This window comes from Onychomys torridus, chromosome 15, assembly GCF_903995425.1.
Source record: "Onychomys torridus chromosome 15, mOncTor1.1, whole genome shotgun sequence".
Classification (NCBI taxonomy): Eukaryota; Metazoa; Chordata; class Mammalia; order Rodentia; family Cricetidae; genus Onychomys; species Onychomys torridus.
The window spans coordinates 52,196,441-52,484,798 of NC_050457.1; the positions used below are offsets into that span (position 1 = coordinate 52,196,441).

The 288,358-nt window shown below is 41.0% G+C and overlaps 1 protein-coding gene across 3 annotated transcripts; it reads right to left on the reverse strand.

Moving 5' to 3' along the window:
• Nucleotides 1-1,205: 1,205 nt before the first annotated feature.
• Nucleotides 1,206-136,176, reverse strand: Cdh6 (cadherin 6). Of its 3 annotated transcripts, none has more exons than XM_036206953.1 (12): nucleotides 135,953-136,174; nucleotides 60,808-61,169; nucleotides 32,698-32,992; nucleotides 28,830-28,949; nucleotides 26,153-26,320; nucleotides 22,965-23,152; nucleotides 20,392-20,645; nucleotides 14,197-14,333; nucleotides 11,472-11,593; nucleotides 10,285-10,402; nucleotides 9,887-10,138; nucleotides 1,206-3,747 (listed from the first exon to the last, which is right to left on the reverse strand). In XM_036206953.1, exons 2-12 carry the CDS (start codon nucleotides 61,033-61,035, stop codon nucleotides 3,257-3,259), a joined length of 2,373 nt encoding a protein of 790 aa, XP_036062846.1. In that variant the 5' UTR covers nucleotides 61,036-61,169; nucleotides 135,953-136,174; the 3' UTR covers nucleotides 1,206-3,256. The 3 variants fall into 3 exon arrangements, with proteins under 3 accessions (XP_036062846.1, XP_036062847.1, XP_036062849.1); XM_036206954.1 differs by lacking the exon at nucleotides 135,953-136,174 and adding an exon at nucleotides 135,654-135,843; XM_036206956.1 differs by having other exon boundaries at nucleotides 3,687-3,747; nucleotides 9,777-10,138; nucleotides 135,953-136,176.
• Nucleotides 136,177-288,358: the final 152,182 nt, after the last annotated feature.

Below are 288,358 nucleotides of genomic sequence, written 5' to 3' on the forward strand. Positions count from 1 at the left end.
TAGAGTGATTCTCTAGCCGAACCTCCAGAATGTAAAACCAGGGAAGCTGTATTTACAGTGCTCAGATTTCCTCTCCTAGGGTTTTAGGAGACTGTCCTCACCTCTTCCCCATTTGATTTATTTACTTATTTGAGGACAAATGTTTTCAGATTTCCGGAAGAAAGTGGATGTAAAGTGAGGAAGTTTTAACCTCATGCACAATGGCTTAAGACTCTTTAAAATCTCAGCTTGTTCTAGGAAGCATTGTAAAAGAAAGTTTCTGTTGAAAAGAGGCTAAAAAAAGTTAGACAGGCGTCAGTGCTCTTGAAACGATGCTTTATGCTAACCAATCTACTTAAGTTCAACAAAGCAAATTTTAAAGTTGGACCCCTCCCTTCCCCCACCAGCCTCATTGCCTGTGTCTAAGACCAAGACACAAACGATACAAAAACTAAGCTGAAAACTACTTTCCCGCTCCAGAACAAAACTGCACATTAGCTTAGGACTTATCACTGAAAGAAATCTGTCCCTGGGGATGCTCTTGGCCTGGTATTTTAGTGGGAAGAAAAACTACACAGAGAGCTAGTGCTAGGCTTCTCATTCTTTGCATGGTGATTCTTAGAGAAAAGTGTTTATCTGGAGTCAACACCTACAGGGTTCGAATAATCCAGTTTCTTGTAGATTTGTATCACCAACAATCTTTGTGATAAGACATTAAACAGTTATTCCAATATTAAGTTATACTCATCTATTCTTGGCACAATGTGTGGTTTGCAGGGTGGGATAAAAATGCTTTGGCCAATTACATCTCAAATAGCTTCACTTACTTTCAATATATACTTGCACTTAGAGGGAGAGGTCAACTTTATCCCAAATGTTGGAAATCGCTGTTGTCAACTCTTAGAAATTTAATTTAATTAGAAATAACCAAATTTCACACCAGAAGCTCAAAAGGGCAACTTTTGATGATACCTTTCTTTTTAAGAACTGTGTTTCTTGGTTCAGTTTGTCACATGATGTAAGACACAGGATAGAGTAATTCTAATTTTACAATAGATTGTGCAAGGTGCTGTTTTCATGCTATATAGTAGCTCTTGCTCATTCTCCTTGGCTATCCTTTCCAGTACTTACCTGTGAATATAATACATACGACCCATTTCAGTGAAGCCATCTTGTAGTATTTGTTTGCATTCCTGTGTGTGTGTGTGTGTGTGTGTGTGTGTGTGTGTGTGTGTGTGTGTCAGTATGCATATGAAGAACTAGAAAAATAAAACCCTAAAAGGTAGAAATAGCCCAAGCATGAAATACTTGTATAAATACAGTAGTTCAGGGCATTTCATCACAAACAGGAGAACGTTCAGAAAATACAAAGGGCAATAAGATTGGATTGTAAATTTTTTAAAATGTAATCCAGATTCCACATTTCTCTTGTTTTACAGGAGCCACCTTTACTTCCTGGGCAAAAACTATTTAAAATACAACTAAACAACAGTGTGTTTCTAAATAGAAAATATGTTGATAAAACATTACCCTTAAATGGAAATGATGCTAAGATTATCTCTATAAAATTAACATTAACTGAAAATAAATCCCTATGACTAAGAAGAGAAGTCAGCACATTCTTAAGTATATATTATCTATGTATATACAGAGCCTTTTCAAAAAGTTTTCAATGAGGATGTTTTCATTACAGTACTTTGGAAATTTCTGATGACTGCACGGTGTGAGATCCTAATGAGGAGAGTCATTAGAACGTCCATATGAAATAAATGATTTGAACCTGCCAGAAGGATTAGCTTGGTTCAGTTGGATCCCCTGGATAATAACTGACTAAGAGAGCCTAATTGCATAATTAGAGCGAGAATAGATTGGATGGATTTTCTATTACTTTTCTGTTTTAGTTGAGACCATCACTTCATCATCAGTTCAAAGACGAAGATGGCATTTTTGCCACAGAAGCCACCTTCCAAACAGTGGGGGAATAAGACTGCTTTGGAACTCGACTGCCACTTTAACAAGAGCCTTAAGCATTTTTGCTGAAGGCAATCCCAGCTCTTCTTTTGTGAGCATTTCAGAAACATGGAATGCAGGTTTTCACCAACTTCTCAGTGCCATTACTGTATGGGATGTCTCCGAAGGCAAAGGGCAGGGATTAGGTTCAAATGTGGCTGGTCTAACCTTCCCCTTTAACTCTAGGGTGGGGTAGGATATTTAATCTAACCTTCCTAAGTCAAGTTAATTATCTAAGAAGTATTTGAAGAATATGAATCATTGTACTTTACACTGCTACTCTCAGGTAGAGCAGGATAATAGAGACAACTACTACAGTCAAAGAGTTACCGTTTGCCTCAGAAAATTCTCTCAAGAACTTTTACATGATTAGACTTATTTCTCACTAGCTTACTGATAGTTGGAAGAATTAAGGGATTGGTGATACAGTGGATGGCACAAAACGTTGGCATTTACTAAATCTTCCCCTTGTTAACGTTTCTTTAGCTATTTCTCTTTTCCCTTTGGTGCGATGGTGACCTTTCATGTTCCTCACATGCAACAGATCATGAGTGTCAAGGAATCCAGCCTTGCTTTTTGTTACTGTCTGAATGTTACCATTTGATTTGCTTCTAATTCATTCTAAAACACGGAAGGATTTGATGTTACCAGTGGTCGCTGGTGCCAGAAACACCCCTTCCAGCACAGACAGGATGCCCCAGTTGCCACCTTAAATTCTTTGACACGTACACTCTTACAAACCCTTCCGTAGCTAATTATCTCCTCGAGAGTTGATAGACCAAGAACAATTCCCCAATTGTTGCCTCCTTTTGCGTTTTTCTTTTATACTAAAGCTATATTATTTTATCAGTAAAGTATGATCCCTTCCCCCAGTAGCATGGGGAGCATACAGTTGGAGCATTCAGCTGACCTGAGGCCATGAACAAAAGTAGTGTCCAGGCCAGCAGTAAGGAGCGTGTGGCCAACCTGCCCTAAGAGAACAAGGGAAAAAACGCTGTCCCCTCCTCTCTTCCCCCGCGTGCCTGCTGGGCTAACTTGGTTAACTGCATGAACTAAAAAATAAAAATTTGCCTCTTGGAAGCTCATAAAAGTGTACTAGAAAAAAGTCTCTAACATTGGATCCGCACGGACTGCAGCCATTGACTTTTGGAACGGGTATAACAGAGAACCCTTCACGGCATAGTGATTAAATAGAAAGGAATAGCCACTTCACATATTCCAGTGTCATATTGGAAAATGAAAAAAAAAAAAAAAAAAAGGCAACGGATTAGGAGTCTTTGTCACTGTCCATCCCTCCGTACATATCCGCTAGCTTTTTGAACCGAGGGCCCCAGTCACTCAAATAGTCATAATCTTGGTCTCCGTCTGTGGTCACTGACTCCAGCGAGCTCAGCGAGTCGGCCACAGAGCCGGTGCCTTCGTAGGCATAGGTGGCCAAGGAGTCGTAGGGCGGGGCTGTGGGATCTGTGTCATTTTCCTTTAACCTTTGGTTAATGAAATCTCTGACATCCGTGTTGTCGCGAGCTGTTGGAGTCCGTCGCGGTAGAAAAAGAGCCTCAGGCACAATGTCCCTGCGCGACTTGCTGTCCTCCATGGCTTCAGGGTTCCTCAGGGTTCCGATATCAAAGGCCTGGGTGTCCTCCTCTCCGCCACCTTCGTCGTTGTAACTGACAATGTTATCTCTGATGTCCTCTTTGGAAATGATCAAAGGCTCTTTCTTTCGCTGTCGTCTCAGAGCTGCGAACAGCACCACTGTCACTGGAAGCAGAACGTAAAACAGAAGGAAAGGACAGTTAATTTGCCATCCAGTTAACATGGGGAAGAAGCACTGCTCCAACCCGCCGCTCTAAAACTTCACTTGAAAATGTAGGCTCAGTTGTTTGCCGGGCGTTACCGACGCATTTGTCTCTATCTATTTATCAGATATGGACCCCAGGATGGAGTATTTTAAAGAAGGTTAGACTTTAACCAGATGATAAAATGCCATTATATTTTGTCAGCACTTCCTTACTTTTTCCCCCTTTGAAAATGCAAACTACTTTCAAGGTAGGAAAAGTAATAATAATAATAATAATAATAATAATAATAATAATAATAATAATAAATGTTTTTTGAGCCATAGAGAAAGTATTGTAATAAAAGTGCAAATTATGCCAAGCACCTAAAATGCTCCCAAACTGGTTATAGAGAAAAGGCTGGCACCTTTGGAAAGTGTTGAAGGCTTTGCATAACTCCACATTTAAAATAACTATTGCGCTATTCCTTCCTCGTCCCCCTACCCGAGAAGAGTGTAAAATTAGTTTCAAATCCCAAGCAGAGATGTGACTGTTTGCATACCTTCCCACATACAAAGAAAGAGTAGTACAGATAAAACCCCTGAGAGACCCAGATTCCAAAAGCTACTCTGGGCCCCAAGCTCAACCAATTAAACAGACCGACAGCAATACACTTCCCATATGATTTGTGTTTGCATTAAATAAACATATTTATATGAGATTTCACTTTTAAAGACTTAGGTCCCACAAGTTTGTTGGCCAGAATGTCTGTTTTACAGATACATTATTATTTTTTTTTCTTCTAGCTTAAATTAGAGGCAAAGAAAGAATGGTGTTTAAATGGCTTCTGATCTTTCTTCACAGCTGGTTGGTAGAACAAAGCTGGCTGCCTGTAGAGAGACACACATCTACCTACAAATGGACCTATGGGTGGAAAAACAAAAACATAGCAACAGCTTACAGAGGAAACAGCCCTCCAGCACAGAAAACATATTACCAGCCCATGTTTGTCCAGTGGTATTTACTATGGGAAACACCAGCAATGTCTCTACCATTTCACCCATTAAACGGTCCAGTTTTTGTAAGCCATGAAAATTGAATTCTTGCAATAAGATTTAGGAGGCAAGTGCATCTTCCTCCTAATGAATAGATTTGCATGCTCGTGGATCTATATGTTATCCTTTCAGACATTAATAGTATTAATACTTGGCTTCCTAGAGAGAGATTTCTATGTACCAATTACTGTGCTAAGTGCTTTTCATACTCAGTCCCACTTAATCATCATAATAATCCTATGAAGTAGGAACCATAGTGAAAACTCCAGTTTACCAAAGAAGTTGAAGCCTAGAGATGCCACATGTGGCAGGCATTCAAATCCAGGTCCACCAGACTCAAAAGGTTGCACTCTTACCTGCCATGCTGGGAGCATACTGGGATGACTGTCTCTTTCCTAAGGAAATACAGTTTTGCCATTCTCAAATATGTGGCTGTATAACTGTCCACCCTCTCTGTTCTTGATGTCTCCAACTATCTTATCGACTGAGCGTATCCATTCATTCTTTCAATAAATAATAATGTGGTGCCTGCTTTGTGCCAGGTACAGTTCTAGGCACTACCAGTATAACATGGGGCTCAAAAGCCCTGCTTCAGAGAAAAAGCAGATGGGTGGGGACTCTTGGATGGAGACAGAACATAAACAACACATTTAACGAGTCAGAAAATCAGTAGAGGATGTTAAGTGCAATGCAAAACAAGAAAAAGTGGAGGCCAAGAAGAATGGGGAGGGTTTCTCTGTTGCTTCCATGGGCTGTGCACTTCTGCATCATTTCAGGGAAGATGGGGAGTTATCCAAGGTGCTCTCTGGCAAAGGAGAAGGAGCTACAGGAAAGGCCCCTAGGGAGGTCTGTGCCTGTAGTATTTGAGGAACAGGCAAGAGTCTCAGTAGCTGGGCCAGAAGGAACTGAGTCCAGGAATAGGGAAGAGCTGTGTTCCCTGGCACCTTGGTGGCTTTGGGATGTCCTTAAAGAATTCAACTCTAATGCAAACGAATTCTTTCAGTCATTAAAGATGAGACAGCAAGCAGTTGTCACCCCCTAATTCTCCAGATTCAAGTGCTCAGATTTTTTAACTCAGTCCTGCAGTCACCTGGAATTGGAGCCTCTTACAAGTGAGAAGTAAGAGGGCATAATCAAAAGTCCTAGGTACTCAGAGGTTTATTTCCCTGCCAATCACTACCTACGTCCTTTATCAGCCCCATGTATATCTGATGTCTTGATGGGAGATCTTGATGAAAACCGACTTTTATGAATGGGGACTGGGCTGAGGCAGAAGCATTTAGAAGGGTTCAGTTTATCTGTGAAGTGGTTTTGTGGGGACTAGTCTCTTCTTTCCCCCATTCTCCTGGGGCCAGAGGACAGCAGCAAGATTTTAGTGGGGGGATATGGAGGGGAGGATGTGGTCAAATTCATGGTCCAATCCCATTATAGAACTAGCAGATCTAACAATTTGAACCCTCAAAGCCCATTTTCCTCTCCATAAAAGGTCAGCAGTAACACAATGCCAGGTGCTGTTATGAGGAATGAGTTAAATGTGAAAAAATTTCAAAACTCTAAATTTTTATATGGGTTAGGTGTAGTTGTTGGGATGCTTTAAACATTTAATTTAATATTTGCACATGCATATAATATGTTAGATCAAGTCTACCCCAAACTCTTCCCCTCCAGTTCCTTCCCTATATACCTTCAAACTTTTCTTTGAATGCTTTTAGTGTTTTCTTTTAGTAAAATACTACATGCCTTGGGATTCATCCAGGGACTTCTGTTTGGCGGGCAAGTGCCCTACCCACAAACTGCACCCCTAGGCTGGCCTCACTTTTATACCAGATTTCCTCAGGTATCAGTTTGGCTTCCTTTCTCCGTTAGCCTCTCAGGATTGCCTCTAATCTCTCCAGGGATCCCAGTTTAAGTTTGATGTCTCTTTCAGCCTGGATATTGCACTGCCTTCCAGAAGCTCCCAGAGAAACCTGGGATCGGTATGGGAGCACTGCACCAGTCTGGAATGAAAGACCTGGGCATAGAACTGAGCTCTACTGCCGGTTATGTATGTGACTTGGCCACATGACTTACTTCCTCTCTTGCTGCCTCAGCTTTCATATTGAAGATGCAGATCAATGTACCCCAGGTAGTTCCGAGGAGCAAGAAAAGCATTTGTGAAGATGCACCGTGCCCAGCATCTAGTCTATGGTGTGAACCTAGTTAAGCCAATACTCATTTTTTTTCTTAAAAAAATTATGTACAGAATCCCCAAAACACTAGACAAGGTGTGGGAAGCTCTGAAGCCAATTAAGAGTAATGAAGAGACAGTGAATTTATTGCTGGAAAAAAATGAAAGGGGAAGATAAAGTGAGTTAGTTAGAAGGAAGAAAGCAGAGAAGAGAACATGGATTGATGCCCAAAAGTCTCTAAGTCACATGCTACAGAGGTTCTTGCATATCCATGATTACTGCTGCTTTGTACACAATTTCCAGGAAATGCAGCCAGCCTAGATGTCTAAATAGATGAGTAAAGAAAACGTGATACATATACACAATGGGGTTTTTATGCAGCCACAAACAAAAATGAAATCATGACATTTGCGGGAAAATTGATGGCACTGGAAATCATTGTTATGTGAAATAAGTCAAACTCAGAATGAATCCTCTATTTTCTTCTACAGAGGGAACCTAGATTAACGTTATATGTGTGCACATATACATGTGTATGTATTTATATATGTGTGTGTGTGTGTGTGTGTGTGTGTGTGTGTGTGTGTGTGTGTGTTTAAATGCATGTAGGAATGTCAGGTACAGAAGTAGAAAGGGTCTAATGAGAAGAGAGGAGGTGGGTAATTGAATATATGGAAGAAAGCAGATGGGGAAACAGCTGAGGGAAGGGTGTGGTAGCAGGGAAGGGAGAGAATTAGAACCAAGTAAGAGGATTCAAGTGTATGAAGAGATCATGACGAAACACATTGCTTTGTATGATAACCTTAAAAAACAATTAAAACTGTAAAAAAGCAGGACAGATGACTAGAGAGAGGAAGGAGAAGGGCTACCAGATGAGAGCTACCTCTCCTTCCGAGGGCATAGCCCCCCCCCCCCCCATGCCCAGTTCATCTGGACAACTCCATTTTGATCAAGAACAATGATCAAGTCCTCCAGGTGTCACAGCTGCACAGCATTAGGGACGCTGATATGTCTTCGTACACCATCATGGCAATATACCTTCCGATCTCAAAGTACTCTGTTCAAATCTTGCTTGAGAAGAGGATCATGGTTCTGAAGTTGAGTTCCCCATCTTCTGTTGTATTGACAACATTGCTCAGTAATGAGAAAGGTCTCTCTTGTAGAAATGCAGGTCCTTTTCTACGCTTCTCTGTTGTTATTCAGGCTTCATTATTTGCTTCTCTGTTGTTATTCAGGCTTCATTATTACAAGAGGTTTTCCTCCTGTGCAATCTAGGTTAATGCTTTCTTGCTTGATTTTTAGAGAGGGTATCTCAGGCTAGCTCAAATTTACCAGATAGCCTAAGGTGACCTTGAACTTCTGATCTTTATTTTTCTACCTTTCGAGGTCTGTGATTACACGCATTATGTCAAACTTTGATTCTTTTTAGTTGTATAGGCAGGATTGGAAATACAAATCTTCTTATTTTTAAAAGCTTTATTGTGTTTATTTGGTGTCCATGGGTGTTTTGTCTCCATGGATGTCTGTGTACCACATGTATGCCTGGTGTTCTTGGAAGCCAGAAGAGGGCATTGGATCCTTTGGAACTGGTTGTGAGATCTGGCATGTGGGTACTGGGAATATAACTTGGGTCCTCTGGAAGAGCAGCCCCTCTCCAGCCTCTTGTTTTCATTTGTGGAAGGGCTACATTAGCTGATATCTGAATTTTTTTACTTGAGTAATAGTTACAGGCTTGTTAAGCTTTGAAACTCAGGTTTTTGGCAATTAGTTGGTTGGCAGTGAAAAAAAAAAAACATAATTTGTATCACTGCTAGACCTTGTGCTGGTTTCTGTGTCTTTGAGAGAACTCCTGAGAGAAACAACTTAATTGGGGAAAGATATATCTTGGCTCATGGGTTCAGAGGATTCAGTCCATGGTCACTGGGAGCTACTGCTTTTGGGACTGGGATGAGGCAAAGTGTCATGATGGCAGGAACATGTGGTTCCTCAACTCATGGTGGACAAGAGACAGAATGAGAAGAAGGGTCCAGGGACAAGATACATCCTTCAAAGGTGACTTAATTCCCTCCATTGGGGCCCAGATCCTAGCAGCCCATTCAACAAGGAAGCCATCAGTGCTTCGGTCATTTGATGAAGTTAGCCATTCTTGATCCACTTCCCTTTCAGATGCAGCACCGACTGAGGATAACACCTCCAACACATGCGTAGTTCGGGGGAAGACACCGTATCCAAGCCATCCCAGGTCTTGTGTTTCACCTTTGTTACATTAGTTTCTTTGGGATCCAGATCCACTTCCTAATGTTAGGAGTTATTTATTAACAGTCCGAAAATTATAGACATTATGTATGTGGTAACCAGAAAGCAGCACTGAGCAGGTAGGTATTTCGTTGTGTAGCTCAAAGTAAGTTTGTTTCATTAAAGAGGTCACCACACTTTTATTTATTCCCCCTGGGTGAGAGAGAAAAAGTCACCGTCATCGTTTTCCAGTTTTCTGTTGACCTCAAATGTTGCCTTTATCAGACACTCCATGCTGCATGACTTGTACTCTTCAAAATTTACCAGTGTTTGCCAAGTTAATGATCAGACCACACACAGAAGAAACAGGGCATGTACATAGTGCTTTCTAATCCCCCTGAGGTGCATTTCAGTATGATAGACATATATTCTTTTGCTAAAGTGGTATCCTGGGCAAGCAAAGATATGGGCACATATTACATCTGTTCATTCTCCAAAGCAAAAATGAGTTCATGTTTGAACAACACAGATTCTCAGCATATAACTCTACTCACCTAGATCAGGCTGTATGCCTTAATGGGGGAGGCGGAAAAATCTAGAGTGTCACAGTAACAGTGTGTGCCCCTCACCAAGGGGAGATAGGATGCAGGGAGAAGCAGTTTACCTAGTAGGATCACGATGCACAGAAGGATGGCCACCAGAGCCCCTGTGCTCAGCCCCGTGGGGTGGATGAGGGCCTCGGCGTGGCAGGACTGCATGTTCCCATGGTGGTCACATGCACAGACTCGGACAGTCACTGTCCCAGTGCTGCTTTGGACTGGGTAGTCGTTGTCTGAAATGACCACAGGCAGGAGATAGGTGCTCATCTCGTGTCTGTTATAGCCATTTTTCCGAGTTAGGATTCCTGCGGTGTTGTCTGGAAGCAGAAAGCGAAATGGTGAATGTATTTGGGCACTACGTCATGCATTGGATAGGTTGCGATGGAAATCAGTAGATACGGATGGAGCCTGAGGCCTAATCCCATAGGGGTGTGGAGAAAGGGAAGGCAGGAAGCTTACTTACCTTTGTTGTCTTGTACAGTAAAGTTTGAGCCACTGGCTGCTTCCGGGGCCAAAGAGAATGAGAATTGGTGTCCACTATAAGGGTCATCCTTGTCAACAGCACGTAGGGTCTGAATCAGCTGAAATAGAAACCAGAAGGTTGCCAAAAAGGTTTCATGACCCAAAAGTGTTTCTTATGGTTTTTCAAGAAACTACTTAATTTTATAGTCTGTAACTTAATTAAAATGATAGCTCTTAAAAATCAATCAGTGCATTCTATTTAAAGAACTGATGTTTTAGAAACCCATGGAGCCAGGGCTACTTCTTTACTGTGGGTTCTACTCTGAAAACAATGTGGTATTCACCCTGACCTCACTCCACTGTATACTAGAAGCCCCCTCCTAAGTCGTGACAACCTGAATAGTCTTCAGACATTGCCAGATATCCCCAGGAATCAAGAACCACCCTGGTTAAGAAGCACTGCTGATGAATAATCCCAAACTATAAGTTGTCTCAATGATTGTCTCATTGACAGCATTGCCACTTAACAAAATGGAAGCACTCTGGACAGCCTGTGCGAAAACACTGTCTTCTCATGCTCATAGGTTAGCAACTTGGGGAAAAAAATGAAAACAGATAATTAATGTAAAACATGCAGTAACTCCAGCTTCCCCCTTTCCCTGTACTTTCATAGGGCACTTCTGTTTTGACAAAGTGCAGCATAATTTCTCTGTCACAGGCTGCAAAGACCTATTTCAGGTGGGTGACAAATGGGTGAAGCAGTGAGACAGTCATGAATGTGCATCACTTTACAGATGGGCAATGTAAATAAGTAAAACTGTGAATTATAGGCAATTGGATAATATGTTCTAGTTATTATTTTCAAGTACATATGCAAATTAAGCTATCTGTTCACCAATAAAGATTTTATTCCAGCAAGACTGTGACTAATCTGTTTTAATGAAAACTTAAAACTGATTTGGAATCCACATCAGTCTTGGAGACTGATGAACTTCCAGTTCTTAAAAATGATTTGTTCTCTTATGCAAGCTAAACATTCATCTTGGTTATTATTTATGGTATTAATCTCCTTGGCATCTACTTCATAGATAATTCAAGACAAGCCCTCCGCTGTGTGTATCATCTCAATTATTAGATTTAAATTAATCTGGCTTCCAATCTGAAGGTGCTTTTTAAAACACAACTCACCTGGTCTGCCTTTGCTTTTTCACAGACAAAGGTTTCATAGAACTCAGCAAATTCTGGGGCATTGTCATTGACGTCAAGAACTTTAATGTATAGGGGCACTCGGCTGCTTTGCTTTGGATTATCTGACACATATCAAAAAGAAAGAAATAGGAATTATATGTTGATCATCATTTCCCCTTAGACAAGAGCCACACACTCTTTTATTGTCATTCTTCCCCGCTAATCCCCTGGATAGTTGGAGGAGAGGCTTCTGATATGAGGGTCAGGAGTTGACAGCTCATGTTTTCTTTCTCTCCATCCACTTAACCCAAATGTTTATTCAAATGTTCACTTAATATAACCTTACTGGACATCTGACACCTAATATGGGCTGGGACAGATAAGGAACTTAATAAAGATAGTGAATTTTAGGTAGTTATTCTAATGTGGAGATAAGCACACTAAATATACGAACGCACAAAGCACCAGATGGCGAAATTAAGCAGAGAAAAGGGATCGAGAGATCTGGAGCTGTTCTGTTGAATGGGATAACCAGGCATGCCTTCTCAGAGGGACCATTTGCTCAGATGTGACTGAAAAGGAGTAAGCTATGTGAAAATTTCTGGGTTCCTAGGGATATGAAAGAGCAAATAAAATGACTTTGGAGTAAGAGCGAAATGATTTTATTCCTATGAGCTCTCAGAGTTGGAGCTGTTGAAGGTGGTTAACAAGTTCTGACAGTAATATCCTTACCATCTTTAGCATCTATTTTTTTTCTCAAACTATCCTTTCAAAGTGAATTTGGCTTCACATAAATTGTGATATGTCTCAGTCACCCATAGCTTCAAATATGTTAGAGAAACATTAAATCCCACAACCAGAAAACCATAGGCATACACCTAAAATAATACATAAAATGACCACTTTAGTAAAAAGCTAACATTTCATGATGTTTTGAAAAATGGTCTTTTTTTTTTTTTTTTTTTTTTGGTTTTTCAAGACAGGGTTTTTCTGTGTAGCTTTGCACCTTTCCTGGAACTAGCTTTGTAGACCAGGCTGGCCTCGAACTCACAGAGATCCTCCTGGCTCTGCCTCCCTAGTGCTGGGATTAAAGGCACGCACCACCACCGCCCATCGAAAAATGGTCTTTTTTCAGTGGACGATTGGTTTGTAATTTTAAAGCTTTAAGTGTTTGCTAAGATGTTGTTTTAGCACCCACGCCAGTCCCTTGGCATACATTTTGGAAACCAAATTCCTCTCTAGCGAGTGTCTAATGAGGTGTTCTGATCACTATCAACACCAGCACCTCTTCTTGCCCACACTGGCTGTTTGCTATTCCATCCACTCTCCTTCAGCGACATCACATCTCATGAGTTATGTTGACAAAAGGGAACTGTAATAAACCATTTGATATGGAATATTTCACAGCAGATATCCAACTGAGAAAAATGTGTTTAGAGCTTCAGAAATAAAAAACAAAAAGAAATATACTTCAGAAGCCTATGTTAAACAATAAAATGTTCCTTTAAAGAGTATCCTCTTTTATATTCTCCTATCTAATGCTCACTGCTCATATTCTCATTAATTTCCATTGAGTGAAACAATTTCATGGGGTTTTTTTTTTGACACAATTTTTCTTTGAATTTTATGAGGAGTGACATAAAATAATTAAACATTTTATTGATTATTTGGTGCTTTATATCACTCAATTTGATAGACTACAGGAAAGTGATAATTTGTAGCTCTTAATTTGGTAAAGATTTTGAAAAAGAAATTCTACAAAAGGTTAGAATGAATATCAAAGAGGTGTTGACCAATGCCTACATTTTTAAAGAAATTATTCTATTTATTCCTAGTGTATTTTAATCGCATTCTATGCCCCAACTACTCCTAGATTCTCTTCCTTTCCCACCCAACTTCATGCTCTCTTTCTTTCCCTTAAAAACAAGAGAACCGAGTGGAGAAAAGAAGAAACTAGGCTGTCAGTCATCCATTATAAGTGACCTGCCTTGTCAATTTTCAAAACTCACTGTTCTAGTAGGCAATTAACTCCACTCAGGTCCACAGACAGATTATTAATCTACTCAGCAGGCCCACAATGGGTACATTTAGTCATAGCAAAAAAAAAAAAAAAAAAAAAGTGGGGCAATGAAACTGATGGCATCATTGTTACGGGGTAACCAACCACTTTCTGATTGAAGATGCAACTCCATTTTCCTTTCTTAGGACACTCAATAGGTTGTTCTGGCTTATCCACTTTGTTTTTTGTATTTTGATATGACTAAATGTACCCAATGCCTATATTTTGAAGATATATGACTCTACCTATTCCCTTGCTTCCTATTTGAAAGTCCATTTTTTTTCAGCTGTTTTTGTGATTTTTCTAATTATAACATTTGGAAAGTTGCAGCTACTTTGTGCTTATTCTATTTCTCTTGAAAGATATATTCTTTTTTTTTTTTTTTTTGAAAAGTGCGTGTGCGTGTAGGCCCCAAATTTATGTTGGGTGTCTTCCGCCATCACGACCACTTTACTGATTGAACTTTCACAGTTTCTTCTCCAGTTAAGATGAACCAACACACATTTAGAAGAAACATCATTGCAGATCTCTCCCCAGGGCTCTTTCCCTCAACGTGTATAGAGCAGGGTCATCAATACAAGGTGAATAGCTTTGGCCATGCTTGATTAAGCCCTCACCAGGACCTCATTTCATCAGTGGGGACAGAATTGGTAAGGTTGGACTTACTAATCTCTGTTGCTATCACTGTGATGTTGTGCCACAGCAGTGTTTCCCGGTCGAGAAGTTTTGATGTAAAAATTGAACCATTTCCAGAATCAATGTTGAATATCCTGTCCATATCAGTGTGTCTATCCACAGAATACCTGAAAACAGAGAAGAATTTAGAGAGACTTTCCTTGATTTTTCTTTTTCATAAAGCCACTCCAAGAATAGCTCATCTATTAATTCTTTCTACTTGTAGGGCTTTTAAGCATCATCTATAACTGTAACATTAAGGAAAATATTTTGAGAAATTATATATTTACAATTAGGTTGAGTAGTACAATCGCTAAGCAAGTTGTGTGATTTTGGAAATCACTGCTAATTTCTTTTTTTTTATATGCAATTAGATCAAGTTTATTTAATATTTAATTTAGAGCAAGTTTATATAATAACTGTTCAATTTTTTTGACTTTGTGTGTGTGTGTGTGTGTATGTGTGTGTGTGTGTGTGTGTGTGTATGTGCTCACACCTGTATGTGTGTGCATGTGTATGCAGATGTCAGAGGCTGATGTTGAGAGCTTTCTCAATTGCTCTCCTTTTCATTCACTGAGACACGGCCTCTCACATGAACCCAGAGACTGCTGATATTGCTGTTCTGGCTAGCCAGCTTGCCACAGGGATTCCCAGGTTTGGCTTTCAGAGTACTGGAATTCTAGTCAGGCTGCCATGTCCACCTGTCCTTTATGTAGCCATGGAGGCCTACTCCAGTCCTATCATTCATGGATCATCTCATGCACCATTTCCCCAGCATATATTCTATTTTTTAAAAGATCTATCTATCTATCTATCTATCTATCTATCTATCTATCTATCTATCTGTCTGTCTATCTATTTTACACCCATCACAGTTTACCCTTCCTTTTCTCCTCCCAGTACCTTCCTCACCTCCTCTCTGCTTTCCCCCATCCACTTTCTTACCATTTCTATTTAGGAAAGGGCAGGCCCCCATGGATATCAACAAAACATGGCATATCAAGTTGCAGTAAGACTAAACACCTCCCCCTGTATATTAAGGCTGGGTAAGGCAACTCAGTTTGAGTAATAGGGTTCCAAAAGCCAGGAAGAGAGAAAGAGACAGCCCCTGCTTCCACTGTTAGGAGTGCTACAAGAAGACCATGCTACACAATTGTCACATATATGCAGAGAGCCTAGGTCAGTCCCATGTAGGCTCCCCAGTTGTTGGTCCAGTCTCTGGGAGCCCAGGTTAGTTGACTCTGTGGGTTTTCTTGTGATGTCCTTGACCCTTCTGGTTCCTACAATCCTCCTTCCCTCTCTCCTCAGCAGGATTCCTCAAGTTCAGCCTAACGTTTGATTGTGAGTCTCTGCATGTCTTTCCATATATCCTATTTTTAAATTAAACTTTTTTTCAGATCTCCAGAATGCTAAAATATGTGCTTATATAGGGAATTGGCTACTTTCCTATTATCCACTTTATTTTAAAAATCATTCTGTTTTCAGAAACAAAACATACCTAGTGTGGGTGAGGATGGTAAGGTAGGCAAGGAGCGTAAGAGATAGGATTAGGGTGGAATGCACTCTAAGCAGAGGATGGGTTGGCCACAGGAAAGAACTGGGGGTCTATTCTAAATGCCATGTAAATCTATCCATGTGGTCCATACAGGGCAGCATCATAATCTGAATCGTGTTGAACATGACTAGCTGAATTGAGAATGGCTGAACACTACTGTCACAAGACGTTGGAACATGAGTGAACACAAGGCTGGAGGAAGATTTGAGGCCCTGTTTTAGACATGCAGAGACTGAGGGCCTGAGGAACTCCCTGTGGAAAGGTCCACACTAAAGCTTGAGATAGAGAACCAGAGACAACCTGGAACAACTGTGGGAAAGGACATCCAGGGAGGAAGGGCTCAGTGTCACTTAATTGCCCCAGAGCGGCAAGGACAGGGATGGTGCTAGGACCGAGTGAGGACTAGAGACATTTATGGAGAGTTTGTGGAAATTCAAAGGGCATCTGGAATGCTACCTAAAAAACCAAAGATGAACAGCACCTTCAACCCTAACACTCATGGCAGACTAGGGAGTTGGAGAAATGGTATCTTTCAAAAATAAATTTGTTACTAGCTTTTAACCTACTTTTAAATTTATTTGATTTTGTAATTGACTTTTTAGGATGGCCATGTAAAGGGAACAAGTATGTATGTGTGTTTACGAACGAACAAAGGGCACCAAGAGAAAAATTTGAAGAGATTTGATATGTTAAGGTTTGGTCTGGAAAATAGTTCCCTATTTCCACAACATTTTCAAAACTTATGTCATTGAAGAAAGTTTAAAAATATTGGCTTAAAAATTGGCTTAGTAGAAATACAATTTAAGTAGATCATCCAACTATCTGATACATTTATAGTTATGAATGCTCTAAGAAAAGATATAGTTAGCAATAATGTACAATGCTCAAAATTCTATCTCAATGAATTGTTTTTATTTAAAATAGGTAAGCAACAAGATGCAATAAACAATATATGTTTATATTGATATTCGTCAGTTAGCAGTTGTCTAAATGAAATAGTCATTCATTTATTGCTTGCTATTCAAACTTATTTCAGAAGAAATTAATCAAGTTCACAATGGCCATTTTGCCACTGGGTCTTAATTTTAGTCTCAACATATTTAACATAGCCTTTTCATCCTCAGAAGGGCTCAAACAAATTTTAAAAACATGACATTTCTGCCATGAACCAACAGTTATGAAAAAATTTAGGCAAGAACACTGAACTTACTTTATCTCCTTTCTTCATTTCTGAAAACGAATGATAAATGTTTATAACACACCACTACTTCTCAAAAGGGAAGTCACTATACTCAAAGACTGTGAGAAGTTTAATAGTTATCCATGAGCACGCTTTTCCCTCATGACAAATGCCAAGCTGAGGACATCGTGCTCTGTGCTTTTGTAAGCTGCCACAGTTATCCATGGTGCTCATCTTTTGATCTTTGTTTCAGCCTTCCGGTGTAGTTTTAAGTTTGACAAATAATCACATTTTTTTTTTTCTATCAAGCCTTGAAATAAATGGGAAGCATTGAAGAAGTTTTAGTTGAAGTCAGCTTTAAATTTTAAAGAGAGGAGATTAACTACTAAGGAAATACGAAAATTTATATTGTCTTCCCTAATTGGGAGATTAAAAATTAATGGAAACCCTAAAATGCCTATATTGTTTAGGAGAGATGATTATAGACAAAGATGTATTTTCTTTTTGTTGTTATTTTCTTTCCTATAAAGTAATTTCAGTTTATATCAGGGATATTTATTGTCCAGCAATATTAACTGTGATCATTGCCAATAGGAAGCAAGGCAGTCAGCCTCAGCATGGCTGTAGTGGATCATTTGACCTCCTCTCCTGGGACTTCACTGTGTTTTGTGATTAAATGATTTGTCTTGTAATGTGTCCTCAAGTGAGAGAGATTTATTTGGTAGGAAAGAAGCTGTGTTTGCATGTATGCTTAAAAAAAAAAAAGACTTCACTCATTGTTATTTATGTGTCTGAGTGTGTGTCTGTGTGTGGGCACATGTGCCTGGCTACCTAATGAGGTCTGACCTCATTAGTTGAGGGGTCATCGGATCCCCAGGGGCTGGAGTTGCAGGCAGTTATAAACCACCTGATGTGAGTATTGGGAACCAAACTTGAGTCCTCTGTAAGAGCAGCAAATACCGAGCCATCTCTCTAGTCCCCATACAGACATTGTACATGGCAGATTTATATAGTGACATGTTTTCTCTTGTATGTATCCAAAAACATTGCGATAAAGTTATAGTAGGAAATTGTTTTGTGATTGAACAGTTAAACATGGTAGTTGCATAAAAAAAACCCTCAACATTCTGGGAATTCATTGTTCACCGAACAGTTTTACATAGTTGTTCAGTATTTATGTCTAGACCAACCCCAGACTATGTATAGGCATATTTTCTTGATACAAGACTGATTTTATCCTATAAGGAAAATCACTGGAACATGCACTGATACACCAATGTAATCTATGTACGTTTCTAGACTTAAATCTATATTTGTATGTCAAATCCATCTGTGCTAAGGGAAGGCTGGCAGCAAAAGTCTTTGGAATGAACAGTCAACCCAGCCTGACGAGCTAAGTACTTCCATTCATCACATGGAGAATAATACAGTGGGTAAAGCTGGTATTCGGTTTAAACACTAATATAAAAGTATTTAGTCTAAATTTACAGAAGACATTTTCTCTTCATATTGAAAGCATGCTGCTCTATCAGAGAGGTAACTGAATCTCAGAACTGTTAATTTCCAACATTAGCACTTTTAAATTGGACCTTGCACCGAATCTCTACGCTGGCCCTCCCTCTGTGTCATTAGAATGAGCCCCAAGTGAGGAGACAGTTGTGAAAGGACCCCAAGTGTGTGTGCTGTGGAAGTGAAAGTCCACTCATTTCCCTCATTAGGTATGTGACATTTACATGGGGGGAAGTACTGGGTCCATGGAGCTCATGGGGGCTACACTGACGGACTGAGCCCTCTTTAACGTGTTGTAGATCTTCCAGGAGATAGATAAAACACGGCTCTGTGTGCCCCGAGAGTAGAGCAGACAGCTGTGTGTTTCGGATATGAGGGTGTCGTGAGATTTGACCATGACCAAGGGGACGGATGCTCAAGCACGTTTACTTAGAGCGACATATTCTTTCATCTGCAATAATATTCTCCACACAGCAGACAGAATGACCCTTTAAAAGTGTAGTTTGGGATTAGGTAGCTCCTCTATTCAGAGCTTCCAGATGGCTTCTCACCTCAATTAGATAAAATTCAGGCTTTCCCGTGAATTATAAAGCCGAGTAGGACCCACAAGATCCACTATGGCAAACCGCTCTGCTGCCTCGTAATCGACCTCTTCTACCTCCTCCTTCCTCTCTCTCTTCTTCCCTCCCCCTCTCTTTTACCCCCCCCCCCTTCATTTTTTCACCTCCCCACCTCCCCTTTCCATCTCTTCCCTTCTCCCAGCCACACAGACCTCCTAGCCACTCCTACAACAGAGGAAGTTGGTTCTAGCATCAAACCTCTTTTCCCTTTTGCAGGTCTTCCCTCGGGATTCTACACTGCTCATCCCTTCTTTTTCTTTCTTTCTTTCAAATCTTTACTGCAAAGATTTCCTTACTAAGAAGGCCATACCTGGTCACACCATCTTAAACAGTCTCCCCATTAATTTGATTTTTAGAATTTCTTCACCTGACCTGCTGCATATTTACCCTCTGCTTATTTTTCTCCATAAGCTCTCTATGTTGAGGACCTGGTACAGTTATCTACTGCGTTCCTTTGTGCATACGATGTGCGTGGTGTGTGTGGCAGGTAACCTCACCAGAGTATGTCTGTGGACTCCCTGGCAAGAATCTCTACAGATTTTACTTTTTTCTGCTTAGTTTATCTATGAAGAATGATTTACACTGTAGCAGTCTGATTTAGCACCTTTCTCATTTATTCTACGGAGCTACTGGCTGATGGCTGGGAGTTGGTTGATTCCAGGATTTGCATATGATTCTAGAATCTCCAAGTTGTCAGTGGTCTCAAAGAGCAATGAGGTTTCTTGCCATCTGATTTATAACTAAGGAGCCAGCAAGCACTGGCAAGACGGAGCTTGTTTACAGAGCATTAATTTGGACTCTACCCTATTAATTTCTCTAGCATTTCACAGACATATCACGAAACAGTTCTTGTTTTTATTTACATATGCAAGAGGGAAATTATTCATCTAAACGGAGCATAATTCTGCCTCTAAGTGCTACGTGATAGGTTCTCCAGCACTTGAAAAGCATGTTGGCTGTCAAGCTCACTGGCTGCTTTATTTCTGTGTTCTACTATTTAGTAAATCATCTTAAGCCTCACAAAGGGCCCAGGTCAATCAGCTACACCATCTTATCTCACTTCACTTAACCAGCGAACTCCTTCTGCACCTCGAATCTTAATGTTTTTTCCCCCAACTTTTGTGTATTTGAGGCTGATGCTGATGCTACAACAGTATTTATGCAGTGAGCAAGGACAGTTAAAGGTGCTAGCTGGAACCGTCTTCCAGGAAAACACAGCTGTCTAATTGGAAAAAGGATTCCTATTTTTTAAGCAGCAGGTGGATATTTGGACGTTAAAATGGACTTAACTTAGGGAAGAGATGGGGCTGACATGCACTTACTTGACGGGGTTCCTGGCAGCATCAGGATCCTGAGCTGAGACGGAGCCTATGGTTGTGTTGATCTGCGCATCCTCCCGTATTTGCAGGATGTAGGCCAGTTTGCTGAAGACTGGAGGCTCATCCACGTCGTCTACCACAATTCTCACCGTGGCTGAGTCTTTGAAGGGACCCAGGTAGAGAAATCGGGGCTCGACGTGGGGATTGGAGGCTTCCACCTTGAGGGTATACACTTTCTTCTTTTCAAAATCCAAGAGCTTCAGAAGAAAGCGATGCAGCATACAGAGAGGCAAGGCAGAAACAGTTTTAGTGCAAATCTTGGATAAATGAATGCGTTCAGGCTGCTTCAGGAGATAACCACACATCAGTGCAATGTTGGGCAGAGGTAGCAAAGTGAAGTTGAGATCAGTATTTTTTCCCCGTACCATAGAGCATTAGTAGGGAAGCTATTACATAGGCTGTAAAGAGCCATGATGCAACCATGATAGAAATACAGCCTGAATGTCTGTTGCACAGAAAAGTGGGTACTCAGGTGCTAGGCATATGGATCAGGAAAGGAACTGGACACAGGGATCTGTTTCAGCCTCCCTCTCCTTAAAATACCTTGGATTTGAACCCAGGGAGTTGCCAAGGGCAGAGTGACAACATGTAGTAGACCATTTTACCAAGGGTCCTCACATCTGGCTTTACCTGCTGGGTATTTAAAACTTGCCAATGCCTGGGGCACCACTTTTGCCTACTAAACCAAACTCTCTGGTGGAGATGGCCATCTGGACTTGTAAACAGCTTCAGGTGAGTCGGAGTGGAGCCAGAATTCTGACTCACAGGTTAGCACCATGACTCTCTCTTGCACGTTCATACTAAATAAGTTGTTTTTGCAGGAGTTAGTACAAGCTTTCCCCAGTAGCCTCAGAAGGGCCCTGGGCTAATTATTTGCCAAAGAAGGCAATGATCTCCATTGTCAAAGACCTTTAGGAAAAGATTTTGCTTTTGAAGACATGGTGAACCCAAATGTGTACTGCTGACTTGTAGTTTTAGATGATATCATGGCAAAGCTCTCTAGAAACACTATTCATCAAGACGTTGGCGAATGCAATTTAGTCGGCTAGGCAAAATTTCAGTTTGAATCTGATAAGGCACTGAGAAAATTAAAAAGGTTAATGCACACTAATGGGCCTCCTAATCATATCAGGGTCTAAAACATTGGTCTGAGTGTCACTTAAGCATGTTTTATTGTGCTTCTAGATATTCAGACATATTCTTAAAAGGGACATTTTTCTTATTATTTACATCTACAATGCTTATGTTCACCAGCAACCCATAGTGGGTGAAGGGAGGGAGAAGGTATTATAATATACATGACAAAAGAGAAATCAATGAAAATTAACCTAAATCAATACTTTTAGCCCCAAAGCACACAATCTGTCGGGTTTTAACCATGGCCACACTTTGGTATAGTGTTTTGTGGTGCCAGCCAGTTTTGAGAGGTCAACTAGCACACAAGCATGTTGGTGAGGGGGTGATTTGATGCCCTCATGCTCTGGAAAGTAACTGAAGGGGTCATGTGAAATTTCCTCAGTTGCTTAGATGTGGGTCAACGCATATGCTTTCTCTCTAATTCAGGTCATTCTGCTCCCTGCTTGCGCTAAATCTTTCCTTCAAAGCACGTTTCACAGTTGGCATGTAGACATTCATTCAGTGGCTTCTGCCTTGTTGATTCACTGCTGGTCTCTAGGTTCTAGGACAGTGGAGAGCGAGTGTTGTAAGTGCCATGGCAGCACCGGCACCCACAACAACGTGTGGCATTGTTTATTTTATTGCCTATATCATTTATTTAATCATTTCTATGCATTCCACTTGTTTCTATTATTTGCTTATAGGATTTTTAGTAGAAATGTAATGAAAGTATGGAAGTAATGAATATGTAAAATTACTTTTGATTACTAAAAGTCAACCCAAGAAAGAGATCTCAGTGCAATTGGAATCAGTGCTCTTAAAGTAAAAGAAGAAATTGAAGAAATGTTCATAGGAGATTGTCATTGTCCTTGGGAGCCAGAGGGGAGCACTCTCATTGATAAGACACTGAGACTTTTATCTTCTTTGATAGCTGTGTAAGTTGTAGAGGCACCAATCAGTAGTCTACTTTCCTTCTGCTAAACAGTATTTGGAGTTGAAAAAAAAAAGTAATATGGAGTTGTGTTTACATCTCCTTATCTCTCCTTTTCTATGCGTGCATGCTTACTTGTGTGCACACACACGTGCACATGTGTGTGTGTGTGTGTGTGTGTGTGTGTGTGCACATGTGCACTCTGCATATTTGTAGGTGGAGGCCAGGGATCAGAGGTCAACATCATGCTTTCTGTCGCTCTGAACCTTATTTCTGCCAGACTGCCTGGCCAGGGAGCTTCCAAGATCTGCCTTTCTCCACTTCTCCTCCAGCACCTGCATTGCCACCATGGGCCACTATGCCCAGACTTCATGTGGGTACTGGGGATCTGGACTTGTACAAGTACTTTATTCAGAGCCATCTTGTCAACCCCAGGAGTGGTACCAAATGTCCATACCAACACCATTACCTTTTTGACAGTTATAATTCCTTCCTGGGTTTCCTGGTCGGTGATGACATCAAACATGTCTTGCCCCTCACCATCTGTGATGCTGTACTCGATCTCTGCGTTTTCTCCCATGTCAGCATCACTGGCTTTGATCCTGCCAATCGGTGTACCCGGTGGAGAGGACTCGGGTGTCTTAAACTGGTATGTACCTATTAATCACCAAACAGACAAATGAGGCAGAGACCCAAATAAGCAGTCCATTCTTACTTATTAGGGGTATATTCTGAGATTCCCAGTGGAGTCCTAACTGCAAATAGTACTAAGTCCTAAATACAGTTTAGTTCAGGTTAAGTGCTCTATTTTTTCTGTGTTTATTTATAATATATACTTATCTCTGATAAAGTTTAACACATAAACTGAGCATAATAATAGACTATCAGCAATATCTTATTTCTTATTAAGAAAATAGAGTAAGTATAATAATATATGACAATAAAGGTATTTTAAATAATATATTTGGGTTCTGGTTGGCAATAAGTAAAGGGGCAGAAAGCCCAACTATGGCTGAGGGGAGACAGTTTTAAGACCTCAGTGTGGTGGATACAGACTTATGCTTTCTTCAAAATAATTAATGATGCCCTAACCTACTTATGTCTTTACTATCATGCTAATCAAACGCCTCCTTCTGTTTCCTGGTCTGTCTCCTTGCAAATGGAGTGCTCTTGTTCGGTAAACAAGCTCCCAAGTTCATGGTGTTGTTTGAGTCTAAGTGGGAGAGGAGGGTTTCAGAAGCCCATGGAGGTAATATAGCAGAAAGAATAGAAAACCTAACCTGGACCGAATTGAAGCTAATTATTCCACGTTCTTAACAGGGCTTCTTCCTGACCTTGCTCCTAGTAGCCGAAGGTGGAAGCAAATTACAGCAATTTGGAAAAATAGCCAAGTAACCATGATTTGACTAATAATCTGAGCTGGTCTAGATGCAGAGTTAGGGATATGGGAAAATACACTGATCAATGAAGTCCTCTACCCTTTTCCTTTGACTAACTCATTTTTTCCTTCTCAATTTCATTACAGCATTTTTTCTTTATAAATATATTTAACATTTATATATTATATTTATATAATAATATATAAATATATATAATTTTGTTTTTGAGACAGTCTCACTGTGTAGACCAGGCTGACCTTGAACTTATAGAAACTTGCTTGCCTGATTAAAGGGGTGCACCACCACACCTGTCAGCATTCTTTTATTTTTACTTCTAATTTAAAACTATACTTTGTAGATGATACTTTTTAATATCCTCATGTTGCAAAATTAAAGACAATATGTGAGTTTCAGCTTAGATATGACAATCTTGAAGACCAGTATATACTTAGAGTGTGTGTGTGTGTGTGTTTGTGCATGTAAAAACAAAAACTATCTTAGCATTGATGGTAAAGTGGTGAGCATAGCTGCCTTCTGAAATTTATTATATTCTTATCTCTTATAATTTGCCATTTATTCATACATGATTTTGGAAAAAACACCTCAAAAAACCCCAAACAAACAAACAAACAAATAAACAAACAAACAAAAACCATCAGACTAGGGCACCACTGAAGTATAGGTCTTCAATGATGCAAATTCCCTGAATATTGGGTTCCTGGTTGGTAAAATAACAAAATATGTTAAGTATCTCTCGAGATTGTTCTGCATTCTCTTTTTACTTGCTTTGGCACATGGTCTCACAGCAGGTAACAGGCAGTATAAAGAAAGAGCAGGACATGTGACAAAGCCCTACAGGGCCAAGTGCAGAGACCCTGGGGTTGTCCTCCTCAGGGCAAAGCACTGGCGAGCATGCTATTTTCATTTTAGGCCTTTGTGCAGAAATTTCAGGGCTCATAAAACGTTTCTTCTGCCCATATCATAAATTATTAGCTATTCTGTTCTTGGTATCTAGCCAGCTGATTACATACTTGGAGGATAAAAAGATGATACTGTTTCCTGTTCATCATTTAGATTTCCATCTACAGGGAGCCCATATTAACTGGTTATCTTTTTTTAAAAGGCCATAGTAGAGTAAGTGGGTTTTCTCTCTCGCTTCTTTCTCTCCTCCCTTTTCCCTTCTCTCATTCCTTCCTTCTACTTCTTTTAAAAAGATTTGTTTTTATTAATTGTTTCATTTCTCTATATGTGTGTATGTCTGTGTGTTTGTATGTTATGTGTGCAGGTGGTCATGGAGGCCAGAAGAGGGCATTGTATCTCCTGGAGCTGGACTTACAGGCTGTTGTGATGATCCACCTGGACATGAATGCTTGGTAAGAGCATCTAGTACTCTAAACCAACTGCTGAGTCTTCTCTTTAGTTCCCTTCTTTTAAAACATGGGGTCTTCCTAGGCTGGCATGAACTCTTTATGGAGCCCCAGCTGGAAGCCAGCACAGCTGTCTAAGTGTAGGATTATATGTCTGACTGAGTCACCATATCCACCTGCATTTCCTACTTAAGGATTCAGATAACTTTTCAGGGGAGCATGGTCACAAAGACATCTATCCGTTTTTGAAGGGGAAATTGCATCACAACCAGTTCCCACTTGGGTGGCTGGATGTGGAAGTCTAGCATGATGTTTGAGAAAGGCAGTATTCATCGGTCTTGTATTTTCTTTTCACCTGATAATGACAGTTAATGTTATCTGAGATGATTTTCAGTATCTCAATTAACCATACTGTAGAAAACTCTTTATGACTCCAAATGGATTAAGCTCAGAGCAACTTCTCTAGATGTATTTGTAGAACAAGGGAAATGATAAATCCTTCCTTGCAAAGATTTGTGAGCATTTAACAGAGATTACATGCCTGATTAAGTTCATAAAAACATAAAGTCAACTTTTTCCTAACAAATAGCAGCATACTTGTATACATATGCTTTGCTCAAGCAAATTTACATCTATGGTAGTCATTTAATAAGGGAAGAGAAAGCAGTGATGTTGCTTTTACAACAGCCGCCATATCAGGAATCACTCAGCTAATTACCAATGGCAGAGCATAAACGTTCACACTTCCTGAGCATAAGTGGTGTTTTCATCTCATTTAAATAATTTTAATAAAAGTGCCAATTCTTCCTACGTCCAGTGATTTTGACAGCAGTGCCAACAATGGAAATATTCTTAAAGTCAAAATTTTACAAAAGCACATTAGAGAAATCTGTTCAATCAAATGTCCCTACTCTGGGGGAAACGGGGTGGATTGTCATTGACATCTGTTAGCGTGATGTTCACGGTGGTGGTCCCCGACAGTCCTCCCATCTGGCCGCCCATGTCCTTGGCTTGAATCACAACTTGGTACTGTTCTCTGTTTTCTCGATCCATGTTGAGCAATGCTGTCTTGATGATACCTATGGATATGAAATGGAAATTCAGGCGTGGAAGGGGAGGCCTTAACAGTAGTTTATGGAATCATTTATTTATGCAAACAAATGGAGACTGTCACCCACAATATGCAAAACGCTATGCAGATGTCACTGTGATATAAAGATGATTATATGCAGCCTTTCTGCTGAAGGAAATTACAGTCACACAGGGGGAGAGAGACTCATTAAGAAGCCTGTAATACAAGGAGAATAAAAACAAGTACAAGTGCAAGCCTGTGCAAAAGAGACCACAAGTGGTACAATGTAAGTGTCACAGGATGACATTGCCAGGTAGAATTGGCATGTGGCATGAGAGCATGTACCAACCACATTTGCTGCTATATAAAAAGTACTGGGGTACACTCTGAAAGGATGGTTCAGAAAGCCATATGCCTGAGCTGATAGCAGAGTTTCACATTATCAGCTTGGCTAATTGCTCCTCAAGAGTACCTACCGTGATGAATGTTCTGTGGGTTTTATAAACCACAAAACAATGTGCTAAGAAAAATGGCCTGAGGTCCCTCCCGATTCTGATCTTGTCTGATCCCGGAGAATTTGGGTTTGCTTACAGAGAATGAGAACTCAATCCCAGCAATCCCTGCAGCAGCCAACATTTTAAAGACAGGTTAAAGTTGTCTCTACTGTTAGGCGGTTAGATAATGACTTGAAAGAATTTCTCAAAGTTTGCCTAATCTCTGTAGAGTGTTTATGCTTAAATTAACTTTCTTTTAAAAATCACTGGAGTAGGCTTTGTAACCCTCTCCGGTCTCACATTCTCATGCTTAACCACTAATGAAGCTGAAAATATCTTTTCTTCCTTTTTAACAAGAATGCCTCAGACAACAGGTCAATTTTATTCCCATAGTCTTGGCTTCAAGGAGCAGCGGCTTTCTCTTCTCCAAATAATGGTTCTTCTCAATTTAAACACAGGAAATCACCTTAGCCTTTTGTCCTTTAAGTAGGGTAATTCTAATTTTTCATTTCTCATTGTTTTTCAACTCAACATTTTTTCTCTCCTTGGGATTCTTTCCAGGTTCATTCACCTTTTAACACATCGATTTCTAGCTGGATATAGTAACCCAGAAAAGCTCTGGCTTAAAATAAAGAATGTTTGAAAAATATATGAAAGGAACTTGATTCAAAATAGGTATAGAATATACTGCACAATACAAATGCTTTGTGCAGAAAAATAAACCACCAGGATAGCATGGTGCGTTTGATGGGGTGCTTTTGTATTCAGCATTATATGACATTATTGTGCTCCATATTGTGGAGAGGCCTCAGCACCTACATGCTATTTATAGCTTAGCCAGCACACACTGTCAACGGTTGGTTTGTTCTGAGTTAACCCCCTCTCAGCCCAGATGCCCCTGGAGAACAAGACTGACATCCACTAACTTGACTAAGCATTTCAAGAGGTGCCTGAGCCCCAAACACCCACAAAATGAGGGGAGACAGCAAGAGATGATAATGACAGAAACCTGGGCATCATAGCCCTCAGAAACATGTCTGGCCACCTGACGAGAGGGCAGGGCTGAGCTCTAGAATGCCTGGCTTTCTTTGTTATGCTCCTTCCCTGATCTGGGATCTGCTGGTAGGAGATGAGATGGAAGACAGGTTTTTTTTGTTGTTGTTTTTAAAGGATGTTAATCTACTGTTTTCTCAGATTGCCAGCTCTCTGAATAAAGCAGTTTTAAAGATTCAGTCCCTGTCTCTCCTCATCGGCATCCGTGACAGGCAGCAATGAGTCCAGCTTTCCACTTTTTGCAGGGCAAATTCAGAAAAATAAGATGCTTAAAAAAATATTCCGTAAGGCAAGCTGATCTGTTGGACCAGGGATGTGTTGGGCAGGAAAGGCTAGACTGTGACGTCAGAATGAGACAAAAATCTCAGTGGTGTGACAGGGCTCTGGTTCAATTCTTCCTCATGCTCTGGGCAGGCACTCAGGCATCTCTGCTCATAGTGACACTCTGGCATCTGGGCTGAGGCCCTATTTCATCAAGAGTTTCCATGATCACTGTGACCGGAGGAAGGGAATGTGACAGACTGTGTACAACTCTACTTGGAAGTGACTTATTTCACTGCCCTATTTTATTTGTGCAAATATGTCCCATGGCTGTACCTAGCTATGGAGCAGAGCAGAGAGACGTGGTACTATCAAGTAACTAGAAAAAGAGAAAAGAGGACTTAGGATTTCTGTGAATAGGGTTAGCCGTTCTCAGGAAGGGCAATTCTTTTGGCTTCATGCCAAAGTAGATGGAAAAAGAAAGGAATGACTCTATCTTATAAGTGTGGTGTCAAAGACTCATTGTCGTATTTCTTTATAAAAATGATCTGGATGCCACGCTTACAAATAAATCATTAGAGTTTGCCAGAGGAACACAAGGAAAATCCAATCATGCTGATTGTTTTTATTAGACAATATGCTAGGTCAGCTGAGCATGCCAGTTAAAATTACAGAACGTAGACTAGGAGATGAAGAAAGTATTCTAACCTGTTTCCGACTCCACTGAAAAGTAGGGCTGTCCCTGTAGGATGCTATAGACAACTTTAGCACTGTTCCCATAGGTTGGGTCGTCAGCATCAGTGGCAGTGACTTGGACTACAAATGTGCCTGTAATGAAAGAAACATAACTGAAAACAAAGAAGGGTTCATTATGTTACTTGATACATGTGCACATTGAAGAAAGTACAATCTTAATTAATTTAATAATAAATTACATTTTAGTGTATGTCTATAATTGTGTGCATGTGATGGCTCACACATAGAAATCCTTTCTTTCTTTCCACCTTGTGAATCCTGAAGATCAAATTTAGTTCATCAGTCTTGGAAGTAGATATCCTTGCACTGAGCCATCTTATTATCCTGGTTAGTCTTTTGTCAACCTGACAAACTAGAATTCCCTGGAAGCTGGAATCTCTATTTAATTGCCTCCATTGGAATGGCTTGTAGGCATGTTTCTGGGGCATATTCTTGACTGATGGTTGATATGTAAGGGCAGAGCCCACTGTGGGCTGTGCTACCCCTGGGCAAGAGGTTCTGGATTTGTATAAGGAAGCAAGGCAAGCTAGCCATGCAAGGCAAGGCAAGCTAGTGAGCATCACTCCTTTATGGTCTCTGCTTCAATTCCTGCTTCCAGGTTCCCAACTTGGTTTCCTTTGATGATAGAGTGGGACCTGAAAGTCACAGTCTTTTTATCACAGCAATATAAAATCGACTAGAATACCAGCTTCCATGACAAAGGAGTGGAGAATCACAGTACAATATGTGTTGTTAGGAAGCCCTTGATCCCTCACTTGAAAGGGATCAGATTCACATCAATGGGTGCTGTATGGAGTGGGTTAAGGAGAAGGGCAGCCTTGAGTAGAGGTGAGTCCTACCCATCTCCTGTGATGGGATGTGACTGGACTCTTGCTTCAGGTGTTCTTTCAAGTCACTTAGGACTAAAGTAGGTACCTAGAGCCAACAGCCTCTTGGATTACTTTCTCCACAGGAATTCTGTTAGGTGTTGTCCAGTGGTGGCCACTTGCAGTTTTGCTAGACATTCTGTGTCCTAGATGCCTTTTCTCTTGGACTGCAATGTGGCTCATGAAGCCACAATTGTAGCAGCTGTTGTGATGTTAGCTCTGTCAGCCTGGGGTCAAAGCTGAACAGGACAGAAAATCACCACGAAGCCAGGCTCCAGATCAAATTTTTCCAAAGCTTACTTTGCTTTAGATCTTATGACCAACCAATACTTCACTGTTTAAACTAGTTTGAGTCAGGTTTTCTATTATGGGATCTTCCAATATCTGATAATTCTAAGAGGTTGAAAGATTTTGAACCTTTAAAAAGGGTAGTTTAGACCAGATAAGGAATTAGTTAGGGCTGGTGGTAGAGTACATGTAGGAAGCTCCATGTTCAAGCCCCAACTCCAAAAAAAAAAAAAAAAAAAAACCAAGTATAGTGACACACACCTGTAATCTCATCTCTTAAGGAGGTAGATTAGAGGATCAGAAGTTCAAGGTCATCCTATGCCATAAGGTGAGTTAAAAATCAGCCTGGGCTACATGTTTCAAAAAAATAACCAAACCAAACCAAACATTAGTGGGTTGGGATAACCCACTGTAAACATCTGACAGTATAATTTCAATTAAGGTTAAATGTACAAAAGATGTGATAAGTGTTTTAGGCTGGCATCCATACTTTGGGGATGCTTACCCGAGAACTTTGGAAGTACCTTGCCTTAAGAACATGTTAATTTCATGTGTGTATTTGCATGTCCGTTATATGGGTGAGAAGTTCCAAAAAGACCCCGTGATTAAGGGTCCCTTTTGATATTCCTATCAGATAAGGAGTGGTTGTCCTGTCTTTGAGAAGGGCAGGGAAGTTCCATGTGGAGAATATGAGAATTTTAAAATTGCTTTTGTAATACCTAACCATTTCATTGATTAAACAAACAGAGTGCATTGTGCTAGCGTTGGATGCACTGACTCTCATTGTATCGTACTGAGACATGAGACAAAATCCCACCCTTGCAATTTGGCAGGTTAAATGGCCAGAGTAAGAGCTTCCTGTGACTTTAGGGGAGAGTTAATAGAAGTCAACAAACACCCACATTCTTATTTGCATTAATATAGGTTCTGCTTGTCTTTGGAATGTCATTATCTGGTGCTATAAGCACCCATTAGGGGCAGCTACTAAAGGAGAGGCTCTACGCCTGTTTCCTTATTTAATCCTCATGATTATCCTTCGGGAGTAGACATTCATTATTTATTTTTGTAGATGTGGAATTGGAGGATCAAAGAAATCAAGATCAGATAAATCAAGTAATTTGCCCAAGGCTACACTGCTGGCTATTAGTGCAGACAGTTTCTAATTTAGGCACTTTTGATACTGAAGCTCACTTTTCCCCTTTGCTCTTGTCCCGTCACCTTTATATGCGTTCTTCCAGACTCCTTTCTCTATGCCAATAATGATTCTTTAGACATGCATTTTGGGCTTTCCCCCAAATGTGTGCAATGTATATTTAATTCTTTCCTGGCTTCAAAAGTGAGTGACACTCTCTAAGAGGGGTGCAGAGCATCACAGTTGTTTGGGGTGTGCTGCTAACAAAGATAACTATCTTGCTTTAATCCCCCACACCACATCTTTTTTTTTTTTTTTTTTTTTTTTTAACCACCTACAAGAAAAATATCCTCCAACCCATCCAAGGAGAAAAAAAAAAAGACACTTTAAAAATATTCTCCACTTCTTTCTTTGCTTTGATGATGGCTTCAGATTTTTCTAACAGAACAAAGTGGCTTCAAATAATGTGACGATTTCTTCCTCAAGGGAAAACTGGATGCTTTACGATCACTTCCCCGGACTGAATATTTTCCAGATTTTGGACCTCTGAGCTCTACTATATCTCATATTTAATTGATGCAGCCAGAGAAAAGCTATTCTGTAATTTCAGCCTTTTTGAAGCTGGCAGAGTGAAAATAAAAACAACCTTTCCTTATAGTAGTTTGGAGTGCGTCCTATGAAGTATTCTAAAGCTTCTAGAACTTTCTCACTCCTTTACGTCCTGTTTACCTTCTTCTAGCTTAAACAGATTAAGTCCACACAAATTAAACTTAAATTGGTAGTGGACTTGTGCATACAATATTTTTATCCTCTGCACTAAATCTCATGGATGTCTTTACTGACTTTGTATTGTTTATAGATATGAAAAAAAAAAAAACCTTTTTAGAGTCTTTCTCCCAAATTCACAATTACTTAATGCAACTACCAGTATTTTTTTTTCTTACTAAACAAATTTCTCATTACTGTGTGTATGTGTGTACGTGAGCGCCAAGGCATGGCTGTGGGGGTCAGAGGGCATTTTCATGGAGTTGGTTCTCCCCTTCCGTTTTCACGTGGGTCTGGTATTGAACTCAGGTCATCAGGCTTCTGTGGTTAGTCCCCTTTACCTGCCGAGTCATCTTTCTGGCCCTGTCACCATTTTTGAGGCTAGACTGGAAATTCAGGCTTTAATTTTTGACTGGGAAGATTGCCCCCTGCCCCAGACTGTTGTGATGTTGGCTGAGAGCGATAGGCAAGCCGCCGTCTTTCAGTCCCAGAAACAGTGGGAGAGAAAGCGGATGAGTTGGCCTCCTTTGCTCTCTCGCCATCTCTCCCCACTGCTGTCCTATCCTTACCATGACAGGAAGTGCCATTTTCTTATAGTAGTCACAAGGTAAGACTGGGGTGACTTTAGGCAATGAGGTGCGCTTAGTAAAGGACCTATGGTAGCTTTGGGATATGGCTTCTAAATTCTTTCTGTTCGTTAAATTTGGCTCAGGGTTCTTCCCTTGGTGGGTGTGGAGAGCCTACTCTGTTGAACTTGCATCTCACTCACCGACATCAGCCATCTCAGGGACTGTGGCCGTATAAACGTCCTTGGTGAATATTGGCTCATTGTCATTGATGTCATGGATCTTGATGATGAATTCGGACTCAGGCTCTACGGGTCTCCCGGTCCTTCTGTTGACAGCTTGAGCTCGAAGGATGTAAACAGGTTTTTCTTCCCTGTCGAGCCTCTTGGTGGCCTGTATGTCGCCTGTGTTTTCATTGATAATGAAGAGATCTCCTGCTCCATCTCCTGAAAGGATATATTTAAGTGATCCATCTCCTCTATCCTGGTCTGAATGTAACTAGTGTAGGGAAAAAAAAAAATTAAAGAAAAGTAAAAGTCAAGCACGTGATCCTAAACTGTTTTGTTTTTCACCATGCAGTTTATCTTAACTGTTTGTTATTTGCTATCAATAGACAGGCACAGCTGTTTGGTTTTTTTTTTAACTGCTTACATAACCCTTCAATAGAAGAATACCACTCATTAATGAATGCATTTCTTAATCATAGAACTTTCTAGAAGTAGAAAATTTGGCAATCTATTTTAGTTTGAAGAAGGGAAAACTAAAGACGGAAGCAATTTTAAAAGCCCAGGAACATGTAAGTTAGACTGGACAAATCTTTTCACTATGGATGTCAGAACCTGTGAGCAGATTCTCCTGGTCACTGTGTAAACACAAACATTCTCCAAGTGCTCCCCTGCTTAAAAGGACTTTGGTGTTTGCATCAGAGACATGGGTATAGTCTGCCTTTTGGTGAATTAAGAAAGCTAGGCAATCACATTGGTCAACGGAGATTATAATCCTTTTTCTAGAGAGAAGTGATGTGTGTCTGTTTGCCTGTCTATTTCAGTTTAAAGCATCCTGAGACCTCCTCAGTGTTGCTTTCAGCAGAGTCTTGAGACCACATCACCAGCCAGTCCATCAGTTCCTTGGGACAATGGCATCTGGCATTGGGATTTTAGTAGAAAACAGGAGAAGGCCTTCTGATGTGCAGAGACAGCCTACAATAGAACCTGTCTGCCTTATGAGGTAGTGAAACCTGATCCCCCACCCTAGCTCTTGAAAGCAATCAAGCAGTGGTGCTGAAGATTCACTGACAGTGAAATGGTCCAGAGGAAAGTGAATGCCTGGGCCTATGAGTGGATGGTGATGATTCTGAGTTGGAAAAGTAGTTCCTGTTTCCTAACCCAAAGATTCCCTTTCTGAGTTGAGTTCCTAAATTCTTTCCCCCCTACCTAGCAAAAGGTTAGGTCTCCTAGCAATCTAACTCTATTCACAGATTTTCACAGTGAGTTTTGTCATTGTCGAGGATGACCATTTAACAGCTGGAGTCACAGGCATCATGTCACAGACATGTTAGTTTCAGAATCTCCTTACAGTCTCCATACAGAGGAGCTGCATGCCAGTGGTAACTGCAATAGGTAAACATCCATGGGCTTTGATAAACACTGCACGAGCTTCGAGAGCACCCGTTCTCAACTTTCCTAATGCTGTGACCCCTTACTACAGTTCCTCATATTGTAGTGACCCTGACCATACTACTATTATTATTATTACTATTTTTCCAGAGCTGAGGACTGAACCCAGGGCCTTTAACAAGCACTCTACTGCTGAGCTAAATCCCCAAATCCATCATTAAATTATTTTCATTGCTACTTCCTAACTGTAATTTTGCTTCTGCCACAAATGCTAATTTAAATCTGCGTTTTCCCATGGTCTTAGGTGACCTCCATGAAAGGGTCATTGGATCCTCAAAGGGGTTGTGACTCACACGTCGAGAACCCCTGTTCTAGAATACCTGCAGATGGACTTTCAAAGCCAAAGGGAACTGAGATGATGATCTAAGCAGTTTCCTAAACACATGTTCCATGGACTATCTACATAAAGCACAGAGGGAAAGAGTTCTCTGGTCCTGTGGACTTGGGAAATACTTAATTTGCCTCTGTCCTTGGAGTCACTTGATAACACAGGACAGACTACGAGAGTCTGAATTTCACACTTCACGCGGCATGATTTTGTTTAACATGGCTATCTGAAGCTTTAGTGTTCAATGCAAGGGTTTTTGGGTATGACCTGTGACAGCCTTCGCAGAAAGTTTCTTTTCTAATCCCGAGTTATCTGTCACTGGAGAAACAGGAAACGCAAAGTTCCAATTTATGTAGTGTTTCAAAATCACACCCAGCTCAAGTGGGTCTCAAAGATGAGAAACCAGTGGCAGGAAGGTGCCCTGTGGAATGTTTGGTGCGATGTCCTCATTTCTGGCGCGCGCGAGACCGTGTGTGGCCACTGCCACACTGCCACGCCGAGTTAATCACCGAATTTGAGAATGAGAATATTACTCATACAATTAGTAGCTTTGAAAGCAATTTGGCAGAAATAATGGAAGATAAAAGGCGAACAGGGAGGAAATTGCTTCAAAGTGAGACAAATGCAATATGCAATGTAAAACAAGAGCACTCTATGATTTGTGTAGTGTGATATGCCAAGGAAACGCTGAAACCACCGTGACAGAGAAAGAGCCACTGGGGAAAAGTTAACTCTCCATTGACAGATTCTAATGACTGCAGAGCGCTCTTAAAAAGCCATTTTATTAACTCAGGAGTAAAGCATGCACCACTGCTGCCCTTTGGATGCGTGCTCCTGGGTAGGCTGTGATCGGCGCGGTAGTGAGTGGCCGTGGTGGGCCAGCCATGGTCGGCAATCGTGGTTAGCAGCGGGATGCAGCATGTGGGATGTGCAGCGAAGTCCTAAGCACAGGTCACGTTCACTGTGTCCCTCACCAGGTGTACGACCACAGCAGAGTCAATTGCACCTCCCAAGCCAAGACCCTTCTCAGTAAAATGAGGGTAATAAGAGCTGCGGGACAAGCGGCTGTCACGAACTAATTAGAGGCCACATACAAATACATCATTAATTGCCACCTAAACATGCAATAAAAGCATGGCATGTGTTTTATGAATTATAAAGAGCCACCAAAGTGGAAGCTATTCTACAAGCATGAGCATGAGCTGGGCGTTTATCATCAGCATGATTTTGCTCTTCTTCTGACTTTGAAAACTTTGAAGACCGTGGAAACCCAATTTTGTAAACACTTCCTATCTCTGAGGTAAAATCTGTTATGAAAAGCCAGTATTCTTCTACCTGGTGGCAACTGCTGTCTTTACATGTGATTTATTATATTCTTTATTCCACCAGATTATAGACTCTCCTCGGCTGCTTCTTTCATCATCTTCAATGTGTAATTGTTGCACACTTAGTCGGCGAACACCACATCCGGTCACAAGATTTATTCAGGTGAAAGTAATCAGAAACTTATTTTTAGCTGTCAGACACTACCATTTCCATGAATTATACTACCAACACCTGAGACTATAGAGAGGCAGAGGGGGAGATGCCAGAAAGTGTGGATGGGGACTATGTTGCAGATCACAGTTCTGATTTATCAATATTTGAAAACCAGTGGGAAAATGCATCTCTTCTTCACTCAGGCAAGGCCTGATAAAAGAACAATTTAACCTCTCCCCTCCTCTCAGCCCCCAACATGAGCTTTCTGTGCAAAAACCTCCGTCAGCCCCTTGCGTCTCCCACCCTCCTCCCTTCTGCAGAACGCCCCTGGGGCCAGCGCTTTTCTCTCTTCTTGGGAAAGAAAGAGAACAGAAAACTCCAGTGCCCATGAAAGCAGTGGCAAGAAGCAGACATTAGGGGTTTATTGAGCACTTAGATTTTAATTGGATTTTTTCTTTTGTGATATCATTCATCATGGCCACTGGAAGAGACAGAAGTTAAACAACAACAAAGAAAAGGTTGTAGGTTGCCCAAGGCATATTTTTACTAATTTCAGTTTAATGTGCCCGTCCCATTAAGTTTAATCATCTGGTTCACTTTTAATGTTTCACCAAGAATTAGCCACTTCCCTCCAGAAGTCTTATCTCACCTGTGGCGGGCAGGGTTTCTCCCTACTGGATCTGTAACACTTTCAGACAGAAGGTACCCTGACTCCGTTTCTGTACTCATTTTTTTTTTTTTTTTTTTTTATTCTTTAAAAAACAAAACCAAAACCAAAAACCAAAACAACCAATGTACCGTCTTGGAAAATAAATACAGGGATCTCTTTTGTTGCATGGCCTCATGGAGGGTGTCACCAGGCAGTGGCAGCATCATTGCCCGAGGGGCTGTCCCCGGGAACATGACACCCTTTTATCAGCTACTTGTACCAACTTGCAGCTTAATTTTGAATGAAATTCAAGGGCATAACATCAATTGTATGTATTTTTAGTAGTCTGTGAAGCCAGCTAATGCTGCTGTCTCACTCCTTTTCCTGTGCGTCACTTCTTGAATCTCTGAGTCAGTGTTCAAATTGAATCTTCTGAGCACACTCACTGTCAAGGTGGAAAACAGGGTCAAAGCCGACAATTCCCTAGATGGCACACATAAGGGCCTATGACAGTCAGAAGGGAGCTTTTGAAGGGAACATGTGATAGTCGGCTGAAACAAGACATTGGGCTATGGTTAGTATGTTTACAGAAAGTAGGAAGAATGTAGTGTGGCCTTTTAAGAAAGGAATAGTTGCTCACTTGAGGTGTCCCAGGACAACCAGAGAACTGCCCACTGGGACTGGGGTAGAAAGCAGTAGCTAATGTAGAGAGGGAACATCACCTGGGTGGGCAGCAGATTAAAATCATTTGACATTTGATCTTAGCCAAAAGGCTGAGAAGTTGTGAATATTGTTTTGAACTAGGACATGAGTCTATCATCAACTTATGCCAAAATAAGGCTTGTTTGATATTACTGTACATATTTGTATATATTTATACATCTTCCTATATAATGCACTGTGGTTGTTTGGAGGAGAATGGCCCTCATAGGCTCAGATATTTGAATGCTTGGTTTCCCCTTTGGTGGAACTGTTTTGGGAAGGATTAGGAGGTGTGGCCTTGTTAGTGGAGGTGTGTCATGGGGGGTGGGCTTTGAGGTTTCAAAAGCCCACACCAGGCCTAGTCTCTCTCTCCTCTCTTTCTCTCTCTCTCTGCTTAGTGGTTGCAGATCAGATGAAAGCTCTCAGCTACTGCTCTAGCACCATGCCTGTGTGTTTGCTGCCTTAGCCTCTAGCATGATGGTCATGGACCCACCCTCTGAAACTATAATCATGTCCCCAGTTAGATGTTTTCTTTTGTAAGCTGCCTTGGTCATGGTGTCTCTTGACAGCAATAGAAAAGTGACAACACACAAGGTAAATAAATTCACTTAACATAGTGAAGATTGGGGAGATTTGATGGATAGATTTTTATGTTAGAAAGAAATTGAACCCTGAAGGATGGCAAGTCATAAAAACTGATTCCACTTTAGTGATTATAGGATTGGGCAAATAAAAATATGTGAAGAATTTTCCCATCATATATTTTGCTGCATGAGTGTTAATGACTTTGCATGAGCTAGCTCCTTTACATCTGATAATTATTTCACAGATGACATGTATAATTGTGGCGGGGTGCTAATTGTTCTTCAAACTCCCGCTAACTTTGCATTTCTGGGACAAAGTCCCTCAGATAAGCTTATCAAGAGGGAGGGTTGATTTTGGCCCACGGTTTCTTATGGTTCAGTCCATAATTGCTTGGCTCTCTTCCTCTGAATCTGTGGCAAGCAGGCAGAGGAAGCTGCTTGCTTCCCAGCTTTCAGGAAGCAAAAAGGATTCAGGGAAAGAGCTCTTCCAAATGGAGGCTAGCTGCCAACAATCTGAGTTATTTAAACTACACCTCGTTTCATAAAGATTCTACCCTCAGGCAGGCCACACAGCTTTTAACCAAGTGACCCACCCTTTGCGTGTGGTGGGATGCCATCTACAAACATTTTGGGTCCATTCCTGGCTATCCTGGGATGCACATGGACCACACTGCTGGTGAGATAGCACCACTTTAACACCTGGGATTTTGGGAGACAGTTGCAGTCCCAACCATAGCACCTCCCTCTGCTTCTTCCATAGTTAGTAGTTCTGGCTGGCACATGGCTGGTTAGCCTTTGATCACCTTTCCATAGTGTAATACATGAGCATGTAATTGTCAGTATCTACTGCTTAACAGGAACTGGCTTATTATAGAGTGTTCCTCCCAGGTTGAACCTGGTTTCCTGAGGGCTGATGACGACAGAGCCTGAGGGGACAGCAGGACACAGAGGGGTGAGAACCGAGGTTTTGGAGTCACCTCTTACCTGGTCAGCGCTTAATATGATAATATGATATAGAAAACTGCCATAACTTCAGCCATGGAACTTCTGCTTTTTCAAAAAAAAAAAAAAATCTTCTGCTGTTACAGTGATTCCCTCTTTAAATTTTTTCTCACTGGCTCTCCAAGTGGGCAGGAGTATGACCTGGGACCTAGCTAGGAGCATAAATTTCCTGGCTAGAACCAGGAACTCAGGACTGCCCCCAGCAACTTGTGTTTTAAGAAGCCCTCTAATGGATCCTCTCAAGAAAAGATTTATTTTTATTTTTAATGGCATTTATGTGTGTGCATCTGTGTATGAGTATGTGCATATGTGTCCTGGTGACTGAGGAGGCCAGAAGAGAGTGCCAGGTTCCTCAGAATTGAAATTACAGGCAGTTGTCTTGGAATTGAAATTATAGGCAGTTGTGAGCTGTCCAATGTGGGTGCTGGTACTGGAATTCAGGGGAGCTATCTCTCTAGTTTTGCTTATTCTTTTTAATCTTCCTTGGACACAGTGACCAAGAAACATTTCTGATTATGATCAGTGTATCATGCTAAAATGTAGGCTAGTTAGACTTTTGTAAAGTTGTCCAGAATTCTATTTGTTAGGTCATATATATATATATATATAAAATCCATATGAGAGTTTTCATGTGTTGCATACACAGGACTTTAAAACAGACAGAGATTTTAAAACAGAAAAATTTGTCATTATATTTGTTAACCTTCATACAGGATGTTTCACTATGCATCCAGGTCAGTGTTCATTCAGATAAAATTGGAGGGAAAAGGTACTTGAAGACTTAAAATCAAAAGTTAAACAAACATGTACAGAGGTGGTTACTTCCATAGGCAAACCCTGTATCTATTTCTATGCCTCACTTTGAAAATATTTCTAAAACTGGGCAAGGACAGCTCCATTTTTGTTTAACTATCTAGTGAAATCTGTGCCTGCTTGTTTGTATTTGAGTAGATGCTGTACATTTTACAAGGAGGGATGGGAGCCCTCTAGGTAATGCTGATGGCTGCTGAGGTCGGAACTGTTGTCTTAGCCAGTATAATCACAATGGTTGAAAGGGTGGACTGCATGAAAGAAAGCAGTGGGTGTCACATTATGGACTCAACTTGTAACCTTGGGGAATGGTTAATGTCTCGAAGACTGTTCCTTCATTCATGGTAGGAATAATAATGGTATTTCATTCACAAGTAGGTTGCTCTGAAAATTGCTAAAATAATATGTGCAAATGTTTCATGAAGGATCTACCTTTGGTAAGTTACTACTGTGTTTATAAATATAAAGGACTCAGAAGGTGGATTTTTGAAAATGGAAAGATGTGGGTTTGAACTTTGACTCTCCTATTAATTAGCAAATTAATTAATCCATGCTAGACTCTATCTGTCCCCTCCAACACAGTTTTCATAATAATTAACTTTGCCAGTTATTCTTCCCCTAATGGGCCCCTTAAATGCTGGGGGCTTTGGGCTTGTGTCTCAGGTCCTTTCCTTCCATATTTCATGGATTATCTCTAAGTGAGGTCACCTTTTGTTGTTGTTTTGTTTGGTTTTTCATGCGTGCAGCTATTACCTATGAGCCACTGCTATCAATGCCCAGGGTGTCTAACCAGTTTCTTGAGATGTATCTCAAGGATGAGATGATTTCAAGGATGTTATCTGCCTCCCCGGCAAGTCTCTTAGCCCACTTATACTCCAGTACATCCCAACTGACCTCATCAGCAATCCCAAAAATACATCCCCCCCCCCCCCCCCCTCCATCTCATATCTATAAGGACCACCAGGAGATCATCCTGGAATGCACTCAACACTAACTCTGCCATCTGCCTACCTCTTGCATATATCTTGACTCACTTAATTATTTTCTGTTTCCACCACCATTTCTCTTTGATATATTTTTGCCCTCCAAACACTCACACACACACACACACACACACACACACACACACACACACATGTGCGCGCGCGTGATTTCTTCTCTCTTTTCCTGTCCTTAGACCAGCTTTACAGTCACATCAACCTGGAAGATGTCACTGTTCTACTGCAATGCTTCACTGTTTCCTTCTGTTTCCTTGGGACAAAGGCCTTTACATGGCGGCTTTTGCTTTTCCTTTCATTGGCTTCATTTACCACCACCCGCTCGCAACAAGGCTTTTTCTTCCCACACTCTACTTCGTGTGGTTGTTGAGAACACATTTGTCTCTTTCATAGCTATGTCTTTCCAGTCTCCCCTGGCAGAAATCCATTTAAGACTCTTACCTAGTTAATCCACCTCGTGTGCCAGGACTGCCTAACCTTCTTTTTCCAGGGAAGCCTTCCTGATGTTGCTAGTCTAAGATTCTCCACCTATGTACTCTCAACATATTTCCTACTGAACTATCACCATATTCTTTTTTTTAATGACTCATTTCATAATTGTTTTCTTAACTAGATCATATTGTAGATGTATCCGGCTTGTTAAATAAGAAACACAGAACCGATTGCAGAGTTAAAAACCACGAGGTCAGAGCAAGAGCGGAAAACCTTACCCTTCACTGCTTCTGCGGTTCCTTCCTCCCCGCAAGAGACCTACTTCTCTGTGTCCTGTCTATTTAAAGACTTTCTGTTCTGTTTCCTCATTGGTTGCAAACCCAGCCACATGACCTCCTCGTCACTGCCTGTTTGTACAGACCTCCAGGTCTTCTATGGTTGCTATTGAGATTAAAGGCGTGTGTCTGCCATGCTGGCTGTGTCCTTGAACACACAGAGATCCGCCTAGCTCTGCCTCCCAAGTGCTGGGATTAAAGGCGTGCCCCACTACTGCTTGGCTTCTGCTCTGGCTTGCTCTGACCTCAAGGCAACTTTATTGACATACAAATAAATCACATTTCAATACAAATAAAATATCACTATATTTCCCCTTTTCTATTTTAATAAAAAAGAAAAAAAGGAAAAAGTTATAACTAATATAAGAAAAACTATATACAAAAGTACAATAACTATATATACCATATATACAAACAATAAATACCTAAACAATGTCTAGTCCATTTGTATTTGACAAATTCAGAGAAAATAATTCCATTATCTATCCTATTTTGGTAAGTCCAGAATGTACCTGATTCACTTTTTATCCTAACTTATATAGCTAACAGAACTGTCTTATAACGTCAAATTTATACACTTACAGCTCTTAGTGAGTTTTTCTGAAATCCTTAACAAAGATAATTATAACTATAACTAACTGATCTTCAACTCCCTCAGAGACCCAAGAAGGAAATAATACTACCTAATAAAAATAAAAACAAGAAGTGTATGCAAGCAGCTTCCAAAAAAAAAAATGTGAGTTGACAGAAACAGCCAGCTGCCTGGACAGTCACCTGAGGTTTCTCCGCAGTGTTGGGGCATCATCTTCAGCCTACAGGCTTAGCGTATCTGACAGACTCTTTTGTGAACTAGGATGTATACAAGGTCAACAGTTTGACCTCACATTTGGTGAGAGCAGTCCATGTACAGAGGTTAAGAGCACTGGCTGCTCTTCCAAAGGTCCTAAGTTCAATTCCCAGCAACCACATGGTGGCTCACAACCATCTGTAATGAGACCTGGTGCTTTCTTCTGCCTGCATCATATATCAGGGAAGAAAGCATAAAATCTGTCTGGTCCCTTCACTTCAGTAGTCTCAGGACCTCTGAGTCACATAGATCCTCAATAAGTAACGGATACAAATGACGAATGAGTGAATGTGGTAAAGGTCATCTTGGGTTAGACTTCGGTGATGAATGGAGGTTCTGGCACATAGCAGACAGTCAACAAATTTTAGTGTTCCCATCTGATTTCTTCTTGACTTTAGGAGAACTCTCAATATCAAGAATATTTGCACATTCCCAAAGTCGCCAGATAATTCAGAAGTCACTATCACACACCAGACACGTGGTCTGATCTGAGCAATCCAAAGTAATAATTCAAGATGCTGCCTTGGATCTGAATAGTTTCCTTCAATAATCAATTAAACCTCAATAAAATACCAAATAAAACAGAGCAATAAAAACTAACTTGCTTTATATTTGTTGACAGGTGCAGAGCAGTTATAGATGCATTGAGGTCACGGATCATGATAAATAGATTTGGTGTTGCTCAGAGGTCACCTGTCAGTGGCGAAGAAGCAGCCCTATTTAGTGAACTTTTTCAAGTGTCACCCTGTTGTAGAAGGGAATAGAAAGCTCTCCAATTCACAGAAACATTGCTCCATCATAAACTAATTTAATACTGTCAACCTAGACTATTTTAAAACATTTATTGGCTTAGAGGATTGCATCAGGAAATATACAAAACCATCTCATACATGTCTTTTATAAACTTGCAATTTAGGCTTGGGAACACTGACTCATAGGTAAAAGACAGGGAATAAAAGGAGAAATAAGACACTTGAGTCCCACTATTATTAGCGAGGAATGACGAGGTAGCAGAGAACCTATTAATAGGTAGTGTGGAACCAGAGAACGCGTAAACCCTTTGATGGCTTAGGAAGGCTTCTTGGAGAAGCTTAGCTTACTGATGGGAAGAAAATGACTTCACTATCATGTGAGTACATGGCATGGTTTTTGGGCTGAGTGTGGGAGAAAACCAGAGGCGGCTTGGCATCTGTGCCTAGGGTAATAAAACCCATAAAGTCAGCAAAAATAGCAACACTCCTTCTCTTGTGTTTCATGATCACATTCTTTCTCATAGCACTCAGATGTACAAGGGATGTGGCATCTTTATTATTATTTTTTATAGCTTATCCCTCAAGTGCTAGTGCCACTGAATACTAGGAACTCAATATAGGTTGAGCATCAAGTCAAAAATTTGGTGCAATACAATAACGTCTGCCTGATTCAATAGTATTGTCTCATTGGACAACTGTTTTAGGTAAATTCCTGGCTTTTGGCTTTCTTTCTTCTAGTTCTCTAAGACATTTCTTTTTCTTTGAAAAGTATTTATATTTGTTTTATGTGTATGAGTGTTTTGTCGGCATATGTATATGTGCATCACATGTGTACCTAGGGCTGCTGAGGGACAGAATCCCCTGGAGCTGGAGTTACAGGCCATTGTGAACTGCCCCACAAGGGTCTAAGCTTGGTTCCTCTGGAAGAGAAGCTAGCACTCTTAACCACTGAGCCACCTCTCCAGCTCCCAGGTTTACCTTTTGATATGTAAAACAATCTCTGAGAGAATCTAGAAAATTCTGTTGTTTTTTGTTTTGTTTTGTTTTTTTTGTTTTTTCTGATAAAACTTAGGATGGAGCTGCTTGAATATCCTATGTTTCTTTTCTGTTATATCATATTCCCTTCCTGACCTGAAAAAAAGGTGTTTCCTATATAATTTAAATAATAGAATTAGCTTTCATGACAGTGGAAATAGTTTACCTTTGAAGTATTACCTGATATGATTCATCTTTTGCAATTGTTCTGGCTGCATTTTTGGAAAATGTTATTAAGCTCATACTATAGTGGTTCTCTTGGGGGTATTGCTAACATTTTTTCTCTTGTGATTCCTTACATTCAGTTGTATGGACATTCACTGAGGACATCATTGTGTCCAACTATTTTAAGTGCTGAGTTGCAAAAATCTACTTTCTTGTTTCTCAAATCGACAACACTATTGCCTTTTTGCTCTTTATAACAAAATGTTTGGGGTGCCGAACTGTCTGTAAAGGATGCTTAACGTGCATCTTTGGTTCACACCCCAGTCCTCCAAGAGCACCTTCTCAAGACATGATAACCAAAAATGTCTGCAGATACCTAACCAAATGTTCCACAGAAGCATAAAACTGAGACTATCTATCTATCTATCTATCTATCTATCTATCTATCTATCTCCTGTCATCTATCCATCTATCTACTTAGCTATCCTATCTTATCTATCTTACCTATCTACTTACCTTAATCTACTGATTTTTCATCTATTGATGTATCCACTCATCCATCCTTCCATCAATCTATCATCTATTGTCATCTATAGATCTATCTATCTGTCTGTCCATATTTCTATCCTTCCAAATTTCATCTCAATGTATACCTTGTAAATTTCAGTACAGTTAAATAACGGAGTAAGGGGCCCTGCATTGACTGAGGTTCCACATGACCCCACCCAATTCAATCTTTTGTCTTCCGTTAGATTTAATAACCACGAGAATACGTCTTGTGTTATATGAAAGAGAATTTCTGACAAAGTGCTAAAAGCAAAAGAATTTTAAGTCAAGGCAGGAGAAATTTATTAATTCCCTTGACATTTATCTTTTACACCCAATACCTTGAATTTAATGTCAAAAGAACCAAGCAATTTTAAATGAACAAAACTTTAGTGTTATAATAGTTAGGGTAGACAGGATATTGGTCTTCCTTGTCCTAATTCCCAGGACCCACTACCTGTTGTTCTGTATAGCTAAAGCACTTTGTATATGTGATTAAGATAAGGGTCTTGAGATGGGGGGGAGGTAGGAATAGGGGGGTGTTATCTTGGATTATCAAGGTGAGCACAGTGTGAGGAAGAGCCCTTAGGAGGAAAGGGAGGCAGGTGAGAGGAAATTTGATGAAGGTAGAGGAGCGTAGCTGTGGGAGAACTTGAAGATGCTAACTATGCTGCTGACTTTGAAGATGGAAGTGAGCTGTACACAAAGAAATTCAAGGTCCTGAAGTGTCAGGAAAATAGATTCTCTCCTGGACCCTCCAGAAGGTCATTTTTTTTTTTCTGTTAGTTTAGAGACAGGGCCTAGACTGGCTGAGAACCCACTATGTAGCCCAGGCTGGCCTCTGACTCATGGCAATCCTCCTGCTTCAGTTCACGGAGTGCTGAGATTACAGACGTGAGCTGCCGTTCCTATCTCCAGAGAAGTATCTTTCAGCCATCATTAGTTCAGCCTGGGGAAACCCATTTCATAAGACTGCAAGGTGATACCGTGGTACAACTCAAAGTCACTAAGTTTATGGCAACTTGTAACAGCAGCAATAAAAACCAAGAAAAGAATTCCCTACTTTTGGAATTCGTAGTGTACATAGTCCTTTAAACATCCCAGTGAAAGGAGGTAGAGGCCCTCACTGAACACTTGCCATGTGTCAGGCATGGCAGGGATCCTTTAGGTGTTAGATCATTTAATTCTTGTATTGCTTCCAGGAGATAATCTTTATTTTTTTCCTCTCTTTCTCTTTTGGTCCAGAATTGGTAACTGAGGTCAGAGTGGTTAAGAGATTCACTTAGAGTTATAGGGGAAGCCAGGAATGTTACCACGACATGCGTGCCTGGCTCTGAAGTCTATACTTGTTTTCCTTAGACCATACTGCCAAAGCAGCGCCCACACTGACTGTGTGCATCCTGGATTCGTTCAATATCTTAGGCCCCAGGCTAAGTGATTTGTAAATTTTATTGGCATAAATGATACACACTGTAATAGATGTTATTGTTCATTTGGGATTTATCAATTAAACAAATGCCTGTTTGGTTTATTAACCACAGGAAGTTATTTCCCCAAAAAGGTATTGTTTATTGCTTTTTGCTCGGCTCCTAAAGTCAAGGTCTTTCTTGTCTTGGCAGACTGCGACATTATTCTCAGCTCCTGCTTAGTCTAACATTTTCATTTTCAAAAGCCAGTGGTAAATCATGCTGCGAGCCAGATACCCAGTCAAAAATTGATTTACTAAGGCACTGTACCTCACCAGCTATAATCCTATCTTTTGGCCTCAGAGTATAATCTCTTCAGCCATTTGCCAAATCTAAGGACACACACACACACACACACACACACACACACACACACACACACACACACCGTCCTCTATTTTTCCTTCTCTCTGACACACATGTCTTATAGGAAAACATAAATAGATAAAATCCAGATACTTGAAACGAATGGACTTCTCCCGAAATGTATTGTTCTCGAAAGGCACACAATAAGTTGGATATTACATTCTTTGCCGACCTTGACTTAGTACCTAAAACGCTAAAGCTCTATCTTTATAAACGCAGTAGTTTGCCGGAGGGAGGGATCATTTCCTCTTCAAATTCATAGCTCTCAAGCATCCTGAATGTGCTCAATAAATGCTGTTTAAATTGAATTTCACAACCTGCTAGTGAAGGCAAGGAGGTAATGGGGGGGGGGCGCAGTTCTAGGGAGAAAGATTCTGAGCTCTTCCTTGGGGTTTCTTGCTTTGGAACAAACCACGAGTCCATAAACGACGAGAAAGCCCTGCCCCCTTCAAGCTGTGAAAGCTCAGTGCAGATCAACTGGTTCTGTCTGGTGGCCATGCTGTCAGCTTTCCTGTCACACTGGGGTCCTCTCTCCAGCTTCTAGGTCTGTGCTGTCACTTTGCAGGCCCCACCCACAGCAGCAGCAGTCTCTCCTCTGCTACAGTCTTCCCCACCATGTAAAATTAGCGGAGAGCGTTGTACTTGACTCTGTGATGTCACGTGGATTCTGGCCCCAGGGTTTGTGTTCTGTTGGCAAAGACCTGGGGTTGCCTGGGATTCCCAGCTCCTCATACCTGAAAGGGCTGAATCATTCTCAGCTGAATGAGTGTTGACTCGGGGCATTTGGGGAATGCTTGCCCACAGGAGAGAGTTGTCCACAGTCTTTGGAGCCTTGTACCACGAGGGGAATTATTTTCCTGGCTCCTCATGTTGCTACGACTTTCCTGAAGTGAAGCTTTGCTCAAAAACAGTACCCATGCCTCCTAACCCGTCAGGGGATGATCTCTCTTGTGTTGCATTCTCTTTTCTGGTTCTTTCCATCTAGCAACCGCCCCTTCTTCAGGTGTTACTTGATGGCTTGCACTGTCATCAAAACCATGGCTGTCACATCACTGTTTTACAGCTCAAGCAAGCAATAGCTAGCTAGACCCTTGACAGGGCCAAAAGTGAATGCCACTCAAGTTCGCTGACATCATTTAATTTTCTTGATTTGATTTAAAAACTCTTTTACTGTAAAAGGCAGGTGGAGAGGCAATCACCAAGATCGTAGCTTTAATCCAACATGAATCGCTGGCTCCTCTCCCCACTTTATATAGTGCATGGTTGAGAGAATAGTTAGAACATGCAGGGTACAAGCATGTTAGGGGTGACATGCTTTATCTGGTTTCTAGAGGGGAGGTCAGCTCTCTACAGGATGATATATCATTTATTGTTTCTTCTCATCTCTGACACTGTCATGGCTGCCATCACCACTACTGCCTCTACCACTACTTTTATCATGGCAACCACCATCACCATCACCATCACCATCCACCACCATCACCACCACCACCATCACCACCACCACCATCACCACCACCACACCACCTCCTCCACCATCACTTTTATCATGGCAACCACCACCACCACCACCATCACCATCATCACCTCCACCATCATGACCACTACCACCACCATCACCTCCACCACCATCACCATCACCTCCACCACCACCACCAGCACCTCCTCCTCCACCAATCATTGTCATTGCTGCCAAAACCAAGCCAAACCAAACCAAACCAACCCACCCTGAGGCTATATTAAGAAAGGAAATGAGCCAGATCCTTACATTGTACAACATATATGACGTATGTTGATGCTTTAAATCACCGTATTTTAAGGCAAGAGTTTTCTTTGCGTGTCTTTCCTTCTACTCTCTTGTAAATTGTACTCACAAGTGGAGGAATGATTTAAGATCGTGGCTACCTAGAAACAATTATTTTTTCCTGTGAGAACTCTAAATATATTGGTGACAAGATGCAGTTGGTGTTAGTCATGGAGACGTTTTCTGTCCCTGTGCTGTCACACTGCTCTCCATAGCTGACATTTTTGGTGAAATATTGCCATCAACATTCTCAGGTCCTACATGGGTTCTCTGGCAATGTCTCTTGAATTGTCTGCACAAAGTAGCTTCTTAGGATTCTGTGTCTGTGCATGTGTACAGGCATGTGCATGCATGTAGGTGTGTTCGTGCACGTGGAAGTCATAGGATAATCTTGCGTGTCATTCTGTGTGTGTGTGTGTGTGTGTGTGTGTGAGAGAGAGAGAGAGAGAGAGAGAGAGAGAGAGAGAGAGAGAGAGAGAGAGAGAGATGTGTGCATGCACATGTGTAAGGTGATCAGTGTCCTTGTCTATCACTCTCTATCCGGCTTTATTCCCTTGAAATAGGGTCTCTCAGTGAACCTGGCTCTAGGTGGCTGGGCAGGAAGCCCCAGAGATCTGCCAGTCTCTGGCCCCTCCCAACACTGGGGTTACAGGCACATGGCTATGCCTGGCTTTTATGTGGGTGCTGGGATCTGAATGGAGGTCATCATGCTGATGCAGCAAGGGCTCTTACTCACAGAGGCATCTCCTCAGCCCCATCTTATGCTTTTGAGAGAGAGTCTCTCCTGAAACCAGCTGGCCAGAGAGCGTTAAGGATCTGCCTCCTGTCTGTGCCTTCCCAGAGTGGGAGGACCTCAAGTGCCACCGTGCCTGGTTTGTTTTTCCCTTTTCTTTTTTGTTATGGGCTCTAGGGGATCGAATCCGGGCCCTCAATCTGGTGAGGCAAGCACTTTAGTTACTAAACCATCTCCCCAGCCTGCTCCTTAGGAATTTGAAGAATAAGAAATTTGATTCCTATTCAGCCAGCTCTGACTTTTTCTGGCTTTGTTTCTAACTTTCTTCTACTCAGATCTTCAATATTGTCTGATTTTTTTATTTGTTAGTCTTAAAAGAACTGACTCTTATTATGCAATATTACTTATTGTACGCTCTTCTTATTTATCTGGTATATGCATGCCTAACTGCTGCTTCTGGTCTTGCTGGTTTACACAGAGGGAGCTCCAGTTTTCTCCGATGGCATCATCAACTACATATACTATTCTGATGTGGAATACACAGAGGTAGTCTCCATAGAAACATCTTCATAAAATTTGGTTTATGTATTTATTATCTAATACTTTCTCAGACTTCAAATAATTTAGTCAACTGAGTAACACAACATAGTATCACTCTAGGCTCACCTACATGAACTGGGAGGCGTGAGAGCCAAAGTCTAGTATCACGCCAATAGTTACTTATACTGTGTCATGCTCTTCTATCAGCAGGACACTGAGTGGATGCTAATGTTCTCCATTCATGGACACACAGACAGTAAGTAACTATGGGAAGTAATGACCATGTTAATTAGCTTGGTTACAGTAACCATTCAGTGGATATATAGAAAAAAACTTCCTATTGTATTTGTTAAGTATATATAAATTGTGGGTGTCGTGTGCTTGTGTGTGTGTGTGTGTGTGTGTGTGTGTGTGTGTGTGTGTGTGTTTGTATTTGCTTGTGTGTGCATGCTGTGGCACACATGTGGAGCTCAGAGGGCACCCTCGGTTGACTTTGCTTAAGACAGGGTCTCTTGTTTGTTACTGAGTAGGCCAGGCTAGCTGGCCTGTGGCCTTGCAGAGAGTCTCCTGTGCCTGCTTTCCATTTCTGTAGGAGCACCAGCATTACACACATACACTAGAGTCCTGGGGATCTGAACTCAGATCCTGCACTTTCGCAGCAAGTGTTTTACCCCTGAGCAATCACCTTAGTCCCTCTATATAATACGTATTTGTCAATTATACTACACTGAAGCTGAGGAAAATTAGGGAATAAGAATTTAGAATTCCAATCATAATGCCTCAAAAGAGTAAGTACATTTAAGAGAAGCACCTAACCTATGGGAGGCAGTATTGAGATAACAAGGTGGGTTTTTATCTTTGGGGGACATTGTAGTTTAATTCAACTAATATTTGGCTTTCCCCAGTACACAAGTCTGTGCTCTGCACTACTGGGAACAGAAAAAAATTAATAAGCCATTCAGTCAGAGGTTTTGCAGAGTTTATAAAGATATAAGTTTCAAAAGTATAAATTCAATATCTGAAATGAAATTGAAAGAGCAGTCTGTGACTGAGTAGGGAACCCTACTTTATAAATTTAAGGTCAAAGTTCATCTTACACCAGGCATCAATTATTTTGCTTTTAGGAAAGTAAAACATCCAGATAATTAAAAGATTAAATCAACACTAAGTTTTCACAGTAAACCTCTAGTTCAGTAATATGTAGATTATAATATCCAAAAACTTAACTTACATTATTATGCTTCAAGTGTGGAAATCATTTTTGAGGGGTCGGATGCCTTAAACATTTTATAGTAGTAGGAAAGAAGGTCTGGGCATGTTTTAACATTTCATGACAACTGAAATAATGGAAACTCAGAACGACAGCTTCAATGGATGGTTTTTGGACCAAATTATAAATATTCTTAAGGGGCAGGGTCTACAAGGAGAACCCCATACTGTGGACAGACTCCTCTCTGGTGCTTTGGGTCACTCACTCTCCTGGAAGTAGCCCTTCATCCATCCTCTGAAGATGAGTTCTATAAACTCATTGTTTCTCCAAGTCACTCTTTGGTGGAATCATACTGTGGTTTGTCATTGGTCTCCTGTAAGGTCAGGGTATTCGTTTATTTAATCTCCTCCAGCAAAGCATTCACCAAACAACTTCATGTTGCCATATGTACTTACACTCTGTCTCGCTGTTGGCAGGTGGCATCTCTATTGCCTTGCTGCTCTGGTAACAGCTTCAGGTCCATCACAGGACAGCCCCGGGCATCATCCCCCTTGTCCTATTTTCCTGTTCTTAGAAGGCAGGCATATTGATCTCCCCTTAAGTCCTTATCAGTAAGTAGGCCATGCCCAGACCTTTCTAAGCCTTTATGTGCTAAATTTATTTAATCTTCGCCTCACTAATTTTGTTACTCTTGTCATTTAACAGTTGAGAGAATGAGGGACCAGAAAGAGGTTAGATATCATGCCCTGTATTGCACACATAGTCAGTGATACAGCCGGGCTCAAATACAGTCAGAATACAGCAGTAACGCACATCCTCAAGGGAATGGCTGAAATAGAATGAAGTTGAATGAGCCAAATAGTTCTCTCATCTTTATTTTTAAAATGCTTCAGAGGGGTTATCTTTTCAACTGCTTCCTTATCTCTAATCAATATTCTCTTTTCGTTTCTTTTTCTTTTGAGGTGGGGCGGGTGTTTGGCATTAAATCCTGCATCTAAAGTGGTATTTTGGGGTTTTGGCCACATTCATGCTCCCAAGTCCTTTGAAAGACATTGACTCACTTACAGTAGTTATTGGTACACTTCACACATACACATTTTAATCCTCATAACTCTCTCTCTACACACACACACACACACACACACACACACACACACACACACACACACACACACACACACACAAGAAAATATGATGGAAATAACTTGTATATTCCCTGAAAAGAGTTTTGTTATATGACTTTTCCCATTTTATTCTGCAAAGTCTATAGTTTCTAATTTGATTCCCTACACTGGCCTTTGAGAAAACCTGTTACTTTTGCTTATTTATCAATAGTGGTAATTAAGGGGTTGGAGAGATGGCTCAGCAGGTAAGAGTACTGGCTGCTCTTAGGACCTCAGTTCAATTCCCAGCACTCACATAGTATCTGTAACTTCAGTTTTGGGTGATCTGATGCCCTCTTTTGGCTATCAGGGGTATTGCATGCACATGATAGCCATACATGCTGGCAAAATACCCATACCCATAAAAATTAAATAAAAAAATAAAAATAAATGAACAACAGTTGCAACTAAAAAACCCTCTTATTCTATTATGATAACATCTGCATTTCATTTTTAACTTCTTTTTTGGTACCTGACGAAGTTTTGAAGTAACTCTGAAACCTTTACTATATTTATGAGGATTATATTTCACTTAACTTTGGTTAGTCACAATATGAAATCTTACAGGAAGATGGAGTTTGCTACCAGCAATATGCACCTACACAAAAACCATCCTCTTTAAAGTTATGGTGGCACACTGAAATCTAAGCATAACCTCTCTTGGAGAAAGGCATCAAAAGGGACCCGTCACCCAAACCTGTTTAGTTTTTGGTAAAAGGCTGGAGTATATCTTTGACTAGAAAACTGGGGCTTCTCTCAATTTACAGTCCCAACTAGCCTACACCCTTGGCTCTTCGTGTTGATGGGAGTGAAGAAAACCAGTGTAACAAACCAGTTGTTTAAGAATATACTGACAATTGATTGCACTAGGAATTTGTTATTTGATTTTTGAAGTGAAACTCACTCGAAATCATAATTAGGAATTTTGACTTGAAAAGAAATGCAAGCCAAGCCATTGGCATTCCGTATCCTGATATGCTCGTCCAGTGCAGAGGGCCCCCAGTGTGGCATAGAGTGGACTCAGATGCAAACCAAGTGTTTCCATGTTGTAATCATAGTACCAAGTTAAGGCAACGAATAAAGAACACTTTGCAGTGTTTACAAACAGAGAGCAGAGGATTTGCATTATGAGCATGGGGTGGAGATGTCTGTGACAGCCAATGCCCACCAGCTGCTTAGCTTATGGGCCACAAAGGCAAAATAGCTGTGGCAGACAGGATCAGAATTCTTGACTCTCTTTTATTCTCCTTGATCCTTTCATTCTGGAGAACAAATTGAATCCTGCGGGAAGCTCTAGGATTCCCCATCGTAAAGGAATGGATGTCGGAGGATTGGGGGATTGCCTGGCCATTTCCTTTCTATATGTTGCTCGGCCTGCTCTGCAGCCAGCACAGCTGAACAGTTGCCTTTGGGTTCACGGTCAAGGTCAGATACTGAAATTTTTTCTGCTCTCCACATGAGCTGCCAAGCACAGAGGAGAGTTTAAAAGTCAGAGGACTGCTGCCACACAGGACAGTTCTTCAGAGTCAATAGCAGGTTGAAGCTTTTTACAAATTTTATGACTAATGTGAAATCAGTTGCTGGGGAGTGGAAACAGAAATGCAGATGACTGCCAATATTGGCAGCTGGGATGGGACCCCATGAAACTTTCTGAAGACCAATCAATGAATGAGTGTATGCAGCCACTCTCTCTTAAATATACTGAGTTGAAATATAAAAAATGTTAAATGGCCGAGCATTAAATTTAAATGATGGAGAAGAAAGATGCGCCCAAGGCACTTGCCCTGAGCCAGGGAGAGAAGATTGTCACAGGCTATTGAACCGGAATAGAAGTTTAGAGGTTATCAAGGGAAAGAAAAGACCTTGAAAAAAAAGTCACAGTGACCAGAAAGACCACTAATTGTGTCTAACTGTAAAATGCTCACACACTCTAACTATATTAAATATCACTCACGTGTTCTGGAAATGACAGTCAAGACAGGGGGACGTGCATTTGGATTTGCAGAGCCCCGTAAAAAACAGTTGTTATAACAGTCCTTTGTCTCTGCATTTGGATTTTACCCAGCAAGTTCTCCGGGTGGTACCAAATGGTAAGGCATGTTCTTTTATTAATTGTTATTTTTACTTTTTAAATTTATGCTTCAAAATAGGCCCATGAAGTGGTGGACATAAGAAAAGGTGGAATAAATGTAATCCATAAGTTGTCTGGCAGTGGGTTCTGCCTGCTAGGGTCCTAACAGTGTGAGATTGGGGCTGGGAAGCTTGCCTTCTCTGAACCTTGGCTGACCAGTGTATAAAACAATGATAAATAGTAACTACGCATTAGTGTGTTGTACACGCCAGTCTTAGTCTGCTTTCAGATGCTGTAATAGGATGTCTGAACCTGGGGGGTTTATAAAGAGAAGTTTATTTGGCTTATAATCCTGGAGGATGGGAAGAATTACGAAAAGACCAGGAGAGATTCTGCATGGCTCTAGTGCAGACCCTGTGATGTTTAGCTTGCAGCAGAGAGTAGAAGGGCAAGCAGCTGTGGGTGGATGAGGGAGGCAAATGGGGATGCATTTTATAAGAACCCACCTTTGTGATTGCTAACTCACTTTCCCATGAGCTACATCAATTCCCTTGTGAGGTTAGAGTTGCTACAACCCAAACTGTTCCTAGAGACCCCCTGGACTTCTCAACACCGTTCCATCCCATCGGCCAACTTTGGCCTCGGTTCTGGTGGGGACAGAGCACAGCAGGGTTCAGAAAAGCAACACATTTAAAGTGCCGGGCAGAGAGTCTGGACTAAAGCGATACTCAGAAAATACCAGCTCTGGCCTCATTTTGATCGGATACTGCTGCTATTTGAAGCAACAAGTGGCCGAAGGATGCTTTGAATTGCCCGTTGAATTAGTGGCAGGAGGCTTCCTCTCTCTCTGAAAGTGACACTGGCATGGGAATGAGAGATGCTGGTGCCTTAAAATATTGATAAGATATTGCTTGGTGTTCACTAAATTTGGACCACATAATTATAGGAACAAATAATTGCTCACCCCTAATTTTAAAGGTGTGTATGGCTGAGGGCGTTTATTTTTATGAGTTGTTAAAACATTACTGTCTAATTACCAGGAGAAGAATGGCTTCTAGAATTGGGTAGACATTAATTTTAAAGACCCAAGAGACAGCTCTATCAGGATCATTACGGCCTTAAATAGAGCCTAAAGTTCCACGATATTCAAATACGCAGCGGATCAGTTATTGGGAACTCTTTCCCCGCCCTCCAAGGAAATTCACTGATTTCCCAAAAGGTAACAGAAAATACTTCTAAACGTACACAGCACACTAAATTCCACAAATGTAGACCTCCTGGCATGCTATTCAAAGGAACCATACCTCAGACACTTCTGGCAGTCTATCTCTTGAGGATGCTGTGTGGAGGGGCTAGAGAAGATCATGTGGATGAGGATTGCCATGGGCTGTGTAGAATAACGTGTGAAGCTTTTGTGGAATGGTAGGCTGAATTTGGAGATAAAGAACCAAACCAAACCAAAACCTTCCACAACATTCGTCTTTGATTAGTGAATGCCTCCATCTTCAAAATACGGCCTCTGATCATGGCTGCCCATTCTCTTCTCACAGGAAACCATCTCAGATGGATACCAGCTATGGATAAGGAAATGCTAGATCCTGTGAAGCTGGCCCAGGGGAATGGAGATTTCTAGGAAGGAAGAATTGAAACGTTTTCTTCCCCATTTTCTATTAGGTTTACGTAAGCCAGAAATCATCCAAGTGGATGCTGAAGGAAGTCAAACATGCTCCCTTCCCCTCTAACAAAAAGCATGCATTTTGTGTTTTCTGGGTCATCCGGGCCACTTCCCGTTCTTGGTTGTCAAATCTCTAAAGTTTGGACTCTTCGGACTTCTGACTTTTGACCTTTTCGCGTCTACAGGCAATTACCTGGGAGGGCCAGGCAACTCTCCTCCCTCTTCACTGAGTGCTAACTCCCGCTCTACCTTGAATATGGGATTCGGACACTCTCACCTTCTCTTGGGGTCTTCACCTAACCTCAAAGCCTGGCTGCCCTCTTTCCTTTATGTTTCCACAACCCTTTGTGGATGTGACTTTACCACTGAACTTGACGCTTTTGCTGTCGTGACTGACAGTTGTGTCCCCTAGGGCTGAGGTTCTGGCAATTGATAACATGTCAGAATCATTAGTACTTCATTAAAAGCCAACTAATTCAGAATCTCCAGGGAGGAGAGACCCACACAAAGGCATCTTTAAAAGTAGCAGTTCTTAAACTTTTAATCTGCAAACTGCTCACCCGGGGACCTCCTCAAACTGCATATTCTAAGTCAGTGAAAACTAGGTAGAGCCTGAGAATGTGCCTTTCCAAGGTCTGATGCATGCTACTTTGCTGAAGCACCTCAAGATTGTCCCCCCATCCCCAAATCAATAGTCTTACTTACACCTGGATACATGTTTTTATCTTAAGCTCACAAATTGTTACTGCACCTAGGACCCTTCCTTCATATCCTGCTAGCTCTATCTGCCACCATAATTTTAGGTTTTCCCATCAGTGCATTCCAGCTCTGCCTTACTCTGTGTTTATGTTAATTTCACCCACAACAGAATACAGCAGAAGGCTAGAGAACAAGAGGGCAAGAGGGCAAAGGTCACAGCTGCTCCTTTGCTTTCTAATACAGATCTCACGGTTCCAGTTCCCTTCATTACTGCCCCAGCCTTGGTCTCTTTCCTTGCTGGCTCTTGTAATCTTATGTACCTATAGCACGAATTGTTAGAAGGTCTTATTAATAAAAACAAACCCGGAGCCAGGTATTGGGGTGAACGCTGAAAGATCAGAGAGACAGAACAGGCCACAGCTAACCTCACCTCGCCAACTTCTCCACTGATCTAATTTCCTTAAACTGGAAGCTGCTGTGTCCTCATCCGAATGAATCTCAGCTGAACTGCTGCTCAAAAGCCTAAAAGCTTAACAGGACTCTAGTTGCTGGTTTTCATGCCTTATATACCTTTCTGCTTCTTGCCATCACTTCCTGGGATTAAAGGCTGTTTCCAGTGGGGCTCTGAACTCACAGAGATCCAAATGGATCTCTGCCTTTGGAATGTTAAGATTAAAGGCGTGTGTGCCATCATTTTCTGGCCTCTATATCTAGTGGCTGTTCTGTCCTCTGACCCCAGGTAAGTTTATTAGGAAGCACAATATATTGGGGAACACAATGTCACCATATGTACCCCATAGCCCCTTAACTCTCCACTTTGATCCTCACATTTTCATTCCTTCTTCACTGTCCCTCTGACTCCCTTTGAACAGGCCACCACACATACAGGTACATGTCTATAAGGTGAAACCTTTTCTTTTGACTCTAAGTACTGTTTGTTCGAGTCCATGGCTTTTCCTCAGGAAGTGCTTATGTCTTTCCATGTGTAGATCGGATCTATCCCTTTATTTTTAGGCCAATCCATGCTAGGCTCTGAGGGATTACTGTTTGCAGCAGTGACGACACCTTTAAAGGTTGTCTTACGGCCTCTATGTAGGTTCACACACCAACTTAACTGGAACACGCACTGAGGTAGCCTGCATGCTGCAGGATGCTCTGCAGGAGACATGGGAAAATGTCAAGGCCACACAGCCACTCCTGACCTCGGCCACCAATTTGCCATTACTAGCTCAAGGTAGTTCACAGATTTTACAGAAGGTGGCACTCTATTCCTTTTGATGATGTCATACTGAGTGCCAGATTCCTCTTAATGGCTATGACCAGAAGTGTCTACAGTGCAGATGTCAGGGTAGAAAAGGGCAGCTAGGGAGTGCAATCCCATCTGTTTGAGGTGTTCAAAGCCATCTCAGTGACTGTGATCAAGAATGACGTAAAAATGTTAGTTTTTGTTAACTTACATGTATTATCTTTTCAAAGGGTTACTGAGCTGTTAGAAGATAAATTTTCACTGAGTTGTTTTAGTCTATTTACTACATGAGACCATTAGATATTTGTTTCTGCCCAAGACCAGCCTGAGAATCAGCCCTGTGATCCGAGAGAACTTTGGAACCTCTGCTGTAGTCCAGTGTTTTTTCCTCTAAGGTTTCCAGACACAATTAGTCTGGAATTGTCTCATCAGCTGTCTTTTCTTCCTAGTTAGTTGAAGTTAAAGGTTGTCATGCTGAAGGTCCATCATGCTTCTCTCCTCTTTTACCTTTCTTTTGGAGTTTTTTTTTGGGTTCGGGGTGAGGAAGCGGGAGTGGGATTGAACCTGGGACCTTGACATGTTAGGCAAGCATTCTACCACTGAGCTACCTCCCCAGCTTTTCCTCTTTCTTTTTGTAAAATTTCTTCTGATTTTCATTAGAATAAAAAACCATGTGTCTGTTGGTATCACATTACTGCAGATAGATTTGGGAAGCCGCCATCTCAACAGTTTGAGAACGACGAGTCTTAGGTCCCCTGCAGCAGCACTGGCTGGAAAGACTTCAGTTCTTGCCTTTGGTATTTTTCCACTCTAGCTAATATTCCCTCAAGTGCTATGACTTCAAAGAGGAAGAGGGGCCAACAGAAAAGGGCAGAAGACAGCGATGGGTGAGGGAGGGATCTTATATTTTGCTGCCAATAGACTGTCCAGATCCAATGAGTGTGGGGGAAAGCCATGGTTGTGAAGGGATTTCACCATTAATTGCCACAGTTTTTTGGCCACTGAGGTTTGCTAGTGACCTTATTTTGCTTTCTGCAGTGTTATAACACCCAACGTTCAACTTCACATCATTTATACATAGCCTTAGTAGGGCATGGACAATGAGGTCCCTGACAATTTTAGACACTTTAAGCACATACTGTGTATTGGCCAATAGTGACCATCTCACTGGTGCTCCCCTGCAACTCCAGCTGGGGGGGCGCAGCTGCCCACACTTCCCAGGCGCAGAAAGCAAAGCCTGGAAGGCTCATTTATCCATTCAGGGTCATGGCAACTGGCAGTTTAGTGATGATGCATCTTTGGTCGTGTACATCCATCGCTTGTGGCTCTCCTCCATGGCTGTTTTCCCTATCACAATTTAACTGTAAAATACATTTTTGTGTGTTTTTTCCTATTGCTGCTGCTACCATGCTGAACTTCAAGAACCTGCGGCATTATCGAAATGAGATGGTATCACAATTTAGGAAGAAAAAAAAAAGCAGGGGAGGGGATTTCAATCATTTTGACAAGGTGCTTTTTAAAGCTTAATCTTCTATGGTAATAATGCTATTTGCATTGTGTAAGTGCTTTAAAGATTAAAAAAAAAAAACCTATTACTCTATTAACACAGTGGCGTCAAGTTGCACAGAGGAAATGAAGTATAAGCAAGGGAACATTCTTTCCTCAGTGGTCCCAGCAGGTGTGAGTTGCAAAGCAAATTGGTGACAAGATCCTTGGGGCATCAGTGTGGCTGTTCACCAGGTTTCTGGGTATTTTCTCTCTTACTTTATTCCACATTAATAATTCACTGCACTGGAACATTGCCTGGCTACCTCAACCTAAGCCTCCTTCATTTATAGTGGTAAATACTTAAGGAGAATATTTGCTCAGAGTTATTCAGGGATATTTGATCACAGATTGAAATCTGAACATGCAGCCTTAGGAATCTACAAAATTTAGGCTATTTGCATGATATCCTGATGAAGGTGTTTTAAAATCAGTCATAGGCAAGGGCACGTTATCATCTATATTTTTATGTTCATTCTCAGTTTAAGAGATGTGGGACAATTATTTTCTTATCCATACCACCTAATGAAATGCAGACTCTACAAGCTGTGTACTGGCTACCCTGGCTTGTCTTTTACATCTTTGCCCCGGTTAAATTGTCTTCAGCGAGATAGCTGATGACATGAGTAGGTGACACTTACTTATCGTGGCAGTTGAAGGGATGCTGCCTCTCTGAGTGAGTTCCAGGACCTCACTCCTCAATCTACTTTCTCGTCAATAAAATTGTCAGACATAATTACCTAGATATAGCACCTTTGTGTAACATGAATCTTTCATCAGGCTTGCTACAGTTAAGTCCTAAGAATTTAAGATGCTTGGTTCTGGCCAGTTATCTGGGATAAAACCAACCTCTCCCACTTGTAGCAATAGTAACTATATAGCTAACCTCTGGGGCTGAATTTGGCCCAGAAAAGGTGACACTGATTCTGAGAGCCAAGGGTGTAGGGAGGGAGAAGCAGAGTTAGGAAACAGTTAAAGTGGTCTACAGCCATACCACCCTGAACGCGCCCGATCTCGTCTGATCTTGGAAGAAATAGTTAAAGTGACTCAGGTTCAGAATGTTTGCTTTCAAAGGGAGAAAAAGGACTTGCCCTCCTCACAGCAAAATCACTCTATTTCTATTTTTAATAGACCCTACTTTATAGACTAGCTGGACCCCATTTTTCCAGCTAAAGTTAAAAAAAATTAAAGGATTTATGATAATCCTCCGTGGATGGTTGTGGGCGGTTCATTTTCCACTGGAGCATTCTCTCTCTGTGGCACAGCTAATATTTCTCAGCTTCTTGCTTCACTTTCATCCCGTAACTACTCAAGCGAGGAGAAAAAAAGTCTTACCAGATAAGCAACAATTCATACTGTATTGGGAAATAGTTTACTCCCTCCCTGTCTATTTCTTAGCAGTAACTTCTTCGGGCTCTTAAGCTTAGACTGTCAAAGCACCCAAAGGACTCCTACCTTGCCCACATACTGATAATCGGATCCTGTGTATTCCTCCAGGAGGAAGAACTGATTCCACATCCAACTCCTTTTCGAACGGCTCAGCTCATTCCTGCTGTTCGCAGGGAGATCCGGGGCCCTCCTCTTTGCTGGGAAGCCACTAGTCCTTTTAGATAATGGGCTTGAGAAAGTTGAGTAGGGCTGGCCGACCCAAAAGAGCAGCAAGAAGCACAGGTAAGTTCTCATGCTGGTGGCAAGGCAGGCTCTCGAGTCTCGGGGTGGTGAGCTCCCCTTTCCTTCACGTCTCTTTTCACTGCACTGGATCCAAGCTCATTCCTCCTTTCGTCCTTAATGTTCTTTGCTTGGCTCTCAGAAGGTATCTGGAAAGAATAATAACATATCAAGTGGTTTTGGAGAAGCTTAAAATTCAGTGTTAGAGCAAATAGGCAGGAAAAAGAGCACAGAAATTTGAACAGCAAAATAACAACAAAAAAAGTTGGCTATCAATTTTGAACCGAGGAAAACAGTCTTTTAGTTATGCAGAATGTGATATGCAGAAGGGGAGGAACATCCCCAGCAGGAAATGCTCTTTCTGGCTTTGCTTTTATACTTCTTACAAATCCGACTTTAAGTAATAGCTTTGCTAGAGTTCAACACGCCACGATGGATCATTTCACTACTCGTTTGCTTTGGAATATGTGGGCTGAGATCTGGTTAGAAGCAACGAGTTTGTGTTTCTGATTCTATTTGCATATTTATCTCCACGAGCAAGTCCCAGGCAAAGAATACCATAGACTATTTAAATTCAATTGAAAGTGGATCATTTTGAAATTTCACTGGAATATACTGAGCACCTGTGATGTGCCAGGCATGAGTCAAGGCAGAACTCTTTCTGCAGACTCTTGGCTGAGGAGATGTGCTATGATGGATCAGCAGGGTCAAATAAGGTTGGAAAACACCATACGCCATCTCTTCAAAATGCAGATTTGCAGAGGGAAGTTTCTGAAGTGATACTTTTTTTTTTTTTTTGCAATGGTATTAGTAAGCTTGTATTTAATCCCAAAACTTTGCAAACTTGACCCCCCCCTTCCCCCTCCGCCCAGTTGTGCCATGAGACCTATTTACATTATAAAAAAAATATAGAATTTATATTTAAGAACCCTGTAATGTACTTTATGTTGGTAAATTGTCATATACTGTTTGAGCTCATTGAGAAATAGGCTTTAGAAATTTAATTGTCTCAGAATGTCACTGAAGATCTCTTGTCTGGGGATAGGCTGCTCCTTTAATGCTGTGGCAGGGAGGAAAGAAACCAGAAAAGCAGCCCATGAGTTAAAAAAAAAAAATGTGTCTTAGAGAAAGGCAAGCCATTTCCACCTGAGGTGACTATTGTCTGTCCCATGCCAGTAAAATGCCTATAGTGGAAACAGTAAGTTGGACGTTGAGCCATGGGAAGCTCATCCATGGAGAGAAAGCTCAATTGGAACTCCAGCTGATTGCCTCAACATCTCCAATCATTTTTTTTTCTTTCTGGATTTTATAAACCATGAATGATGGTCTTGCATTTGCTTTCTCCATCAGGCTACTCAAGTCATCTTTGCTGGATGCTGTGAGTTCCTGATTTGATGATGCTTTGATTTCTATTTGCTGTTTCTACCTATCAAGAACTTGCTGTTTATCATTTTACTTCTGTTTGTGATATACTTAGGGAACTCTCTCATTTGAAACCAACAGGATGGCTATGGTAGATCATCTTCCATACAGAATAAACTCATAAGAAATAAGTAAGTAATATTTCAACTTCCTTAGGAAATCCTTGAGTTGGATCTCTAAATTTCACTTCCGCTATCAGCAATCAAATTGTTCAAATAGTTTCTGATTTCCACAAACGCATTAAACATATCCCAATATCATAGTAAGGACCACTGACTGTGCAATTTTCAGAAAAGTCAACTATTAAACAATGTGGACAATTATTTTCCATGGCAATTATTAATTTTCAAGACTGCAACCTATTATTTTAAAAAACCGAGGAGCCAGACTCTTGGCAAAGATGTCTAGTTTGATTCAACGGCGTATGCAGTTAAAGTCAGACATGCCACATCTCCTCCCTACACTCTCCTTCTGCCTTGGCCTCCGAAGGGGGCTGGCATTACAGTCCTGACCCACCACAACTGGCCTCCATTCCTTGAAAAAAAGAATCCAGTGAACCCAACAGATGACACATTTGTCACACTATTCAGATATTTTCTGGAATAATGCACAAGAACTTGGTGATGAGAACACAATGGTTATTGGGTGGGAGGATCCCCTTTAAACTCTACAGATAAACACCATGGGTAATTGGTCCAGTACATTTGGTTCCACTTGACCCCTGTTATCCTGTTACACAAATGTATATAGCTGACAAGGATTTTCATTTTGAGTTGTTGTTTTTTTCATCTCAGCCATGAGATGTTAACTTTTAGACAGTTAACATGGTACTGAAAGCAATTCTCTTGGGAGGGAGGTAAAATATTTTGCCATATTCAGCATTTTCAAAACTTTGTTTGATTACTATGCATCTTCTTGACAGCAGGCTGGGGAAGTTGAAAGTTCCACAGGTGACAGAGTGTGCACTGTGACCGTTAGTCAAGTTGGAGAAATGCCAGGCCACAGCACACGCCTCAGGCCTTAGCCTCAGCACATGTGTGGATTGGCCGGTGATCCGTTAGGCAAGGATGATTCTTCCTTCTCTTCTTGGTTGGAGCAGGGAAAGGACCAAGAGAGCATGTGGAGAAAAGCTCTCCAGAGATGCTTGCTCATTTTTAGAAATGGAGATTACGCTGAGGTTGATTCAGTGAAAATTACATTTTTCTTAATTTCCCACATTCGCCATTATTTGCGAAGACAAATCGTGCAGTGAAGAATTACTGCTCTGCTCTGTGTGTGCCCCGTGGTGCTGGCAGGAGAGAGGGCTGGAGAGAATGGAGGTGTCAGCTGCTGAAAGCTGACTCCTAAAGGCCATTTCAAAGAAAAATTCATCCCTGTGGGCGTTGTATGCAAACTCTACAAGCTGTTGCCACTTGAATATTAAATATTAGTTCTTTTTTAATACCACAGATACCAAAATGTCAAGTATTTCATTTTTTTTCTTAGTTAGTAATGAGCTTTTAAAGCGATGCAAATTTAAGCAGTTTCCATGTGCACTGTAACGTTAGTATTGCTATAATCCAGTTCCTGTATCAATCTGACAGGCTGAGACCTAATGAAAAACTCAATATGCAAAACAGAATGACAACTATCTGCTTATATTTGATGTTAGTTTTTTAGAAGGCTATATTTCTATGTAATTTAATCCCTATGAATCTGGAAAAACTGCCTAATTGCATTTGACCACAGCTTTTTCTTTTGTTGGCGGGGTTATTTTAGTATCTGCTCCAGAGAGGGGCAGTTTCAAGAGTAAATGAGTCACTATGTGCAAAGAACCTGAAATGGTGCCTGCCACTTAACAATGTATTGCTAAATACTAGCTATTATTATTCTTGTTAATACCATTTGTATTGCAACCACAGATCTAAATATAACACAGTGGGAGAGTCTGAGGATGGTCCAGTCCCTCTTAGGACTTACTGTCTTTGCATTATCCAGAAAACACCTCCAAGCAAGTCAGAATTCTTTCAAAATTCAATGGAAGCACTTTAGGAATGGGGTAGACCCATTTACTAATAGTTTACTTTCATGTGGCATGCAGTTCAGTTCTGACAGTTAGGACATGGAAAAGGAAAGTGGACACCCCTACCTCTATGGCTGCTGCAAGCTGAAGGAGGGGACATGGACAAAAGTGCATGGAGCCACATGTTCATAGAGTGTATGTCTTTTTCTTCCTGTCCATCTTATAATGCTAAAATTACAAAGAAACTTTTACTTTTTTCAGGTATGAAAAATACCAGGGCCAGCTTCAACTTAGTTTTGCCTTTGTACAAATGGTCCTGGTAATCAGCATGCTGACACAATTCTCATTGTAGTGTAGATAAGAATTTGATTTAACTAGGACAAATGCTATTAACAGTTTAGACTTTGCCTAATCCAAAATTATGAAGTGCGAAATAACTGAACAGATTCCAAACACATGTCTTTACTGTACAACAGCAATAACGACAGCAACCACCTCCCCAGGGTTCAAGGTGTTGGTCAGGGAGTCAGGCAAAGAAGTGCTGAGAACCATGAGGACTTGGGAAGCTGGGCAGCCCTGAGCAGCGGAGAGAGGAGAGAAGCACGGGGCAAACACTAATGGATGTGAGGCTCACCCTGTAGTCTCCTGAAATCAGCTGGAAGGATGAAGAACAGAGGGCATGCACTCATGCTGGATTTTAAAATTGGGGGCATGGTGTTCAATCAAGAAGGAGCCAGAAGATAGACGGTGGAAGGGGGAAGCACAACAAAGTTGAGGCTATACCAGCGTGTCACCCTAGCCCCTCCTTGCGTGCCTGTTGGCATCAAGAGCAAATCAGCTAGGCGCATAAACAATGCCATAAACACTCAAATTGAACCGTCTAATTACAGTTGAATGGTAGCTTACAAAGACCCTGACTCTCCTTTGGATATTCTTTTGGGAGCAGACTTGCTTTTTCTTAAAGGCAATTGTAATCTCTGAAAGTTGGCTTTGTGAAAGTGCTTAATCCAGAGAAACAGTTTGAATCTCATAGAAGTTTTATGTTAGTGATATGCAGAAGGCAATTAAGATGTTTATGTATAGTAGGGCAAGACCCTCCCCCGCCCCATAACGTTAGTAATTGCATATACAAAGACTGTATTTGCCCAGAAGTCAGTATCAACTATAGTTATCACAAGAATGCTTAGTTAAAGGGGCTGGAGAGATGGCTCAGTCATTAAGAGCACTGGCTATCCTTCTAGAGGACCTGGGTTCAATTTACTCATATATGCCATTTAGAAAGTTGGGTTCATTAATTCAGATTCTACCCAATATGTAATGATTAATCCAGAAGCTGAGTTGATGCTCTCCATTGATTAGCAAAGCAGTTCCTTTAGATTTCAGACTTTAATAATATAAAAACCATTTCATTGGATATGTAGAGTGAGAAGGAGAATTGCAAGGTCTTCAAGTTCCCTGGGGCACTTTGGAATCACCTTTCATTCACAAATCATTAATATGCTAATTAGAAAATGTCTCCATTGATTGAATTGCTTCTCTGGTGACTTATGTTTGCTAACAATTTGAATGGCTTGACTGTATTATCTAGTTTTGATGCTGATTCCATTACACTATTTACAGACAAATAATATTAGATATATTGAAAGCGATATAATTACACTAATGCTTTAAAGTTCAGACTTGGCATACATTTATTTGCCCTAGTGTTCGTGATTAACTCTAATCAGGACAATGTTTCTACACTCTGTCTAGTTTACAAATGAAATCAAACACATCCATTGTTTTGTATGTCGGGGTCTTCAGTTGGGTATTGAAAGCACAGGAAACATTCAGTAAAGCAATGCTGTGAACTTTCTTCAACCACTGAATAGTAAAAGAACTGAAAAAATTGATGATGAAATTATTTCTTCAGATAAATGATGTTGAATACATGTATCTGTATAGCAGCATTATATTTTGATTGAGGCTACCCACAGAAAACCTTGCTATAAAAAAAATCTACCCTAAGTCATCTAAGTCATAAGCATAGCTTTTTAGCCTATGTGCTATCAATACCTTTGCTTTCCACTTTATAATTATTGAAGTAGAAAACAGCTGGTTGTTTATAACTACTTAGCTTTATTCCTGACCCCATTGCACTCCAAGAGTATGACATTCTTTTTACTTGTTGTTACACATTAATATAACAAATTTAGTTGTTTTTGCCCCATTCCCTCTCCCTGTCCTGTTAAAACCCTTCTTCTCCCAACATCTCTCTCCTACTTTAACGCCTTCTTTCTGCGTGATTCACTGACATGAATTAAGAGTCTCTTGCCCAAGTGTGAGTGGAAGGTTATTTAGTGGGGCAAGGGCAACTGTCAGTGGCTATAGCACTGTGTAAGTGTTATGGCGTCCTTAACTATCACTATCAATAGTTCTTTAGGGAGGGGAGTGATCTCATGGGCCCTCCCCTGTTCATCATGAAGTGGGAGACAGGCCTAGGCTTATGCAGGTCCTGTACAGGTAACCACAGCTGCAGCGAATGCATGATTACAGCTGGCTGTGTCACATCTGGATGATGTCATTTTGCTGTGCGCCTCCTCATATGCTAGCTCTTACAGTCCTTCTGCTCCCTCTGAACATGTTCTCTAGTCCCACTTTGGTGCACTGGGGCCAGGATATTGTTTAGTACATTAAAATCGAGGTAGTTAAGGAAGTAGAACATATACCAGGATGAATTAAACTGTGGTGCTAAACAAACACATAAAAAAAAAGAGTTTAATAGCCAATTAAGTTTGTTTAAGATTAATTCTTTTAATCACTCAACAAACTTGGTTGAATGGGTTGCCATCTGCTGTGACTAAAAATGCACCCATTGGACATGGAGGATCTTCTGCACGTGGTTGACATGAGGATAGCACCATCAGAAACTATTTGGTAGGGATTTCTCTTGAAGTCTTCATTTCTAAACCCCCGTTTCATTTTTCTGTAAATGTCAAAGTCACTGTGGAGTAAAATTGGTTCCGTTTCATGTGTGTAATGAACTCCACTGAAATGTGTCAAGCAGCTTTGGCACCTCTCACCATGTAGCGCTTCCCTTGTGCCAATGAATCATCATGGCAGCAGCCATCAAATGATGCCTGATTTTTTTTGTAAATGTTTATATTTGTGAATAACATGCCAAGCTGTTTGCAAACGAATGCATTTCCAGATGAAGCCATTTAAACAGTATTACTCTCATTCTAAAATCATACTCCACACATTAGATTAATGAAGATAAAATCAAATGTGGTACAGTACATAAAATGGGGTTTTATATGTAGTTGGGCCTCAAGGAGTATTTGGTTTGAGATATATAGGACAAAACAAACACATGTGAATCGAAGACTACTTCTTGTTCTACATGTAGAAAAATGCCTAAAATTGCCTAAATTATGTGTTGTCAGAGAAATGATCACAATGTGGGTAAAACTAGACTCTTCATGCCATATATCTGGGTCAAAAATCTCAGTTCTGCCCAATAAGAGCTGAACAAATAGAGGATCTCAGTTTTCTTTATCCATAGTAGCTATCTCTCAGCTGCCTGCAAAGATGAAGTAAACATTTGAATATGTGTGGCTTGGCTGTAACATTCAAATGTCTGTCATGACTTCAAAGTCAGAGAATGACTTAGCAAAGGGTACACGTAGGCCATCTTTGGGCCATATGTTGCCTCTCAAGTATTTCTATTTTGACTTTTTAATATCAGGTATCAATGCCATTACCTAGTTACAAACACAAACTACAAGGCCAACCCTCAGGACAAGAACTACCCACTGATGTAAAGGGGCATGATGATGATGATGGACATTACCAACTGCTTTCAGATTATATTGGAGGCCTGTTCTATAGGAGGGAAGACATACCTGGTACTTTAAATCCAGGTAAAAACCCATGGCTAAAGAGGCCATAGGCCCTTGGGAGAACTCATTACTGTTGTTTAGCAACACTGACATGGTACCAAACTGCAATAAAAATATTGTTTATACCCATAGGCAAATGCAACTCTCATCCTTAATCAGAGAAGCTTCTCTTTCCAGTGAAAGTTGGTGAATACAGATGCTCATAGCTGCTCAAAATGCTTAGAATAAATGGTAGACAGGTGCTCATCCCTAAGCAGGACATTTTATCACCCCTTCTATGGACCAGGTGAAACTGTAGAAGAGGGAGCAGAACATGTGGATGAGCCCCAAGGAAGTGGGACTGAGAAATACTATCTTCAGGGCATTACAAAGCTCTTGCAAAAAAGCATCTCACAGCAGCTGAAGTTGTTTGCTCTGGGCCTGCAGAGATTGGGTCTGTCACCAGCCAATCATGGATTGGGGTGGGGCTCATAACACCCTAATGAACTATTGGCAAATGATCAATTCTGGGATAGTTCATGTCTTCAGTTGCATACTTAAAGGGGAATCTACCAGACTCCAGTGGATGGTTCCAAACCTGTGACCACACATATGTGGTCCTGGTTGAAATCAGTGGGGGTGGGGAACAAAACAAAAAGGCCCGAGAAAGGGATCCGTGGAGCAGAGGGGAGATCTTAGGGGTAGGTGGCTGGAGGATTAGAGTGAACAGAACACACCAATATGTTTATGACATCATCAAAGAATGGTTTAATCAATGTAAAAAGTAAATAAAAAATTTGAATCATGTTAATCTTCAAAATGATATGAATCTGAATCTTAACGGTTCTCACTTTTGTTATGGAGTGTGGAGATCTGCTCTCTAAAGCAGTACTTCCTGCTTGCCATGGTCCACACTGCTCCTCACTGTCTTCCCTCAAAAGGGCTTATGTTTAGCTGTCACTTGTCACCTTGTTTTTCTGGATTCACTTGTAACATTCCCTCATGAACCTCGCTCGCCTGGCTCCTGGGGGCCTTCAGTCTTGTGAGCCCTGTCTTTCTCTAAAAAAGATTTACTGATGCGAAGAAAGGAAAAGAGAAAGTATTTTATACTTTTAATTAGCTGTTCATGGCATGAATTTTAAACATTTCTATAGCAGACCATATGTTTAGGCTACAGAACTGGATGAAAGACTTGCTTTCATATTATCCTCTGTTTATGTGTTAGGTTCCTCTGGCAGTGACATTGATTTTTCTCTTTTTGACATGTAGCCACTTAAGACAATGCAACTTAAATGAGACTGGGAGATGTCAAAACTCACTAATCAATCAGCATAAATGGCTTCCAGGTTACACTGAGTTTGCTCTTCCTTCAGTCCTTACTGAAAGGGCAGTCTGGGAGAGTATGCTGGTAGCTATGGGCAAGCAGGAGACAGAGTATTTTCATTGGTGTGAGAAGTTCAACAGGTCCAGCCTTATTAAATTACAAAAGGAGTCACATGATTGGGTGTAGCATTGAGTAGCTGTGAACTTGATACATCATAGGTATATACATTCAAGGCTTGTACTTATATAAAGCATAATGGGGAGTAGACATTATTTTTCCTGATGTAATTTATCATTTCTTATATCAAGTCTTTTAATGAATGTTTTACTTTTATCAATGATGTCTAACTCATTCCCACGATTCTGGTTAACATTTACTATATCCCGTTTCTGGACCTACTATGTGCCAGATCTCCACTAAGTACATCATGATGATCCTGTGAATAGATAATAGAGATTGAAGCGCAGAGTGGTAGAGCCACTTGTTCGAGATCATATAGTGAGCATTATGATGAAGTTAAGCCCTAACAGAGCCAATCAGAGGAAAGTGGCCTTACCCTGAGCCCCCCCCCCCCCCCCCTCGAGGAAGTCACAGGCCAGGCTCAATATAGCCATGACCTTAGAATTGATTTTTCATGACTTTCCTAAAAATTAGCACCAGCACAGGTCTCCAAGGGGCAAAAATAGTCATCACAAAGCATATGCACTAAAAAAGACCAGCAAACAAACATCTGGGCCAGGTAAGTAAGTCCTACGGCAGTCTGCTGAGATGGGGCCACCCTCTTATCTTGTAGAGTTGAGAAACCCATGATTAGAGGGTCTGGAGACTGGGCCCAAGGGGACACAGTGAGTGAGTGACAATCATCTACATGTTTCTTCTCCACCAAGACATCAACCATCCCATTTGTGTTTTGCTTTATGAAACGGCATCTAGGCTTTATTTACTCTCATTTCAGGCAAAAGTTCTAAAATTTATCATGAGCTTTCTACATCCCCACCAAATTGAAGACGAGTCAAGTGGTACTGGAGGCTGGGCTATTCACATCGGAGGGAAGAGTAACTGAAGCTCAGGGAGTAGCTGCAAAGGCAGGTGGAGGAGATGGATGGGAGGGAGAGAATCAGAACCTGGCCTTGGGAGAGCCATGAAGACTTATGATCCAGTGCTAAAAGCAGAGCCTGGAATACAGTAACACTAAATACAATAAGTGGATGTAGGGGTGACAGCGTGCATGAAGCATATAAGCATGAGATGCATGTAGAACGAGATTCATGAGCTAATAATGATCGGAGGAGCAAGCATGAACATATGGGGATTCTGATGAGCTTGAAGAGCATCACTATGATACAAACACATGGACACGAACAACGATGGCCCTAAACAGCTAAGGAAACATTCCAATTCTCCTGAATGTTTGGCATGAGAAAGCATAGATATATAGAATAAATTTAATAATTACTTTTAAAAGTTGCTATAGCAGTATTTATAAGATCTCTCTCTCTCTCTCTCTCTCTCTCTCTCTCTCTCTCTCTCTCTCTCTCTCTCTTACACACACACACACACACACACACACACACACACACCTTGTGCAAGCTTTTATATATCTTGAGGCTTTTGTTTCTTAAGTATGGAATTAGAGGGCTAGCTTAGCAGCGGGAGAGAAGCAGAGAAGCAGACCAGGCCCAGCTTACCCATGTGTATCACTCCACTAACACTTACAAGGCCTAAGACATTGCCAAGGCTTGGCATGTTGTACTTCTATTTCCTCAAGAATAGTAGAGTTGTGGGTTTCAGGGGAGGTGGTGAATAAAACATCCCTTGTTCTCTTTCAAATTACAAATACATGAAGAAATAAAGGAGTCATAGATGGAATAAAAGTTACGTTCTTTATCACTTAAAAAAAAAAAAAGCCAGGTGGAAAAGATGGCTTAGTGTAAAAGTCAAGTAGGATTTCTAAGTAAACTCTGGAATTAGGCAGGCTCCCACTGAGCCTGGGTTACCCTTTATTTTGCCTTTAAAAAATGAAAGAAGAAATGGTTTGTGCCTCTGGATTGCAGGCTCTGATTCGACAGTTCAGAGCCTGAGTGAATGAGCTTCCTCTCCTATGCCTTGCCAGCTCAAGGTAGGGAAGCAGAGGACAGAAGAAAATGATGGGTAGGTGCCATCTTAACCCCCACTAATTAAAAACATCATTAGAAACACAGTGTTCCCAAGAGCCAGTCCATCACTTATTATTTATTGAAAATTCTTGAATTTACAGGTTTGCCTCTTGGAATTGTTCACAACATCACTAAAAGGAAAAAAATATGAATAATTTAAAGATGGAGAGCTTAAAGGTTCCCTAAAAATATCTTTTGCTTCAGGTCAATCAATGCATTACACACAAAACCAATTCTTTTCACTTTGCCTCACCTTTCCCAACACACACATACACACACACACACACACACACACGCACACGCACACGCACACGCACACAGATGAATGCATGCATGCATGCATACAGAAAGGATAACGATCTAGATATTTTTATGTGCTTCAGACACTTGCCTGTTAGCACTGAAAAGCTACTGTGGCTATTCTCATCCAAAAGCAAAACCGTATTTTTAGAGGTGTAGGGAGCAAACAGTCAAAGCTTCACTGCTGTCTGGAAAGCTTTGTTCGTTCAGTGTGTTTTATGTAACACTATTTGCAGAGGATTCGTACTCTAAATTAGATGCTTCTTAGAATATCTTGGTGTAATAACTTAGAAGAAATGTATTTTAATAAATAATGCATGACAATTTAAAGAGGCAGTACAACATTCAAAGAGTTCTTTGAGATTAAAAAAAATGAAGGGGACTTGTAAAGGTAAAGATGTACATTGTAACTAATTGGAGATGTTAGCTGACCATCAAATTAAACTTGCACTAGTCAGTGAGACAGTGTGCTTGAATGGAATACCGGGTGCTGCATCAACTTTGATTGCCTTCATCTGGAAACTTTAATTAGAACCCCTGTTTACTTGAGTCAAATTGTGCATAAAATATCACACAAAAACATTTTAAAAGAGAATTTTAATTATACCACGAAAGAAATGCCCCTGTTCAATGTTTACTAAACACTTGCCAGAACAAGTTAATTAATACATGCTTAAAATATGTGAGGGAAGCAGAAAGAAAAGAGGGGGGGAAATCACATTTATCTTTTGTCAAGGTTTGCTACAGTTGTCACAGGAGTTCCGGTTCCAATTTAACAACTGTCTGTCACAGTGCACATGTATAATTATAAACAATGGGTGGCCAGACAGCACAGGCCAGGGGAGAGCGCTTCCCCACTGGAAGCCCTGTTCCAAGCTATTGCTCAGCGCTGCTGTCTCCTCCACCACTGTCCAATCAAGCGCTTTTCCCTTCAACTTCCTTTGTGCTGCGATACTGCATCAGGGTGCTCCGTTATTGCTTCCTCATATAGGTCAGGAGTATGGCTTTTTTAATTATTTAAAACGATTGAAAATATTTTTAATAAAAAGACCATACGTGGAGAGAAAGACCATATTTGGGTGGCATTGGTTTTTTGCTCCTTATTTCATTTCTTTATTAAAAAAAAAATTCAATTTACATTTATTGGTGTGTGGGAGTGTGAGCATGTGTGGGTGGAGGTCAGGGGACAACTTTGGAAGCTGATTCTCTGGGTTCCAGGGATTGAACTCAGATCCTCAGACTTGGCAGCAAGCACCTTTCCTGGCTGAGTCATCTGGTCAGCCCCTTTCTGTTTCAGTCACTTAGCTGTCTTTTACTTTATACTGATTTCTCACTTTCCCTGTCTGTGAATGTGAGTCATGACTACTTGTATTAGAAAGATGAATACTGGCAAGCTGCTGAGGGGCTACTATAATACCAAGGGGTACCAATCTTTCTGAGATATGCCATTACCTTAGAAAGTTCATGGAAAAATCAGAAGAAAAAGTACCTAAAACTACTTCTGAACCCTTCTTTTCAGAGAAAGCATGTAGTGCATTAATTCTCCCTGCCATTATTAGGAAGATTTACCTAAACTCTCCCAGCTTCTCTGTTTCTAAACAGTAGGCCATTTGTCAAGACCTAAGACCATGACTGTTCTTCTCCTGCAAAACTGTTCTCATATCCATTTTGTCCAGAAGCATTTCTGAAATGGTGCTCTGTATCGGGCTTGCAAAAATTTGTTCTCATGTTACTGAAACCAATTGCCGAATTTCTCTAACCCACTAGTCTGGCCTGATCCCACGTGTATTTACAAAATGCCGCTGACTTGAAATTCTGTTCCAGTTGAGACAGGAGAGGCAGTCTCTGCTCAGCCTGCAGTGCATTAAATAGAAAGTGTGCTAGTGTCTAAATGTCTGTGACTCTGCCAAATTCATACTTCATCCCAGTGTGATGGTGTTTGAGGTAAGGGTCTGGAGGTGGTTAAGTCATGGGGGTAGAGCCCTCATGAATGAGGTTAGTGCCTGATAAAAGAAATCCTGGACTGCTTCTGTTGGTTGAGGATAAAGCAAAGAGACAGCTAAGAAAAGCAGCCAGCTAGCCCACGAGTACATGATCCTGCTGGGGTTCAGTCTTGGACTTCTAGCCTCCAGACCCCTGAAGTATACATGTCAGCTGTCTATAAGCCACTGAGTTTATAGCATTATTGCTAAGGCAACTGTAGCAGTTGGGGTACAGAGTATATAAACTCTCAGCACATTGCCACCAACACAGGGAACAGCCATTACTCAGGACTGCTTTAGAGCTCACAGCCTACCAAAAGCTGTGTGAGAATAGAATTCGGGCAAGCTACTGTCTTGGAGCCTGACGTAAGCAACAAAAGGCCACAGTGTCACGTAAGGTAGCCCGCTTGACAAAACAAAGCAGAAAACTTTCTTGTAGAAGTATTTTCCCTTAAAATAAACAAACCCTATAGCTGCCTAAAGAACGTGGTGCAAGACATAAGCCCACCACTGGCTCCCTTGCTCTTGTTAATTCCAGCTGGCAGGGAAAACAGAATTTCCTAATGTATTTTCTTTTGGTATAAAATAAGAACCTTGAGTGCCAGCACATTTGCACACCTACCAATTATGAAATGAGTTTCCTGAATATGAAAACTCAGCCAAGATATAATTTAGCCCTGCAAGCTGCTGTCAAACTCGGCTTTGGTTTCGCTCGGAGCATCCAGTATTATTATTTGATTAGTAATTGTTTAATGGACTTCAGTGAAGCTTTCAGTTTTTTTTTTTCCACAACACAGTAAAAAGTTTGTGTAAATGAGCACTTTTTTTTATGACCCAGAGCACAACATGCACATGTACACGTATACACACAGATACCTTTAAAAATGTTTTTGAGAGTTGAGTGTTTCTGACACACTAAGCTTAAAAGATGCCACAGCTCTGTCACTAATGTAGAATTTGTGTTAGGTGACGGTAAATAAAAATCAGGTATCCATGGTTATAAATTCCCATTTCACATTTTCTTCAGCCACAGCAAAAAATTCCATTAATTGAATCACAGCCAACCACAAATAATGCCAGAAGTGCAGTACTTGGTGCTTTGGGTCATGGGCAAACATTCATTAAGATGCAAAGGCTCAGCAGTAAAGACCTGGAATGCAGGCTTTGTCCCAGAATTATTATTATTATTATTTTGTGTGTGATGGATATGACTAAAGTATCTAGAAAATGTACCTTCAGCTATTTTAGACTGAGAAAATTAGGTACAATCTTTATTTTGCTTGACTTGGAATTTTGATAAAGTTCTGAAGTGTCATTTTCAAAAATGAAAAGATTAGTTCAGGATTTTTACTTGTATTTTAAAAAATATTGGCACAGAATTTACTTATAAGCAAATAGGGACAAATTACAGGTTGTCAATGTCATCAATAAGCCAAGATGCTAACAGTGTGGATGGACTAAGGTTCATACACCTGCTCCAATGACAGTGTGGAATTGCTGCTTAAATTTCTTTATCGTTCTTCTCTGTTTCATGTTCCATGGGAGTGCCAGATAAGCAGGGATCTCAATATTTGCCAAGTTCAGAAGTTACATGTGAAGGCAAGTAGATGGGTAGAAGATGGGAGGTGCTGTGTCTTGTCCTGTGAGTTCTTATTGTGAATCACTCAAATACAACTCTAGCACCTACAGCTCAGGGAACATAGCAGAAAAGGTGTGCAGGGTGGGGTGGAAAGTCTGTAAGGATCAGGAAGTTTGCTGTGAGATGGGGCATCCTACAAATGTCAGATGCTACCCTCAACATCTCACCAACATGACTGCATAACCATGAAATGAACAAAGGCAACAATAGACCTGTTAAAGTGGACGGGGGGAAAAACCACGAGGCCTCAATCCTACACAAAGAATGATGTTGACAGACCTTTGTTTCTCCATTGGCTTAGGCATAGACACATTATTGAAGAGGTAGAGAGTTTCTCCCTACAGATGCACTTCACACACAATCATCAGCTTTATCATCAGATCACTTGAATCATGATAGTAGAGTGACAGAAGATCAAAATGTATGTTGGTGAATTGTTCTACAAGTCAAATCACAGATGACAGCAGGAGAACTGGGTCTTGAACAGAGGGTGAAAACCAAATGCAAGTATAAAGTCTGATAACTCTATGTGAGCTGATAAAACCAAATGGCAGAAAATGGGACATCTTCCTTTATGTTTTATAAAGGTTCATCTGGTCTTTAGCAAAATTACTTACTTAAATTGCTAAATAAAATTGCATTCGGGGCTGTGAGGTAGCTCAGTGGTCATTGCCTTGTACCCACCAGGTTCTAGGTTCAATCCCCAGCACCGCTCTCTCTGTGGGTCAGGGAAGAGTGTGCAAAAGAGGAAGACAAAAACGCAAGAGATCAAGGATAGGAATAAAGGCTGTAAAATAGTATCATCAGGGCACGGCACAGCTATTGCGAATACCACCTCAGTGGCCATGGCACAAAACTAAGAGGTCAATAGCCAATTGTGGATCAGGGAGGGGCTCATGGAACCCTGATCTTCCTAGATGAACTACTGGCAACTGACGGATTCCAGAGGAGGGACAGGTGTTGTCTGCTTTTGTATACACACAATGGGCTCTCTAATGGATGGTTCCAAATATTATTAAAATATTAAAATCCAAATATTACTAGTTAAGTCTAGACCGTCAACATACATATCACCTCACAGAATTCCATTTTCTTTGCACTGAAAATTATTTTTATTTTTCGGAGCACACCACTTTCTGTTCTTTCTTTAAGGGGGCTCTGATTCAGTGAATTCCTATTAGGAGGTAGTAGGGTGACTAAGACCAGTTTGAAATGGTTAAGCCCACCAAACATAAGAATTGTGAACTATGACACAGCTAATTTAGAAAATTTCTATGGCCAGCAGAAATTATTTTCTGGACAGGATCTATGATTTTTCATAATATCTGGATGACGGGGCAGCATTGTGTGTGCACTTTCTGACTGTGGGAGACTTCTGGAATGGAGACGTTTCTTCATGTTGCTTTATGGCAGTTGAGTTCAAACAAGAAGAATCCCGAGAAAAAAGATCAGTACAACTTGTTAGCCTCCAATTTATCATCCACCTCTACAAGATTTAATGGCAGTGTTAACCTGGAGTCTCAAGAATAATTATAGTCTAAAACAAGCCCTTAAAGGAAAGAGATGAAAAAGAGCCATGTGGAGGGGATGCTGTCCTCCAGCAGCAGCTGCATGAGCTAGGCGACTTTTATCGGGTAGAGTTAAGTACTCTGCTGCTGTGGGTTTCTTTTTTAAATTAAGGTGCCTAGTAAGGTTGAAAATAAAATATGTATGATTAGCAGGAGGTACGTTGGCTCAGAATAGTTGGAAATGAGTGGGAAAAGGACAGAGAGGTGTTCCTCTCCACCCCTCCAAGTCATTAATGGCTTTAGTTCACAGAAGTTATATCAAATACTTGCTTTGAAAGACTGCTTTGAGGTCTGCTTTTAATTTGAACAGTTAAATATCGTATTCATGCCAATGAATCCTTTTTCTTGTTTTAATATCATTAGGAAGAAAGCTTTCTTGGCCAGAGTGAATACTTTAATTGCTTAAAAGAAAAAAAATATAACACACATATTTAATACAAGCCTTTAAAACAATCTTCTTATATTGGCTAGGCACCTTAGTTTATATGATAGGCTTTTAATGTTTAAATCTGAATTACAGTGAACCATATGGAGAAAAAAAAGTCTCTAGAATAATATTTTAGCAAATAAATAACCTCTCACAGCTCTTTGTTGTTTAGCCTTTTCTGGTAGAATCTGCAGAGTAGTTTTACAGAGACCCTTTATTTTGATAATGCAATTAGAATAAGCCACACTCTGTAATAATCCCCACAAACTGCTTGGAGCAAGATTGGAGTTGTCACAAAACTTTGCTCATAAACTTGACAACATTGATGCTTTAAATTTGCTATCTCCAAATGCTCTTAATAACAAAAATATTCACTTTAATTCAAAGTGAAATGAAAAGCTTTTGTAAGTGTGTTTGTGGTGTTTTTTGTTTTTTGTTGTGTTTTTTAAATACAGTGAAATGCGGTCTCCACGAACAGCATTTCCCATAGCTTAGAATGATGAAGAAATGACGCTGGCACTTCACTTGGTTCGATAAGAGACTGCAGCGTCCATCGCTGTCTCCTCCCTCCATAGTGTGAAGACACAAACCAGTGGGCCACTGGACAGAAGCAGGTGAACATCCCAGGTAAGGGAATGGGCAATGGAATGAGCCAGACAAGGGTTGACTTTTTATGTGTGGCATTGGACCCATTAGTAACCCTTTGAAGTTTCAGAATCCTCACTAGACTGGTGGTGATCATGTTCCCATACTATGGTATTAATGTGGAGTCAAATGATAAAGTAGGCAAAAAGATTGACACATAGTAACTGTGCAGTAGATGCCAAAGTAGACAGAAGTGTTGAAACATGGGAGCTATTAGCAGGTCACTTTTTTTTTGTTGTTGTTGTTTGTTTTTTGTTTTTTCGAGACAGGGTTTCTCTGTGTAGTTTTGCGCCTTTCCTGGAACTTGCTTTGGAGACCAGGCTGGCCTCGAACTCAGAGATCTGCCTGCCTCTGCCTCCCCAGTGCTGGGATTAAAGGCGTGCGCCACCACCGCCCGGCTGCAGGTCACTTTTTTAAAATGAAGGTTTGGTGAACTGATAACTTTTGATCCTTGCTAGCTTATGAATTTTTTATATTAGCACGATAAAGCTGCAAGGTTATATTGAGTGAAGATACAACAGTATCTGAGAAGGAGACACAACAGCAGAATGCAAAAAATGAAACTATCCAAGTCTTTGAGTTGATTGTAAGCACCTATACATAATTTGCAGTATACTCAGTAAATCATTAAATTATTTTATTACTCACAACATTTTCACCTGTCAAGTTCTCTTTATAGTCTGATGTTCAGTGTTACCTTCACATTGTGGCTTTACCTGGCATCTGGCTCAGTGTTGGGATGAACAGCCCCTGATCAGACAACTCAGACCGCCGTAAACTGGTGTAGTTCTGTGGGCAGAGTGCTGACCTAGTACATCAAAGGACCTGGCTTCAAATCCTCAGCATCTCCTATTGGGATGGTGCCATATAGTCCTGTGATCCCAAATGTAAGATCAGGAGTCCTGAGGCTATAAGTTGGGATTAATAGCTCTGTGAGTAGAGTGTGGCTCTAGTCCACCAAAGAACCTGAGTTTGGTTCCCCAGCATGCCCTAAACTAGGGTGGTAGCACATAAGCCTGTGATCACAGCAGAAGGATTAGGAATTTAATATCATCCTTCTATATAATGTTACCTTCTGGTTTACCTGGACTACATGAGACTGTGTCTCAAATCCACCACAATAGCAGAAAACATTGATCTCTGCCCGTTCATCTAGCTTTTCAAAAGCCGTTTAGGTTCAGTGGAGAAACATTGCCTAATGATGGGGCTCCCCCCTCTCTGACTGTTCCACCTCATCCCACACTGAAATGCAGTCAGGGTAGGTTCCATTTATGGATGAATGTTATCATTTGTATTTCCATACTAACTTGTCTGGCTGAGGAATGGACTATGATCAGATGGAGGTAGGGGATGGGGAAAGCAAATTTCTTTTTTTTCATTGGAAAACGCCAACATTAAATGGTGAAGCATATGTACTCTGGTTTGCAACATCCTTATTTTGTAGTCAGGGGAGTTTTAGTGTAGAAATAATGATGTATGCTTTGGAGAGATTGGATCTCATCCTCAGGGTCCTGAGAAATGTGTGCATGGATAAGATTAAACAAGAAGGAAGATAAAAGAATGATTTGGGGAGCCTGGTTATGTAGAAAAAAAAGAGTTATTTGGTGAGGCAACATTTCCTATAAATAAAAATCCAGGAGCATGGCAAGATGGCGCAGCAGGTTAAAAAAAAAAAAATGCTTGCTAGCAAGCCTTGTGACCTGAGCTTGATCTCTGGAACTCACACAAAAGCAGAAAGAGAGAACTGACTTCCAAAGTTGTTCTCTGTTCTCCATATGTACAGTGGCATGTTTTCTTGCTCACACATGCACAAGTGCGGGCGGGCACGCACACACACACACACACACACACACACACACACACACACACAATTTATAATAAAAGACAATGGTGGTTTGCATCACTTGTCAACTTTTTGCCATCTTGATGGATTAGATAGCTACTCAACTTAAATTTCAAACCCTAATATCTTCCTCTGCCAGCCAGCGGCTTTCTGGACACCCATGTTCTGGGACATGAGGTTTAAGGAAATCACAGTGAGAGGATGGTGCCTTATTACTTTTCACACCTAAAAAAGATCTGGTAAAGTATATAGGAGGTAGGCAAAGAGAGAGGGTTGGGGAGCAACAGCAGGAAGGAGAAAGAGAGATAGCCCAGTCAAAACTGTTGGGATATTTCTAGTATGAAAAAGATTGAAATAAAATTACAAAGTTATTCCCATAGTCAGTTAAAATTTCCTGCGAGCAATATTTATTTATTCTTGGACCCTGAGAGTTAGTCATTCTTGATTTATTGTTGGGCTACTATCTCAGTTCAAAAATTAGGCTGTGTCAGGTACATGCATGGATCTAAATATTCCCCTCTTAGAAAGGAGGGTGAGGACTTGCCAACACAGAGCCTCCTGAAGGAATTTCCTTACTAATTTCATTTCAGAATCATCACCAGGTTTCCTTTTTATGCCCCGGACCTGGTAGGGTTGGGGACTGCATTCCATTCATGAATTCTGACCTGATAAGAACAGCATACAGACCACAGGCTGACATTTCTGGTAAGTAGTTTTCAGTGGAATCTGCAGCTAGTCATACACAAAAAACTTATTTAGTAGAGATGGGAGAAAAAATAAAATGAAAATCCTCCAGGAGTCAGAGACAAGTCGAACCGGTGCATTTAGCTTCTCTGTGTTGGTGATCCAGCACTTAAGGAGTTTGAGTTGACCATAAAACAAGTCTGCACAAAATCGGTCTGAAATTGTCATAAAGGAAATGAGCTTTAAATGTGTGTGAAATTCACATTGTGAGCTTTTCCTTTAAAAGTAGCATTTATAGGCTTGGTGGCTATCATTGAGAGTGGGAGCAAACGTTTCCTGTGATAATCCTTGACTGTGGAACAGAGGGTGGGAAGAAATACAGGTTTGCTTTAAAGACATGGGCAGCATGGCTCCCTGTTTGAGCATGAGCTGTGTTTACCTCTGGGATCCAGCAGGTCTAGATGTGTCTGGCAGACTCTTGGGGATGGCCTGCCCAGATTGTCTGAGCCTGTGACACTATGATGCCTCTCAGGAGAGAATCATCCTCAGGGGGGAAGCGGGCAAGCTTGAAGGAGGAATGAAGCCTCAGCCATCATAAGGGAAGGACAGTTGAGCACAGCATGGTGCTGCTATTTGGATCTGCCCTCCTGAGACTCAGGTGCCAGTCCAAGAGAGAGGAGGCTGCAAGTATGAACTGCAAGAGCTATTTTTCACTGAATTATTTGGAGATGCTGAAGTTTCAGATGACCCAAATACCCTAAACTCCAATTGCTCATTGTGCTGATGGCAAAAGCAGGCCCTGCTTCCTGTCTGTTGAGGTGCATACGACCTGGATTGAAGATGGTCTCATTACCTTAGTGGGTATAGTCAGTTTTCAAAGGTGGTGCTGTTCACTTCATGTGCCTATGTCACCAACCCTCACTGCCTCTAGGTCTGTATTTAGTAGCAGACCCCACAGCTCCGTGGGGCTGAATACAGTCAAGCCTAGGAGCAGAAGCCACTTACACAAAAGAATTTCAAGTTTGAGGAATATATAGTAAAGGATTCAAAGACTTCCGCCAGGCAGAGAGGAGCAAAATTTTAGACTGAGCACAGGTATACTTCATGCCTAACTTTCATTTCCTTGGCTTGGTTTGTTGATTTAAAACCATCTGTAGCAGTGGCCCATGTTGAATTGAGAGTCTAGATATTCACAGAAGAAGGAATCCAAAGACTTTGCAGTACAGAAAGTTGAAGTGCACTTATCTTTTGTTCCTGTTCACTTACTCTCACTAGTTAGTCTTTTTATACACCATCTAGATGCCCTAGGGAATATATCTATATCTGTATCTATATATCATACCAACACCCTTGAAACATGCTAAAGATTTGTTCTCAGCAGGCTGACGATGGTTATGGAAATCACATACTGAAATGAGCTTCTTGGTTGCCATAGAGACTGCATGCAACAGGATGGAAAAGGCAAGGTAAAACATGTGACCTCAAGAAGCCAAAGGCATTACAATAGGTACCCAAGTCACAGTCATGATCAAAGAGGGACTACCCTAAGAATTCTTGGTGGTGGGATTTATAGCATGGGAATTCTAGAACTTAAATAGTCTACCAAGTTTCTTCTTGACCCAAAGCAATGAAAAATTCCAAATTTGGCGAGCAGAGTCACCTGATGTAGAGACTAAGACCTGATTAGTTTTCAGACTAAAGATAGTTCCTATGAAGTGAGCTTGGATGCCCACCAACACATGAATCGATAAATGAAATACGTGCACAGAGTACTGTTATTCAGGATGAAAGAATGAAATTCCATCATCTGAAGGAAAATTGGTAAGACGGAGGCCGTCACACTGAGTGAAATAAGCCAGGCACAGAAAACAAGAATTACACCTCTTTCCTCACACATGGGAACTAAGTCAGGGTGGTGGAGAGTAGAGACTAGTGGTGGCCTGGAAGAGAGATCAGGAAGAGGAGGCGAGAAAGGAAGGGAGAGAGGGTAAAAGAAGGGTGGACAGACATGATCATTGTTTGGAAATATCATGATGAATCTCATTAATTACCACAATTAATATATTATCAATAATTGCAATAAAAATAATTACAATGAAGAAATATCCGCTAGATCATTCCAGAATGAAAAAGAGGTTTGGTCATTTTATTTTATTAATTAATTAATTATTGTTTGTTTGTTTGTTTGTTTATTTATTTATTTATTTATTTATTTATTTATTGGGTTTTTCGAGACAGGGGTTTCTCTGTGTAGCTTTGCGCCTTTCCTGGAACTCACTTGGTAGCCCAGGCTGGCCTCGAACTCTCAGAGATTCGCCTGGCTCTGCCTCCTGAGTGCTGGGATTAAAGGTGTGCGCCACCACTGCCCGGCTTGAGGTCATTTTATAGACCCTTGCTTTCTCCAAGGGACTTGTGGATGTTCATCATAGGTGTGTCAAAGGAAAGGAAGAGACCCTGAGGGATCCACATTTGGATGGAGGTATACATCTTCACTCTGTTGATGATGTGCTATTTACCAGGGTGGGACTTTTACAGACTTCTGTCTCAGTGCTCACATCCCAGCAATCATGAGCTCATGGGAAGTTTTGGTTCCTGGGCTTATTTATTCCAGCTCTACACTGAGAACTGACTTGGGTCCATGGACAGTGGGTCTGAGCTGAGGACTGTCTTGGGTCCAAACACCACCACTGTAGAGCACTAGCCATAATCAGGATTTCTGGGAATCAAGAGAAAAATGGAAACTGGGGAGAAACCCACCCCTTAGAGGGCCTAAAGGGTCTGTCAGTCTAAGACTTAGTGGGAAATGGTAAATTAAGTTAACCTGTATTCTCATTAGGATGTGGAAGCCTCCTGTTTAAGCAGAGGATGAACTGGAGCATCATATTCAAATATGGTGTAGACTGTCTCTTAAACCCAAAGATGTTATCATTCTTTGGGGAAGACCAGGCATGGACCTGGATACTGGTCACTTCTATCAACTCTCTTTCCTCCTGGAATAGATCATAGTCCTTGATACAGACACAGCACCTTCCTCACGTGCCATGATTCTGACAGTACCACGTGTATGAGCTTACATGGCAAGAGTCACTGCTAAATGTCCATATGTCTACCATCTATCCTATTTAAGCATAGGGTCCTGACAAATAATGGATTGGCCTGTTGAGACTTGAGATACAACAGCAGTTGAGAGACAGCATTGGAAAGTTGTGTTACCATCTTACATGATGTTTTGATCTAGAGAATGACATGGGGTGCAGTTTTCCCAAAAACAGCATCTATAGGTAGAGTAGCACCTGTCATTATTATGTCCAGGTCTTGTCTGTAAGTAATTTATTCCTTAGTCCCACAGATTTGGACTTTGCTGGCTTAAATATCTCCAAACATAAGGGAAAATTGCTTCTTTAGGGAGATATAACACAAGACCCATTTAATTAAGTATTGAAATTGTGGCTATTGTTCATCACAAGTCAATATGTCATGGGTTGTGAGATGACTGGTCATTCATTCATGTTTATCAAGGAGAAATCAGGTGGGTGCTTAGGAAAAGAGTTAAGGAGGATTCGAGGGAACTGTGAGATGACATTTCATGTTGCCACATGAGGTGTGAAATGGAGTTATTCTATTACAAACACTGCAATATCACTGACCTGCATTGCCTTTACCCTCTGGGCATTTGGGTAGACTAACTCTCAGTCTGTTTTGCAGCGAGGTGTGACCACATGACAAAAGTCTGTTAATGAGGTGCAAGGGACACATTTATGATATCTCCCATGATGGTTGGACTAAGAATGGCCCCATCGGCTCATATATTTCAATGCCTAGCCATCAGGGAGTAGAACCCTGATAGGATTAGGATTAGGAGGAGTGGCCTTGTTGGAGGAAGTGTGTCACTTGGGGTGGGCTTTGAGGTCTCCAAAAACCAAGTCAGGCCCAATGCTTATAGATCAGGATGTAGCTTTCAGCTACTGCTCCAATGCCTTGAGTGTTGGAATGCCCTAACCATGATGGTAATGAACGAAGCCTCTGAAACTATAAGCCATCCCCTGATTGAATGTTTTCCTTTATGAGTTACCTTGGTCATGTCTCTTCACAGCAATAGAACCTCCTTACACCCCTTACACCCCTCCCCTTTTATTCTCTGCTGTCTTTTCCTCAGAGGCTAGAGGTTAAAAAGCTCACGGCTGTGGAGAAGGGAAAGCCATAGGACAGAAGGAATAGGGTTTCTGAAATTCATTCGCATCTGGCCAAAGGCAGATTTTTGGCCTTTCTTAAAGATAAACTTCTATAGGATCAAACCACTCTAATTTAGATTTCTTTAACATCCAGTATTCCCTAACTGAAAACCATTTAAGTGTATGAGTTCTCCATGGGTTAATGGAACATTTCAGAAGAGCACCTGGCCATAGCCATTATGCATATATTCAGTGTAGATGAGATGATCCAAAGAAGTAGGGACCACAAAGATGCATAAAAGATGGAAGGAAAGTTGGGGTGGATTAATCCCCCTAAGAAGCTGTATGAGTGGGTGGCTTCTGGATGCCTGACACCTCACACTTTGTTCACATGTGAATTAACGCTTGGGTTCACTGCTTTGGCCAGTGACGGCGGGTTAGGAGTCACCACACTGTGGACAACAGGTGCTTGCACTGTCTGTCTTCCTGTCCTCTGCATCTGGTAAGGCGTTAGGACTAGAGACTACAGAAAAGAAGAGAGGGAAACCACTTTTGCCCATCCACGTCTCTTGAGCTGACAGAGGCCAAGGGTGTGAACAAGCTTTAGACCACATGCGAATTGGAATTTCCAGCTGCACAGAGCTAGCCTGGACTATCCAAGTGAAAAAGCAACCAGAAAGTTAAAGAATTTGCTCCAGGTGTGATTTATAGGTGCGAAGGACAGGCATGAGAAAGCATAACGGAACACGCTTCCCTGCTCCACTCCATCACACACAACTGAGGGCTGTTCCCGTGCACCCCCTTTTTTAATATAATTTATTTACTTTTATTTTATGTGCATTGTCATTTTGCCTTCATGTAGGTCTGAGTGAGGGTGTCAGATTTTGGAGTTATAGACTGTTGTTAGCTGCCATGTGGGTGCTGGGAATTGAACCCGAGTCCTCTGGAAGAGCAATTGGTGCTCTTAACCACTGAGCCATCTCTCCAGCCCCCACCATGCACTCCTTTATCTGTTTTTTTTTTTTTTTTTGTTCCATGTGGGCATGTTAGCATGGAGAATAACTGGGATGAGTCTTGGCATTATGTTCCTGACTGTGGGAAACATGAATTCATATCAATGGACAAGAATTACTGTCTTCCTTGCAGTTGGTGGGCTGAGAAAATGAGCATTTCTTAAGAGAGAAGGGCAGTTTTGACAAGGTGACCCACTGCTCTCTGCATATAAAGTGACAGTGTCATTTACTCATGACCATGTTTTCTCCAGGAATGATCTAAATGACCGCTGCTGCAATTACTCTCTCTAAGTAAAGTTCAAGGTGCTCAGAGCATGGTGGTGGGAATACTACTCCCTTGCCTCTCTATAGGAGCTCGTGCATCTGGTGAGGTGCAATTGCTTTCTGCTCTTTGTCTAAACAGAAGAAGTCAATATGCAAGGCTAGCACATCCTTGCATCCCATAGGAGTCTCAGTTCCATGCGGTGATAACGGAGGTTGTGGAAGGTGGGAGTTGGGAACCACTATGGTCCAATAATGGATAAATCTGTATTAAAAGAAGAATCATTTTTTAACCTTCAGTCTCCATGCCTTTAATATGCTAAAGCCTGTGCTTTAAAGATCTCACAACAGTGATGCAGAGAACAGACTTTCACACACTTCTAAGTCCAGGGACTTGCTTTTTACCTTCGATTGTCCTAGAGGATTGAGTGTTCATCAGCCCACGCTTTGAGACCTGCTGGCCCAATTCACCCCTCCGTTTGCAGAAAAAGTCACAGATAATGAATCAGTATGAATAAAAAGACAGAGACAGTGAGATCCTGCTCATTCATCTGAAAGATCATTTGAAGAATTGTCTCTGTTAAAAATGATGTGCCTCTTCCCCCTTGGACTAGAGATACAAGCCAGAGAACATCCCTTGATAAAATGAAGGCTGGAGAAAGTGGAAACACATTTCATCCAGAGCCGGGGACTTGTGGACTCCTCTGCGGTGCTCCTCATCTATAACCTCAGTGCAATGAGATTTGAAGTGGACACTGTGCGGCTGTCCTGACAGACTCCTCACTTGCATCACCAGACACCTGTGCACGAGGCTAAGAGAAGTTCCTGTGAGTCACGTATTCTGTCATAGTCACACCCACCCCTAAATTCACCTTGCTTTTAACGTTGGTTTTATCAACCATCCATTTGCAAATATGTGCTCCCATATATGCCCAGGAGTGATCTTTTATGTAATTCATTTTTTTATCTCAATGCCTCTTAACAAGCTAAATTTTATTTTTAAATGCTTCTAAACATAAGTGAAGATGTAACCTACTAAAATAGCATGGAGTAGGTATATGGATTTGGTAATAATCTAAAGTGTCCAAGCAATAACTAAACCATTTTTTATTATTTGTAAAATGAGTCTGAACTTGGAGGTAAGAGATCTACTTTCCATCTCTTCTGTGTCCTAATAAGTTCTGTGGCCCTTGGCCAATCCCTTAGCTACCCTAGGCCTCAGTTTCTTCAACTGTAAAATAAGAGGGCTGTGATGATCTCCTCCAGGGACCTTTCAAGCTATAAAAGTCTATGCTTCTCGTTCTGTTTCTTTTCAAATTTCCACATTTAGCAGATTTCAATATATATCTATCATTGGATGCCCTGCAGAGGAATGGTTATGATTCCCCAAACAGCACATCTGTGGTACACTGAAATAGATGACCTAAAAGGCCCCATTATTTTATAAAGGATGAGTGAACATCATTCTAGCTACTGGTCAAAATTGTATTCGGGCATTTGGCTACTTAAGTGTGTCATTTTCCCCCTTACACCTGTATAGAGAAGTAAATACAGGATCCAAACATCAGACTAGCTTTTAACTTACTGAATATAATATGGTGCAATTAAGCACAAGGTTAGGAAAAAGCTTGTATGCATATAACACAGACAGAGAAGAGGCCAAATTACCAGAGCTGTGCTATCCAGTCCAGTGGTCATCAGCTTTATATGATCATTGAGAACATGAGTGATTTCTAGTGTGGATCAAGATATTCATGAAGTGCACACCAGACCTGGAAATCTACAAAAGGACTAAAATACCTCATTAGTAATTTCTCATAGTAAAAATGCTGATTGCATATGGAAGGATTTTGTATATTTTAAGTAAAAAGTATTATTAAAACTAATATTGGTTGTTTGCCTTGCTTTCTAATGAGGCTGCTAGAAAATGTAAAATTACATCTATGATATTGTATTTCTTGAGGACAGTGCTGTTATAATAAAAGACTTTATAGAACTTGGGAAAGTAAATGTATTAAGTATTAGCACTATATCCTGGGAAATCCAATCAATATAAGTAATTAATGCCTAACTTTTAAATAAGTTCTGGTCCAAATTTTAACATTATTTTTCTCTCAATGACAGTGATTTGTGTGTGTGTGTGTGTGTGTGTGTGTGTGTGTGTGTGTGTACTTGCCAGGAAAGAATCATGTCTAACTCCAGACAAGATATCAGGCTGGAGAGATGACTCAGAGGTTAAGAGCACCGACTGGTCTTCCAGAGGTCCTGAGTTCAATTCCCAACAACCACATGGTGGCTCACAACCATCTGAAATGAGATCTGGCACCCTCTTCTGTATACACAATAAATAAATAAATCTTAAAAAACAAACAAACAAACAAAAACACTAAAAAAAAAAAGAGAGATATCTAAGCATCCATAGGCCTCAGATCCTAATTTTTTAAACATAGAATCAATACGAACAATCTACATTGAACAATTATAAAAGATGGTTTCCCAGTTAAGCTTTATGGTTCATTTAAGTTTCTTTTCTTTTTTGCCTGCCTGTCCGATTTCCTTCCTTCCTTTTTTCCTTTCTTCCTTCCTCTCTCCCTTCCTCCCTCCCTCTCCCTCCCTCCTTTCTTTCCTTCTTTCTCCTTCCTTTCCTTCCTTCCTTCCTTCCTTCCTTCCTTCCTTCCTTCCTTCCTTTTTTCTTTTCTTCCTTCCTCTCTTCCTCCCTCTCCCTCCCTCCCTGCCTCCTTTCCTTCCTTCCTTCCTTCCTTCCTTCCTTCCTCCCTTCCTCCCTTCCTCCCTCCCTCCCTCCCTTCCTTCCTTCCTTTCTTCCTTCCTTCCTTCCTTTCTTCCTTCCTTCCCTTTCTTCCTCTTTTGAAACAAAATCTTGCTACGTGCCTCTGGTGGGCCTGGCATGGCTATGTGGTCCCGCTTGTCTTGAACCTGTATCAGTTCTCTTGAGTGATGGGATCATGGGCTTGTGCCATCATGCCTGGCTTACTTCATTATATAATGAAAACAGTAGAAAACAACACTGTTGAAGGAATAGCAATTTAGCCAAGTATATCAAGAGGAGTGGTTCTGACGATTTGTTTCAACTGCTCATGCTTGAGTCAATTCTGTAAGTCCAAGGATGGAAACTTCAGGGGCATGTGTAAACATTTAAAAACCTTTTCTTTATATCCATTTTTACTTTTTAATTTAAGGTTTTCACAGTCTTTAAGTTGCAAGGTTGACTCCTAATTTCTTACTGCTATGTTTGCAGTAACTTTGCTATGGGATAATGCTTTTGTACACTGGTTTAATAAAACGCTGATTGGCCAGTAGCCAGGCAGGAAGTATAGGGGGAGCACGCAGACTAAAGGAATTCTGGGAAGAGGAAGAGCTGAGTCAAGAGTCACCAGCCAGACACAGAGAAAGCAAGATGACAAGGCAGAACTGAGAAAAGGTACCAAGCCAAGTGGCTAAACATAGATAAGAATTATGGGTTAAATTAAGTGTAACAGCTAGTCACTAATAAGCCTGAGCTAATGGCTGAGCAGTTATAATATAATATAATATAAGCCTCTGTGTGCTTACTTGGGGTCACAAGTGGGAGAGATTTGTCCCAACCCCAGCAGCTGGGACATAGGAAAACTTCCAACTATAGTAACTGTCTTGAATGACAACAGGATCAATAAGGACAAGAATGAACTTAAACAATAGTTCATTCTGTATACTTTTAAGGGAACAGATGAACCCCAAGAGCTTAACTTGGGGTTGGGATGAGAGGCTTTGTGAAGTGAGGGGGAGCAAAGACTCCCTCCCGTGCATGCCTTTCCTATCTTTGAAACAAGACTGCGGAGGGTACCTGTCAGTTCTCAGCCAGGCATCACTGGGCCTCTTTTACAAACTTCAAAACATACCTCACATTTGGGTGTTTTCCAACAGCCTTGTTTGACGGTTATATCCAAAACTGGAAAAAAAAACCTTTATGTGTAAAGTTTAGGAATATAAAAAAATTAATTTGTTACTTGTAAATAACCAAATATGAAAACATAAGAACTTAAGCCTGAATTTCATAGTGTACACCCTTTCTTATCTAAATTTCAGGTGAGTCTAAACATGGAAAAGTAATTAGCATTCACCAAGTGTGATCTGTGCACTAGCAGTCAATTACAGAAGAGGTCAGGAGACATCTGGATGTTTAACTGTCACACAGTCCTGCCTGGAGACCTCTGGGTGCTTAGCTATGACACAGTCCTGTCTAGGGTTGAACATTATGATTTCCATTGAATGATGCAGAAACCAAGATTCCACGGTTCTAAGAAGCTGGACAAAGAACTCGCAGGGCTGTAGCATGAGTGTACAAGGGTCAGAAATGGATTTAGTATCTTCAGCTGAGAAGCCTACTTTGCCCCGCTGTGTCTCCTGTTTGGTCTTCCAGAAGAAAACACAAGGGGAAGAACATGGCCTGGCAACAGAGAATTGAGGATGGGAAACCAATTTCACACACAAAGAAATCCTGCGGGAGATAAGGACAAATCCATTCTTTTCTCTCTGTGTCACAACTGAAAAGTCAATTTTTAATCATATGGGTAAGATTATCTGCGAGCCACCCTATCAAAAATGCTGACTTGAGGGTTGGAGGTTAAATATGGAGAGGCACTCAGATTTATTACTGTTTGTGAAAAATTATCCCCCTCTTGTTAAGACACAAAGGACTAGAATCTCCTTGCTTCAAATCTGCCCCAACCTGGATGTCAGCCATGTAAGGCATGATCGCTCTGGACAATAAATATATAGATAGCTATGGAGAATATGGTCAAAGTGCACGCCTTGTAATCTAGTGTGCTGATGGCTGGTGGGAAATCATGAGGCTCCCACCATCTTCTGACATCTCCATCCATTAGGGGACATAGATTTGTTCGGGCTGTTCAGCATCCTTAAGGACCACAGAGAGCTCCTTCAGCCTTTGTGATAGCATGGATCCTATCCTCAGTGCCTGATTTATTCCTCTCTAAACGACTTATCTCCAGTGGCTAACCATTTATTAGACAACATCCCATATGCTTACCTGTCTTGTTCAGCTGCTTTAAATCCTCCCCGGAACAACATAAGCTTTAAATAAACAAACCGGGTTCATTCATTCTTAAACATCCTCTCTTCCCGAAAAGCTATTTCTCCCCCCTGCACATAAAAAAATAAAAATAAAAAAAAAAGTAAGATGGCTCAATGGCAATGTATTCTTAAGTGTACAAATCTATGTGGATTTCCTTCTGAAATGAGATAAATTTTGTTCTTTGCCATCTTACCAGCATGATTCCACAGTATTCCCCAAACATCAGAAATCACATCAAATAAGGAAGTAACCATGATGAAAAGCGTTTGGAGGAGAAGAGCGTGTGCGTGCAGGAACCCGCTTCTCCGTTCAGATGTTGGGCACAAATATTGACACTAGATTTCTGCCCAAGAGAGCAGATTTTTAAAATTTTGCTGATCAAAGCAGGTTCATGGCTAGCACACTCAAATCCCGCTAGAGGACAAAAGACAGAGATGGGGTGGGGATGGGGGACCCCTCTAAGCCTGTGGTTCTCAACCTTCCTGATGCTATGGCCCTTTAATACAGTTCCTCATGCTGTGGCGATCCCCAACCATAAAATTATTTTGTTGCTACTTCATAACTGTAATGTTACTGTTATGAGCCGTAATGCAAATATCTGATGTGCAGGATATCCGATACGGATTCCAATGGGGTCAGGACACTCAGGTTGAGAATCACTGCTCTAAGTGGAGCCTTTCTTTGGATCCTCTCTAGGGTTCCAGTAGATTGACTCAGTAGTACCAGCCAGAGGGAAGCTTGAGAGAGGCCAATGATACGGCAGGATGGAGCATGTGGAAATGGACACAGCCAGGCTTTGCCTTTGCTTCTTCGCCAGGGAGGGCTGTGTACCTCGGAGAACCGCCTAGATAGGAGATGGCATAGAAATTTGCCTCCCGTTTCCTCCACATTCCCTGGCATTCATAGTGTGTTCCTGTCACTTCTTAATTAGGGGAGTGTTTTATGATACTTCAATGGGTCATTATAAGCTACAACTGAAATAAAGTTGAGTGATTGGTTTCAGTGAAAGACACCTTGATTGAGACAGTTATTAGTAAACAAGAAAGTACAATGGGGATAATTGGAAGGAGCGTTCTCATTTTTTAGTGGTGTCTTCAGATTTTCCCATTAATTTTCCCGTGATTAAACCAAATTACTTACATTTAGCCCACTGAATATAGAGAATATTAAAAAAATCACTTGGCAAAGTATAAAATTGCTATTTACACTTAATCCATTAATAAAAACTTATACTTCATAATAAATTGTTACATATTTGCAGACATCTGGCTCTTATTTTAAAAAGCTGACAAATGTTTTTTATCGCTCAAAAAAAAAAAGAATGGCAAAAAGGAGTAAATTTCTAGCAATTAAAAGCAAATAAAAATGCAAATATCAGTCATGTTAGTACAAACAATAGGCATAAATTAATACAAATAAGCTAACCAGTGTCTCAAAATGCCTACAATTCCCTGCTGATCAACAAAATACAAAAACCCTGCAAAAGTTATTTTGTGATAAATTTGAATTTCATAATTTTCTTGATTCATATTCTAAAATGTGACAAGAGTATTGCTTCTTGCATGCATTAAAATATAATCTGTTTTTGACCTTTCATTTTGGATGAAAAAAACAAACAAACCAGAAAACACATTTGGAAATGAGTTTGTCTTTCATTTGTTCCTTGAAAAGAAGAAATTACTCATTTAGTTTTCATTGCTATAAATAAGTTACTCATTTGGGGCTTGTTTCCCTAAAACAAAGGGTTTATGCAGCTAGCCATGCATAAGCTTTGCTGTCCCCGCGCCCCCCAGTTAGTCTGGTAGCTGCTTGCAAAGAAATTAGGTGAGTGGTTAGTTTCCACTGTCATTAAATTACTGGGGACAGAAGAGGGAGAGGAGAGGCAATCAGATGGAGGAAACTGAGTGTACCCTGATGGTGGCATTCAGAATTTCTTTACAAATATATGGGCATGGGGAAGCCTTCCAACCACAGGCCTAGACTCCTGTCACGGGCACTAATAAACCCATGGCTTCACGCTGCGTATGTGTGGGTAGTTGACACTCGAGTACAAGGTACTTTGGGATGGGCTAGTAGAGCATGTACACAACCTTTCAAAGTAGCCCCCGATACATAAGAATAAATAAGTGTATGTACATTTATATGTGGGTATTTGTATACACACTTCTGCGCCTATACAGAATTTGAACTGATCCCTATTATAGTGATAGAGAGCTTAGAAGAAAGAAGGCCTGTATCCTAGAAGACAGGGCTACATAAACTCCAGTTATATGCATGAGGAGGGCATTACACATGAGGTATAGCGTGTGTGTGTGTGTGTGTGTGTGTGTGTGTGTGTGTGTGTGTTAAGGAATATGAATGATCAGTGCTGTGAGAACTTTCTCCTTCCTTCCTGGTTTATAGGGTTCTGAATGGCAGGCCTTAGGAAAACAGTATCTAGTTATTTGTAACTCTCTTTCAGTGTTCCGTCTTGGGCATGCCTTTCCATTTCCAACCCATGACAGATTGGCTGAAGCTCAGGCCATGGCATCACCAGGGACACATACAGATGCAATATACATGATAAGGCTCTAAAGTCAAGACCCAGTCCATTACTACCAACAGAAAGACTACTTTTGAGTTCCACCCTCAACCATAGAAATTTCCAAATCATCTTTTTGAGACAGGATTTCTCTGTGAAACCCTAGCTGTCCTGGAACTCACTCTGTAGACCAGGCTGGCCTTGAACTCACAGAGATCTGCCTGCCTTTGCCTCCTAACCACTGCCTGGCCCATCTTTTAACCTATGATTTTTCTTGCATATATTTTAAAAAGTAGTGTATCTTAAGCTCTGGTTACTGGGACAAAAATAGACCCTTAAATAAATTTAGTAGTATGGCAGGGATATAAATATGATATATAATATTTAAGAATATACTTTAAGCAGAATAGCATTGGGAAAGAGGCAATTTTGGATTTTGAACCTCATCTCAATTCACCCAAAACCCATCAGAATGAAAAGTCTAATAATTTAATAATTCACTAAGAATTACACTAAATCAGTTACATTGATTTCTAATATTTCCCAGACACAATATCCTTCCTCTCTACTGTGGTTTATATTCTAACAGAAAAGTGTGATGGTTACAAACTGTCAACATGATGAGAACTGAAGTTGCCTGGGAGAAGGGGCTTCTGAACATGCCTGTTGGAATTATCCTGTTAACTGCGATTGGGAGGACCTTCCACCATGGGAGGCATCATTCCCTGTGCTGGGATCATAGACTATGTAAAGAGATGGCGAGTTGAGGATATCATTCATCTTTCTTTGCACTCCCCGAGTAGGGTAAGATGTAAACACCTCCTTCGAACTCATGCCACCTTGACTTGATTATGAGGGACTGAACTTTAAACCGTTAGCCAGTTCCTCAAGCTGTTTGTTCTTGTCAGCGTGTTTCATCACAGCAACAGAGAAGGTAACCAACACAAGGAGGCTGAAGACAATGAAGGACAGGAAGGGCGTGTGGGTTTGGATCACAGATAAGATCTATGAAGACCGAATGGACAGGGTAAAAGGATTCTGGATAGCAGAGACTGAAGTGGTATTTTACAGGTCAAAAAAAAAAAATTCTCTGTGAAGACACCAGGACCATGTCTATGAGTCAGCCGCAAGATAACTGGTGGAGGTCTATAGAGTACAGTGAGCAGCAAGTGAACAGCCACATGGGGAACTGAACTTGCCGTGGTCTGAATAAAGCAAGAGCAGAGTGGCCAGTGGGAAGTTTAAGGTGAGATGACTCCTAACTACAGTGGGTAATAGTAAATAATAATAAAGGCAGTGATGAATCAAGTTTGGTAGTTAAGGTGTTTGTAGCTTACATTTTTCCTCTTATACCTTTTATGACATAAAAGAGTTTTTGGTGTAAAACATGCTCCTTTCCTTTTTAAAAATTTTATTTATTTTTATTTTACGTGTATGAGTGTTTGCCTGCATGTATGTCTGTGCACTATGTGAGTTCAGTGATGCAGAGGCCATAAGAAGGAGTCCGATCTTTGGGACTGGGGTTACAACCTGTTGTGAACTGCCATGTGGGTGTTGGGAATTGAACCCAGGGCCTTTGGAAGAGTTCTTTTTACCACTTAGCTATCTATCTCTCCAGCCCCCAAATATGCTCCTTATAATATGTACTCCTACATGTTCTTTGTAATATACATGTGTCTGTATATATTATGAGTTGTACATATATGTAAAGGTACGCCTGTATAGACTTAGCCATGCTCATTCGACTTTCCAGCTCTGTGACCTTTAAAAAGCTGGTTGCCATCGATGTCTCCATTTCTCTCTGAGTATTACAATGCCCCTGGGATGAAGAGGAAATGAATCAATATAAATAAAGCTCTTGAGCACGGTGGCATACAGCTCAATCATTACATATCTCGCTTTCACAATGTATCAAAAAAACCACCATTTTATACAAGTGAATTGAAAATATATTGTAAATATTTATTGGAACTTATACTTGCATAAGAAAAAAAATAATCATGTCCCCTTCCCACAGTCCACAAATTCATTTGATTGGAGAAGTTTTATTGAATTTTGGGGCATTTCTAACTCAAAGAGGGAACTTCGCTGCTTGTACACTGGGTCAACTAAACGTTTCTGTGCTGCATTGATAGTGCAGACAATATCCCTTTCTAGAGGTTAAGGGTGAATTAAACATCTGTCCACTTGAGGGCACTCTAAGATTTCTTCAAAACCCTTAGAGTTAGGCATCCCCTAACCCTGGAATGGGCACCGGGTGCTTGTCTTGAATTACAACAATCAAGGGAAGAAAATTCAAAAGGTCAAAATAAAACTTTTGGAGGAAAAGTGTGGGGCAGCAATTTTGATCATTATTTTAGTGTTTTCCAGTTATGTATTTAATCGAGGGGAACATCAACACTTTTCTGAGAACTTCAAACAGCTCAGCTGGAAGTATGAGCATTAGCATGAAGTGAAATATTTATGGGAGCTTAATACTGTTTAAGACTCATTTTCTCCTTGCCTTAAGACAAGAAGTCAAATTAACCATTTCTAATTAAAGAGCTGCAAACCAAGTAGTGTATGAGCAGGGACAAAAGTTGACAAAGTCGCCAAGTGGGAAAAAGGCATTTGACTTGGAGGACAACTATGAGAGACACAGAGACCCTGGCGGGCCAGAAGGACCAGTCAGAATGACTGTGGAAGTATGACAAAGACAAGTAGACCGTGCTCCTTTAGAAATGAACATTTTCCCTCCACAGACTCCTAAAACTGGACATCGAAACCATTTGTCTCCATGGCTAAACCACAAAAGAAATATCTATACAATATTCAAAATGAGCTTGAATCATTTTCAAGCATACTTGATGGGAATTCCACATCCTCCAACCCCAACAACCATCTAGTGAAGGTACCAATGGGGAAGAAATTCCCAAGGACCAAGTGGACACAGCCCTGGGGCTCCAAGGCCACTCACTCTTCCTGTATTTCCAGATCAACATACAGATCCATGGCAACTTGATGAAAATGTCAACTTCATGAATGTGTTTTAATGTAATTGTATCGTGAGTGATCTGTTTAGTCAGTGCACACTTGGAGTCATCTGAAGATGAACTGAGGTAGCAGCTGCTTGGGGCCAGGACAGGGAACTGTCATAAGTGAAGACACCATCAACAAATAAGAACTATAATGAAGACAATCACGTGACTGAAGAGAATTGAAAATGAGTGGACTGGGTTTCCTGTGCTCTTCATGTGCTCAGAAATTAAATTTTAAGGTGTTCATCCTAACATGGCTTCTAGCTTTTTTGCCTAAGATTCCTGCTGATCCTTCCACTCACAGATCAGGAGCTCTCCCCCGGGCGTTTGTTTATTAATTAACAGACTTTGGATCCTGGATGAGAAATTGTGCTGTTACATGTCTTTTGTGCGAATCTCTAGTTTCTCTTTAGCATTATTTTGATTTTGACTTAAGCTGAATGGACACGTTGTTCTATTGAGAACAGACTCAGGATTATCTTGCAAATGGTATTTTAATCGTAAATTACTGCGTTGTGGTTTTTTGAGAAAAAAATCCTACTTCTTTCTTGTTTTAAAAGTGTGTGTGTGTTCTGTTAAGGAACAAGTTGGAAATGTATTTTAACGGTGTTTAACATGAAGAATTTAATACAAAGGCTGTTTGTCTGGCAAGTGAATGGAATGAACCAGATTTCTTTCTTTTTGAAAAAATTCTGTTTTTCTTTCTTTTCCTTTTTTTCTTCTTCTTCTGGCTTTGTGTATGTCCTCCTGGTGTGGGTGAGTTCACATGAGTGCATGGTACAGTGGGTGTATAGGGATCGGATTAGAGGATAACCATTGGTGTAGGTCCTGGCCTGTCTTGTTTGGGATCGGGACTTTTGTTTGTTGCTGTGAATACCAGGCTAGCTGGCCTTCAGACTTCCAGGGACTCTCTTGTTCCTTCCTCTCAGGAGCCCAGGAATTAGACTCGTGCTACCATGCCCAGCATTCCATGGGTTCCTCATGCTCGCAAAGCAAAAGCTGCATTTACTTAGCTATCTCTCCAGCCCTAAAACTCCATTTTTCTCATGTAGGATTTATTTCTTCTTTTCCCAATAAGTTTCCTTCTCCCATTTTTATAAGTTACATTACCTTGTGGCATTACACACTTGTAGAGACTCCTCTTTATCTCCCTTTTCCCATGCTAGGGATCAAACCTAAGACCTTTCACATGCTAGGCAAATACTTCACCACAGAACTACATCCCTGGGTGTCAGTGACTTAAAGATGAGACAAGAAGATAAGTCAGTAGGAGTAGAGAAAGCCCAATGCTTCCATAGTTTCTGCTAAGAAACACATTGGAAGCTTATTTTAATGGTGTTTAACAGGAGAGTTTAACATAATCAGAGAGGCTGTTTGGCAAGTGAATGAAATGAACCAGGCTTTCTTTTGTTTTGCTTTCTTTTCTTTTTGAAACTCATTGTGATGCTATACAGAGAAGCCTAGGAACAGCCTCTCCATATAGTATCCACCATTTCTTGGTGAGTTCTGCATGTCTTTGGAGGAATTAGCTACTGGACAGGGATGATATTTTTCCTGTATGTGTTGAGTTTATCTTTTAATTTTAGACTCGAAACAACACCCTGAGAACCTGGAGGAGCAGAAAGGCCCCAGGCTGTTTATGTCCTGCTTCTAAATTAGAACTTCAGGGCTCTTTCTGTGCCAAAGAGAAAGCAAGTTTTCTTTCCACTGGGGCATTCAATGATGAGTAGAATCATGATTATTGTGATGTCATTGTGGGGGCCAGCAGCTGAAGCAGAGGCAACAGATCAGCCAATTAAACACCAATGCAGTGTTCAAAGGATATGGAAGATAGAGTTTAATTATGAAACAGATGACACCACTCAATCTTAATTGTCATGCCAAGATCCAACTCATTGGCCTGTTAATCACCAGCCAGGAGAATGGAGAGCAGGGTCCCTTACGTCAGTCACCAAGGGCAAAAAGCCTCTGGCCATAATTACAGTGGTCCTTAATAATCTGAATTAGGAACCACGATGGAAACACTTAAAAGCATCTTCCTCTCCTTTGCAGATTTAAGGCCTGGAAAACATTTACGCAGTCACTGAGATCGTAGACAAAAAGGATCTCTCTGTCATAATAAATCCTTCACTAAGAAATCCTTAGGTGGGAGTCAAGTGTTTCTCAGCATATTCTTTCAGAGTGGTAATACTTTTTATATAAAAAATTAACCACAGTTATTGGTTTCACCAATAATATCTGGGGAACTAGAGACCTCTAAGGGCTTCCAAATTGGCAGCAGCCATAGAGTCGAAGCAGCCAAATTGCTTTCGAAACTTGTAACAAGCACCTCCCAGCTCCAGAGAGAAAATATTTCCTCCAGCCTCTACCTCCTGGTTCTGTTTCGCTCATCTGCAAACTTCACAAAGATAGAGGGCAATGCACCCCATTTCCTACACACCAGCCTATTTTGGCCAGACAGTTAAAGTCTACCCAGTGTGGTGACCAGAGCCAGTACAGGGACTCTGGGCCAGTGAGACACGCATGGGATTTGGAGTCCAAACACTTAGCTCTAGTGCCTACCTTGGCCCTATTCCATTGCTCACTCTAGCTTGATCACACTCTGTTTTGGAGGATAGTTGGAGCTCAGGATGTTGCATTGGTCAAGAGATGGGCAGCTGGGAAACTTAGAAGTTCCATATAGTTCTCGTTAGTTTGAGGGAGGAGCATAGGATGGGAAAGAGCTAACCAGGAATGAACACCTGTCATTGTACTAGGTGGTTTTCCTTTCTTTCTTTCTTTCTTTCTTTCTTTCTTTCTTTCTTTCTTTCTTTCTTTCTTTCTTTCTTTTTCTTTTTTTGGAGCTGAGGATCAAACTCAGGGCCTTGAGCTTGCTAGGCAAGTGCTCTACCACTGAGCTAAATCCCCAACCCTGGTTTTCCTTTCTTAATACACTATGGGCAGGGCATATTTTTTCTCCATGCTACAGAAGAGGGAATGAAGTCAGGAAGATAAAAACAACAACAACAACAACAACAACAACAACAACAACAAAACACCTAAGAAACTTATAATCCTGTTACTGGCTAAGCTGGACCAGAATCCCATGTCTGGCTCTGGGATTAGCTTTTGGTTTTATCCCCCAGAGTTTGATTTATCTTCAGAGCTTGTGGGGATCTGTGGTTGAAGGAATAAGAATCTCTTAATTAAATCATCCCCAGGCTCCAGAACCTGTGTTATCATCCACATCTCAAGGGATGCTGAGGATGAAACTGAAAACAGGGAGAGCTAGGAAGATCATCCTGAATCACATGGAAGACCTCTGTAATCACATAAGTCATCCTAAGAGGGCAGGGTGTCTGAGAAGGAGATGTGAGGATGAGGAACAAGTCCAGACAGAGAGAAGGTTCTAAAGATGCTATACTATTGGTTTTGATGGTGGAGGAAAAGGCCATAAGCCAAAAATTGCAGGTAGCCTATAGAAACAGGAAAAGACCAGGACATGGATTTACCTTGCAGGTGGCGGGTTGGTTTTAGCTACATAAACTTTTTGTTTGTTTTTATTTTTCCACTTTTTAGAGAATTCCAGCATGAGTACTATATTTCCATCCCTCCCTCCCTCTAATCCTACAGCTCCTCCTGAGTCCCCCATCTGAGATTTATAATCTATAAGTGTTTATAAGGATAAACCTGTATTATTTTAAGCCAAGCTTGTAGTAGATCAGGAATAAGCAAACAACTGGATCTCTGTCTTTTCTAGGGCTCTTCAGTCTTGCTTGCTCAAATGTAGGGTAGCTAAGGTAGAATCCCTTCTCCTAGGAGATGGGAAGGAATTTTATAATTTTGTGTATGAAATAGATTGATGTATGGTGTGTTATTTTCCACTTGTGTTATGTTGAAACCAAGAGGATTTCAGATTTTGGAGTATTGTGGATTTATATGTCTATAAAACTTCTGCTATTTTTTCCCCCAAACCACAATGTTAGCACTATGCGGGATGACAGAGTGCTGAAGAAAGTCAGGAAGGTTCTGGAAAATGTGATGCTTCTTTATCTTAATATCTCCTTTTTCCAATTAAATTCCAATTAAATGAAGGGAGATGTGGTGGTTACTTTTCATTATCAACTTGCCATAAGCTAGAATCACTTGCGAGTCTTAATGAGAAATTATCAAGATCATGTTGGCCTGTGGGGTGTTGCCTTGAGCACTCATTTATATAGGAAGACCCGACCCACTTTGGGTGGCACCACTCTCTAAGCAGATGGTCCTGACTAGGTAAGGAGAAAGGATCCATTCATTTTTCTCTACTCTTGGTTGTAGATTCGAATCGATGTATGATCTGCTTGAGTTCCTTTCTTCACTTGCCTCAGTGATGAGAGCCCAATAAACCCTTCCCTCTCCTATGGTGGTTCTGGTCAGGGCATTTATCACAGCAAGAAAGATGTGACTCGAGTGGGGTAAAGTGGGAAGGAGGGGGCACTGAACTCTGAAGTTTGAGGAACCACTCTCTGCCTCCCTCTGTCTATCCCTTTCCTCCTTTCTCTCTTCCCGGTGTTGGGGCCTAAAGCAAGGCCTCACACATGCTAGGTGCATGCTGCACCCCACTTCCCAGGGAGCTTGCCCATGTTCAAGTGGCCTCTGGCTGGGCGGGGGGGGGGGGGACTCCTATTCTGAGAAGCACCTCCAAGGCACTAGACTGCACAGTCTCAACAGCCTCTCCATGTTCTTATGAAAGTCATGAAATCCTGGCTTTTATTTTTTTCCCCATTTGATTCTGAGAGGCATAAAAAAACCCTCTACATCCTTAATTAGTTTCACAGAGTGATTTGATTGCATAATAATGAGGATTGTGGGATTTCATTGTCTCATCTTTCTTCTTCCTCAAAAGCCTAATTTTTCACCACGTATTTCTGTCCTAAACAATTTCTGAGAATAACAAAGATAATGAATTTTATGTACATAATTTGTAAAAGCATTTCATTCAAGAGGAGGATAAAGCAGCTGCTTTCTTCCACGCAGCCGGGAGGAGGTGGGCACTGTGGGAAGGAAGGAGAGACTGGGATCTGCTTACAGACATTCCCTAACTCTCTGTTCGAACATGGTTGAGTTGTGCAACCTCCCTGGGTCTGGGTTTCCTCATCTGAGAAAAGACAGCAGCAAATGAGAAGAAATTATCATTCATTTGCCCCTACCTCAGCATTCCTATTACACACCCATTGTGAGATCCTGGGATTTATTTTTCTGTGGACTGAGACCATCCTTTTTAAACGGGCTGTCTACTCAATTAAATCTGAGCTGATAAAAAAAATTTAAGCAGAAAAGTGCTTCATTTACGCCAGGAAAACCCCAATTTTAGTTCAGGAAAGGATTAAGGTAGAACCAGGACTCCACACTTCTCTCACACTAATTATATCTGGGGTGAGTTGAACAGAGTCTGCATAGGGATCAGAATATATTTATTAGCTATGCAATTTTAGGAAAGTTACTTAACCTCTGCACTTCTCAGGTTACTCACCCACAACCTGAGGAAAATTGCACCTCCACAGTGCTGCAAATATTTGCAAGTGCGGTATGGCAGGGTAGTAGAAGTCTGGAGTCTGCTTTCTTATTGTGTCTGCCACTCTTGTTGTCATGGCTCATGCCCAAAGGATGCATGACCTCCACTCCCAGAGGCTCTGAGGAATGATGTTAGCTTTCTGCTTTTGTGCAGTCTCTCTGACAGACACAAAGCCTGGAGTCATTTGTGCACCAAACAGAACAGTGAGAATTGAAATCAAGCCATATAAAGGCATGAGTGCCAGAAAACCCTTTCATCGGACAGCCACAGAAGCAGGGCTTCACATCAGCGCTGCTTCCTCCACAGGGTACTGCCCCTTGCACTGTGTGGTGTCTCCCATCATGCTCGGCTGATGCCCACTTAGATGCCAGGGGCAACCCCCATCTGTAACAGTCCTTGCTGCCTCCAAATATTGTCAAATGTTTCCCCAGGCAAGGCAGTGAGTTGCTCTTGTTGGGAAACATTGTCTTAAAATTATGACTCAAACAGTTTTTGAGGGACCATTGGCATAGTAGTACAGCATTTGCCTAGCGTGCATGATACCCTGGGTTCAGTTCCCTGCTGTGCACAAACAAAACAGCAACAATCATAGTGAAAAACGAGACCACACACACACACACACACACACACACACACACACACACACACACACACACAAGACTGGACCGTGAGACATAAATATTCTGAGACTGAAAATCAGAGTGCCAGTGGTTAAACGTTTGTTTCTGAAAGCGTAGAGTTTATCTCTCATCAGTGGACTTGAAACCATTTGTGTAACCACACAACGTTTATGTTCTCTCATTGTGAGGAGCAAGAGGACGAACACCACACATGCCTCATGTCCTGTAGAGTCCTTGTGAAGGCTGAAGGAGACCAAACCTCGGTCTTGGGTGCACACAGCAAATACTAACTCCTTCCTCATTGTTGACTATACTACTTGTCCCCATCACCATCATCCCCCAGAGCTCTCCCCTGTGCAGCAGCCCAGCATCCTCAATAAAAATGCATCTCCACAGTAAAAACAGTTTCTTTTATAGGATTTCTCATTTCAGCCTCCTCCAATGAGAGACTCATCAAAATATTGACTCTTTTTTTTTCTTTTGACTCCTTCCTTTATTAGTAGTGATTAGATTTGGTACAGTTAAATATGGATTCCATCCACTGATACCCACAGGAAACCCACAGCATAAAACATAAACCAACACAACCAAGTGAAGGTTCACAGAGACAGGAGAAAAATCAGCCCAACATCACTAATTAGTTTTTTTAAGAATTAAAACACAGAGAGCTGCATATTCTACAAATAGTTACCAAAAAAGAACAAAACAAGAATATTATTACTATCTACACAAAGTAGTTGTTTTGTAAAAATCCTACAGCACGTACTTAGAGAGCACAGATATGCCTCCCAGAAGGAGGGATGATGTTACCTAGCTTCAGTTCTTCTGGAATCCTAATTTTATTAGCAGCAAAGTAATTAATTTTTGAGACAACAAATTCTGCAAGGAGAAATGAATACTATGCCAGAGCCATGTGAGCAGAGCAGTTCAAGAAAGGGAGGTGAAAACGCACTGGGCGAGCCTTAAGAGGGAAGCTTATCCTTCACTACTAAAGGTTGTCTTTAGAATCTGGGTGTTTTCCAAAGAGTTTCTAAGCAAATCTCCCCTGCTCAAAAGATAAAGGTGGCATCAAGGAGCTTGCATATGATTCAATTGGGAAAGAAGCTGGGAGGCAATGTTGTTAGGTACTAAAAGATAGTTTATAATCGGAAGTGAGAAAGATCTGCCACAAAGCACTATGTGCTTATGTGTGCATGTGCTTGTGACAGGGAGGGTGGGAGGTTGGGAGGGAGGGGGAGGGAGTAGGAAGGAGGGGGAGGGAGGGGGAGGGAGGGGAAGGGAGGGGGAGAAGGAGAGGGAGAGGAGTGTTTTGTAAAAGCAGAGGAGTCCATCATCCATAAAATGAGTTTACACGAAAATATAAAACTAATGACCGTTTATGAATAATGCACAAAATAATAAAAACAACAAATTACTAATATTTATATTGGATTGGTTTTATTATTTTATTTTTGCTGTTTGCAATGTATGAATCATGGTTGTGTAGAATGAGATTTTATGATTTAGGTTATAATATCATTAGCAACTGATTTTTCTACCTTAAATATTTTCTTACTTTGCCCAAATTTTCTTAGTCTCACCTGCATAATGAATCTATGTATATATGTAAATGTTACATACACTGAGAGGTTTAAGCGAGCTAAAGTCTTAGCATTGATCTCAGCTTCCAGTATGTGACTTATTGTGTTGGTATCTGAATAATCAGAAGAAAACACTTCATCTTAAGCTCATCCTAATATATTCTTCTGGAAAGTTTTTTTAATTAAAAACTTTCCATAGCATTATCCCAGGCAAAATAGAAGTGCATAAACTTTGATGTGTGTGACAAATAGAAAAATAAGGGACTTAGCATAGTTCTATGTGACTCATTCTCTCTGATTTATATGCAGGACTAACTTTTATATCTGTATCAATCACTTTTACAAGATGGCAGGATTACATTCTTAGAGTAAAGAAAAATTGGTACTGAAGAATCTTCACAGGATTGTCAGAGTCTGGTTACTGTATATCATGTGTTAGGAGCTATATATCCCAAGTAGGAATACTTCCCTAGAGGTAGTGAAGATTTCCATTCCAAAAGAATAAAGTTCCTTGGGTCATTTTAAGATTTATTTCCATGATAAGAGTTTTATAGACAATCTGGCTTGGGGAGTCTTGTCTATACTTAAAACTAGAATAGAAGAAAGACATTTGTATAGTTTTATTGAAGTTGCTAGTAAGTAAAAGAATGCTAAATGGAGGTAAACCTAGAGGTCACAGTTGGAGAGAGCGTCCTTCATGATTTTTATACACTGTTTTCCACATAATCTGTGTAACACAGTGCTCTGTCTAGTTTTATGTTAAATTGACACAAGCTAGAGTTATTTAAGAGGAAGGAGCCCCAGTTGAGAAAATACCTCTATAAGATTGGGCTGTAGGCAATCTTATAAGGCATTTTCTTAATTAGTGATTGATGTGGGAGAGCCGAGTCCATTGTGAGTGGTGCCACCCTGGGCTGGTGGTCCTGGGTTCTATAAGAAAGCAGGCTGAGCAAGCCGTGAAAAACAAGTCAGTAAGCATCACCTCTCCATGGCCTTTGGTCCTGCCTTTGGGTTCCTGCCTGGTTTGAGTTCCTGCTTTGGCTCCCCTCAGTGAACTGTGACTAAGGGTATATAAGTCAAATAAACCCTTCTCAAGTTGCTTTTGGTTATAGAGTTTGTCACCCTAATTAAGAAACACAGCTAGTAGTTTCTATCTCTGTTTTAAGAGATGAGAAAACTGAACTTTGAAGAACTGGAAGTGCTGCCTACTTTAGGAGTCCATGCCAAGCAATTGCCAAATTGGAATTTTGAATTTCATTTATAATTTCTGCAACCCAAGCTTGCCTACCAAACACAGCATACTCTTTTTCTTCAACAACTTTCCCTTTGACACCTTATCCAACATTTCTATTTCAACCAGCATTTGTGGTGATTAACTGGGTAACATGTCTAACTCTGTTGACACATGCCTTTCATTAGAGAGACAGTATTCCATTATTTCACAGTGTCATGCAAATGATGAATGAGAGAAATCAATTGCAAATCACACAAGCATTCACACCATGCTCACAGTCACTACACTCTCCTGGGATTTCAAGTCAGATTTTCTGATTTCTTCCAGTTCCTTCCATGAGTCATCAACCCTTGAGAAGTATAACTCAACTTTTTGTAGTATATTTAATAAAATACTGACTAAACATCATTGAAAAACAGTGGATAAAATCTGGAGACTTATTCCCCACTTAATTCTAAGACTTTTTGGCATAGCGGTGCTAGCATTAATATCTTGAAGTCAGAATTAAAGCAGGCTTGAAGTGTCTTAGATTCATGGGATTGAGCGTAAGACAAACATAGACTTTGGACTTCGGCTTACAAAATCAGTACCTTAAGTGTGGAAGGCAAAAGGCAATCAATCCCATGTGTCCAATCAGAAGTGTTTTTCTCTCTTGAGCAGTATAGCCATGGGTTAGAGACTTGACTAGTGAGCAAGGAGTGATGTGGAATAATGGAGTGGCCACAATTGACAAAGGACTTCATCAATGTACCACTAGGTTGAACTTGCCCAGTGAACAAGTGGTACATCTGTTAAACTGAATTCTGTTCAGGAAATTCCATTTGTGGTTGTTTTGTTTTAATGTGTTCCCCCCCATTCTCTCAGTGTCCAGGATAGAGTGGGAATTCAGACAGGACAGTGAGATCAAAGCCAAAGGCTAGAGGAAAGGCAAAATCCAGATGTTGGGGAGGACAGCTTTTGGAAAATGACCTTTTCCATTATTGACTGGATGATGTGCTTTCCTCCCTTCTGTTCTTACAGGTGCTGCTATCCTCATATTTCCACCCCAGATTCTCTCTTCGCTTTTTTCTTTTCATCCTTCAGTGTGGGACACAATATTGCTTCATGGTGGCCTCTCATGACTTCCCCAGCAGGGCATACTCCTCTACTCATCCTCTCTCCTTGGACTAAGGTCCATCTCTTTATAATATGCTTTATAGCTCCAGGATGATATACTCGCTATTGACTTACCAGTTTATTCCCATTTTATCTCAAAGGCAGACAGATACAAGTCTGTTTTGCTCCCTAGTGTACACTGGCCCTTTATCTCAGTCCTTGGTTTCTACAGCATCTTAAAATGAAATAAATGAACAGATGTGTCAATTTGTAAATGTCCAGAAAAATTTGATTCCCTCCTTTAATAATTTGCACCAGTTCTTATGATAATATAGGGTAATCCCAGCATTGTGATATAATGTGAGTATGAAGTAAAAATATTCCAAACACTCTGTAGATGGATTTAGCATATCTGTTGGAGTGAGTCATGCTTCCTGAGTTCTCACATTAAAAAAAAGTATTTTGCTTTGCTTTTTGGCAATACAGACAATATCATCTCGTTAATTCAAAAACAAAATTGGTTAGTAGGTATAATCTTTGAACATAGGTCCACATGCTGATAAGGTCCTTTGGTGGTCGCCAGTGGGGGAAGATTCATTCCATGACGATACAAAGAACAGTTTTGTAAACCATGATACTTTATTAGGAAACACTAATACCCTTGCTCTGATCTCTGCAAGGGTCTTGTTGGAATAAACTATGCAAAAAGAGAGGTTTTTAAGACATTTTTTGTATACACCTGAGTATCAGTATCATGGCTGTGTGGGGGAGTTAAGAGGGCATTTGACATTCTCATAAATCACCTAGCTGCCTTTTCCTTGTGTGGATTTGAGATGGAGAATTCCACACTAGACTAAACAAATTCTGACTGTGAACAGTGCACAGAAAATCGCCCAAACTTTAGCCACATACTTTTAAATGGTTTGTTTATTCATTTAGTTGATAACGATCTTGTGAATATTCATTATATCTCATGCATTGTCTCAATCTTTACCTGCTTGGAACTTGGGATCCAGCAGGGGCAAAAGAATAACCAAATAAACAGGAGTCACTCAGGATGAAGAGGATGTGTGAAGTACCTACAGGGAGCTACTATAAGCCTCAACATGAATGAGGTGAAGGAAGGTGGCATGTCTCTGCTGATCCTGAGAAGGGAGTTCCAGAAACAGGTGATAGCAAGAGCCAAGGTGTTGTCACAGAGGAGGTATGGACTGTCTGCTATGGCTGAGTGTTTGTCAAAGGATTCTCCTTCTCTTTCCTCCTTCATCTATCTCTCTCTTTATATATAGATATATTTATTTTGATTTATGAGTAAGTAAATACATAGGTTTAAAGAAGTTTACAAATGTGTATACATGTGTACATACACATGTTAATATATTTATATTTTATATATATGGAGAGAGAGAGAGAAAGAGATTGAGATTTTAAGAAATTGCCTTATACATATATCTGAAGGGAGTCAAGAGTAATTCCAGCACTCACATAGCTGAGGCAGGAGGATTGCCACAAGTTTCAGGACAACCTGGGGTGCATAGTGAGTCAGTGTCAGAGAGAGAGAGACAGAGAGAGAGAGAGAGAGAGAGAGAGAGAGAGAGACAGAGAGAGAGAGAGAGAGACAGACAGAGACAGAGAGAATGAGAGACAGACAGAGAGCCTGAAGAGATAGGCATAGTCAGGATTGAGTCTTAAGAAACTGCTGTAAGTTTTATTGTGCAGGCCATGTGTGTATGCACATGTGTGCATGTGTATGCAAATACATGTACTCATGCCCTTGTGTGTGTGTACATGATGTGTGCACACATGTGCATATCCATCCATCTCTATGTGTGTGTGCATGCATGCCCATACATACATGTGTGTGTGTGTGTGTGTGTGTGTGTGTGTGTGTGTGTGTGTGTGTGTTGGTATGTGCTCTATTCATTAGTGATCTCTCCAGTCTTTTGGAAGAGGCCACCCAATCAGGGAAGGTAATGTTTTACTCAAAATCCATCAGTTTTGATATTAATTTCATCTACAGTTTTACCTTCATGGAGACATTCAAAATAATGTTTGTCCAGTGTACTGGGTTGACACACAAAATTAGGCTGGGGCAGTGGGACAGGCTACATGGAGAGGAAGGGCTGGTAGTCGGGAGTGGAAGGTATTGTGAGGAGATGAGGAGAGCTTCCCTGAAACTTGCTCTGGTTTAGATCGATCTCTCTGGCCACTTCCTGCAAGTAGAGCCTGGGGAAGAAGGAAGCACACCAGGCATCTGTGGGACTGTGGGCAAGACCCAATTGTGGTCTGGATTCTGGGTCTGAAAGGGGAGAGACAAGAAAGGAGATGGATGGCAGGGCTGTCTAGGAAGCAGATCGGACTGGGCTCCCATAGATTGAAGGAGAGCCTGATAGAAGAGGTCTCAAGCATGTGACCTGTCTTAAAAAAGACAGAGAGAGTGGGAGGAACACACCTAGGGATTGTCTATCAGAGTAAGTAGGCATGGGCATAATTTCTTTAAAAACAACTGCAAAATCCCTGTGCTTTCTCGAATCTGTAATTTAAACTGGTAACATAAGTTCTTTGTTAAATGGATGAAAATGCAGTGCAGTTGGAATTACCTACCCATGTTTTACTTTAATTAACTATAAATCTTGGAGACATGTGAGATAAACCTCGTTCAGGCACAGTTTTCTTTTGGCTATAATTTTAAATACAACAATTGAGCATTGTGGCCCTTTGTGTTGTCTTTGTGAATTTCTCTGCTTATAAAGTACCTAATTGCTTCATTGGGTAATATATTATAATTAAGTTTAAAATAGCAATGGCTGCAAGAAGATATTTCAGGTGTATTTTCAAGTTGGTATTTACATGATTATTTATGGTCTTCAATTTCTCATGTAGCATAATGATAATGTTATTATTTCATAATTTAGTTATCAAATGAACAAAAGCTTAAACTGATGAAAACAGCAAAATACCTTCTCTACTTAAGTAGATTTATAAACACTTGCTCCTAGCTTCAACTATATTTAGGCTCAAATCATCTTTGGATCTAAGCTGAGCATGGATTAAAGTGCTTTCAACTCTCAAAAACTCAAATTTGAGGGAGTAGTTAGGTCCAGAGAGCAGACCCAGAAGCCATGTGCTAATCACAAGGCTAATGAAACTTAGTTAAATGGAGGTGAACCAAGCCTGAAACGTGGTTCTGTTTCCTGTGTACACCTGGGGCTGAGCCTCTTCTCTTCACTGGCCGCCTCTTACTTCTCTGCCAAAGCCTTCAGCTCTCAGGCCTCATTGCTCAGGGAGGGCACACTGTAAATCCTGGCATCTCAGCCTCTGGCATGGGGACTGAGATAGGCTTTCTTAACTTGCTCAATTAATAATTCTGAAATAACTGATCCAATTAGCTCACTTGTGAGTATACAGCTGTTTATCTTGAAATACATAGATGCAGCTTTTCAAACCGTGGACTATGACCCATTTGTCTGTGACTAAATCAGCAATTCTGATGGGAGTTTAGACATCATTCCATGGGACAGAATATAACAGAAGAGAGACTTTTACATGTCAAAAGCTTTGCAGGGTCTTTCTTTGGTTAACTTTTTGTTTTAGTTATAATGTGTCAGCCTGTAAGGTAAAGTGTATTTTTTTTTTTTAAGAGTAATTTGTGGTCAAAATAGCTGAAAACTACTGGTATAGGTTTTAAGGTTAAAATGTTCTTTTTTTTTCTTGGCTTGGGAACTTTTAAAATTTATCTTTATTTTTTTAAATGTGTTTCTTCTTTCATAATTTCATACACACACCAACACACACCCTCGGTACTTTGATAACATCCTCCCATTGTCCCCGCCCACCAAGTCCCTCTCCTGTACCATCCCCAGCTTATTCCTCCATGCTGGATGTTTCTGGATGGCCCATTGTGTTTAACTAGGGTTGCTTGCCTGGACACGGGTGATGGGTTATTTTACTTGAGGAAGGGTAATTCACCAGCGGTTACACCACCGAAGAATTGGACTCTTTCTCCTTTCCCAACCATTAGCTGTTTATGGCTCCTCAGGGAGGGATGGAGCATAGAATGTAGATGGGTCCAGTCTTAATGCTGTGAGTTCATGGTGTGAGTTCATGGGTGCAGCAGCAATGCTATGTCCAAAAGACAGTGTTTACAGTGTCCCCCCCCAATTCTCTTCTGGCAATGTCCCCTGAGTTTTTTGGGACATTGTAGAGGAGCCAGACATTGCAGTGGGAGGTCGGGGGCGGGGGGAGCAGAGACAGATGTCCCATTGGGATCAGCACTCAGCACTATGACCACGTGTGAGTCAGTCCATTCATTAACTGTCACTCACTGCCAACAGAAGCTTGTCTGACCAAGACTGAGAGCAATGCTAATCTGATCACTGGCTCTCCTTGGACTCTGACATTCCTTCTCTGTGGCTGGGAGGTCCCTTGTCTGAAGTGATCTTATTTTTTTTCTTCAATTAAAAAGAGAACCTAAATATCTGAAAAAAAAAAAAGTTCCTATAATGAGACAGCAAGACTAGATGGGAAAACCGAGGGCACATTGAACACTGAGCACATTTAACACAGAACCAGGAGGATGTTGCTTTTCTTCGTGGGTTTAAATTGTGTGCTTACAAATGGCCTTGGCTAAGTGTTGAGAGGAAAATAAAAATGCCTTTTTTTTTTTTTTTCTCAAAGAATGTGAGAATATTCATGGTAAAGGGCCCTAAGGTCCCACACAGGTCTACAGTCTTTCCACCGGGACAGGGTTATGGAAATACCTTCCCCTCGCTTCTATGATTTAACAGCCACCAACTGCCAGGTCTCATGTGCTAGCCACCTCTCTATCACCGTGACAAAAACCTGAGTTAAATCAGTTTAACAAGATGACAGGTTCATCTTAGCTCAGCGTCTTGGAGGTCTCTACACGTGTTGGTTGGCCTGTGGGGGATAGAACACATGGTGGAGCCACACTGCTCACCTCAGGGAAGCTGGGAGGCAAAAGAAAGAGGAAGAGACCAGTGTCCCAAACTCCCTTCAAGAGCCTATCTCCAATGTTCGAACGTCCCTCCATTAGGCCCTGCTTCCTAGAATTCCCACTACCTCACAATAGCAGGCTGTGGGGGACACTCCAAACCCTAGCACTTCATATCTCAGACTCATTTCTAGAGTCCCAGCCAGTTATACAGGCTAGCCAAGGAATCGTGAACTAGCCCAGGATCAAGCTGCTAATCTCGTTTCTGTGAATATCTGACTTCCAAATGAATTTTTGGATAAAACTTGACCCTAAATTGGGTGTTGCTCATGCTCCCCCCCCCCCCCCCCCAAGCTTTCTGTGTGTTTGTGGTTTGCTATATTAGTGCAGGAGTCAGACAGAAAAGATCTGGGTTTCATGACTCATGTACAATTTGGGAAGCAACTACTTAATTGATTTTTTTGGCTTTTATTGAAAATAGATTCTTTTCTCACATAATAGATCCTGATTATGGCTCGCCTCCCTCTACTCCTCTCAGCTCCTCCCCACCTTCCCTCTCACCTGGATCCACTCCCTTTCTGTCTTTTACTAGAAAAGAACAGGCTTCTAAGAGATGATGATAAAATATAACAAAACAAAATATAGTGAGATGAAACAAATAAACAAAAACCTCTACCACTTCGAAGTTGGACAAGACAAACAGCAGGAAAAGAGCCCTCCCAAAGGCATAAGAATCAGAGACCCACTCATCCACACACTCAGGAATCCCATAGAATCACTAAACTGGTAGCCACAATATAAACGCAGAGGGCCTGGTACAGACCCATGTAGGTCTGTGCTTGCTCCCTCTGTCTCTGTGAGCTCATAAGAACTTTGTGTGTGTTGATTTAGTGAGCCTTGGTTTTTTGGTGTCTATTATCCTTTTTTTTTTTTTTTTTTCTGACACAGGGTTTCTCTGTGTAGCTTTGCGCCTTTCATAGAACTCACTCTGTAGCCCAGGCTGGTCTTGAACTCACAGAGATCCACCTGCCTCTGCCTCCTGAGTGCTGGGATTAAAGGCGTGTGCCACCACTGCCCGGCCCTCTCTTACTCTTACGCTCTTTCTGCCTTCTCTTCTTCAGGGTTTCCTGAGCCCTGAGGGAAGGAATTTGATGAAGACCTCTCACTTAGGGCAGAGTGTTCCAATGTCTATTTCTCTGTGTATAATGTCTGGCTGTGGGTCTTGTTTTTATTCCTATCTGCCTCAGGAGGAAGCTTCTCTGATGCTGACTAAAGAAGGCACTAATCTATGAGTATACCAGAATATCTTTGGAAGTCATTTTATAACATTTTTTGGACTTGTAGTAATTGCTTTTATCCTAGGTTCCTGGACTATATAGTTTCTGGCTCTTGGTTACTCAAGCAGTATTGGGTATGGGCTCCATCTTGTAATATCTAAATGTTTTGTTTCAATAAATCTTTATTTATAGGTACTAAAGTTTGCATTTTATGTAACATTTAAGATTATAATGTATGATATCTTAATTAAGTGATATTCATTAAGTGATATCATTAAGTAATATTCTTATTTTAATTTTTCTCAACCATTAAACAGCAGGGGTTGGAGAAATGGCTCAGATAGTAACATGCTTGGCATGCAAATATAAGGAGAGGAGTTGAAGTCTCTATTACCCATTTTTTAAAAAAGTGGAGCAAGGTGCTGGGGAGTTCCTGGGACCCACTAGTCAGCCAGCCCATTCTATGTAGTGGATTCTAGGCTTGTGGGAGACCATGCCTCAAAATAAAGATGAACAGCTCTCAAAGATCAACACCTGAAGTTGTCCTCTTACCTGCAATCATACATGTGCACAGAATCACACACATACACAGATGTAAAACACATTCTTAACTTGTGGGTTGTAGCATGAATCTTAAAAGATCTTTTAATAAAAACAAACCTGGAGCCAGGTATTGGGGTGAACACTGGAAGATCAGACAAGCAGAACAAGCCACAGCTACCTCACCTTGCCAATTCCTCAGCTGATCCTGTTTCCTCAGACTGGAAGCCTCTGAGTCCTCATCTAGAATGAATCTCAGCTGAACTGCTGCTAAAAGCTGAAAAGCTTAACCAGCCTAGTTCCTGGTTTTTATGCCTTATATACCTTTCTACTTTCTGCCATCACTCCCTGGGATTAAAGGCTCACTTTCTGGGATTAAAGGCTTGTGTCAACGTGCCTGGCTGTTTTCAGTGTGGCCTTGAACTCATAGAGATGCGGATGGATTTCTGCCTCTGAAATGCTAGGATTAAAGGCGTGAGTGCCACCATTTTCCAATCTCTGTATCTAGTGGCTGTTCTGTTCTCTGACCCCAGTTAAGTTTATTAGGGTGCACAATATTTTGGGGAACAAAATACCACTACAGTGGGTCAAAAAAAATTAGCAGTGGCCAGATGTGACCTGACAGACAGAGAGTTTGGACTTCTTTATTAGAATTTCCCTCAAAGAAGTATAATGTGATATTTTTATATGCCTTAACTGACAAAGCTAGCACGATATTGTGAATTTCTTAAGCTCAGAAATGATTACTTTTTAAAAATTCAAGTCCTTTTTAGAGTTAGGTGTATGAGAAGTTCTGAAAGCACATTGAATGTGAGCATGACCGAAACGTTAAACAGCATAAGAGACAGTCTGGTGGAACTTGAAGACATGGTTGGACCCTGTGTGCTTATGGTGTAGAAGTCAGAGGCCCTCCTGCTTTACAGTAGCAACTGTGTCTTCCTGAACACCAACACTGTCGGGAGATACAGTGTGCAGACCATCTCTGCTCAGTGTGAAACAGGGGAACGGGTTTCATCCTGTGAGAAAGCTGGCTAATTTTCCTGGAAGTGGCTGTCTCCTTCTCCTCTTTCTATTTCCCACTTTCTTCCCTCTCCCCCTCTCTTTCTGTCTTCATGAAAAGTAGGTGGTACTCGGAGAGGATCACATTTTTTTCCTTATACATATGTTTAGCTTGGGAATAACAATCAAAACAGCTAAGCTATCCTGAGACTCAACCATAAGCTATAAACAATATGAAGGCTTTACCTCAAACCTCATAATTTAAGGAGAGATGACTCTGAAGAAGAAGGATCCAGATGATGTCATTAAGCTAACCTACTAGTGAGTGTGCAGATTAGGCCAATGACTACTAAACTTAGTTGCCACTGAGCCAACACACACACACACACACACACACACACACACACACACACACACACACCTCTTGACACATGCAAACATTGAAACCATCATTGTGGGACAAGTGAGAATCTTCTGCACACCATACCTAGATTCTCAATTTACCTAACTTTATCAGAGTTGCAATATATTAGGCATCTCTGTCAAAGCATTGATATGACCTAAATCCATTTATCTCACTTAAGAACTGAATTGTACTCAAGCTGTTTAGTTTTACATTTTCTCTTCCCTGAGTAGATATGGTAGCCGATAACCTACTCTCTACCCTGCATCTTTAAACTCATGGTTAGTCAAAACAAGGAATCAAATGCTATGAGTTATTTCAAGGCTTCAACTTTCAGCTAGACTGGAGTACTGGTTGAACAGAATTTATGGCAGTGCAAATTTATTATGGTTCACTCAGGATATAATTCTATGCATTTAAAGGCTTTAAAAATTCATCAAGTATTTCCAAAAAGAAGGAAGCAATATACACAGCATCATTAAGTAGCCGACAGGTGTTTATGAAAGGACTTCACTTACAATTATAGTTGAGAATATATTAAAGTTGATTCTCATCCTCTGAGAGACTACTCCATGAGAATTACAGTGGGAAAGATTTGCTGAGTTATCTCAAATGGGCTAAGAGACCTCGTGAACAGCAGCACTACAGTATCAAATGGATAAAAGAAATTAAATCTAGCCATTCATATCTGTGACTTGATCCAGTTCAACAACTGGATTTCCTGGAGGGTCTAACACGAATTGCTATGTCCCCTGCCCACCTTTTTTTTTTTTTTTTAGTATTTTAAACATTTTGAAGCTAAACATTAGATAGTAAGCCAAAAGAATGATTCAAATTCATATGAGTTTCTAAAACTTTATCATGACATGCTCACAGTTTTTCATTAATTTCAGGTCAAGATTTATTTCCAAACAGTAAATAAAGGCTTAAGGAAGTGCAGTTGTATCACCAAATACCTTGGCTTCAAATGTGCTTTTCTCCTAATATGATTTCCTCTTAGATACAACAGAATGCCTTTCTGAGCCCAAGCATATGGGCTTATGCTAATATAAAATGGTGTCTTCGAAAGGTTATTTTTGTTTTCTGCAGGGAGCAGCCATCCTTTGACCTATATTCAATATGTGACACAGATCTGATTGTACGACAGCCATTAGCCTCATCCAAATTCCCTAGTTGGAGGTTGGGGCTTAGGTCAGAGACCATTACTCTTTAGTGTCAGGGCTAAACTTAATTAATGCCTTTAAAAAGTATGTAGATGATATTTTGTTCTCCTTAGGATGTATGAAAATGGCCTGCAGAATTTAATCCTGAAAAATGTTTAAAACAAGAATGGCTGCGTTGTTTGACATGCTCCCATGACCTCTTTCTGAATTGGCTGCACTGTGTGTTTGGCTTTTTCCCAGCCTGTGGGCCAGGTTCCCCTCCCCCATCTCCCTTTTGGCAAAGATTTTTTCCTATGCATCTTTCTAATCTCCAGGGCCACGGACTTTCAACGCTACCCACTCCTACTAGTCCTGTTACCCACCATGACCACAGGGGTGGAGGTAAGATGCAGAGGGGTTGGACCCATGATGCTGAGAAACAAGGGTGGTTTCTGTTTGTGCTATGGGCAGAGAAGGGAGCTCTTCCTAGGAGCTGGTGCTGAAATTTTTAGTGATCATTTTTCAATGAGAATTGGCAGTTCCCTGCCAGGAAGGGATGTTATGTCAGCACCGGTGTCAGAGAATTCGGGAGATTCCTGCAGGAAGTAATTGGCAAATGAGATAGGGCTGGGGAGGGGCGAGATGCAGAGGGCGAGGTGCCATTTGGCAGATAGTTTTAAAGGTGATTTTTAACCCACATTATTTAGGAGTGCTTTAAAAAGTAGGCCCCATCCCGGAGACATCTGCCAACTGACAGTCCAACAGGAAGAAAGGAAAGTATTTCCTCAACAGCTTTGCGCAGAGACTTTTAGAGGCTGTTAAAAAGACTTACACTTACATCCTGCGTAAAACCTGTTTAAGCAGCGTTTGTTGCACAGACTGAACTGCTTCTTTAACGGTCTACTGGTTTCCTTACCCACCAAGGTACCAGCCCCGCCCACTGCAGCGCTCCTCACCTGCAGAGCTGAGCTAGGGTATGTTTTCTAACAGCTAATTCCCTTGAGTGTGGACTGGGGATATAGTTTTAATTTTAGGTCCTTCATCTTTGCAGCAAATGTGCTCCTGCCTCACGTTTGAAAGTTTGCAGCTTGGGTTTCTTGCGAGATTTTTCTGATAGGTGCATTGCAACCTTCGTTTTATAGTTTTGCTGTTTGTGTTCTAAACGTCCTTTCCCATCAGCCATTATCTCCTGTGTTTTCTGATTTAAGGATGATGCATTCAGAATGTTTATTCCTTTGGAGAATTTCTCCTGGAGACATAAAGCTCTTGTGGAGGGAAAAGAAATTAGGTTCATTGCTGAAACCATCCTCTTCCCCCGCAACATAGTGAACAAGCAACAAGTACCTGAAAATGAGACTGGAGTGAATGAATGAATGAATCATAAAGGAATGAATGAAAAATATTGAAAAATAAACATTATAGAGAGTGAAGGTTATCCAGGGCCATAGAATTAGGTTAGAAAGACAGCCCCAGCCTGCCATAGTATTCATTTCTAGAATGATTGCACTTTTTTCACTTTGTTGGGGACATCTTTGATAATAAAGCTGGTGTGGTGGTGGTGGTGGTGGTGTGTGTGTGTGTGTGTGTGTGTGTTCAGCTCATGCCATGAGCTTTTTATGCCACCACTGTGATCAAGAGAAACAGGCCAGGGTACTATCACAGGTAACGAAGTCCATAACAGAATCTGCATCTCCCTTCGGTGCACGTTGGCTGTGGTTGGTTCACACCTCTGCAAGCCCAGATGAGAAGCTCAGCTTGGGTTGTAGATTTCCAGGGAACAGTGAAGAAGATGCTCTGAGGAAATTCTGCATTTAAGCCACATTTGGCACATGACTGTGTCAGCCAAAACACATTTCAGGGAGTAGAATTGTGGGCACCTTGCCCCCAGTGGCACATTTCACTTGGAACATTAAAAAAAAATGTGGTGGTACATTCTAGGGAGTGGTATATTTTTAAAAGCCTGAAAAAATGGTTTTAAAAATATCCCACATTGATTGAAAAATTTAAAAAAAATGGTAACAGTGGCAGCAAAATAAACAGGTAACGGTGGGGTATAGGTGTTTCTTAGATGCTAGTTACAATGCTGAAATTTCTCTCTCTCTGTCTCTCTGTCTCTCTCTGTCTCTCTGTCTCTCTCTGTCTCTCTCTGTCTCTGTCTCTCTCTCTCTTTCTCTCTCTGTGTGTGTATGTGTATGTGTGCATGTGGAGTCTAGAGTTCATTGGGTATTTTCCTCACTCATCCTCCACCTTATTCTTGAGATGGGGAAGGTCTCTCATCAAGCTGGGAGCTAGCCAATTTGGCTAGACTGGCTTGCAAGTTTGCCCTTGCTATCTCCCTGTCCCTTCTCCCCCAGTATGGTGATTGTGGGGGGTTTTCTGGGTGATCTGAACTCACATCTCCCTGTTTAAATGACATGCACCTTAATGATGGTGCCACCTTCCTAGCTGACCAAGCTAAAATTCTTTCCTACATTGTCTCAGTTATTCCTCACAATACAGGGCTCCTATCTACACGGTAGTCACTGTACCTACATAGTCTATCTAGGACTTGCTTTGTCACACAAAAAGAACATTAGAGCACTATGATAAAGATGCCCTTCCCATCTCCAGATTTCACAAACAGTTCATCTTTTGATTTAATAAGAACTGTTGATGGGCATAGTTTCTTAACTCTGCTGTCAAATTTGCTGAAAAACCGAAACCCGAACATTTTGTTTTAGCTACATTTGCACAGAAGCAAACTCACATTATTGCAGAGAGATGACTCTCAGGAATTCAAATGAGATCAAGAATTTCTCTTGTGATTTCACCCCTTTCAGGAGCACCCTTTTGTGTGGCATACATTACCTCCCTGTAAACACATTAGCAAAAAGTAACCCGGGAACCCCACTTCTGCCCAGAATTACTCAGTACAACAGGGACAGAACTCAGTGCCTTTCATTTTATATTTTATAATTATTTCTCGTAGTGTTTCAATTTGGAGTCAGATAAACATCTACATTTCAGCTTATTTGTCTTTCAAACAAAAGCCCAAAGGGTGGAAGGGCGAAAAAAGCCTTCTTAAGATGGATTTGGGATATTTATAGTAAGAGAGAGAGAAAAAGAATACTGTTTGCTGGTCGTTTTTTTTTGTTTTTTTTTTTTTTTTTTCTTTCTAAGACAGGGTTTCTTTCTCTGTGTAGCCCTGACTGTTCTGGAATCCACTCTGTATGCTAGGCTGGCCTTGAACTCAGAAATTGGTCTGCCTCTGCCTCCTGAGTCCTGGGTTTAAAAGACACTCCTGGCACAGGTACTATTTTTAAAGGGCACCTTTTTAAAGTTTTTCAAAGCTTCAGTGGTTAGTACAGAGCTCAAGGCAAAAACATTGCTTAAGAAAACCCTATAGAACATTCTGGAAAAAGCAAAAGCCCAAGCTGAAGCTCCCAAGAGAAGGAAGTGCTTACGTGGCAGGGTGTCCTTTGAATCTCTTTAGGCTGTTTTCTAGATGAGACAGTGAGAACAAACTGAAACTATATTTCCCTTCCAGCTAGTTAAGCCTCAAATCCCTAGATGAAAAAAAAATGTTTTCTTTTTGGACAGTGATGTATTTCTAGTCAGTCTATTCCCAAAACAAACACAGCAAAAACCCATTTCAGGCACTGACTAAAATAAAAGATAGGAGCAGAGATCACTCACATGGTGAAGTGTTGCTATAAATTGCCATTTTGCAGGTAACCTCCACTCAATGGGAAAGGGTAGGTGGACTGGTTCGTCAAACTTCCTGCCACTGAAACCCCCACTTTCATAATGCTGGTGTTTTCACACACAGAAACGCAGATTCTGGCTAAATTGTGGCAGATGAAGCTGTTGGTTACCCCAGCAGCCCTTTCTCACCTTTTCTTCCTTCCTAATGGAATCCTAGTTTTGTTCAAGAATGCTCTTTCTACACAGATACACACATACACAACTCACGGAGGACTTGAATACAAATGTGGAATCTTTAGTCAGAAAGTCAAATAGCACCTAGAAAATTCTCAGAAATTAATACTGTACTGGGGAGTGGTTGTCATGTGACCTGAAGGTAACATGGGACCAAGGGGCACTACCTGTGACCTTTCATTTGTGAGACATCTCCCTGCCCCCAACTCCTTCAGTAGACCAAGACTAAGGAAACTTATGGCTTTAGTTGCCGGTGGCAACCATCTTCAACTCTGAAGGAAATCACTGGGTGAGTGACTTCGATGCTGCATTGAGCAGGACGGAGGCAGAATGACCCTGGGCTGTTGCTTCTGTTGCTTGTCTTGGAACCTATACCACTAGGACTCTCCCTTGTGCGAAATCAAAATCATGATTTGACTCATTCTTAAGTTTGAGACAAGATTTTCTCATACCCAGGGTTCACCTCATCCTGATACACAGGCTGACAACACAGAGCCGAAGGACTGGGGAATAACCAGCTCTTTAGAGGCTGAGCGTGAGCTAGCCCTCTTTTCTGAGGTCTTCCCTGCGAGTAGTGGTACTCACTGGCCTCCTCTTTACGTCCGCTAGTTCAGTCACTTCCCCCAATGCTGTAATTCCCTTAGTTTTCTGAAGTGGGGAGGTGAGGTGTGGGAGAAGAGCTCACTAAACAGGTTTATATTACACGTGCTAATGAGAAATACTAATAATTGAAAGTGTCAATCAATGGAAAGGCAGAAGGACAAACAAACAAACAAACAAACAAACAAACAAGCAAGCAACAGGAATGGCTGTCCCAGGGTCCCTGCACCAAGGTTTCTATGGCTTTTTTCTTGAAAGTTAAAATTTTTCACAGCTGTCAGATGCAATTGAAATATTTGCTTAAAGGGAATCTAGTACCTAATTTTATCCCCGAAGTCTGTGAATATAAAATAAACTAATTTCTGCTTCAATGTTTAGTAAGTTTAAAATTGTTTATGTACCTTTGCCTTCAGGTTGATGGACAGCACATTTAGCAAGAGTAGAAAGGAACACCATCCAAATCTCCTTCACTTCATCTCATAACCTTATGAAACATTTGACATGTTGAGATGGAGTTGGGCTGAGCTGTATATTCACTGCCAGGCAATATTCATGAGGATCCTATTCTATGCATTGACTGCCACTTAAGGAATGAAACAGGACTACATAATCAGACAAGTTTATTTCTGTCTCTTTTGTACAGCTACAATCAAGGTTACAACAAAGTATATGGAATCTAATATTTAACCTCCTATAGAACCTCAAGAAATATCTTTGAGGTAGGAATTGGAAAAAAAATTATCATGTTCATAAGACACATATACAAGAGTCTCCTATAGATTCTTTTGTAAGATTTGGTTTGATGTATGACTATGGATGGATAATAAACCAAAAGATAACCAAGGTTTATCATGCTAGTCTGTGCCTATAAGAAAAACCATATAGCCACTTTTCAACATGAGCACAGAAATGAAGAACTGTAACAATTTTACACCTTGGTGTTGGCTGACCAATGAAATACCAACTTTCAGAGAAGATGTTCCATTACTCTGTTATCAGATGCTTCACTTAGCATCTATAACTGTTTTTCAAAGGCACCAAGATAGAGAAGAGAGAGGGAAGAGGGGGAGGGAGAGAGGTGGGGATGGGAAGGAGGGAGATTTCTATCCTGTTGAGTGCCTCTATGGATAGTTCAGGAGACTGGCATGGACCTGCCTCTCAGTGCATCAGAAGGAAATCAGATTACTAGAAAAGAAGCTAACATCCAACATGAATAATGTAGAACTGTGTACATGTAGCCCAAAGCTCCATAATGGGCAGTTTCCATTTGTTATTTCAAACAACATTTAATGAGTTCTTGCTGTTTGTCAAGAGCACTGCTGTATCTTAAGAGCTAGAAATCCAGACCTGTGGCCTCTTTCTCAAGGTGCAGCAGATGAGACTGACTGAGACGGGCCTGCAGAGACTTCTGGGAAGGGTGCATGACAGCTACACTGTGAGGAAGGATAGGCAATGACATGACTAGCAGCGAGAAATGAATGGGAGGGTGGCAGGGGGGAGCTGTGGAAGCTCTGAGAAGAAACAGATTCATGACCTTTTCTCTGGCGAACTATCTAACCAAATAAAGATGAGTGAGGACCCCAGGGAGTGAGCAATTAGGACATCTGTACCAGTTTCTCTGGCTGAATATGTACCCAGTGCTGTTCAATGTATTCAACTCCACATTTGGCAATGGTCCTCCTAATCTGTTTCATGACTAAAAGACCCAGTTCTAGCCAGGTGTGGTGACCAGCGTTGCAATCCCAGCACTCAAGAGGCTGAGGCATGAAGATGGTGGTGAGTTCAAGACTAGCCTGGGCTGCATATTTACTACCAGGTCAGCCTGAGTTACATAGTTAGATTTTTGTCTCCATCCCATCCCATTCCAAAAGCCAAACTGATCCATTCATTCCCTACACAATTTTTGTCTACATATTACACAATTGTCCCCAAAGACTTTTAAGTTATATTGAATACTGACTACGTGCTGAAACCTAATGTCAAAGCACATGGTGCTACCTACCACTGTTGGGATTCTGCTGGGCTCCATCTGCATAACTGCACATGCGCAGTTCAGGAGCTAGACAAGGGGTCTTGCATCATCAGTGTGCGCTGGTGATTACATACGTGGCCATGCAATCTGCGCATGCGTGGAGTAGCTCTGTAACCCCACCTACGCCTTATAAAGCCAGACACAGACCTCTCTGTCTCTCTGTCTCTGTCTCTGTCTCTCTGTCTCTCTCTCTCTCTGTTCTGTTCTCTGCACATGTGTCTCCCCCAGCCTGGTTCTTCTGCCCGCCCCCGCTCTGATACTGATACTGGATTTTGTCGTGGCCCTGACCTTTCCCTGCAGCGACCAGTGCTGGTAAACAGCACCGCTTATTTTTCTTACAACCGCCTTTTGCACAAACATGTTCATGAAATAGTTACTGAAGAGAGTAGAGACAGAAAGACTATGAAAATATTCTGAGATATACTGTCAGAAATCTAAAACATATTAGGGTTTGGGTGGTGAAGACGGATGCAATGTTATTTTTGAAGCTGGGCAGGATGTCAAAAGACAAACTTGAAAACAAATAGAATCACTGTTAACGTCGCTCAAGACTCAATGCTAATTCTGTATTCCCAGGAGGTAAATGTAGGGAGCATGGACCATATAACTCATAACATCTTAGACCTTTCACGGACAGCAGGTACTGTTGACCTTGGATAGTGAGTGAGAAATAAAACCCATTTCCCCCACATAGCTGATGCACGTTGCGTTCCTTCAGCCTGTCTCTCCAGAGCCAAGCACAGGGGCTCTCAGTAAATATTATGGAATAAATTAACTAATGAACGGTGAATTGGAACCTTCCAAACACTCTTGCCAGCTTTCCCTTGGGAACAACGATGAGTGATTAAAAGATTGATTCAAATTAAACTGAAGAGCTGAGCTTAAAGTGAAAAGGCTTTCTTGAGGCTGAAATCTGTGGATTTGGGTTATGATTAGTTGACCTAACTTAGAAAGGAACAGACCAGTTTACTAACTGAGGGACGAGAAGGAAGGAGGAAGTTTCTAACTATGTTTCTGAGTCATGAGAAATAAATGTGGTGTGTGTGTGTGTGTGTGTGTGTGTGTGTGTGTGTAATCTGTATGCCTGTTACTTTTGTATTTGAGATACACATACGTGAATCAATCTACTTGCATTTATCACCATTACCTATCATCTATCTAATTTATTATCCACCCATTCATTGTTTGAATACATAACGCACACATATATGTATATTCTTACATACTAAGCATAATGGATACAATAATGCACAGTTCAAACAGCACAGCAATGCTTTTTACCTTCTAAGGGCTAGCAGTGGGACTTTGGAGCAAGGTAGAGACACGCTTTGTTCTCCAGTTTTATCTTATAAACTGGGAAGCCTGATGATATTTACTTCAGGGTCTTGTTGAGCTAGACAGAATTTACATTTTTAGAGTGATCATTAGAATGTGCCTAAAGTTTCATGGATGCTATCTGAGTGACAGTTATGACGCTATTTTGTTCCCTCCAGTGGTCTTTCTTCCTAAGAAGCAGGGAACACACAGGGTCATTTCAACAAGGGGCAATAGTCATGTACCTACCGAGTAGTCTATTAGAGGGGAATATACATCTACACATGGACACTAAAACTGTAAAGGTAAAAATTCTCAGGAGGACAATGTTTAAATTACGTTTGACTTCTCAAAATAAAACTAGATGAAAAGCATAAACTCAGGAGTATGTTCTGTCTCCAAACACAAATTAAGAATTAAAGAAACCAAAATGACAGACTCTGTAATCTGCTTAGGAAAGCATAAATTGTTAATCAGGCTCCAGGCTACAATGCTTAAGACCAACTTTAGTAAGAAGTCTGCCTGGAGGAAGGAGAAGGTCAGGTGGCTTCGTTTTGAAGGCTAGGCAGCCTGTTAACCTCAGGCCCTCTGGCTCTCAGGACACCATGGCCAGAGTTCGCTTTGAAATAGACTCCTTTTGAATGAGTCAGTTATTAAAAATCAAGTCATCAGCACAGGCTAGACAAATTATATTTTCACGAGCATAAATGGACTTTAAAGAAAACACATCCGGAAAACATTTCTTCGAGAGAATATTTTGTAGCTTGCCAGTGATTTTTACCTAGCAAGCACTTCCTGTGTGTGCCCTTACTCTGTGCTCAGTCACTACTGCTGCCATCATCCTAAAATTCTGACCTTGTGACTGGAAAGCGGTATTTTAAAACTGTTTTCTCATTCCATCCCCCCAACCTAGATTTATCTATTCCATTGAGCATCTTCTATTTGTATCAGAAGGGCTTTTGCTGTGCAAAGAGTCAAATAATGGATTTTCTCAAAACTCTCAGCTGAATATCATTCTTAGGAACACTTGTCAATCAGGTAAAACCTAAATTGGAAAGTATGTGACAAGCACAGTATCTCCTTAGCATACAGAACCTTGTGCTGCATCTCTGAATTGTTGAGTTTAGCACAGTCCAAATTTCACTCCTGGTTTTAAAGTACTTTTTCATAGCATCATGGATGTTAGCACACATTCCTTAATTATTAAACAGGGAAACTTTGGCCCTTTGGTGACTGGTATTTCTAATCAACCATGATGGAAAGATCATGATATCGTGAAAGAAGGAGGAAGTAAGTCATTTAAATTCCCATTTTAAAGCCAACATGTGCTCTATTAGTGCCCGGAAGATCAGGGTGTGAATCCACCTTTGGCTCTAGAGTGCCCAGTTCATCTAGCCCCACCTTGCAATAATTTCCCCTCTTTATGCCCATCATATTAAACTCTTTCATGAGATCACATTAAATTTAGTTATTTGAGAGCCCTTTATTTTCCTATGTAGCTCCAATCTACATATTTAAATAAACCCACTGTCCCCATTTAGTATCCTGTTTGGGGAGAAAGTGGTCATTTTGATTATCAACATTCATGCTGCACACTGCCCAGTACTTTTTTGTGGCCATCTCTGAAATGATTTCATTAGTTTTCAGGACAAAACAAACAAACAAACAAACAAACAAGCAAAACAAAACAAAACAACCCAGTATATGTCCATTTAAATTCAGTTCAAAAGCTGGCAACTAGCTGAAGGAAGTAGGATCACTTACAGTTACTCTCCTCAAGAGAAGGAGGCTCTCCTCCATCACCCCCCTATATCAAAGTACCAGCTGTGCTGCGAGTTTACCAGCTGAAGGGAATGCAAACATGCCCAGTTTGTTGGTTTGTTTTATAAACTACTGTGCTCCTTCTAAAGATATTTAGTAGGAGTATAGCATCCACAATTGATACCATTGGCAAAGGAAAAATCAGTTTTCTCCAACTGATGGTCACTGGGTATATTAACCACACCTCTGGGCAGCCCCCATCGCTATGGGAACTAGGTCAACACAAAACAAACTCAATGGTATTTTTGTAGACTTTTTGTTTTATTTTGCTTTGTTAGGGTCTTTTGTCTTATAGGTCTTTCGCTTGTTTATTTTGGATTTCCTTTTTGTGTTTTTGAAGTTTTGAGTTTATTTGCTTGTGTGCTTCCTGGTTTTGTTTGTGTCTATTTTCTAAAGAGAAAGAGAAGGAACATAAAGATAAAGCTAGGTGAGTTATGAGGAGGGGGCAGTTGGGGGAGGGGAAACATGATTAAGATATATAGCATAAATTTTTTTTTTTTATTAAAAATGCAGGTTTAGGAGCTGTGTTTGGCATGTTTGCATTCCCTTCAGCTGGTAAGACTCGCAGCACAGCTGGTACTTTGGTATATGGGGGTGATGGAGGAGAGCCTCCTTCTCTTGAGAGTAACTGTAAGTGATCCTACTTCCTTCGGCTAGTTTAATAAGGACCTGCTCCAAACATCTCTTGTTTTGATAAAAGGAGTGAATCAGTGGATGAAATTGACATTGATGTATCAGAAGGCTCCCCTGTAGAATTAATTCTTTATGAAACACTAGCAAAATCCCAACTAGGTACTTTTAAGCAAGCAGCTTAATTTGAGGATAATTGGTAGGAGATACAGTAGCTTGATGTGCTCCACATTAGGGTTCATCAGTGATGATGTAGTCATGGTGAGCTCGGTCATTTTGCATTGGTGATTTCTTAGTCTGACCACATACTGCTCTGATCAGTATTGAATTAGAACATGTTGCTAAGGAGAACTCAGAATATTTCATTTGAAATTGAGCAGTTTCAAACATTTTACAAGGTAGATGATAGATTAATAAAATTCTTTTTTATTCCTGCAGTTAAAAGCATGATACACTTGCTTTCATGGATGAAAGCTATATTATACCCTAGAGAACTGTCACTTTTAAAAGTAAAAATGCATACATTAAAATACAAATCAACACTTTAGAGTTTTTTTTTGTTTGTCCACAAGTATATGAAGTTTATTTTTATGGAAAAATAGACATCTCTTTTATTATTTATTTGGTTAAGATGAGCTGTGTTTGCTCTTGTGTATTAGATTAGACATAAATTTAAAACTTGTCATTGCTTGTTGAATAATCCATTATACAATAAAATAGGGGAAATTAATTGTTTGCAACACATTCTGGCCATCAGCTTGGAAAAGCACATTTTTAGGGGACTTGTTAATGTAGTCAAAGATCACTTTGGTTCTGAATATTAGAATTAATATCTATAGGCTTATTTTTTTCCAGGACTAGAGTTGAACCCAGGGCTTTGCTCACGTGCGATACCACTGAGTTCTGTCCCCATGTATGCTGTAATTATTGGACCCAAGGATACCTGTTGGTTCAGTGGTTTTGTATAGTTTGTCTTTTTGCCTCTTCTATAATTAAAAGTTGCCTTTATTTTTTTGCTCATCCATATAAGAAGGAAGCAAGCGAGGCTTCATTTTTCAATATGAAGACATTCATTATACAACCCATTGGTCATAAGGCTTTTGGATTTCATGGAACATTAACAGTTTTATTTTTTAAAAGGGGGAAGAGTTGACATTGAATTGCTTGCCAGATTTTAATCTTGCCAAGGTAAAACCCGGCATAATTTATCCATACATACACTCTCGTGAAGGAACTGACATTCCAACTCCAAAGGAAGGTCATTTTCGGAGTTTTTAAAATAGAATAAATGGAGGTTTATGAAAAGGTTGCCATTAATTTTCATATCTGATCACTAACCAGCAAATTTACTTTTGAAAGATGGACACTTGACTTTGAATATCTGGAAGAATCATTTATTTGGATAAGGATCATTCAAGACTGCCATCAGGTTGTTACAAATAAACCAAATCTCAAAGCATATCCCAGCACCCAAACAGGAATAAAATTTTGAAGGAGATATTAAATATTTTCTTTGCAATAGTTTGAAAAAGATGTTGAAACACAAAAATCTAGAAGAAGCCTGTATCTTTATTTTTAATCAGTAAGTTGCCACGCCAGCACCTCCACGGAATACAAACAATCCCATAGATGTATTTCCTGTTTAATTTTTAATGCCAGAATTAAGTAGAAATGACAAAGAGCAATGAAATCCAGCAACAAGATCCCAAGATATAGAAGAGGGAGAGATTAAAGAACAAAATGAATGTAGTACATCCACAGATAAGTCACAGGGCATCTCCCTGCTTATCACTTATCTCATATGGAAATAGCCAGTCTGGGATGAAGTCTCCAAGAGCCTTCTCATGCCTCACATTATCTGATTATATGTCTAATTATCAAACTTCCTTTGGAGGCTGGATGAACTACATGACTTTTTAAAAGCGGCAGTAGAGAGAATAAAGGGTAATGGTGGCCCATCTCTGTCAGTACATACAATGACCATGTTGTTAAGAGGGCTTCTTTCTCCCTCTCTCACACTATTTTTTCCCTTTCTTTGTTCTTTGTGGATTTATGTGTGTATGCATATGAAATTTTACTTTGAGAAGAATCTATTCAGACCTAGGCCTTAAGATGCATGCCTTCTGTAATCCCCACCACTTGGGAGGTAGGGGTGGGAAGAAAAGGAGTTCAAGGCAGCCCTTAGATACATGGGGCATGGGGCTTTTAAGTCTAGCCGGGCCTAAACAAGACCCCCTCCCCTGCTTCTTAAGTTATTCAAAGCAAATACTATATAGTGATAGTAATAAAGTAGTGAAAATGTGTTTATAGAAGAAGCAAATAACTTCTCTTACTTATCACATGGGGGAGGATAGAAATACATTCTTTCAGTGTGTGAACATGGAGATGATGGAAGGCACTGGCCAGTGAGATCTAGGGATCAGATTGTCTCCTTCCCAGTGTTGGGATCACAGTCCAGATCATGCAGGGCTTTTTACATGGGTGCTGATGCTGGAGATTGAACGCTGGTCCTCATGAGTATACAGCAAGCACTTTGCTGCCCAATTGACCATCTCAGCCCTATAGATCCATTCTTACTCAGCTCTATTCAGCATCCTAATTCACCTGGGCAAACTGAGTTGTTATTTTTAAGATTTGGGACTGATGTGCTTAGAGATACTATGAAATTGGGCCATTTCTTGCTATCAGTGAAATGAATGGTTTTCAGTTTTAGCTACTTTCTCCACCAATGAAACTGTCTCTCATGGCAGGAGAAGATAATTACGTTCACACAAATATGATTTATTTTTTTACTGTTTATAAACGCTAATGTATGATTACAAATGCAGTTTAAAAATTGAGTAACCTAGAAACATTTTCCTTAGCCTTAAACTTTGCCTTGCTCTGGTCAAAATAATCAAATCATTCCCATGCCCTCTGCTGTTCAGTATTTCTCAGAGAGAGTCACACTTTCAGTTCTAAGACATCACAAGTATTTGCTAACAGCACATTCATTAAGTGCTTGGCTCAAAGGGAAATTCCCTGGAAATTCAAACTAAGAAAGGGCTGAGTAAAGAGAAAGCACATATTAGATTTCCCTTTTGATTTACTGTGTGATTGTTATGATGCAAAATGCACCATAAAACTGGGGAGATGTCTCAGTGGTAGACCTGCCTGGCATGTAGAAGGCCCTAGGTTTAAACTCCACATCACCAAACAGAACAAAAGCCCCCAAACTGATATTTTAGCCAGGCACGCTGGCTCCTGCCTGTAATCCTAGTACAAGATAGGCCGAGTTTAGCTGGTTGCTATGGACCATCCTGGGCTATATGGTGAGTTCCAATACAATGTGGGTGACAGAGTGACATTCTGTCTCAAAAAGACAAACCCACCAAACAAACAAAACATTGAATGACTTTATAGAAAAGTTCAGTAAATCTTAGTTCATCATTATAATTACTTGGACACATACAAATTCTGAACTCAACGACCGGGGAGTGGTTTCATAAAGAGCACCTGTTGCTGCGGCAGAGAACCTGAATTCAGACCCACACGGCAGCTCACAGTCATCTGTAACTCCAGTTCTAGGGGTTCAGATGTCTTTATTTGACCTCTGCAGGCAACCGACATGCATATGTTGCACACACACACACACACACACACACACACACACACACACAGAGAGAGAGAGAGAGAGAGAGAGAGAGAGAGAGAGAGAGAGAGAGAGAGAATATTCCAATACATAAAATAAATAAGTAAAAATTCTGAACCTCGCTCTTTCTATGTGTTTAAATCCTCTTTCAATACTGTAGATTTGAAAGTCCTCCATACCAATTGTGGAGGTATTGGGGGAGCTACTGTCTCAGCCTTTCGTTCACTATACCATACACAATGGGTAATGAGTACTTTTGTCTGAATCACTATTTTATTCTTGGCAAAGAATATACATTGTCACTTGTCTGGCTTGTAGGATAATAAAGAGATGAGAAGAAGGAGAAGAGTTACTAGTCTTTAAAGTGCTAAGAAAACACTTTCTTGAGTGTGATGAATATCTGACCACATTAAAAAAAATACTCCTCTGGTTAATTTATAGCCAAGCCATGATCATCTCTTTAGGTGGTAATTTTTTAAAGGTTGATTTTCAGGTTTGCATTCCACAGTAGAGACCAGCAGTGTGTACTAACATGCTAAGGGTGCAATGGTGCTTAAAGCACTCTGCTTATGAGGAAGAGATAGCTTCCTTGTGAAACAGGCACTCTACATTCTATTTTGATTCTTGTGTTCCAACATACATGGAATTCACCTCTATCTGTTTCTGTCTTGGCCATGTCTTCAGCTTAACTTTTCTTATTTCTGTTTTTCATTCCTGTAACTTATTAGGTTTCTTGAACATCTTTGGGTCAGACCTACTTATTTAGGAAATTATAGAAAGACACTGTGTGCTCTCAAATGGTGAGCTGTGAAGATAAATTAGACCCCATGGCATGCTAGCATTATGATCCTCATCTTCAAAAATTGTTCTCTTCCATGAAAGTACTGCCTATCTGCTGCTAGAAGCTTTCGACTTACCTATGCTGCCAAATATTACAAATCAAATTTTAATAGTAACATTGGGATTTTAATTAAATCCTTCTTATAAATCTCAGCAAGGTGGTGTGACTGCTAGAGAAATTGGGTACTCAACAGTGTTCATGTCAAGATATTTATGAAACGAAGTGGAATGATTTCCAGAAATCTCTGTGGATGGGAGACAAGGCCCTCTGCACACACATCTACGAAACATTTATGTAGGTGCTCTTAAGATAGTCCTCATATAGCAGGTATTTTTACTAGAAGTCTTAGAAGTTCCCTGAATAGTCTAGTCTTGAGCAGCTAGACTTCTGGCTGAAGTTGCTTCCCTCCGGCCAAACTGTTTTGGCTTAAACAATCTGACCGTTTTTTCACCTAGTAAATGAACCAACTTTCTGAAAGATTACTTACACTTTCTCCCATGTTCTTTATGTTCCTACTTTGTGGTTGACAGTGTTCCAAGGACTATATTCAGTTAATTCAATAGTTAGGGGGAAATCTGAAGTTTCTCATAGGACTGCTTTGAAAATAGGAACCTTTCTCCTAAAGAGGAACTTTTAAAACTAGACAAATTAATTTTTATAAGAGCAAGTTCAAACAAAACCATTATTGTTTATATCCAAGAATGTGTCCACATCTCCCATTTATCTTAAGATGAAGATAAACATCCCTATAGAAACATAAAGACAAAATAGAACAAGATCAACCTACATTTCTGCATTTCTTCCCTAGTTTGTAGAACATTTTCACAAATGGGCTCTCCTCTCCCCCGCCCCCCATCCCCCATTCCCCCCCCCCTCAGTGGGCGTGCAGGTTTAACTTTATTTTCATCTGCTGTGCACCTATTTCCATAGTGTTCTTGAGTCTTTGAATTAAAGAATCATTATTCAGAAACAAGTGGAGCTCCCAAAAGTCTAATTATCTGCATTCTCACCTTTGTGTGAAGCAAATGAGGTAGGCTCAGTAGACACTGGTTAGGTACAGACGCTATGAAGAATGCAATTCAGACTGAGTCATTGCTTGTCATTGTCATAAATGAGACCCTAATTCTGATGGGCTTTGGTGAATGGCTGCAGTGACTAAGCAAGGCCAAGGCCACTCGGGCTTCCGCAGGGTGTTATCTCATTTGCAACACATTTCCAACTTCAGAACGGATTTTTCAATTGGAAGTCGAAAGCTGAAGATTGTCAGCAGAAAAAGCTGGGGGTTATCTGGGGTGGTAGGATGGTTCAGTGGGTAAAGGCACTTTCAGCCAAGCCTAATGACTTGCCTTTGATCCTGGGAATCCACAGGGTGGAAGCAGAGAACCTACTCCTACAAGCTGTCTGAGTTACACAGGTGCCATGGCATGTGTGTATCACACACACACACACACACACACACACACACACACACACACACATACATAAGAGAAAAAATGTAATAAATACTTTTTTCAAAAGAAGTTACCAAAAGAACATAGAGGACAATTATAACACATGACAATCAGAACAAGGGCATGCTTTGGAACTCATGTTCATTTGAATGGGAGCTTCTTACCCTCAGATGCCTCTTTTTTAGCACAAGCCCTGCATGTTTATGGATCCCTAAATGAGTTACTGTTTTTTTTTTTTTTTTTTTTTTTTTTTTTTTTTTTTTTTTTTTTTTGCCCCCAAATGTTTCTTTAGTGGTGAGAGTCTTTAGTGGTTGGAATCATAACTATAAGCTCATTCTTAGTAGTTGGTAAGATGGTATTTAGAAAGCAGAGCCTTGTCAAGGTTCTTGGAAAATATATAAGGAAAATCTTGTATCATTTTGATAGTGGTAGGCTCATGATTAATTGGCTATTTCTTTGATTTGGAACCATATGTAGACTTTTGAATAACCAAAAGATACTTAGAAAATGATGAGAATACTTCTGAAGCTCCTTTAATGAAGAGAACTAGAGGAATGGCAGACTGGTTTTGACCTGAGACATGTCTAAGGTTCTACTTGGAGAATGATAACTTGTCTATGAAGAAAAAGCAGACAGGCTCTTATTACCATAGTAAGATCTATGCTGCAATTGAACTACCCGGCGAAGGTCTGGAGTGGTCCACTACAGGTCCCTCCCAATTAAACAAGAAAGTTGCAGGAGGTGGAAAGATGAAGCCTTAATAATACATTGTCATCCACAACTACAAAGCAGGTAGAGCCAGGAAGGGAGCCCACACAAAAATTCCCAAGGAAGGTGGGTGCTTTCCACGGTTTATCTCTGTTTTGATTCCTTGGATGGGGCAGTCATCCCATTACCACTAATTAGACATGCCAAAGTCATTGTTCTAACTTGTTGCTTCAGTAAAGGGGCGTGCGATTCCTCACAATGTGATTTCTAGAAATGGCAGCTGTTTGCAAGTGTCTCGAGCACTCTGCAGGACAGTTTTGTCCCTGGCAGAGCAGGATGTTTCACAGCAAGTTTTTTCTTGCAAAGCTGGTGGAAGGTGGTGAGCGGAGGAGCCAAGGCACAGGTTTTTTTGGCAGTAGACAAACTGACAGAAAACGCTTTTGTTCCATATAATATCTTTGCAGAGTTAGCATTGAGAAATGTAATTGCAATAAATTGGCATAAAAGCCAACTAGGAGGGGGACTGGAAACCCCCCTGGAGACACCAGCCTGTCACTTGCTCCTAATGGCAGCCAAAGATAATTGTGGACAAATACAGTGGAGTTATATCATTACATTTTTCTCTTAGCAATGTACTGTTTTACCTTGTATTTTCTGAAGACATTGATTACTTCCTCTGCTTCCAAAGTATGGCACAAACCATGAGACCAGGTAGGAAGAGAGCTACCTTTTATTTGACCCCAACACTTTGTTAATTAGAATACACCAAAGGGAAATGAGGAGTGAGGCACCATTCTCTGTTGGATCTAGGTTTCTTAGCGCTGCAACAAAAATATGGCCCCTGGTATGCACTTTGCCCTCTTCATGACATCATGAAGCCATCTGCTTTATCATATCCCCTTTCTGGTCACAACTGGCTTTTGGATTCTCCAAAATGCCAAACCCAGAGTCTCGCAAGTGCTCACACACACAAAGGACTGCGCTCAAGCTAAATTGGGAAGGGTGTTTGTCCATCCGCCCCCGGAACTCCCCAAAGCAGAAAGAATCCCGAGGGTTTTCCAGTTTCAGGTAAAACCGTCAGCAAGAAAAGAAAGAACATAAGCCAGCTTTGGCCATCATTCACATGGCTGTTACTCATTAACTAGCCACATCTCTGGCTCCGTTAGCATCACAGGGAGGAGTTTGCACCCCCCTTGGATAATTAACCACCGAGAAAGCTCATAATTAGCATTCATCTCCCACCCCAGACACGTAAGTACACCCCAGCCACACTGTTAAAGGAAATATCTTTTCTGGTCCACAGTGTGTGACTTCAGTAAGTGAAAGTGAAGAGACACAGGTTGATACAGCTTGCAGTGACTATCATAAGAAAGTGTCTTCATAGGAAAAAAAAAATGAGTGGGAGAGAGAGAAATGTGCGAACATTCCACATGATTAAACTTCCTGGTTCTTGAATGTTCTCCGTAGTACTTAAGTTAGGCGACCAGCCCCTTGCAAACAGACCTGCGTGTAACTTCCCATAAAATATGGATTTTATTGCAGCAGCGACAACATTCCTCAGTACCACGTTGACCTCGCCAGCATCTCCCATCTCGAGATGGACCGTAACTCTTGGCAGGCGAATAACTACGGAGGAAGTGACCCCAGCCCCCAGCTCTGCTGCAGTATAGGACGCTGCATTAAATTCCACATGGATGCATTGGGAACTCCGCTCCTGCATTTGACACCTAAAATCAGGCGCACCAGATATGCTTTCCAGTCAGAGGAAAGCACTCTCTCCCAGATGTGTGTGTGTGTGTGTGTGTGTGTGTGTGTGTGTGTGTGTGTGTGTGTGTATTGTGCGCGCGCGCGTGCGCGCGTGTACAGCCGTGGAAGAGCTCTGGAGAGCGGCGTCTTCCACATGACTTTTCCCTGGACAGTGTGCTCCATTTTCGAAGTACAGTGTCGGACTTGCCTTGCAGCCTAAGCATTTCTGTCCTATAGCAGCCTGCAGGCATTGCTCCGAGCATGCAAGCTAACAGTTTCCTTTAGCTCATTCTCTCAGCCAAACCATCTCTGTAAGTTTTCCTTATTGGGAGCATTCCAGAGTTTTCAGACTACCTGAATTAATTTCTGCGTTACTCTCAAAGCCAAAAACTCAGCCTAAGCATTCACCACACAGACCCTTGTAATGTTGGGTAGGTGGAAAAAAATCAAGCCCCAAACGGGCTCCACCGCTCCTGCACGCACTAGCGCCCTTGGTAATTGACCAGCCAACTTTGCAAAGCTGGAGCTCGGCTGGCCGCCTCTGCCAGCTCCACGAAGAGGACGTCCGCAGCTTCCTCTAGTCCGCCCTGGTCCCTGCCACCCCCCACAAACCCCTAGGCGGCTCGGTCTTACCAGGCGGCGGAGGAGAGGCGCCCAGGCTCCCCGGGAAGCGGCGCCGGTCCTGGGCACGGGCGGCAGCGCCACCAAGCAGCCCGACCCGCGCGCCCGCCCGCACTCCAGCTCGCCGCTGAGCATCCCTCCCAACTCCGCGCACCGCACACACCCGGCGCAGAGGACTGCTCTCTTCCTCTGATTGGCTTCCATCAACGCTACTGATTTAAAGACATGTATATATAAAGAAGAAAGAGAAGGAAAGATAGACAGAAAACGTACGCACAAGCTCCCGCACTATCAACGGAGACCGAACCTACCTCTGTTCGCCTTCCGGATCCTGGGGACACCCTGCAACTAGCCCAGGATGCTCCTGCCTCCGCCACGGTCGGTCGCCGGCTCTGTGCTTCTTGCTGCTGTGGCTGGAACTGCAGCTCTCGGGATGGGAAGGTTATGGCTCGGGAGAGCTGGCTCTTGTGGGCACACACTGATTTGCAAGTGAATGAAGTGGGAGGGAGCAAAGAGAGGAGGACTTTGTTACAGAGGCCCAGTGCCTGCCCCCGCCCGCCCCCTCCCCTTGACAGAATGACTCCCAGTGTTTGAAGTCCGGAGCAGTTCGCTCTCTGCAACACTCCTGCAGCCCCAGGCTTCCCCTTCCTCTTTTTTCTTATATTTTTTTTTTTAGGGGACGGCTTAAGACATACGGAGAACTTGTGTGACTCTATCTGATCTTTCTTTTATGCTATCAAAATGCACCGTGTTCAATTACCAGCAACGGTCGGATGTTCTTTTCTAATAGACCAGGCAATTAAGATTCCCGGGGACACGGTACCGCGTGGCGCTGTGGGCCAGTTTGGGGAGACAGCACGCACAACATGCACGCGAATAAAATAACCCCGGTCTCCTGAGGTAACAATACGGACCGCTGTTCTTTATAGCATAAACAGACGCGAGCAGACAGATTCATGAATGTCTTTGCTTCTTTCATTTCAAGAACACGGGTTTTTGTTTATTTATTTATTTATTTTAGCTTCAGGAGCTCTGGTTCTGTTTTGGAGTGGGTAACTCCAGAGTGCTGTAGCATGAAGCCATATGCCCCCGAGAGTGTAGAAGCGGTTCAAATCCAAACCTCTCAGGCTCACCAATGTCTCCATGGTTGAACCGTCTTTCTAAATGAGCTGATACCAGGATACACTACACTTGCAGATTAAGGTGTATATTGGTATTTAAGACTTGTTTAATGTTTTGAGATCTTTCTGGGAAGTTACTGAAGTAAGATAACGTCTATGTTAAACTCATTGGTTCACATAGCTGTCTGGATGGCTATCCTCATACTTGCCAAGAAACGACTTCCTCTATGAAGGGACTAGGCTGCAGAAATCTTAACTTCGTCAAAGCATTGTTAAAGGAGAATCATGACTTTTCTGCATAGAAGAGATAGACACGTTGCAGCCAGGCACTGTTGGATTAAGAAAATTAAATCTAATTACCACAATGGTTTCACCCCGGGTCAGGCACATCCCAAGCCAGCTGTTTGTGCATGCTGCAAGCTCTTAGCAAGATTTCCATTGCCTGGTGCTCTAAAGACATTCCAGCCACTTGGTGTCTGAGTGATTTAACTAGCTAGAGGTTGGTCCTCTTCCCAAGAGAGCTCTTACTAGAAAATCTTTTGTGTCCCTAATAGAAGTTCAGGCATTTTAATGAAGCCCAAATCAAAGTATTTCTTCCAGGCAGCCGATGCTTCAAAGAATTGTATGTGGAACGGTCTTAGCACAGATGTTCTGCACATGGATGGTGGAAAGACTTGAAAAGACATCCCTGTGATGAGGAGCTGCCTTCAGTTTGCAGACAGGAGGCTGAACATGTTCCCTTCATGTGGCCATTTGAACTGCATTGGAGAAGGGTTATGGGAGGGGATGGCTGCTTCACGTTTACTCATCCCTCAGGTCACATACTTCTTAATTTGAAAGACTATCTTGCTATGTCTCTATAGTCCTTTAGAGCTCACAAAGTATTCTTAGAGACCATTTGATGGCATTCTTTTGTCAATATGATGTGATTTTTTTTTTCCTGCCAAAAAAGACAGAGGAAAGAGATCGCTAAAGGCATGGTAGAGGTTAAGAACCCTGCCTAAGGTAATAAAGCCAGGAAGAACAAGAGATGAAAAACCTGGAGGTGTATATGCCAACCAGGGTGTCCACAAAGTATGTGTGCCTATCTAATTTATTAGCATGTGTGATAATAAATTAATACAGGAGCATATGCAAGTATGCTAATAAAAATACATTGTGTAAGATTGCCTCTAGCAGACAGATGTATAAATTAACTGATTTTATGCTATATGAAGGATGATAGTGAAATAGATTTTCTATCCATCGAACCAGTTAATATCTCACAAAGGAAATCTCTTAATTATTTGTGATGTATTACCCTTCAAACTCCATTAGCCACACATCAAAGGTAGTTAAAACAACCTCATTTTATTAAGAGTGGACAATCCGCTTGCTCCTAAACAGTTTCATGTGGCAGCATTAAGTGACATTAAGGAGTTTGTAACCCCAGGATATCAGACTAAAGGACTTGATGCGATTCTTGGAACTTCCTAGTGACATTTACCACAATGACTGTTATTGTTCAATTATGATATTGATAAAAAATACCCAGGGTTAGCTCATCCTTTCAGAGGCAGTGGGCTGAACCTTGCTCATTGCTGCTAAGTCCTGCTGTACGTTGCACTCTGGCACCCTGGAACACCTTGACGAGTCACAGAAACTAGTCAGAGAGTGCTGAAAAAATGTGGCAATCCTTGTCATGGCATGGGGTTTTGTAATGAGCCCAAGAATGGGATTCTGCAGGGCCTCTGGAAAGGTCTAGAAGCAGGTGCTGAGAAGGCATCAACGTTCTGCTTTGAGTTATTCTCCTTCATTTCTTTGTGCTGTTCCTTTATCTCTCTGTCCCCCTCTGCTCTTAAGTCCACAAGGCAACAGCACCACCCGTGGCTAGTTCCAGAAGCTTGCCTGGTTTGGAAAGGCAAGACAGGTTTCTCTCTTCTCCATTTAATTTCTTGAAGATGGGTAGAAAGCTGGGGCCATTCATGAGGGCTACCCTGGCTTTTCTAGGACCAAAGTGAACAGGCACACTTAGGGCATGTCCTTGGATGCTGGGAAGACAAGCTAGAAAAGCCCTCACATGCCACTTTCTCCTGTTTTCTTTAGTGGGTTGGTGACCTTGAAATAGTGCCAGGGCATGTCATTGTCTTGTGTGTACTTGGTAGTCAACATTTCTTGACGTCTACCACCTGTTTTTGTAAAGCTTCATTTAAAAAAAAGTCTTTCCTTCAGAGACCCTGACTAGGGATTGTGTGTGTGTGTGTGTGTGTATGTGTGTGTGTGTCTGTCCTTATATGGAGGCAAGCCAGACATCAAAGTCAGGTACCTTTCTCTATTGCTTTTCACTTTAATTATTTGTTTTTGAGACAGTATGTCCTACTGAATGTGAAGCTCCAGGGTAGCTAGACTGGCTGGCCAGTGATGTACACAGCCCTCCCCGTCTCTACCCCTCAGCACTGAGATTATGGCTGTACCACAAGAGTCAGCTTTTCCACGGATTCTAAGGATCTGAACTCGGGTTCTCATGCCTGTGTATCAAGTATTATACCCACTGACCCATCTCCTCAGCCCAGGATATTAATTTTGATGAAGAGTGTTCTGATTTCTTCTAAGTCTGTCTTCAAAAGATTAATAGACTATCACATCCCTGCAATAGGGGTACACATAAATAAATCATCCTGGGGGCTGAAATGATGACTCAGTGGTTAAGAGCACTGATTGCTCTTGCAGAGGACCCGCCTTTGATTGTCATCACCTCCACATGGTGGCTCACAATTGGCTGTGACTCCAGTTGCAGGGAATCTGGTACTTGGGGATAAAGTGTACCCTAAATGTGCTACTATTTGGAAAAGCACACTTTGCTTTGCTTACAGCTTCATCACGATGGTGAACACTCGTGAGGAGAGTCCACTGAGGCACAAATGCCCTTCCCCCACATCTGTTCTGTATGTTTGAGTGCACACGCACTTCAATGCGTCCGTGAAAGCCAGGAACATGATTAAAAGAGTAGGAGGGAATTTTAGAGACTTCTAAGGGCTATTGAAGCGAAACAAAGGAGACAGGAACTCTCCATGGAATTCCCGTTTTCGTAAGCACTGTAGACATCTCAATGTGAGTTCAAACAAATCCATACAAACTGCATGTGCTTCTATAGGTTCCCAGCCCTGGGAGAGCTTCCAACACAGTATCGAAAGTGGGTTGGATCCCTGGTTGCATTAAGATGTTTCCCTCTTGATCATTATATTTTACTCATTACTACAGGTAGATTACAGCAAGCCAGGAGACTTCCCAATGAGATAAATATATAGCAGCAAATGCCATTGACCTACACAAGATACTTTTAATACTATGGGCATTTCAGAATCCATAGACTGGACATTTCTTCTTTGATTTTTTTTAACATTTTATTCACTGCCCTGCTGAAAAATATAAATTTGTCTGTTCATATATGTACAACTCGGGTCTGGTATATGGTAACAATGAATAGACTGGCACTGTTACAATGCAGGGGCAGGCTTTTGTTCAGGACAGACTGACTATTGAGGAGAAATTTAACAGACTAGTATGTTCTTTTACTTTAATCCTGTTTGTAGTGTTGGGGGTCAGACTCAGAGCCTTTGCAGGTGCTAGGCAAAAGCTCTGCCTCCTTTTATGTTGTTTGTTTTTCTAGATAAGGGTTTCTCTGTGTAGCCCTGGCTGTCCTGGAACCCAGAAGACTAGGCTAGCCTTGAGCTCAGAGATTCACTTGCCTCTGCCTCCCAAGCACTGGGATTAAAGGCGAGCATCACCATTACTGGCATAGTGCATTCTTTTAAATAAGTGCTATATACCAAAATAAACACAAAATCCTACATTTTCCTCCCAAAAGAAAAAAAAAATTCTCCTCTCACACCAACCCACCTCCCAATTTTAGCAACACTTGATTAGGAAGAATGACAGGCTGAAGTGGGGGAAGACAATATAATAGCATATGTTCAAAAATATTTTGGGATTTTATAGATGGTGAGAACATCAAATTTCACAGCGTATCATGGCTGTCAAAAAGAAGGCAAAGATGAAGGTGAGAGTATGGAAGAAGACAAATTATTGTATGTATAAGTACTCTGTCTAGAGTAGACCCGCGCCCACCTTGACCTTCAGTACCTCTTTGGGTACCATGTTTAGTTCCCCTTTTCTTCTTGGTTTCTTATCTTCTCTTGCACATCCTAAGACACCCTTAGTGCTCTGGCTAGACTTCATTGCTTACATGTTCTGTTTCCTCTGCTATTTATATTTACATTGAATTATTGAAGTTACAGCATTTGTTTGTTTTAGTTATCATTTTATCTTTGATGCTAGAGAAAACGCTTGGTGTTTATATGAACGAATAAGCAGAAATTCAGAGGAATGAGAATGGGTTCGGTAGATGGAAAGTGGAGATAGGTTTAAGGTCATGCTTATGAGTAATAAGACTGAAAAAGAGGGGACTCCTGTCTTGCACAACTGTTCTATGGAATGATTAAATTGGCCTTTTTTTTTTTTTTTCCTTTTCTTCCACTGCCAGGGATTGAACCTATGGCCTCACACATGTTAGATAAGCCCTCTATCACTGAGCTACATTTCCAGTCTTCAAACTGGTTTTAATGTGTCAGAGGCTTCAGCCACTGGATAATGTCATATTTGTTGATTCTATAACACCCATATTTTTATATTTTGACCTCATGGAAATGTCTGTATGTGCCTGTGATAAGTGATAAGCTAAGAAATTATGACATCATGATGTAATTGGCTGGTCCTTTGTTTTTCTCAGTGATACATAAAATAATGACACTGCTTCCTACCCTTGGCATCTTAGATCTGATCAAATGATGAAAGGGCATGATTGATTTTAGCTCAGCATACAGAAGGGCTTTCAAATTTTCTGTGGTTCAAGATGAGAAATGCTGGCAACTTGAAGTAGAGATGCGTCCTACCCCTAAAGACATTTTGTCATGTTCAGGATGACCCTTGTCATGAATGATTCCGAACATCCTTATCAAACATGATTTTAATGAATTTACATACAAGCTTCTTTTTTGTAAGATGAGAAAACAAGTATCACCAATGTCAAATCCAATGCCATATCTTACTAGAGTTAGAGGAACTGGACGCAAAATGTTTCTCATTTTTCAATCTTAAACTTCTTTCATTCACTGTCCATTCTTGCTTTCTGGATAGGCTTAAAGCACAGAAAATGGGCACATCAATTTTTCATAAGAACAATAACATGCACTGTATTCAGAGGATATGCCAGGAACCTGCTCTTTTTTTTTTTTTTTTTAATTTCATGCGTGTGTTGCTTGTGCACATGCGAGTCCAAGTACTCAAGGAGTCCAGAAGAGAGCATCAGATGCCCAGGTGCCCAGGAGCTGGAGTTACAGGCAGTTGCAACTCACTCAAGGTGGGTACTCAGAACTGAACTCAGATCCTCTACCAGAGCAGTGAGTGCTCCCAACTGCAGACTCATCCCTCCAGCCCACCAGGCACTTGTGCTTTATGTACATGACCTTATCGAGTCTTTCTGACAATCTGGGCACCAGATATCGCTGCCTCCTCCTTTTCTGATCAGGGAAGCGGGGAATGGGAGGCACTTTGCTTAAGGTCACACAAGGTAAAGACTTGCAGCTGAGGTGCAAACCCACACTTTGAAGTGAGTTCCTGCAGGTGTTCTCCGATCTACAGAACTTACTGCTGAGCCTATGTGCCATGATGGGAAAATTAGACCCTGCCAAGGTCTGAAATGTCTGGTTCTAAGATAAACATGTTTTGAGTGTTACACGACTGTCTTCTGTATATTATTTGCCTCAAAATATCTGGATAATGGTTTCCGTTTTCTAATGGATTTATTTCCAAACCACATTTTTGCTGTCCAAAAACAAAATTTGTGTCCAAACCATAGTTTTGCTCAATTTAAGGGCCAATGAATAAGCAACGTAACTTTTTCTTTCAAATCAAGAAAATTCAGTTTTACTTTGTGTTTGATGCATACCACCTGCTTCCAATGATTCCTACCTAAGGATTCCCTAAGACTGAGAAAAGGCAGTGTCAGCTCATTTCTGCTCCTTTTCAGCAGAGTTAGAATCCGTTCTTGACCCCTATTTTCCATTTACTGCTTATAATTCACCATCTTTAAAGGTGTGTTGACTCTCGCTTGCTTTCGACAGCTGCCTCTGAGCGCTTCTTGACCTTCAGGGGAAGTCTTGAGTCCTTTAGGATGGAATCCTTCCTAGAGGGTCAGGAAGAGCTCTGAGTCACTGCCTCTAGACCCCTTGGGAATTTACTTAAAATTCTAGTGCATGGGTCTTTTTTTTTTTTTTCTGGGGAGGCATGACACACACATCTACCCCAGATAGGAAGCCCACAATAGATCAAAGTAAGGATGTCAGTCACCAAAGTCCACTTACAGGAGAAGAAATGGATCACTGAAAGCCTACCCCATTGTAAGTGACAGCCCACGAAAGCTGGAACCCCGGACCACACGGCATGACTTGCTGCCAGTGGAACTGGACGGCAGAAATGCTAAAGGCAAGTTGACTGCTCACAGCCTGCTCCATTCCTACCTGTTCACTGCTTTCACAACTTTGGGGAGGGTCTCTCACGAATCTTTCGGGTGACAACTTCCCCAGACATGTGAGGTTTGTTTACTCTCTGATTCTTTTGAGCCTCCCCGGCCCTTTCTTAAAGGGAATGTTTCTACTTAGAGGAAACTGTTTCATATAAAAAAAAAAATCCTCTAGAAGTAAGAAGGAAATGGAAGTACATTTGAGCGTTAGTTGATAAGAAAAAATCGTAAAAGTCTTACATCCAATTCTTAGTACTTATCCAGACATGGTAATGTTGAGACTAGAACCAGATGTTTTGATGTGCTGATAACTTACTAAAAAATTGTGTCTTACTGGCCCAGTATTCATCTTTCAGTCCATTTTTTTTTTTAAACCTGTAAAACAAGGAATACAGTGGAGTAAGTTTTCACTCTTGTGGTCATTTATGAATCTTACCTGGACTTGCTATTTTTCAAGTGGCCACTAGGGGGACAAAGGCCAGCTCTTTCTCTGTAGTCCATTACTGATTCAGAAAGATAGTCTGAAAGAACAACTTGCAGGGAAAGCCGATTTTTGTTAATGAGATAGTGAACATTTTAAAATGGCTTTTTATTAACTGCTATTAAACTGTGATATGACCTGGCACCTCTGTAAAATTTGAGGATTTGAGGAAAGTGATTATTACTATCTCTTTGACCAATGAATGAAGTCTTTGGAAAGCACAGTCGTGTGTCTCCAAGAGGAGAGTTCAGTAAGCCACTAAGAATACAGGTCGGCAAGATGCTTTAGAAGATATCACAAACCACAATGCTTTAAGAATGGAGATAAGTAAGTAAGGGATTATGCTCTTTTCAGAAGATGTGCGTTGCCAAATAAAAAACCCCAGAGTCAGGTGTGGGATACTTCCTTCGTGTTGTTGGTTAGGAGTAGCCTAGAGACACCACCAAACAATCTAGGCTCTCGCCATTGCTCTTGGCTGCTCTCCAGAACTTGATGGTAAAGACCCCACATATTTTGTTCAAAGGACATGGAGAAATCAAGTTCACACTGACTGGGAAGCTTCCTCCCTGATGGCCAGTACCCAGAAGTGCTATAGAAGCTTCTGGGGGAGAGAGACCATCAATAGTCTTACTCAGCTGTGAACCCTCCGGAGCACTACAAAAGTCAGCAAGATATACCCATCTGTACAGGAGTGGAACAAATGTCATGGGGGTAGCCAACTGCTTGCTGACTGGATTTAGGGCCCGTTCCACAGGAGGAAACATTTGCCTAGACTGTAAATCTGCCCAAGAACCCATGGCAGGGGAGCACACAGGTCCTAGGGTTGAACGTACTGCTACTATTTTGCCAAATAGACGCAGTATCACTCTGCCCTCTAAATCTGTATCTCTAAACTTGTAGATTGGCACAACTCTCAGAGTCTAGAGAAGCATTGCCTCTGTACAGTGGATGGTGGTTAGTGCAGAAACCCACAACTAGTCAAAGTGCAGAGAGTAAGTACCCCTGCAGTTCTTAACCTTCAATTGACACTGAGGCAAAGGGGGCAGTAAGATTTTAAGAGCCAGCAGTTAGGGAAGACTGGAGTGAAGCAGTATCTTCTGGACATGTTAAGGCCATGGCACTCATGAACTCACACCAGCTGTGAATTCATGCACAAGACCCACACAGATAATGTCAGTTAATAGACCAACACCAGAGCAGAAAGACTCATGAGCCCACCATGCTATTGGCAGTTGGTGGCTTCTGGGCAGGACAGTCATTTTTTTTACTTTAAGTGTGTGCCTTCTGGGAGCTTCAGTGTGGTCCCACACCTATGAGTACATGGGCAGCACATTGGTCCCAGTGGATTTAAAAAAGGGAAAGAGAAGGCATAAAGTTGGGATGTGACCATCTTTCTTCTCAAGCTCCTGCTACCATACCTTCCCCATTACGATGACCTGCACTGTCAACATGATTGGAATAAACCCTGCCTTCCTTGAAAAAGAGAATGCAGATAATAACACGTAAAGTACGTTCCACAAACATTTTATCTACCTAGCCATCTTCCCAGTCCCTTTAACATCTCTAAGAGTACTTCACTTATTTATTTGTATTACTTATTTACTTGAGACTGTGGTGGTATTGTGTCCCCCAATATATTGCACACCCTAATAAACTTATCTGGGGTCAGAGAACAGAACAGCCATCTAGACAGACATAGTGGCACTCACACCTTAATCCTATCACTTGGGAGGCAGAGATCCATCCGGATCTCTGTGAGTTCAAGACCACACTGGAAACTGTCAGGCATGGTAACATACACCTATAATCTCAGGGAGTGATGGCAGGAAGCAAAAAGGTATATAAGTAGTGAGGACCAGGAACTAAGTTTGTTAAGCTTTTAGGCTTTTAGCAGCAGTTCAGCTGAGATCCATTTGGATGAGGACACAGAGGCTTCCAGTTTGAGGAAACAGGATCAGCTGAGGAACTGGTGAGGCAAAGTTAGCTGTGACTTGTTCTGTTTCTCTGATCTTTCAGCGTTCACCCCATATCTGGTGCCCAAAGTGGGGTGCTGCAGTGTGGTGAGGTAAGGTTAACTGGTGGCTATTCCTATTTCCCAGATCTCTAAGGCTTTCACCCCTATATTTGGCTCCATGTTTTTTATTTAATAAGACTGCTTAGAAATTTGTCTACATGAGACATTGTTTGGTGTAGCCCTGGATAACCAAGAACTTGTTATGCAACCAAGAGCTGGGATTACAGATATGCAGGACCATGCATGTTCTCATCAAGCACATGAGTGAATAGACACTTAAAGCTTGGTTCCTATGCCTTCTGGCACTGTTGGCTGGTTGCTGAGAGGATCATTGACCCCAGCCTCCTGCATATCAGCACTGACATACTTTTATTCTCCAAGTATGTTACCACATATGTTATACAGCCTATGTGACACAGCACTTTCCAGATTACCACCTGCTTTGTGTTCATTGCTGCTTTGCCTAACTATAGTCTTCTTCAGTCCTGGGCAAGCAAACTCAAACAGGTTAAGAGCCCTGAGCAGGAATCCTTAGGTTGAAGTTGGACATGACTTCTTGACCTGTAGTCTAAGATCAAACGTAGTCTGGAGTTAGACAGAATAGGCCCGGAAATACTAATGTCTTGCCTTCTACTATTAGTACCAGAATCTGGAGATGGGGTACAAATTCCTCCATCTCTACCTCTTGGTTTTGAAAAGCATATGCCGACAGTCTGGTTGCTTCTAACTTAAAAACATCAAAGTTGCAAACCCAAGTTTTTGAATGACTGTAGTCACGTGCCTATCATGTACCTGTTATAGACTCAGAACTATAATCAGCATGTTATAAGTTGCCTCTTGTCATCCCTAGAACAACATTCTAAGGTCAACATCCATCTCATTTTGCTGATGAGGAGCTTATATCTCAGGGAGATTCAATTACTTCTTCAAAGTCACACAACCAGTAATTGGCCAGAGTGGAACTCAAATCTTAAGTACAACTCAAACTTAATGAGGCTCAAAGTGTCACATTGGTTTGAAATGGTCATGATGACACATTCTATTCTTACATATGGGTAAGAACTAAAATGCAGCTGGGCAGGTAGAAGCCCTATGGATTATGTGAAGGTGAGAAATTAGGAATATTTCTAATTTTCTAGTAGAAATATTTCCATTATAGTTATTATTTATGTAAATAAATATATTTGTTACTATATTTCTATTATAGAAATGCATTTCTATAATATTTCTAAAATATTAGAAGTATTTCTATTAGAAAATAGAAAAGGAGGGTAAGGTTTCTGCTGGCCTGCTGTTCATTTTACAAAATACAACCTTTCTATGGTAAAGAATAAGGGCAGAGTTATCCTGGTGTAGGATAAAATGGGGTAAAAAGATTGGCCCACTGACTACAGAGAGAAGATGCTGCTATTCCGTTAAGAGTGTCGCCTCCCCACAGCAATGAAGGTGGACTCTTCTTGTCTCCTTTCTGACCCTGGCAGCTTAGTTTTGCTCAGTATTTGCCTTACTTCCTTCTCATTTTATACAATATTTCTTTGCCATGGTAGAACATGAAGCCTCTTCCCAGTCTCTAGTGTCTCTGAGATACCACTGAACAGGGAGGAAGGCTTCATAAGAGCACATGGCAGTTCAAAATGAAATTGATAACCTTCCTTCCTCAGGGGTTCATTTGAAATAACTGACGGCATGCATAATGTTAGCCCAAACAGTGATGCAATAGCATATGCCCCTGCACTGCCTTGTTTTTTCCTGGGGATGTTTTTTTTTTTTTTTTTTTTTTTTTTTTTTTTTTTTTTTATCTGTGACAGTTTGTCTATGAGGGCTTTGGATGAGGGCACGTAAGTTTTATTGTGTGCTTAAAGACAGTAGCTTCAGTTGTAATTTTTATTTCTGCATTTGTTTACAAATGTGTGTACCCTTCACCTAAGTTTTATTTTCAAAAGCACCGTTTCTTTTTGCACTGAACACTAGTAGGTATTTATAGATTGTGTCTTCTCTCATGTGTATGAGTAGATCACAAACCCATCACAAGCTGTTCTGCTATCCAGGTTTCCCATGACATTTTCAGTGAAGCAAGATGATTCCTGGGAATTCCATGATCTGAACAACAATTCTAAGCAACTCCAAGCCTACTTTTGACCATGATCTTCTAGATTGACTTCTCCATTCCTTACTACTTCTTCAATTTTTCAACTCCTCATTGGAGCACCTAGGGAAATTATGATGCGATGGTAATGTACCAGGTTGAAGCAGTTATTGGGTGTTTTGCTTAGGCATCTCTGGGCATCTACCTTATTCTACTAGCATTCATATGGGCCATGATTCCAAATGTACAGAGTTCTTGAGGATTGATAAGACATTAAAAAATACAACACTCTTCTGCTTTTCTAAATAAAATCATTAGAAAAACCTATTAAAAATAGTAGATTTTTTAAAAAATCATATTCGAAGCACTCAAATCCAGAAAACGTTGGTGCAAGGTTTTATGGTGGGAACTGCATGAGAAATATTACTTAGTTCACACCTCCTTTGGATCTCTCTGCATGCTTGTGCATCTGTGGTCTTTTTTTTTTTTTCTTTCCTCTTTTAAAAAGTTACCTCTACTTCACTGAGAGTTTCTGATAAGTGAACTCCTCACAGCTTGACCCTTTCCTGACTTTGTAGTGAAAACCAGTGTTGTTGAGTGGAACACAGGTCACCAGTTGCTCTCTTGGACTTGGCAGGAGACCTAAGAGCTAAATGCTACATGTTTATTCCTTGCTGGCTGGCAATTCCACCTGACTGCTGGTTGGATGCATAGCACTGAATGTAGACTAAGGTAGGATAGAATTTTGGATAGATTGGGTATCCAGTTTCCTGATAGGTTCTCCTGTTTTGTGGTTCACCCTGTTGGACTGGAGACTGATTCAAAGATGTTGATGAGTTTCAGAGGCTGGCCTCTTGGGACGTGGCAGCTTGCCACCATGCCATCAGTTTAGACTAATGATTGCACAGAATTCTCATGAAGCAGATGGCTACTAACTACAATATTAATATTATTTTGCTTTATGAATTTGGGGAAAATAATTTCCACAGTTGCAAGGAAAAAAAAACCCCTTTGCTTGGATTTTATAAAGAATGATCTGCTACAGAAATAACATGCTGTCAGGACCTGTTTTATATACTTTCATTATCAGTGACAAATAGTGATATTAATTCTATAGCAAATTTGTACTTGGGATTTTTCTGTTTCTCTCAGCCATATCCTTTCTCTGCCTAGCTGGCTGTAGAATAAAATGCTACAGATTTCTCCTTGGAGGGATCGGCAGCTGGATTTAAATGTTTCCTCAGTCATTTGCTAACAGATACTATTGTTTATAAATTTGAAGGGGGCATGTGCTCTGACAGGATTCAGGATGGAGTGGAAGTTTGAGGTAATTGCTTAGATAATCCAGGTAGCAGAGACTTCCGCCTGGATTCTTCCAATAATGCAGCCCAAACCAAGGACATTTATTTCTGTTTGAATTAGCCAGGTAATTACTTCTGTGCTCTGTTTTGTTTTGCTGATGACACTGAGGTCTGTGGAGGTGGGGAGAAATGACTGCACCCAGCAAGTTTATCTGGACGAGTCCTGTGATCTGTGTAATTCAGCCAGGAGAAGTGCCAAACATTGTTTTGTTCTGGTCAGTGTTCTGGACTTCTAGTGATGCTGTTTTCATGATAATTCACAGAGAAGGGAAATTTGCGATTGTCCAGTATTCCAGAATTAGGGAATTGAGATGATTTTCTTAAATGCAGAAGGAGTCTAAGATTTGTATCACGAGGTTAAGATGGCGGCAGTCCCCGGCACCATCTCTTGCTCATTTCAGTCTCGAAGCCCAATAAGAGTGGACATGATTTGTGGTTTGCAGTTTTTTTTTTTTTTTTTTTTTTTTTTAAGAGGGCACAAGTTTGAAAATGGCTTTTTTTTTTTTTTAATTGTTTTTGTTTGTTTGCTTGCTTCCTTGGTTGGTGTTAAGACTTTTTTATTTCTGTGAAATTCTTGGAATGTATTTTTCAAGAGAGGGAAACCAGCTGTGTGTTAGATTTAGTCAACCAGTAAGAAAGAAGGAAGTCCTAAGAGGATAGGAAATGGTGAATGAGTAAGAGAAGAAGGAACAACAACAACAACAACATCACGTCTTTGCTGGGAAGGGCTAGCAAAGGGGCACATCAGAGGACTGAAGTCCCTTGTCACTCAGAAGATTCCTTTGGAACTCTTGTCATTTTGTTGTGAATCTAAAGAAAAGCAAGGATCTGGGAGCCAAGCAGGTGCTCCTCAGTAACCCACCTCTTAATGACAGTCGACACCCACGTTTTGATCACTTAGCAGTTTTGAAACCATACATTAGAAGGACAGGAGGTGACATGACATTAGATGGAAGCTTCGCGACAACCGAAGTGACAGCTGACCTTGAGTGGATGAGAACAACAGCCATGACAGGAGAAGCAGGCACCGTGGAAGGTGCTGCAGTGACAATACAGTGACGAGTCCTCAGAGATGGCTCTGAAGTCAGAGAACAGGGAAGATATGGCCACTTCCCTTCAGAAACCTGCCACACCGGGTCTGTCATCCAAAATGATTGGGATCAGAAGTACTTCAGATGTTTTTTTTTCATATTCTCATATACAAAACAAGATATCCTGGGAGATAAGACCTGTAAATCTAAACCTAGAGTGCCTTAATGTTTCATATACACTTTATACTCATAGTCTTAAGGCAATTTTACAGAATATTTTTAGTGCATTTGCATTTTACCTGTGACCCTCACACAGTGTCATTTAGATTTTGGATTTTTCAGGTAAAAGGTGCTCAGTCTGTCATGATTTCTTTAGGAAGCTGGTGACAGATTGGATGATAAAGTTGGTCATATGAATATGTGGGATTTGATAATTTGCAACTTGTTTGTTTGAGGATCAGTTGATTCTCAGGAGTGCAATGATTTGATGCCACTGTACTTCATTTGGGTTAGATCCAATTTAGAACTCTATCCTTCTTTGAGTAATAATGATCCCGGTACTACTGGAGTGGTTCAAATATATGAAATTATTCTTTTACAGGTGTATTTCTTTGGGCTCTTAATAAAAAACCTACTGATAAAATAAAGATATGCTGGTGAGAGATATGATCAAACATCTGCTTACTGGAGATAGGAAACTGATGACATATGGGAATATGGATCCTACCAAAGTCTAACTGGGTAAACAATGGGTTTTATTGGGGTTGCTTATAGGAATACCAGTGAGGTAATACAGGAATAGAAACAACTCAAACACAGCCTGCATCACCAAAGTCAACCCCAGCATGGGTAACAGGTCACAAAAGCTGGAAACTTAAAGCACATAGCACAACCTACAGGCAGTTCAGTGGGTGGCAGAGTGGGATGGAAGCTTTGTTGGTGTCTTTTTCTTCCAGGCAGCTTGGCTTGTCTGAGAGTGATCCTCAGCCATCTTAATTGCTTATACACTCTTAGGGGGAGGGTGCTGTCTAGTGAGTCTGGTCAGTTCCAGGAACTTCCTGAAGCTGTTTGAGTTGTTTCCATCCTGTCTTAACTAGCTTCCCTGCAAAGTGCTCTGTTTCACCTCCCCTTAGGCCATCTTACTGTTTGGCTTCCATGTAAGCATCTTGTCTTAAAATGTCCCTTGTTTCACACACACCTCTTTTCTGTCTTAAGACGTTTCCCTCCAAGATGGAAGGTTTTAACCTCAGAGGAAACTGTTACCCAGCGCCTGGTAATCCATGGGTAAGAATTCATCACATTATTATATACTTTGTGACTTTAACACAGAATGTGTGCTCATTCATTTCTTAGACTGTAATGATCTCCATGCTTTGGAGAGTGAGTGGAAGGCTGGAGAGGGCGAAACCAACCCTTGCTTCAGTGAAACAGTTACCTCGTTTCTGCCTCTTTTGGAAATATAAACATTCTGAGCCTGATGCCCTGAAAACTTCCATTCATAAAGCTTGTTGTCGCTGATTAATTGGTTGGTCACTCTTTTGGCCATATGACATACTTGCTGAGTTAATGACACTACAATTGCAAGATAAATTGTGCAGTTAAGCAGCATTTAGTTTTCTGCCCAGAGAACTCAAGGGTGATTGGCAGTATTGCCTGAGTTCATCAGTGAAAACTATAAATATGTTTAATTTCAGCTGGTTTATGTCTTTCTGGGCAACCACACTTCTGAGTGGTAATAATGAAAGAGGAAATGGAGGCTGCAGTCAGGTTGAAGGAGAAACTGTGGTTTCAAATCCAGTGAAACAATGGCCAGTTGGCCTTCCCTATTTGCAGACTATTCATGGTAATTCTACCTCTCTCTTAGGTGGGAAAACATATTTTAGGTGCTGTATTTTAGAGCAGAGGTTCTCAGCCTGTGGGTTGTGACCCCTTAACACTGTTAGAGAATCCATTCACCCAGTGATTCAGAGATGGATTCAGTATATGTTGGCTACACTGATTTAGTTACTAGTAATGTCTTTAGTGTCAGAAGTGCTCTAGCTTAGAAAATGAGTAAATATATACAGACATTCTGTTTAATTTTCCTGAAACAGAAGAGAAAATACCAAGTCCACACTGGATCTGACCGTTCACAGATAACTTCCTTTATGTCCTCTTATCTCCTTACTTGTGAAACAACGGAAGCATAACTGGCAGTTGTGAGTCTAGTTTCCTACCTAGTTAAAAAAAAAAAAAAATGGTATGAAATCCCACAGCAGCTGCAACCCTCTCTCCTCCCGCCTTTGTATTTTATGGAGCATCTATGCTCACTGTGGAACCGACAATAACAAGACAAAAACTAAGGTTTCCAATGTGAAATGTAGAAATAAACAAAGCTCTGCGGCTGACTTTATAGTGAATAGTGCCCCAGCCAGGAACAAGAGAGAGGAAAGGAAAGTCCAAAGATCTAGCTGGAGAAATGTGAATATTCTCAGCGTGCCAGCCTCTCTGTCTAGCCCAAGCACAGTTCCTCCCCTGGCAGCCCACCCCACACCACTAGCTTGGGAGATCATTAGGAAGAACTTACCCATCCTTTGGTGGCCATTGACGTTGACTTCAGTGGACGGTAAAATTTTTATACTCTTTATGAATGAGCCCAGAAAACACTTCTAGAATTTTCAAAAGTTTCTTTTGGGGGTGATAGTCCTTATTCCAGGGATATACCCTCACCAACATCAAGCGCATAAATGCTTGTCCCTCAGCACTCACAGACCTGCTTTTATGGTGTGTCTGCTGTTAAAAATCCCTAGTTACTTACTTTATTTGCACTTTTTCATGTAACATTGGCATCCTCTTACCAGTAGCCCTTGCAATGCGTTAGTATACAGTTATGTCACTCTAGATGAAGGCAATTAAGAAGTTTTAGAATCCTGTGTTTGCCTCACCACACTAAACCTTCTTATAGTTTTGACATCTGTCTAGTGCTTTCCTTGTCTAGACTCTCCTTTATTTTTCTTACCATGAAAATGTCCCCGAGGAAATCTTGGAAGATTAAACAGGGGTTCCTTGGGGGATAGAAACAATCTGCTAGTGGAGGTTGCTGTAAAATGGATCCATGGGTGTGGGATGATGTGAGAAAGAAGAGTACAGAGTAGGAGAGTGGAGCTGGGTTCTATGTTTATAATATGGCTTGTCTTCTCCCAAGTTCATAGGGGAGTTTGACCTCCAGTATGATGTGATGAGAGAGGTGGTTGGGGTTATATAAAACCATCAGAGCCTAACTCCCAGGAGTAAGTGGGGCGGGGAATGGATAGGCATCCACTTTGCATCCCTCATTTTGTTTGTTTGTTTGTTTTTGGTGTTTCAAGACAGGACTTCTCTGTAGCTTTGGAGTCTTTCCTGGGACTCACTCTGTAGACCAGGCTGGCCTGAACTCACGGAGATCCACTTGCTTCCACCTTCCAAATGCTGGGATTAAAGGTGTGCGCCACTACCACAACCGGTATGCATCCCTCATTTTGTAATATCCTACGCTACCTTGAGACTGCCAGGAAGAAGGTCATCACTGGATGTGGCCTTTGATCTGGGACCTTCAGAACTATAAGCAGGCCCCTTTCTTTAAACATTACCCAGTCTGTAGAATTGTATTATTAGCAACAAAAAGATTAGGACAGAAGGAATATAGTCTTGAGCAACCTCTGATACTGTCTAGCAGGTATGAGGAGAACAGTGGGTTAGCTGACAGACCAGAGGTCCCCATAAACCAGGGGGAAATAAAACAAAATTGTGTCATCAGACATAAACTATTTTTAGAACTTTGTGAAAAGTAGTATAATATACAGTTATTTACTCTACTAATAGTCCTGTGCAATGGAACTGAGTGCAATTAAATAGGCTTCTCTTCCTAACAGTGACTTCATGCCTATTAGTCACCTCCCACTGTCCCCTGTGTGCCCTCCAGCAAAGTTTTTAATGACTCTTTGCCTCGGTTTCTTCTTTGTAAACGTGAGAGGATGACAGTGTCCACCCAACAATGCTGATGTGAGGAGTGTTCAGATCCGCCAATGTAGGGAGATTAGGACGTCTGAAGGAACATCTTTAAGCACTCAGTAAACCCAGTAGCTCTGTCAGCAAACCCTATATGTTGGCTTCAGGCACAATCTTCTCCCTCCAGCTGTATGTGGTGTAGGACAACATTTGCTGAGCCAGGAAGGACTTAGCTGACAGAACCCACAGCAGCACAGCCACACAACACCAGCAGTATTTCTTTACAGCTCAACATCGATTCACAACTAATGGGCTTGAATTCCCAATTGCCCTCTGGGCCAAAGAAGACAAAAATGCTGGAGGAGTCCCACATCAAATTGGACAATTATGAACAAAACCTAGATGTCCCACTGAGGGCTATCATTTGGTCTTAAAGCAATAGTGTCCCCTTGATGATAAGAGCTAGAAAAACAAAAATGTGCCTCACATTTGCTGTTGTTGTTGTTGTTTTTCTGTGGGGTAGCTGACCTTATAGATTCTGTTTAGCACTGGACATAGCATGTACATCCTTTACAGCTGAAGATAAATCGTATCCTGTATCTGAAGTGGCTAAAACTCCCATAGGTCATCTTTTTACACTTAAAATGTCTTGAGCCTTCATTATTCAAGTGTATCAAGACTCTCCTGGTCTTAGTTAGGGTTTCTGTTGCTGTGAATAGACACCATGACCACAGCAGCTCTTATAAAGGAACACATTAAGTGGGTGGCTTACAGTTTCAGCAGTTTAGTCCATTATCATCATGGTGGGACATGGTGGCATGTAGGCAGACATGCTGCTGGAGAAGTAGCTGAGAGTCCTACATCTTGATTGGAAGGCAACAGGAAGTGAACTGAGTGTCTCATTGAGCATAGCTTGAACAAAGGAGACCTCAAAGTCCACTCCAACGATGACACACTTCTTCCTCCAACAAGGCCACACCTCCTCCAACAAGGCCATACCTACTCCAACAAGGCCACACCTCCCTATCCTACCACTCCCTATGAGCTTATGGGGGCCAATTACATTCAAACTACTACACTCCTTGTTTCTCATATTCATGTTTATAAGCCGGCCTTTACAGAGTAAATCTTGGTTTGTGCTGGGCATCATGGGCCAGGAAAACATTGTTTCAGCTTTCCCAGAACTTCTGAACTAGTTGAGAGGTAAGATGTTAGTGTGTTTTGAGTTCTTCACTGCTGTATGTCAATCCCATTGGGGTATGTAAGGGAAAACATGTCTCCCAATCTTTTCTTCACATGTGTTCTGAGCTTGCCAGCTTTGTTCTCTTGCCCAGTTGCCCATTTTCGTCACCAGGCACCAAATGTAGTACATGACCTATCCTTGATAGGTTATAGATAACCTACTGATAATAAGTTCCACTCTGGTTTATTCCTGCTTGACAAAAAGCTTGCTTAACTGTTTTGTGTCTTACTCTGGCCCTACACACTATTTTTTATACCTGAAATTAATGTTCAAATGCTATTTTCATTACCTATGTTTAGTTGTAATTTCTAAAACCCCTTGTTTAATTTTTATTTGAAAACCTAGGTCATGAAAGCAAGGTGCCTGATGTAGTGTGTGAAGTTAATTTGGCATATTAGTACAGTGTTGCTCTTTTTGCCTGGCAGTTACAAATCATTCTTCTCAATCATGTGTCATATTCAAGTCCATTTTCATTTTATGCATTTATTCTTACATCATGGAAGATGAAAACTGAACTGAGCAGGCACTGAGGGGAATGGTGATCGCTCCCTCTTGAGACAGGAACACAAACTTGGCAATATATCCAGTGGAGAGGAAGCCAGAGTAAAAACAATGAACGATCTGAGTATTCTTCCCATTAAACAGGCAAAATTATTCCCTGGCTCTCACTGCTTTGTATCTGAGGCTTTGCATGTTATTTATGATATAAAATCCTATGTTCTTTTCAGTAGGTGCTGCACTGTGTTCTGAGCAATGGTAACTAAAGACCGTGTTTCATTCCCATGTGGTGTGATCCTGATATACAACCACAAGCTTGCTTTCTGCTAACTTGCTGGTGCCTCCACAGCAGCCCTGTGGAGCAGTATTTTCAAACTTTGGAAGCCTCAGTTTTACACATGGTGCTGTTTATTTGTGTAGTCTTTACAGATACTCTTCCCACACAGGGCAACTTGCAGCAGTTTCTTTGAACTTGATTTTTTTTTTTTAATTTAAAAAAAAAAATACAGCATGGCTGAGTTGGATTTCATGACTCTAATCACAAATTTAAGCTTTCTTGTTGCTGACTGATTATTTATTTATTTTTCTCCTGGAAGATGAATTGGGTTATAACAGTTATCTCAGAGGAGTCCATTGAGATGAACTAATGAAAAAATAAACATAATAAATGGGTGATTTGTTATAAAACTGAGAATGTAATGGAAGAAATGAGGTCTCTGGTGATCGTCTCTGGCTGCACACTGAATTTATCACAGTGCTTCTGGCTTGGGGAGCCGAGAGTCCCTTCTCTTCTCCATGAGCTTTGATAGTTATAATTCTGAATGCTCAAGAGGGGACATTGAAAACAGGATCCGCTCACACATATTTGGGCTTCTTTTGAGGACACACTGTCATCTAGTAATAGACCCATTGCTTGCTCTCCTGTAGCATCCTAGAGGGTGGTCGGAAAACCAAGTGTGAGTTCTCTTGACACTTTCACCAAGCACAGGAGTCTCTCTTAATTCCATAGCTAAAATTAAATTTCAAAAAATATTTGTGTGTGTATATGTCCGTGTGTCTTTCTATGTATATATGTCTCTCTCTGTGTGTGTCTATGTGTCTGTGTGCCTCTGCATGTGTGTCTGTGTATGTCTCTGTATGTGTTGTCTGTGTGTGTGTGTCTATGTGTCCTGTGTGCATGTCTGTATCTCTGTGTGTGTCTTTGTGAGTGTGTCTGTGTGCCTCTGCATGTGTGTCTCTGTATGTGTTGTCTGCGTGTGTATGTGAGTGTGTGTCTGTGTGTGTCTATGTGTCTCTCTGTGTGTATCTGTGTATGTGTCTTTGTGTGTGTGTCTGGATGTGTTGTCTCTGTGTGTTTGTGTGCCAGTGTGTGTCTGTGAGTGTGTGTATGTCTTTGTGTCTGTGTGTAAGTGTGTGCATGTATCTGTGTCTATGTGTGTGTGTGGGGGGTGTAGGTACATGTGAGTGAATGTGAGTTCAGTTCCAGGGAAGTCAGAAGAGAGTGGTGCATCCCATGGAGCTGGAGTTCCAACTGCCAGACATGGGTGCTGGGGACTGAATTCCATCTTTCTGCAAAAGCAGTAAGTGATCTTAACTGCTGAGCCATGCCTCAATCCCCCTTAAAATTAGTTTTGATTTTAAAAATAGAATTATTTTGAGGAAGTGCTAATAAAGATACATGATAGACATTTATACCCAACAACAGAAATTGCTCTCTGAGATAACTGGCCAATAACAAAATGAAACACCAGATTTTTTTCTTCTTCTACCTAGAGGACTATTTAGCTTCATTTATGTTGCTTGGCAATAAAAGCCAGTGCCCATGAAGAAACACTGGCAGATCTATCTCAGGAATGGATTGGAAAATTTATCCCATTGAGAACTCATCTCTTATTTAGAAGCATGGCCAGTATCCAGACTATACACTCTGCCAACCCTACATAGTGTCTGAGACTTCAGGTTGAGGTGCCTAGTATTTTATATAGTCATCATATTTTATTGTCTACTTTAGATGGACACTGCTTTGCTGAACTTTTATCTAGGTCTGAAGAAGAGAAAAAGAGACCAATTGTCAAAGTCTTTGTCACTTGGGCCTTCAGATATACCAAAGCTCTGTCTGTTTGAAGACACTGCGGACATACTGTTTAAGCTCTGAATCCTTTTTCCTTCCACTATCTTCTATCCATGTGAAGCAAAATGTAGTATAAGGGCTAAGAAAAATTGAGCTAGAGGAGAAGAAAGAATTATCTGTGATTTGAGCTTTATAACTGCATATAGTAACTAATGATATACCCAATAAGACAAAGTAGAATGAAGAGATAGGAGACAGAAACTATCCACACCTCCTTTTTCTATACTGTGTTTTCCATATCCAAGACAGAGATCTGTGTTTGGAATGGAACATATAAATCATCTTGGAGGCCGTTGCATCTAGTACAATGTCTGCATGGGTGACCGGTTGGCCTGGCAGTGACAGATGGACTCACACGATCAGGTCCGGTGGTTCAAATGGAGTTCACTTTGGCAGTGACTAAAAGTCTTTCTGATCCAGTGATTGCTCAGTGGCCTGGATGAAATAGATTGGTCTCTTTCCTCGTGAGTAGTTGTCCACATCACAGGACTAGAACGCAACTGGTACTAATTGTCTCCCTGGCTGATAGTCTCAGAGACAGGGTCAAAGAGGCCACACCAAGGGGGGCAAGAAGCTCCATCTTTCTGGACTGTCGCTCATCATGCTGTTGCTTACTGAGCGCATTGCACCATGTCATTTCATCAGCTAGGCAGAGAGAAGGTGACCATTCCTCACAGTAACCCATGCTAAACCAACCCCATCTTAGCTATTAAGTCTTCAGTTCTCTTGATTGCCTCTGTGACCAGATGTGTTGATACATACAGGATTTTGTACAACATTTTCACCCCTGGGGGACAAAAGTAAAAGTAGTGTTAGAAAAAAACAGAAGGCCCTGAAGAGGGTGGAGGTACCTCATTTTTAGAGTGAAGTCTTGAGTGGAAAGACTCGTGGGGTTAGTGCCAATGTCTGTTATAATTACATTCTGCTGTGTGCAAGAGTTAACTTCAAAGAGACTCTAATCAGGGGTCATGATCTTAGGATCTATAAGAATGCCCTTTAAAAACACCGTTGTCCCTGGGCTGGGGAGGTGGCTCAGTTGGTGCAGTACTTCCTATGAAAGCATGAACATTCAAGATCAACCCGAGGACGCCTTCTAGAATGTTGGGATGGTGGGTTGTGCACATAAGCCCAGTAGTGGTGAGGTAGGAGGCAGAGACCAGCAGATTCTGGAATCCACTGGCCAGCTAGTCTAGCCTATTGGGCATTTCCAGGCCAATGACACACCTTGTCTCAAGCAAAAAGTAGAAGGACACTTGAGATTGTTTTCTGGCCTGTGCATGCATGTACATGGTCATTTACACATACACACCCTGCAAACATTTCTGTCATTTGTAGAGACCATCTAGAAAAAATTTTGACAGAATTCTTACCTAGGTGGGAAGAACTGATAAATGAAGATGTCCATCTTTACTAATTCAGTAGGAAAAAAAGTAATTCAGTGCTAACCAATATCCAGAATATTTATACTGAAATACATATGAAAATTATAATTATTAATTATTTTGTTATTATTAATAAAATAGGTATGCACAACCATAGTGAAAGAGACAAAAGGTTTTCTGTGTTAAGAACAGTGGGCTGAACTAGACGGTGGTGGTGCAGGCCTTTAATCCCAGCACTCAAGAGCCAGAGGCAGGTGGATCTCTGAGTTTGAGGGCAGCCTGGTCTACAAAAGTGAGTTCCAGGACACCCAGGACTGTTATACAGAGAAACAACCTTGTCTCAAAAACAAACAAAACAAAAAACAAAAAACCAAACCAAACAAACAAAAAAACAAAAACAAAACAGAAAAACAAACAAACAAACAAAAAACAAAAGAAAAGAATAATGGGCTGTAGGTTTCACCCAGCAACAGATGGAAACAGATACAGAAACCCACAGCCAAACATTAGGCAGACCTCGGGAAATCCTGTGGAAGAGGAGAGGAAGAACAGAAGGAGGGGTCAAGGACACCATATGAAAACCCACAGAATCAACTAACCTGGGTTCATAGGGACTCACAGACTGAACCGACGACCAGGGAACATGCATTGGACTGAACCTAGGCCTTGTGCATGTATGTTACAGTTGTGTAGCTTGGTCTTCTTGTGGGACTCCTAACAGTGAATGCAGGGGCTGTCTCTGACTCTGTTACCTGCTTCTGGGACCCTTTCCTCTTAACCTCCAGCCTTAACAGGAGAGGAGGTGCCTAGTCTCACTGCAATTTGATATGCCATGCTGGTTAATACCATGGGAGGCCTGCCCTTTTCTGAAGAGAAACAGAGGAGGGGGAGTGGGTAGGGGGGAGGAACTGGGAAGAGAGGAGGGAGTGAAAACTGTGGTCAGGATGTAACAACAACAACAACAAATAAGTAAATACAAAAGAAAGAAAGAAAGAAAGAAAGAAAGAAAGAAAGAAAGAAAGAAAGAAAGAAAGAAAGAGAAAAATGGAGGGAGGGAGAGAGGGAGAGAGAAAGAGAGAGAGAGAGACAGACAGACAGACAGACAGAGATAGAAAGAATAATGGTCTGGAAGAAAACTAGGTAGTCAGGGCTACTTAACTAGACAGAATGCATCCCGGCATAAGGGACTTAATATTTTTGAGCAGCATATTTCAAATCATTGAGATTATTTTGACAATGGGATATTTAAAGAAGAACATGAAATTAGGCTATTCCTTCGCACTGTATCCAAAAGTAGTTAGGAAAGAGGGGTATGGGAAGACACCTGAAATATTCCCCTGGTTTCTACGTGAACTCATAATACAGACACACACACACCCCACATACATGTACACTAAACACACACACATGCACACACACACTCTTCATCCACACACACATATTTTTCATCCACACAAACATTCTTCACACATACATACATACATACATACATACACACGCATATCAAAATTCTAAATATAAAATCTATAAGACATTTGATGAAAGTGTACATAAGCTTGCTGTGGCATTCCTGAGAAAGATCAGTCTGATCCTATACAGAAAGACCCACAGGAAGACTGAGTACATTAAGGTTCTAAATTGTAAGATTGCCGATACTATGTGAAATACAAACAACTAATGTGAACATACTTGTATTATGTATCATGTTTGTGTGGCAAGTTTTTCTAATATTTAAGCTTCTCCAATGCACTAAATTCTTTAATCACTCAGAAAAGTGAGCAAATAATACAAATAGACACGCTAGTTACCAAAACTACAAATGACTGATAAACAGAAAGCATTGTTCAGTCTAAATATTAATTAAAGGAATGGGGATAAAAAATCAGCATACTCTCTTTTGACTATCAGACTGGGACAATACAAAGAAAATTGAAAACATTCTGTGCTGTGCTATGGTCTGGGGCAGAAAAATGACCTTCCTATTCCTTTTCCTTGCCTACATTGCTTTTGGTCATGGTGTTTATCATAGCAATGGAGACACAAACCAGCAATTGGAGTCATGTGTCATTATGTGCATAGGTACAGGTATGTCATTTGGAGTGGGAAAAGTATAATGTGCTGTAGTTCTTTAATATTTGTGTGTGTGTGTGTGTGTGTGTGTGTGTGTATCTGTTTGTTTACAGTGAGAAAAATCTTGACAAAAATCTTTTAACAATTGGTTAAAAATAGCTGGGAGTTGAAACTTGTTCCAAGGGCAAGTCTTTCTTTATTAAAAGTGATGCTGTTTAAAGGATGGATTGGTTTTTGTCTCACCGTTAACCAGTTGTCTGATGAGGGAGGAATGGCCAGTGGGGAGCAGCCAGCTTGCTGTGACACAGCTGTCACGCACCTTCCAGCACCATGACACTGTGTAGGAAGCTCCATGGTGAGAAGCTTGGGAAGAGTGTGATCTTTCAATGTCTTCTGGGACACCGTTTGCATTCCTGTCACTAAGGCCTAATTTCAGACCTCTGTGCTTCTGACTCCTTCTCTTGTTAACACATAGTACTGACCATAAAATAACTCTCAGTAAATATCAACTCTGTGACATGACTGTGGGCTGAGAGAACCTGGGAAACTATAGGATTTTTTGCACTCAGTGTGTGAATGATTCGCCAAGGTTTTAAATACAAAGACTATCCTTTCTTAAAAAACAAAACAAAACAAAACAACAACAAAACAAAACAAAAAACCCACTTTTAAACATTCAAGTTTCTCCTATAAATAGTATTTGTAGTTTATGTTGTAAACTGGCATTTGCATCGAGGAGAGAATTTCTGCACGCCCCCCCCCCCCAAAAAAAAAAAGAAATAGCAAAATGAAGCAGCGTAGAACAGCTCTTAATTACTGAAATGCAAAGCTCTCCTTCCTGCTTACTGTTTTTATCATGCAGCACGAACATTTGTCTTTTAATTTCCTGGGTAAGGGGTTTGTTTCCAAAGTACAAAACCGCTTTGGAACCCGTTTCCTCAAAGTACTCCAGTTCTTCCTTCTGTTTTCCCAGAACATTTTCTCAGTCATTGGCTTTCGGGATGGCTTTGTTCCTCGTTTTTGTGCAGAACGCACCTACAGTGTTCCTCTATCCCAACAATAGTAGTACCATAACTGGCGGCTTAATCTATGGTTATGACATCAACGTGTCTATCACATGGGAGATGTTTCCTTGGCAGAGTGTGTAAGTTCCTCTCTTGTTTATGTCACAGCTTTTTGTTGTCATTTCTTCCGAGAGACACTTTTGTTCTTATAGGAGAAAATCCTAAGTAAAATCTTAATTTAAGGGATTAGTGATGGTGAGCGAACATGCTGTTTACCCAAGACTAAGCTTGTAATAAAACTTCAGAGAGAAGAAATTATGAAAATCCATTCCTCCAAGCGTTGCTTTCGACTCACCGATCTGTTACTCGAAGTTATTGGATGTTTTAATTCATTAGCACCTCCTGAGCTTTATAAAACAAAATGAAACATTGTGTTGCCCTTCTCTACACTCTGGTGACTTTCCTATGTATCCTACTGGATAGAGACTGGTGAGAGGCAGCATCTACCTGTGCCAAGACGAGTCTTTAAAAGACTCACTTATTGTTTAAGGAGAAATCACAAGGGAAATGATTCTCGTGACACTAATACATTTGATGTATCTATGAAAAATAGGCATAAAAAGCTACCAAGGGGGCAGAACTTGAGATATGGCTCAGTGGTTAGGCATGCTTATTGATCTCCTAGAGGACCTTGGTTCTGCATCCAGCACCCGTATCAGATGCCTGTCACTCCATGGGTATGCACACACATACGTGTACATTTACAAAACTATCTTCAAAAAATTAACAAGGGCCAAGCAATGTCTAAGCACACAAAGGTACTTGCTCTCAGATCTAACCACCTGAATTTGGTCTCTGGGACTCACTTGGTGGAAGGAGAGAACACTCTCTCTCTCTCTCTCTCTCTCTCTCTCACACACACACACACACACACACACACACACACACACACACACACAGAGTTCAAATTACAAAATTTTAAGGAAGAATGGAATATGCAGATTAAAAAGTAAAAATTCTAAAGTTAAAAAAGTCAAGGCATATTTCAAAAGACATTCCCTCAATAGATATTTATATAAGAATTTTATACATGGGGGTGAAAATTAGCTACTAAAGGCACACTCAGGAGTAAGTTATGAGATTTAGAACCAATCATTCAGACTTTAGGCAGAAAGGTCCTGGACTAGCTGTGGAAATAGGGCAGTGACAAATATCTGGTTTGGGCTGGAAATCAAAAGGGGACAAAGACTCAGAATTATTGGAATAATAAATAATACCACTGGGTGCACTTGGGACAAAAATGATTTCTATGTGATTTATTAATAAAATTACCCAGACAAGCAGGGTGATGCTGACCCACACCTTTAATCCCAGCACTTGGGAGGCAGAGGCAGGTGGATCTCTGTGAGTTTGAAGCCAGCCTCATTTACAAAGCGAGTCCCAGGGCAGCCAGGGCTGTTATACCTGTCTCAAAAAACATTAATAAAATAAAATCACCTGGACGTTAAGCCAGAAGCAGGGTGACATAAAGCTTTTGGAGGCATTTGGATCCAGGCTCAGGGGCTCCATGGGCAAAAAGGCACGGTGGTGAGTGGGGCTGAGCCTAGGAACTTGTTATTGCCAGAGCCTGGAGAATGCTCTCTAGTCCACAGGCCTAGCCTGAGACCTGGGCTCGCATAACACAGTGGAAGCCTAAAGGCATCCAATTAGAAGCAGCCAAGCTGCCCTGGGCCTGGTGTAGTCAAGACAACGTGCACCTGTGTGCCAGCCACATTCCTGCTCATTTTTTTTCTCACTTTATTTTTTGTGTTTATTGAGCAGGCCGTTATCTGTCAGCTTTGCTTAGTGCTTTTGTTTCGAATGCTGCTGATATTGGATTAAAAGTCAATATAAGACTTATAAGATAAAATGGTTATCTTATCGACAGCTATCAATAATAGATAATGAGACCTTCATTTGAACTTCCTCCAGCTATAAAAATTGAGGCTATCAATTGGTTTAAGTGAAAATTTAATTATCCAGAGTTGTTAGCTTGAATTCCAATTTTAGATATTAATGTAAGTTGTGAAAAAAATGGCAACTTATGCAAAATCAAGTAGATTTTTATTATTCTCCCCCGCCAAAAAACAAACAAACAAAAACAGGGAGAATGTTAGAGAAAAATACCTTTCTCTTCTTACAAACAGAAAACTTTGCATTTATAGTAAAATTTTATATATATAATATATATATATATATTATATATATATGACATGAACATGTGTGTAATTACAAAATGTCATTAGAGTTTATGCAGCATCATTATAAATTTCATGAGAAAAAGAAGGAAATTAATTGCCTGGGGGCAATCTAATAACATTTAAGTATAAATGAGTAGTCAACTTTCTGAAAATTAAACTTCTTTCAGTTTTTGAAAATTTCATATGAATACTTTATTTTTAGCATTTCCTCCTGCTTTCAACTTCACCCATAACCATTCACTTCTTCAGTTTATAGCCTCTTATTCTTCAGTTATTCTTGTTCCAGATATACACATAAATTTGTAAATACAACCTGCTGAGTTCATTTCGTATGTGTTTGGGGCCGAATATTTGGGATTGGATAACCTATCAGGGCACTCCCCTCTGAGGAAGACTGGGTGTCCTCTCAGAACTCATTCTTTGGTCTATAGATCTTCATCTAGGCTTGGAGGCTCTGTGAGATGTTCCCCTTTCATGTTGGTGTGCCAACTGGTATTGCCTTTGTTTAGGTGACCATATTGTGAGATTTCCTGGGTGTAGTTGTCCTGCTGTACTTAGAAGACCATCCCTCAGGCTCTAGTAGTCTCTACATTTCTCCCCCTAGATGTTTCCTGAGCCTTAGGTGTAGGGGTTGGGTTGTAGAGGTATCAACTGGGACCCAGCACCCTGTGGTCAGTTATTCTCTGCATTTTGACCTGGCTTTTTGCAATGGCCTGCAAGTATAGTGATGGCACAGGAGAGGGTGGGGATCAGAAACTCACCAGGCAAAGGTGGTTCTTGAGCTAGAGATGTAGAGCTGGTCGTGCATGTGTGGATGGGGGTCAGAAACTCACCCCAGACAATATCCTGTGTGTGTGTGTGTGTGTGTTCTGGGGAAGCAAAGCCACTGATGTTTTTTTTTTTTTTTTTCTTTATGATGGTTCAAATTTTTTTGGAAAGATTTTTTTCTGGAAACTTAGGCTCCTTTGAAAGTGAGATGTAGAGATGGATTTTTAAAAATCTCTCTTGTGAAGCTTTATTCATAATGTCTACAATTTGTAAGCAGCTGTGATGTTCTTCAGTAGGTGAATGGATGAATTTGGTATGCTCACACAGTGAATATTACTTAGTGATAGAATTGTGCTATCAAGCCAGGAGCATACCTACAGGAATCTGAAGTGGATGTTTCTGTGGGAAAGCAGTCATTCTGAAAAGGCTACAATCCTGTATTCTACAGAGAAGCAGATCAATAGGAAGCCAATTTATTAAATTATATAACATAATAAATTCTATATTAATATGCAATGAATGACCTATATAATTTATTCAACTTTGATTAAAATGATAACAGTTTTTTCACACCTGAGAACCTGGTTGTTGTTCATTTGTTTAGGCTGATGCCTTTGCAGTCAGGGCATTCCCATGGTGACTGTCTCACCTTGGAGAGGCTGACGCCCGGATGGTTGTTTTGTCGGTGAAGAGGGTCCTCCAGGATGGAAGCCTGGATATGCCGGCATCAGCATCAACAGGGGAGATCCACTAGGATCCAGTGACTAGGAGAAAGGGGGAAGGAAAGGCCATTTTCAGTGCCCCCTTTCATCTGACTTGCTACCAGAAGGTGCCTCCAACACTTGGAGTGGGTCTTCTCACATCAGTTAAGGCAACTGGGATAATACTTCAGTTGAGGTCCTTTACTTAGGTGGTTCTGATTTATGGCAAGTTGACATCAAAACCACCCAGTACAGTGCTGTATGACACCACCTGTGTGCCATCCTGAAAAAGGCCCAAGTGTAGACAGAGGCTTTAGTAGCTCCCAGAGGCTGGGAGGCAGCAGAACAAGATGGGAGATGGATGGTAATGAAAGGGATTAAGGGCTGTGATCTGTTCCATATCACTGTGACAGCAGTCACGTGACTGGATCAGCATTTGGTGCAGTCCATAGAACATATGACACAGAGTCCTAATGTATGCTTTGAATTTCAATTGTCATAATCATATGTCAAAATTGGCTCATCAGTTATAAAAATGCACTACACTAATGCAAGGGATTAATAATAAGGGAAAACATTGGCATTCGGGAGGAGAAGCTCATATCAGAACTATATTTTTCTGTTCAATATTTTTGTAAATTTGAAACTTTTTAGGGAATAAACTATTTCTCCCCCATTACTAGGTTCACAGCTGAAAATCCTGTAACAATAAGCTTGTTAATGAAAGAAAAGCATGCACGTTTATTTAATGTAAGTTTTATACAGCGCAGAAGCCTCTGGAAATAAAGACACAAAGGAACAGGAAAAAGTGTATTTTTTATGGACAGTCATGCCGAAGTGTGATTAGAAGATAAAAGATGGTCCTATTGCTGCAAAGCTGGAGGGAACAAAATTAGTCCTGTTTGTACAAATTGTTCTTTGGAGAGTACACAGTAGTGCTTTCCACTGTGTATGGGATGGATACATCTCAAGTGACGGTCTTAGTCCAACTTGAGAGATAGGTTGGAGATTCTACTGCCATGTTTCAGGGGGGAAGAGTGGATGGCCAGGGCCCTTTCTGTTTCTGCTGTGTTCTCAAATGCTGAGGTGCCACAGAAGGCATAGTATGTTCTGAACCCCAATGACTATTACAACCCTGGCCTATTACTTTAAAAAATTCTCTCTTAAGAGTTAAGGTTTTCAATAGAAACTTCCAGCCAGTGTGTGGGATGATCCTATGGCATTCCACTGGCAAAGGGAAACCACACTCCTTCAATTGTCACCTGAACAGTCATGTGCTACCTAGTGACATTTTCGTCAGTGATGAGCTGCACATGTGACAGGGCCCCCTAAGAATACATCACCCCATGAAGTCACAGTTAAGTGTATTCAGTAGTGTTTGTACAATAGTGAAATTGCCTCCCAATGCATTTCTCAAGAACGTATCCCTGTCATTTTGCACTGTGTGACTACATACATTTGCAGATGCTCCCAGACTTCATCAGGCTGCATCCTCAAAAGTTCATCATGAGTGGAGAATCCCACCCATATAGATGCATTAAATCCATGTAGCCTATGAGACACCATAGATCATCAGCAGTGTGCTGCAGAGCACTTATTATTTGCCCTGGTAATTCAGGCTGACTGGCACCTGTGACTTGCTGTTACAACCAAGGGAAGGCGTGGGGCCCCATATGCCAATGCAATAAGTGAACAGAAGTCAAAACTTGGTGTATGAATTCCCATCAGTACGCATCATTTCTATATACCATGGTGAATTTGAAAACTTGTAACTTGAATCTCTTTAAGCTGGAGACTGCCTGTATACATGTACATAATACAGATCTATGGGTATGTTTGTTCGTATTGATCATATAATTTCATATCTTTTGTATGCATTTTATATTTATGCACAAATGTAATTATTTCAAAACCATTTTCTAAGTGAATCCCTCTGCTCCTCATGCCCATGGGGTCTCCCCAGTAACTCCCACTACAATGATGTTACCAGCACTGAGCACAACATTGTTCTCTTAAGTCCACTTAGATGGTGAGGAACTGTTTTTGTAAAGATAGAGCACAAATAAGTAAAACATCACCAAATCAGCATTCCTTGTCTGGTTTCAGAACTACACAACCACAGAAAAATGAGCAAGGCAAAAAAAAAAAAATGCACATGTATACATGTGCATGCATGCACAAGTATATCTACATACACAACATGTACACACATGCAAATTATGTCTGTCTTTCTGTCTCTCTCATTTTTATCTTAAAGGTCCCTGAACTAAGAATCATCAAAAATTCTCCATGAATCAACCATACCCCCCCAACCCTCAAGTAAATGAGCATCATAAAAGAATATGTGGAGCTTGTTTTTATATATTTACAAATCAAATTCTTTGTGGCTGTGAAGTAGACAAATTCTTTTGTAGGCAGTGGCTTTATGCAAAGCTCCCCTATTGTTCTTTGGGGACAATAATACACAATGTACACATTATATAAGAAGGTACGTGTCACTGGGGAGGGGAGGAGTCGGCGAGGGATCTGTGCTCTCTGTGTGGCAGGAAAGATAGCATGGATGAGTGGACTTTTCAGAGATGATTTTCATTGCAAAGGAGAGGAAGAATAAAGAGGGCCTAGATAGAATTTCCTAACACCTATTCATAAGCAGCAGGTGATTATGGCTAATATAACAGTCCTCACGTAGGAATAGGATTTTAAATTTTTAAAGTCATTAAAAATCATTTTTAAGTCTTAAATGTTACCTCATCACAGAGTCCTTCCACGTCCAGGGCAGGCTCAAGCCCTTCTCATTTTCCTCTCACTGTGTTCATCTACTGCAGACGACTGTACTGAATGGGCAATTATAAAAATCGGTGCTTGGTTTCTCATTATCACCAACTGCTAGGGCATAAGCTGCGTCAGGTAGCAAATACTTGTCCCATTTCTGGATTTTGTAGCCCCTGGAGCAGTGCCTGAGAGAGGCCAGGGGACTGGTAAAGTTATCAAGAGTTAGTGAACAAAGATGAGGTTTGGTAGGTAGCATTGAGGTAAGAGCCTTGGATATCTGAGCAAAATGCCAGCTATACCTTGCCACTTCTACTTAATAGTTAAAAGATTTTGGGCAACTTCAGTTATGTTCCTCAGGTTCGTTAATCATTGAGTGGGCATGAGAGTGGTAGTTATTATCTCCTAGGTTTGTTTTAGGGAGATCAAACAAATTTATGTATATACAGCAGTTATGTCAGGGAATTTTCTTGGTAGATCTTTCTGCATACTGAGTTGTCCTGCTCTCCTATATTCTCCAACACTGCTTCTAGAATGATCACTGCTTCTTATCAAGAACTATAAGGGTCTGATATTGTTCCCTACTTGTGAAGTAACAAGTTAGGGTCCCTCCAAATCAAGTATGCTTGAAGAAGATATGAGACTTCTGTATCAGAAATAAGAGGCACTTTTTGATTCAGTAGCTAGAACATTATAACTTCCTCATGCCATTTTCCCAAGCAACAATTCCCACAGCATGATGTGTATAAGATGATATTCTGCCTCCAACTCACAATGTTTTGTGCTGCAGGAGAGGAAACTAGTACTCAGAAAATCCTAACCTACAGGGTAAGCAACATGCCCACCTACTTTTGCCCCAAGGGAAACATTATCTTTGTCATATTACGTTTTTACTCATTTGGGCTGATACAACCGAATTTCATGGACTAGGTATGTATTTATTTAAAAGAGAAATGTATTTATTATGACATGTATTTTATGTATTAAATAGATCATATTTATTATTATTATATAAAATGTATTTGTTATTATATATTTTGGAGGCTAAGATCAAGCTGGTGTCTGGTGAGGGTTCACTTCCTGTTCACAGGCACTTGCATTCACTCTGCCCTCATATGGAGAAGGAACAAATGATCTCCCTTGACCTACTTTTATGAAAGCTCTCATTCCATTCACGAGGACTCTTTCTTATGACCCAACCAACTCCTGAAAGTGTCACCCCTTAATGCCATCATCTTGGGAGTTAAGACTCCAACATGGCTTTTGTAGGGACATAAGAACACAGCATGCTGGATAACAAATTAAACTTCTGCTGTACACAGAGACATAATTGCTGTTCTCCAAAGCTACTTACCCCACAGACATTGTTTGAAAGATGGTAAAGAAGAAAAGTGTCTGTGCCTCTGTGCAAGACTCACAGAGAAACATGACAGACCCCCAGAACATTCTCTCACAAAAATATTTCCACCTTGTTTTTATGCAGTTTAGCTTCTGACCACTCTTCCCATGGATGTGCTTCGCTGGTTAACTGGGCTTCAACTTGACTGAGTAACAGGATGCCAGGATAGCTGGTTAAACATTATTTGGGAGTTGTCTCTGAGGATGTGATGACCTGATTAAAGAAAACAGTGCTTCTCACTGTGCAGGGCATCGTGTTATTGTTGAAGGTGGGAATAGAATGAAAAGGCAGAGGGGTGTTGAGTTATTCTTTGTCTGACTGAGTTAAGACATTGCTCATCTCCTGCATGTGGTGTCCCCAGTTCTCAGGCCATCAGACATGGATTGGAATCTGCATCACTGGCTCTCTAGCTGTCAGATCTTTGCACTGACTGCACCATTGTCTTTCCTAAATATCCCATTTGCAAATGGCAGATTACAGAATTCATGAGCATCTGTCAATACCTAATAATAACACCCCCCACCCCCCCACCCCCACACCATATATGTATACATATGTTGCGTGATATTTTGATCGCATTCTGACAATAAAGTTTGCTTTGAGTCAGAGGTAGAGCTAGCTACTAGCTGACCAAAATTAACCACAGAAATTTTGAAAAACAGGACAGATAGGAGACAGGAAGTAGTAAGGCGGGTAGAAGGAGGATCTCAGCCCTTTTGGATTGAGGAATCCAAGTGAGAGAAGGTGACTGGCGGCTTCTCCACTTCTCTGATCATTCAGGTTATCACTGCTCTGATATCTGACTCCTGATTTCTAATTGATAAAGAATAATTAGATAGACCTTCATATATACATACAAACATGTGGTGGTATTGTGTTCACCAAAATATTGTACACGCTAGTAAACTTATCTGGGGTCAGAAAACAGGAAGGCCACAATATTAAACATAGAGGGTAGGCAGTCGTAGCACATGCCTTTAATCCTAGCATTCCAGAGGCAGAGATCTACCTGGATCTCTGTGTGTTCAAGGAGACAGCCAAGCATGGTGACTCACGCCTTTAATCCCAGGGAGTGATGGCACAAAGCAGAAAGATATATAAGGCGTGGAGACCAGAAACTAGCAGCATTTGGCTGGTTAAGCATTTGGCTGGATAAGCCTTTAGGCTTTGAACAACAGTTTGGCTGAGACACATTCAGATGAGGACTCAGAAGCTTCCAGTCTGAGGAAACAGGATCAGCTGAGGAACTGGTGAGGTGAGGTAGCTGTGGTTTGTTCTGTTTCTCTGATCTTCCAGCATTCACCCCAATAACTGGCCTCAGGCTTGATTTTATTAATAAGACTCATTAAGATTCATGCTACACGTACACATTTAGACTTCTTGGAAAAAGTAATGGTGAATAAATTGTTCAGAGAGCCATGTAGCATTTGGTAACAGACTCTGCTAGCTAGCATAGGTTAAAGGGCTTGTAGCCTCTGGGAAGAGACGCACTGGAGGCATTTCCTTTGTGTGAAGGGTCTAGTGTTAAGCTCCTTTTTCTTTGGAAACTTCCAGATTGTAAGATGTCGTGTTTCTAGGTCCCTTGATTGTTCTCCCTCAATTGTTACCAAATTGTTCTTTTTTTTTTTTTTTCAAGCAGTGATAACTTTATTTCAGGTACCCTGTACAGTTTCAAACCTTTCCCCCAGAAATTTAGTTGTTAGGAGGACAGAATATTGTTTTGTCCCAACTTAGCTCACTGAGTCCCCATGAGGCCAGTATCCCTGTGGTCTAAGGTCATTAAGCTACAATTACAATAGTCATTATCTGTGTGGTATGAGGTCACACAGAACAGTGTAACAAGAGAACCCAGGAAGCTGAGCCAGAGTTGAGTTGAATCCCCCAGTATATCACCCAGGCTGCCTGGAATCAGGAAGGGGAGGAGGCATCCCATCTAGGAAGGACCAGGCTAGATTTGGAATGTCAAAATAGTCCTAGAGCTAGGTGGATCTCTATGAGTTAGAGGCTTGTCTGGCCTACAGAGCAAGTTCCAGGACAGCCAGGACTGTTACACAGAGAAAATCTATCTCAAAACACACGCACAAAAAAAAAAAAAAAAGAAAGAAAGAAAGAAAGAAGGAAGGAAGGAAAGAAAGAAAGAAATCTAGTAAAATGATCCTGATACAATGCCATTACTTTATTCCAGTATTCTATTTTTCATATTGAATAGTTATACTTACTTTTCTAACACATGATGGGTTATTAAAGTGAGGAATTTTAACTTTTGGTTTTGTAGGCCTCAGTGGGTACTTTGGGTCCTTAGGTCTGTAAGGTCCTAAAGAATATTGAGAGCTGTAGACACTTCTTTAAAAAATTCTTTTTCTCTTTCTTTCTTTCTTTCTTTCTTTCTTTCTTTCTTTCTTTCTTTCTTTCTTTCTTAACTAGAACTCAATACTGAAATATGGTTATGATAATACTATTAAAATGAACTGTGAATTGTGTGAAAAACAGAGAATCTAGTTGAAAGGAAATGATTATTGATTAGTTCTGTGTAGAGGAAACAATAGGTTTGAGGATAAATATTACATATTTCTTCAAAATACAATAATTGTGTATCACTTCAGAAAATTCAATAAGAGTTTAAGAGATTAATGTATACTTCTTGTCTTGTTTCCCCCCTCTAATTGTATTAAACTATTTAGCAATGTTTTGACATTAATAGCTATCTATAGAATTATTTGATTGGATTATATTAAATTTTTTGGTCTTAATGATGCTTATCAAATTATTTCATTAAAAAATCAGGCTAAACTTCCAAGTGCTCCCTGAAGTGAATGACGGCTTTACTAAAGCAAAGAACAAGAGCCAACCTCTCTTAAAAGCGTTGTCTCCTCAACCTTTGCTCAGACATGGGGCTATGAACTTAGGTGGCCAAGTGACCAGTGCCCCATATTCTGGTTTAAGTGCTTATATTTGCACAAGTTCAGCCTGCTAGTTTTACAAAGAAGAAAGCAGCCGTGGATAAGCTGTAAGAGGCAGAATGGCTTGGGTAATGAGGAAGTGCCTGTCTGGAATCCTTGGTGACTCAATGGCATGCTTTCCTGCTGGGTTTTAAGTTGAGTTACAGCCTTGGTGCCAGTCTCTATGGCTCACCTTCCTTTGTTTTCTTCTCTCTTTGAACGCAAACCCCAGGAAGTGAAAGTTACAATTTGCCTTAACACACATTCCAAAGCCCTTTTCACTTTATGGACACAGGGGATGGATTCAGAAGCTTCTGGCCTCAGAAGCTTCCGGCCTGGTGGTAGCCACATATTTTTGTTCTTTTGTGAACATCTTAAGTGAACTTTGCCCCAGACAAATTAGCCTAGGGCAAACCCTTGAAAGGATGGGATTCCAAGAAGGACACAGAACACAGGAAAGGGCACACTGGCTCATTTCCATTTGGGCTTCTCTTTGTGGCTCCACGTTATTCATTTTCATGCACAATTCCCCCTACGAATGATAATGGCTGCTTTATTTGTTGTGCATGTAAAATTTCTTCTGCCTATTTCCCAGTCCTTTTAAGCATTGTTCTACTTTATGGTCAAGGAATCCTTGATATTTCATAGGAAACGATACCAGTTTGTCTGCTTCAGGTTTTTATCTGAAATTTCAAGCAAATTTCAGAGTTATAGGTTTCCAAATTACCTTTGGTTAAAGTATCCTAATTTGTAAAAAACACTCAATTTATTTAAGCAAATAATGTTTCTGACTCAGTCTTTTTCTGGGAAAAGTTCCTCAACTACAGGTACATTATTGGGATAACATGGTACAGATACTGTGATCCACAGTGTATATGTTATGTGTATGTCTGGCTTTGATGGAAGGGAAGAAGAAATCTGCATTTATCTTTTGTTATCAATTGCCTGGTGAAGTACTTGGTGCAAGAAAGCACATTGCTTGTTGAGTTGAATCAAAGTCAATCCTAATCCTATCTGAAAATTTAATAGGGTTAAGATAAACTGATATAATGACTTCCTTTTTCTCCATAAACAGTTTATCATCTTAAACATAGATTTTTTTCATCTATACTGTTATGATTAATTTTCTAAGTTGCAATTTCTGCTACTTCAATTCTAATTGGACATCATAGTCAGGCATGTTTTCAGAAATATGCATATATATTTAGTTATATTATTACTTGGGATCCTTTGCAATCTACCCATTAGGAAGATGTACAGTGGACCAATTTATACCCCTCACAGTGCCTCACATGGTGCCTTGTACAGATCAGCTTGATGGCTGCTGATTTACGGGAAGATGTCAGCTGGAAGTAATTCTTACAGTTGATGCTGGGTGCTGCTTTTGGCATATCTTGTGAAATCCGTATATGGATGATGGGTATGAATGCATAGAATGTATATTTATCAGATTTGTGAATGACCTGAGGCTGGAATGGAGAACAAATTAGTAGATGGCAGGATCAGAATCTAAAAGCGTTTTGACAAGTTTCCTTGAATAGGATGAAATTTAATAGGGATGAATGTAAAATTCTACCTTAAAACAAAAACCAAACTTTCCTGCTTGGCAACTGAGTGAAGACAGTTTTTAGAAAGGGTCACCCACGTTAGTGTGGTCACACACATTGATCCAATCTGAAATTTATTTGGAGAATGCAAAGAAGGCGGCAAAAGTCTCCCCCTTGGCACCTGCCAAGCATAACTGAAGTCTTTGTGGAGTCAGGGTTCTATTTACATTTATATATAGAATAATATGCTAAGAGACAGCTCAGAGGAAATACGTTGTTTTGTTTTGTTTTTAGTAGTGGAAATGCTATCAAAAGGAAAAGAAGTTCATCTGGTTCTACATTGTCTCAATCTTACCTAGGATAACACTGCTTTTGAGAAAGTTTAAGGACAACCACTTTGACCAACTATAAGGGAGAAAGTTTTAATGGTTGTCTCCTACTTAGGCTACAGGTTCCCAGATGAACACAGTGTAGCCCAGATTTATTCCAGAAGAGTAAAATCCTCAATAAGGCAAAGGCTCACTTTGGCATCACTTAGAGAAGTGCTGCCTATTAACTCCAAAGAACTGTAGGACATCATTGACCATAGCTCTATGTCTCTGGAGGTGTTTGCAGGTTGGAGCACAAGGCTATGTGAACACAAAGCTTTCATGATGGAGAATGAAGGTTTACCTAGTTGTCATGGTTACAAGGCCTGTGGTGTAGACAGCAGATTCAAAGGCCTATAGGATCTGTCTGGTCTTAACTTTCCTGTCTGAACAGAGGAGATTACCTTCTAGAATGCCACCCACACACATGCACATATCCATCTGTATATGAATGTATGTGCTTGAGTATAAGTGCTTATATATGTGCACCTACATATTTACATATATATAAAACATAAATTCACATATATGCAAATAGATAAATAGGTTGATTTTATACACTTTCAAGAGAGCTTTTAAGGATATAAAACTATTTGTGATGGCTTAGTGGGTTAGAGTGTTTACTGTTCAAGCATGAGGACCTAAGTTTGAATGCCCAGAACTCACATAAAAACCCAAATATGGTTGGTATGTACCCGTAACTCCAACACTGTGGGAAATGGAAATAAAAACATGGTTGGGAGCTTGTGTTTCACTTGCCTAACTCTAGGTTCAGACTCTGTCTCAAGAGAACAAAGTGGAGAGTTATAGAGAAGGATCTGGCTTTCACATGCATGCATAGGTGAGTGTACTCACATGTGGGGATACATTGCATACATATACTACATGCACATGTATATACAAGTAAATACTTTTGAAGGAATGGAAACCAGATTTGTATTACAGGAAATGACAGTAAACAAATAAAAGGAGGTTGACTTTACCCAGCATGGTCAGAGAGACATTTGAGTCAATATATATTGTCTTTGGGTTTCTATTACAGTGAAGAGACACCATGACCACAGCAATTCTTATAAAGGAAAACCCTTTCATTGGGTCTGGCTTACAGTTCAGAGGTTTAGTCCATGATCATCATGGTGGGAAGTATTGTGGCATGCAGGCAGATATGGCGCTGGAAAAGGAGCTGAGAGTTCTACATCTTGATCTGCAGGCAGCAGGAAGAGACTATCATCCCATTAGGCCTGACTTGGAGCTTCTGAGGCCTCTAAGCCTACCCCTAGTGACACACTTCCTCCAACAAGACTACACTGACTCCAACAAGGCCATACCTCCTAATAGTGCCACTCCTTATGCACCAAGTATTCAAACACACAATTCTGTGGGGCCCATTCCTATTCAAACCACCACATATATGAGGGATGGAAAGAAAGTGATACCAAGAATAGCTGAAGAAATAAGATTATAAGCACAGATGGTATTTTTAAAGTTATCTGTTGTTACCCTTTGCTTGTGTGTATGTGCAAGTGCATTGGTTTATCATGAAAAGCAGCGGGGATATGACAAAGAGGACCCTTAGGAAAAAAAAAAAATGTCTAGGTAATTACAGACACTCCCTGACTTAGCCTGGGATAGTGTCCTTACAAACTCTTGATAAGTTGAAAGTGTGTTTACACACCCACAAAACAGTCTAGTTAGCAACACAATATAGTACATTGTGCATGTTTTTTGTCTCGGTGATCACTGGTACAGCTGGGCTCACTTCTGCTACTAAGCATCTCCAAAGAGGACTCTACCATGTATTACCAGCCTGGGAAAAGACCCAAATTTGAAGTTTGAAATACAGTTGCTATTGAATGCATGTCACACTTGTGTGATCATAAGTTGCAAAAATCATCAGTTGAGCTATCGTAAGTCAGGCACTGTCTATATAGGAACTGAATCATTTTAAGGCTTGGGCCCAAGAAATTTGCAAAGAACTCTTAGAAAAGACATGGTGTTTTTGCATTGGCCAAGAACGATATGTGGAAAATAGTTTCCCGACTAACTCAATAAAGTTTGAGTACTGCATCAAGTTATAAACAGTAAGCAAGAATTGGGATAACAATTTGAGACAAAAATTTCTTGCATAAAACAAACAAACAAACAAACAAACAAAAAAACAACAACAAAACATTCAGGAGGTAAATGCACAAGCCATGTGCCTTGCTGAGTGAAGTGTTTATTTATAGAAGCCACATTTCTTCTGGTAAGAGAGATGACAGAGAAGGTCTAGTGATAAGAGTGCTGTGCAAATGGCCCAGCTGTGTGCATGTTTCCTCAGTCCTGAGAGAGACGTGAGGAGATACACCAGGTCCAGTTGGGCCGGCTTTGCAAACCCAATGGGAGGGTTAGAGCAGCTAAGAGCAAAGAAAAGTGTGAGAACAGGGAACAGGGGAGAAAGATGAGGGGTAGCTGAGTGTGCAATGTTAGAAGAGACCTGGACAGAATAGACAGAGAGATAGGGAAGGCAGACTGAGTCTCTTGTGATACAATTTCAGAAAGAATATTTAAGCTACAAACTTGAGAGATTTACGGTGGGAAGATACCAGAGGACTCAGTGTGTCCCAGGATCTAGGGATGCTAACACAAAGCTGCAGATGTCTTACTCTGATGTGACGCTCAGAAAAGGAAGTGTCACACTGTCTCTGTCTCCTTGTTCAGGTAGTGTATGGTCTTCCTCCTGTGCCTTTTGTGAAAACTAGCAGGAACACAGCAAGCTTGTGATGTGCTGTTGCCTATTTTGGAAGGATTATAGTATGTGTGTATTATTATTATTATTACTTTCGCCAACTGGTAGACTTCAAAATGCTTGCCCAGTGTAGCTCCAATTTCTGTGGAGATTGTTGCTGGGCTTCAAGGCTGAGGGATGTTCAAATGAACATTGAACACGATCCGCTGGCTTTCACGTTTCTTTCCTGATTCATAATGGAAGTTTCTGTGGAACCATTTCACTAGGTGCCATACACCTGCACATTTGAATTCCAGGAAACCCACTCAACACAGTGAAATTAAGTAATAATTGAAGTGGATACTAGCTACTTCAGCACAAAAGGTTTTATTTTGGCGTATTTTTAGCACTTGCTACAGTACAGTGATGTAAAAGTACTAAATCATCAGAAAAAAAAAATCAGTAGTGTTGTAAAGGATGTGAGAAGGGAGAAAAGAACAAAAGCCTTTTCTCCAATCAAATGCAGATGCAAATGACCCACAAGATTGTGAAAACAGTCTTTGTCCTGACAATGAAAATTTTCATGCAGTGACATCCATTTCTGAGACTCATTAGCAAATACTGTGATCTTGCTTATTTTCTCTAGCAGCGTCTGGTTAGTTCAAATTGATTAGGAGACCTCTGGTGTGGGAAAGCAAATCACTGAACTACCCCAGGTACTCCTGTAATTGGTTATCATGCTTAATTACGAATGTTTCAGCACAACCAATTTATCCTGGACTGGATTTCCCTCGCCTTGCCTTTGTTATTGTTGCCAGCAACATTGTCTGTTTTCAGGGACTAAAGGGAGAGAGAGGGAGAGGGAGGAGAGAGAGGAAAGAGGGGGGATGGAGAGAGGAAAGAGAGAAAGAGAAGACAGAGAAGGGATAGGAGAGAGAAGAGAGGGAAGAGGGGAAACAGGGAAACAGAGGCAGAGAAAGAGAGAGACACACATACACAGAGAAACAGACACACACACACACACACACACACACACACACACACACAGAGAGAGAGAGAGAGAGAGAGAGAGAGAGAGAGAGAGAGAGAGAATGAATATATTAACCTTTTCTATATTTTTGTTCCAAAAAGACAGATTAATGAACTGATAGATTCATTCAGAGAATTTTATCTATAGTAGTCATTGGAAATGAAAGAAAAGAAAACATCTGTATATTAGTCTATAATGGGTATTCATTCATTGTAAACTGTTTGGGTCATTCCTTGTAAACGAGGAGTTCCCAGCTCTTTGGGTTTCTGTTTTTCCCTGTTAGTTAGGGCTGTAAGCTGAAAGTTCAGCTCTCTCATCTCTCTCCCCCTGTCATGGTGTTGGCTGCCCTTCATGTATTCAACCCACTCGTTCCTAAGATCATCAGAAATAAACGGACAAGAATAGAACAGAATCCAAGTCCACATCGCTCTATTCATCATCCAGCAATCCTGAAGACCTGAGCGAATGGCTGATGGTGCTGGTGTCCCAGACTGCAGTCTGGGCACACATGCTGTCCTCTCTAGTTTCTTTCCCATAGCTCAGAGCATTCTAGAGCATGATAATGAGAAGTGGGGCCCTGGTAAGGGTGCTGGCACCACGTCTTCTTCCTCTTCATGGTCACTGAAGAACCATGGGAATTCTATAGCCTCAGATGGAGATGATGAGAACCTACCTTTTATATGCTAGAGTCAGAGAAGAATTTGAAAAGAGGTGAGCTTTTTCTAGGCCACCCCTATTAGAGCTTGTACATGGCTACCAGAGCTACTATCAAGTAAGAAATGCCTCCTCTCTGTTCATTCCATAAGAGATCCTCCAGGCATAGAAGCAAATCAGGAATTGGTGCAAACTTCAATTTCTGATGAGGATTTTCAACTATAATCCTTGTTATTATTATCTTTAAAGTTTGTAAATCCTCAAATAAAGTACATTTACAAGTCTGTACTGCTCAAGAAGGGGAAGGATTAAATTTTATCTAGTAGGATTCTCCACTGGTGCAGATTGCTGGTTGCTTTTAGGAAAGCATAAAACAAGCAAGACTTCCTGATGCTAGGAGGGACCTTTGGAATAAGTTCAGTTAGCATTCATTTTCCAGATGAGGGAGGTAAATAGAGTTCGGAAGGCTTTTGAGGGCGAGATCAGCTCATGGTAGGGCTACTTCAAGTGTGGAATGTCACTCACAGGAAAACAGTTTTCTTTTTCCTCTGTATTTCCCTATCTGGAATATTCTGTCTTACAGAGTCATTGGATTTTTTGCTTTTATGGTGATAATTAGAATTATTAATAACAACACATAATAAATGTAGTAAGTGCTAAGGAGTAAGGAGTGATGTCTTTCATTTTTCAAAATTCATTTAGTGTCTAACAAAACCGCCCCTGTGTGATTTTTGAACATTTGGGTGCACACAGAAAGCAAAGATCTGTTTTACAGTTCTTCGTATTTATTGTCAGCACTACAGTAAACTTCTGCAAATCATTATCGATGGTGAATGATAAAGAATGATGTCTTTCATGTCTCAAAATTCATTTCAGTGTCTAGCAAAACCACTCCTATATGACTCTTTAGCATTTGGGTGCACACAGAAAGCAAAGATCTGTTCTTCTATGGCAAAGATCTGTTTTACAGTTCTTCATATCAGCACTTCAGTAAACTTCTGCAAATCACTATGGAGGGTGAGAATTAATTTTGAGAAAAGTAGCCATTGGCAATGTTCACATAAAAGTGTGAGAAAAACATTCCAAATGGGGGTTTTATAGTCACTGAAGGAAAAGCTCTTCTGTTATATTAGAGCTGCCAAAAGAATTCAGAACTCAGAAGATCCAAATGACAGCAAAGCGGATTGAAGCCGCCCTTCTCTGCACATTCTCTCTTCTTTATGCATTCAGGGCTCCACATCAAGAAAACTTATATGCAAGGGGTGCAGAGCAGATCCAATTATACAGAGCTCCAGCTAATGTCTGATGCTTTTAAGTACTTTTCAGAATATCTGTAGATCGCTATAGAGCCACCTCTCAATTTCTCAAAGTAATGAGAAAAGACTTGGAATACATTACCCCCAAGCCCATAGAAGGAAGTAATTAGCATTCATTACCAATTTTATTTCAATAGCTAATTGCACTTCACACTCATATATTGATACAAAAACTGGACAGTTGAAAAGCATCAATGATCATTTATTATATGAATATGAGGAGAGCACTTGAAAGAAAGTTTTGTGTTCTGAAGAGTCTACAACAATTTGCACACAGTTTGATGGGATGCTGCGATCCATTCAAAACTAGACTTTAACACAGGCTAGAGGCACAGGGATAGGGATCTTGGTGCCTTAGGAGCAATGTTTATTAAATCTGAGTGTTAAACGGAGCAGAGAAACAGTGGCAGTGTGTGAAAGTGGTGCTAGAATCTGTGGTGTGTGTGTGTGTGTGTGTGTGTGTGTGTGTGCGCGTGTGCGTGCTGTTACACCTGGGGTGTGCCTAGAGAGGAGTAAGCTTCTAGAAACACTAGTGTGAGTGTTCATCAAAAATGCTCAATGGTGCAAATTTGTATCCCAGGACCAGCCTTCTAGAATTTCTTCTCAGAGTCTCAGAAAGAATACTCCAGTTTTATTTGTTTGAAAAAGGACTATAGGTGTAGATAAAATTAACCCTTATCCTTTTAATTTGTTTTGAGGCCACATCTTGTGTATCCTGGGATGGCCTGGAACTTGCTATGTGGCTCAGAATGAGTTTGAACTTCTGTCCCTTCTGTCTCCCTTTTGTATCTCCTCTATGACTTCTTGTATCACTGCATCGTCAGGATATGGAAAACAAAAGTGTGCTCCGTATCTTCGCCTGTAGAAATGCTAATGCTTTGGAGCTCTCTTATAAGCCAGGCAGCATATTAGAGTTTTCACCTTCATCCTGAGATTCAGGAAGAAACAGAAAACATGCAAAAGATAGAAAATCCCCCCCCACACCCCCATTTGTGTGAGATGGTCTTATGTCTTCTAGGCCTGCAGGGCAAATAGAACTCAGAGGGAGAAGTTGACTGTAAGAAACTTGAACAGACTGAAGAGCAATCAGTGAACACTGCCCCTTCAAAGATGCAGAGGGAAGAGAGCATGTGCTTTCCCAAGCATCTCCTTCCTCCACGACATTTTTTTTTTTTTTGCTGTGGCTTTCTATTGGCCAAATGGGACCAGAAGCTGGAAAAAAGCAAGCTCCTTGGCACAGTCCACTGTACTTTGACTTTTGAGTGGACAGATCAGGGCAGAAAAGGAGGGATCATGGAAAAAAAATAGGTAAGAACACATCCTTTATCTCATTTCTGGACAATGCATGGAAAAGACTCAGCACAATGGACCTACTAGGAAAAGATGCTCTCTGACCTGTTGAACTTCCTGCAAGTTGTACAATGAGCTTCATAGTTCCAGCTTTGTCGTCTGTCATCATTGCTGGGGTGGGCTTTTGGGGCAGTAGGAATTTTTGATTCATTTCTGTTCTCATAATTCCCTCACCCATGTTCTTGTAAGGAACAGCAAGGAAACTCTGATTCACCAAGTTTGACTTTGGTGTTTGTTGTCTTTGCTTTGGTCTATTGTTTCCTTGTCTGAGGTGAGTAGACATTTCTTCACCTCTCCCCAGGAGCGCTGTCACTCAATATTAAGGTATCTACAGGTAGCAAGCGAGGATACGGAGGTTCAGGGCTCCTTCAACTCCAAGCAACTGCAGAGGTTGCTTCCTCAGTTCCTTCTGTAGGAATCTCTCTCTTCATGTTTTACTGCCTGTTGATTCACAACCATGGCCTGTTCTGTGCCTGTGACTGGTAAAATCTAGGACCCTGCTGAGCATTGTTCCAAAAAAGAAGATGTAGTGAGAACTTGGTGCCATGTGCTCTCCACACAAGTGCTGTGCCTCTGAGAAGAATTGTGCATGAGCAAGTCTCCACATTTAGGAATGTAGCCCCAATGGTAGGTGGACAAAGGACAAGGAGATGTGGGTTTTATTAGCTCCATTTTCAGAAAAGGATCTGCGGTTCTGAGCTGCTTAAAACCTTGCCAAATTTGCAGCCTTAGCTGGGAAAAACCCTCAAGTGCAGGTTTTGGCTCTTTCAATTCTGTCAAAATCTGTCTCTTTTCTTTCAGACAATTCAATCTGATTTCTACTTCACTGGCTTCTTTTTATCCAGAAACCATTGAATTTTTTAAAAAGTTGTAAATGATTCTAAAATCCACTTGGGTAAGGAAATGTATGAGAAAGCCATAAAAAAGAAAGGAAGGGAAAAAAAGTTAGAGGGGAATGCTTTCTGGAATTAAACCACAGTAGGATGCTGTAGCAGTTGAAACTGTAGAGGAATACACAGATTAACACAGTGGACTAGGACTTCTTGCTATTGATCTGCATAAGTATGAATTATGTCATTTTAATAGTGGACATATTTTAATAGTAGATGAGAAATTATGTCATAGATGAGTTCCAAAGACATTGAATCTTATAGTAAGGGAACTGAAAAGGTGAGCAGAAAATATATAATATTTTTATAATTTTGATCAATGTATAACATTTATAAGCATGTTGTTTATTAAAAGCAGGGATATCATGAAGTATGTAGGAATTAAGCATGTTTTTTCCATGCAATTAATAGACAGTCATCAGGGAAAAAAATACTTGTAAAACACGTGGAATAAATAAACTATAATTTTTAGTATGTGAAGAACAAATACACAGAAAAGGTTAAAAAAATAGACTCCAGAAACATAAAAATCTTTTGATCTAATTATTATTCTTAAAATGTGAAGAATACATTTGTAACAGTTAACAATATTAAGGTAGGTAAAATGGGTATGGGGTGAATTTCTATTTCATATTACTCTAGTCAGAGTCAAAATTTCATTTTTTTTTTCTGGAGCATTGTTTGTTTCATATACCAAACTTTTACTTTTAGTAAATTCTCCTCAGGATATAGTTCAATAAACACATAAATCACATGGAGATAAACATTGCAGTGTTATTTATAATAGGAAAGAGTGACAAAGAATGACTAACTATTCATAGCCCAAGGATAGCTAAATAATTTATATATTATTTATATTTGTAAAGGGGACTATGATTTAGCCACAAGAAGGCATATATACTTATTGATATGGTAAGTTTTTAGTGACAAAGCATGATTTTATTATTTATATTTTATATAGTATTTATTATTTATATTATAGCTACTATTTTACTAAAAGCAACTTATTTAAAACAGACTAGCAAGATGATGGACTAAAATGCAAACCATGGTTGTTCTGTGACTACTACTATTTTGAAATGACCTTTACATAGTTTCTGTCTCTCTCTGTAATTTGTAATGTGTATGCTGTGCATCAATAAGGAAAAACACAGAAGTCTATCGGAGGAAATGAAGTTAAATGTATAGTTCATCACTACACAGCATGTAAAGACTAGTTTTTAGGATAAACAACTCTCTGTGTGTTTGTGTTTGTGTGGACACTGCAGTAAAAAGCTAGAAAGAACCGGGCAGAAGACAGAAGAGAGTGGTTTGTCCTAACTTGTGCTCAGGAGCTGCAGAGGGAGCAAACGCCACCTGATCCCATTTTGCACTGGGGCATGTCCACATCCTGTGCCCAGGTTTTCAGTTGTCTGGTTCAGCAGAACACAGTTTACCTCAAAGTCCCCATAGCACCGTGGTCTACAATGGAGACACCAGAGTAGGCAGAGTGGCAGAAGCTGGCCATAGCTAGACAACTGTCTCCCTGATCACAAGGCTTGAACAGTTATACTCAGGAGAGCAATTCAGTTTTGAACAGATCAATAGATGTTGATACACATAAAAAAAAAAAAAAAGTGAGGCATTGGGGAAGGGCTATTGAGAAGGCTAAAGCCTTGGGCTCAGGGAAAAGGCAGGGTCACCTGGAAGAGTTCTTACTCTCAGACTTCAGGAAATGGATTAGATTTTAATATTCAAAGTGTCACTTGTTCCACTGATGTGCATTAATAGGGACCAATAAACTACCTGGTGTGTGGAGGATGTGGCCAGAATGGCTCTTCTTAAGAGAGGAAGAGATCCAAGGCTCCCTGTCATTCTGTGTTACTTCCTGTTCTCCACTGATAGTCACTCTTGGCTCCTGGGTCTCCCTTTGATACTCTCCCCCAAACTGAAACCATCTTTCTCCTCTAATTACAGTACTCCCAGCATGCAGGACATGGTGGCTTCTTGTACCTTTAAATCCGTCATTTGGGAGGCAGAGGCAGTGGCAAACAGATCTCTGAGTTCAAGGCTAAGCTGGTCTACAGAGTGAGTTCCAGGACAATCAGGTCTACACAGAAAAACCCTGTCCCAGAAAGTCAAAATAAAATAAAATATTTGCAACCTAATTCTACTACAGGCAGCATATGTTAACTGTATTATTTATATAAGATCAGGCGATGTGGACACTGAAGTGAGTGAATCCTTACCTGTTCACCATGAAGTCTAAGGATTTCTTACAAATGGATTGGTGTTAAAAAGAAAAATTCTTCTTTTTCCCTAAGCTACTTTATATAATTTCTCTTCCTTCTCTTTCAGGGACAGAAACATAAAATACCTTCTCAAAGGTAATTTGTTCTCTCTGTTTTGGTGCAGGGAGTTGGGGAGGTCACCTTTTGTGTTCAAGACTCTGAGATGCTTCTCCAAAGGGAAGAGATCTTTCCTAGAGGTTACAGATCCCCACGTGGTGATAGGGATTGGCTCACTGTTCCTTTTCTTATTTTGTCCATGCCTAACACTGAATCGTGTTAAGGCTTGAGGAGTGGTGAGGTCTTCCCAGATCATTCTTCTGTTGTCGGAATTCTTCTTGAGAATTTCATATTGGAGGAAACTATATTTATATCATTTCTACTTTTCCTCTTCCTTCTTCAACTTCTCCCCCACTCACTCCCAGATTCATGATGACTTCTGTAATTATTATTATTATATGTGTACAGCCTACTGAGTGTTTAGTGTGGCTCATATGTACATGGGTTGGGACTGGTTAATCTATCAGGGGTCTTGTTCCTGGAGAAATTGATTCTCCTTGTCCTGCAGTCATATATTGCCTATAAATAGTTTTATCTAGAGGTGGGGCCCTTTGAAAATTTCCTAGTCCCCAAAGGCACATTGACTTGTATGGTCATTATGCAGGTCTTGTTTAGGGTACCATATTGTTGAGATTTTGTGGGTGCCGCTTCTCTCATAGCGTCAGAAGGTGCTATGCATGTGCCAGGGTCGAAAAGTGATAAAAGGTTCTAGGCCAGGCATTTTCTGATTCTCTAGGATTGATCTGTAGGGTAGGTTCATTTTTATCTCTGATGGGGCTGCTGTGTAGGAACTTAGTGGGTAGTCAAGAAAGCCTCCATGCCTCCTAATCCAAGCACTAGGATTTCTTCTTTAGGGTTATTTAGAAAATTGAAGGCAAATGGATGGAACTAGAAAAAAATCATCCTGAGGTAACCCAGACTGAGAAAGACATATGGTATGTACTCAGTCATAAGTGGATAATATTAGCTGTAAAATAAAGGATAACTATGCTACAATCCACAAACCTATAGAGACTAGGTAACAAGAAGAATTCATGGGGGGATGCTGTGGATATCACTCTGTATAAATAAAATGCTGATTGGCCAGTAGCCAGGCAGGAAATATAGGCAGGACAAGCAGAGAAGAGAATTCTGGGAAATGGAAGGCAGAAGAGAGACACTGCCAGCTGCTGCCATGAGAAGCAACATGTAAAGACACCGGTAAGCCACAAGCCATGTGGCAAAGTATAGACTAACAGAAATGGGTTAATTTAAGGTAGGAAAAGTACATAACAAGAAGCCTGCCACGGCCATAGAGTTTGTAAGCAATGTAAGTCTCTGTGTGCTTTCTTGGTTGGGTCTGAGCGACTATGGGACTGGTGGGGAAGAGAGATTTGTCCAGACTGTGGGCCAGGCAGGAAATCGCTAACTACAGGGGGATGCTTGGATCTCCCTGGGAAGAGGAAATAGAAGATATTTCATTAGTGGATTGCAGGGAGGTTGGGATGGGACCATGAGCAATCTGGTTGAGGTAGTTGTTGGGGGAGAGTGGTGAAAGAGACTACTGGAAAGCGAGAGCATTTCAGGGTCAGATAAAATGTGGCCCAAGGGAATCTCCCAGGAATCTACAGGGATGACCCCAGCTAAGACTCCTAGCAATAGCAGATACACAGCCAGAGCCAGGTTGGTGCCTAGCCCAACTGCCATCAGAGAGACTTCAACCAGCAACTGATGGAAACAGATGCAGAGACCCACAGGCAGACATTAGGTGGAGTTCAGGGAATTCTGCAGAAAAGGGGGAGAAAGGAGTGTAGGAAGCAGAGAGGTCGAGGGCATCATGAGAAAACCACAGAATCAACTGACCTGGGCTCTTAGGGGCTCACACAGACTGAATCAACAACCAGGGAGCCTGCATGTGACTGATCTAGGCACTCTGCAAATATGTTAGGGTTGTGTAGTTTGGTCCTCTTATGGGACTCCTAAAAGTGGGGACAGGGGCAATCTCTGACTCTTTTACTGGCTTCTGGGACCCTACTCCTCATACTGGGTGCCTTGCCCACCCTTAATACACAGGGAGGTGCTTAGTCTTGCTGCAATTTGATAGGTCATGTTTTGTTGATACTCATGGGAGACCTGCCCTTTCCTGAACTGAAACAGAGGAGTGGATTGGCAGGTGGGAAGAGAGGAAGGTTAGCGGGGAGGGACTAGGAGGAGAGGAGAGAGGGGAAACTGTGGCCTGGCTGTTAAATAAATAAGTAAATAAATAAATAAAATTATTAAAAAAAGAAAATGAATCAATGAGGAGGAGGCACTATAATGGATGGACCGTGAAGAGAGACAGGCAGGACAATGAGTCATCAGAAAAATAAATAAAAGAAGCTTAAGGTCAAAAAGGAAGAACATATATTTAAAACAACAACAACAAACAAAAGAATTGAGGAAGAGGAATTAGGCAACAGGAAGAGGAGAAGTTGGCTTAACTTTCCTTCTCTACTGCTAGGCTTACAAGGGACCGAGGGACTTAGTCTACGCTCATCTTAATACAAATGAGGAAGCCAGGCTCAAGAACTCAGTTGGCTTACTCAAAGCCATTTTATTTCTCAGCTTATATATTTGAGTGTGGAATCCACGTTGTTCAATCACCAACTCAGCTGTATTTCCTACAAGCACATCTTTTAGTTCTTCTTGGGGGTATGAGAGTAGCCAGATTATCATTAATTTACACACACACACACACACACACACACACACACACACACACACACACACAAAGTGCCAGCCAGAGTTCACCACCAGGACAACATGATGACCCATCTAATGAATTTTAGATTTTAGGTTGTTTCTTGCTCTTTTTGTTTTTGTTTGTTTCATGCATTTATGTGTGTGCTGTGCATGCATCTATGAATTTGTGGTTCTGTGTGTGAATGCACATGTGTGGAGGTGTGCGTGCAGATGAGTGCAAGACAGAGGTTGACATCATGTATCTTCTTCCAGTGCTTTCCATTTTATCCACTGAGGTAAGGTGTTGTGGGAATGGATCCTTTCAGCCAATGGCTTTGTGGTAACAAGCCCAAGGGCGTGGTCTTGTGGGCTTGTGACCCCTTAGAGCTGAGGAGGAGGGGTTGCATGCTCCCTCTAGGGTGGTCCAGCCAGATCAAGTAGGGGAGATTGGCTTGCAGTTGGTCCCCATCGTCCTTGGGCATAACAGCAGCTGGATCAGCACTGGCATTTACTTGTTCTGTATTTGTGAATATGATCCCCGTTTTATTCCTTAATAAATGTCTTTCTTTCCAGACATCTGTGGGTTTCTCACATTAGTAGGGTCTCTGAATGAGCAGGGAGCTCATGGATTTGGGTCCAGCTATCCAGTCTTCTCCAGGGAGCCCTGTCTCTTGCTCTAGATCCCTGGGATTAAAGGTGGGTTACCATGCCCACTCCCCTTTTATGCGGATTCTGAGGGTGGGAACCCTTGTCCTTATTTTTCCATGGCAAGTGCTGTATCCACGGAGCCACGCTCTTCAGCCATGGGACACCCTTTCTTCCCATCTCTTAGATTTTTTTGGTCCCTGCTATTTTGTTTGGTTGCTCATAAAATTTAACTTTCTTTTTACTAAAGCAGAAAATTGTCTTTAGTAAAGAGTCTTTCCACATGAGAGGATGCCACTATTTAATAATGGAGATCACCATCCAAATAATTGAACAATAATCCATGAGGGGCACAAATAGCAGGTGGGCAGTGATGACAACACATGTTCTTTTGCAAAATTTTCACGTTAGATATATGTCTCTTTTGCCAGAAAAATCAGAGGACCACTTATGAGGAGACACCTTCAGAAATGAGCCAGTATTTGTTTTTTCCCATCAAGTTTCATCACTTTGCATTTAGGTAACTCTACAAGCAAGAGTGATAGCACACACCAAGTGAAAGGGAGAAAAAAATGAAGCAGGAGAGAATAATTCCCTGGCAAGAAATGCTGTTGGATGATGCTTCAGCTGGTGATCCATTATGGCGGTTAGGAGGCCAGAGAGGACCGTAGATCTCCGAGGTCCACAGGGGCAAGAGCAAGGGAATAAGATGAAGAGAACGCTTGGACAAATGAAGCGCCTCAACAGCCCCAAAGTGGCTGATGGATGTTCCCACACCTCGGAAGACCGATCTCCCAGCAGGAGAATAAAAGGTGCAAGGAGCCCTGCCTGCTGGAACCACACAGTTAGAGAACTGATCTACTAACCTCCCGATTCGGGAGTTTATAATGCACTATAAAAACTCTCGTCTCTGGGCTAAAACCTGGCACTACTACACTTAACTGCGTTTTATTGCCATTGTTCAAATCCCCGATTCACTGTTACTTTTTCTTAAGTAGAATTGCTTCTATTTTCAGTAGTGCAGGTGCCAAGATGTTTTGTGTAAAAAAAAAAAAAAAAAAAAATTCCACAGAGAATGGATTTGATTTTGAAAATGCAGACACCAGATTTCAATTCTTAAGTTGCAATGCTGGAGTAGGCACGGAGGACGTTTTTGATTAAATTGTGACTATGTTCAGGCTATTAATCCCAGCTTGGATGGTGTCTGTAGATACAGAAAAGCATATGAAAAGCAGAGATACTCAGAGTTCTCGATGGGTGAAGGTCATCCTGTGGGTAGCTTCCCTCTCCGGCTTTATAACAAAAATTTGAGAAGCTTTACACACTGGTTGGATACCTCTTATCCTAAGTCCCCGAGACCTGAAGAGTTTTGAAGTTTGGATATTTTTGGATTTTGAAACATTTACATAAATATAAGATACCTTGAGGGAATACCTAATTTGTTTCATATATACCTTGTACATATATCCTAGTGGTAATTTCATACAATATTTTTAGTGTGCCTGTGTTTTGATTGTGCCTTGTCACATGTGATCAGGTGTAAAAATTTCTACTTGTGGAATCATGCTGGCATCCAAAAACATAGCTACTGGAATATTTTGGGGACCAAAATTTCAGGTTAGGGATGCTCTGCCTGGATGCAGTGGTGATTTCATCTGCATTGGATGGGGCAGGGATACGGCAGTTGTTTTATAGAAGAGCTTGTTGCTACTTTAGAAAACATACCCAACAACAGACAGTGTTCACATGTGTATTTCAAATGGTGGCACCATCAGTAATGAATCTTCTGATGCCTTTATCTGACACAATTTTATTTCAGCTCTTGGTTATTGTTTGTGGTCTGTCAATTTCATACTAAAATGAAATAAAAACACACTAGATTGCTTCTTAAACTAAGTAACTGCACACGGTCAAGTTCAGAGCTAGAAATAAGACTCTGGTTAGCATTCCTTTGTCTATTCTCACCACATAATCCTCTGCAATCAGAATCAATTGTAACGAACTGATTCTCAGTATCTATTCACATTTCCACCTACTGACCTTTCCCTCTGTACCCAAGGAACTTCACAAAGTGTAAAAATCCGGGCTCCCACCATGAAAGCTAAAATTCAAGTTAAACAGAAAACAAAACAAAACAAAACAAAAACCTTAAAAAAAAAAATCCACAATCATTTTGTCAAGTCAAACCAATAGTTTCTGTTTTCTAGGATTTCTTTCTAGAGAAAGGCCATTATGATAGTTCAGGCAGTCCAGTTATTTTAAAAGTGAAATCATACTTATTCTTTAGTCTATGATTAAAAATTTTTAATTTTTGAAAATTTCATTCATATATCTTGGCAATGTCTATTCCTGTCCCTCTCCTTGCAACTCTTCCCCAGTCCCTCTTCTTACATCTCCCCGCCAGCTGTTGCTGTTGCTGTTGGTTCTTCAGCTTAGATGCGATTGGTGCTGCCCGTCTACACTTAGGTATGAGGTCATCCACTGCCATATGGGCAACCTACCAATGACCACCCCTGCCACCCTAATCTCCTCAGCAGCCATCAGCTGCCATCAGATCCTCCACTAGGGGTGGGGCATCAGGAGCCCCTCCCACTAGGGGGTGGGGCATCAGGAGCCCCTCCCACTAGGGGGTGGGGCATCAGGAGCCCCTTCTGTTTTTAATGGTGAACTCTTTTACTTAGACTCTGCAAATTACGGGATGCCACTTTGAAGCCTTCTGGGCTCCCATTTGTGCCGCGAAGCTATGACAGTCAGTTGAATTGCAGCTGGTGGGCAGTTGCTCTGTCAAATTTTCTGAGGTGCTCCTATAACAAGGGCTTTAACCAAGACCTGTCTGCACACTGTGCCCTTGGAACATGTAAAACCGATGCTGTATTTACTGTGGACAATAACATGTTGGAAGAGAGATGGGTTGTTTCTTGAACAATCAGTGTGAGCAGCTAAACATGTTTCTTTGCAGATGTATTCTCCATCCCCACCCCCTGCCAGTCGAAAACTATCAGAAATACGAAAATATGTGTGTTTGTAAGATTCCGTGTTGAAATACCGGAAAAGTGTGGTGGATACTCACAGGGAAAGGCACTGAGGAGATAAAGCCCACCAGGTAGGCAGGGTCCAGATGTGTAATGGCTGTGAAGGTGGAGTGAGGGCCAAGAGGGGAATCGAGGTGGAGAGGATGGAGCACGGACGGCCAAGGTCTCAACTGCACACAGACCAAACTTCTACCATGCTGCTTTGGAGCCCATTGTGATCCTGGAATCCGTTACCCCAGCGCCCAGCAGCCGCTTTCCAGGATTGTAAAGTGACAGCTTTTGAAGGAGTTGAAGCCATGGCCGAGTTTCCTGATGGTAGGACTCACCCTTTGAGGGGGGTAAATTCCTCCAGACTCATCGGCAACGTTTCCTTTTTTGGCTTTTTAAAAATGCTCCCGTCATTCCCAAATGACTTCTTGACGAACAAGTGTGATAGTATAAAAATTGAGATTAAAACGACCCGATCCGTGTCCCACATTTACATTTAAGCCAGAACCCTCAGAAGCATCTTCACTGGCGAGGCTTCCAGGCCCCATGCTAGGTGTGAGGAGACAGGGCTCTTGGCTCCTCTCAAACTAGGCCATGTAAGTGCCTGTCTAGGAGGACTTCAAAGACATCTGGGTTTGGTGCTTAATCGGGTCTGCCTGTGAGAGGCTTGGCATTTACACCTTCTCAGACAAAACTGTGCGTACAGATGCGTATTTAGATTCTGTATAATGGTGTGCATGTCTTTCTTTCGTTCTCTCTTTTTTTTTCAGTTTATGCTTTCAAGAATCAACGAAGAAAGCTCTGTTATTTGATCCCGCTGATGTTCCCTTGCAGACAGCTGCCACCAGCACGGCTTGGCCACTTCCTTTTTATTTCCCATTCCCTTTCAACTGTCTGCCTTACTTTGATATGATTTCGTCTCTCTCTGTAATGGCAATGAGAGAGGATGTTTTTTCCCAAGGCCATGGCATGAGACGCCTTTTAATTCATTTTAGGTTTATTACCTAGCAAATTTAAGAATGAATTAGGGTTCTTTTTTTTTCTCCCCCAGGCTACATATACGTTAGACACTAGATCATATGCTTGCCCTACAGACCCTTTCTACATCTGAATGGGTTGTCAAAGGTTTCGTTTCTGGGTCTGCCGCTTTTCTGCTTTGTGGCTCTGGAAAAGCCACATAATCTCTCCGCTCTCTGACTCGTTCTTTATAAAATAGTAAAAAGAATATGATTTTACCTTTCTTCATCTCCCAGGGATGCCATGAGCTCTCAGATAAGGTGTGAAACTTGCTTCGGGTTTCGTGAATTCCACACAAGCATGCCTTTAAAAATATTTTAATACTGAGATACTAAATGGAGAACATATTTTGTTTTGGTAAACAATGTGTTTTTAAAGAAACAATATTTCCATTGCACAGTTACAGTTTAATTTTTTTCCCTGTGACTTCTGGATCTTCTTTTTAACATGTGATTTAACAATATGTTGCATCTCGACAGTGTTATATATATTCATATATATATATTCATATATATATTCATATATATATATGTATATGTATATATATATATATATATATCTTGAGAAATCTGCAAAACTTTGCTGTTAATTTGAACCAAGGGAGAGTGACTCTAGCCCCCAAGTGAATACTACTGCTATTGGAACCTGATGTCCCCCTAACAAGCCACAGAATAGAAATCACAGGTAATGCAGCAGCTGCTGCAGAGTAAGGCCACTCCAGTAGAGTGTGATGTCTATTTGACAGTGTATTTTCCCTTTCAACCGCTGCTTCTTGGTTGCACTTGGCTCCTGGCTGACCTATTAGTAGCTGAAAGATAAGAGACATTGCTTTATAGCTTTTGGGAAAGAAAACACTTTGCCCTAAATTTATATTAAGTAGTATGCATAATGAAATACCCTTGTATTCATCCTCCTAACTCCTTGTTGCTAGACATCTCCAGTTCTCCCTGGGTTGGATGGTGGCAATTTGCCACGGTGTTTTTCAGAGTAGAAGGAGCATATGTTGCCTAGATCCAAACGTTCAGACCACACATACCAACAATGAAACGATTTTGAAATTATGGAAATTGCCTCTTTCTCTCTAAACACCAACACTGAGATCCCCACCTTCAGTATCATCACCCTCCAGGGTATCTCCAGTCATCCCAGAAAGTGATATGAAAATCATAAGACAAAATTAATTTATATATCATTTAAATTAGAAGCAAATGCATGCCAAATTGAGCTGTTAGAGAGAAGGTTATCTTAACGACCAGTAAATGACATTTAAAAAATATCAGAGAACTCTGTTCAATGCATGGTGTACAGTAGCTGGGAGCCATGTGAGATAGATACTTAGGATGGATCTACTGAGCAGGGGGCTCTCTTTATTTTTAAGAAGCTTCTTTGCTAAGATTTTCTAGTTGAGGTTTAAATAATTTTAAGATAATATGACATTAAACTTATAACAAACCTCCTGTATTTTATTTCCTCATTACTAGCCCTTTAAATGAAATATCATAAGGGCTGGGGATATACTCAGCAGTTAAGAGCCCTTGCTATTTTTGCAGAGAACCCAGATTTAGTTCTCAGCACCCACATCTGGTAGCTTATAACTGCGTGCAACTCCGGTTCCAGAGAATACAATGCCCTCCTCTGGTCTCCATGGGTTTATGAATGTATGTGGATCACATGAGCTCATGGACACACACACACACACACACACACACACACACACACACACGTTAAAAAATAAACAAGATAAATCTTTTAAAATGTATTATCATGTTAATTAAGTTGTTCTTTTAAAGCAAGAACAGCATTAACAACAACAGCATGATTCCCAGTCAGTATTTTGCATTGTTTTTTCCTCTTTTGGCCTATAGCTACAGTTCAGTAAATTTTAATTTTTTTTTAATTCAAAGCCTTGATCTATAAGATCCCAGGGTCATCAATCTCAGAACAACTCCTTAAAGTCATATTTACAGCAAATGATATTATTTTGATTAGTGAAACCTGGCAAGCTGAGGTGAATCTTGACTAACAATCTGCTGAAATCTGAGAATATGTAAATAAAAAGATAATACTGGATTGGATCATGGTCTAGGATGTTAACTGACACTCTGACAGATTAAGGTATTTTTAAAGCAGTGCCTAACATTTCTTCTTAGCTGTTTGGAAAACAGGGTAATATATCTTATCATAAACCTAAAGAACTAAAGAAGAGTGAAGAATGGGCTAGAGAAAAGGGATATTCTTTGCATATATTGTAATTATTGTTATTTTTCTTACCCCCAATTCCCATTAGTGGTAATGGTGGCAAGAGCACCACTACTGTCCATAGTGACCCAGTCTAGTGTTGTGGAGAAGGCATAACCGATTTTTCTTCCCTATAACAAACTAAGGCTCATGGCATATGGAGTGTGTACAATGACTTGACTCCCTCAGTAACCAGGTTGAGATCTTTAAATGCGAAAGTTACTAGGAAGAAATTCAAATAATGCATGAAGCAGAGATCCTCATGGGGTCCTTCCAATGAAGGGGCCTTTCTTGAGCAGTTGATGGCTATCTCGCAATAGGCTGTATATCCTGCTTCTAAAGCCTCTTCTGGGTGGCTTATTCCCATGTATGGAAGATGAAGACAATTGATCAGTATCATTAAGAAACCAGTGGGCTTTGCTGTAGTTTCTTGTACTACCCACCAGATGAATATAGAGAACTCTGAGATGGAAATAGCATGGGGCCTGTGTGATCAAGTTGAACCACCCAACACAGAGAACATTAGTTTCAGATGTCATAGACGATGATGAAGTTGGGTCTTATGTGTTAGAAAAGCCAGCATTTATTACAATAAATATAGCCCCCAAATCCATTTTCTAGTGTTGAGTTATTCAGCCTGGATAGATTGGAGAGTCAACAGATGCACGAATCAAAGAGAATGCACACTTCACCTTGTGCTTCTATTAAACGTCAACACTTGGAATATACTCAGAAATTATTCCCTGATTTCTGATTTTATTGGTTGCTTTTTTTTTTTTTTAAATAGTATCATCTGGAAGGATTTTTAAAAAAAAAATTTACTGAAAATCTGAGTGTTTTCAAGAACATTTACTTGCAAACATTGCTGTATTGCAGGTTACCAGTGTGCACTTTTGTAATAAGGCACAGAGGGAAAGGAAGGGCATGCGAAAGCCTGTGTGCAGTTGTGTGCTGGCATGGGTTTTGTGGCTGTACAGTGTATTACAATATTCTCATCATCGGGTGATCAAAATGATTCCCATGGACCAGAGCTAGGAAGGACAGTGCACCAGGCATCACTTGCTGGAGAAGATTGTAGGCAGACATTTCTCTCCCTCTCCTTACTCTTTGTCTCATACAATTCCATGGAGAGCTGATGAGACTTCAAACTCTGAAATGTGCCAACCGAAATGTGACATGACAGTGAAAATAATTAAGAATCCTAATTCTCACTTTACTTTACCTGCATCCAAATGGGAAATGGTTCTGAAGCCTTTGTGGGACTTGGGATATATTTATACTTTTGATACTATATCAAGAAAACTGTGATGTTGATCACAGGTGGGAATATCATATTTATAAGTCAATTGTAATTCAATCATTACTTGGGGGACAGAAAGTCCTCGAGGGAGAGTCACATATTTACATGATGTATTCCAGGGCTCAGATCTGTATTTGTAACTGTTTCAGCCAAGAGATGTGTAAAATCACAAATGACTGGCCAATTCCCCACTGGGTGCAACTGAGAAGCCTTATGAATTCCATTTTTCCACTTATTAAAATTTAATGTTCTAATATTAATAGAGGCTATGAACTAGGTCCTTGACAAGATTTTCAGAAGAGAATCTGAAAATTGGACAGACTTGGCTGGTGCTTGGCAATAGTTTGAAGTTGGGTCCCTTTCTCCTCTTTAACTTTCTACGTTTTCCTTTTGTCTTACCCTTAGCTGCTCCTTTATGTTATGTCCCTCTTACACCCTTTCTTGATGGCCAGCATCTATATCTTTGCAGGGATCTGCTCCTATTGTCACAGAGGAAAACAATTTGAAGCCCACACCATATCACCTTTTGTCTGGCGTGTAATCCCTTCTGGCTTCTTTCCCCTAATTCCATTCTTTCTTTATTTTGACTTACTCTCTGAATGTCATCCAGAGTGATGTTCCAGAAATGCAGCTCTGTTCCCATTTCTTCCTCCTTACAGCAGTTTCATTGTCTTCTCCTTGCTCTCAGAATAAATTCCCAAGTCCTAAACAAGGTCATTGAATCTGGATTTGTGGTCGGGCATCAATTTATGGCTGTGCAACTTGACTTAGCCACATTTCAGTTTCATTACGCCTCCGACTCTCATCATTTGCTGCAGTTATGCACTGTAAAGTTCTGCATGCTGTCTTAGTAGGTACCAAGCCCTTACTCCTCAAGGAAGCAGGCTCCTGTGAGCCTCCCACCAAAGCATTTTGTCAACAGATGACTATATAGCCGTGTGTGTGTGTGTGTGTGTGTGTGTGTGTGTGTGTGTGTGTGTGTGTGTGTTTGCTGAAAAGCTCCTGACTTAATGCATCCTGGATTCTTTACTTTTGAACTTGTGGTCAACAGCATTGCTCAGATGAGACTTAGTTAACATATAAATTGTCCCCAGGCACATCATCACAACATTCTTGTACTTAGAAATACTCTACAGTATTTCAGCACTGTGAATAGAGTGATTTTGAAGGTAAAGTCACACAAAAACCAGCACAACCATTTTAGAAAGATGGCCCTAAGTGGACTGTGAAAACACTGTTTGTTCCTGTGTACGATACAGGAGAGGGAAGCTCAGAGTCCTCTGGTTCAGTTGGGAACAAAGGTTCATGCTGGGTGACTCAGGCTTTTCATTACCTACTGTCTGTGAATGACTAGCAAGTGTCGTATTTATCCTGAGATTATGAATAACTTTTAGCAGTTATGTAAGTTGGAAAATCTAGAATCTATTAATAATAAGACTGACCAAATGAAAAGGAATGTCTACACCAGAAATTTGATTTCCTGTCACCATGTCTACCTTCTGCTTTGTTGGCCAATTTCCGAGTTTAGAGGAGTTGAGTCCACTGTTAATGGGTAACCATGAGTTCAGAGGAGAATCAGTGAACCCCTGTGAATGCACAAACATCTGAAACACTCTTACTTCTTACCAGTCAAAGAACTCTTACCTCTTTTCCCATCAAAGGGCCGTGTGTGTGTGTGTGTGTGTGTGTGTGTGTGTGTGTGTGTGTGTATTTGTGTGTGTCTGTGTGTCTGTGTATTGTGCGTGTGTGTGAGAGTCTGTCTAGTTAAGGGGAGCAGGAAGAGGGAAAGAGGACTAGATTGAGTTCTTATTGTTGAAGAAAGACATCCAATGGAGACCTTCCTCCTCTTTTTGTTTAGAAAGGTTTTGTTTCTCTCTGGAATAGCAGACAACAGGGATGGCCCCTGAACTATGGTGCAAAACAGAAGACACTGATAAAGAATCAAATTGATCATCAAAGCTTTCTTGACATTTGAGATAAGAAATCTTTATGCCAATTTGAGTAAGTTTTGTTTCTTAATTATTGTTAGTCAGAAATATCTGGTTAGTGTGCCTTATTTTCTATATGTCTGTTTGTCAGAAATAAATGAGAGAAAGACATTAATATGTACCTATACACACTGTGTGTATGGCAGCATCCTGGTAGATATAATTCTTCCTTGTGTTTCTAAGTATAGAAAGACTGTATACCCTAAATATTATACTGCAAATATTTGTCATCTTTGTTTCTAATTAACAAGAAAAGGAGAATGATTTGACATAAAACTGTATAGGATATTTTATATCATATTTTTGCTTAAAATCATTAGCCCTTTGATGCCTTTATTCTTTTCTAGTTAGCATTAACTGTCAACTCAACACAGCCTTGAGTCACCTGAAAAATAAAAAAAAAATATCTCAAATGAGTTATTATCTTTATCAGACTTATCTTTGGGCATGCCTTGATTATTAATATTATTATATCTATAATGTTAATAATGTTTCGATTATTAATTGTTGTAGGAGCACCCATCCCTAGGCAGGTGGTCCTGGGCTGTATTAGAAAGCTAGTTAAGCTTTGACTAGGAAGAAACCAGAGAGAGAGTCAGCAAGCAGCATTCCTCCATGGCTTTTGCTTCAAGTTTCTGCTTGAATTTCATCTTGACCTCCCTTAGTTCTGGTCTGTGACACAGAAGCATATATCTAATAAATTCTTTTCTTCCAAAGTTGCTTTTCATTAGGGTGTTTTATCATGGCAATAGAAGGCACTCTAGAACAATCCCTTTGACCAGTTTAAATCAACTGTTTATTATTATTATTATTATCATTATTGTTGTTGTTATACAAGGAATTGATTATATATGTGAAATGGCAATATCATAACAGTAAAATTGTCACAATATTTCTATGTCAAATTTAGCATGATAAGGGGAACCACTTTACAAGGGATTGTGAATTGACCAAGTGAAGATGGACATGTTTCCAGAAAATGAAGTTTGCATGCAGTAATAGGTGATGTAAGTTGAAGAGGTTGCCAACCATGGTTTTGTCAGTATTTTTTCAAGGCAGCACTTCTACTTTTACTATAACTGAAATGTGGACCAAAGAGCCTAGGCTTGGATGGCTTTTGAACTTGGCTATGAAATTTTAGAGCCTATGTGAGGTTTCTCCTACCTCTTTGCACTGCCTATGTTGTGAAGACCAGAAACTTTTGCACAAACATGTAAGTGTCTACTGAGGATACAGAATGGCCCGTTACTGATATGGAGAGCAACAATAATGGCCCATTACTGTTGTGTGGAGCATATCACACAGATGTGCAAGCACACACATACACACACATACATCTGTGACCATACTCATATGTATACCCTCACATACATCCATACACTTGCACATTCATACATAGTTGCATATGCACACACATACACACATGTACACATATATGCACACACATGTGTGTACACCCATGCACACTCACACACCCTTTTACATGCATACACATTCACCAGCTCCACAGTTTTAACAGCCTAATATTTACCACTACTATGGACAATTCTTCTCTCCTTTGAGTTAGTTGTTAAATAGGATTATGTGACCCTGTGTCTTAACATTTCCTCAGGTTCACACATTTCTCTGTTAATTATATTTCCTGAAACCATCTGAAAAGTATCATTAGTCAGGCTTTGTTGAATGATCAGTCACTTTAAGTCACTGTCATAGCTACTGGTTTATAGGTGATAGCAATTAGTGACTTTGTGATTGATTTCCCTTAGAGGCCTGTGGAGCCACAGCATTCAGTGAAGATGTGCCCCCCCATCATCTTGTGTCAGCATACCCTGAGACCTTGAGTGAATGCTGTCTTAAGTTCCAGATGATCTCTCCAAGGCTGTTCTAGGATTCCTTCTGTCAAGCAGCTCATCAGAGAGTTGATTTTCCCCTTCCAGAGAATGCTCTGGAGCATCTAGAGTAAACCATTTTCTCTTTTCAGCAGCAAAAGTATTTAATCTCTTTTTAAACACAAGTCTAATATCCTCATTTCCTCATTTATTACTTTTCAAGCTGCATTTCAGCTAGTGACAGATGGGAATTGTCATCTGTTTTTCTACAGGACACACATGGCCTTCTAGACATAATTCCCTTAGTAACAGAGATGTTAACACACCTTTAAAAACTATTTCAGGATATTCCATCAATGCAGATGTTGTTTTTATTTTTAGATATCATTTTAACTTCTGGCTGCTGAAAACATTTTTTGATGGGAAGCAATTGAGCCCTAGGTTTTAAAATGAAATAACTAGCCTCTGAGAGATTTTAGTGGTATTCTATTTATGCTATTTTGAATGAAGCTGACATGATGTTTGCTAACCTTTGCTGTTCCCTGTGATAGCTCTTATGTTTCCATAGGAAATGGTGTCTTAAGGTGGGCCATGTCAAAATACATTACAAGGATTTCTCAAAGAATTAAAGAGCATTATAAACCAGTAATGGTGACAAAGCAGATGGGGAAATCTGTGTATCAACAGCACAAAAGCACTTTCCTTATGAAGACTGTGCTGATTTCCATGGGTCCCCTATGATCAATAGAGGGGTGTGTCACTGTTGACTCAGAATCAGCAAGCTAGACCTGGTTGTCAACTTCCCAAGGAAAGGAGTGTGTTCTGTATAAAACTCCTGAGAAATAACTGTCTTCCTCTTTCACTGACCACAGCAAATGAAGTCACATGACCTGACAGGAAATAGACCCCTTCTCAAAGGATACGAACTAAGGTCTTTGTCCCTGTTGTGTGTTATGATTGGGCAGAAATGAATGGGTGAGTTAGGATCTTCTCCTGGAAGCTGTGTTTATGAAACATAGACATTATTGACTCATTTATTTCCATGGTTGTTTTTCAGTAGGCATGGCTGATTTGGGCAAGTAAGAGTGTAGCTCCAGTTATGACAAGCTATCCTTGTCCTAACATTGTTCTCATCTTAGGCACAGTACACCACGAACTCTGTGGACAAAACTATACATGACTTCTGGCATGCAGGATGAGATTTCTGTGTACATTAAGTGACACATTTACTTACATGTGTCAATACAAGGGGATATTTTTTTCCATACAAATATTACCACATCTGGTTTGGCTTCATAGATGGGACACAGCTCCCTGAACAGCCTTTTGATGAATTTAAGAAAGTGTCTATTTAGCTGGGCATGGGGGATGTACACCTGTATTCCCAGGGGGATATCCAAGTCAAGATCAGCCTACCTGGCATACCATGACCTGCTTCAAAAAGCCAAGGGTCAAGGGATGGTTTGGTGGTGAAGAAGACCTGACTTTTGTTCCTAGCATGCATGTTGGGTGAGTCACCACTGCATGCAACTCTAACTCCAGGGGACCCAACACTTCTGCTCTCCAAGGGTACCTACCACAGTCATAGGCATGTTGTCACACACAAACACAATTTAAAATAAATAAAATAAGTAAAAATCCCCCTGCTGTAACTCAGTGGTAGAGTGCTTGCCTAGCATGTCCGAGGCCTTAGATTGAGTACGTAGGGTCACAAAGAGTAGCAATAGCAATAGCAACAACAGCAACACCCTAGACACCCCCAAATAAAACCCAACAAAACCTCCTTTCTTTCACCTGAACCAAAAGTACATTGAAAAGATGTAACAGTGAAACTAAATATAATGTGAATAATTCACTGACATTTTCAATTTTCTCATTGGTCAGTTTGTATTCTACTGGCTGGTTATTCTGAAGCAGAAGGAGAAAGAAAAGTGGGAAAAAAGGAATCAGGGGAAGGGGGGTAGAAGAGAGGAGGAAGGGGATGTGTGGTGATATTTTATTTGTATGTTAATAAATAAATTTGCCTGGAGATCAGAGGTCAAATAGCCATTAAGCAGAAGTCTTGCCGTGGTAACACATGCCCTTAATTGGATCACATGGCAGGCAAGTCTCTGTGTGGTCAAGGACACAGACAAGCGTGGTGACACCAGCATTTAATCCCAGTACCAACCATAGAGACCTGGAGGTCTGTATAGACAGGCAATAATGAGGAAGTCATGTGACTGGGCTTAGAGACAATGAGAAGGCAGAACAGAAAGACAATAAAAACACAAGTCAGGCAGGAAAAAACTCTCTCTGGGAAAGCTACTGCTGGTGGTAAGCTAAGGCTAGTAATGGATATTGCTCTGATCTCTTTGGCTATTTCCTCTCTATTTGGCTCTGTGTTTCTTATTTACTAAGACTGTTTAGAATTTTGTCTATAGGAATGGGGAAAAGGAGGAGGAGGGATGAGAAGTAGAAGCCCTCATACTCAAACGGCTGCATTTAATGAGATTTGGGGGATCCAAATGACCCCCCCCCCCAACTGTGTAGTACAGAGCCACAAACTACTAGGTAACCTCAAAGGCTAGTTCCAAAACTAGTTTCAGGAAATGTGAGCAAGGTAAAATAATTTTCACTTTGTGTGAATTTAAAAAGCACACAGGAACATACTTTGTGAATAGAAGTATAGCATCTAAGTGACCAACATGCCACCCAGAAAGTAATGTTCTTAATGAAAACACAATGAGTAGTGATGTCACGCAATGGGTGTATTCTGTTATTTTCTTAAGAAAAAAGGATTTTTAAAATGGATGGAACTAAAAAATATTATCCTGAGTGAGGTAACCCACACTTGGAAAGACAAACATGGTATGTACTCCCTCATAAGGGGATACTAGAACTAAAGCAAAGGATAATCAGTCTACAACCCACAGCTCCCGAGAAGCTAGCTAACAAGGAGGACCCTAAGAGGGACACATGGATGGCTCTAGGAAGGGGAAATAGATGAGATCTCCATGAGTAAACTGGGGGTGAGGGGGGACAATAGAGGGTAGGGAATGGGGGATGAGAACATAAGGGAACAGGATGGTCGAGCTGGAACAGGGATGGAGTAGGAGAGCACTGAAAGAGACACCATGATAGAGGGGATGTCATGGGGATAGGGAAAAACCTGGTGCTAGGGAAGATCCCAGGAGTCCACAAGGATGACTTAGAAATAGTGGGGGCCTGAACTGGCTTACCCCAGTAATCAGATCAGTGAATACCCTAACTGTCATCATAGAGCCTTCATCCAGTAACTGATGGAAGCAGATGCAGAGAGCCACAGCCAAGCACCAGGCCAAGCTCCAGGAGTCTGGTCGAAGAAAGGGAAGAGGGATTCTATGAGCAAGGGGCATCAAGATCATGATGGGGAAACCTGCAGAGACAAGTGAATCAAGCTAGTGAGAACTCATGAACTTTAGACCAACAACTGTGGAGCCTCTATGGGATTGGAGTAGGCCCTCTGTGTAAGAGAGACAATTGTATAGCTTGGTCTGCTTAAGAGGCTCCCTAGAAGTAAGGATCAGGATCCATCCTTGGCGCATGAGCTGGCTTTTTGGAGCCCATGACCTGTAGTGGGACACCTTGCACAGCCTTGATGCAGGGGGAGGGGCTTGGACCAGCCTCAACTGAATGTACCAGGCTTTGCTGACTCCTCATGGGAGGCCTTACCTTTTTGGAAGAGGAAATGGGGAGTGGGTTACAGGGAAAGGCTGGGAGGGGGAAGGAGGAGGGAAGAGAGGGGGATCTATGCTTGGTATGTAAAATGAATAAAAAAAATTTCTTAATCAAGAAAAAAGGAAAAGGCCTTTATTCACTAATTCTTTTAATTTCAACAGTATTTTTTTGTGAATTATCTAAGGGTGTGAGTAAGTGTGGTAAACCTTCTGTTTTATGGATATCATCAAGCAGTTTTGAAAGAAGTTTGAACTAGTGAGGTCTGACATCTGTCCTTAATTTTCAGGAACTTAGAGGTTTCCAGAGCCAGGGAGCTGCTCCCCAGATCAGCCCTGTGTGAGCCAGTTCCTGGCAGAGCCCACATCCTCTGGCTGCCTAGGGATGGGCCTCAGTGAGCTCCATCTTGGGACACAATGACTGAACCGACACATCTCTATAGATGTGTCTCTGCTCACAGCAAGGGAGGAAATTGGAAATGACTCAGAGCAACCTTTGCTAACTGGAAAAATGAATTCACCATGCTCCTAAATAGATTCGAATGACATTATTGTCTGAGCAAAGGAGAGGCTGAGAAAGGTCGCTTACTGCTCCCCACCTGGGACCCGAGAAACACTTACAAGAGTAGGGTGCCTGACCTGGTTCTCCTTTTCTTGTCCCCTGTGTTAATCGGAACCCGGACTCTCCATTCAGTAATGGCCTCTGTCATTTCCATTGGTTCTGTCTTTTTACATTTTACTTAAAAAATATTTTCAGTTATGAAAGTAGAGAAGACGGGAAAGTCAAAGTTAGTGACCTTGACTGAAACACACATTTCCCACTTGAAAAATCTGGCAAATAAAACTACAATAATAGGTCTGATCTCAGAGGCATTGTCCTTTATAGTACTCAGTGAAAACCAGGGCAGCTCCATCCCACACTGGGATTGGGAACTCCTCAGTACAATTGAGGTGCAGGTTTTACTTTCTTAAATCATTTATTTTATCACTACAATAGGAAGGAAGGCAGGAAGGCCAGTTCCATGCCCAGAAAACAAAACAAAACACTACTTGTAAATAACCGCTTCTTCTGGACTCCACATTGCTGTAGTACACTATTGCTTCTCTATCTTTCATGGAAGGCACCCTTCAGAGCTGGAAATACCAACCACAATAACCTCTCATTTGATGAACTCCAGACTGTTGTTACCTATTTGGGAGAGGATGTTTGGAAAGTCATCTGCTTCTTTGGATATTTGCTTTTATTTGTTCTGCGTCCCAGAAATGAATGAACAAAACAAAACAAAATAAAACAGAACAAAACCAGGATGATGTGCTCACCCTCACCTCCAGGAAGGTGTAGAGTCTAAAATAAAATCAAAATGTAGACAAAGCAACAACACCACAAAGGAAAACAGATGTGAGGTAAAGGAGATGACGAAGAAACAGTTATACCATCATTATAAGAAAGCAGTAAGTCCATCGATAGTGCTTGCCAGTTGATTAGAGTTTGTGAGTGGGAGAGCCTTTCATACCAAGTATTTTCTTCTCTCTCCTAGTCTCTATAATGACAATTGCCAGAAATTCAAGCAGAAAAAGAATCTGGTAAATTATACCCCCATATTAGCCAGCTCCCTAGGAGCTGCTATTTTGGGACAGTGTAGGAATGTTGGATTTTGTAGGGATATGCTATTTTGGGACAGTGTAGGATAGCGACCAACAGCATATTCTCAGGGCAAGCACTCTCTCAGCAAATGTCAGAAATGATAATTTCCTCTTTGAACTTAAGATATCTTAGATGTCAGACTGATCATTGTACACTGGGGACAGAGATATGGGTCTCAGTAAAATTTAGAAATTAAAAAGAAATCTAGTTAAAAATTACATTTTTTTCCATACCTTGTTTGGACCTGGTCAAGCATTCAGAAGGATGTCCAGTTGTAATGTGGACATTTTTCATCTCTTTTGATGGTTATTTGACGTGATTTCTTTTGTTTCCCAAAATTCAGGTTGAGAAAAGTCATCTAGTATTTACTCTGTCTGTGTTTACTCTTAAATTTAAATGTGAGTCAGATGGAACACCCCAGGAGTCAGACAACCCTGTGGTGATGGTGGGTCCTGTCTTCCTTTGGTGATAGCCTGGTGAGTGATTGCAGGACTCCACACAATAGCTGAAGGAACAAGTTTGGACAGCACTACTCTCAGAATCCCTTTCTGACTGGTGTAGCACCTCTTGCAGAAAAGAGAGATTTGTGACACCAAGGAATCTCCTCCACAGCAGCTGTAATTCCATGAGGATCTGGTTATGTGTGGTAAACTATATAATCCTTTCCAGTGATTTTTAAAACATGATTTTAGAGTTAGATTAGGTGTAGATCCCCTTTGTGTTTGTAATACATATTCTAAATTGCTACAATAGATTTATTGTGCAGTACTGCATGAACTCCAGGGATCTGAAGCTGGTTTGGTCAAATGACTTCGAAGAATGTTCTGGTTATTAACACGCTTAATGTTGTAAGCCGGATGAAATAAGGAAGCTAGCTGGAAACCCCAGCTCCCATCATTGACACGGCTCTATCTCCCACTTTAATTTACTCCTTGGAGTCTTTGCATGCTGCTAGTGATGCAGGGAAGGCAGGGTTATGCAAAGGCCTTTTTCCAACTGCATCAACACAGTCTCAGCTTGATACTGGATTCTATAAATTATTTGGCCTTCCTTAAATGTCTTAGTAATCTTAGATTACAAAAATGTTACATTTCAGTTTCAATGAAAGATTTAAAATCTTTCCAACACTTGAAGCAGAAATTTCTAAGAAATCAGATTTTTCTTTCCCCAGATTTCAGAAAAGTAATAATGCACTTATATGATGCCATTGTATCAGCAACATCTAGGCAAAGACTCACGATCCAACACTTAGAAGTTTCCTTGCAAATATCTGAGCATTTCCTAGGAAGTAGGATTGAGACCATGGATAGCCACCCCAGGTTCAAATCCGATTGTCACCCAGGTGTTTGAGAAACCTTAGGTATGTTAGAGCACATTGAATTTTGGAATTTCTGATAAGACATCACAAGTCTGTACTAATTTTGATTTTTTTTTTTGTCATAGCTTGATAGATTTGTGATACTTTAAAATAGTTATTTACTTTTCTATTCTCAGGACTTGGGCTTTGTACATGCTAGGTAATGAAATATTCATTATTAAAGAGAAGCATTGTATTGCTACTTTAAAACGTTAAAGTATTCAATTTATTGTAAAATCTTAAAAAAATTTAGAAACACTTTATTATTACAATGCTGGCATAAATACAATAACATATTACTGATAATGAGGTTATTATATATACAAATATATGTCTTTGTTTCATAGTTAAAATAATAAGATCAAGTTACTTACAAGTTTGAAAAAAAAAAACCTTAGAAAGTGTGTATACTAGGGTATTTGACATATACGTAATTATCCCAGTCCCCCAGCTCCCTCAATTCTACCCCTGGTTCCTATCTTAGAAATGATCCTTTTGTAGTTATTTCGTTCTTGGGTTTTCAGTTTCTCCCTTGACCATTTACATCAAATTATGAAACTGAGATAGATCATTATGTTATGAAACACAACTGAAATAAGGGAAGGAAAGATAGCTCAGTGGGAAAGTACTCAATTTGAAAGACTGAGAACCTGACCTGAGTTCCATCCTTGAAGAGAAGTGACTCTCCACAACTTCACTGTGGCATGTTCTCTCTCTCTCTCTCTCTCTCTCTCTCTCTCTCTCTCTCTCACACACACACACACACACACACACACACACACATTAATAATTATTAAATTTGAAATAAGATTTAAATTATGTGTTCTATAATAAAACATGCTGCATTCAGAATAGTTGAAAAATCACATGTAGAATTTCCGAAAGCATCTTGGAAGGGCCACTACAACTTCTGAATTCTATACACATTTTGTGGGTAAGAAAGGGTCAGCTTAAAAACCAGTATTTGGAGAAGATCTTTTCGAACACAGCAGCCTCTGTGAGGGAGTGTCCCTCCCTTCCCCCTGCCTCTCATCTCGGGTATATGAGGGTTCTTCAGTGACACTGCTTGAGAAATGATGACACCTAATGAACTCAGGTGTGTAACCTGTTATTGAAACACTCAAGAGGCACAGACTGAATGGCTGTGAAAAGCAAAATGAAGTAATATTGATTCTGTCTAAGGTCTAACTGTATTCCCAGTAGCTTGTTGGGTGAAGAATGCATGAATGTTTCTTGTGAGTTTATCATTGATGTGAGAAAAGGCTATTCTAGGGGGGTTGTCATTGTTGGTTTGACTTAACGGGTTCATCACTAAAAGACTGAAAGGCTTTGGGAAGGAAGCCGAGGCTTGCTTTTGGAGGCAATGAAGAAGTACTGGAACGCAGCACATTTTTCTATCCAGAGAAAAGACCACAGAAAAGCTACTAGAGTGGTGTTGTGTGTTTTCTGAAGAACCCACCATACCAAACATTAACATCCACCAATATACATAATGATCCCACTCTCCCAGCTCCCTCACGAAGAGTGTGCATAGCCAGCTTACAGAGCACCATTACTGCAGCAACTTCCTACTCTCCTGAGTCTCTCTAGTCCCTGCTGCTGGGGTCCTCTTCTCTAACTGCAGATGGGGTAGAAAAGAGCCACTAGCTGAGGGAGAGGATTGGCGCTGAAACAGAATGCACCCACTGTAATTTTGAGCTTTCTCCAGTCACTCAGAGAATTTAGAAGGGCCACTTCTATGAACAACGTTGGATCTAAGATTTGACCTCTGTACGCGTTTTTGAATGACAGTATAATTTATACATAAGACTTACCTTTGATTGAAATTGGAACACAGATTCTTCAATGGGTTTGTCGTCCTCAAGCTGCACTCATGTTGTGTGACCTCAGTTCGTTGCAGAAGTTTGCAACTGTAGAAAAAAAATTCTGCGAGTTTCTATCCAGGGGAAGAAGAAAACAATCCCAGAAAAAAGTCTAGAGTCAGAAATAAATCTGGTCATAACCATATATTCTATGTCTTAAATTTTTTTTATTAATTCTTTTAGAATTTTGTGCATTGTATTTTGATCATATTCACCCCCCTCCCTCATGTTTTCCCAGATCCATACCCACCCAACTTTGTGTCCTTATTTATTACTTATCAACCCCAACAAGGCCAGTCAGTGCTGCCTCTACACTCTTGGGGCTGTGGCCCTCCACTGGAGCATGGTTGACCGACCAGGGCCTACCCCCTTAATGAACATAAACTCTTCCTCTCCCAGAAGCTGTCAATTACAAGTTCCTTATAGGAAACAGTATGGAAGCTTGTAAGAGAACCTGCACGGGACTGAACTAGGCCCTCTGAATGTGGGTGACAGTTGTGTGGCTTGAGCAGTTTGTGGGGCCCCTGGCAGTGGGACCAGGATTTATCCCTTATGCGTGAACTGACTTTTTGGAGCCCATTCCCTATGATGGGATGCCTCACTCAGCCTTGATGTGGGAGGGTGGGTGGGAGGGTGGGGGGATGGAGGTGGCAGGGGGTGCTTGGTCCAGCCTCAACTTGATATGCCAGACATTGTTGACTCCCCATGGGAAGCCTCACCCTCTCTGAGGAGTGGATGGGGGATGGGTTTGGGGGAAGAGTGGAAGGAGGGGAAAGAGAGGGAACTATGGTTGGTATATAAGATGAAAAAAAAACATTTTAAATAAAAAAGGGGAAAAAGCCACATGTTGGATGACTATGAGGAAACAGTATTTTCCAAACACAGTGGAACAGTTTCATGTTTGAATTCACAGTGGTTGTGACAGCATGTATAAAACCTGCTCCAGCTAGACAATCCCAGCATGGAGAGGGGAGGTGGGCAAGATGTCCCACCCCAATTCTTTATGAAAGCCTTTACAGTTTCAGATTTTGTCTTTCCCCTCTATATTATATTCCAATGGATACCCAACCTTTTCTGTTTGTTTTCAGTACAATGAGACTGCTTCCTTGCTGAGCAGGGAGTGACCTACACTCAACTATTTTTTTCTCCCCAGGAACAGACCATGTAATCTAATCCCCTCAAATCTGTGCTCATCCCTGTTGCTCTCTTGAAACTAGGTCTTAAGTATCCCTAGTGACCTTCCCACAGACAAATGCAACTTGTTTCTCTCTATTTACTTCTTATACACCTCTCTGCAGTGTTATGTGTGGTCAAGTGTCCGTTTGGAAATGCTCGGTTCCCCTACCCCTTAGTATCTTTGAAATTGTCTCGCCTGATTTTCTTATTGAGACATCTTCTCAGGCTCCTGTCCACACTTTTACAGTCGTGTTTCTCACACATCCAAAGGGTCCAAGGCTGTGCTACGGCTTCTGTCCCTCTACTTTCCATGTCTTGCCCATCTCAGTAAATGGCAGTCATGGCCTTAACTTGAAGATCTGAGGCCTGCTATTGCCTCTTTTCTTTTTATGTTCCACATCCAAGCTGGCATCACGTCCAATCAGATTTATCCTCAGCATTCATTAGGATTCCTACAACAGCCGAAGGGAGATTATTTTTACATCATTCTGATAGGTGCGCAGAAATTCCGTGTTTCGGGATGAAAATGGAAGGTTGGCATTGCATTTGTCGGATATCTGGTCCCTGCTCTCACCTCAGACGTCGCCTTAAGTTGCAATCCCCCTTTCTTGACTCAAGGTCTTTCCACTTGATGGTCCTCCTGTGTCAACATTTTCTTAGTCATGTGTTTGCCCCCCCCCACCCTTTGCTTATTGTCTGGGTGGTATACCATTGCTTTCCTAAACTAGGATGCAATGCACACTCTCTTGCTGTTCAGCATTGTGTTCTCAGTAGCTCTGAAAGATAAACACAAAGCTGTTACCTGTAAATATTTTGTCATCAAATGAAATAATCCCAACTATTAAACACTTAACAATCTAAACAGAAAGAATAACAATGGCAAGCTCTGAGTCACAGTGGCTGTCTACTGCTGAATTCTCGGGTAGACCTGTTGGCAATCTCAGTGAAAAGAATTGCCTGCCATAGTTCCCCTACTCTCAAACATGTGGCTTTGTGTCCATTAAGCCCCAACAAATGACAACCCACGGGAATAAAAGTGTGGGACATATATTTCCACACTGGGTTCAGTTCAGCAAAAAACACTTATAATTTCAAGCAAATGCTCTCTCCCCGGTAACAGTGCCCTTTTGATAAAATTTCACACCACAGGAAATCCATTACAATAAATATCTGTTCCAGTGTCCGTCCATTTAGCAATAATTCTCTTTACGCTTGATAACTCTTCCTTGATGAACTGTCCTAAGGACCTTCCTCTCCTCTCTGAGATTTCTAGAACTTTTAGCTCTGCCTCTGAGTAGTTGCTGTTGTCATGGTAGCCTTGCTAATTTTGCTTATATTCCCCCCCCCCCCATATTTTCCCACAACCTTTGAAAAGACTAAGCTAAACATGTGCCAAAGGCTATTTCTGACTTAATGTTGTTGGCATGAAATAATTCTTTTCTTAGCCTCTTGAAAAATGTTAAATGGTTGTCTCAGCATCATTGATTGAGACTATTTGTTTATTCCCAGGGCTGAAAGTTAAGGCCATTCTATTCTGATAGAACTATTTATTTAAAACAAGCTTGAAATCAAAGACATCTCATATAGTATGCAGTGAATGCTATTTAACCCCAGTAATCCCCAAGTAAATAATTTGTTGGATTACTCAGTAGATTGAGAAATGAAGGTAGGATTTGGGTGTATTTGTTTTGTCTTTTCCTTTTTAATTACTCACTAAATAAGTGCTTATGCTGTATGAGTTTAGAAGAAGACAAGATTTTTTTTGAAAATAAGATCCTATTCTGATAATGACCTTTAGTGATATAACAAAGAACAGATCACATCCTTGCCTATGGGGGGTGGGGGCTGGGAAGCTGTGCTACTCATCCATGTCTGGTGGCAGCATGCTTATGGTTAAGACTTCCTTTAGAAAACAACAACAATAACAACAACAGATCTCTGTACTGCAAGAAGACTGTTTAACCTCCCCAGGCTCTATTTTTTTAATCTACAAAATAAGGAAAAAAATCTTTTATGACCGTATGGACCATTCAGTAATTTTCTTTTGGATAAAAAAAAAAAAAAAAAAGATTATACTCTTACAATCCCTCCTCTTTCTCCACAATTGGACTCCTGGAGCTCCACCTGGGGCCTGACCGAGGCCAAACTAATGGAAACACATGAACTATGAACCAAAAGCTGTGGAGCCCCTAACTGGATCAGGCCCTCTGGATAAGTGAGACAACTGAATAGCTTGAACTGTTTGGGAGACACCCAAACAATGGGACTCAGACCTGTCCTTAGTGCATGAGCTGGCTGTTTGGAACCTGGGGCCTATGCAGGGACACTTTGCTCAGCCTGGGAGGAGGGGACTGGACCTGCCTGGACTGTATCTACCAGGTTAAGCTGAATCCCCAGGGGAGTCTTTGCCCTGGTGGAGATGGGAATGGGGAGTGGGCTGGGTGGAGGGCGGGGGCGGGAGGGGGGAGGACAAGGGAACCCATGGCTGATATGTAAAATTAAATTAAATTAAAAAAAAATAGCATCCCAAAGAAGATGGAAAGAAATAATCAAACTTATGGCTTAAATCAATAAAATAGAAACAAAGAAAAATTAAAAATACATCTCCACAATACACCTGTTCTTAGATCCATGTCTGCTATACATCCTGATTCTGTTGTCAAGCCTTGGAAAACTTAGTCTATTTACTTATTTCCCTATTTAGTGAGAACAATCTTGATCATTGGCTCTTTCCTATAAAAAGAAGGAAATAGGCTTTTAAGAACTGGATGTTTATATCTTTCCTAAATTCATTTGCTGTGCCTTTAACCCCTAATGTGATGGTATTTATAAAAAAAGACCTTAGGGAGGTCAATTGGGTTTAGATGATGTCATGAGTATGGGGTCTCTACATGGGAATTAATATCTTAATACAAAGAGAAAGAGAGACCAGAGCATCATTCTTATGTTTTTTATCTCTCTCTCCAAATTCTCTTTCCATCTTCCTTTCCTCCCTCGCTCCCTCCCTTCCCCCTCCCTCCCTCTGTCCCTCTCTCCCTCCCTCCTTTCACCCATTCTTCTCTCCCTTTTCCTCTCCATGTGAGAATACAATGAAAAGGTAAATATCTACCAACCAGGAGTGGAGCCCTCCTTAGCAACCGAATGAGCCGTCACTTTGATCTTGCTCTCTCCAGCTTCTAGAACTGTGTGAACTACATGTATAATGTTTAAACTGCTTAGCCGATTGTACTTTATCACAACAGTCCAAGCAAACTGGCACGGACGAAAGGAAAGAATGTGAGCAGTCTGTGAGATTGAACTTATTGATCCAGGGCACAATGATAAAAAGCTAGGAGTTGTAGGTGGACACTATGTAATCACTTCTTTGGGAATCTAAACGTTTAATTCTAATACCTAGGATTTAATTGGAAAAAGCACATATAACCACAGTTAATAGTTTGGTGGCTCCTAGATTACTTCTGGAAACCTTGACTGTGAAACAGGCAATATAGGTAAAATTAGAAGCAGTAGATTTTTAAAACTTTGTATATAAAAACTGCACTTAATTTAGTAACATGTGGGTTTAAATCAATTTGTGGGTAAAGATGTATTAGACCTTAATGAAGTAAGTCATGGGTATTTGAAATAGATGTTTGATGTAGGAAACATTCTAAACTAGTTTATAGCTTCGATCATTTTGATGTTGATGACATGCGTGAAGTGTACCTTGATGCTGCTCTCAGAAAAGGGATGCCAGACTAAATGGCTCATTAATTTGACCCATTATGGCATTTCCTATGTTCCTACATTCCTGTGACCTCCTTGAAGGCTCATTTGGCCTTGAAACCCTACAAGGTGAGAAAAAAAAATCTCAAAATTAATCAAGAAGTTAGCAGAGTGCATTCACATAGGCTTGGCAGATTGTCAGCTTCTCCCTCGGAGACCAGCTTCCATCAGAGCCTTGCTTCTCTCAAGAAAGGCAAAAGGACACACAGTGTGCCTGTAAGATGACTCCTAGGGGCCGGTGTTTCCTCCCTAATTTTTGTTCCTTTTTCACCTAGACAAAGAAAAATCTTGAGTTTAAATATTTAGACAGTATCAGCTAAGGGAATAGAGAGACACATTCCTGAGAGTTTCATAGTGAGGCATGATTAACAGAACACAATGGGCAAGCAAAGTGTCTTTCATTATGAGTGAAGAAATCAAAGCTGATTCAGCCTAAAGTAAACAAATCCACATGATGCAATTAAGGTGGCACAACATGCATTTCTATTTCAAAGTATTATAATAATCTTGGAGGTATGCTGTCTTGAATACATACGATTTAATGAGAAAGTAATTCTTTACCTAAGTATGCTTACTTTAGCTGTGTTTAAAACACATACTATTTTATGTCCCTCCACCCCAAGAAACAGAGTAGATAGATCTGCTTTGACTGGAAACACCAGTTTACAATCCTTTTCCTGGAAGATGGACACTTGATCCTTACATGATGAGTTCTTTCACCTATTTGTTATGTCTGAGAAGTTAATGCTTGTCCCAAAACTATAAAGCAGGCTGCAAGTCAAAGCTGCTTTGCCAACACTGCCTGAGTCATTGGAAGGGTAGACCAGTTGTTCTCCTGTCCTTTCTGCGTGACTGAATTTCCTTAATGACCAATTCATTCTGTGTCTTCAAGCATGACACCTGAAAAGCTGTGATCTCTTTAATGAAAGATCCATTAGTCTTTCAAGAATGAGAACATGTGAAGTTGAAAAGGCTATTCAGTAATATATCTCCTTGAGAGAACTCTCATCAAAGAGTGGAGTACACTTATACAGAATATAAGTTATTCATGCATGTTTAACTGAGCAGAATGGGTTTGGAGTCACATTAGTGGGCCCTGAGAAGGGCATAGCCTTAGTTTACTGTATATTTGCCATGCTCATGGACTAACTAAAACACTTTTCTGTCTATACAGATATATTCTTAGAATATAGGCCATTGTATAATTCTTTCTGTATTCTCTGTACTTTGAGGCACATTCTCTCCAAGATGTCATGATCATAGGCAGCCACCCTGCTGGTATGTGGGGTGTGCTGCTTCATACAAACCCTTTCTGGTGCCACTGGAAGTGACCCTCAGGAGAAGCCCAAGGACGACCTTGAGGATTACTTCTTTATATATTCATTCCTGTGTCTCATCTGAGCAGTTCTAAACCTATTCAAAAGTCTTTCTGTTTGAGCTCCTAAAATTTAGCATATCCTCTGCTGAATCTAGAGAGAAAAAGATGTAATTATAATACATGAACTGCCCTTGCTCTGCACATTAACCCAGTTATAGGAATAGGGCTTTTTCCAATATGAAAACTAGAGTTTTTTCCACATATTTTTATTCCACATATTTAAAAATAATGCAATATATCAGGAATTAATTTTAAGGTAGTCAAGTGTGATTCATCACCATAAAGTCACTTTTACCAAGCAAAATAACTCGATCTACTTTCTATATCATAGAAGAAGAAATAAAGGATATTTCATTTTAACACAGAAATACAATTTTGTGTCACAGTATAATTGGATTAGTGGTATAAGGAAAGGAAGCCATAATAAGGCTTTATTGTATTTTCCCATAAAGTTGCATAATAAGTATCAGCTTCCATGAAAACACTTACCTGAAGAATCATTTGAGTTCTTGGTTCTCTCAGTATACTCTATAGTGTCCACTGGACTGTTCACATGGTGTCTTTTATGCTAGGATTTTTTTTTTTATCAAACTTAAAGATTTGGCTACTGATCTTTGGACCAAAGTTAGAGTAGAAATGTAACTTCAGTAAGTAAAGTCAATACTTGATATACTAATCAATTTTATCAAGCTGGACATCATGAAATCTAATGGTTTGGATGACAAGTATGGTAAGTGTACATAGATATTATTCCAGGCAGAGTCTTGCTTCAGTTGAATACCTTGGATGGGGACTGGTCTGGCTTTGTCTAAAGACCCCACAAGACATTGCCCACTGACTATGTGGAAGGACAGTTGCAAGAAATTTCCTAGGAAAGAATGACTTCTGGGTGAAGAGGAGGAGAAAAGCAGTCAAGATTGACTCTTAAAGAAGAAATCCCCAAGGATGACCCCAGCTAAGACTCATAGTAATAGTGGAGAGGGTGCTTGAACTGGCCATCTCCTGTAATCAGATTGGTGACTGATTGTCCACAGCCAAGAACTGGAGAGAGCTCTGGGAGTTCTGTTGAAGAGAGGGAGGAGGGATTGTATGAGCCAGGGAGGTCAAGGCCATGATGGGAGGACCCACAGAGACAGCTGACCTGAGCTTGTAGGAGCTCACAGACTCTGGACCAACAGCTAGGGAGCCCGCATGGGACTGACCTAGGCCCTCTGCATGTGTGTGACAGTTGTGTAGCTTGGTCTGTTTATGGGACTCCTAACAGTGGGATCAGAACCTTTTCCCTGACACTTTAGCTAGCTTTCGGGAACCTATTCCCTATGCTGGGTTGTCTTGTTCAGTCTTGATGCAGGGGGAGGAGCTTGGTGATGCTTCAACTTAATGCACTATGATTGTTGATGCCCATGGGAGGCCTGTCCCTTTCTGAACAAGATGGAGGAGAAGTGGATGGGGAGGTGGGTAGACAGGAGGTGCAGGGGCAGGGGAGAGAATGAAAGGAGAGGAGGGAAGGGAAACTGTGGTCAGTATGTAAAAAAAAGAGAGAGAGAGAGAGAGAGAGAGAGAGAGAGAGAGAGAGAGAGAGAGAGAGAGAGAGAAAGAGAAGGACTTAACCCTCAGAAATAAACTTATTTTTACAATTTGGGGTCTTAAGCTTATAACCGATTGTCTTGCAGCCTAGCTACTGCTCCACTCCCCGCAAGTCCTTCCCATGATTTCTGAGTTCTGTAAGGTGTGTGTATAAGGGGTAAGCAGGAAGGGAATACGTTGAAGTCATAACTAAAGGAGAGGACTGACTAGGACTTCTTTCCCACACTGTTTGGGTGCTGATGCTAAATAGAAAGAACACAGAAGCTGCTAAGAGGAGCTTCTATCCATCCACTCTTCAAGAAACAACTTCATGATCCCCCCCCCTGCCACACACACACACACACACACACACACACACACACACACACATCACATCACATCACATAAAAATCCAGCAAAGCTCCCAAATCAATAAAATCCCAAAGCCTTTGCTTTGGCTGAGAGGACTGAGGCACCCGGAGCATGGGAAAGTGTTGGCACAAAGTGGGAAGTGGTATGGCTCAGCAAACAGGTGTCACTGTCATTGGAAGTAGACCCGGTCACTGTGAGCAGGAGGAGGACGGGAAGATCATGGAATGACTAACTGAGGGCACCTGCATTATCGGGCTGTTTTTGTGACGATGAACTAAGTGTAGTTGTTCTTGCTCATTTTATCACTAAAATAGATGCTAGTTTAATACATTTAAAATGTACTCACTCTAATCTCACTTTAATATGTGATAGATGGTGAAGCTTTTTATTTGATTTTCTCTGGATTTTTGTTTTGCAACTTAAAAAATTTTTAAAATATACTTATTTATTTTTTAATTTAAATTTTGTTGTTCTTGTTGTTGTATTTTGAGACATGGTCTCATCGTAAGTCATAGCTGACCCAGAACTTGGAGGTTCAATAGGCTGGCCTTCACCTTGTGGTGATCCCCAGGCCTCCCATCTTCTGAGTGTTGGCATTGCAGGAATAGACCTTCACATCTTGCTTTGGTTTTGCCATTTTGAGACAGGGATTTATGATATAGCTTAGGCTATTCATAAGCTCAAAATTCTCCTGCATCCACTTCCTGAGTGTCAGAGTGGGAAATAGGACACTGTGCCCCACTAACAGAGGAAAAGAACTCTTGAAAAGACTTTATTTGTCTAACATTTTTAAGCAGATACTTTTTCTTTTTAGAGATTTGCCTGCTTATGAGCAATACTTCCTGTCTTAGAATGATAGGAAAATATTCTTTCCCCCCTGAGTGCAGATATTTATTGAGAATTAAAAAGTGTGTAGAACCTAAGAATGGCTGGATTCCTTACTTTCCCGAGCCACCTCCAAAATATGTCTAGACATATCATCTAATGTTGGCTTTTTTAACACTTTGGATCAGAAATTCTTTGCTTTTTTTTTTAGAGGACTATCTTATGCACCGCCTGATGTTTGGAAGCATCTGTGGCCTTTTCTCTCCTGGTGCCTGTAGCACATCCCCACCTCACAACCACAGTTAAAATCCTTCCAGATGTTGTCGATATCTCCTGGGTGAAAGGATGGGAAGGGAATCGGTGTAGTTTGAGAATCAGGGCTGTAATGTGGCCATTTGAAATGAAATGTTTGGAGGGGGAAATGTCAGCAGAATTGACCTTACTCGTTAAAAACAATACTAAAATTACGGTGCATCTGCTACTTAGTGACTGAAGTGTTTTTTAAAATGTGCAAGTATGACAGTTGTTCCACTATATGGTTGTCACACTTGTGCCATTTATCAAGAGAATTGTGGGCCAGGCTTTGTGTTCATCCTTTCTGGAAGCACCCTGCCTTCTCTTAGCATCTCTTTGAGTAAGGCAATTTCTTCCTCTTTAAAAGAAGGGTTAAAGAAACAAAACCTCTCATTCAAGGTCACCTTCTGTTCACTGACACGGAGCTGGAGTCCTGGGCACAGGCTATGGAAAGCCTTATAATTTCAGTCAGGGCTTCTGGGAGAAAAGGGCATATTTCCATCTGAAGGTAGGGACAAGGAATGCTAAGTCTTCTCCACTAGGGCTGTCTGACTTTTTCCTGAGTCTGAGGGAGTCATGGAAGTGGGTGGTGTCTGTAACCCATAAGGAGTGGAGTGGCCTTTATATCTACAAGGAACACTGGACAGGAACCTGGAAAGGTACAGCCAATTCTAAGCAGCCAGGCAAGAAGTGTGTGTGTGGGGGGGGGGCACATGCGGAGACACCTAATCACACCCTCTTCAATACTCTGCATTCACCTTGATGACTCCCAGACCCCACAACCATCTAGGCGTAGAAAGGAGATTTCTGCATTGGACGTTTTGGTTATTTCAGTGTATTATTGCAACAATAGGCTGAAGGGAGTGACTGGCCATTTAACACAGTTTTAAAGCACAGTACAGTGTTTTTCTAGAGAGTGAGAAAAATCGAATAAGGGGAATTATTGTTTATGAAATCAATGAAACTTTGGACAAAACAAGTATGTGGGTATTGTATATGAAAAGTGATTTAAAAGTCATAATTGTAATTCCAGCCTCAATAATCCTTATCAAAGTGAGGCCTATTTTAAAAGGCTAGATGACTAAACCAATCAGATTGTGCCAGGATTTATACGGGGGACCAACTATATCCCTGGGACAAAACCCCTATTTTTCTGAGACGAATTTTTCTCTCCCTCTCTCCATCCTTCTTCCTTTTTGTCTTATCTGTAGGCCAAAGTGGCTGTGCTTTGATGGACCTCTCACCTTGTGTCTCTGAACTCCATTCCCTTTCTCAGGCTTCCATTTTGGGCTTTGATTGCAGCCCTGGTTTCACAATGCCTTCGCTGCCATGCCCAATGTGCTGTCCTAGTGTGTGCCTCAGTGTCCTGATTAGATCAAACTGCTTTTCTTTCATTCTTTCATCTCTCTATTTAGAAGTCCATTTGCATATTGGACTTTATTGACAGTCTGAAGAGGTTGCAATCATTAGACAGATGAATATCCTTTCTGAAATCATCCAGAAGCTCAGGCTTGTAGTCCTCCAAGACAAGTTTGCTTCTCTCCCATTCTCTCTGTTCTCCTGGCCCCTGAACACACCACCCCTTCCAACAAACCTCTTCTATTTCATTAAGTGTAGCATTTTAGATCTTCTTAAGTCTGGCTTCTCATATTTAGACTCCTGGAAGCCATGTGTGTGGTTCTTACCAACTTCTCCAGGCACATCGTTTCTCCTCTGATAGGAATTTGTTAACTTTCCCTAGAGGGGAGACAGTCTGGTTTAGCTTTGCATTTTTCCTAAAGGCTTAATAGTTGCCTTTTTATAAATTATAACTTTGGAATCAGTAGCTCACAGAAATTCAATGTTTTAATCATTAGAATTTTTTTTGTCTTACATTACTTGGCTAAAAAAAATAGATCTCTTTATTTGTTTTTTGGCTACTACAGTTGAGTGCAAAGATAAGATCTAGCTGGGTGGTGGTGGCATACACTTTTGATACCAACACTTGGGAGGCAGAGGCCAACAGAGCTCTATGAGGCCAGCCTGGTCTATAGAGCAAGGTCCAGGATAGCCAAGGCTACACAGAAAAAACCATGTCTCAAAAAAACTGAAAAAAAAAAATCCTACTGTCCATGAACTACAAGACAATTGCCACTGAATAACTATGACACCACATCCCTAAATTAAAAAAAAAAAAGATAGAAAAAAATTGTGTGCATGTACATGTGTATCCCTCAGAGGCCAGAGGAGGACATCAGGTCCCCTGGCGCTACAGATACTTGTGAGCCACCATGTGTGTGCTCAGACCTAATCCAGGTCTTTTGCAAGAGCAACAATTTCTCTTGACTACTGAGCCATCTTTGTAGCCCCTCACGCCTCAGTGTTTTATTTTATTTTATTTTATTTTATTTTTCCAATTCTCTTGGCAAAATGAAGAGAAATGGTTTGAGATTATATTTGACTATTACCTTTATTCACTTTTCTGTTTTTGTGTATGGCGGGTGTGTCTGTGAGCCCGCTTGCCAGTCAGTCTTTGTGTTGGTATTTGAAGTCTCTCTGCTCGGCTGTAAAATGGTATTTTTGTAAGGAAGGGCAGAGTAAAAGCACTAACCCGGACCACTGTATGAGTAGGGAAAAGGTTCACTGAGGATAGAACTGCCAAGGGTGTGTCTTGGCTGGAGGTAGGGTGGGGCAGAGCAAAAAGCAAAATGGTGGAAAAGCAAGCAGGTTTTATAGGGAAGTCAACAGGGTGTGGTTTTTGAGCTGGCTGTGTGGATTGACCTGGAATTAGATGCCCTTGCCACGGTAGGTTGACCTTTGTGGGTAGATTAAGGGAGAATCCTGGTGGTTTAAGGGAGGCTCCTGGTAAAAAGAAATCCACCTTTAGGCCTCTGTTTACCCAATAACAGGGGACATCTCATAAACAGAGTAATCCTTCTGTTTACACAGCCAAAGTCCTTCTGTTTAAGATGATGTCACCAGCACTGCCATTTTTTCAGTGTGTGTGGGGTCTCTTGGATCTCACACTTTTATTTACAGGTATTTCTCTTTTCTGTCATTACTATCTTCTTTCTATGTTGAGAAGTTGTCTTATTTAGGTTACTATTGCTGTGATGAAACACCATGACTGACAAGCAAGAGGAAAGGGCTTATTCAGCTTCCACTTCCACACTGTAGTCCATCAATGAAGGGAGTCAGGACAGGAACTCAAACAGGGCTGGAACCTGGGGACTATGGAGAATGCTGCTTATTGACTTGTTCCCCATGGTCTGCTCAGCTTGCTCCCTTATAGAACCCAAGACCACCAGCCCAGGGAAGACATCACCTATAATGGGCTGGGCCCTCTCCTATCAATCACTAATTAAGAAAATGCCCTCCAGGCTTGGCTATAGCCTGTTTTTCTTCTCTCTTTTTTCTTTTTCTTTTCTTTCTTTCTTTCTTTTTTTTTTTTGGTTTTTCAAGACAGGGTTTCTCTGTGTAGTTTTGGTGCCTGTCCTGGATCTCGCTCTGTAGACCAGGCTGTCCTGGAACTCGCAGAGATCCACCTGGCTCTGCCTCTGGAGATTAAAGGTGTATGCCACCACCCAGCTCTTTTCAAAAAATTTATTCTATGTGTCTTTTACATCATGTATCTTGATACCATTCACTTCCCTGACCCTTTGCATCTTGCCCTCCACCTCTACTTCCTCCCCCTCCCCAAAAAAAACCCCACCAAAATTTAAGAGAAAAAAGGAGAAAAAGGGAAAAAATAAAATCTTGTCATGGAAGCTGTAGTGTGACATAGTGAGTTATGCAGTAAACCCCTTTGTCCATATATGTTTACTTGAAGTGTTCATTACAGAGTCACTGGTGTAAGGATTCTGTATATGCACAGTTCCGGGTCTCTTCTGGCTCCTTATTATGTCATCAGCAGGCAACTGCGTCCCAGCCTAAAAGCTGGAAGTGCACCCCCATGCTCTCTCTCAGCCTCTCTCTCTCTTTCTCCTAACAAAGCTGTAAATGGTACCACTGGGTTCTGTTGTGACTGTGACCTTTCTGCCACTGACCAAACCAGCTCTGCTGTGGTAACCAGCGCCGGCCACCAACGCCCTATACCCTTTCAATTGGTTTGGTTCAAGGTCTCTGGTTTTTACTATACTATCAATGCTGGGCCCTCTCTAGGACTCTTCTTGGATATATTGTTGTTGCCCTGTGTTGTGGACATCCTGCAGCTTTGAGTCTGCAGGTCAGGTCCCTTCATTTGCTCCAGCAGATCCTAGAAGGATAGATGTCGCTTCGGGCCAAGTCATAACCCTGGTTCTGGGCCTGAGCAGATATAGGATTGGTCCTGTGGTAGGTATTGTATTCCCTGAAATATTGTGTGTTCCCCGAAATAAACATATCTGGGGTCAGAGAACAGACAGCCACTAGAACAAAGCTAAAAATGGTGGCTAGAAAATGGGAAGAGTAAGCCATAACAGAAGTTGGGCAGTGGTGGTGCACGTCTTTAATCCCAGCACTTGGGAGGCAGAGCTAGGTAGATCTCTGTGTGTTCAAGTACACAGCCAGCAAGGCGACACACGCCTTTAATCTCAACACCAACCATAGAAGACCTGGAGGTCTGTGCAAACAGGCAGTGATGAGGAAGTCATGTGGCTGGGTTTATAACCAATGAGAAAACAGAACAGAAAGTCTATAAATAGACTGGACACACAGAAGTAGGTCTCTTGTGGAGAGGAAGGACAGCAGAAGCAGTGAAGGGTAAGATTTTCCGCTCTTGCTCTGACCTTGTGGCTTTTAACTCTGCAACTGTCTCTGTGTTTCTTATTTAACAAGACGGCTACATCTACATCTGGCACCCAACGTTCGTTGTACAAATTCATGAAAAAGCCTCTTGCCTGTGGCCTTGCGGGCCCAGCTCAGGCCTGAGCTACACTCAGCCGATTGTGGTGGCACTGTAGGATTTACTGAAGAAGGCAGAGGCAGGAGGATCCCGAGTTGAGGCCAGCCTAGGAGAAGCTTCGGCCGGGGCAGAGACACAAACAGCAGTGGGACCATGGAGGCAGCGGATGCTGCTCCGAGTTGCTGGCTTTTTCTCATTGTGTTGGTCACTGTGGTGATGCTGCTACCTGGGACAAAAGGTTTACTACTGCTTGTTCAGAGAATTGCCAGGACCATGGTGTTACAAGAAAGCATTGGCAAAGGTCAGTTTGGAAAAGGTTGGGAAAACAAATGGTGGGGAGAAATTGCTGTGAAGATATTCTCTACATTTATCAGACTGTGATTGCTCCAAACCACAGAGGAGACACACACACACACACACACACACACACACACACACACACACACACAAAAAAAAAAAAAAAAAAAAAAAAAAAAAATCTAAAGGGAATCATGATCATGCCTAACAGCAAGTTTGAAATCTTCAAAAGAATGATGGGACCCAACAAAGATGAATTCATGTGGACTATGGTAAAGCCATTAACACCATGGAAAGATTGACTTTGGACTACAAACTGCTCAGGACAATTTCGAGATGACTGGCTGAGATGGTATAGCCTGACAGACGACTTGAACAAGGACTTGAAACAAGCCCTGCACTTTCTCATTATGCAGCAGCTGGACAAATGATACAGGACTTGACAATTAACCCCAAAATAGAGTTGAGGTTAAAAAAAAAAGAAAGGAAGAAAGGAAGGAAGGAAGGAAGAAAGAAAGAAAGAAAGAAAAAGGAGAATATAGATATGAGGTAGATCACTGAATCTACTCTGAGAAAAAAGATAAAGAAATAATAGGATAAATGGGTAGATCATTGAATCTACTCTAAAAAGAGAAAGATGACAAAAGGTAGATTATTGAATCTATTATGAAAAGAGAATATGGATATGATAAGATAAAAAGGGAAATTATGGAATCTACTTTTTAAAAAAGGAACTATTTGTTTTAAATAGAATAAGTAATGAAAACTTTTTTGTATGAGTTTATCAAATGTTACTGGACTAGACATTGTTACATTTAGTGGAGTTGTTGATCTGAATCTTTCAAATGTTAATGGACTAGACATCATTAATATAAATCTTGACTATGTATATTGTATATACTATTGGATAGTTTTTCTTGTATTAGTTATAAGCTTTTTTTAATTTTAGACAAAAACAGGGGAAATGTGGTGGGTATTGTATTCCCTGAAATATTGTGTGTTCCCCGAAATAAACATATCTGGGGTCAGAGAACAGATAGCCACTAGAACAAAGCCAAAAATGGTGGCTAGAAAATGGGAAGAGTAAGCCATAACAGAAGTTGGGCAGTGGTGGTACACGCCTTTAATCCCAGCACTTGGGAGGCAGAGCTAGCCGGATCTCTGAGTTCAAGGCCACTTTAGAAACAGCTAAGCATGGTGGCCACGCCTTTAATCCCAGAAACCCAACCTTTAATCCCAGGGAGTGGGGCAGAAAGAGAAAGGTATATAAGGCGTGAGGACCAGGAACTAAATGAGTAAAGCATGTAGTTAGTTAAGCATTTGGTTGGTTAAGCTTTCAGGCTTTGGAGCAACACAGTTCAGCTGAGATTCATGTGGAGGAGGACTCAGAATCTTCCAGTCTGAGGAAACAGGATCACCTGAGGAACTAGCAAGGTAAGATAGCCGTGGCTTGTTCTGTGTCTCTGATCTTCCAGCAATCACCCCAATAACTGGCCGCGGGTTCGATTTTATTAACAAGTACCTTTAAGATTCCTACTACATGGTCCACCAGCCAGTTCTCCCCTGTCCTCACCTCCAGGGTGAGCTCTCCAGCATTGCTCCCCTAATTCACCTCTTTCAACAATGAGCAAGGGGTGGGGCCTGTTTTTCTGCTTTCATATTCTCAGCTTTCCCATACCTCTACCATTCGGGCCAGCTCTATTGTGTTGCCCAGGTGAGGTACAGGGGTTGCTCTTCTGAGTGCTGGAGCTGGTGAGGGGTAGGGATAGCCCTGCTGTTCTTATGACCTCAGGGCTGGAGGTGAGGAGGACGTCATCTCTCCTCTGCCCATGCTACCACATGTCTGATGAGTAATGGACACAGCTTTCCTTTGCTCATAATATTGGAGCGGGGTCACTGTCACCTCCAACCACCAGGCAGCTCTACTGTGCTGCCTAGGTGAGGGGCAGGCCCCATTTCCTGAGTGCTGCAACTGGTAAGGTGGAAGGTCGGCTCCTTCATCTGTTGCAGGCGATAAGGGAACGAGGGGTAAGGGAAGCATCTCTCACCCTCCCACACTACCACGTGAGGGATGAGTAGTGGGGACAGCTCTCCCAGGCTTACAACTTTGGGAGTGGCTCGCCCACAACTCAGCCAACAAGGTTGCCTCTGTTGTGTTCCCCAGCTGCTTTCCTTGTTGCAGCTGGTGGGGGGCAGGGAGAGCTCTCCTGCTCTTGTGACCTCAGGGTCAGTTCCCACACCTGCCTCAGGTATTGATAGGTGGGGGGGGGAGCAGGGGTGGGGGAAGAGGGCAACTCTCACTTGCCCGTGGCATTCTAGGGCAGATAGCTGATGGGGACAACCCTCCCTTGCTCACTACTTAGGGGCTGGCTCACCCACACCTGCACCAAGAGGGTTTGCTCCATTGTGCTGCCCAGGCGAGGTGCAGGGCCAGCTCTCCCCAGTGTTACAGCTGGTGGGGGTCAGGACCAGCTCTCTCACCTGCCTCAGGCATTGGTGGAAGGGTGTGTAGGGGGGTGTCTCTTCCCTCATCCATGCTGCCACAAGACAGGTGAGTAATGGAGACTGTTCTCTGCCTACAACTTTGGGGCTGGCTGGCTCACACCTGCCTGCACTAACAGTGTTGGCTCTCTTGTGCTGCCTTGGCAAGGTACAGGGCCAGCTCTCCTGAGTGTTGCAGCTGGTGTGAGCCATGAACTGCTCTCCTGCTTTGATGGCCACAGGGCCAGGGGTGGGGTGGGGGTGGGGGCTCTCCTTGATTTTATGGAGGCATCTTCTCAACTGAGGTTGTCTCCTCTCTGATGACGCTAGCTTGTGTCAAGTTGACATGAAAGTAGCCAGAACAAAAATGAACGATTAAAGAGTGAATTGGAAAATTCACCCCTCAAATCCTCTGTGTTTTAAATGATGTGCACAAGACCAACATTGTTCTAGTTAGTCTCCCTTTTGGAGATCCCTTCAGAAGGCACAGGCAAGGCAGAGCATTTTCCCTGAGAACTCTTAGGTGTGGAGAGAGATGAGCCTCTGTGTGTGCTTAGTTTCTGAAGTGCAGAGTGATATCATCGTGGCACAACTGAAGAGAACCAGAGGTTGGCTCTGGATTTCTCCAATGTTTCTTTGTTTTAGAGCAGTGATTCACCTTCCTCAATCTGCGATCCTACAATTCAGTTCTTCATGATGTGCTGACTCCCAACCATAAAATTCTTTTTGTTGCTACTTCATAATTATGATTCTACTACTATTATGAATCATGATGTAAATACCTGTGGGAGGGTCATTTGATTCCTAAAGGGGTCACAGCCCACAGGTTGAGAACCACTGTTCTATAGTTTTGGCCTGTAGGAAATTAGTCTTAGAAACAAACCAGGGGCATTGCATCAGCCTAGACTTGACAAGAAATAATGTGGTTATATAAATGGAATAGACCTGAAACCATAAAATTTGATCAAGTGAGTAGTGAACAAAAAAAGAGAGGGAGAATGTTTTAACTTTTATAAAGGCATTTTTTGTAAGGAAATTATGTACAGCATGGATTAAGGGGTCCTAACTATACTCCTTTTGGAATAGAAGAACCCTATTACTCCCACACTGATGTTATGGAAACCCACAGAGGAAATATTCTGATTAAAATTAATTCACGTTATCATGAAGGTAAAAGGCAGTGAGCCAAAAGAAGGGCAAACTAAGTACATGTGTCAGGGAAGAGCGCTTTTAGGCAGCCAGACTGAGTCCATGAGGAGAGGGAGTAGGGATGATTTATTTAACTTGCTAGGGAAGCCAAAAGCTAATCTAAGTAATGGTCACTATAGTAACCTATGGTGCAGAGCTCTCCAATCACTGTGGAAATTTAACTCAATGAATTTTAATTTGGAACGAGACGGTGTAACCTCATATACTGACCAATAAAAGAAGCCCCCAGACAATGTTTCTAGAGAATACATCCTTACAGATGGATGGCAGGCAATGCTCACAGGTACCTTTGAATGTGGATTATTTTAATCCTTTATATTTTGTGGTTAGTAGGGTCTTGCAATCACCACTGAAGCTCATCTTAATAAGACAAACACAAAGGTAGTTTTCTCTGTAAACTTTATTTTAATTTAATTCAATTCTCCTACTCTTTTTGAAGACTAGGTAGTTTTCAGGAACTTTTAAAATACCATCCTAATTTGTAGATGTTGTTGACTGATGCTGCTCCCTATTTGGTCAAGAAGAGGCTTAGGTGTGTGTGTGTGTGTGTGTGTGTGTGTGTGTGTGTGTGTGTGTGTGTGTGTGTTATGCATACATATGTGTGTATACATGTTTGCATTTGTATGAGCAAATGCATGCTTGCCTATGTGGAAGCTTCAAGTTGACACTGAGTGTCTCTCTCCATTTCTTTTTACTTTATGTATTGGGGCTTGTCTCTTGCTGAGCTCAGAGCCTGTCAATGCTGGGTGATATAACTAGCCCATTTGCTGCGGGGATCACCTGTCTCTGTCTACCAGTGTTAGCAGGACATGCTGCCTGCCTCTTATGTAGGTTCTGGGGGTCTGAATTGTGATCCTCATGCTTTTGTGACAAATACTTTACCCATGAGCCATCTCCTCAGTTCAGCTATCAAAGAACAGTATTAACCAAAGTACCTGGATACTTAAATTTCTTACTTGACATCTACGAACTTTTCTTGCCTATTATTTTTCTCTCTTCTCATTCTTTCTTCTCTTCTCTTCTCTTCTCTTCTCTTTCTTCCTTTCTTTCTCTCTCTCTCTTTCTTTCTTTCTTTTTTTCTCTTCCTTCATTCCTTCTTTTTTATTACATAGTTTAGTCTTTTATGGGGTTAGCTCACTCAGCCTTCTTATCTTTTTTGGGTCACATCATGCATGATATCCCATTTGATAAAGGATTCAGAGTACAATAGTGGTTTCTGAACTTTTCAGCATAAAGAGAGAACTGCTTTTCAGTGTTTCCCAGCCTGAAAATGTACATAGGAATGAGAAGTGGCATCTTCCCGAACGTCCACATTGTGTTTGTCGTCTGCTTCATTCCTGAGGCACTTACACAGGGATATGTTACACATATCACTTTTTAATGTGACATCATTTACCCTCGGTCTGGCTGCAACATCTATTATCAGCAGGTAATAAAGCTGTCACCACTACCACCCCAGTCTGAGCCAGCATCACCTCTCTGCTGGCTAACAAAGCAGTGCTCTAATTGGTTTCCTGCTTCCCCATCTTCTGCAATTGACTATTCATGCAGAGATCAGAATGGCCTGTTTAAAGCATGTGACAGGTTTGCCTGAAATACTACAAAGGTCTTCTACAGTATTTAAAATCCACACATGTTTAGACAACTACCTTCACCCTGGACATCACCTCGCAAGTCTCCTTTATTACTCATCACACTCCAAGACCAGCCGCTCTCTTTGTGTTCCTGCATCAGCTCATGGTGGGAATGACTCTTCCCTCTAGTCATCCTGTGACCACTCACTAATGTCATACAGCTGTTGGACGCATCACACTATTTTCAAAAAGCCTGTCTCATGACTAGTGACTTTGGCATCTCTGATCAGATGCCCCGAGATACAACATAGGGGAGGAGGGTTCATTTTAATTTATACTCCAGAGGGTTCCGCCCATTGTGGCTGAGAAAGCATGGCAAAGCAGAGCAGTTCATATATCTTCCAGGAAGCAGAGAAGGGGACACCTGTCCTTTATTGGCTCTCTCTTTAATCCTCTTCATCTCATCCTTACCCCTAACCCATGAAATGGTGTCACCCACATCCAGAGTGGGTCTTAACAAGTCAGTTAATCTTTCCTGGAAATGTCCTCACAGATACGACCAGAGAGGTGACTCCCCAATCTCCTATGTGATTTTTAAATCCGGTATAATTGTCAAGGAAGATAAATAATCAAACTGTCACTAACCAATCTATCTGCAGAAGTCATCTATTCATTATCTTTGTACTGCCCTGTTATGAGTGGAATGGACACCTCCTCCACCCACACACCCTTCAGACACCATGAGTTAACATCTTAATCCTGAATTCATGTTGATAGTTTTTATACAAGACCTTTAGAAGATGATTTAGATTAGGTAAGGTTATTAGGGTAGATTCCCATTGTGGGTTTGGTGACTTTGAGTGGAAGAAGAGACCTGAGACAACATATACTTTCTTTGACTTGCTGTGAGATGCCTTCCTGAGCATCATCTGGTCACACATAATGGATGCTGAGCAGATGCCAGCACTGTGCTTTTGGGCTTCTCATTCCCTGGAGCCATTAGATACACAAACCTCTCTTCTTTATACATGATCTAGTCTGTGGTATCTACTTACAGTAGGAAGCAGACTATACAACACCTCTTTCACTTCTCTACTTACTCCTTCCACTGTTTGATGCTTATCTTTTCTAGTTTGTTGTGATCCATGGCTGTATTAATTATGTTGACATCGCTATGACAAAATGTATAACATAAACACTCTAGAAAGATTATTTGGTTCATAATATCACTGAGTGCAGCCCATACTTGCTTGGCTCCATGAGTTGTAGAAGATACTAAGGTGGCAGAGAAGCTCCTTTACCAAATGATGGGCAAGAAGCAGAAAGACACATGAAGGGGTCAGAGTCATGACCCTGGCAAGCATACACACCCCACTCCTGTACACGCACCTACTTCCTTGAGAGGTAGGTTGTAACACATAACCCTGTGCTGGGCATTTCATATTCAGATAATAGAAATTTCACCTAATCATTAATAAATACTATAGCCAAAGGGTATCTCATATTTGTTTATCTGTTCCTCAGAGCCTGGGAGAGAGTTTGGTATAGTGGATGCTCAATAAATACTTATTGAATGAAAAAATATGTTCAAGGAGAGACAGCTAAAATAAAGGGACATTTGAGGGGTAGGATGGAAACCTAATACAGTAGAAACTTCCTAAAATACATACATATATGAAGACAATCTAAATGAAATCACCAAAAAGTTGGGGAGACAGAGCCCCAACTGGTCATCTCTTGTCACCAAATGAAGCTTCCAGTACCAGGATTGGGTTACATCTAACTGAGTTGTTGGCCAAAGGGGTCCCAGGCGAATCCCCAAACAACCCAGGCTGCTACCAAGACTATAGGCTGTTCTTCATAGATTGATAGCAAGGTCCCGTTGCTGAAGACAATGCCCACACAACTCTTTGAACATGGAAATGTTGAGCTGGTATGTACTTAGAGCCTTCACCTCTATGTTCCAGTGTCTTTGGTAGAGGAAGGTATTCTACGTTACCAAAAGAGAAATGTAAATACCAAGCCAGCCACACACTCTTTGATGTCCTGCCTTCAAGACATGCTAGGGCAATAGTGGCACAAAGCTTGTGGGAGTAACCATCCAATATCTGATTTGACTTAAGGTTCACTCTACGAGATGGAACCCATACCAGTACTGCTTGGGTAACCAGGAATCTGAGACTAGATCAACAAAGGACCTAGGGTAAAACCAAATATACTTGTCTAAAAAAAGTAATAATAAAATGGATGCTAAATAGATCAGTGCCTTGTTCAGCCATCATCAGAAAAGCTTCCTCCTCCAGCAGATGGAAGCAAATACAGAGACCTATAGCCAGACATCACATACAGACTGAGAGAGACATTGGAACACTCAAGCCCTCAGTGGAATGTCTCCATCAAGTCCCTCCCTTTAGAGCTCAGGGGGCCCCATGGAAGAGGAAGTAGAGAGAGTGTAAGAGCCACAGGGGATGGAGGATACCAAGAAAACAAAGCCTGCTGAATCAACATGAGTAAAGTGCATACAAACTCATAACGACTGACGCAGCAGGCATAGGACCTGCACTGGTCTTCACCAAGTCCTCTGTGTGTGTACCATGGCTTCCAACTTAGTGTTTCTGTGGGATCCCTCAGTGTGCTAACAAGTGGGTCTCTGGTTATTGTGCCCTTCTGTTGGGCTCTTTTCCTTCTATTTGTCTTGTCTAACTTCAGTGTAGCAGTTTTTGTTTTATCTTCTTATATTTTATTTTGTTATATATTTAAAAAATGAATGAATGAATGAATGAAAACCTAGCTACTAGGGTAAAGGTGAACGGCTGAAGTGTCATTTACTCCTGCTGGGAGAGGGAAAATCCATTTCCAATTTTCTCCAACAGACTGACACTGGGCCTATGAACCACTCCAGGCCAGGCCTCATGTTCAGAGTAGTTGGCCAACATATAATGGACTCCATAGTCTTATTGTGGGTTTTTATTTGGTTACAGGATTTTTTTTGGCGGGGTGGTGGGGTGGTGGGTGGGTGGGGTTGTCGTATTAAGTTTTTGTTTCTTTCTGGAGAAGGAACTTAAAGTTGGGTGGGTAAGGAAGGGGAGATGATCTGGAAAAGGGAGGGGAAGAATATAATCACAATGTATTTAAATTTAAAAATCATTTTAAATAATAAAAATATAATAAAAATTGTTCCTCAAAAAAACAAAAACAAAACCTTCAAAATTTCTACTTGAGATGTAAGACTATTAACGAATTTTAAAATCTATGGCTATCACTAATTCAACTGGTCATGTACCATGTAAATAGGAAAAGAAAATGTATCATTCCTGTATTTATATAGACTATCTCTAATATACCTCCATTATTTAAACAATGGATTTCTACTGTCCTTGATCTAAAAGTATTTTGATACTTTTCATTATAAATGTAGGTATTTAATTGGAATGCTTTATTTATTCTTTAGCATTGAAATAATCACTTTATATTTCCATTCTACCTCCCCAGTTTTACTTTTCATCAGACACAGCTATAAGTTTAGAGCCACAAGTCCAGATATCTTAAATCTCTCTGTATCTTTAAGTGTACAGAAGACATCTGCTTGTGAGTTCGTTATGTCTGGCAAAGAAGCCAGCAGATTGTTCATGCCTGGGGGCTTTTATTTCCCTGACACTAAGACTTTATTTTGTTTAATAAAGCTTTGGTTTTAATACTAGAATTTGGAAGTAGTTCTTAGAAGTTTGTTTTGCCAACTTTACAAACTTCTGGTTGACTCATCGCAAGTACAAAGAATGTGGGGAATACAGACTGATTCAAAGATTTATAGCCATGGGTTCTTGAGAAGGCCACTCAGGTTTTATAAATTATATTATAATTATGTATGTGTTGAGGGCTTGGATCTTAGCTGATGGTACTGTTTTAGGTTTTGCAAATTTTACCAGGTGAGGTCTTGCTGGTGGCCATGGGGTGCTTGTTCCTGGTCCCTTCCTCATCATTCCTTCTTTCTCTGCTTCTTAATCCCTATGACGTATGCGAGCTACTCTGCTCCTCCATGCCCTGTCCGCCATGGTGGTTTGAAACCTCTGAAACTGTGAGCTCACATTCTTCACTCTTGTTTCTGACAAGTGTTTTGTCATTGTAACAAAATGTCTGATGAACACAGAACATTGGTGCCTTTGTTGTGACTTTACCTAATGACTTAGTTTTGAAGCCTTTGGAACTACCTTGTGGGTAGAATTTGGAAAGGTTTAAAGCCATAGAATGCTAGAAGCAGAGATTAACTGCCCATTACAGTGGAAAACCGGAAGATCTGACTGCCCATAGGAATTGAGCAGTAAGAGTATCGTCACAAAGTACCAGATGGGGATGAAGACTCTCTTGGAAATGGGACTAGAGGTCATGGATGCTGCATTCTAACAGAGAGCTTGTCTGCATTTTATCAATGTTCTGAATTTTTTTTGTAAGGCTGAATTTAAAGATGATGGACTAATTAATGTTGGAAGAAACATTGATGAAGTCCACAATCCAGGTTGTTGGGTAATATTGGTGGCTACCAAAATGGTAGATTTATAATGAGAATCAAGAGGAAAAAGCAGAACCAAAAGTTCAAAACAAAACAAAACAAAACAAATAACTTTCAGTTTGGCTAGAAAAGAGTGTGTTTAAAGTCAAGGCCAAGGACAACATGTCTGCTAGGGTATTACCACAATTAAGAAGAAACTCACTGTTTTGTAGAGACAATAGGAAAGATGCCTTGAGGGCACCCTGGGAATTAGGCTCATTCACCCACGGTAGATGCAAGGGTATGAAAGTAAACTTACTTGGAAGACTTTCCTTTGAGAGTAGTGCTACTCTAGTACTTTGCTTGCTTAAGGTCCCAGGGAAGCATTTCCCTGGGTTCAAATGTTCCAGGACTCCACAGTTGCTACAGCCATGGTCCAAGAGGATCTAGCTACTACTTGAGCTGGCAGCAGACCTTAGAGTTATCCACACAAAACCAGACTTGTAGTCATGTAGATAACATTGATTGTGGGAACAGGGGAGCTTCCACACAGATTCAAATGAAAGCTTGGGAGGCCAGGTGTAAATGGAGGCAGAGTTTCTCTGTCCTGACCTCCCAGTCCCAAATAATCACACAAAATGTTATTTTAATTACAAATGCTTGGCTGATGGCTCAGACTTATTACTAGCTAACTCTTACATTTAAATTAACCCATATTTCTTATCTATGCTTTGCCATGTGGTTTCCGGCTTGTTACCTCACTTTCTACACATCCTGCTTCCTCGGCAGCTGGCTGGCATCTCTTCAACCTGACCTTCTTCTCCCTGTATCTCCATTTGCTTTCCCACCCAGCCTTATTCTGCCTGGCTGTAGAACAAAACAACTTTATTATCAACCAATGAGAGAATCACATATTTACAGTGTACAGAAATACATCCCACAGCAGCCAGGCAGTCTATGGAAGGGTTTGGATCACTATAGGCATTCCCTGAAAGGGCAATGGGTGAAGCTTGACAGGGAGTTCTAAGCTGCAATGGAAATCCATGGAAGTTAGGCTGCCAGTCACATGAAACAACTAGCTGTCAAGGAACATTGTGGGCAGCAAGAGAGAGGTCATGTGGGCTACATCTGGCCAGGGTAGAGGGTAGGGCTGCCCAAGCCCTTTATAACTCACAGAAGGACTCTACCTGCCCTGGAAATCAGACATGGAACTATAGAATTTGTTCTTGCTTTCGTCCCATCTTCCCTTACTTTGGCCCCTTTCCTTCATTTTGAATGAGGAATATGTACCTTGTGCACGGTATCCTGGAAGTATGTATCTTGTGTTTTGAACTTTACTGGGGTTCACAGCTAAGTGCTTGCCTGGAGTCTTAGAGGATATTTTGGAATCAAATGTTTAAGCAATTCTGGAGATGTGAGACTTTGATTGTTCTTGGTGGGAGATGAAATGTATTTGCATTCTGAACTTTTGGGAGCCTGGAGTAGAGAGGTATGACTTTAGTTTTAAATGTTTCCCCCCAGGCCCATGTGTCAAGGGTGATATCCTCAAGTAGCAGTGGTGCTGTTTTCAGAGGTGCTGGGGACATGGGAGGTGAGGTCTTTCTGGGGGAAGTGGGCATTCAGGGCATGTTCTTAGGGGCTAGATCTAATGCTTACTTCCTACCATGCTCTCTTTCAGCTCTCTCATAATACTGGCTTCGCCCTTCCACTGCATCTTCCCTGTCAGAAACTGTTATCTGGAGGAAAACTTTTGCCTTGCAGATTGTTTTTATCAAGCATTTTCTCACAGCAATGGAAGGTGACTAATACAAAGTCCCTGGAACTGGAAACTCAGTTGTAATTTATTTCAGGAGTGTGTGATCCTTAAATCCATGACTCATTTCACAAGGTTTATTACAGTATCGCTCTAGATTCCTAGGTAATATTTTTCAAACTATAGCAGAATGACCCATTAGTGAGTCACAAAATCAATTCAGTGGGCTGTGATCAGCGGTTTTTTAAAAATATAATAGAATTGAATCAAATAGAGAGTATCAGCAGGCACTACACACTGTAAAACTTACAACAATTTCATTGCATTTTTCCTTTGGTTGTACGATAGTAGTGTGTGTGGTGTTATGTAGGATGTTAAATATATTTCTCACTGTAAATGGGGTCAAGAATCTGTGAAAGCCACAATATTGGATTGCCTTGGGTTTATTCATATGACATAAAATGAAGAATAATTCACAGAGGGATTTTTTCCCCCCAAGGATGTGAAGACCCATTCTCAAATAGGAGCAGTTCAGATCATCCCTGAAGTCTTGCAACCTCAAAATTGCTAGGAGATGGGTAGATGAGGATAGGAGAAATGTGGAGCGAAGGGTACAAAGTTCTAGTTAGAGCAAAGGAATCAGGTTTACTGAACTATTACATGGAATGCTGATTCAAATAAATCATAATTCATTGTGTATTTCAGGATTGCTAAGAGTAGACTCTGTTTATACCACACATGTACACACACACATGCACATACAACCACATGCACACACACTACATGAACACACACACATGCATATATAATCACACACACACTACATGTGCACACACACATGCACATACAATGACGTGCACACATACTACATGCACACACAATTATAAGAATACAAGTCTAAAGAGTTTAATATGTTAGTTGGAGTCAATCATTTATTCTATTCTGTAAATGTATATCAAAAACATCACATTGCAAGCCCATAAATATGTACACTTATTGAACAATTAATAATAAAGTAGCTTAGCAGACTAATGAAACACTTGAAAGTGTTAGATTCCAAGTTCAAAATTCCTTTAAACAGAGCCCCGTATACATTTTCCCTTCCTTTTATTGAAAATAGATTCTTTCCCTACCCCTTGCCAGCCATATTGTGGTGTGGACATGAGAGAGCTGGCCCTGGAGGTGTAGATGCTGGAGGGCTGGTCCTGCCCCTTGCTGGCTGCAGCACTCAGGAGAACAGGCCCTGTATCTCACCTGGGCAATGTGGTAGAGCTGGCTCGAGTGGCATGGGCACCCAGCCTTTGCCAGTCTAGTGAGTAGGTCCCATCCCTTGCCAGGGGGGTGCTGGAGAGCTGGCCTTGGTGGAGAAGCTGCAGGAGAGGTGGCTGTAATGGCATAGGGGTAGGAGAGCTGGTTCTGCCCTTGGCAGCTATCACAGGCAGGAGAGCTGGCCCTGTTCCTCACCTTGGAAAAGGGAGAGCTGACCTTGTGGCGTAGGTGTAGGAAAGCAGGCGGGCTGATCAGTTCAGCTACCACTCAGGCCCAGATCCAGGGCTTTGGGTTGGCCTGCATGCACATGGACCCCATATAAGCGGTGGTGGCGCATGCCTTTAATCCCAGCACTCGGGAGCCAGAGGCAGGCAGATCGCTGTGAGTTCAAGGCCAGCCTGGTCTCCAAAGCGAGTTCCAGGAAAGGCACAAAGCTACACAGAGAAACCCTGTCTTGAAAAACCAAAACAAACAAACAAAAAAACAAAACAAACAACAACAACAACAAAAGAACTCCTAAAGCATGAGAAGGGGCCAGTCCTGTGGAATCCCCATGACACAGGGCAAGAGCAAGATATCCCAGAGAAATCCTGGTAAGGACCCAGTACTGATGGTATTGCAGAAGCTAGAGGCCTTGAACCTGACTAATGACTCATTGCAATGAGTATTTGCAAGTAAAATGGTTCAGGCAAAAGGGCGGACTGGGTGGCACACCATGACACACCGTAACTTCCATGATGAGGTGTTTTTGTATTTTAATTTTAATTTTTTATCATTTTGATTTTTTGTTTTCTTTTGGGGGAGGAGTTGCAAGGATGGAGAGTGGATAGGAAGGGATGGGAGATGAGTGGGGTCAGAATACATGATATGAAATTCACAAAGAATCAATAAAAAGTAAAAAAAAAAAAAAAAAAAAGTCTTCTCACATGATATATCCTGATTATGGTTTCCCCTCCCTCTACTCCTCCCAGTCCCTCACCACCTCCACTCCCATCCATCTCCACTCTCTTTCTGTCTCTCATTAGAAAAGAGCAGGTTTCTAAGGGATAATAATAATAATAATAATAATAATAATAATAATAAATATAATGAGATAAAACAAAAACTATCACATTAAAGTTAGACAAGACAAAAAAGAACAACAACAACAACAACAAACCAGAAGGAAAAGAGCCCAACAGAAGGCATAAAAATCAGAGACTCACTCACTGATACACACAGGTATTCAATGAAAACACTAAACTGGAAGCCATAATATAGACACAGAGGACCTAGTGCAGACCCATGTAGGCCTGTGGATGCTGTTTCCATCTCTGAGTTCATATGAGCTATGATCATGCTGATTTAAAGGGTCTTGTTTTCTTGGTGTCCTTCATCCCCTCTGGCTCTTATGCTGTTCCTACTACCTCTTCCTTGGGGTTCTTGAGCCTTGAGGGGAGGGATTTGATGGAGATATCCCATTTAGTATCAAGCTTTCAAGGTCTCTGATAATATCTGGCTGTGGGATGTCTGACTGTGGGTCTCTGTGTTTGTTCCCATCTGCTGCAGGAGGAAGCTTCTCTGATGATGGCTGAGCAAGACACTGATTTATGAGTATAGCAGAATGTCATCAGAAGTCATTTTATCACTATGTTATTCATTCATTCATTCATTCATTCATTCATAACAATAGTGTTTGGTTTTACCCTAAGTCCCTGAGCTACTTAGCCTCTCGTTCTTGGTTACACAAGCAGCATTGGGTATAGGTTCTATCTCATGAAATCCCCCTTTAGCCAAATCAGCTATCCAACGACTACTCCCACAAGCTTTGTACCACCCTTGCTCTGGTATGTCTTGCAGGCAAGACACCATCGTAGATCAAAGAGTTTGTGGCTGGCTTGGTGTTTATGCCTTTGTTTTGGTTTTGCATAAAGTACTTTCCTGTAGCAAAGATACTAGCACACAGAGGTGAAGGCCGGAGGTGTGAAGGCTCAATGGAGGCAGCAGTCTGAGTTCTCTATGTTCAATGAGTTGTATAGGTGATATCTTCAGCCATGAAGTCCCATGTTCTTTGTCCACTGGTAATTTGTAATTTTTTGGATGATGCTTTGGTCTCTCAATCAGAAGTTAAGGCTCTTGAAGTAGAGGGGGTTATATAATTCTTTTCTATTCTTTGTAATTCTGAGAGCATAGTACTCATATAAAACATTTTTTTTTTTTTTTTTTTTGGTTAATATACCAATTCAAAAGCTAAAGAAAATCAAGCAAGACTGTGCCCTTTTATCTGCCTGCATCTTGTGACCCAGACTTTTCCTACCCCTTCATCCCTGCCTGTCAGGAGCATTACATCAACCTTCTATCCCCATGCGTTTTCAAGAGAATTCTGTTTTGAATTTATTAAAGAAATGGGGCCTGAGACAGTTACCAAATATCAATCTGTGTTTTCAACCCTCAAATCTGCGATTCTATCGGAGAAAGAGATCACACTCTCTCCCAGCTTGATTTGTTTTTCTCATTATGGGAAGGCCCATACCCAAGAGGGCAGAGTGGTTTTAGGTTTCTGTTTAGATTCCTTTTATCTCACTCAGACTTAAGATCAGCTCCTCCTTCACAATCCCAAGTCACTGAGTTAAATTAAACAAGAGATTCCTGAGAAGATGAACCCAAGCATGACTAAAGTCTTGTCTCGGATACATGTCAAGCTTGGTTAAAAATTAGACTCCCTCTCTTTATTGCCAGGAAGAGGGAGGAATCTTTTAGTACATAGGACTCAGCATGAGCTAGCAAGTCTCATGTTAGTCTGAGGCTATTTACTTTTGTATTTCCCCTTTGTGCTTCACAGCAGGTCCTCCGAAGGAGGAACACAAGGGCTTGCTCTGCAATCTACCTTTATTGCTTCACTGAAGAGTGGAAGCAAAACATATTTCACTCAGAATTATGTCTGAGTGCAATGAATGTTTCCAGAGCCCACAGAGAAAGCCCTGGTACATTTAAGGTCAGGGCTGGTATTTTAGGGGAAAAAAATTGGCCAACCCATGGGGAAATGAAATCCTATGCTACCCCAAGTGCACTATCTCACTGGGTAGCATTGAAGAGATAAAGTCAGAAATTCCAGAGATTAGCTACACCAGATAAGATTCCAAGAGTTGAGGAAGAAAAGGCATTGCTAGGGTACAAAGGGACTCCAGTGGAACTTAAGTGCCACTGTTTTAGAGAGTAGGCACCTCTCTATTGATTAGAGTTAATGAGATGAGAGGGACCCACATTGATGGATTATCAAAGTCCACCTAATCTTGTTTTTACTATTTCATCTTTCTGTTGCTATAGTCAGAAGTATGTGCAAACTAAATCCTTGTTTCTTCTTTCCCTTGACCTTATTCTGATTCATCAAATTGATTCTCTTACACTTTGAACTATGCCAATTATTGTGTCTGTAAAGGCATACATTCATTAGAGCACGGGGGCTAATGGCCAAGCTCTAAGAGCACATTCATCTTTAGAAATACGGTAAAAGCTAATTCTTTTGGCTCAGCAAAGCTCAGGTTGACATCTTGCCACTCTTCTGGCTGCCAGGAATCTCTGGTGACTTAATGAAGCAAAGATCTTAAACACACAACTTAGTGGATTATTCAATATCAAGGTTTGCACTGGAGTCTGTGATAAGGGATTAACGCTTTCGGTTCTACCAGGGCCCAGCCAACAGATTCAAACACAAGGACTACCAGAATGGACAGTTCATCAGAAGGATTACAAAGTCACTTGTACTTCATGAGCCCATTGATCTTTCTTTTCATATGGTATTTAAAAAATAATCTTTTATATGTCAGTGGTAATGCAGCTGGATTAGTGGAGCCAACAGGGTCTGACTATTTAAATATTAATTGGGACAGCAATGTCTAAATCGGTGGTTCTCAGCCCTGACTGCATATTCGAATCGCCAGGGAGTTTTAAATTTTTTCCAGTGCCTAGTTTCTACCCCCAGAGAGACCACTCTAATTGGTTGAAGGAGGTAACCTGACATCCAGAATATTTAAAAGCTTTTTAGGTGATTTGTGTGCTTAGTCAGTATTGAGAAGGGCTGGTAAATAAATGGTAGAGCAGAAGTCACCTAACAGCTTCTATTCTCTTACAGACTCTCGGTGTACACGTATCTTCTGTTAAAGGCACACTGTCTCATTCAGTGCCAGTACGCTCCTCTCTATGTGATAACATATGGGCTTTGCTGGTTGAACGCAATTACAGCATTTTGACCATTTTAAGGAAGGCATTTGCAATTTTCAAAATGTATTTTATGCAAAATTTATAGTCTAGAAAAGTCCTTTTGATTTTTTTCCTCTTTCATGAGGTTTACCAGAGCAAAAATGTAAAGCCTGTTTAGATTCATTGCCAATTTAATAAACAAGGGAGTAAGCAAGTAGCAAACAATAACCTGTAATTCTGTTTTAATTAGCTAAATTAACTTAAAAAGGAGACAATACATTATGTACCAATTTGTGCTAGCAAAAGACCCATGTTGTTTTTGTAGGTAGCAAGATGTAAATGGGAAGGTGAACAAGAGACCCACCATGAACTCCTTGTGGCATTTTGATCAAGTCCCTCAACTTTCTTGGGCCTGAAAATGCACAAGGTGAGTGATGGACAGAGATGAAGGTCTTCCATTTGTCCCATACTCTGTGCTATGTCATTTAGGGAAAGAATAATAAGGATCCAGTGGGGAGTGGAGGGGCCCACTTCCTTAGAAGACCAGGAGGTGAACAGATTTCTCTCCAGGCTGCTCCTCACAGTCTGTGAGAATCTGTGTGAGCGTGGTTGCCCTGATGTGGGGTCTTATGGGAAGGCTGCTGTTGACACCTGCTCACCTCTGGATTCCCGTTAGCATCAGTGGCTGATTTACATATACCTTGCTGTGTCACTACACTGATAGCTTGAACCATACCCACCCTGCTTGAAGTTCTTCCCAGGAGCGGGGATCAAGACACAGCGGGCAAGCTGCATCCCCAGCTGGGACCCCTTTTCTCATTTGCCCTCCATGTGACCTGCTGCTTTCATCACACGGGGCTGCCGAGGGTTCCTCCGACTGCCATGCCAGGTGGAGCCGCCATGAGCAAGGGTTTCTATGTCTGAAAGAATTATGATTGCCTTTCCCTGCCTTTTTGTAAAACAGCGTGGAAAAGCAGAGAAGCTCCGCCAAGGCCAGCAGGAGGGACACAGGCAGACTGCAGCCTTTAAGGGGAACTGGAACCTGATTTTTCTCAACTTCCTAAGCCCTGTCTGGCTTTATTATATCTTTTTGTTTTCTTTCTTTTCTCTTCTTCCCCTCCTTCCTTCCCTTCCTCCCTGCTCTCCTTTCCCTCCCTCCTTCTCTCCTTCCCTCCCTTTCTTCCTTTCTTTTCTGGGTGCAGAAAGTCAAAGCTTCCACAAGTTCACTAAGCCCCCATTTATAATAATTCTCATATATTTTCCCTTCTAGTCTGAATTTCCTCGTTGATCAGTCTGTCCTGTAACAGCTAACTTACGTATCTTCCAAGCTTTATTGCCCTATTAAAAGGATTCCATTTATGACATTTTTTTGTAAGTCATTGTTTCCTTATGTCATAATGTACTTTAAAATTGTCATACTAGAAAACATTGTGGCCATTCATTATTATACTATAATTCTTCCTATCTGGTCCTTTACAAAAGGACCCTCTCTCTCGGGTATAATTGCCAAACCCAGAAACTGTCTCTGACCGCATCTTTCTCTTGCTTGTGTTCCATTTTTTAAGTGTGTTGCTTTCTTCCATGTCAGCCCATCCCTCCTCTCCCCGCCTCCACATGCTCTGTTTTCTGATGCTTTTATACCATATTTAAACATGCAGAGCATGTTTAACAGTGAATACTTGCTCACCAACTTCAATCGAACCATGACATCTTCCCAAACCAACTTTAGTTATTTCAAAGGAACGAAACCCTGAAAAAACAACCATTGTTACCCGATTGTCCATTTCTCTGTTTGCAGTGACCTCCCTTGCCCTCCCGTGAAAGGCAGCATCTTATACTCTTTTTATTTTTATCATTTCATTATCAAATCCACATTTCCATAAATAAAATACTGCAATATAAATACTCATAAATTAAAATATTGCCATTTTCTTCAAGTGGTATTTTATGAAGAACAATTCTGCAACTGCCTTTTTTTTCTTCTTCTCAATATTATGGTTTTGAGACACATGGCTCAAGTTTATTTATTTCAACTCCTATATCATGTTCTATTGAATATTCATGCAGCGTGCTCAGCCTGTTGATGGACATTTAGTTTGTTTCCAACTCTGAGTTATAATAGACAATGTTTTAATGAACGTTTCTGTATCTTTCTCCTTGTGAACATGGGCCTCGTCTCTCTGTCCCCAGTGCACTGTTAGTTGTAAATGCTCCTCTAAAATGAAGCTTTCTTGGCATTTCTTGCCCAGGGGCCCAAAGGCAAATGCCCTGGTTTCCATTTCATTCTAGTGCAGTTAGGTTCTGACTGGGGCAAGGAAGATGTTGAGCAGCACAGTTGGAATAGAAACAGCCTGTGGCATGGCCTTTTTGCGACTGGTCAAAATTCCTCATACATTTGCCCTACTCCTGTAGTGGCTGATTTCTGAAATATTCTTTCCACAGTCTTCCTTCTAATTTACCTTCCACTCAGAGTGTGGAGAAAATTGTTCCTACCTCTCTCTGCGAATAGAGGCTTTTCAGTGGAATCTTTCACACACTGACATTGCAAGCTCCTACAAAATCAGAGGTTTGATGTTTCAGAACATCTTTGCCACTTTCTACAAAGCAGGTTGCTCTTTCTCCCAATGCAATTGCGATAACCATCACACATTTCTCATTAATGGTCCTTGGAATGAGGCTGCATCTTACCCCATCTCTGCCCTGGGCTCATTTCTCTATGTAATAATAGGAATCACTTTCACACACACACACACACACACACACACACACACATTTTGCAACAACTGAGTAAACAAAAACTGCTAAGTAATGTAATTTCATATTTTTCAAGTAGAATCAGAGAGTTTGGGATAATCATGGCAGCTCTTGCCTCTTAAGAAATATTTGATTTTTTTAAGTTCTTTGATACATGCATACAATATATTTGGATCATATTTACTTCATTATTCCCTCTAACTTTTCTTAGATCCACCCTCACTTTCCCACCCTTCCCAATGTCATCACTGTCTCTGTCTATCTGTCTGTCTGTCTCTGTCTCTGTCTCTCCCTCCCTCTCTGTCTCTCCCTCCCTCTCCTCTCTCTCTCTCTCTCTCTCTCTCTCTCTCTCTCTCTCTCTCTCTCTCTCTCTCTCTGTGTGTGTGTGTGTGTGTGTGTGTGTGTGTGTGTTTCTAACCTGAGTCCAGTTTGTGCTGCCCTAAACTCACACACTGGAACATGGTCAATCTTATGGAAAACATTTCCTCCTCCCAGAAGCTCTCAGCTGTCAGGTGCTTCTCAGCTTGAATCTCAAGAGGCCCTTTTTTCTCCATCCTGGAATGCTGACTGCTTCCATCTTATGCAGGTCTTGTGTAGACAAGCAGAGTTGCCCATAGTTCATGAGCACTGTCATCCTGCTATGCTCAGGCAAATGTTTTCCTTCAGTTCTCCCTTACCATTGGCTCTTACAGTCTTCCACTTCCTTTTTTGTGATGGTCCCTATGTCACTAAGGCTGTTGGGGAAACAAGCCAAAAAACAAATAAAACTTTATTTTTTATAAGACACACACACACACACACACACACACACACACCACACCACAGTAGTTTAATTGAAATTACCCTAGACAGGGAATAATTTTCCTGCCAGAAGCTATAGGTTGGTCAGGTGTACTGAATACTCCCCCAGACAATACAAGGTATTACTACTATTGCTCTTGGCTGCCCACCAGAATTTGATGGTAAGACCCTATTGCGAAAGACACCACACACTTGCTCCTAGGACATGGAAAAATCAAGTGGGTACAGACCAGGGAGTTTCCTCTCCACTGGCTAGCTTTCATAGTACCAGAAGGTGCTACATAAGTTTCTGGGGGGAGAAAAGTCATCAAGAAGCTTACCCAGCTGTGAGCCCTGTGGGATATAACAATTACCAGTCTAGCAAGACATACCCATGGGCAAAATAGTGGTGTGAATGTTATAGGAGTAACCAACTGATTTCTGGTTAGATTTAAGGGCCACTTCAAAGGAGAAAATTCATGTTTGGTATTATAAATCTGGCTAAGAACCCATGGTTGGGGAGCTTGTAGGCCTCAGGCATGAACCTACTTCTATTATTTTGCTAAATAGACTCAAATGAACATGGTATCAAACTGTTCTCTAAATTTGCATTGTTGTACCCATAGGTTTTTGCCATTCTCAGGCTGTATCAGTAGTGACGGTTAACTCAAAAACTCACAACTTGTCAAAGCAGAGCATAAGTATCTGTGGAATGCTCAGCTCTCGATTTGTAAGAATGCTCCCATCCTCCCAAACTGGCCTTTCATGTCTAGTCAGATACAGGTCCAATTTTGCTTTTTCTTGCAACCTAAGTTCATCTAGGCCGAGAAAAGGTTTGTATAACATTGTTTTCATTGGGCTCTGAGGAGCTTGGGGGGAATAGCTTAAGCCAGGATGCACGAACTACCATTCACAGATCCATTTTGTTCTACTTGAGATGAACTCCTGTCTGACCCTTGTGATACCCTGCGGAGTAGACAACTGCCTTCCTACATGGAATCCCATAATCTTGCATCTGAGTAACCAGTTTCTCTCTTTCTACCCCAAAGCTTACCAGTAATTTCAACACGTGTCACATTAGTTCCATTAGAGAAAACACAGCCAAGGCCAAGATTAACAAACAAACAAAGAAGATCAATTCTTTGGATCAATACTCTGATTGAACAAGACTCATAGCAACCTCAACTTTCAACAAACTATATAAAATTGGAAACAAGGAAACTGAGAGGTGATGCTATCTGTATCAAGTCATTTACACTCCTCACGTGAGCTTCCATTCGCTAATGCCAGCTCTGAGTATTATTCTCCGTAAGAGTGGGTAATGCTACTTGAACACCAAGATTTGAATTTTCACAGAAAGACAGACAAATATGCTTCTCACTGTTGAAAGTATTACCCCCTGAATTTCCAATCTTTTATTTCTGTCTGATACTATCACTGGTAGAAGGAAAAAAAGTCTCACGATTCTCCATTGAAATAGGAAAACTTTCAGATACTGTAATGTTCATCTGTGAAAAGGTGGACCAGACCTCCTCAATACCTCCAAGAATAAATGAAAAAGAACAAAATAAAGAAAATAAAATCACTAGATAATATCAGGATGGTTTTAGTTCCAAAGGTTTTGAATTGAAATTATACCGTTAGCTTGTGTTACTGTCTGAAGCACATTCAAGGATCTAATACAATATATAAAGACAAAAGGGCCATCTGCATTGGTCAAGGGAAAGAGATATGACAGATCTATGACCTTATTTCTTGCCTTAAGCTCTGCAGCTTGCTGTGCTAGCTGGCACACTCGTGTGTGAGCATGTGTTGCATCCACTCTTCATGAAGCAATTTATTTAAATCTGGCACAATCTGCTGCCAGTTCTTCCTAATGCTGTCAGTTCAGGAGACTGGAGGGTGATACGGTGACATCTGAACTCTAAATCTTGGGCCTTCCATTTCTTCACCCCATTTCTGTTATAGTAATTGATCAGGCTATAGACCAATCAGCTTCCCCACCCCCCATCCCTCTTCTTTGTGTCTCTCAGTCTGTCTATCTGCCTATCTCTCAGATCACTTTAGTTTGTTATGGTGGAGAGGGCATGGAAAGGGAGAGCAACCCAGTTCACAGCTGCATGCAAACAGAGGTAGCAAGCAAGAGTGAACTTGGGCTAGCAAGTGTCCATCTTTTCCCTTTTTTATTCTCTCTGTGCCCCTCGCCTGTGGGATAGTGTATCTTATACACAGGCTAGGTTTTTCCTCTTTAGTTAATTCTTCCTGGAAATACTCTCACGGATATATGTAGTAGTATTTTTTCCCCTAGTTTCCTAGGCATTTTTCAATCAAATCAATTGACAATTAAGATTATATTATATGACAAGTCTACCCTTTGCCATCTTGGCATTAGATATATCACCATAAGCCATAACATTTCACTCCTGGTTTCCAAGGACTCCTGCCTATCACAAAATGTGAAATGCAACCAATCTTTCTCTCAGAGTCTTAAAAGCTCCAAAATCATCCAAAAGTCTGATTTGAAGCCTTCTTAAGCACACAAAGAAAAATCTTAACTTTGAGCCTCCCAACTAAACTTTACTTAGGATCATATTACAAAGCAAGTTATAAGCTTCTAACATATAATGCCACAGAATAAACATTCTCCTTCCAAAAGTGAGGAAAAGAGGCATAGGGAGGAAGTGTACAACCAAAGAAAGCCCACAAGTAGACAAGGCATACGTTGAACATAGTAACGACATGGCTGGCATCTGGAGCATATGGTGTTGTGATATTAGTTCTGAAGGGTTTTGGTAGCCCCATCCCCATAGCCTTGCCAGTGACAGCATACATGGTTTCTGTCTTGGGCTGGTTTTCTTGCTGCCTGCAGCTTTCCATAGCAAGTCTTCCACGTTCTTGGCATCTCTAACTTCCCGAGGTGTTCATTGTATCTCATGATTCACTTTCAACCGCTTCACTCTCTCAGAGGCTGCCTGTCGAGTCTCTGGCACACATTGACTAGCCTCATAGGTTTTCTTTGGAGCTCTGGATGGATGTCCTCATTATCACACAGCGCTTTCATTTTTGTATATAGGCAAAACCAGCGTAAAGTAGACAACTCCAGTGTCATCTGCCTGTACAAGCAGTAGTCAGCGGCACTCTGCCCTCACACCCCTGCTCACAACCCTGGATGAGGAGTATCCCAGAGTCTGTGTGCCTGGATTAGACTTGTAAGTACTTCCTGGAAATAGTTAATGGGTTATCTTTAGGTCTGGAAATGAGGGGGGCGCTTGCTTCTTACCTCATAAGTGTACATATGTTTAATTTTATAGTAAATCCATGCTTATTTGAAAAATGGGTACATGGGAATCATTCCAGTAAACATCTCCTAATGGAACCAACCAGAAAGGCCTGGAAGGTTCTAGGCCTGGCAGTGCTGTAGCACTTGGAATATAAATAATCCTTCATGATTGATATATAGAAGTCCCATGATTACTGTTTCAGATAGCAACACTCAAACTTGTCCCACAACTAAGAATATCAGAAGCTTGTTGGCTATATGGGTAGTTGAGATTCGATCAGACCAGGGTTTCTCACTGTTACATCTCCTTGAACCACCCACCAACTCAGCTGCCTAGAAGCTTTTTGTACTTACCCAATTGTCTCCAAGACAGTACCACCATCATTGGTGAGGTCGTGTAGATATGCCGAGGAAACTTCGTTGAGATAGGAATTTTTACATCTTACTAAACTTTATTTAAGATCACTTGGGGAGTTTTAAATGAGCAAAACCCATTTCTTGGCCAACAAAACAAAAGTGATAATTTCTGGGTAAAGCTCATATATTCGGGCATTTAAAAGATGCTCTCTATTTGATTTGAATGGGGGTGGGGGCAGGACCTGGCACAGCGCTCTGCTGTGGAACTCAGAGCAGAATAAAAGGACACTGGACATGGAAGTGAGCAAGTGAACTACCTGTGCGGAAGATGGCAGGGGTTACAGTGACTTGGTTGGGGCTAGAGGATGAGCCAGGCAGGGACTGAACAGAGCCAGTGACTGGTCCTTCTGAAGGACTCACTTCTTATTTCAATAACAGCAGTTCTGAAGAGTTAGTTAGCTCTATCGCCTGTCTGACATTTCTACTTCCCATATTGTTGTTCTTTGTAACTCCTGAAGGGCAGGCTTGCACAAAGAAATGTTCACTCTATATAACTCTGTTGTCTTCAGAGAAGAAACACTCATACTGAAATGCCTTGGACTTGGAATTTTCTCTGGAGGTTGACACTGAGATAACCATGATCTGGACTAATGTGTGTGTGTGTGTTGGGGGGGTGAGGTACTTGTTCATGTGCTAGTTGAAACATTAGTAAGTAAATCTTAGGAACTTTAGAAAAGCATAAATGACATAGAAGAGAATCAGGATGGCATCAGCATAAGCTGAACAATTTCCATAGGAGTTCTACAGTGAAAACCAGTCAAGTAAAACTTAGCAGAAATCCTCAATGTGCCAGAATTCACTTCATCCAATATAAATTACCATAACCTTGAGTAGTAGCTATTTTTAAATGATAAATACTTGACAAGTAGATTCATTAATAAACACAGTAGTTAGCTATCAGTTTAATTGACTAGAAGAGTATATATGATATATTTATATAACATATATAGATACAACATATATACATATATTAGATAAGCCCAATTTTTCAGAGAACTGAACTAAGTTTCATTATAAAAGCAAAATTCATATGTGCTTCGAGTATACATGCAGCATGGTTGTATGTTCCTTGGGAACTTGAAGACTATAGAGGATTGGAGCGTATGTCTGACGTTTGTGATATATATACAATGGAAAGAGTTCGTAAGCATCTTCATTAAAGAATATCAGATAAAAAAGAAACTGTAGATAATAGAGCTAATTGCCAGAGTGTCTCTCACCTAGCTTTTCATATAAACACACATAATGTCATTTGAGCACTCTTAGAGAAGAACAAATCCTTAGCTGCTGAGCTCCAAGTGCCAGTGTATATGAGAAATTGTCACTTCCAGATCTTGGATGGTATTTGGCACATGGGATGACATATGTCATCTTCCCTGCAAGCAATTTCTTCTGCATATGGTCCCTCTAGCTAGAGGATCCCATCCACGGTCTATTTTATCAATAGTGAAGACACCCAGACTGAAAATAATCTTGCACTAAATAAAACCAACTGTTATCTGACCAAGAAAGCAGTGTTTATTTGATTGCTGCATTGCAGAAAATGCTGTATACTGATGATCTAGAGTCATTCCAACACTACATGTTAAATTCTAATTGTAGTTAGGGTTTAAGATTAAATAGAAAGATTTTCTGTAGATACAGAGTGTCACATATCTGGGTTAAAGGAATCTTCCCTTTTTAAAAAATTAAAGATCGTTTGTAATTCTGGTAGGTAGTGTTAGAAGTTCTATTAGTAGTGATTTAAAGATGTAACTTTCAAGTGGGAACCTCCGCATAAATTCCTTGATTATGTTTGACCATTCCAATAAAGTGAAATTATGCTAAGTAACTAATATGTAAATGGAATATGTTAAGTAAAGCCAAGTTCATTCTATTTTAATAGGTTTTTAAATGAAAAGAGTGTGGCACTATTTTGATTGTTTGCTTTTTTTTTTTTTTAAATGAGAGAAAGTAATTTTAGAAACTAAAATAGACCACAATTTCAATGCATTTAAAAATGATTTTTCAAAAAGTACGTTTTGCTCAATGTGGCAAGTAAATTTCTATAGACATTAATAAAAAAAAAAACCCACAGCTATCCTTCAGCTACTATTTTTCAGTATTGCAGGAGATCAAGGAGTTATTTTGAATGTTAAATAATTTGGAGAGGTTCAAGAGTTCAGGAAGTGAGAAGTAACATTGTAGTTGAAGGAGTTCTTCCCCATCCTGTTAAAGAGCTCCTCATTCCAGGACTAACTGCAAGGGTTGAGCAGTTTTGCCAATACTCCCTCAATGGAGTTGGAGCCAGAGAGTTAGTGGATTACACTGGAATGATGGTGTCATACTTTGTGTGGGGTACCATATTTGGTGCACAGCCTTTGCAAGCAGAAGCATTTAGCTACATCTCATTGTTTTTGGCAGGGTGACAGTAACTGTCACATAAGCCTGTCTCAGATATTTTGGCTCTCCTCCCTTTGGGCATGTGGTAGAATCACCTCACTCACTTTGAAATTGGACAGGACTGTGTGACTTGCTTTGAATGATGGAATGGTTGGAGCTGATGTATTTTTCTGATTGGAAGCTTTGAAAAGACAGCGTGCCTTTTGCTAGGTTGTGGTTTTCTCCTCATGTGATGGTTGATTCTCCATTAGAAAACTCTTGATTTGGTTTGGTTCCCGAAGCAGAGCTGTGTGACCCACTGGAAATGACAAGTAAGCTCTGTTGTTACAACTCATTAAAATTTGAGAAACTGACCCAAGAGTGGATCTATGATTCCTACACTTGGACAGCTTAGGTAGGAGGAATCCTACAATACCATCCTGAGCTACATATCCAGACTGTGCCCTCCTCCTAGCCAAACATACATACATACATACATACATACATATAGGGGTTGTTTATTGTTACAGAATCATGTTATACTGATTTACCTTAATAGCAGAAGCAATATAAGATTATCTATTGTTACAGAAAATAAAATCAACTGACAGAATTGTATAATAAACTAATTCCTGAATAAAATCAACTGAGAGAATTGTATAATGAACTAATTCCTGGATACTCCTTTATCTATAGCACACAATATGCATCAGTGAATACACTGATCAGTTAAACTGTGCTTTCAATTTTTTTGTTTGATTTAGAATTTATCCCTGTTCTATATAACTTTATTTTATTACATGGGGACAGGAAACTTTCCTGTATTTGGAGAGGCAGTAAATATTTTAGGGTTTGTAGGCCATATGGCCTCTTTCATACTATTTAAGTCTGCCTCTATAACCCCAAATGAGTCACAGACAATACATAAACAAATGGGTATGGCTGCATTCCAGTAACACTTTATTTATAAAGTGGTTAGTAGGCTGATATGGATTGCTGACTATAGTTTGCCAATTTCTGTTATTAGATCATGTATCTACAAGACTAGTAGTATTAACTTCCCAGAATTAGCACCTTCTGCATTTTCTTATGTAGCCCAAGCATATATAACCATTGATGGAGAAATTACATCTATTATTATGAGAGACATGAATAGTTTATGACTTACTAATATGATGTTTAACTCATTTAGGTACTTTTCCTTAACACTAAGACTGCTGAAGCACATTGAGGCAAGAGGTCTGTCTAAAGAGGTAGGCCTACATTCTAAGTTACCCACACACTGGCTTCCAAATGAATAGAACAAGTTCAGATGGATTAGACCAAGAATAAAATAGTTTGAAAATTTAAAGACTTTATTTGGACCTTATCCTAGAGTTCATATAACAACTTTGCAGAATGATTTTAGTTGATATTGGATACGAAATATGTTAAAGTGAGTGTTTGTGGCTGTGTACATAGTGTTTTCATTTTTAGTTCAAGGTTTTTTTTTGAGGTAGGAGGGAAAGGAAGATTTGGAGTCCTGCTATTAACCTAATTTATGATGTTTACTTATTCCTACCTAGCTGACTAATGCTCCTTTTGTTCTCCTTATAATTCTGTTTCTATCTACTTCCAAGAGCCGCAGACACAAGCTGATTAATACTCACTCTTTTTTAGTGGCTATGATCAGTGGAAATAATCTCTCAGAGCACATTGATACCTAAATCAACACAATATATCTAAATCACCTTGGTTAATCTGCTGGATTTTTCTTAGTGTTTCCTGAGCTCATTTGTCCACCATAACTGTGTTTAGTAAAAGAAGTACCCAGGACATAACGATAGGAAAATTCTGTTCTGTAAAAACAACGAGGCTTCACTTTTATAGCTTTAGACATTCCATCAAAGCCTTTTTAAAAGAAGTTTTATTTCCTTTTAAAAATGTGCATTAGATTATACTAAGAAAAATGTCCACATACAGTATCAATTGGATGGCCATTCTCCTTATTTCTGCTTCTTTGTCTTCAAATAACACAGAAGTAGAAGAGAAAAAACACATTGGGGCAGAAAGGAGACCACATTTGGCAACATCTCTATGTGTTATCTTACAATTTTAAACACCCCATGATTCGTTTTCTTTCAGACTTAATGTTATGGGATGAACATCCATGTTACCCCCTTTCACAAAGACATGCAAAATGCTAATCTCTAGTGTGGTGGTGTAATATCTAGCCTGTGGTGTAATTGTAGCTGAAAGTTTTTTTGTGTCCCACATGGCCCGTGGACTGGACAAATCTCTCACCAATAGTCCAGCAGCCTTTTATAAAATAATGATATAGTGGCTTAATATTAATTAAAACTACTCAGCCACTGGTTCAGATTCACTACTGACTAGCTCTTACATTTAAACTCAGCCCATTTCTGTTAATCTATATGTCACCACATATTCTGTGGCTTTACCTGTGTGTCATTACATGCTTCTCCCTGGATGGCAGGCTGGCGTCTCCTGACTCAGCCTTCCTCTTCCCTGAATTCTCCTTGTCTGCTTATCTATCCCACCTATACTTTCTGCCTGGCTACTGGCCAATCAGTGTTTTATTAAACCAGTGTACAAAAGCATTATCCCACAGCATTTCCTCTTTTCTGTTTAATTAAAAGGGAGGTTTTAACTTTAATGTAGTAAAATTATATATAACAAAACAGTTATCAAGAATTACAGTTACAATATCTAGTTTACTAATATTTGGCAAAATTAAAGAAAATATTTTATTTATCCTATATTTGTGACTCTAAAGTTTCATATCTAACTTATCTCTTATCATAACCAGGAAAAAATCATAATTATAACTATTTAGTCTTCAACTACATCAAAGACCTCAGAAGGATATAATATGACCTAAGTAAACAGGAAGAGCATTGTAAGCAACTTCCAAAAATCTAGAATTACAGAGACAGCTGCCTGCCTGGACAGTCATCCAAAGTTCCTCTATAATGTTGGGGCATCTGTCTTCAGCCCATAGGTCTAGAGTCTCTCAGTCACTTTTCTCTGTGACCTGAAGAATGTCTGGTAGTTTCTTCTGTGAAGCAGGAACCCAAAGGACCATCTTGCAAAGTTCAGTGGTCACCTTTTCATAGGTTCTGCATGTCCAGTCGATACAGCATTTTGTCAATCAGTCCAGGTAAGAACAACTTCTTGCTCAAATGGCTATTTTTGCCAAGAAGAAGATAAACTCCTTATGGAGTGTCTTTGATGCCCATCTTTCCCTTTAAAGTAAATCGGTGCTGCCAGGAGCAGACATGTCTCATTGTCCAGGAAAGTCTAAGTTTTTAAAATCTTTTAAATGCCATAGTTTGTAAGTCTTTGAGGTGTGAGAAGATTACCTACTAATTGAAATACATCTATGTATACCTAGAAAACCTAATATGACTATAAGTTTGATTATCATAGATGGCTAATTATTAATCTGTATTTCTCAAATATTCACTACAATTTCAAATGAGTTGCACAAACAAAATACTTTAAACAAGAGTAGAAATATACATACAGTATAACAAAATTAACTTTAAATTTGTGTCAATAAACTAAAATCCATAGCAATGTAAAATATTTTAAACAAGTTACTCTTTAAAAGAGTATTCAACAATCTATCCTTTTATCCTATCATACCTATATCCTATATTTCCATATCATGTAATCTCTTGAGTGGTGATATAATATCTAGTGTAGTGGTGTAATATCTAGTGTGTTGGTGTAATCTCTAGTGTGGTGGTATAATCTCTAGTATGGTGGTGTAATCTCTAGTGTGGTGATGTAATATCTAGTATGGAGGTATAATATCTAGTGTGGTGGGATAATCTCTAGTATGATGCTGTAATACCTAGTGTGGTGGTGTAATACCTAGTGTGATGGTGTTATGGGCTGGCTTCTCTGAAGTGATTAAATCCTGAGACTAGAGCCCTCACAAAGGGTTAGAGCACTCATAGTAATGGTCCCTGTGACCTTTTCCTGGTCATTTGAGGGCACAATGATAAACTGGCAGTTCGCAGTTTGGAGAGTGTAGCCATCTTACACCTTGACTTCAGCCTTCCAGCCTCAACACTGGGAAATATGGCCTGTCTGGGGTGCTTTGTGACAACATACTGACACATCCATGAAATGTTGACTGTTGATGGCAGCCCAAACTGTATTCCTTTGTAGTACCTGAATCCTCTACACATAAACTTAAGATTGAATTTATTGGTCTGAATAATTTCCTGTCAAAGATACCTATATTTGAACCCCTGTATCCTATTAATATGTTTTATTTTACACCGCAAAAGGGACTTTGAAAGTCATGGCTGTGGACTGAAGGATGGGAAGATTCTCCTGGACATGTAGGATGTAATCCTAAGGGTCCGTATAAATATTGGGCCAAAGGAGATGTGTCTACGAAGACAGAGGTGAGAGCCATATTCTTTGAAGATGGCGGAAGAAGCCATAAGCCCAGGAGAGCAGGTAGTGGCTAAAAGCTGGAAAAATTAAGGCTCTGGTTCTTCCCTAAAACACAAGAAGGGGCACAGAGTAGCCCTGCAATTGTCTTCAGTTTAATCTTCTGACCTCGAGAGCACTAAGACACCTTTTGTGTTTTAAACTGCTACGTCCATGGTAGTTTGCTATAACAGCAATAAGAAACGACTAAGGTTGCCTCCCCGGGTTCTCAAGGAACCTTGGTAAGTATAAATTTATAATGAAAACCTACAGAAAGACAACCCAGCTTTTGATTCAAAACAGCAGCCGTCTGCCTTAATGAAACATAAATGTGCTTCGGATCATTTGCTGTTTCCTGCGTTAGGATAATGGTGAGTGCTAGCCCCGTCTTTATTACATTTGCTTGGTGGTTTATTTCAGTCTTCTCGTATTTTCTTCTTGCTCTCTCTGAAGTTCAGCACTGCAGGGAGGAAGGAAGCTGCCCTGTTCCAGGGCTCCTGCGGCTTGGAGAGAGGGGAGCAGCGGGCATATGGACTCTCACTTCCAATTACACACAGAAAGTGTCCCTATTTTTTCCAGGGCCACCGCCTGCATTGCCTGAGGTGGGGCTGGGGGCTGAAGCACGGCTAGGGAGAGAAAAACCCTCCTGCTATAGGTTAATTGGAAGGGAAGATTAGGGGAGAAGGAGCCTTACCCTTCTTAACTCCAGTGGACTGGGAACGCCACTTGTTAGAGACGAAGCAAAGCACCTGGCGCCGCCTAGCACTTTTTTCAAAGCCGTGGCCAGGGTTAAGATACAAAGAATTTTACAAATACTATGTGCCTGAATTTTCTGCTGCTTTTAATAATAAAACGCCAACGATCTCGGGACAGAGAGAATAAAAACCCCAAACACTGTTGTGTAGTTAGCTCGCAGTTCCTGTGGTTCTGACGATACATTCACAGTTGGGCTCATGTATCACAGAACTCCGAAGGAATATCTTTTCTAAACCACTGGCCGGCCCGAAGTTTATAAGGCAGACACCGAGAAACGTTGTTTTGTGCATCGCCCTCCCACTGCCCAATGGGGACTTGTTTTATTTCCCTTCCTTACCTAATTTAAGGAAACATTCACTTTGGAACGTCATGGTATCACTTCCTGCTCATCGGAACGTGGCCTGTCCTCACATTGGTGCTGGATTTATAAGGCTCATCCCAGGAAGGAGATAATAATCTTAGTTCCTGGTGATGCGGGACTCTTGGACAAAGCGAGATGGGACTGTACACTCTTCCTCAGGCAACTTCAAACCTTACCGGGAGAAGGAGGGGTGGTGCTGGGTAAGCTGAGTTCGGGAAGCAGAAGGCGGCTTCAGATTTAGCGAATTCTGAAAGGGTAAAGGGGAGCAGGAGAATAGGGTGGGGAGAAATTGCAGCGAGTCTTGGAGTCAGAAGTCTGCAGAGGACAAAGGACAGTGGCTAGAGGGAGAGGCCCGGGCAAGGCTTGAGAGCAGTGGAGCTCAGCCACAGCCATTATGAACACGTTGTGTGGAAGACAATGAGAAAAATCCTAAGATATGGTCCTAGAAACATGCAGCTGTAACACAATCTGAGGGCAGCTCCCAGGAGTATTTCTGTTCTCTAGCATTCTAAAGAGAAACACCTTCTGCTTCCAGGTGGAACCCAGCTTCTCTTCCGAAGCGCCAGTCTCAGCTGGTGAAGAGTGTTTTGGTGGTTAACAGAAGACTCCTCTTCCCTAACAGGCACAGACTTCTCTCGAAGGCACAGCATCCTGTCACTTCTCACTTAGCATTTGCTCCAAATAGGAAAAAAAAAAAAATGTTGCAGCAATTGGACATTTTGCAGGATCAACAAAACCCGTGTTAGAGTTAGTCCCTAACTATGTAGTTGTCCTGTCAAAACCTAGTATCTCAAAACCCCCCTCCTCAGTGCAATCTGCCGATAAGGTATAATTTTGAAATGATCAAGATCTGGCCTCATCTTTATTTCTGAATCGTTTTTGAGCTAGGTCCCATGAGAAATAAAGTATTCTACTGATTGCATCTCTCCCCTGAAATGTAAAAACATGATCTCTTGGTATGCTTCATAGCTCGAGAGTCCCACCCTCTCTGAAAATCTGCTCTTTGCTAGTGAAAACAAGGAGGTGACATCAGATTCTGTTTTGAGGTTTGGCTTCCTAATTATCTTGTAGGACTCAGAAACCTTTTAGAAGAACAATCTAATTTTGGAAATTAACTTCTTTCCAAGAATGAAAACGTGCCGCAAAGCTGAGTGCCATTATTATAACCAAGGAGAATGAATGTGCAGGCTGCTCATGGGCCAGCAGCCAGGACACTTTCTGTACTTGTTTTTAATATGCATGCTCACAGAAAAAACGCCCAGACCTACCTTAGCCTAGCTCTTAGTACTGGATTGGCTTCCAACCTTCCCAACCAAATATTATGCTCTGTGAATGAAAAAACATAAATAAACTAAAAGTTTAAAAACAGAGGACATGAAGGTTTATTGTGGATATAAGGGAGATCATAGCCAGAGGCAGGGACATCTGGGAGAGTCCAGAGTGAACATGACCCTGAGCCTGAGAGGAGTCAGAAAGAGGAGACGGTAGAGCCAGGAGACCTGGAGACCAAGATGACAGGAGGGTAAAGGATAGACAAAAAGGACTGGATAACCAAAGTGCCTGGATTATACAGGGAAGGGCAGCTGGGGGAAGGGCAGCCTAGCCCCTGGGCTGGAGAGTTCAGGGTAGGGGGCAGGGTATGCCAACCAAACCCTGTAACAGATAGGTATAGAGGGATGCTGGGAAAACCTGGTGGCCAGGTCCACTTTGGTATGTTGTATAGGTACCTTGGCCCTTTGTCCCAGGTTTGAGAACTAACACTGTAGGTCTCACTGTGGTTAAAATCCCACCTCATTGACCAAATGAAGCCCTTTGCATTCAATACATTTTCAGCAAGATTGCCACCCCTAAAATAAACCTCACATGAGTATGATTTTTAGAGTCAAGTGCTATTTTTTGCCGTCTATATATAATACTCAAGTGATTGCTCCAGAATTTATATACTTTTATTTGGTTCTGTGGGCTCCACTTCCATATTTCCAAACCCTGTATGACAAAGGCATCAACTCAGTAACTCAAAAGCCACACGGATTAGTTTTCTCCTTAACTTGCTTACACATCTCTAGATATTTGCCTCCCTCTTCTCCTTGAAGCTCCAAAGCATAACCAGGGACTCCAGTGTCCTTATCCTCACTCCTGTCTCCGTGTTTCTTAGTTTTGTAATCCCAAAGGGCCTGTGGTTCATCTCAGACTTGCCTGATATCTTATTATATTAACACCATAGATAGCTCATTGTTCTGTGCGTCAACGAAGGCATCCTACTTCTGTGAGGGAGGCATTTCCTCAGACTTAAAACTGTTCATTATAGTTTTATTTTCAAAATCCTTTATACAAATGTCAAGGATTCTTGACATGGTATGTCTCCTTCATAATCTGGCACGAACTGATTTTTATTTTGTTATTTTTTTTTTCCATCCAGCATCTTCACAAAATGGATGCTCTAGACTGATGAATGTTAGTAGCCTTTCTGATGTATGTTAACATTTTTTTCTGAAAATTTTCCTTGAAATTCTTTTCTATCTCTACATGTTCAAATATTTTCTATTCTTTAAGGTGATTTAAATGGTGCTACATCGGTAAGTCATTCTTTTTTTTTTTCAGTAACTAATTCTAGATTTGGCCCTTTCAACCTCATTATTCTTCCCCCCCACACCTACCTTCGTTCCCTACTTCCTCCCCTTCCTTTGTTTCCCCTGTTCCTCACTCTTCTTTTTCCTCCACTCTCCTCTTATTCCATCTCCCTTCCTCCCAACACTACCTGGGAAGTTCTATCATATAGCACAATTTCACAGAAGAAAGTTGGGAATTCTCATCACATAGTCCGGTTAAAGTCTTGAGTTCCTCTGCATGTTCTGGGACCTCTCCTGGAGGGGCGTGAACAGACACCTGTTCACCACAGTTAGGGCATCAATGAGAGACCAAAGAGATGATTCCACACAAGTCTAGTTTAGGAAGCCAGGAAGTTTACTGGGGGTGGGTGGGTAATGAGTTACCTTAGGATGTGAGTGACTTGATGGCAGCGCAGTGTCACAGAGCCTACCCTATGGAAGGTGATACTTCACAAAAGTTGCAGACTTACAGGCATCTGGATAGATCAGAGTCCTTCCGAAGCCAGCAGTGTTACTTGCCGCGACCGCCTTGACCAGCAAGGAAGACGCAACATCAGGCTCTTCTTTCAGCAGTTTATTCAGGAACCTTGAACAATCTTCTGACTTCTGACCCCCGGGGAAACCCACTCACAGCCTTAAGTAATCACTGGGTAGCCAACCCTGATATGCCACGTGGGCACTACCAATAGGTCCAGGTGCTCGGAAGCAACCCAGATTCTCAGCCTTAGCCAATTAAGAGGTTGTTTATCACAGAGAGTGCTCACCGTCGGGAAGGTGGAGGGTGGAAGCCGGCGCCATCTTTAAGGTGTGGCTGCACGCAGCTCTCTACAGTTCCCCCTTTTTTATTTTGCAACAGGCAAGAGTAGAGGTCTGATCTCTGTAGAGTGAATCAGGGACATTGTACTGATCTTCACTCAGGTTTTGTCCACCCGATAAATACCAGACCTGTCTGACACCCTTTTTCAGAGAGGTGGGACACAGGGCATCAACCCACATGCAAACAGACATGCTCTTCTTGGGGTCCAAGATCTCAGCAGGCCCCAAGTGTGGTGCTTGAGCCTCGCATCCTGTGCTTAAAACACACTAATCTTTTAGGATAGCAAGTCAGGCATGAGGGGACTGTCCTGCTTCAATGGCTGTAAAGGCTTGAATAAACATGACTGCATTGCGACACTGAGAACCTCTGATCTGGCAAATGCACCACAGACACACCAAGGAGACTAACACCAGGAGGCCCGTCAAAGCTCCTAAACCCGCCCACTCCTTATGATGATTCATGGCATTAGAGATCCAAGAAGACAATCCCTCCACCAATCCAGCATCCATCCGGGTCGAGTTCACTGTGACAATAGCCACCCTCAGCTGTTCCATGAGGTTGTTGAATTCTCCGATCTAATTGCCTAAAAGATAACTGGACAACTGTTTAGACAGATTTGCAGCATGGGTAAAGTTTTCATATTGGATATTAGTCACACACAACCCAGCATATTTCCATTGACAGCCGAGCTCGGCAATCTGCCAAAGGGTGTCAATTTGCTCTTGAACCAGGTCAATCCTTTGGTTGACCACCATCAGACCCCCTTTACTCTGAACTAACTGGACTACAGCCGCGGCCAAGCCGGCATTGGTCAATGGTCTGGCATTGGTCAATGGTCCGCCTAGCTCCCTGCAAACTTCCATCCATGCTTCCAGTCCTCTATTCTTATACGGGGTTATGGCGGCTCTGCATTCCTTGGTGCACTGCTCATAAACAAGCTGTTTAATCAGTGGCATAGCTGCATCTGGGTCCCCCAAAATTCTGCCGGCAGCCTCAACCATATGGGCGACAAAGTCCAAAAATGGCTCCGTGGGGCCCCGCAAAATTTTTGTGAGGTTACCACTCACTTCGCCCTTATTTGGTAAGGCCTTCCATGCCTTAATGCCAATTTTATTAATCTGTTCATAAACTTGAACAGGGTAACCCGTCTGTAGATTAGCAAATCGACCCTGTCTGAACAGCATGTCTCTGTCCCAAGCGGCATTCCCTGCAGCCTGATTGGCCGCAGCCTCTTCATTAGCAAACTCAATCAGGAAGGCCTTCCAGTCTATGTATTGGCCTGGGCTCAAGCACGCTCGTGCAAGCCCGCTCCAATCACTGGGTGTCATGCAGTGCCTGTTCAAGGCCTCCACCTGGGCTACAGTGAAAGAGGCTGTGATCCTGTAGGTCCACACAGACTCGGCCAAGGATTTTATCACCTTAAAATCTAAAGGCTCATGATATCACTGTCCCTGTGGATCCTGGAATACTGGACAGGCTATGTGTAACTCAGTTCTGACTGTTTTCCATACGTCTGGGCTGAAAGAGCATCTGGAGCTGCCACTTCTGGGGCCCTCCACGTAGAGCAGAAGAGCCAAGGGTGCGGCGTGGCATGTGGGAGGGCGTGCATTCTCCTTTCTCTGGGTCTTCCTTCTCCTTCCCTTTCTTCCTCTTTCTTATCTTTGTCTTTTCTATCTGTTCTATGAGTGATTGCAGTTCTTTTGAGTCCGTAGACTCAGAGGTCTCTACTTCAGTAAGGTCGGGGTACAACCCCCCTCTTTTCTTCCCCTTTTCACTGTTTGCCTTTTCCGATCTCTCCTCCTGCAGCATTTCTAGGGCGGCCTGACCATTCTCTACCGCTTCACTGTAACGCTGATCCTCAAGACAGCCTCTTATTAATTTCCAGACTGGCCTTACTCCACCTTTGAGTGTCCCTTGTTCAAAAGCAAAATCTAGATCCCTTCCCAGTTTCTCCCAGAAGGATATCGTAAAACGGCAAACCATGGGGCAACAATATCACATTCATCCAAAAATCTCTCTAAGGTACTTTTCTTTATCTGTAATTTCTTTGAGTGCAGTAGCTCATTAAGAGCCAGAAAAATTAGGTTCGATGAAGAAGCGCCCATGTCTAAAACTTTTCAATCTTTTAGACAGTCTTTCACTTTTGGCTTGTCTATCGACTAGCCCTTGGTTCCTGCTCTCTCTTTATCTACAGAGAAGAGCAACCCCCCACCCCCCCGCTGCTTTTGTCGCAGGTTCCCAATTTACCTGGGAATTCCTTTAACCCCGCTTTTGTCGCGGGTTCCCAATTTACCTGGGAACTTACCGGTGCACCACCCTGACTGCAGAAAGTTCTGAGCCCTCGTTGAAAGTAGTGAAGTTCCCCGTACGGGCCACCACTTGTCACGACCGCCTCGACCAGCAAGGAAGACGCAACACCAGGCTCTTCTTTCAGCAGTTTATTCAGGAACCTTGAACAATCTTCTGACTTCTGACCCCGGGGAAACCCGCTCACAGCCTTAAGTAATCACTGGGTAGCCAACCCTGATACGCCACGTGGGCACTACCAATAGGTCCAGGTGCTCGGAAGCAACCCAGATTCTCAGCCTTAGCCAATTAAGGAGTTGTTTATCACAGAGAGTGCTCACTGTCGGGAAGGTGGAGGGGTGAGGGCATCTTTGAGGTGCGGCTGCACGCAGCTCTCTACAGTTACTCTTAGCATTATAAAAGCAAATTAGCAGGGAAGGAATTTCTGGTTCATTCTCGGGCCGTTTTCTCCATATTCCACAGCCAGAATGTACTGCATCTTCACTAACAGGGACTTACCGTCTAGTTCTGGCATGCAGCCAACAACAGTGACAATAGTCTGTGATTTGTGGGCTGGGGGGGGGCAGCAGATCCATATCCAACAATGGGTAAGAAAGTAAGTCACTCTTGCCCTGAGAATTGTCACTCAAGACTTAATTAATGGATTCCCCTTTTGACTCACACAGGCTGCCTTCTTTTTAACTTCCCAAACTACTGTCCTTATTTCTTTATCACGTGCTTTTACAAATCTGCAAGAGCCTCATCCGGGGATACTGGGGCTGTTGCTGCAGGGCTACTGCGTATTTCCTTACTCCTGTTTGGTGTGGCTCAGGCCCACAGGGGAATAAAGCCACACTCTTAACTGCTGTGATTGCCACTGTGGTTGATTCCCTGGTTCTGACAGGCTCTGGGTTAGCACTGTGGCCTTTGCCGGTCACACATGCTACTGAAAGAGCCCTGGCAGTGTGAATGATTTTTATCCCCCATATGCTTTATATCATCTATCTGGAGGCACAATTGTCTACCCTTAGGGCAGACTCAATAATGTCTTCTATGAGCTACTGTTCAGACTTTAAAGGCTTCCAGAAGCTCCATTGCACAGCACTTGCCTTTCTGGTACATTTTCCCCTCTAGAAACTCCAGTTCAATAAACTCTTACCACATTTGCCTTTTAGTGACTTGGACAGACCCCTTTGTCTGCTTTTCTCTTCTCTCATCCCCTCTTGATTACGTTTGCATTTTATGAACCCTATTCACATGCTGATCAAAGTCATTCAGAACGGTCAAAGCTTTTCCTACCTAATAAAGATCATTTCGCACTTTGGAGCTCAGCAAGCGACCAAAGCTCCTTACCATCCCTGAGGTCCTTGCTGAATCAACAGAAAATCAGATACTGTGAATGTAGTCCTATCTGGCCTGGGGAAATGGGCACCAAACACCACATCTCTCATCCCCAGTTCTCCAAGTAATGCTTGTCCTTCCTCTATTGTCCTCTAGTCCGCAATATGCACGGGGACCTCACCTCGCAAAAAGCAGATGCTGGAGATGGCTCCTATGAGCTGGCCTAATAGGGACTAATTTTCCCCCCATTGCCTCAGGTTCTGCAGAGATTGGTTCAGACAGGAGGCGGGGTAGTTGTGTTCCTCAGTTTCTCTGCTTCCACTGAGAAGCCAGGGTGCAATACACCTTTCACCTCTTGATTCACAGTCTTTCCCAACTCAAGCAGTTCAGAAGCAGACAACTCTCTGGTTCTAATGATTCCCTATTGTGGACCATTATCAAGGCCCCTATCTGCACACTGAATCATGGATTTTTCCTTTCTTCTGAGTTAAAGGTCAGACCTGAGGGTATCATCTATGACTTTCACTTCCCTTTCTTCTTCACTATTTGACTCATTCTCTTGCAGTCCATACTTTTGGATCCCAGCAGAAGCTCCTTAGCACATATCTAATTTGTGTTCTCTTTCCTTTTAACCCCCCATACCAGCCACAGGAAACAGCAAGCCCACCACCACATATCATTCTCTTATTTATCCAACTTATTTTCCAAACTTAGAGGCTAACATAGAGGAATCTAACTGTCTGGTTTTCTCACTATAATTCCTCCAGTATACGATAAGTCCTTTTGGGGAAGACATCTGACCCTCAGTTGCATGACCTAGCACTGAGAACAGGATTATACCACTGATGCCACTGTCTGCTTATGATCCCATCATATCTGTTTTACTTATAGGGACTACAGACCGTTCATTAGTCTATTAGTTTTTTAAGAGCCTCCCAATATTCATGAGGCACAATCCACTCACTGGGGAGACATATCACCTCATATCAAGTGGAAGAAGATGGTAACAAGGGGTTCTCTTCAAATATGCTATACTTCTAGATGCCATGACCTGGCTTGAATATTCTATAATCCATTTCAGGGAGCATGTAACTACCATACAGAACGGAGACATACTATCCCATACCACTTGGGGAAATGTAGCCCTTTCAGGGTTGACCCTGTAGATGCTCCACCCTTGTATAGACCATACTCAGTTACCTGTCTCAGTACTGATTTCAGAGGCCAAGTGGTTACCCCTCCCAAGTCACTTTGGTTCTATCGGTCCTCATTTGGGCACCAATTGGGTTGTGCAATTTTTCCCCCCTGGGGAGGAATGGAAAAAGTTGTATTCATCCCAGACAAAGCACAAATGGCAGACCAAAGAAATAGTTCCACTCATCTAGCTTAGCAAACCAGTGAATTAGTTTGTTGTGGTTACTTACAAGAGTTTGGGTGAGGGGTTACCTTTAAAAGCACTGATGACAGGTACCTGCATCATGAAAAAGCCAGTCCTAGCATGGGTGACTTTCTGCATCTCTGGAAGGCAAATCATAGAATCCCTCTTCCCAGAAGTCATTATTGTTCATGTCATACTGGGGAGGAGCTTTCTGAATCTTGTGAGTTTCAGGAACTTCCTAAAACTTCTTAGTAATTTTACATGCTGAGCCTTCAAGTTCCATTTACTTTGAAGTCTTAAGGAACCTTACTCCAGGGCAGAATCCTTCAATTTGGAGGAAGTAACTACACAACACTTTGGGATCAGGGACAGCACATTTATTTCATTCTCTGTCATTAAGAAGTTCATATGGTTCCTTACTTTTGAGAGATGAGGTATGTAGCAATCCTTAACTTACAAAGTGCTACAGATGTGATTTGCCAGTGGCTGAGTAGACAGAAGACAGTCATGATGCTAAGAGTATGTCTACAACTTCATGGAACAGAACCATTAGAATCATAACTCTTACAGAAACTGGTCCAGAGTAGATATTCTTCATAATAAGCACAACTGGCAAAGAGCAGTACAGAGAATTTCTGGATTCTTGATGCCTTTCTCTAAGTTCACACTACTGTGGAAGTAAAACTGAATGATTTTGGGGGAAGCACAAATGTAAGTTTAAACGTCAAGCCAGTTCCTACTAACCACAAGGTACATAGTCAGTTCCATTACCTCTAGGAATCTATGTTCCATTCCTCCAAAAGCAATTCATCAGTGGAGTTTTGCAAGGCCCTGTAGTGAAAGGCATCATTGTTGTGAAGTATCACGGCTTCTGGATGGCAAAGTTGGAATGAATATAAGAGACAGGAGCGGGTATTGATTTATGTAAGAAATGAAGAGGCCTCAGTACCCTTAGAACTCTCAGGAAGTATTTTGAGATGTTATTCCAGCCACAAAACTGATGTTTCTCATGTTGGTAAAGTTACAGGCAGGAGCTGTATTTGTCACTGAAGTTGGGTTAGAGACTAGTGTTGATCCAGTGTGTGTTCTAACCACACCTGCAGTCTCTGAGGACTGTCAGTCTGTAGGAAGTATGAAAGACTCATGAGGCAGCATGAAGACTGAAAGATTTCCTTTAGCTCTGTATTCTTGGCTCTCCCACTGAGCATGGCCATAGCCTTATTTCATGGCCACTCCAAAGCCTATGGCTTGTTCTATCTTGGGTGAGTTTTTACTCATGTATGTAGATTTCTCAGAATTTTTTTTTTTTTTTTTGTCTTAGTGGCAAATTTTTTTTTTTGAAAAGTTAAAAATTCCTTAATTTTTTATTTCTGGTACCACTACCACAATTTACAGGGCAATATACATGATATAATGAAAAGAAAAAGAAGAAGACAAAGCTACAACAGATAAAGACCTCAGGAATGTACATGTAATTGACACTACATTGCATGAATCAATAGCTGCACTTTTTGCAAACTGTGGCTATGACCGTCCTGAACAGGAAGGGTTTCCTGTTTAAGCTGTAGTAACTTTTCTGACTATGGATCATCGCTCCTTCTCATCAGATTTTAATCTGATAGTATTGCCAGGGACATGGCAGAGTTTAAGAAATCATTCTTTTTGGGCATCCCTTTTACTCTTTAAATAATAATCAAATTGTTTTGAGTATTGTTTGATAAAGTATCTCTGATGAGAATGCCACACATGATGTCTACTAGGATTTATTCAGTTTCTAAGACAATGATTGTAATTGTCTGGGTTGAGAAGCATGTTCTGTCTCAGCCCATTGGAAAAGAGTTCTATAGTCAATTAAGTTTTCCATGGAAATGCTATGTGCAAGTGAAAGCAGGCAAGCAATGTGTTTTCCATCTTTGACGTAAGTATGGGACATGTGGCTCTTCATTTTGTGCCAAGGTTCCTGAAATGGTACAGGGCAACATTCTTTTAAATACACAGACCATAGAAGCTTAAGTCCTAAATCTCAAGCCCAAGAATACTTTCCTGATTTTGAGGTGATGGAGTTTTCACTATATATAAAGTCATGTTTCTTTTTTTACTTGCACAAATGATTTTGTTGCTAAAATAATAATAATAATAATAAAAAGTTGGCAGGTGGCAGTGGCACACGCCCTTAATCCCAGCACTCGGGAGGCAGAGCTAGCAGGATCTCTGTGAGTTCGAGGCCAACCTGGTCTACAGAGTGAGATCCAGGGCAGGTACCAAAACTACACAGAGAAACCCTGTCTCTAAAAAACCAAAAGAAAAAAAAGTAAAAGAACAAAAACAAACAAAATCACTATAATAGTCAGCCAATAGTGCTGTCACTACCTACGACAGGATGATGTCTGCTCTTCAAATCATATGCGATCTCACTCGCTCCATTTCTACGGTTCTCCATCTGTGAAACCAAATGGATAGTGCTTTCAAAATCCAGTCGCAGCAGAATGAGGAAAATGACCGACCACTAAACACCACAGTACCATTAGTTTGTTTATTTATTTTTTTAGAAGCATTAATGCATGTCTTAGGAAATGATTTTTCATGATTTGGGGTCATCTCCCTTTGACCTGAAGAGCTGTTGACAATGAATCCCAGTCTTTGAACTCTGTCTGGATAAAAGCTTCCACCCTCCCACACCCCTTTTCTTGCTGCTGATCCACAGGCTAACGCTAATGAATTAATAGAGGTTCTTTTCTGACATTGCACTCCACAGGAGTCCTGTAAGAATTCATCAGCTCTGTATGGTCAAGAGCAGATTTCTGTGTCTTAGTAACTCAGGCAAAAACCCTTTTTTGCCAGAGGGAGAGAAAGACAGAGAAACACATTTAATTTCTGTAGCAACTACTTTAATCCTCTCCCATGTTTGCCCCTCACAAGATGCTTGTCAGAGAGTGACAGTGTGTGGATACTTTAGTTACCGCCAGGTGAGACTCAATCTCACTCAATCAGGACCTTGGGGGCTACTGGGGAGTGCTGCTCATATCCCCTCTTGGTTTACTTGTATTTGTTAAACTGAGGCTGGGAGACTACAGTTAAGCCTGGCAATGCATGCTGCTCTAATGGTGGTCATTAACTGCCTTCTCCAGATGGTCCTAACTCTCCCTGACAGATATTAAGCCTAAATTGTTCATCTCCACCACTTCTTGTAGACTGCCCAATATGTTTGCCGAGGTCCATTTTCAGCAGAGTGACATTAAGCAGACCTGATGCTAACATTCTGGCAGCAGCCCTGATGAGAAAAGTGGCAGATCTGGGGAGGGATGTGGAGGAAGCAGAACACGAGTAAGTCAGACCCGAAAGCACTGCACTCCGAGGGCAGCCAGCTAGTCTAGTAACCTGTCAAAGCCAGGTAGGAATTCCAGTTTAGTGCTCAGTTCCTGCTGGCTGGGAGAAGATGAACAGCACAGCAGCTGACATCTCAGACTACTTCCCTTTAAGTCATGGAAACAGCAAGCAAGCAACAAAAAAACACCAACCTCACACCTACCTTAAGGTCATTCTCATAAATGTCAATCACGCTGAGATCAGTGGGCTTCGGGAGACACGCATCACAAGAGACGTACAACTCACTCACAGGCCGCTTTAAAGTTGCATTCTCCCTTTAAAGTTTTGTGCTAATGGCCACTTGATCTCACAGATGCCCTTGCTTCACGTTTCTCCCAGCTAAGTTAAAGCCAGTCTTGATGTTCTGGTTTTGGCAATTTATAAATGCCAAAGCCAAAAGCATTTTTCCCCCTTTGTTGAAAGAACAGAGAGATCAGAGGGTGCACTATGGCTGATTAAGATGCACAGTCAGGTTTTAAATGGTGGTTGCCTATCTCTTTATCTGATCTAGTGTCAGGTATGTGCAAGGCTTTTTGATATTGCAGACTCCAGAAATTGCCCTTAGATTTCTGACATCAATCAATTTTCACCGAGGGCCAAGAAGTGACTGAGTGGATAACATGCTCCCTGGGCAAGTATGAAGATCTGTGTTCAGTCCCCAGAACTCACGTAAAAGCCAGGTGAGGCAATCAGTCATGTGCTTATAATCTCAGAACTGGAAAGGCTTTGACAGAAGGCTCCTGGTGCTTGCAGAGATGCCAAAGTAGCTGTATCAGTGAGCTCCAGATATGATGAGAGACCCTGTTTAAAAAAAAAGGTGGGAGGCAATTAAGGAAGGCTTCCACATATATGCGTATGAACTTCTATCCATAGACATACACACATGCACACACAGAGTTTACACTGAAATCACTAGGGCTTAATAGTCAAATACATTTTATTCTCTTGACACTACTGTGGTTGCATATTTCTAGAGAGGCTCTATCTTCTTGAGAGTCAGTTTATTAGTTATAAAGATGTGCATTTTAATAAAGGTGTCTCCTTGTGGAAAGATGGGCTGGAGAATGCACAGGGAAAATGGGAGATTTATTTAACTGCCCCATTGCCCCTAGTGGGTTAGAGCACAGACAAGGTATTGTGCCTGGGTGAAAAAGCAGCCAGCCCCGGATGATGCTGTGATGGTGGTCCTTTGTAACCAAGCATGTATGTAACTTGTGTATTTCCAGACCTCTAGAGCTTAAAATACACATATTTATTTTCCTCTGGAAACAGAGCTACTGCAAAAATATTTCAGCCACTCCAGATATATGCAATAACAATGTTTTGCTTTGCTTTTTAAATAATTTAGGTATGTTTTCATACAGTGGAAATGGACTGTCCACATTGGGAAAGAATTATAATTTGAGAGGAAGCAAATTAATTTTTACCTAAGGTTTTTAACGCTTCATTCAGTCTCGCCCTTTGATTGCAGTGGTGTTGAGAAAGAGAAGGCTCTGTGAGTGTGCTTCAAGCCCCTGAAATGATCCTCCTTTCTCTCTCTGCACTTCAAAGTAGAGAAATTGTTCCATCCTACTTTTCTACTTCAAACCACACTGTCTGGTAGTCAGGCTTTGAACTCTAGGTGAGAATAGAATTAGCCTTCAGATACTTTGGGGAGGTTTATAAAATAAGCAATGAACATTCCTCTGTAAAGACTTTTGTTGCCATTCCAGATGATATGCCTGGTGGGCTCTAATAAGCAGGCTTTAAAAACGGTCCCTCTTGGATCTCCACTGTCCCACTTTCGGGTTTTGAACAACTGCCCAGGAAACTATTATCTGTAAAGCTGGATCTGGTCTGTGTGAAGACAGACATGGGACAAGGTTCCCTTCGTCTTCTCCAAAGGTAGGATTAGAATTAGAGAAAAGCAGAGACACTTTATAGCTTAAAAAAAAATCTTTGTAAATTCACCTTAGCAGGTAGAGAACACCATTTCTCTCTAGTGGTAGAAGTACACACATTTCCATCCACCCCACCCCTTCTTTTCAGCATTCTGAGATTGATGCCCTCTTGTGATCCTTGACAATCAACTTAGAGATTTAAATCCAATAGTTGTGAAAAACTCACCATAATCAGAGTGTGTGAAGGAGACACAGTGTAGGAAGACTTCATAAACCTTTCCCTGGATTCCAGACTTCCTGGACTTGGCTTCTGAACGTCCATGAAAACAAGAAGTTCAAAGGCAAGCTTTCAGATACCCTTATCCTCCAAGTCCCCCCACAGGCATTCTCACTGATGCTGTGGCTCCCTCTACTAGTTAGAAGCAGACCCCTGTTCTCACCCTGCACACTGAATGCATCATGAAATTGTATGTATTATAGTCTCTGAGTATTTCTATGCTGACACTTTTTCTCCAAATCCCCTCAGACCCTGTGGATTAATTTTGTACAGCATACTGGGAGGCTGCAGTCGGTTTCTAGCTTGAATAAGTTTATGGTTTTGCACCCTCATCAGCTGTGTGGGGGAGCTGCAGCATTTCTTCCCTGCTTCGCATCCAGTGACATCATTTTGGAGCCTCAAATGTCTGCGAGTAACTGTTGTGCTTTCTGGAGGGCCTGCTGTCGAGGACTTACTGTTACACTACTGCATCTCACAATGCCTCATCTCTCACAAGAGCCTCTTAGCCGAGATTTGCCTTTTCTTGATCATGTCATAAACAAAAATGATAACTATGATCTTTCTAAGACATGTATTATATATATCTCCTGCTTTCTTTCTGTTATGGGTCCTCAGCAGAGGATCTGAGTTCGGTTCCCAGAAGGAGGCTTATAACTTCTGTAATTCCAGCTCTAGCAGATCTATAGCCTTCTTTTGGCCTCCTTGTGCACCTGCACTCGTGTGCACATACCCACCACACACACTCCCACACTCACACCACACACATCCCAACACACACACACACACACACACACACACACACACACACTTTTAAGAAATAAAAATAAAACATTAAACCCACAATGCTATGCTGTGTTGTGTGAGACCCTTCTCAGTCTCCTCTCTTCTCCATTTGGTTTCCCACCACAACTGTATTTCACACCTGTCAGTATTAATGGTGTTACACACTATAAACCTCATTGTTTCTCTTCTCTCTGGTTTTGTATAAACTACTTCTGGTACCTAAGAATATTTCTCTTTTCTCTTCTTGGTAAAACTTGTCCCTTAAATTTACCGACTAGCTCAGGGCTTGATACGAAGCAAGTGTTCACTATATTTTAGCACGAGAATAGGAACTTAGAATTGATTCTTTTTTTTTTTTTTAATTTCCCTCATTTCCATATTACAGGGACAATTAAAGGCCCTTTCATTGCATGTCTTTGCTAATTATCATTTATACCCATGGGCCTATAAACCATTTATTTATAAATCTGTTCTTTTGTTACAGTATAGGTGCTTGCTAGTTCTCTTGTGTCTGAACTTGTGTGGACTGCAGGATAACACAGCAAGTAACACTTTTCAGTTCCTAATCTTACATACCTCTCTTGTTGAGGTCAGGAAGCTTATGTTACAATAACACGTTTATTACTAAATTAGATTATTAAAGTATACTGATCATTCACAAATAAGTCAGTATGTGCTGGGAGTGGTTCTCAGACTACAATGGATTTTGGGGTGTAGTCTGTGCATGTCATTTGAGGAAATTCTCCCTGGCGTTGAAAGGGAGCTCATTCAGGCCAGAGGAGAGATAGAGGAAGGCCGGCAACTTAGAGCAATGTTGATTCCAACATTTTCTCTAAAGTTCACCGCCAGCTAGCGCTGAGCTTGTCATCCTGATCTAACTTTGTGGCGAGTTTGGAAATATATGTGTGAATACCATTGTTGAGTGAACCTTAACAGTCTCCGCCACAGCATAAGATAACAGAATGTAAAGAAGATGTCATCACAGGATGGCAGAGTGGGGAAGGGGAAGCTTTATGTTTAAAAATAGACTCAACTTGACATGAATGTGGAATTTAAATAGTCAAAGAGAAGAGGCCAGTCATTTGTGGCCTAAAGCGTGATTAAACTACGGCATAATTCTAGAATATTTTACAACTTCTCTATAACTTTCACATTCATAATTCTACTTACACTATTTGATTTTTAAAAAAAAAACAGTGAAGTATAATGAAAACTCATTTATTTAGTTTACTTTAGAATTCTCATTAAAAGCTCAGCAGGGTTTATGATTACTAATCAAAGACTACTAGAATAGTTTACGAGGTGTTAGTGGCTGGACGTTTAGAAAAAAGAAGGATCGTCATTTTGTGAAAGGCTGTATCAGTTAGGACAGTTCTAGATCTTTTGCATAAGTAGGCCACATGTGAATTTTACTGGACACAGAGAGTGCCTACCTGTCCTTTGGTGGAGGCTTGACTTCATTTCCACTGCTCAAGTTGGTTAAGATTTGTCTGGCTCAACTTGGCCATTTTTCACGACAGCAGATGACGGTGTATCACAGTTCCACTGTGTATCTAAACTCAGGGAACAATTTCATATGCACTGTTTTGTTTACCTTGAATCTCTTGCCTCCCTCATTAAATCCCATCATGCAGACGAAATAACTGAGGTGAGTTGACTTTCCTGGCTCACAAGACAGATTCTTAGCATTAGGAACATACTGATATTTCTCGGTATTCTTTTATACTTATCTTATATCCACTGCTTCCACTAACTTTTTGATGTTGATAAAAATCAAACTGGGCACAGGTTTAAATTATTATTGAAGATTCATAAGAAAAACTGACTTCCTTAAGATCAAAAATTGCACTCAGATAAATATATCTTTGAGTTGCTGGCCTTATAAAAGTCATACTGAAGAAGAGCCACTTGGGGAGGAAAAAGAGCAGATTCAAAGTCTTCCTTAAATGAAAGCTTTCTTTATCCTGTATTTTCCTGAAAACAGATTACAAAATTGCCTGAGTTGTCTCATGCCAAAATCTGCCTCATCAGATAAAGTACCCTTTAGTCATAGTCTATGGATCATATGTAACACGTTTAACGGAACAATGGATCCTGGAGATCATTTGGAGAGCGAAACAGAGTTTGCACTCTCTGAGAAGTTAGCAGAAAGTTTAGGAATTGTTAACCTGGGTCCATGAGAACAGTCATAAGAACTGAGAAGATCTTGGTGTCTTGAGAGGTAGATATGGGCTTGCTGCGTGATAGGGATCATGGATGAGGAACCATTTTGTTAATCTTGCCTGAGACCAGAACAATATTTCACCTGTGGTATAACTCAGTTCTGATAAATGTTCAAAATGTCTTTATCACTCAAATTCAATGTTATTTAGAAAAATAAACAGAACACTTTTTAGTAAAGAAGGTGTCTTAGAGATTCTTCAAATTCTAGTGTCCCTCAGAGTCACCAGGAAGTCTTGTTAAAGCAGATGGCCGAATGGTGCCCTAGTTTTTCTGATTTGGTAGATCTGCCCCAGGTCCTCAGAATTTGCATTTCTAACAGGTTTCCAGATGATGCAGACACCTGGGTCCGGGACTGCATTCTGAGAAGCATAATCTTGGAGCACAGGTTTGAGATTTACATGGGAGAGACTTTTACCTATATCTTTGCCATTTGCCCTCAGAGAACATTGTAAAGGTAATTAGTATTTATTACAAAGGTGTTTTGTGTGCTACTGAGTGAATGCACAAATGAATTTAATTAACTTTCCACCGTTGTTATAGCAATCATATGAATTTGCTATTATTTCATATTCACAATGAGTATGTAAGATATAGAGAGATGAGTTATTGAAAAAAAAAAAAAAAAACACAGCCGGAAGAGAATTTACAAAGTTTACTGGCTTTGTATCCTGACTTTATTTTTAGGGCAACTGATTGAAAATAATTCCACTTAAAAATAGAAAAGAGCTCACTTGGATATTTATAACTTGACAGGTTAAAACTAGCACAATATTTGAATGAGAAAGTGTGAGTCTTGAAATATACACAGGGATTTTCTCAAATCCCAATGAATGAATTCATAGGAAATTTTTTTAAGACACCTGTTGTTCTGGACAGAAGCAGTTACCAACACAGAGATCTCCCTCAAAGGTTTAAAATGCTCACTGATCCAAAGAAACGAAACAAAAACTAAATTCAATCAGAGGAAAACCATGTCTTCCTGATTTCAACCTGCAAATTCTTCCCTGTCTCCTGGCATCAACTGGAAGCAGATGGGGGAGAGATAAGAAAACATCTTGGCCAGACTCTCTCTGCTGCCTTTAGCGCCTTCTCAGATGCTCTTGTTTGCAGGGCCCAAGTCCAGGGAGCCGAAGGAAAGGGGCTCCACCCATCCTCATTCTAGGATTTGGTTGTATAAAGGGGTGAGCATTTGTGCTTCTGGATTCTCATCTACTCACTGCATAAAGCTTTCTGGGGTTTAATGAGTGCAGTTTGGGACATTGTTTTAAAGATGGGAAGGTGAGTCCTGGAGGGCTTTAGGAGGAGGTGCTAGAAAAGCCTGTGTGATTGTAAGGCTGGTGTCTTAGTTACTTTTCTAATGCTGTGAAGAGACACCATGACCGAGGCCACTTATAAAGGAAAGCATTTAATTGGGGGCTTGTGGACAGTTTCAGAGAATGAGTCCATCATCACCATGGCAGGAAGCATGGTGGCAGGCAGGTAGGCATGGTGCTGAAGTAGTAGGTGAGAGTTCACATCTGATCTGAGAGAGAGAGAGAGAGAGAGAGAGAGAGAGAGAGAGAGAGAGAGAAAGACTGTGTGTCTAAGGTATGTTTTGAGGTTTCAAACATCAGTGACATACCTCCTCCAACAATGCCACACCTCCTAATCCTTCCTAAAAAAGTTCACCAACTGGGAATTAACATTCAAATATATGAGCCCATGTGGGAACTTCTTATTCAAACCACTCACTACAGCTGGGTTACCCCAAAAAGATAGTCTAGAAAGGAGAGAAAGAAAAGCACTCATATCCTCTGCTATTGATGGGGGAATCTGTTTATTTACTTTTTCAAGCGCTCTACCACTGAGCTAAATCCCCAACCCCTCTTTTTATATTTTTTTTATTAAGAAACTTTTTATTCATCTTACATACCAATCATAGATCCCCCCCCTTCCTTGCTCCTACCCCTCCAGCCTTCCCCCACCCCATTCTGATGGGAGAATTTATAAGCATCATCGGATTCCACTGCTAACCCTGGAAGGTGGATACCAGCATGCCATTTTATTCAGGTTGGCGGTGAGGCTCTGCATAAGGACAGCAGAGATAAAGTGATAAAGGTTGGAGGGAGGGGTTCCAGGCCACTGGGCTGCAGAGCCATAGCCAGCCTACCTTCCCAGGAAAAGGCAAGTGTGACCCCGACACAGCTCAAAGAGGAATCCAAGAGGCAGAAGGTGCACGGATGAAATGCTAAAACACGAGCGATTTTTAACATAGGTTCTCTTCCGTCAACCTGGGAAAGAATCAATTACACTATTTCCACTGTTTTGTGGGTTTCTTGGAATCTTTCCTTTGCCACTGCTTGCCTCAGCCTTATGTTTTGTATCAACACATTGGACTCGTTAATTATTCCCAAAGCCAAGACCAAAATGATTTCTCCATCTGCTTCAGCTTGGAGCTGAGCCTTTTAGAAGCCAGCGAGGCTGTGACACGCTTCTCTCCTTGCCATGGGGTTTCTTTGGACAATGTTGTTTTAGCAGAGCCTTTGGGATGTGCTCACCCTTCCCACAAAACCTCATTCTTAGTTCAAGTCTGCTGCAGAGTGCTAAGCCTAGGTAGGGTAGCTGGGTTTTTTGGACAAAATTGCAGACAGGGTAAGAAAGCAGGAAAGTGAACACTTCCTAAAGAGCTTTTTCCTTCTCTTGTCCCTTTCTGTCTTTGACTTGTTGGAACACAGATGCTTCTTTGCTTCATAGTCTTTGTTATCTCACATATTACATGCAGCTGCGCTCCAGGGAACAAAACTCACTGACATGTTTCCTGGAGGTGGGGGGGTATCTCCCTTAAAATATTAACCTTATTCAGTAGGGCTCTTATTATGGAGAGTAGTTTCGTAATACTGATCTTAAAAATTGGGTGTCACCATTTTATATAGCATGGAGTTTGTGGCTAAGCATGGAAGCCATTTCTATAAATAGCTCACCAGAGGGTATTCAGCAGTTTGCGCTGGGGGAGGGGAGTAAAAATGAGATGTCACCACTTAATGACAACGTATGCACACGTCTCAATTATCTGTGCTAATGGAGACAATGACAACATGGGTCCTGGAGACACCTGAAGGAATACATGATGAAGTTTAAATCTGTCCTTTTTGATTCTTGGCGTTGAGGGCAAACATTTTTACTAGAGTGAAATTATAGATTGTTTGCAGATTTCAATCATAAAGCTATTCTCATTCCTGTTTTCCCTCAATGACTGAAAGTTGACTGTTGAAACTCAACAGATAAGGAGCTGTTATACTTAGAAGGTAAAGACACTTTAATCACACTGTCTATGAATATATAATGCCCAAACAATGGCACAATTTTTCCTTCCATCGAGTTGGATAAATGTTGGTATTTGGTGAACGAAAGCAAATCAAACGCTTTCAATAAAATTACTAGGGTATTTATTTATTCAGGAAAAATCTGAATACATGTGATGCTGCCCAGAACTGAAATGGATTGAGTTTGTCACTGTCTCACAAACACTTGTAAAAAGCCAGAGTCAAATCAGTAGTTCAAGGTGGTGGCTTATTTAGTCATAGATGGCATTTTCCTGTTTATGTCAAGAGTTTCCAGTAACAATTCAAAATCTGGATAAAACTACTCTGTGATTCTGTTTTCTTACTTTTTATATACAAGCACGTGACTTAATTGGTTGATTAGTCATCTTTCCACTGTAATGAATTACCCAAGGTAGGCTACTTTACAAAGAAAACAGGTTTACATAGCTCATTGTATGCTTACTTTTAGAGGCTACTACCAGAGGAATCTGAGCAGCCTGGGCCAGGCTCTGGTGCAGATGTACCTGGACAATATCACATTATGGTAGGTGTGTGTGTGTGTGTGTGTGTGTGTGTGTGTGTGTGTGTGTGTGTGTATTTGTATGTATGTGTGTGCATTTCTATGTCTCTCCCCCCCTTTCATAAAGCCATTGGGGTAATCACAGGAGGTTGACTCTAATAATCTTATCTAATCCTAATCACTTCCTACAGGCCTCACCTTTGAACATATTAGGCAGAATGAATTTTCACATTCTTAATGTCATATGTCTCTGGGGTCTGGACTCTTGTGTGAGTTTGGGCTAGGGGGAAGACTCTATTTAAACCTCAGCAACTGGCTAGCACAAGTACTTTTGGATATGAGCTAAGAAAATCTTTTAGAAATTAGCAATTTAAAATGAGACCATAACATTAAAACCAAAAGACAGAGGACATCACGTCTGCCGGCTATGACATTCATATTCAACTAAGCTCTAACGAAATGTAGCTACTTTAGAGACAGAATCGCTTTTAGTCTCCAGGCTAGAGGTTCAAAGACTTTCATTCATGCAATATGGCCAGAAGGTAGCCTCAAACAACTTTAAAATTTAGCAGCCTTGATGCCTCTCTTGCAAAATCCCAAGTCTGAAGACTCCTAGCCAGCATCAATCTCCTTTCTCTGGCAGTTGATCTGTAATTAGGTACTTCCCTCCCCAAGCTAATGTCATTTCCCAAACTTCTCTCCCTATAATTCTAGCAAGACATCTCATTTGCTGTATCTTTTGGCCAGCCACATCAATAATTGTTTTCTTTTCTAGGCTAGAATGGAAAGCGGAAGAAAAGAAAATCAATGTAACCCCATTCCCTTTGGGTAGACTACCACTCTCACGTGCCTTGAATACTTTTCAGTACAGTTTCTTGAGTGGCTGAGATATTACAGTAGCTTTGTTTTCTTTAAACCAACGAATAGTTTATACTGCATTATCAATTTCAATGAAAGGCCCTATACCAAAAGCTTGGTCACCAGCTTGTGGGATATTTAGGAGCTGAAGACTAGTAGAAAGGAGTGAGGTCCATGGGAGCACGCTCTTGAAGGTTATATTAGGACACTTGTTATCCTCTCCTGCTCTCCCTTGGGGTACCTCCCGTCAACTGAGCACCTACACTTTACTACCGCATTTGACATGATGAGGATCTCCCCTCAGACCCAAGAAACCATGGATGGAAGCCTTGGAAACAGGGAGCCCAAGTAAACTTTTCTTCCTCAAGTTAATTTTCTCAGACATTCTGTCACATAGACAGAAAGCTGACACACAGGAAACAGGCTTCGTTCCTTACAGAAACACCTAAATGTCACAAAAGTCATTTTAGAATTGCAACTCTGTGAAAAGGACCTTTCTGGACAGCTGTTCCTTAAACATACCTTCGGTATTTCATATTACCTAACTGAGGCCAACTGTCCAGTATGGACAGATGACTGCTTGGTACTTGGGCTGTCGTTGTGAATGGACATTGGGTTTCAAAGATTTATAACCTGTAACCTCATTAATGACTTCTTGAAATGTTTATTACATGGTTAAATGATATTTTTGATGCACTGGCTTCAATAAAATATGATATCAAATTTGCCCATTTCTTTGTAATTAAAAAAGTATGGCCTCTAGAAAATGTAAAATTACATATGCAGTTTGTGGCTTTCTTTATAGTTCTGGGGCTTAGCATGGGTAGCAAGGGCTGCCCAGCAATATGGGAACACAGCTTATGAATCTTTAGAAAGGACTGTTGAATGATAGGTGCCTGCTAAATAAAGCAGGGAAGGGGTTAGGTAGATGTCCACCTCAGGGCTACCTCAGAGGACAACAAAGAGCTTCTTAAGGAGAGGAATAGCGTGTGTACATCCCGAGTGGGGAAACAATCCATAACAAACTATTGAATGGCACCTAGATGTCCTCTTGGGATTGGAAGATGATAGTTTACATGATTTAGATGAGGCTAACTCTTGATGAAATTATCCTAAAGTGTCTTTAGTAGTATGTTAACATCATGGAGTTTCTTCTGTAGTGTAGAAAGAATCAATGATAACAAAGAGGAAGAAAAACTTATCCAAACCACCACTGATAACTGAGTAAAGGGAGGAAAGAAAACACAAAGTAAGGAGATCAGATTTTCAGACTGTGGGTTCACGCACTGTTTTGTGTCCATTTGCTTGACACCTGTCATGTAGGTAGATCTAACTTGGTCCTTCTCCAGTAGGGACTATTGAAGATGAAGCTAGCATCCTTCCTGTCTCCCATTGTGCCTTGGTAACAACTTGGACAGGAGTAAGAGCAGGAGAGAAACAAGCACAGAAAACTAAAAGCCTAAGCATTTTTCCTGAAAGGCTTGCTTTTGACACTCTAAACTGGCATGTTTAAAGTGTGTTCCAGACTCCATTGTGGTGGGGGAGAGCTTAAGTGTATCAGGAGGAAGAAAGAGGCAGCATTTTCTGTGAACATTTGAGTATAATTCAATATTGCAGAACAGCTTCTGTGAAATTATTTTACCTCTATGGGGCAAAAATGAAAGGCAACACACACACACACACACACACACACACACACACACATACATACACACACTTTACATGTATGTGATGATACATTGAAAAAAATGAATGTTCTATTTGAGAGCATCAGCTAACTAAAATTCATGGAAGAGAAAGTTTTATTAGGACTGAAATTTTGAAAGGGTCTTTGGATTATAAATAGAGAGTTTAATTATCTTCTTAAGTATGTTTTCATTTTTTTTTAGATTTTGTGTTAATCCAGATACAGTTTCAAAGATGTTACTTTATACCACATGTGCTCAGGTAGGGGAAGAAGATAAGGATGTTCGGTTATTTCTCTATTCCTAAACTGACTTGCAGTTTTAGTTTCTGTCTGTTCCAAAGTTTGAGATCATAAAGGAGAATGTTGTCAGCAAACAGTATTGCTGAGATGTCAAAGGGTGGGGTAGGGTGGGTGGTGGTGGTGGTTGGGATATGATAGCAATGCTCCACTTCCCAATGGGTTTAATGATCTCTACTGGGTCACAGAGAGAGAAAGAGGGTGTGGATGACGGTTGTCACCAGACACCTCCAGCGGAGGGCTGTTCTTTTATTGGCCTCTTCCTCTGATGCAAAGATCAACCCCAGTGCCTCTCCATTAATCTATTTTAACTTTAATTAATCAAAATTGGCTTTGCAGTTAAAAGAACCCTGACTGACTTGCCTTATACTCAGGATGGTCAAAACAAAACAAAACAAAACAAAGGAATACATTTTCAGGAATCTTGGAAACACACAATTGCTCATGGGGATTCAGTAGACACCTGAGTGTTTAGGATATTGCTATTATCTTAAAAAGTGTTGACTTAACTGTTAAAAGGGTCAAGAATAAGTGACTGTTTAGTGATTACCTCTAAAAGAGACATGGACATCACTTTCTCCAAAGCCCATGGAGCATTGCCGAAGACGGGCAGTGAGATTTAAGAGCAAGGGGATGGAGAGGAACACCATGAAGTGATACCTTCTGGATATGATATGACCATCATCACCACAAGCTCAGAGAATGTGGTTTCTTTCACAGCGCGCGCACACACACACACACACACACACACACACACACACACACACACACACACAATTGGGCTAGAGCGGCCACTAGCTGGGCTCAAGTCAGCAAGGATGGTAAAGTTAAGAGAGGTAAGGAGGGAAATAAGATTTCAATATCGTCTATTCATTATATAACTGTCCAAAATCATTGTTATCTTTTAAAGAGTACTATTTGTGCATTATTTCCCATTTCAACATGTTAGTGAGTGTTATGGGTTAATGTGAAGAGTTCTCCCCGGGCTCGTGGCTCATGCGTCTGATCATTAACAGGCAGTGCTGTCTGGGGAAATTGTAGAACATTTAAATGGAAGCATTTAGCTGGAGGAAGTGTGCTGTTGATGGAGGGTGGGTGGTGCTTGACAGTTATAGCTAGGCCCTGGATCTAGCCTGAGCTCTCTGCCTCCTGGTCAGCTGAGATGTGAGGAGTCCCAGCCATGAGCTCCCTCTGCTGTGAACCCCATTGTGCCTTTCCTGCTTTATACTGCATCGTTTTAAATCATGAGCCAAAATAAATCCCCCCCTTTTAAATTTTATCTCATCAGGTTTTTGATCACCTAGAGGAGAAAAGTCGTTATACTGAAGCTTGTAATCAAGTTAATAAGCAAATGAGAATACAACATAAAACCTTTAGTTTCATTGCTCTACTTTGCATCCCAAGGCACCAGGAACCCTCACTGATCAGTAACAATTGGCTTTATTCTGCATCTTCCTTTTCTCAATGGCTTCATTCTGTACTGAGACACCTTGGATTTGTCTTATGCTACCCCATCTCTCCTTCTCCTTGGTTCCCCTGTGTGCAGAACATGGGGGTAGATATTCAAAGACATGAATTGAGTTTAGAGTTAGCTAAACAGCAAAGTGATGCCGTGGGTCCAGTCCCAGCACTGGGAACTCTCCATGAATGGTATGACTGACTGCGAAGGTTTTGAAGAGAAATCTCAGATGTGGCCCATTAATTAATCACCAATACATCTCAGGAAACATGCCGCTAGTTGGAGATATAAAATGTCCAAGATTAAAATAACCATAAGCTACAGAGGCCAAACAATATAAACACTTGAAAACACTGCTTTTCAGAATGTAATATTCTGACAAAAAACAAACAAACAAACAAAAAAAACACCAAAAAACCCAAAAAAACAAAAAAACAACACCACAAAAGTTTTTTACTGGTGTTATCTTTCACTTAGTCATCTAAAGAATGTTCTAACAATATTTGCATGATTACCGAATGCAGGCTGGGAATATGTAGGCTATAAGTAAACAAGAAATTTATGGTGGGAAACATGACCTTTCCATTCTTTGTAAGTATAGTTTTGCTCACATTATGTGCACATTATAACAATCCAGACCTCACTCTTCAACCACCTCCTCTAATGGGAGTCATCTGCTTGTTGGTGCTTCATTTCAACAAACATTACTTTTTCATTGTAATGTCTAGATACCTAGAAAACTCAAATCAATATAAAATTAGTGAGAGGTGTTGTGGAATATTTAACTAGGCAAAGGTGTGTTACATTTGTTTATGCTATGGAATATTACTTTAACAGTGTTACATTTGTTTATGTTGCATCTGTTTAATGATGTAAAGATGTGTGTTTAATTATGTAAAGATGTGACGCATTTGTTTCACCTTGTCTGCTTAAGGTATCTTATTGGTCCAATAAAAAGCTGAACATGCTGGGCGGTGGTGGCGCATGCCTTTAATCCTAGCACTTGGAAGGCAGAGCCAGGCAGACCTCTGTGATTTTCGAGGCCAGCCTGGGCTACCAAGTGAGTTCCACAAAAGGTGCAAAGCTACCCAGAGAAACCCTGTCTCGAAAAACCAAAAAAAAAAAAAAAAAAGAAAGAAAAAAAAAGCTGAACAGCCTATAGGTAGGCAGAGAAAGGCTAGGTACAGAGAATAAATAGGAGGAAAACTCTAGGCTCAAGAAAGGAGAAAATAAAGAAGTAGAAAAGAATGGGGAGAAAGGGAGGGACATGTCTGGGGGCCAGAAAGCCAGGCAGCCACCAGGCAGACAGACATAGAGAGAGCAGGAAAGTAAAATATACAGAAATAAAGGTAAAAAGCCCTGCCACAAAAGGTAGATAAAGAGAAACAGGTTAATTTAAGTTAAAAGAGCTAGCCAGAAATGAGCCTCAGCTAGGCTGAGCATTCAAAACTAATAATGTCTCCGAGTCATGATTTGGGAGCTGGTTGGAGGCCCCAAAGAAAAAGCCTGCTACAGATAGGCATTTGTTTCTATTTAGAAAGATCCTTGTTGTTCCATAGCCGTTTTGTCAAACTATTTGGGCTCCTAAATGACATACATTGTTCCCAGAGAAATTCCACATTTTATAATTTTGCTTTTATTTCTTTATTCATGTGGTCATTTGAATGAGGAGGACCACCAGAAACTCATATATCTGTGGCTGTTTGGAGAGGACTAGGAGGTGTGGCTTTGCTGGAGTTAAGTATATGAAGTGAGGAGGTGGGGTTGGGCTTTGAGGTTTCAAAGTCCCCACACCATTTTGAGTTAGTCCTCTCTTCTTCCTGCTTGTAGATCAAAATGTGAGCTCTCACCTCTTCCTGACAATGTCCCTTGGCTCTGCCTTCATGGGCTCTAAAGCCCCAGAACTGTAAGTCCAATTAAATACTTTCTTTGCTAAGTTCCCTTGGTCACGGTGTTTTGTCACAGTAGAAAAGTATTATTTTTTCATTAGTATCCAGAATAACCAGTCTCTTTCTGGCATTTCATACAGGTGTACTTTTGCATCTTGTTCATATTCACCAAGTCCGCCGATCTTGTCCCTCACCTAGCTGGTCCCCTTCTTCCCCAAATAATCTCCCTTCTGTTTCTGTATGTAATCCACACATCAGAACACATCCTCCTGGTTATTCTTTATTCTGATTTTTGGAGTGTCTGTGCGGATGTTTGAGATGGTGCTAGGAAATTATTAACCCTAGTGATTCTTAGGATCAAAATGTCCCAGCATCTTCAGGGTTTTATTAGATAAACCGAACACACAGTGAATAATTATTTAAGTAATACACTCTGAAGGGATGGGTATTAGGGGGCAGGGCTGGTCTGGAAAATTGTGTGTTCTCATGTGTCCTGGTTAGTTTTTTTTTTTTTTTTTTTTCAAGTTGACACAAATTAGAGTTATCCGGAAAGAAAAAATTCAACTGAGAAAATGATCATCAGGTGGCATGTAGAAAAGTCTGTAGGGGATTCTGTTGATTAATATTTGGTGTGTGATATAGCCCAGTTCACTGCAATAGTGCCACTTATGGGCTGGTGGTCCTGGATGGTGTAAAAAGTCATACTGAACAAGCCATTGGAGCAAACAGTAAACAGCACTCCTCCATGGCTTCTGCTTCAGTCCTGTCTCCAGGATCCTGCTTTGAGTTCCTGCCTTGGCTGCTCTCAATGTGCTGTGATGTGTAAGTCAAACAACCCCTTTCCTTCCCAAGCTGTTTTTGGTATTGTCCTTATCACAGCAATGGAAGGCAACTAAGACATATCAGTAAAACATCAAATGCTCATAATGAGGTTTTCATTAAAGTTTTTTTTTTTTTGTTAAAAATATCTGGAAATAAAAGAAAATTCACTTTTAAAATGAATTAATTTAGGAATATTAGACATTTTATCCATTTCATATTTACTTTTTAAGAGATAAATACTTACCTTAAGACTATTGGCTACACTTCTGGAAAAGTATTAATTAAAATATATAATTAAATTGCCGTATATAGTAGAAGTCTTGTCGCATAACAATCATGGGTAGATGGGATTTTGAAGAAATGGAGCAAGTCAACTAGTTATGGTCCTCAATTGTGTTAAAAAGCTTCAATGTGAACTTTGTGTGACTAGAGGGGAAGATGGAGAAAGAAGTTCTAGCCACTTGTCAATTATATCATCACCCCAGTGATAAGGACAATACCAAAAGCAGCTTGGGAAGGAAAAGGTTTGTTTGACTTACACACCACTGAAGAGAGAGATGAAGTATGAGGAGTAAAGGAATGAGCTGTACTCACCTGCTAAGAAGGACATAATAGTTTACATTCACATTAAGAGATGGAGCTACGCTACGTTCTACCCTACTAGAAGATTCAGAAAGAGTAACGATTCTACAGCCACACCCTAAAGGAGAGAGTAATTCATGGAAAATCTATTTTCATCTAATTATTTCTGTATGGGTATAGATACTGAATATTACATGGATTCTTAAAATTTCCATCCTTCAACGCTGAGAGAGAAGAGTGTGATGACATATTCACAGTTAAATTTTTAAAGTAATGAAAGCATATGATTTAAATTCTAATAATAGAAGCATTTTGTTACAATAAAAAGCCAAAACTGGCCAAGAAGGTTGCTAAGCTTAGAACACTCCCTTTGCTTATGTCCAAAGAAGATGCATGGCAAAGACTTTAACACAATTCAAAACTATCCTTACCTTTAATGGTATTAGTGATTGATAATTCAGTTTTTCATTCAGTGCCTGATATATATGCAATACTTTGTAGGATATTTGGGAAGAATGCCAAATCAGTAAGCATGGTGTTTTCTCTCAAAGACTTCAAAACCTAATAACAGATATAAATATTAAGAATTTATAGTGTTCTATTGCATTCTTGTTTATCATTGTGTTCCTGGAGCTCAACCTAATGTTTTAAATTCAGTAATACGGGGGCAACAGAAATGATGCTCTAAAACAGAGATACCCTGTAGTTAGAGTTTTCCTGCCTGGCCCACAGTCAGGACAAATCTCTCTCACTGGCCAGGCCCATAGATGCTCAGAACCAATGAAGTAAATATACAGAAACTTACATTGTTTACAAACTGTATGGCCGTGGCAGGCTTCTTGTTATCTAGTTCTTCTATCTTAAATTAACCCATTTCTATTAATCTATACGTTGCCACTTGGTTCGTGGCTTACCTGTACCTTTACATCTTCATTGTCATGGCAGTGGCTGGCAGCGTCTCTTTGCTCCAGCCTTCCACCTCTCAGAATTCTCTTCTCTCTTGTCCTGCCTATACTTCCTGCCTGGCCACTGGCCAATCAGAATTTTATTTACACAGAGCAATATCCACAGCACTTCCCCTTTTCTTTTTTTCTTAAGGAAGGTTTTAACTTTTACATAGTAAAATTACATATAACAAAACAATTATCAAGCAAGAATTACAGTTACAATATGAAAGAAGATATCCTATCTATCTTATATTTGTGAGTCCAAAGTTTTATATCTAACTTATCTTTTATCATAACTGAGAAAATTATAACTATCTAGTCTTCATTTGAATGCACCATTGATGCTGAGAAACATTAGGTGACTGTCCAGGCTGCCAGCTGTCTCTGTCTACTCTTGCAAGACTCCCGAAAGTTGCTTGCGTCCTTCTCCCATTTCTCAGGTATTATTATATTCCTTCTCAGGTCTTTGATGAGGTTGAAGACTAACAGTTATAGTTACAACTTAGTATATATATATATATATATATATATATATATATATATAATATCTTAGATAGAATATATTAAGTATTAGACTCAGGTTCTTTAGGATAGGACACCTTTTGGAACGATCTTTGTAACATGCCACCTACCCACACTCTAGACTTCCCTGGATTTTAGTGTGTGTTTTTTGTTTGATATTGTTTGCATTTATTGTAATTCCAACTTATCTAGGTCATTATCCCTCATTACTCCTGGACAATATTTGATAACCATTTCTTTGAATATAGTCTTGTATTAGGTTAGAACCTTCTTATTTAGACAAAAGGGAGAGATGTAGTAGGTAGCCATCCCAGCCTTGGCCTGGAAGTTCCAACCCCCACTGAGGCTTCGGTAATGGTCACGCCCACAAGGCGGGGCTGAGGGAGGAAGCTGAAGACCAGGATCGAGAGGAGAGGTCTTGCTTGGTGCTGGGACCCTGAACGCAGGAGGCAGATCAAGCAGAGTTCTCTAGAGAACACCGCCAGACTGTGCCATACCTTTGCCAGACCCTACAACCTATCCCTTCATTTGTAAGTTACCCCACAAAATAAACCTCCTTTTTAACTACATGGAGTGGCCTTAATAATTTCACCAATAATACCAAAAATATTATAGGTGAGCCCTACAGTAAAGATTTGGGAACAATATTTAGAGTTGCTTGTAAAGGACAATAGAAGATTAAGAATGAAGGCTGTTGGGAAAACATTGGACGCAGTTGCAATACACTTGGAGAAAGGGATGAGATGGATTCATGACTTTGGAATTAAACTGTATGAATGCAGATGATCCCAGATGATGCTGAGAAGTAATAATGAGCCTCCTTTTCACCATAAGCACCAAAATGCATTATTCCGTGGAGTATAGAACCAATGTAGGCTTTAAGGCAAGAGTCAGAGTACAGTTGTGACTATGGGAATCATGAGCTGGGGGGAGGAGGTCAAAGTTGGGCAAAGGGTGGGAAAATGTTCAGCAGATTAGGAGGAATAGACTAAAGAGCTTATATGGTAAATTTCCAAAGGTAAAGGGTAGTTTTGAGTGACATGACTAGGTGACTGGTTATATTAGCTTGCAGGGACAGAGAGCTGAATATACCCCTGTGGATTTTATAGGGTAAGTTTTCATCTTTCCTATCCCTCTGAAAACATTTCTTACACAGGAGAGGCCCCTTCATGCATCCTTGAGCACAGCTACATAAAATAAATTGGATTAAATGGAATCTATTTTACAATTCAACCTCATATTTGTTGGTGTTAAAAAAACGAATTTGACAAGGCACTTTCAGCTAAAGACTGATGAGTCACAAATCTTCAGGCAGTAACCTCAGGACCTCGGGTGAATTTCTCACCATTCTTTAGCACCTGTCAGAATCCAGGCTGATGTCAAAAGCTTTCTAGGGTTAGGGAAGGTAGCAGCCTCTGCTGTGCTGTGCAATGAACACTACACAGATGCTGTGCATCTGACAAACTGATTGTGTCGACATAGTCAAGAGAAGCAATTCTGTTTTATTTTTTCCTTTTTCTTCTTTCCATGTGAGGTAGCAAACGCTTGTCCTTATGACTTAGCACATGATAGACATACCACTAATATCTCATATTGATTATATTTTTGATAGCTAGAAGTTCTTTGAAAGGCCCTTCTTGGACATACTAGCACAAAATGCTTGGAGTGCTGTGGTTGATGATCTAGTACTTTGTACTTTATCTGCTCACCTAAGATCTTTAATTAGAAGTTAGTTGGACTTTGTCCTGAACCTTTTCATTGTATTAGTACTGCTTATAGTAGTTTTAGAAGTGAATTACATTTTAGTAACAAAATTCATAGACATGAAGGAAGCTTATCTTCCAGAAAATAACTCCACATGCTTTCAATAGACTCAGTAGATGTGAATTACTACAAATTGTTGTCCATTGGGTATGAAAAATAAATACCAAAATATAGAAGATCAAAATATGTACTTTGTTTATATTTATGCTCTCTAATTCTTTTTAAAGAACTCTAAACCAGAGGTTGTAGGCAATTTCCAATAGATAAATTCATTATGAAAATGCAACAGCAAATCCAGTCAGTGGGTATTTGTACCATTAAAATTGCTTTGAATGTACACCAAAATAACACACATTAATTTGGTTCTAGATTAAAGAATGTGTTTATGGAAAATACATAGCACTTAAAAAATTAGCCTGACGTCAGTGGGTTGGATGAGAAGCCATTGCCTCTTCTATCTTCTTTCTTTCTTTTTCTCTTTAGAGCAATATGCTTTAATGACATCTGTGCTTGCATTGCAAGAGTGTCATGGACATTTCTGTCTCCTTGATAACCCCTTCTATCATATCGCTAGGTTATAACCTTTACCATCATGGCCCTGGAGAGAGGCATTTACTTTCTTATAGGGACATTCCATTGCATATTTATAGCTCCCGTCACATAATAAACCATTTTGAACAGAGAAAGGAAATGGGAGGGGCATTTTGAAGACATTACAGAGTATCATCAGATGACAGTAACTTGGGAGCACAGGAACCAACTAGGTCCACCCACTACTCAGCCATGTTATGCACTGATGACCAACTACAACCTATGGAATAACACAGTGTTTCCCTTTCTGGCTTGTTTTTAGTGATTCGAAGCAGTGCTGTATGAAACCCACTCTTGGCTTTGGACTTACTATGTAACTAAGGCTAGTCCTGAACCTGCTGATCCTCTTGAGTGTCATTGGAGTTATCACTGTACACATTATTCCCAGGCCATATTTGGTTTGGGGATGCAATCACAACAAGAAATATATTTTGTGGAACTGATTGGCTAATGATTTAGATGGTTGTTTCTAAGGAAAATCTCCTTGGACCCATGAGGTTTGCCCCCTGGATGATGAGCATGTGGGGATTTCCTTCTATAGGTTTACAGGAGATGCCAGGGTAGCTCCATGGACATGTACCATTAAGCACCATTTTCATGAGTGTATGAGGGCTTGTATTCAACAG

Coding starts and splice junctions, on each gene's coding strand:
- Cdh6 (XM_036206953.1), bottom strand. CDS start 61,035: ATGAGAACTTACCTGTGCTTCTTGCTGCTCTTTTGGGTCGGCCAGCCC. Junction 10,403..11,471: donor AAAAAGCAAAGGCAGACCAG/GTGAGTTGTGTT, acceptor TTTCTATTTCAG/CTGATTCAGACCCTACGTGC. Junction 10,139..10,284: donor TACTGTACAAGACAACAAAG/GTAAGTAAGCTT, acceptor TTCTGCTTCCAG/ACAACACCGCAGGAATCCTA.